The sequence below is a fragment of the Netta rufina genome (genome assembly GCF_964035555.1).
Source record: "Netta rufina genome assembly, chromosome: 15".
NCBI lineage: Eukaryota > Metazoa > Chordata > Aves > Anseriformes > Anatidae > Netta > Netta rufina.
The window spans coordinates 14,991,284-15,249,556 of NC_140138.1; the positions used below are offsets into that span (position 1 = coordinate 14,991,284).

Here is a 258,273-nt window from a genome sequence, read left to right on the forward strand (position 1 = left end):
GACTGGAATCTTTTATCTTAGATTAAACTAGCGCATTTAATTAGCAACAAACTTTGATTTAAACCTCCTTGTTCCCAAATTGCATGTTGGTTTTGCGGCCTAGAACACCAGAAGGCGTTGGGGTGATTTGTGTCAACATGTCTTTGTTCTCAGCAGCATTAGAGAGGAGTCTGGCCTGAATCTAGGACTTTTGTTTTGGAGGCCACGCAGCCTGGCTGGTAAATGTTGGTGTAGACTTTTAAAACCACGACTGTTGTTTTTATTAGCACTCAGTCTCTCCTCTTTTCTTTCTCTTTGTCTCAGCCCAGAACTGCAAAGGACTGGAATCCTTTTAGCGTTTAACACTTCCTTGGCAAACATCCTGCTGCTCTATTGTTGCCCTCCTGAAGTGCAGGAGTTCCTTTCTGAGGAGGAAAAGCTCTCCAAACTCAGGGAAGTATTTGCACTTGTGGCTGGTGACATCTGCTTTGCTGCAAGCATCACTGAGTGCACATCCACACAGCCTTTTAACCCTGTTCTCTAGGGCAACAATTTTGTGCTCTACTTCTTCCCAGCTCTTACTTGTCACCTATTTTCAAGGAATATAGGAAGTGGTTTCTCTTTTAAGAAAAGCTTAGGTTGCTTACCCTAAGAGCAAAGATCTGTGCAGAAATCCCCATAGGGTAACAAAACCTTCCCTGTGGAAAACATCCTTGAACTAGTTTGTACTGAAAGCTCCCAATTTCACCATGCCTTTGGCTGGAAAATATTAAAAGGGCTGTGGCACGCTTGAAGATTTTCTTGTCACAATCTCTGGTGCAAGAGTGCAGTCTCTTCTTCACTCCCTGCTTGCACAGATTGGGTTTATAGGAGTGACTGAAAACAGCCCAGGACGTCTGTCCCTTCCAGGCAATGGACCCGAGGGGGTAGCCTTGATTTTTTGCCCATTATTCTGATTTGGAACTGGGCCCTGACTTAAGGACACCAAACTCCTTTCAGAGAGGGTCAGTAGCCTCTCACCCCTTCTCCCTGGGAGAGTCTTGCTCTAGGTCCATTTCAACGCGCTCACAGGTTTTTGCACCACCTGAGTCTTTGATTTTCCTCAAGTTACTTTCTGCATGGTTTGGTTGCAGTTGTTCATAACTCCTGTCTTTTCCAGACCCTGCACTGCAGCATTTCCAGACTCAATGTGAAAAAAAAAAAAGAACAGACTTAGTGAGACTGCATTTTTGTTGTATGGTTGTGCTGCACACCCCTGACTTTTGCAGCTAAACCAAAAACGGGAAGAGGGAACGATGTCTCCTCCTGCAGCTAAAGTTCCTCAGCCATACCAGAACCATTTTAACAGAGCTGAATGCTTCCAGGGGAGCTAGTTGATGTTTTGTCGCTCACAGAAGTGGAGCCATGGCAAAGCCGAGGTACTGTTCTGTAAAAAGACTAATTGTGCTTGCTGTAATTGCTGAAGGGACAGCCTGGGCCTGCTCCATGGAAGCGTCACCTTCCTGAAGCCTTGCTGATGTGAGGATATCCAGCCCCGGCTTTCCCTGCTGCCTTACCTCTTTGTCTTGGTGTGATAAAAGCAGGTGAGGTTTGAGAGCTGGGTCCCAGACCTGCAAGGCAACAGAGAGAAGAATATAACCAACCTCTTCTGCTCTTTGGTGGGGTAGGAAAGAGTTAAAGGACAACAGAGGGCGAGCGGCTGCTCCATTGTTCAGGCACTGCTCGACCCAGGGTTGCTGCTCTCTATTCCCGGATCTGCCTCTGGCTTCCTGCATGACCTTGGGCTGGTCACCTACCTTTTCTTTTCTTTGGTTCCCAAACTGTAACATGGAAATAATTCTCTTCCTGTGGTGCCTCAGCCCCTGCTGCCTTTAGGGTGGCCGAGATTCGCTGCCGGGAGGAAGATAGCACGTTCCCACTGGAGAAATACTTACCCAGAGCACGGTGATTTGGGGACGTGCTGGTGTTCACTCGGGTACAGCAGTTTGCGTGGTGCTGCTTGTGTTTTTTAACAGGCAAAAACCTGGGGTGAAAGTCAAATTGCATTGGTGGTGGATGCAGAGCAACGCCAGCTGCAGCGTTGCCTTTCCTCACTAGGTGGTGCTTTTGGTCAAAGATTTGAGTAACCGCAGCTCTTTTTCTGCACTGAATTTCCTCATTTTTCTTCCCCGGTCTCCATTCCTTCTCCTCTTTCTGTGCCTTAACGCTGTGGGGGACCCTTGCTGATGCTGGGCGTTGAGCAAGGCCAACCTGGCAGCACAGCTCCGGCCACCCGCGCCCAGCAGCGAGCTCAGCTCCTGGGCTTTGCCCTTCCAAGCGTGCATCGGTGCCGCTGGGCTGTGGCAGAGGACTGAATTCTTTCCGTGTTTTCTATTCCCATAAGGAAAAGGCTTCAAAGAGCAGGTCCCCTCCCCCTCTCTGCTGGTGAAGGGCATTTAGGGAAGCTGGGAAAAAAAAAAATCTAGCTCTGACAGACGAGTTTATTTAGCAAACCGCTGCCCTTCCCTACCTTAGCGGAAGGTTTTATTATTTTTTTTTTAAGAAATTGCTGCCTTTTATCCATCTTTGTATTCAGGAGATGGTTACCTAGCCAAGGTCACTGCTGCTGCATGCCCGTATCACGCAGCGAGCCAGCCTCCTCTTCCTTCCACGGGCGCTGCTCTCAGCGAGGCTTCCCCAGGTGAAGAATGGGAGTAAGGAGGACAGAAACAGCCAGCGCAAGGTCCCACGCTGCTGCTGGGTAGGGAGAGCCCCAAGAACAGCCCTCCCTTTTGTACAGGCAGCAGAGAAGGTGAATGAAATCGTAATCAAACGCTTCCTGCGCGGACATGCACAGGGCTGCGTTATTGGCTCGTACAGCACGAGGCATGGCAGGGTGCGTGGTGGTGTGCTGCCACCATCCGTGACCATGCGGGGCAAATCAGCTCCTCGCCTGCCCTCAGCACCCCAAATTCCTCCTGTGCTGGCCCCTTCCGAGCCCACCTCGAGCCCCTCACCCACAGCAGCAACATTTGTAGAGGCTGAGATGCTCCCACCGCTGCCTGCAGGCTGCCTTCGGGCTGACTTGCACCCGGCTGTGCCCACGGGGAGGCTGCGAGGCTGCATCAGGGAGGCTGTGGGCTTGCATCACGTCCAACTCCCTCCCCGGGGAATTTTTCAAACGTTAATGAATGGGGCTGGAGCTCTGCCGTGACGCCAGCCAGCCGTGCACGGGTTTATAGAGCGAGGCCAGCAGAGATCATGCTCCTGCCCCTGGCGCTGCACCGCTGGGGGCAATTTCGGGTGGGTGCCAACGCGCCCGCGGCAGCCCCGTGCTCACGTGCTGGATGTTGTGCTCACGGTGGTGACGTCCCCACAGCAGGGACACGAGCCATGCAGATTTGCAGGGTGACACAGAACTCCTCTCGGGACCGGGAGCTGACAGTGATTTCTTTGTCATCCCCCCGCTGTCGTCTCCCTGCTGCACGTCCATTTGTTCACGGTTAGGAGGAGATTGCTGATGACTAAACCCCGGGTCTGCATCACAGTGTTTGAAGGAGCGACCCAGAACTGCAGGGTTCAAGCTCGTAAGAAGAGCAAGAAGTGGGGACAGTGCATTTCCTCACGTCTGTGAGATCCGGAGAGCAAGCCACTCTCCCACTCCATCCTGGCTGGGAGGGAATTGCATCACTGCCTTGTACAGATATTTATTTTTCTCCAAAATGCGCTTGTTTTATTGTTTTCTTCCGATGGAATTGGCCAGCGGGTCCCGAATTGTGTGGCTCTGAAATTTAGAAGCAACATACCTGTGTGGGGGAGAGAGAATGAGTGGTTTTCACTCTGCAATCTGGCTCTTCCCTCCCTCCTCCCCGTTCCCCACATCCCCATGTGTTACAGAGCCAGCTGCTCCCGGAATAGTTTGGGAATGAAATGTCACCGTTTGAAACTGGTGAGTCACACTTTTTGAAGCCGGGGAGGGGGGGGGGGAGGGAGGGAGGGAATATGAAATCTTGTGGTGTGGCAGAGCGTCTCCTGGTGAGTACAGAGAGATTCGGAAAACCACAGGCTCCCCGACGATGGAGTCGAGGGGCTTGGAATAAAGGCTGCTGGGTGTGTCCGTGCTGCTTTCTGCAGGAGGATCTCGAAACCCGCTGCAAACTTCAATTGTCTTACTTAACATGCCCGCTGCAGCTGGATCCCAGCGCCTTCTCCGACAGGACTAGGTCGGATCTGTCTGACAACGCACCTACAGTGACTCTCTTAATTAAGTCTCCCTGCACTGCTGTGAGGTGTGTAATTACAGTGAGACCTGACTCAAGCAACCACTCGAGGGACTAACAACAAAAAAATCTTTACCAGAGCAGGGAGGAACAGAATTTTAGTGTTCTTTTCATTATTATTATTATTTTATTTTTATATTTTAGGGGAAGTTTATTAAGCAAAGGGGATTAATTAGTCTGGTTTCCTCTCAGTTTATCCCACTGTTTGGGTGATGCCTTTAATCTACTGCATTGTAATATAAGTGGTCTGTTTCCTTCCAAAAAGATCCTTGAGATCTCTCGTCTTTGAAGAGAAATTACTGCAAAAAATGTCAATTAGGAGAAGTGGTAGCAACAGTCTTGTGAAATGAACTATTGTTTATCAGAAGCTGAGGAGTTGTTCCTCCCTTCCCAACCCCTGTCCAGTGGTAATAAATAAATAAATAAATAAATAAATAAATAAATAAATAAATATATTTTTTTAATCACAGGGCAGCATTCTGTGTTCCTGCTCCAGCCCACAAGAGCCAGCCATTTCCACACGGCAGCTCTGCCTCGTAGGCACCAAGAAATGGGCACCTTGAGCTGAAGTGCCACGGTCATCCTACTACTGGTGTACTACTCAGCGGTCCCAGGCGTGCTGACTCTAGCTGTGGCTGCCCCAGCTCGCTTCCAGAGGTTTGTGTCCACTACCAGAGGTGGCAGGCTGGGCTGTGTGGCACCACTCACAGCTTTAACCTCAGTCACACCTCAGAGAAGACACGCCGCCCATTCTGCAGCCTCTGCTTCGACGGTCGTGAGCTGAAGGGCAGGTAGAAGCTGGAAATGTTGATACCGTGACCAGTCCCAGGATGGGCTGGCAGCAATCCGCCCGAGTCCCATCTTCGTTGGGATTTTGGAAACGTGCAGTGAGTAAAACTTCCCAGTTTTAAGCCAAACTATGCAGCTAGCTTGGTGAGGGTTTTGCAAGAGTAAGCCCTAAGGGGCTCGATGCAATCTCTGACTATTTTATTTGGATGACTGAGCTGGTAACAAGATTTTATGAAGTGTGCATTTATATATCAAATTTTAGATAGCATTAACTAGAAACCCACATACTCTGTCGTCACTAGGTTTGACACAAAATAATCTCTGGATGCAGAAGTTTGCTGCAGACCCTAAGATTTTGTTTAAGACAAAATAAAACAAATCCTGTACATCATGGCCCCAGAGACAACCTTGGGAAGTCAAATCTGGGTGGCATTCCATGTGCAGTAAAGCCTGCTTATCTGCCCCACTCTTATCTCTTTTCTTCATCATTGTTGCCTTTTTCTCCTAACACAGACCTTTTCAGTGATTTGGCTTATGCTACAGGTCTGCAGAGAATTGAACCAGCAGCACAGCAGCAGGGACACAGGAGTGAGCCAAGGAGCCAGGTAAGAAAAAGGTGCCCTTACAGGTACCCGGGACACCATCACATCAGACATTTCAGTTACTGCAAACCAGTAACAAGATGGGAATGGCTGCAGGTCATCAGTTCTGAAACATAATGACAGTGTTTTAGGGCTTGGTGCTGTCTTTTTTACCTTCCTTTTTCTAGGATAGGTTTGCCTCCCCAGATCCCTCGTGGGGATTCTCTTTAGCTTACAGTTTCTGGCAGATAACGCCCAGGATAATGTTGGGCACGATCAGTACAAATGGAGCTTATTTCTTAGAATGAATTAGCATCACTTCAAATTGAGTAACAAAAGATGAATTTACTGAGTATACAACTCAAATACTGAGTTCAGTAAGCATTTGAAGTTTCAAAGTTACGTGATACTTTCATTAAAACTTAGTGGATTTTTGCCCAAATCAAAGGATTTTCTCTGATTACCTTACTGTGGGATTTTCCAGACTGTCTGAGACCACACATCCTCAGCCTTGTAGGCCTTGGCAAAACTCATACCTAACGGTGGAACTCTTCCTAACATGAACAAGCACTTCAGTTCATTCTGAAAGGCCAGCACTACTACTGATTTGTTTTGGGGAAAAAAAAAAAAAGGAAAGAAAAGACAACCAAAATGACGTTGGACATTCATTAGCAAAGCATTGTCAGAAAACAATAGAAGAACAGACAAAAGCCAGTCCAGATTCTGTGGTATTTCCTAAAGGGCTCCCTCTGGCACATGGCTATTCCCTGCCAATCCTTTTGTATTGTTTTTGATAATGAATAGAAGCTGAACAGATGATTGTTGTATTGTCCACTAAGTGATTCATTTACATTAAATACTGCTCCAAAAGTAGGCTTTGGGTGGACTTTTTTAGTCACTACAGTTATTTATTTGTACAGTTTAATTACCATCTTTTAATTCTCCACTGTACATAATTATTTCCTGATTGCTTCAGCTAAATTACATGGGTTGTAACTCCTCAGAAGTCAGTGGTCCAACAAGCCTTGACAGAAGAAGCAGCATCTCTGAGGCTGAAGTTTGAAAGGCCATCTATAGGAAACTGCTCTGGTTTTGGGCAGGTGCTGAGGTTCTTCAGCATCTGTCTGCAGGTCTCGTGTCCTTGGTGCCTATCTCTGAGTCAGGCAAAGTTCAGTCAAGCACTAACTTTGCTGCATAAATCATCACGGTTTCATTGATTTTCCTCGTGAAGCTCTCAGCTCCTACTTCATATCTGCACCAAAATTTCTTTATTAACCCAGGGCTTCCATTGCAATTTCAGGCTTTTCTTACAGAGGTCAAAAGTTTGGGTTTGTTTCATTTCGTTTGGAAAGGTGTGACAGAAGTTAGATGTTGGAGGGCTTATTCACACTACTGCAGTTAGAAGAACTTCACCATAAGAAGCCATTTCATCCCAAATCCATGTGTAGAACTGCAGGTCCTCTGTTCCACTAATCTGTATGTACTAATGGGTAGGAAAGAGTGACACAACCCGAAGGGATTTTTGGTGGTGCAGACTCTAAGGAAATCATCACTCCAGGCCTCTCCATCCATCTCCTGGTGTGTGAGGAGTTGCATGACTTTTCACTTGTTGAGTAGCTGGAGTTACACCTCAGAAGCCCTGATTTCCTGGTCATTCTCTGTTCCCCATTCCATGTACCACATAGAGAGGGTCAGCGTGGACTTTTGGTTCTGTGTGAAACAGGTTGTACAGTCTGAGGCCAGGCAGCAAAATTGTTATGCAGAGAGGGGAAAGGAACAGTCCTAATAGCACCGAGTTGTTTGTGTAATATGGCCTAAGGTTTAAATCTGCCAGAACAGAGCAAAGCAGCCCTTTCTGACATTTTCTCAGTCCCTTCTCCATCCAGTTACAGAAAAGTAAATCACCAATTCTGTGCCAAGGTATAAAAGGAACAGGATTTCGTTTGGAAGGGTTTCTGTGTCTGTACCTGCCAAGGTGAGACAAGAAAAATAATGACTCTTTGCAATCAGTTTCCCTAAACTCATCAGCCAAATGAGCAGGGGGGATAAGCGTGATCTAGTATCCCCGTAGCCTTCCAGCTGAAGCTGCACTGAAGTTTTTTGCCACTTTTTGCTGCTGTAGCTACTGAACTGGGGCAGAAGCTGCCAAATGGCTACCTAAGGTGTACATGTAGGCTTCTTCATGTGTTTTGTCACCCTGCTTCAGAAACCGCCTTTGACTGGTCTGTGGTTAAAACAAACCGTCCACCCCTTATGATGTCCTTGAGCTTTGGTCTTCTTTTGGGTGATACGGCATCTTCAGAAACCTAGATAAAGCTCGGTGGACACACAGACAAAGCCAGCCCTCCTCCTGCATAGAACCACAAAGGCCTGCACTGCCAGGGTTTCCCCTGCTGCCTTCCTCTTTAACCCTCCAGTGTTGCTCTCCTCGTGTTGTTGCTCTCCCAGGAGCCCACGTTGCTCTGTGCTTAGTGGCAGGCGATGAAATCAAACCGTGCATTAGCAGCTCCATAATAGCTTTGCTCAGTGGAACCCAGCTTCCTTCATTAATCCAGAAAATGAGAGTTGTTTTCGTACATTTGAGAAGCTAATTATTTAAGTGCTGGGAATTAAGGCTCATCAGATACTGGAGACTGACTTTGCTTTTGTTTCCCAGGGGATGGAACAAGATGGAAGGAAGCTGCTTTTACACAGGTGTGCGGCGGTAACTCACCAGTACCTGGGGCAGGGAGCAGCAGTGAGTGGATCCCTTTCCTCAAACATAAAAGTCTCTCTGTATGTCTTCTTTCCCCCAGACATCGTGTGATGATTCTTCCCATTCAAATAGACTTTTTAGGTTTCCTTTGATCAAATAACTCTATACATTTATTTATTTTTTCTACCATTAAATGATGGGCCCTGCTTGTGTTTGACCTAACCTGAATATTTTGCGATAAAATAACACCTTGTCATGGCTGAGATTTTAGAGAGGGAAATAGCTCACATCAGTTGGCCTCCTGTAGTCAGTTACCCTTCAGGCTTACCTACAATCACCTCGCTCAGAGAGGGGCTGAGGCTGAGTGACAGCTATCGAACCCAGCAAGGGACCTTCCAGCGGCTCGGAAACCGGGAGATGAGCTGGGTGAAAACCCCCCATGTCTGTGGGAAACCACAGACGAGGACCGATCTGTTGTTATAAACAAAGTTTTTACAGCATGATGAATTTTAACAGTAGATGGGTGCTTTTGACATTCTTCCCAGAAAATGCCAGAGAATCCATTGATGCAATCGCCAATGGCCGTGTGCTAAAGAGCAGGGACTTGTTTCCGATCGTGTCACTGGATGGATCCGCTGTTTTCTTACAAGCGGCTCGCCAAGAACAAATTTCTCGTTTTTAATGAGATAGCCAATGTCCCGTGTTGTCTTCAGAGACTAAGGAAGTAAACTTTTCTGTGGGTTCGGTTGAAGCCAGATGTTACAGTATTGTCTGGATATAATTGACTTGACAAATAGCAGGGGTGACATTTTAGCTCCATTTAAGTCAGTGGCAAAATGCCCACTGAGTTCAACTGGGGCCAAGATTTCATCTTACGACAGTGATCCTCCGAAAAATAAGTACAGGCCTTCTGTTTTTTTCTAGGACTCTTTTTAACCTGTGGGCTATGAATCCTTGGAATTCCGCGCACTGCTTTGAAGAGGTCTGCAAAAGATCACAAAGACAAGCAAGTGTATTGTCAGTAGGTTTAAATTAGCTATGCAGAGGGCCGTGATGCCAGTGGCAAACTGCAGGAGTCGATTACAAAATCTGAAGGCAGCTTAATCCACAGAAATCCACCTGTCCTTTGTGCTCCTTGGACTGACAAGCATCCTTCTGGCAGGACCCGTGCAGCTGAACTCCGTCACTGAATGCTGTGGATTCAAGCAGCTGCTCTGACCCCTCTGCAAGGACTGAGGCAGGTGGAAACCTCTAATCTGGCATCCGTCAGATGCTCTTACCAATGGACTGGACTGAAAACAAAATCTTTGTTTTAGAGAAGATGGTGTAGCTGGGGCTATAGGACGAGTTTTGCAGCAAGGTCAGTACTTTGTCCATGAAATAAGTGAGCAGGTACACACACAGCATGCTCCCTGCAGCCTGCAAGGTGCTTGAAGTATCTCAGGTGAACTTTATTAGGAACCAAAGGCAATCACCTTCTGGCAAAATCATGCAACAGAGGTTTCAGCCCTGTGGTCAGACACACAACCTGATGTGCTTTTAAGTAATGGAAGTTCATAATGCTTTGATGAAAAGAGGCTTGAGCTAGGAAAAAGATCACTAACAATTTTAAGAGTTTTTTAAAGTGTTAAAAGTGTTCAGTTTAGGGCTTCACATTTTTTTCTCTGTGGGTTTTGGTAAGCAAAACTGTTCTGCAAGTTCTTTCCTGGTAGATTGTGAGAGAATTTGTCTTTTTTTACAGTGCCTGGAAAAATGCAGGAGAGGCACTGAGGAACCTTCATGTATTTTGTGTTGGTTATTAGCATGGATGGTCCTTGTGCTTGTAGGAGCAAATGGACTCTTTGTGACGAGAACAAGATGCCATAACTGGATCTAGTATTTCAGCCATATGCACACATAGACTAACTTTTTTTTGTCTCTTACCAGAAGTCAAAATGGGGTTCTCATTTGGAGACCTGGGCCCAGGGGAAGCAAAAAGACCTCAGGATGAATGCCAAAGTCCTGCATCTTCCAGAGAATACCCAAGAAGTGTTCCTCTCCTTTTCCTGTTGAGGAGTACCTATGGAGGAGTCTCCTCTGATTGCTCTACCAGAAGCAGGATGACACTTAAGGAGTGCTACTTCATGGCAACCTATTCCTGAGTACCTTTCTCCATTCTGCCAAGCATATACAGAATTGAGAACTTTTCAAGCTATTCAGTCCCTGAGTTTCAAACCAGCAAGCAGTGCAGGCTCCTGCATGGCCCCCTTGAAATCTGTTTTTGGAGCCACGATCTTCAGTCTTACAGGCTAAATCCTGATAAAGCTTCACTTGCAATTCAAGTTTTTTGTGAGGAATCCTAGCGAGGAATCCTAGCTAAATCCTTTGGTATTGCTCATAAATCAGATTTAAGGAAAACATTCATGTTTACCTGAGAACTAAATTGGACATTTTTAGTACATGTTATGCGGAGAAGCATGTCCAAGTGATAAAGTAACAACTGATTGTTGACTATCCAGCAAAGTCAAGAAGTGCCACCTTGGGATGACGTGGATTGAGGATACACTTGCTGTGCTTTTCCATGTGGAGGAACTCTGCGTCTTCCCAGCTGAGCTATCATGTAATACAGATGACTCTCTGGAGGGAAGGTTTGCAGCACATTTGCAGTATGTTTTAGCTACAGTCAACATTTATATTCCATTGTCATTTGGGGGTAAGAACTAATTGGCATAATCATCAATGCTTTAAAATTAAAAATTCCTCCAAGAGACACAGGAGAGATTGAAACAGTTTCCAGCCCCCAGAGGCAAATCCTTTCCCAAGCTATCTGCTGCACCAAAAGGCTTTGTTCTAGAAACATTCCTAAGCTGTGCCCAAGAGTAAATAAAAATATAGCAAACTTACAAACGCTCGTGTGTGTGTGTGTAGCAAGCAGGCCTTGTTTTAACAATTACTACATGACAAAATGGTGTCACTATTTTCTGCTCCTGCTTTGTTTTGACTAATGTTCCGTGCTGCTATGCCACCTTTACTGTGTGGGCTGGCACAGTCAAGAAGTTTTTGTAGTGTCTGAAGGGCTTTTTCTTCATAGGAAAGATTCTGGTGTCTTCACGGGATGGAAAACAAAGGGCTTAATGACACTGAGCCTTCCACAGTTTGGTTCAAACTATACAAGTCAGGAGCTGGCCTCAAAAAAGCTCGAGAGCCATTCTTTTCTGCTGTATTTTAGAATGTCAGTGAATCATTTGGGGACCAAAGTAAAAATCCAAAGTGAACCTCGATCAGATTTCTGGTTCAAAAAGCCTTCGTCTCTTTGTGGAGAGTGAGATGCCAGAAAAACCTTGGTGAGCCTTTAAGTTTGAAAAGTAACAGCTGTACCCATGGAGGTGTCCCCTAAGGGCCAATCTTTAAATTTCCACATCTGTGCCTTTGGGATGTGACAGAGGCCTCAGCTCCCATTGACAGCAGCTTAAGGATAGGTGTCACACCTGTGAGTTTGTTATTTCTCAGAGAATGCTCCCCAAATCCTCAGCAGCTCTCCAAGTGATGTGCCAGGAAACTTTGGGAAGCAGGAATGGTTAAATGTTGTAATTGTTCCTGAGCTGGGCAGACAGAAAAATTAGTATTTTTCTAAAGGAAAAATTGAGAGGGGAACAAATACAGGTTCTCTCTGATAAAAAGGAAACAACCATGTTTTATAAATGCACAATTCTTGTTATTTCTGAATAAGACAAATGCCGCTGCACCTTACATTGGGTAAACACGATGACTCTGCAAGAAAGAAAGAGCGGCACAAAAATCTCCGTGAAAATTTTGGAATCTGCAGGGCACTGAACATATGCATTGTCTTTTTGGTATCCCATTTCTTCAGAGAGATGGACTTAAATTTCATAGACAGAAATTCTCCCTTTTATCTTTATCTCCAGTTTTGATGTGGTAGCCATGGAGAAAAGCTCAAGATTAGTAACAGTAGGTTGTTGCAGAATAAGAATAACTCTCTGCTTGGATTTTGTCTGTAGTAATACTGGGGTTTGTGTTTAATTGGAAGATACTAAGATTCATTAGAATAAATACTAGATGCTATTAGGACATTAATAACCTATCCCGTTCATTCCTATACAACTTGCTGGTTATCTTTAAATTCCCTCTGTTCTGAGGGATGTTTAAGTGGCTTTCACAGGATATGGGGTGGGTCTCTGTGCCTGTAGCTTTTGAAACAGTGGCTAGTTGTGATGGTCAATGTGTTCATATTCTTGCCCTGCTACAGACATGAGAGCACCCAGACCCTTGGAATTTGACTCAAGTTGGAGAATAATGAATGAAATGGGCCACACTGAAGGTGAGATGCCTCTAGCTCCACAAGAAGCCAATTTCAAAAATAACTCCTTTAACTCCTTAGGAGTCCTGTTATGGCTCAATAGTCTCTCTCACGTGTTAGGATGAGCAGGGGGTGTCAGAGGATGCTGCAGTCACAGGGAAATGTCTCTGAGGGTGCGAGGTTAGTACATGGGAGGTGTATGCAGCTCCCGTTCTTGTTACCTTTTCCAGAAGAGGTACAGGTTGCACACGTGCTGTGATGGCTTAATAGGTGTAATGATTATCTAGGGTCAAGAGAGGATGTAGCCTAACTCCAGATTTCACAGGTAATCTTCTGAAACATTGAGTGCAATTAGCAACCTCTATCAGCATGTGTACAAAGCGGGATAAGCAGATCCTTTCCTGTTGAACACAAAGGTCTCTTGGCATCCCGTTTTTCCCCTCTGGGGCAATCCTCAGTACAGTGTGGAGCTGTAATCCCCAAACTGCATGGAAGAGGGATTTCAGAGTGAGGCTGAGGAGCTGTACAAGCCAGGTACGTTACAGGAGGTGATTAAATAGCACAGAGCTGTGCTGCGGTGTGGCGTGGCCTGGTGCTGCCGCTTCACCATCAGAGGGAATAAACCCAGGTCTTGCCTTAGCCATACATCCCCTAGCTCCTTTGCCACTAAACCTTATAGTTACGCACAAATCACAAACATGTTTCATGCTAGCAGATACTTTGCTTTCTTTTAGAAACGGCAGCACCTCTAAGGCAAACAGATAGCTGTAGCTGTCTATTGATTTCTGGAAGTTCAGCAACAGGTCAGGAGACCGGACAGGCCTTTACTCCCATCTGCCTGGTGGCCTTCAAGGCGATAGCTCCTGAGGAGGGACATAAGTGAAAAAAGGATTGATAAAATAACATGGTAGAACTTAAACATCGCCGTCCTTACCACACAGCCCTCCCAGGGCTTGTGAGAGCCTAGTGTCCCCCAAAGCACAGCCTCCTGTGTCTCCTCACAAATCAGGGGAAAACTCCCCTTTTTTTGCCCGATTTCCCACCCTTATGCCTCATTCCCCATCCTTTTGCCTCAGTTCCCACCCTTTTGCCTCATTCTCCATCCTTTTGCCTCAATCCCAACCCTTTTGCCTCATTTCCCACCCGTTTGCCTCACTCTGCCACCACCTAACCGCAGCCCGTGGAGCCCCCACACTCGGAACTCTGCGCAGATTCCCTACAGACCCAAAACTCAATAAATTTTCACCATTTTCCCCTTTCCCCGTGCAGTCACTGACAGGAAGAAATGACATGACACCCTTTTTGGTTACACAGAGCTTTTATTTCTTCCACTAGAACAGGGAAGGGGGGGCACGGGCGGGCCTGAGGGCGATGCGGGGCCGTGCCCGGCACCTCACCGCCGGTTGGGGCCGGGTACCCCGGGGGGGAGCCGGGCGCTGCCCGCCCCGCGGCCCCGCTCCCCTCTGGCAGCCCCGAGGCCGAGCCCGGCGGATGTGACAGCGCCGCTGCCCCCACAGCGCAGGCTGCCGCTGCCGCTGCCGAGCGGCACCGCCCCCGCCGCGCCTCTCCGCCAATCGGCTCGCGGCTCGCTGTGCGATTGACGGGTGATATAACCAATCCGAAGGCAGCGTTCTAAACGGAGTTGCTGCCTCTTCTTTCCGTTGGCTGCGTGGCCTGTCAGTCAGACGAGCTCTCCCCGCCCCTATCCGGCAGGGGGAAACGCTAGGTAGGGAGGAGGGGGGAGACGGAAACGAACCAATGAGGCGAGCCTCAACGGCGGAGTGACAGGCGGGCGGACCAATAGCATCGCTCCTCCCCCTTCCACCTCCCACCCTCCCTCCCTCCCTCCCGTGCGGCGGGGCCGATCACCCCCCCCTTTCCCCGTTGGTCTATCCCACCGCGGGCCTGGCGGGCTGGGTTGACTTAGCGGCTCGGACCAGCGCACCCGGCGGGCGGAGGGGGGGGAGAGGAAAGAAGGAAGGAAGGAAGCAAAGCGGGGAGGGGGGGGGGCGGCGATTTAAAGAGACAGGCCCCGTGCGGGCGGGCGGGCGGCTGCAGGGGAGCGGCGGTGGCGGCGGGCGGGGCCTCGCCCCCCCCCCCCCCCCCCCTTTCCCCTTTTTTTTTTTTTTTTTATTTTTTTTTTTATAATTCTTATTCCCCTCCCGGCGGCCTCTATGAGGTAGAGGGCCGCCTGAGGGGAGCCCCCATCTTTGTGTGTGTGGTGTGAGGCAGCGCCGCCGCCGCCGCCTCGCTTTTGTTCGGGGGCCGGGGCTTCTATGTGGGGGCGGCGGGCGGCAGGAGGCGGCGGGAGGGGCCCGAGCCCCTGAGGAGGGCGGGGGAAGAAGGAGGGGGGAAAGGGGGGGGGTGGGGGGGGGGGGGCTACACGCGTGCCCGGCGCTGCGGAGGAGGAGGAGGAGGAGGAAGGAGGAGGAAGAGGAGGAGGAGGAGGAGGAAGGAGGAGGAGGGTGAAGGGGCCGGCTCGCTGCCCCCCGGCCCGGCCCGGCCCGGCCCGGCCCGTTCGTCGGGCGGATTGATGTGGGGGGGTCTGACATGAGTCCGCCGGCGGCCGGGTGCTGCCATGTGACCGGCTTCAAGGTGGAGAACTGGAAGCAGAACCTGCGGGCCATCTACCAGTGCTTCGTCTGGAGCGGCTCGGCCGAGACCAGGAAGCGAAAGGTACCCATGGGGGAGGGGGGGGGGGGCGGCTCACACCCCCCCCCCCCCACCTCCCCATTAACCCTACACCTTCCCCTCCCTCCTTCAGGGGGCTTGGGGGGGGGACCACGGAGCTCCCGAGCCCCCCTCTTGCCTCCCCATGAGGCCGGGGGAGGGGGCAGCGGGGTTGTATCGAGGGGCCACGACCCCCTCCCCTCACCCCTCGGGGGTCTCCCTCCCTCGTTGCCCCTTTCTCTTGTTGCCCCCTTCCCTTCCTCGCCCCCCCCCTCCAAGCCGTGCTGGGGCCGTTCCGCAGCGCCGCCGCCTCCCGGAGGTGCGGGAGGCACCGGAGGCTTCCCGGAACCCGGCGGCGGGGGAGGGGAAGGGAAGGGAAGGGAGGGGAAGGGCCAACAGGGGAGGGGAAGGGAAGGGAGGGGAGCCCCGGGGCCATGGGCACGGCCGGCCCGCGGCCCGGCTTTGTGGGGCCTCGGTGTGTGCTTCTAGGGGGGGGGTGGGGGGGAAGCCTCGAGGCACAATGGCCGTGGGGTGGGTGGTTTTTGGGGGGGGGGGTTGGTTTATTTCCTTTTAAAATGTTTTATCCTTTTTCAAAATCCAGCGCTGCTCCTTGGGGTGAATCCCTAGGGAAAGGGGATTCTTGCTGCAGCGGGGTTTGGGGGAAGGAGCCCGCTGTGTAGGGTATGAAAAGGGAGAGGGGAGTTTGTGCTTGGGGCGTGTGGGTGCTCAGGGCAGGCACCAGGAGGGAAAAATCCTCCTGAATTGAGGGGATTCCGGGGTTTTTCCCACGTATCGTTGAAAATTCAGCTCCTGGCCGAATGCACGTTGCTGGAGGATGCCCCTTAACTGTTCACCTCGCTGCTGTTTTCCCGAGAATCAACTAGTTTTTACTTGGAAGTGACTTTGCAGATTTCTATCGGTGATGGTGTTCGTGGCCCAGAAGGGGAGCGCAGCAGCCACGCGTAGGAAAAGTTGGGGTTTGGGACAGCCCAGGTCCTGCTGGTGGTGAAGCAAGCCATGAAAAACTTTCTGCTCCTGGTTGGTGCTCGTTATTCCTAACAGAAGCGGTGATGGTGTCAGTGATGGTCTTCAGGGGTGAGGCAGTTCACAGCTCTCCTGTGTTCAGTTTGTGTTCTCAGGACAATCCAGTTGTCCCTTTTTTACTTTAAGGGGAAAAAATTGGATCACAGGAGAAAGGTTTTAAGTATAGTCATTCAGTTGGTAACCCCGCAAAACATCACCAAAGTTGTTTTCAACCTATGTAATCCATTGCAAACTAAGGTCATGAAGTATAGTGGTATACGTCTGGCTCTATTTAACCTTCAGTATGTCAAAATAAAAATGGTGATATGCTGTGGGGTGCTAACAGCTTAAATAGAGGAAAAATACACGTGTTTTGGAATAAAAAAATCTAGGTGAGGAAAGAAGATGTCTCAGGTGCATTTAATCAGTGAAATTAACACTTCAACTTTCTTATTTTAGTATGGAGCATCCTTTGTAGCCTGCATATCATTGGTATGCTGCAACAGTTTTTCTTTTTTTTCTTATGAAATCTAACAGTAGTGATGCGCTCATTATTGGTTAAAAATCAGCTGGCAATAAATAATTTCCTACTGTAATCGGCCTGTTCTCAATTCGTCTTTACTTCTTTGTACGGTCAGGCTCATAAAGCAGAACAAGATTGTTTCAAAATTATCATCTCACGGAAAACATCAGTTTTCCAAGTATATGATAAAAATGCATGTGTATTTTTTTTTTAAAGCAGGTTACCACTCACCCTGAAAATAGTTGGATTCTTGCATTCAGCCAGCCTGAAACGTGTGGGAGTAAGTGATCACAGACAGAGAGAGACTTTGGCTAGATGAATTTGGGGTTCAGTTCCCAGTCTGCATTCATAAAGACTGAAGAAAGTGCTTAAGCAGTAACGGTACTTAACTCTCCTGTATGTGGACATGAGACCTCCTGTAGATTTTTTTCTTTACCAAAATCTTCCTCCATATGTGTGCCCTGCAGCTTTAAATGTAAAATTTCATAAATAGCATCTTCTGTTTTGAGGAATATTTGCAATCTAATAACTAGAAAATCCACTCCCCTTTATATGGGGTTATAAATGTACACAGACATACATTCTTTATATATAATATATAGGGCGTGTGTGTGTGTACATTTTAGGGGCACGTCCCTGACTTCTTGAGAGTACCAGTGTGTTGGCGAGAATCCCTGTTCCTAATGCTAATCAAAATGAAGAAGTCAAATAAAGGTTTGGTGGGAGGTGATTGTCGTTTCTGTTGCAAAGCCAGGGACAATCACATCGGTCAGGTACCGCAGGAAACATTCAAAACAGCTAGGTGATCATTAATAGGAAACGTTGATTAATTTAACTGTGATTCAAATGAACCTAGGTATAAAAAAATGTTTTGGCTGTTGGTGCTAGGTAGCCAGATGTTAAATTGTTAGGTTTCTGGAATGCTAATGTACCACCTATCCCTCCTAAGGCTGTCTTAAAAATCGAGATAGCAATAGAAACTGCAGGGGGCAGAAAGTGTCCATTCCTCCCGCTTTACTTAGGCTGCTTACTGCATTATGATTTGGAAGACCATTTTAACACTGCTTGCTGTTTGCTATTCATTTTTAATACGTACCTTTCCTGCGAATAGCCTTTTATTGGCTTTAGCTCTCAGTTCAGCACGCTTTACATCCAGGGTTTTAAATAAAATAGCTGTAGAGCATTGTTTGTAGCTGGAAAGCTATCTCCTGAATGTAGATTTGATTTCTCAATCGGAAGCGAGAGGTAAATACGAGTATACCTGTGAAGATGCTGGAATGCTGGTGAAGGGTTTCAGGACTGTATTTGCTTCTGAAGCATTGCTTACGTGGGATTTCAGCTCTCAGGCTGGTGCATCGTTGTGTCTGCATCAAGGAGCTAAGCTGTCGCTTGCCTCCCTGCATCTTGGCCAAAGTAGTAAGTGCAGCAGTCGTGCTACGTGCTGTTAGTAGGAAGAGGCTTTGCCGTGGTGTAGATGTGCTGCTGATGGTAAAGCAGAAGTGAAGACAAAACCCGAGCCTCAGATTGTTTGAGGAGTGGAACAGGAGAAGAGGTAGAGGAAGAAATCAGAAGACTCGGTCTTGAAATTGTAATAATGGTGACAAAAAGTTGGAAGTAGCTTTCAGCACTGAAGGTGTATGTCAAGTGGCACAAAATCAGTGTTGACTGTCTTGACTTTGGGACTTTGACCAGTAAGCCTTGATTTTTAATTTGTGGTAGTATCTGTTTAATGAATAAGAGCTTTGCCATCAACTTCTATAGGTCATGGGCTTTACCTTGGGTATTTTGATGTAGAAAATACCTCCCAGTAACACTGTATAGGAGGTCCCTAAATTTGACAGCATTGCTCCCTGCTCAGGAATTATGGAAGAGGCAGAGGATGCTAAAAAGACTTACTGCCAGCCCCTCACGTCAGCTTCTCTGTCTTGTCTGTAGAGTCACACTTGAAAAGCTTTGCTTATTCCTTTGCAGTTACAGATGAGAAAATCTGTTTTGCAGTGCTGAACGGTTTCTGGTCCCCATCAGAGAACATTTAGACATGTAGATGCATCTTTGTGTCTGGGAGCTGGTAAGTAATGGCTTCAGCACTTGAACGGCAGCAGTTGGGCCTCCTGCCTTGGAGGCAAGCTGCCCTTCTGGTTCTGAATGGGTCTTACATCGCTGCTCTGAAAAGGTGCTTGATGTTGTGATGAAGTGATCTGCTAGTCATGAGCATGACCGTGGTACAGACAAGGTCCTGCCTGAAATCTCAGACTGTTTTGTGTTTCTGACAACAGACCAAAGCACAATTGCCTGTCCCAGGCTGTGCGCTCTCTTCGGTAGTGGGTGTGTTCTAGCGTATTTCTTCCTGTTGTTTTTCCATTATTCTTCCATCACATGGACGCTGCAAGCCAATGATGCTCTCAGAAACATCCTGCTTTATTGGTGGTGATCTTTCTGCAGGTATTTCTTCTGACTTTGAATCCTTTCTTCTAATAATTCACAGAGAATTAATTCATAGATACTTGAAACCAAAATGGCTTTGGTTCATTTCCTAACTTTCAGAGTAGGAAAAGTTTCATAATCTAGCAAGTAAATGCTGTGTCATATTTCCAGTAGCAGGTATTGTGGTTCAGTCTGTGTTGATGGGTTAAGTTCTTGCTGAAGTGACCTTCTCCTCGAATGCCTGTTGAGGCACGCTTGCTCTCTTGCTTTCTCCCTTGCAGCCTTGCCTCACGTACCTGTCCAGGAACAGGGAAGTGTTGCTGAGGCAATTTGCTTTTTATCATAACAGATGGGCAAAGAACCTTACCAGGCTGTGCTGCCTTCTCAGACGTGGTATTTTTATTTCTTAAATTAATAAGGAAATCTTAGCTTGTTTTTCTTTAACATTTTTAGCATATGCACCAAACTTCTGGATTACAAATCCCGTGGAGAATTTGAAAGAGGATTCCAGGATTCGAGAAGCATGTCTCTCTTTCAGCTGCACGCTCCGCTTTGGCTGCCTGTGTGAGCTATCTGATTCACTCAGGAAGGATGTTCTTGCCATGTGTTGTGGGGACCACCTTCTCCCTGAAGGCCCGTAAGAAGTGTCAAAATCAACTGCAAGCTTCATTATTCAGAAAGCCTCCGGTTTTGTAAACAAACAACCTTCCTTAGCCCTTAACCTGTAAGGAGTAAAAAGGTCCTTAAACGTGCTGAAGGTAATGTTCTCTTTCCTCTGGGTGTGAAGGCACAGCCTGTGGTGCAAGAGTGCCCAGGTGTTAGATTTTAGCTCTGCACACAGTAGAGCCTTGCAAAAAGTCCTTCCTCTTCTTGTTGCTCTGTGTCCTGTACCATGGATTTTAAAGAAGTGGTTGGTTTATTGGCCGAAGGTTAGGAATTAGCCTTGTGCCATGAACTCAGAGTAACGAGTACCAGTTCTGAAGCTGTGGGATCCGAACCATCAGGACTTAGCGGAACGCATGTGCCCACCCTCCCAGGTCAGCACTTACAGTCAGATGTCTGATCCAAAGGTTACACAGTTCCTTATCATTGAGGCTGATTCATGAGTAGTAAGTAGTTCTGTTCCTTTTTAATAGGGATGGAGAGACAAAAGGGCAAAGGAAACGCAGACTTCCCCCGACTTTCCTCTGAAGAAAGCTGCTTCTTTTTCTATATAGTCCGATCAGGAGTAAAGGTTTCCTAACAGCCAGGCTGTTTTCTGGGAGGCCGCTGTAGCATCTCTTTAATTTTGTCTGAAGTCAATGATCTTACTTGCTTAAAAAAAAATAATAAAAAACACACCCAAAATGTTGAAACCTTTAAAACCAGAATGACGGCTCATAGCGCGAAGGTGAGCAGAGCAGAATGGGTTTGCTTGATTTGTTGGACTATCTGCTGAGCTTTATTTTAAGCCATCAAAGCTTTAAACCCCAAACAAAGGCTAGCTGATATCCTCATTTTTGTTTCAGGCCTTAATCTGTAGCGCTAACATGAAACCAGGGCTGCAGATCAGTTCTAAACCTTCTACCCTTTTTCTTTCATTTGAGGATTTTCTGTCTTAGTGCTGCAGTAACAAATCAGCGGGTAAATGCTACAGACTGGTGGTGCAAGTCACCTGCTTGCAACTTTGACTGCCTTTCTCCTGGCTTACTATTTCTTGAGTCTTTGAGGGGAAAAAAAAAAGCAAGTTTGTTTTCCTTTGGATGTGCTCTGCGGGTCCTGCTTTGTAACAATCGCTGTCGCAAATGTTTGTGCGAATCTTTGTGGTGGCTGGTCTGTTTTAAACCAGAAAAGGATTATTTCAGTTCAAATGTTTGTGCTTCTCACAAAACGTAGCACCCATGGTTTTTTCTTGGTTTTGCATGGTTGACTTCTTGCCGCCTGTTTATTTCCTGGTAGATGCGGAGATGTGGTGCTCTTAACAGCCAGATGAAATTGAAGGCATGGCTGATAACAACTTGTATTTTTTTTTTTTTTTTTTAATTCTTGTATTCTCATGGTTCTCCAAGTACTTCTGATGGATCTGTAGCATATGGCAGCATCGAAGGTGAGATGCATGCACCCTCCTGCTTATATCCGTCAGTGGCATCACAGCAAAGGCAATCTGAAGGTGACCTGTGTGCGTTCTGCTGGATTCACTAGAAATGTACTGTAAAAAAAAGTCATCTTTGGTAGAGCCTCTCTGGGCTTGGACAGCGCGGGCTGCCTAGAGCAGCTGTCTCCAGGCTCTTGTTAACCTGTGGGCAGTGAAGCTAAGTGAGTGAAATGCTACGATAGCATTACAGTGTATTTTGTTAGCCTGGCCCGTGTTGTCAGCAAGCAGTGCTGGAGTGCGTGGAGAGCCAGATGTTATCCGAGAGGGCTGAGTTGGGAACCTTCCCTGGGCAGAAGTGGTTCTGGAAGCTGATGGATGTATTTGGACCGGGTGAAAGCTCTGTCTTGGTAGTGGTGTTCTTTTGCATATCGATCTGGCAGTCCTTTATGTACACCCTGCTTAATTCAAGATAAGAACTTCGCTGCATTAGCTCGTAGTACAATCAAGGCTGTAACGAGTTAGTCATTGCAAAGTTAACCTCTGTTCTCTTCAAAACACGTTTCCAAATAGTGGTACCAGGTGAATGCAACTCGCAGAGCAACTTCGGAGTGACGCCTGGTTTACTTCAGTGCCAGGACAGTCTCTGCTGCGTCGCTATCTCCTATTTAAGAAAAAGACTTGTTTTATCTACTCAAGACCTATTTGATGATCGGTAGAGTGAACTGTTACCAGACACCAACTGACTCCGGGTAACCTGAGATTCACTTTATCAGTAGGTGACTGATTAGCAAACAGCCTGTCTCCTCACATTCTTTTGTGCACGAAATAAAGCAAATATTCAGACTTCTTTCAGTTCTTTACTTACGTAGAGTTTTAGTCAAGGTTTTTTGAAAGCCTGTCAGCTATGTGTAACACTACTTAAAAATTCTTGATTTTTTTTTTCTGAGTATCTGCTGATTTTTCCAAGTTGGTAAAGATTTTTTTTTTGTTGTTTCCTTCTTCCTCTCCTGTGCTTAATGAAGCTCGAAATTAACATGACTCTTCTTGTCTGCCTTGTGCATGGCTGGTGATGTCAGCCTATCCCTGGGAAATACTCCTCTGAAGGTCTACAGTGTACTAAATCTGTCACTGAATTAAAAAATTGTGTATTTGGCAAGGTGAAACACAAAAAAAAAAGAGTGGGCATGGTAACAAAAGTTGTTTTCAACACACTTAACAAATGCAGTATCTCTTTTAGCTTAAACACTGGGGCCAGGGCAAATTCTGGTGTACTGTAACAAATTCTGACAACACAAAACATGCCAAATATTTTAAACATCCTCGTATTCTTCATGGCAGTGAGAAGCAGCTGGCTAAATGTGACATTGCCTTAATAGTAAGTGCAGAAGAGAACCTGCGTTTCGCCGCGCTCCCAGCCCCGTTCTTCCTGCAGCGTGGCGCTTGGTTTCCGTGCCCAGTTGAGCTCTTCTGCTTGTACATGTAGGCTGTAGGAATCTGTGCTTATTCCATGAGTTGTATTTCAGTAGACTTAACTAGTAGAGGTGGTTAATCTACGTTTCAGTTTATTAGAATATTTTGTCTTTTTCATTATTGCTGTCGCCTGGAGTTCTGTGCTGCAGTGCATGCCCCGGTGCATTAAACTAGTTGTTTTCATCCATGTGTATGCAAATCCACAGGTTGGAAAGCAATATGTAGAACTGTAAAAAGTGAAAATTACAAAATTAGTAATAAGAAATATTTCTTTTGCTTAAACACACAAAAGACCTGGTAGTACTTGGTTGCAGCTAAGTGGATAACGGAGTATAAAGCGCTCGGTTCCATTTGTGGTGATTGCCTTGCCTTTCACTCAGGAGTTCATGCATCTAAGGAGGCTTTTTGTTGGGATTTGGCATCAGATTTTTTTTTTTTTTTAATATAATGTCAGGGCTTTTATATGTATGTTTTGTTTCTGTTTGTAAAGGGCTTTTGTTTTCCATAAAATACAAACTTGGGTTGTCTTAGTGCAGTGTGTTGGCACAGAGAGCGAAAACGGCATCTATATAACCTTTATTATTGCACTTCCTCGCCCTCTTCCCAATAATTTCTGCAATAAAAATAGAGATGATTCCTCCCATCCCCGTTGTGTCTTTGAACCACTTAATGTTACTTGACAGAGTTACAGTTTGGGCTCCTGTCCTGTGCATTCAGACTTGTTATTGCACGCAAGTGAGATTTTAAAGGATGTTCTTCAGAATATGCTTGGCAAATAAAAGTAAGATTTATCTCACACCAGATGTATGACAGCTTTATAAGCTAAGACAGCTGAGATAGCTGACTCATTCCGATACCTCCTTTCTGGTAGGTGAGGTTTTGTGACCCTGTGCCCTCTGGTGACAAATGCAGAATTTGTCTTAGGGTTATGTGTTTTTCTTTGCCTCGCTGGGCTTGGTTATCTCCATAATACTGCCCTGTTATGTTCTTAAACTGGCTTGCTCTCCTGCTGGGCAGAAAATTACTGGGGTGAAGTTCTCATGTAGATTGTTTTCTGTACATTGCTGACCTTAGTCGTGCTCACTTAACAGGCATTTTTCCCCCCCCCAGGTTAATTGTCGGGTATTTTTCATTGTTAACACTGTTAATTCTTGGGGCATTCCTGACTCCAGTGTTTGTGTTATGGTAGTGGGATGATCTTAACAGTGATTTGGAGAGCAGAATAGAAAAGGGAATGAAAATAGTTTCAGCAGTTATTGTGAGTTGCGTGTAAAGAGGAACAAGGTTTTGTTTTGTTATATGAGGTCATTCCATAAGGAAATTGGTCTTAGTCTTCGTCCAGCGTAATTTTATACTACCCTTAATGATTTGTTTCATTGCCAGGTAATTCTGCTTCTTGCGACTTTTCTTGATGTTTAATTTTAGTGTTGCCCCCAGTAAATTCACTTTCTTTTCTTTATCTCCTTAGAATTTTCTGCATTGATTCAGTTGCCAAGATCGATTCAGACTTGCACGTGCAGAGGAGTCGCTCTCAATCACTTGTTTGCTAATTGAAGGGGCCTGAGTCACAAAGTGGAGTGGTACCAAAATTCATAATTCTATGGAGTAGCAGTGTACGTTTGTGAAATAGTGCCAGGTTTAGAAATAAAAATACACCTGGAGCCTTAGCGAGCTTGCTTTACGATGCTAAGTAAATCTTTTGTCCATCCGTGTGGCTAAGTATTTGGCAAAAAGGAAACTTAAGGGAAGGGAACATGTGTCTGAGCTCACAGGGACGTGTCATGGTTGGTATGCGAGCTTTTCAGGCCCTTTATGAAAGGTTTCAGGCAGTAGGAGGTGGGGTCTTTGCCTCTCGTAAAGAGCTGCATACTGCAGAAGTCTGACTGCAGAGGAAGAAGCAATCAGCGAAGAACTCGTTTTGCACTAACCTGAAGAACAACCGTGTTAGAGCAATTTGTTGTAAAGCCAGGCAGTTCTGGAAGTGCCTTGTCCCTGCAGGTTGCAGCTGTTGTGCAAACAAATTGTTTTAAGCAGTGGTAAAAAGAACACAGGAAGATGACATCAAGCAGGAAAACACAAGGTAGGGAATCTGACAGACGTTAAAAGCTCGAGTTAAAATGTAAAAGCGAGCAATATCTGGGTCTTTGTGAGACACAAACATGTGAATTGGCACACGTTTTGGGGCAGAAAGATCCCTTCAGATACAGTAGGGATGTAGCAGGGCAGCATTTGACTTACTGGAGGAACAAGAGACGTGAAGAGACGTGCTCTGGGCAGCGTGTTCTTGCTGTCACGCCATTCACTACATCATATTGGTGTGGTTGTGCTGTGAACCAGAAAGAGGAACAGATAAGGATGAAAAAAACCTTTTTTTTTTTCTTTTTTTTTCTCTCAATACCATTTCATCTGGGTTGGCTGTATGCTGCGTGTCAGCGTGGGGCTGAACGAGCAGCTGTACAGCTGGTAGCTGGCGGGGAGCAACGCCTGGGTGATGGGAGAGGACCTGAGTGCTAATGCTTGGAGGATGCTCAAGGCACTTCGAGTCGCAATTGCTGCAGCGTGCGACTGCAGCCTTTCTCCCGACTTTGCCGCTGACAGATCCTGTTTGAACGTTCCCCACGTACTCCTTGTCTCTTCTGTAAAGCGTGGCTCGTCCCTAACTCCAGCTGAAAGGTGCCGTGATGGTACCTGCTATCGCTGGTGCGGCGTGCTTTCACGGGGGTGCTGCCGTGTGCTGAGCCCGGTGTCTGACACGTGTCTCGTGTTCTGCAGTCATGGGAACTTACCCCTCTATGCAAATAACGCGCTCCTACTCCGGTTTCCTTGTGAAAAATAAATGAACCGGAGAGTGTAGAATGCCTGTAATTTGTGATCAGCTATTACAGAAAATCCACTTTTCACATTGCATTTAATTTAATGAAATGAATAGTGTTTTTCTGAGTAATCAAGTTATGAGCACTTGTTTCCCTATTAACAGGCCTGTCTCTAAGTTAAGATTTCTGTCTCTTATTATCAAACTCTGTTAAGATGTTTCAACTTTTTTTTTTTTAATTTTTAATTTTATTGTTATTATTTTTGTTTAGAGCATCTGGTCACGGGGCGTGTGGCTAGCTCATACTGCATATAGTTGAGGATGATGGGATAATGGGATTGTAAATTAGCTATTTATGGTACTGGTTTTCCTCTGGCCTACTCCCTTGTGTAGTCTAGAGCAGCCCGAAGGCTGTTCTAAACTGTGCCAGCTGGCTGTAGCCCTGAGGGACTGGGATGCCAGATGGAGACAGCAGGAGAATAGCAGCACTCCAGTAAAACCCCAGCGCACCCATCCTGGGGTGGAGGAGAGGTGCTGGTGCCCTGCAGCCCCACCAAGACATCCTTGGGCAAAGGCTCATGCTGGTCTCATCCCTCTGGTACCGGAGCAGCCATCAAGGGACTGGATGAGCATCTGTGGACCTGCTGGTGAGGAGATGCACAGTGTGGCATGCAACTCCTGAGATGGTTTGAATGTGTTAGTGCCTCCTTGTTCTCAGTTCTGGGTTTCCTTCTTGTATCTGCAGAACGGTGTATTCCATAGGTTGTACAGATAATCAAATCAAAAATGTCACAATATTGAGCAACTACAATATTACCTGATGTGTTACCTTGTTTTTTTTTTTTGCCCCACTATTGAAAAATGCTGGTATCTATAAAATAGCCAGAAAAGCAGCTTGTAAATAAACACTGATGGGTTTTCTTTTTTCAAAAATACCCTTCATGTTACTGCATGAGAGTGCCTACTTTAAGCGTGCTCAAAATGGAAGGTTTCAGAAGTCTTAATCACATCATGAGCTGGCTTTTTAGCTTCTACTGAAATAAATTTCATAGAAAACCAGTGAAATGTGTGGTGGATGCTACGGCACTAGGTAGGCCTGCAGGTCCACCTCCCCCCTGCACCCCTCTTAATCCTTGAGCTCAGAGACAGTGGTCTTCCTGCAGCAGCTTAGCCTCCTACACAGATGTTCTTTGCAAAAAAACCACCCATTTGAAGATTTCCATCTTGTGGAGGTGAGCATAGGAAACAGGTGAAACACCTTGAAGAATCCTATCAACTGCTGACTGCTCAAACGGTAGATGTTTTCTAGCGGAGCTCAGAGCTTCAAACTACCTGATGTTTCATCATACTCTTGCCCCAGAAAGCATTACTCTTGTTGCCCCATTAATACAGATAACGCTTCTAATCCAGCTGCCTGAAATAGCTGTCAAGCCTGGATTTTACTTCGTGGCATTTGCCACACAGACAGTTGATGTAGCTCAAAGTACTGAACTATTGCTTGGAGAGAAAAAAAAAAAAAAAAAGAAAAATCTGACAAAAATAAGATTATACTCAAGTGTCTGATTGAAATAAAACTAATAAACACCACTTTACATATAGAAGGCCTTTCAGTTCCCTAGAAATGCATAATTCCTTGAGAATAACAAACAAAGAAAGCTGCTGGCCTCCAGACCCTTATGGGTGCCAGCAGGACTAGACGAGGAAGGATGGATGTGCCCTTCATCTTCCGTGCTCCCATGGTTATCCATGCAGGAGGAGAGCTACAAGCAGAACGGACCCCAGAAAGCAGTGACTCACATCGTCTCCCTGAATAGTCATTGTCTCCCTAAATAGCATCTCTTGCTCTATGGCCCAATCTTTTTGTAATCCTCTGGGACTTTTTTGAAATTTGGGATTTGGCATTTTGTCTTTGGTGGAAATAGCGAGTGACTTAAAGCCGTGTCTATCAGAAGTTAGCTTGAAATAATGAAGTACTGGGAAGGAAGGAAGGTAAGAAATAAGGTAAAAGCAGCCCTGGAGGAACTGAGGACAGAGCTTTCAACACTAGCACGCCACACAGAAGTGGAGGTGGTAAAGTAAGGTTTCTGTTAAAAAAGCCCGCCACCAATTCTAATTTTTTTTTTCTTTGAGCAATCCATTTTCATTGAGCAATTCCATGGGTGCAGGAAGCGAGATGTGGATTGATGCTGTGATGTACCTGGTGCTGCACTACAGGGCGGTAGAGTGGAAATGGTGGTGCTGTGCCCCAGAACGCTGAAATCTGGTCTGTGGACACTTCACGTGCAGCCATGCCCCTCTGGATGAAGTTTGGTCTTCCCAACCAATACAGCTTTAATTTCATCATTTGAAGCTGCTATCAAGAAGCTCTAGATGCCCTCTCCTCATTTCTTTCCAAAGTAGATCTTTCCAAACTGACTTCAGTTACAGAACCTGCTGCAGCTCACTTTACTTCTCTTTGCTAGGCATTTTCACCAACTTTTTGCGTGTAGAGATGAGATGCTTCAAATCTCCGGGCATTGGAACTCCCTAGCAAGACGTGGAATTAATTACGACCACTTGCTCACAAAATCCTCAGTACATACTGTAACTTAATTCTCTCTCATGTTGTCATGTTTGAGAGTTTAGAGGTATGCTGTACGTACGTATAGGTGTGTGTTTCAGCTAAGGTTTTTCAAGGAAACCATAAACATTTCCCTTCTGGCATGCAGAATCCTACTTTCCACGTAAAATCATACTGATTGTGATGCCCATTAGACTGTTCACGTAACTTGAAGCATACTTTTAAGCATACTTTTATATCTAGCTAGTCCTAATTGTGAGTTAGGTGTTTTGGTTTTGTTTTTCTAACAGATTAAATACTCTTGTCTTGGTTTTCTTCGTTGCTGAATGCCATACCCTCACTTACTCATACGCTTCAGGTCATCCTGCTTAGCCTTTGGGGCTTAAATATTTCTTTCAAGTTAAGATCTTGGCTGCAGAATGCTTAATCTGTGAAATCGATTCTATCAGCATTAATATTTTACATTTCTGGCTCATGAAGCAAAATAAAGCTGCACTCTCTGTGTGGCTGATGGTTGGTGGAATCTCATAACTGCCTCTAGAGAAAAAAATCTAGCAAACCAGATCAAAGACTAGAAGTCATGCTCTATAGTCCTGCCGATTTTGCAAAGCAAAAGGAGGTGTAAATATGATGAGCCTTCAAGCAGGAAGGAGTTCCCACCATGTTTTCTTCAGCGTTGTGGCTTTCCTCACTTCTCCCTGTGTTTTTATTTTTATTTTAATGTTAAACTTGTGTTGAGGTTTCTCCTCTCAGTGGTCAGTTAGCCGGAGGAGCGGGATGGCAGGAGTCCCGAGTGCAGCTGGTTTGGATGTAATATCTCCGACCTTCCCGTGAGGCCAGAGGTGGCTTGAAGCCGCACGTAACCTGCAGGTAATGGCATGCAGCACTTCAGAACACAACAAATTTGACAAATGCTGAAATACAGCGTGAGTAATGGCCTCGGTGAGTGTTTCTCTCTGCAGTTTGCAGCTCGCTTTTGGGGCAGCTTCCCTCGTGTCAGGTTGGTTTGACTGGATGCTCGGTGGTTTTGCTCTAACCAGAAACCTGTCGGGCTCTTCCGTGGTAGTTTCCCTTCTGTAACCGGTCCTCAGAGCGTGGCCTCCTTCACGGGCAGCCTTGTTTTCTAGCGCTGCATCCCCTCCCACCCCAAATACCTTGAGTTTCACTTGGTGTTCCTGCCCCTTGGGCTGCCTGCTGCCTTTTTCCATGGGAATGGTTTGCTTCCAGTTCAGGGACGTGCCTGCCTTCCTGCGCCATGCAGCCCTCACCGGGAGCCCACCCTTTCAGGTCTGGTGCTGGAGCGCTGCTCCTGGCGCTATCTGAGCAGACTGCTCCCCGTGCCAAGGTTGGAAGTGTTAATCTTGCTGCAGACCGGGGTGATAATTCATTGCTGTCACAGCAACACATGCTTGAAGTTGCCTCTTGCCAGATTCGTTGGCTATATGCTGCACCAGAGAAAATTATTTCAAGAGTCTTATTGCATAGCCAGATGCTGTAGGACTCGTGCAATCCACCTCCCTTCCCCCTTTTTATGACTTCAGGGAGGAAAACAGCTCTGCAGTGAGGCACGTTCCTGCCGAGCGCGGGTGAAGAGGTAGAGGAACTTGTGCTCACGGCTACGTTTTCTGGTTTTGCTTTGAGGGAAGTCCTGTTTTGTGCTCAGCCTAGAAAGGACAGAAGGAGTTTAAGGTAGTGGGAGTAGAGTTTAAAAAGAAATGAACTAAGCCAGCAAGGGTGCTCTGTTCATGCTCTCTGCAATAGCTAAGTGTTGTCAAAGTTTTGTGTTTTCGTTAAAAATGTGCTAATGACTAGATGGGCTTGACAAACTTTTCCTACCATCTGTGTCTTTACATTATTTCAAAAGAAAGAAAAATTGTGTGAAGTCTTGCACGGGAGTGACCAGCACACCTAGGTGCTCTGTTTGATTTCGTTAGAGCCATTTAGCTCGGTTGTTAGGTTGTTCTAATAGGACCTCACCTGGAATTTTTATTCTATGTAATTGGGCTCTGTAAGTGCCCAAGGATACATATCTTGCTTCTGGTATTTATGGCTATAATTTACTGACTCTTTGTTATTATTTGGGCTAATTGGAAGGTGATGCTGCAAGCCGGATCACAAAGCAGAGGCCACCAGTGTTGCTTGGTCTTATCTCTGTCCCTTACAAGTCTTCTACGAGCCTCTGTATCGGTGGCTGTTTTGTCTCTGGGATATTGCAGACCTCTGAAGAGGGAAATGGGGAGCTTTTTGTTACAGGATCTAAGGTCACCCAGGCAAGTTACTTAATGCACAGCTTCTGAAAGAACAGCATTCAGTGCACAGTGGTGTTTGATTACCAGGGAAGAGAGATGTGCAGGTTGTTTAGTAGGACAGAAACTTGCAGATGCTCTTCCCAGCATAAATGTCATAATGCCTCGTGGCTAAGTGTTGCATCACCGATAGCTATTGTCTTTTATTTCTCAGAGAAGTTGCTATGGAAGTTAAATTGTTCTGGATGCGCTCCCGTAGATCAATATCCAGGCGAAAATGTGGTGCAGGGAAGTTTGCCGTAGTGTCACGCATGTTATACGTGTTGTGCTACCTTCCCTCCTTTTCATTCTTTGTGTCTTAATTATTTGCACTGCCAGATTGTAAAGAATGCTGTCTTGAGAAGCACATCTGGGAAGGACTTCTTTGGGACCTGTGTAAACCACCTCTTTACTTGGCAAAGATAGCTTTTAAGCAACTTGAGATACTCTTGAGAAGGCCTGAGGCAGTACTCTCAAATTCTTTTTTTAATCCGGCTGTAAAGCATAAAGGCAATGTATTTGTCCACAAAACACTGCACATGTTTATAACCATAGAAACAGAGCAAGAGATCAGGACTCGAAATCTGTATGGATTCGCATTTAATACTTTTGCTCAAGTCTACGTGAGATTACTGGCGATTTGCAATTGTAATAGTTTGCGTGAGAATCCCCTGGTCATGCTTCAAGCTCTGAACTGTTTTTTTTTTTTTTCAAGCGAGGTATGCCAGAGCAATTCTATCTTTTGCAGAGGTAGAAGGTGTAGGAATTTGCTTTCACTCCCACGTTTTCCCATCCCAGTACAGTGGTTATTAGCCCTTCGTTTTTCTGTCTACAGGTGCTTTAAGAACCCAGACAACTTCATCCTGCTGCCCAGGTAGCCTGCCTAGTGCTCAGGAGCTGTGTCACTGCAGAGAACTCACCCCCGTCTCTGATATTCCTGGCCCCCACTGACATGTCTGAGTGAATGATAGATCGAGGTGGAACCTGTATGGCCACGTGTATTGTATATGATGAATTTATTGGTGGTACCATTTGCGTGAGTACGGGAACAGAGATTTGTTTAGAACAAACTGCAAGACGAGTTCTCTGTTCTTACCAAAATACAGATTGCTCTCTGGCTATTTTTGATGGCAAAGGCAGCTTCATTTTCTTTTTACCAATGCCAAGCGTGCATAAACTTTTGCTATTCTGTTAACTTTAGAGAGGGGTCTGGAGTTTTTAACGAGCTGTTAGTATGCCAGCTAATGCCCTAACCAGCAGGAAGCCTTGGTAAGTAATCTTCCTTTTGGAAACAAGGACAAGCTAGATCAACAGAAGGGCATAGTAAAACGTCTGCCTTATCTGCCAATGAACATTTGTTAGTATGGTGGGAGTAATAATTGTTTTTGAAAGCTGATAACGTTCTTCTAAGTGTGGGGAAGAACAAGGAAAGCTGATAATGATATATACCCTAGTTCCCCGACTCCCGGTGAGGCTGCAGTTTCAGATCCTCAGGTCCAAAGATTACCATCTCAGCAGCCGATCCTCCCCTCCCGAATTCAATTGCTCAGCTGGGAGACGAAGCATTAGGCTTATCTGTTTGCTGAACTGATTGATTTCAGACCTCAGTCATCTGCAGCTTTGGGGCAGGGCTTGCAGAGTCCTACCTTTTGATGACATTTCCCCGTTGGAATGCAATGTGGTAACTTTCTGAGATTGCATCAAATTAGTTCCATACTGAAGGGGAAGCTGTGGATACCGGCAGACCATCGTGTTGATTTGGGGAGAGAACTGAAACTCAGAAGAAAAGGCAGGACACACAGAACCCCTGCCATCAATCATTTGACTTGTTCAGTCATCTCCACAACCCAGTCTTCCGCTTATATTCCCTTTATATCAATTTCTTACACAGCAAAGGGTGTGTGCGTGTACGTGTGTACATTATATGTATGTACACATTCATTCCCAGTTTCAATATGCAAGGCAAATAAACTGAAAATAGCGAGAGATGGAAGCACCTACAGCCCCATATTCAATGTGGGAGGGTAGAAGTGTTGGAAGCAAAGCCTCTGTGTTGTGTGTGTGTGTCCTAACACGGACAATTTGGGAAGTCCCTGGTGTATGAAATAACTCAAGCTATTAGTTATTCAAACAAGCTGTTCAGGTGTAACGATGACTTTAGATCTTAAAGGTGAAATATGCTTTTGGCTCGATGCTGCCCAGAGTCTTTCTGTGTTAGAGCTGATCTGTCTGTCCCAGCAGCGCGGGTGGCAAAAGCTCTTCTCGCACAAGATTGCCAGCACGAGTCCTTGGAGCCGATGCTGTCAGCCAAGTTTCATTTCCCCAGAGTTTCATTTTCCCATGTAATTATGTCAGGCGAAATTACAGCGTAGACCGACCCTCCCTGTTTGTGTGCATGCACTTTTTCACACTGATGGTCCTTCCTGTTTTTTTCTTGGTTTAAATCCTTAGATTTTGTGTAATTACAGAGACTTTACACATTAAAAGTAACTGTTACCTTTACTGTTGGCATTTGTGTGTGCTGAAACTCAAATCCCCTTAACAAAAGCAAATTTTATCAGTCTGAAAAAGAAGAAGCTGTCACTTGAGTGCTGTGGTAGGACGTCAGATCTGTTGCCTCTACTGCTGCCTTCCTTGTTTTTAGAGGAAATCTTCGAGTAATGCATTTGCTGTTGGGAAGCCAGTTAGAAGTCACTTTCTCTATTGGAAAGCCAACTGAGTATTCTTTTACTTCCCTCAAAAGCACTGCTCATGGTATGTAATGTCTGTTTATCATTTCTTATGGGAAGTTATGGATGTGCTACTCCGTGTACTAATTTTCTACAGCTTTTTTAATTAGTCCGCTGATTTCGAAGTATCGATTTGTGCCAAGGTACACCAGGGTATATTTGAACAAAATGCAGAGCAATAAATTTGTAATTGTAATTCATGTCTGATGAATAAGCAAAGCATTAATTTTATTAGCTCTGCTGGCAGCCTCAGCGTTCGAGGAGCGTGGCTGGGCTGTTTTTAGGGCTGCGCTTCATGGAACTCCTTTGCACGGCTCTCATTTATCAGGCGGTGTCTGGCGTTGAACTGGTGTTTTCTAGGTAGATGTATATGTTGGTAATCAATTGCCTTTTTTTTTTTTTCATGTCCAGAAATGTATGGAGAGGCTTGCTTAGTAGTTACTTTAAGTAAAGCTTTCTCCTTTTTATGGTTAAGAGAATTTCATGGAGAAGAAAAACGTCACTTGGGTTGTTCCCGTTGGCCAACATGTGGTTGTAAGTTCTGGTGTGCTGAACAGTCGCTGCTCTGTGTTAGTGTTACTCATCCTGTGACTTCATCTGCATTGTTTTACTAAAAATGCAGATAATTATTGTAAATGGTTTTTAAAACCTGTTTCTCATTTCCGTAAGTCTCATAGAGGAATCCTAAAGAACTTTGTCTCATATCAAGAGAGACCAGAACTATGTGATGAGAAAAGATTTCAGTGATTAGAAGCTTGTAAGAACACATATTATTCCTTTTGGGGACGTTGCTGCTGGGTATAGATCAGGTGTTTCCTAATTTTTTTTTTTTTTTTTTGTCTAAATTCACATTTGTCGGGTTTAATGCGTCATTTCATTGCACAGAACATCATTGTCATGGATTTTTGCCTTCAGTTATTTCCTTTTTGTGCATCTGTATATTTTTGTTTGGCTATATATATTTATGGATGAACAACGGGGGGAAGGGTATATGTAAAAATAAACCAAAACTTAGTCCAACAACAGTAAGGTGGTAGGATAGTTGATGGTAATCTGCTTAACCTTGGGACGGAAAAGTGGAGCATGGTAATACGAGATACTTAACAATGTGTGGTATCCAGTATTGTACAGAATCCCTCTTTGTCTTTTAAGGATCAGGTTCACTAATTTAAAGATTAATTATAAAGGATTCAAGTCAGCTGTGTTTTGTCAGAGCAGCACAGCGAGGCCACATGCAGAACTTTTTTCCCCCTTTATCTGTCTTTGTTAATTTCTTTGGATGTACATGACTGTTCGTGTTCCTCTCTTCTTTGGTTTAAAGAGGAGCTCAGTAGTTTTTTTTAATTACGTATGATATTAATGGTTACGCTGAACTTTTTTCCCTTTTAAGAGAGTGCAAGCGAAAGAACTGCCCAAAACCTTCTGAATTGAAAAACAGCAATACACTGAAATAGTTGCTTTTCCTGACTTTTTTTTTTTTTGCAGTAGAAGCAGAATTTAGCTGCCCATGGAGAGAATCTTCTTTTGCTGTAGAGATGGCAAGATGAAACTGCCTCAAAGAAAGGTGAATAGAGATGGTAGTGCTTTGTAAACACGTACACCATTCTGCTGTTTGTTCCCCAAGAGTCCAGTTCAAGAACGATCACAGTAGTGGTTGCTTCTGAAAGATCATTGCTGCTTGGTAGGGTGCTGGTCTTCAGCCCCTTTTGGGAGAATGCCTCAGGAAGAGAAATACAGGAGGGCACACACTTGCCAGGCCTGTTCACATAATGTTTTAGTCAACTTTGCAAAATCTTCATTATTGTGTTGACTGTTAGAGGCAAAGTCTGACCTGTACACAAAATGTGAAAGGACCCACTTTTGCAGTGAATTTGTGACTAAGACAATGCAGGATTTGTTGTCATTCTCCAAAACCTTGTTTATACTGAAAGTGCAGTGTAATGGCTGGTGAGGATGGACTGTATTTTGAATATTTCTCAAACACAACAAATCTATATTTCAAGGTGTTGCAGCTGACCGTCTCGTAATGCTTGCAAATCCTTCATGGTAATAAGCCCTTCTCTGAAGAACTGCGGAGTGATTTCTTCTCTCCAAATGGACTTCTGATTATTTCAACCCATTATCTGCTCATCAAATGGTCTTAGATAACTGAAATTCACCTGTATAGGACTGTTTTTTATTCTTCCTCCTCTTTACCTATTTTCCATTGGAGTCCTTAGATACCAGATTTTTGCTTTCCAAATAAAATACTCAATCAAACAGTGATGTTCCTACAGCTTGCCTCATCTTTTCTGCTTTACATGAAAATGCATGCACACCCAAGTACCCTTAAACTCTTTTGATAAGATAAATGTAAATTGTACTTGAGAGTGTTTCTTTCTGAGAACAGCCTGGCTCTATTGTACAGATGTTCTTTTGGGAAATGGAATGCACTTCTCTTAATTATTAGCGCTGATGGACACGCTGCGAGCCCGGTATTTGCTGATGTCAGGTAGAATCGAAGATCTGGGTTCTTATGCTTGACAAATGTGACAGTAACTGTAGTCCTGGCTGTCTCAGCTGAATGAATCAATCTCACATGCACGAGTACTTATCGGCAATCAGCTATACTGCATAAGCAGACCATCTTCCTTCCCTTATTTTGAGCACAGTCTGCAGGCAGCGTTATTTCTAAAGCACTGCATGCCCCTGATTTGTTAGGCGCGGGAGCTCCGGCTCGCTCTTTGTAGCTGATGAACGTCTTGTAGCTTTTCTGCATTTCTCTCTTTCTAAAGGTCTCTCTGCTCTTGAGAAACTGATGCACTTCTGTCCAAACACATAACGATGACTACTGAATGTCTGTGGCATTAATATATGTAGACATAAATAGAGCAAGTCCTCTACAAAAAAAAAAAAAATGTATTTTCCCATCATATACCTATATTCCTGAATTTTGAATACCTGTATTCAGATACTATTTTTGGATAGAAAATTTGAAAGGACTTCCTGGAGCTCTGTATGTACTCAAGAGTACGTAAATGACCTTCTGAAACCGTCTCTACAGGAAACTGAGACTCACGTCTTTTTTCTTCTAAGTAGAACGATTACATTCATTGATACATATATCTATATAGAGATAAACACAGATATATATGCTGTATTTTCAATTTGACAAGGAAGATTAATATAAGGGACAGTTCTCAAAGGCCAAGGTTTGTCAAGAGCCAGCGGAGGAAAAGGGAGACATGAAAGGAATGGACTGAGACAGTTCTGATCTTATTTGTAGTGCTGCTATTTTGTAAGATATATAGAGAAAAAATATTTTTTCTTGAAACACGAAGACTAATGGGTTGCCTTACAGAACTTGAAAGGCTATATGCAAATAGCTGTTCTGGCTTACTTGTTATCAGGGCTATTATTGGGGGGTTACAGTCTTCGGTTTCATGATGTAGCTGAAGTTTAGAGGACAACAACTTGTGGGTTTTATATGAAACTGAAGGTAAATCTCTACATTTATGGAGAAATGAATTTTCAGCTGCAATAAATGCTTGCATAGTGAAGTGTTCTAGCAGTTGGACACTCGACAGAGCAGCATGGATATGTTCTTCACGCTTCTTGTACCCAGTGCTAAAGGAATTGCTTGCAGTAGTGCTCCTCAGAAGTTTTGTTCAATAGAGTTCTGTTTTTCCCCCTTTCTCCAATGTTCCCAACCACTCAGTGTGATTTTTTTCCCCTTGGTGTCTCTTGTTATCATCATCATTTGACTTTTCGTTAGCAAAACTATAATGTTGAGTTTGCTGTGCAAAAACATCTGTCCAGAGGGTCACGTGGAGTATGAAAACATTTGGTAAAACTTTGTTGTTTTTCTTCGGAGATAAGTTTCACCTGGGGCTGATGAACTGAGGAATCCTTGTGTAGATCTTGGACTAAATCGTGTAGGCATTTATTGTTATCCCACATCTCTCCTTCAGTCCCGACTGCCATCACTTGAGTAGCAGAAGCAGTGCTTTAATTCCAAGAATTATTTCATTACCGAGAAAAAAAAAATACCAAGGCACAGATTCGCAGTACTGATGAAAAACACTTGAACGTGCCTGCAAACTTTCTGAAAAATTTCCCCTCTCTTAGAGAACCGTTTCTCCACGTTCTTAATTTCTGCGTGATTAATCAAAGAATAATTGGGGTAATTCATTAGCGTTGACAGGCAAATTGTCTTCTACATCAAAGTACTGTTCTTTTAGCTCTCTAGCAGTGGACAAAATTATATTTCTAATAGAAATCTGAGTCTTCAACAAAAAGAAGAGGAAAATGTTATGTAGCATTGTACTTCTTGCTTGTAGGACACAGGCATTACAACTAACAGAACATCTGAAAGGTGAGAGCACTGTGTTTGAATACCTCGTTGATCTGACACCATAATGGCAGTATTTAAACTGCTGAAGGTGAATCCATTTGCATTTCTTTCTAAAATCAGGCCTTTGTCTTTTGCTGAGCATTTTTAAATTTGGTTATAGTTTTAAGATGTTCTTTCTCACCTTCTTTAAGCTTTTTTCTTTGTCTTGTAGCTTGAATTCTAATATTTTAATTTCAAGAGCATTCTGTTGTGTGAACGTGAAGCAACGTGCGTATTATGAGCTCTAAGCTATTGTCAGAAGGATGCATCATGGAATGAAACAATGGCATTATGTCCAAAGCTGTCTGTGTTGGTGGATATTGTTCTGAACGCTAAATGCTTTCAAAAACTGCAATAGTTTCAGGATTTTTATTTCTTAACCTCAGCTTTTCAACTATGTAAGTAAAAGCTCTGTTCCTTTCAAAAAGTTGCTAACAAAAGTTTGGAGCTGTTGACCTCAAGTGGTTCTCAGAACTCCCCCAGTGTTTTGTTTTGTTTTAATTTTTACTTTTTTTCTGATGATGCTTGATAGCACATGCCAAGTCTGCTTTTTTTGCTGGCATGAGGGTGGACTGTTTTTTTATCTCACCAGTATTGGGTAGCACTTCACCAGAATGTCTTCCTTTTCCATCCTTCATATTCTAACAGAGGCATCAAGTAGCATTAGGAGTTTATGAAACCTAATTAGTTCAGAAAGAAACTGGTGTTTATACAGCCACCCTATGATGCTTAGGGCTCTGAGTATGCTCTCATGCTTGATAACAAGGAAGGAAGGGATGGTTTTGCTCCTGAAAGTAATGTTATCTGCACTTAATTATATTTTCACCTTTTCTTCTGCAGCCCTTGCAACATCTTCCTTTGGAACAGTAGAGGGTAGGTGAAGCTTTTTTAAGAGACAGGCTTCCCTTTGAAAAACGGCTAGCAAAAGAGGAGCCACGTTGTTTTTGTTTTATTTTCTCCTCAATAGGGCAAGAAAAATAGGAAGAGAGATCTCTTGCTGATATGAAATAGGCCTTTGCTGTAATGAATGGCCCGGGAGTTTTTCTGCTTGCTTTTCTTATCCCCATGTTGCGAAAGCTTGCTGTCCTGCTGGATTTTTTTTGGAATGCAGAGGTGTGTTCTGGCTAAAAAAGCATGTGCTTTGCCTAACAAGCTTTCCTCGCCATCCGGCCCAGCTGGCTGCTGCAGTCTGTATTTGTTTTGTCTTCACTAATTTTTATACCCATGCTTTAAATTAAACTAACACTTTTTGCATTAAGTGGCAACCCAAGCACAATGTCCGTAAATGAGACCAAGCACTATAATCTACTAATTTTTGTTTTCAGCGTGCAGCGTTATGTAATCGAGCAGCCTACTAAAAAGGAAGATGTGGAAATAACACTGGTGGCGTGTAAATGGTGCTGAACTTAAAGCGATCAGCCTGTATTGAAAGAGATATTTACATTGAAAAGATATATTGGAAGAGATATTTACACTTCCCTTGGTACATAGAGAGGACAAGTGAAGAGGGCAGGGTCTGGTCGGTCAGCACAAAATCTGTTCTTGTTACATCTTTGTCTTTTTGCTATAGGAGATAACCCATGCCTTGAGTGTGTGGCATGTATTGGAGCCTAGTGGTGAGTTTATTTCCAGGGTTGCCACAATCTTGCAGCTGCCTCTGAGTTGAGTATCAAACTGTCTGAAATTCAGCTGTGAAATTCAGGTTTGGTCCAAATTACGAATGAACAGAATAAATATTAGAAGAAATGTTAGAAAGACAAAGAATGGAATAAAAGTAGTCGTAAATCTCTTTTAAATAAATACTCCCTTTAAATCTCTTTTAAATAAATACTCCTTTATAGGATGCAGAAGCTGCTTGGGAGTTAAACAAAGAAACAACAAAACATAACAGACAAACCAAGCCAAACCAAGCACCAAGCTGTCAGCAGAATCGCAGAACGGTTAGGGTTGGAAGGGACCTTAAAGATCAGCTAATTCCAGCCCCCCTACCATGGGCAGGGATACCTTCCATCCCGAAATACACATCTTTTTCTGTTTGGATATTTATTCTCACGGTGGTAAGGGCAGACTCTTTTTCTTCTAACGAGTTGATGTAGTATGCTGCTGTGAGCAGAAGCTGCTTTCTCCCTTTGCTGCTGGGGTAAGTGGCACCTGACCTGCACAAAAATGTTTTCCTGTTCTTGTATTCGTTGTAGGCAGCACTCTGAGCTAGGTCAAGATGAAGATTTGAATCTATTTGATGGTTTTCCATGTTACTCTCCAAAGAATTGCATTGCAGTGAGGCTCTAGACTTTTTTTTCCTTTACACAAATGTCAGTGGACAGATTTAGGGCCTGGATGTCAATTCAATTCACTTACAGGTTTGCCTCATGTTTATTAAACTGGGCCTGATCTGTATCAAAATAAGTTTCCTGAAGTCAAGATAACTGACAATGAAACCTCAGAAAGATACAAATAATTGCATTTGTAATTACACCATTAAGAAAAAAACAAGGCATACTTTTATGTGTGATTTAAAAAAAATATCTTCTAGCACTCCTTTCAGTACTGTGCAGAATAGACTGTTGAAATATAAGGGATGAATTTCTCTACACTTAATTTAATCTCAAAATAGAAATGTGTCTGTTTAGGTCTTCTAAACTAAGCATTGATACTAATACATGAAATGTAATCTGTTAATGGCTTAAGGCACATCTGAGAAGAGAACATACGGATTTTCACTTAATGCCATTGTTTGGCATATAAAAAAGAACAACAAAATATTGTTGAGTAGTTGGACATTGCTGGGAAGAAAATAGGAGTAAAACAAGAAAATCTCTTTAGCTGTAGTCAACAAACTAAGAAGAGGATCGAAATGAGTATTTTTGCTGTGAGGTTGTTGTCCAAACTTCTGAGCAGAAGGGTTCAGCATTACAACTTAAACCTCCTTCCAAAAAAAAAAAAAAAAAAAAAAAAAAGTCCTGATGTCCATGGTGGAGATTCAGAAAGTGCTTCAGAGGCACTCTTGAGTTTTACAGTGTCAAACTCATCTGAGGATTGCTATCCAAACTTCTCAGTAGCACTTGGAAGCCATCAAGAAAGTGTCCTTGTTTTTTTTTTTTTTTTTGCATTTGCTGCTGGTCTGTATTTGCAGTTCTGTAGCATGAGCAGAATTGAGACTTAACCACAAAATATAAAGGTGTTTTCTTATACTAGACATTCAGTTCAAACACAATTAGGTAAGGTTAAAGGTGCTTCAGGTGTGAGACTACAGCAATTTGCAAACTCTTTAATGAATGCAGGAATAAGCTTTACCATTAGAATGCAAGAAATGAAGCCTACTTCTGTCTTCAAAAAATGTCTTTTGTGTTCTTATAGTTCAGGAAAAATTACTAAAACAGACTTGCATGTCTGTAGGGCTCAGAATATCCATCTGTCTAAAGCTTAAATCCTTTAAAGAGTGAACTGCAGTTCTCTGGCCACCTCTCTGTAATCTGCATAACTTCTGATTTGTGAATGTGCATGAAAATTTCCCAGTGAATGAAAGACCTCGTGTTTTGTTCTTGTAAAATGAATTATTAATTTGTTTTGTACTGAGGTATGAGGAAATAGAGCTCCGGTTTACTAGATTATCAAAGCGTGTTCTGTACAAGCATATTGAATTAGCTTTCATTCTCTGGATGTTCCAGCCACTAGCACGCTCGTTGGCTTAAAGCATTCCTATACTCGTGTACGTATAGACATAAATACTCCCTCCTGCTGGTGTTACAATATCACAAGTGGAAGTAAATTAAACTAAATTAAATTTCCAGTTTGGCCATTACGCTTCTGTTCTATGCAGCATGCTAGTGAAAGCACTGTTGTTTCAGACCCCGTGAATGTTCTTATTTTCTCCAAAATATTTGCTGCGTAACTTTAGAGGATTCACTTATCCTGTGATAAGACTCTTTAGTGCATAGAGGTTCCTGTGTCTGCTTATGTTGCTTGCGTGGTTTTGACGGGGAATGTGCTCTTTGGAAAGGCTTTGTGGTGCTTTGGGCAAATCAGTCTTTGGAAGCAGAAGCAGCAAATGCTGTGCATAGCTTTCCGAAAACTGAAAGGGAAGATTATTGTTTTGTAACAGTTTTTCTTGTGGGCACTGTGAGGGGACTAGAACTTGTCTTCAGCTCCTATTAGACAAAAAAGTTTTATTCTTATGGCAAGAAGCGACTTTGGCTTGTATGCCTTATTTGTTTGTTATATGCATCATCACTGAAACCCACAATTGTCAGAGAAGTTCTAAGCAATGGGGTAAATTTCTGTGCTACCAGTAGGCTTGTTTAGCTACAGAAAATATAAAAATGTCATGCATAATAACTCTTAAAGTCTTGACAGAATGGTGCATAGCTCCTAGGAAGCTTTTAAAAGCAGAAGTGTTTCCTACCAGACTTTCTGGTTAGGCTCAACAATGGTTTTACCCTATTTAGTGTAGCTTGCTTTTTTTTTTTAATAAAACAAATAGTTGCTAATAGATGCACTCTGTCACTCCATTGCTGCTCATTTTCTGCTCGTCTTCCTTTTTTGCTGAGTGTATTTTGCCTCATAAATAAGTCATGCCACAGAGAGTCTGTGCTGTAGCATTTCCCATCCATCTTTCCTACTAGCAGAATTGCTTTGACTTTGATGTGGACTAATTAAGTTCACATTTTTTTATGGACATCTTAGAGTAGTTAAAGGAAATATAGCTGAAATCTCTCTGCTTTTCTAAATGAGGCTGTAGGACTTGTTAGGACTTTGATCTGTGTATCCTGAAGTTTTTTCTTTTCTGAAAGCATGCTATCGGAGTATTTCCATCAAAGTTGTATGGCAAACTTCCCAAGAGCATACATGTTCTTGTAGGGAGAATCGGATTTCTGTGCGTTTTGCCCTGCGTACAGCTATCTCCGCAGCATGGGCAGTTAAATAATGCTTCTCTCCACAACACCGGGCGGGTTTGTCCGTTTAGCCCGCTCCTTGAATTGCTTCCCAAGTCATGTGCTCGCAGATTAGATCAATACATTACCTAATAGGCCGGTTAAAAACATTTCCCCGATCTGCTGACGTGGGGGAACGGTGAGGTAAAGTAATAGATTTTGTACTAGACGTTAGAATACACTACTGCGGTATTGGCAAGCCCCTTCTTCTCATGTGAAATTTGCTACTGCAGTGGTGCATTGCAGGAAATAGATAAAAATCAACTCACTGCACATATCCACACATCATTCATATTCTGTGAGAAGAGGCATGCCTTCAGAACCCGGCGTAGCTTACGTGTTTTCACACAGCGCTTTCCACTTCTGAAAGAATGTTACCGTAGGAGAACATGCAATTTAATTTCAACCTGATCCATTATTTAAATTGTTTAAAAACACAGTAGGCTCTTAAATGCTTCTTTTGTCGAGCACTGGAGAAATCATTTAGACTTGTAAATGCTAGTGGGTTGGGAGGGCACCTTCCACAGGAGAAGCAAATAAGCTATTTCAGCATAGTTATTTGAATGTAGGAGAATTGCTCTATTTCTTGTCCAAGTATCACTTTCTATGACTGGGACTTCATATGGGAAAGCCAAAATTACCTTTTTGGAGTATCCTCCTATTTTTCCTCTGGCCTGTGCTTTTAAATTGTACAACTTTTTTTTTTTTCTTTTTCCTACCATCAATTTCATTTCAGCCTTATACCTACCCGCTATGGAATTGCGTGTGAAAAGGTTAATTAAAAAAAAACAAACAGGCACAAACATAAACCGGCACCACCACAACAAAATCTGATTCGGTGCCCAGCCCTTAGCATGGTGCATAATCCAGGGTAAGAAGAGCAGGCAAAAAATCTATACGGATAGGTCAAATGATGACTACTGAGATCTTTGATTCACCCTCAGACACGATTCTTAATTTCATCAGAGCACTCCGGCGTTAGGCTGACTCACTGCTCTCTTGAGAAGAGCCTTTTAATCAAAGTGTTGTTTTTAGAGCTTAGGTAGACTTTGGCTGCTACGCTGCTCTCATTTAAGGGCCTGCCTTAGTGCAGCGATGATTCAGATTAACATGTTGTCTCTTCCGAGTGCCATCCATCCATCCAATCCGTCATCCATACCTACAATCCCTTCATATCAGGGTGTTGGAGCCTTAACTGTAAACCCCTTCAGGGTGCAGACACTCCGAGCTTAACATAGCACAAATAGTCAATAGGAAAAACTCTCTGGCTGCATAGCATAATTGTTTCAGAGCGCGGAGGCGTGATTACAGCACAAATAAATACCTGCAGTGCTCTACAAGTGTTGCTGCCCTTTGCTGGGAGACGCAGCACCAAGAGCCAAGGCAGTGGAACAAAGGATGTGAGTGCTCCTCGTCGGCATCCGTGGGAGGTCACCTCTCTCAGGTTAGAAAAATCTGTACTGGGAGCAAATCATAGAGGTGAAACAGGGCAGTTCAAGACAATTCCTGCACGTAAGAAGGGGACAGACGCATAACGCAGCCCGTGTTGGGAAGCCTGCTGGCTGGGATGAAGGGTAGGGCTTCCTGATGTGCTCGTTTGTGGTCTTGCTGGTGCCCTGCGGTATCCCCTTTTTTATTTTTTGTGGGATCAGCATCATTCTTTGTGGGGCAACATGGTATAGAAGACAAAACGGTTTAAAAGAATGGTGCTGTGTAAATTTAGATGGATCAACAGAGCCATCTGAAGTGATACTGAAAGTCTGGGGGAAGACGCTGCGGTGTCAAGAAGCTGGCATCTCTGCATGAATCCGAGGCCTTATTTAAAAATAAATGAAGTCTTCATTTCTGAAAAGAAATTTTGCAGGAATTACTTGCTTGGACACTAATAGGAAACTGTTTCATGGGGACAAACAAGATGAATGTACTGATGTTTTCCATCCTGCCTTTCAGTGCAGAGCCACATTTGGGCTTTGATCTAATTGAATGAAGGACCACATAAAAGCAAGTCATTATTCTTGTTCTGAATCCTTGGGGAAAAAAAAATGACTTCCTTGAAGTAGCTCACTCTGGAATAGGGAAAGGTCACTTTAGGATAGGGTAATCCTAGCATCTGGCTGTATAATGGTTTATAATATTAGGAATTACTAGATCAAGTTTTGTAGGTGACAACTAGGCACAAGGCCTGGTTCTTTGTGGTTTAAAGCTAGCAGCACGCTTCCAGGAAGGCTTTCCTGATTCTTACAGGTCAATCTTTGTAAATATTAATCCAAAATCCATGTTTATGCAGAGGAAAAGAAGGTTCTTTTCTGAAATAACTTTTTTTTTCGTTCTCTTACTGATTTCAGAGCAGCTGTAGTGTGTTGGGGCACACTGAAAATGGTCTTTAACTTGTTTTTCTAAATTAATGCCCTGCCCACAAGAATTCAGAGAAGCATGTGGAGCTGTTCAATAGAACAAACAAACCCGGTATTACCTGATATTTAGTATGTGTAGAAGCTTTTTAAAAATTTCTATGTGGAACTTGTTTGCAGGTGGGTTTTTTGTTTGTTTCTGGCTTGGGTATGTTTTGTTTTTTTTATTTATTTTGATGGTCTCAAAGTTATTTAAGGATTGCACCTTACAGTGCAGACTGAATCCTAGACAGGACCAGTTTCCACCTGCTGGCTAGGGAAAAATTCCCCATATTTTCCTTAATTGTGCTAGGGGGTAACCCCCTGCCAATTTGGTGCTGAAATCGTACTGTTATGTGAATGAGCTATTCCAGCAACTGGTCATTGTGCTCTGGAACCGTTCCCTAATATCCATTCCTATTGTACGGAGAGTTTGGAGAAGAAAAGTGAATGGTCTGGCTCCTGACTCATAAGTCCGTGGGCACTGGGATAGTACTGGCTTTGTGAAAATTCCTGGGATAACTTGATCCAGACTTTAAATCCTTCAGCGGAACAGCCAAGTGTTACTTCAGATTTACTCGGAGCGTTTCTGCTTCCAGTGGATTTGTTTGGAAGATGTTTTTATAGCTGGCCTCTTCTCAGTCGTATTGTGGAGCAGCCCCTCCGTGTTGCTTGCAGTTCATGAACCTGAGGGGTTCACCTGTGTGCTTCCCATGCCCTTGGGTCAGTATGCTGGCTTTCTTACTGACAATTCACTCTTATATACAGCACTTTTCTGGTGTTCAGCTCTTGAAAGCGTTGTACCTCATATCATCATCCCTCCCTTCGAGCAGGAGGGTCCGAAGATCCACAACAACATACTGTCAAATGGGCTTCCAACGTCATTTTTGTGGTTAACCTTATATTTGAGAAGATGTAAACTTCAGGAACTGGAAGCAACTGAGCCATTCTGATTTCTCTGGATGGGGATCCTGGTCCAGTCAAAATATTTGGCCAGCTGTGCGCTGGTTCCTGGTGGGTTAGCCACACTGTTGTGACATGTCGTCACTCCCCGAGAAGGTAGCTCAGGCTGCCTTGTTCATTAGGATAAAATTCCGTTCCTCCAGCCTCCAGAAAATTTGTCAGCCTGGCAGCACAGCACCCTAGAACACTTAGCAGAGGCTCGGCATTGCCAGATGAGGAAATTGAGATAATTTGTCAAGACCAAAAAAATACAACTGAAATAGGAATAGGATTAGCATACTTCTAAATCCTTTGGACCAAAACATACTAATTAAGGACATCATTCAAAATACTCTGATACTGGCCTCCAATGCTTTGTCTCCCTTGTGTGGTTGCTAATGTGTCTTCCATGAAGATAGGAGGGGGAAAAAAAAAGAAAATAAAGGCAATTAAAAACACTGCCTTCAGAATTTGAATTAAAAAATCAGAAAGCAAAGACTGCAGAAAAAAAAAATATTTTCCTCTAGCAGTGGTACTTCGCAAATGTACTTTGCACAAGTTTAATCCATTTGGAAGAAAAAGGAAAAAAAAAAAGATGTCTCCACAGCTTCTCTTAAGCATCTTTTTTTCAGCAAGTTCAGCAATGCTTTTTCCTTCTTTCATTTTTTTTTCCCTCTTTCATTTTTTTCCCCCCTTTTAGGCAGAAGTATGTTCTGTCAGAACTTGCCTTGGGTTTAAGTTAATCTGCATAAGGACAACAAACTGCTGGTGTGGTCTGATGGTATATTTTTGCTCCTGCTTGAGAACAGTGATGTTTCTTAATTTTGGCTTTTTCATGTTGAATTCTCACTTTCCACACCGTTGTGCTCCAACTTGTGCTGAGACGATCAGAGCCAGGCGTCCTACGTGGAGCACCCGGTGGCAGGAGGGAGCCGGCCAACGCACCGGCACAGAGCAAACACCTTGCATTTAATGCTTGCTGTGGAACAGAGCTGAAATAGCTAACCGTCTTTTTCTGCTGCTGTAAGAGATCTAAATAAATTGTTTGGAATAGCCCAATTTAAGAAGTCACCTGTATTTGGCTTTTTTTTTCTTTTTTTTTGAAGGTGACTTTCTGAACACGTGTCAAACTCACAAAATTAGCAAATGGTTTTGCTGGCACTGGTAAGCCCCTTACTAGGACCCCCCTGACCCTAATGGGACTGGGAAAAAAAGTACAGAATTGATGAAATGTTCTTTAAAAACAGAAGTCTAATCAGACAATAACCTGATTAAGACTTGGTTGCAGGAAGTGAGTGAACAATACTCAAGCTGATTTTTTTTTTTGAATCTGACGTGTCAGAAACGTGCGCTTACTCAGAGCAGCTCTGAATCATCCTGTCAGCGCGGGGAGGAGAGATTTCTGTGCCGTGCCACAGACCTGAGGAAATCAGTCCCCTGGTTTTGCTGCTTGAAATCTAAGAGCTCTGCTTTCAAGTTTTAAGTATTTAAATTTGCAAAATACCCTAGCCACCATACTGATGGATGTTGGGTCGGTGGCATGCCTGCACTGGGAAAGCAAGACAGTAAATCTTGAGGTAAATTTGGACTAAGAAGTGATAGAAGAGTGTAAGGCAAATTTGACCTGAATTTGTTACTTTTGAGATACAAAGAGTACTCTGAAGATTAGTGAATCTTGTCAGCAGTGCTCTCCTGTTGGTTTTATCTTCCCACATGGCCAAAGCAACGCTGCTGTTTGAGTAGCCTCAGGGTCTCCGTCTTCAGCACAGGAAGAAGCAGTGGTCGGTCATATGATCTTTTGGGTTTATCTGTCCTTTTTTCTTCAGAAAGTAGGCTCGGGGAAGCATGCTGCTCTTCGCTTCATGTGCTGCTGTGTCTGCATTACATTTGGACAAGAATTGGTTGCAGGGGCTTGGCCGTGGTCTAGACTAAGGTACTGGGCAAGCTGATGCTCTTCCATCGCTTTTCTCCTACTCGCCTCTCCCCCAGCATATGGAAAATATCACTGGGAGAAGGGGATGGGACTTGAATTGATGTATTCATTTGATTACCTTATAATATCTAGTTTTAAACCTAATTTAAATACAGAAATAAAATTGGAGCAGGAGGGAAAACATTGAGAATTACAGGTAACTTGGCTTTGGGGAGTCTCACGGTGTTGCCACGTTTTGCCTCTGTACGTCGGGCATAGCACCTTATTCTGCCTAAATCGCTGCTGGAGTGTTGGAAGCAAAGCTGGCTCTGGAACAGGCTTCCCGATTTCTGACAGAAATCCACTTCAAGTTCAGCAACTGGAACTCCTCAGCATCTCCTTGTGACGGGAATTCACCTGTTTTTGTTGAAGTACCACCTTGTCAGGAGCGGTTTGTTGAGCCAAAGTGACGTGGTTGCAGAACAGATGTGCCTCTCTGGGGGCGAAGCAGATGATGGTGTGACAGACGTGTGCTAGGAGGGAGAATTTCCCACATACACCTATATGCTGTGAGTAGGCATATTTAGAGCTGCACAGGAAGTCCCTTAATTGGCGTGGACTGAGATTAAAGACTTTTCTGAAAAATTAGACTTGTTTTGGGGCTGGAAATTCCGATAATATATTAGAAAATGAAATAATCTTTCCTCTTGTTTCTGATGTGGCTCAATATTGTGTCTTGATTTACACAAAGCTGACTTCCAAGCTGGGGAAAGTAAAGTAGGTTTATCGTGGGAAAATTTTACTTTCCTAATATTTGTGCCCCTGCAGAAGAACTTGTACATGATAAAACACTTGCGGGGTTCCATAGCTAGTTTATCGGCAATGTGTTAACTGCTTTGAGGGTATCTTAAGAATCTGCTTTTCTGAGTTGTGAACACGTACAGTGTGGCAACACCTTTCTTATGATCTTTTAACCTCCCGAGCCTCCCACTGTCTTGTAAGTGTTACCTAGTTCATCTTTTCCTGGGGACCTTTGTGGTGAATATGGGTTGCAGATTGTGAAAGGTAGGAGGTCTTTGGCTCATAAATTTGTAACTGAAAGCAGCTTTATCCTGAAGGTGCTTTGATATATTTGGCGTGAGCGTAAGAGTGCAAGACTGCTGAAATACCCTAATGGAAAACTTCTTAATAAAGATGTTTTCTTCTCGTGTACAATTAAATAAAAATGGAGCCTCTAAAGCTAATTCTAGAATAGTTGGAAATGTGGAAGAATGATTTGCAGTGGCTAAGGACTATTGTACAGCTCCATTTTTTCTGCACAATCGGCTTTGCAGGAATAGCATATTGCCATTCAAAGCTGCTATTTGCTGGTTTGAGGGGCCGGTGAGATGTGAAGCTGAAGCAGGTTTGTAGGGTTTTGAGCACCTGACACCATATGCCCAGCATGACCTTCTTGCTGTAGGGGGAGCCTGTGCTGACCTGGAAAATGAGATTTGGGACTGAAACTGTCAGACAAGGAACTGCCAGGGCAAACCCGAGTGACGATGATGCGCTCGTTTTCTCCACCACTGTTTGGATGGTAGAAGGGTAAACTAATCATAAGCTGTTCTGACAACTTGGAGAGACTTGAAGTGTCAGCAGTCTCATTCGTTTAACCTACTAATGCCTGCTGCTTTTTTTTTTTTTTTTTAACTCACTTTGTGTCACAGCTGTTAACAATATCACGAGCAGGTAGCCTGCTAGGGGTGGATTCTGGATACTGCCCTGCCTTACTGGTGCTTTATGGTCGGTTCCCTTTTGTGCACTAGGTTTTACATCCTCATTCGCTAGGCTGGTTAAACCTTCTTCAGAGGAGGTACAGAGCCATGGCTGGGAGGTCTGGACTTGTCAGCTAACCTTGTTTTATGTAGCAATAAAAGGAGATTAGCAGAGGAAAAAACACTGCTGAGGAAATTGGGCTGCGTAGCGGTGCTAACTCCTGTAGTTCTGTCAGGAATCGTGCTAGTTACCGTGGGTGCCCGTACACAGCTTAACAGGTGTGGGACCATTATTTCCAATTTTCTGTCACTTTGAAACCTGCCTTTAGTGTTCCACCGGACAGAAAGTGGTCAGGGCCTCTTATGGTCTCCCCATATGGTTTATCAGAAAGTCGAGGCAGAGCTAAAGGGGAGCAGACGAACAGAGGCTTGGTGTGGCCTGAGGAAAGGCTGGCGAGGGATGGGAAGGGAGAATGGGGTTAAGGGTGGGGAGCGGGATATCTGAGGGTCGGGAGTGTAAAGGAGAGGCAGGTTGGAGCCCAGCAGTCATGGCAGAGGGTGTAGAGGAAGGGGAAGACCTCAGGTTTACACCTCTGGGTGAGGTGAGGGGCATTCTGGTGGCAGGGCCGTACCCGGGGCAGGAGCAGAGGCAGGCTTTGGGCTTTGCCTTCCCCGAAGCAGCAGGCCGCGAGCGGGACCGGGCTCGCTTTTTGGCAAAGTCGAGGCTTGTTTTAAAGCAGACTTGTGGCTTTGTGGGTCCGGCCGATTCTGATTACTCATTTGCAGTGTTCTGTTGCCTCTTAGTCAGAGCGTAGCCTCAAGAGATGGGAGCGGGGTGGGAGTATTATGAAACACGGTAATTGGATTATTTGGGGGGGGGGTGGCAGGGTGGCAGCTTTGTTGTAACTTAGCAAATTGTTTAAAAGCACATACAGATGAAAAGGAGACAGCTAATCTGGTTAAGAATAGCCGCTATGGTTTTTGATATTGATTTCTTTCCTCACTCTTGTCTTTTAACCTTGTTTTCTTACAATTTTAGAAAAAGAGTCTTGAGCGATACTGAACCGATAGAGGATTTAGATAAAAACAGCTTCTTTAAATAAATGATTGAACTTATTTTAACCCACTACCGAGTTCTTCCACATTCTGACATTTCTTTTAATTTTCATTCAAATGAAAATTAATATCCCAAGAGTTTTTGTCTTTTTGCCTAAAATGATCAGTTTTTACATACTTATGTCATCTGTTTACAATACATTTAATGCTAAAAGATTTATTTTTAGCTGGCTAAGTAAAATAGCTAGTTGCTCGAGTTGTTGTCATAGCAGCAATCTTAACAGATAGGCTGATCCTATTTAGCTTTTGCAGCCAAAGAGCAACCGTTAGGCAACAGTTTGACAGTTCTGCAGTATTTTTCTAAAGATGGAAATTGTGCTGCTGGTGGTGTTGTGTTTTTTTTTTTTTTTTTTTTGGGGGGGGGGCTACTTTAAAATATTTTTCTGTAGGTGTGTAGAGTTTGTATCAACTGGTTTATTTTCATCTAACAACTTCGGAGAACTTTGGATGCATGGCATGTGAAATTCAGGATTTAAGTCTTAATTTGTGGAAGCTTAAAATTCACAATGCAGAATATTGCAAGCTGCTTTGTTTTTTTTTCCTAATTTATTTTAAAATGTTTTATTTTTAAAGTCATGAATATTCTGAAAGAAAAATGCCAGACTAGAAAACAGCATTGTGCATCACTTATTCAGCACTAATTTTAAATTGTGACAGACTGGGCAAACACCGCTGAAGAACTTTGGGGCTTGTCTTGGATTAACTTCGCTGCCTTAATTAGTAGGTCATAGCCCTCAGTGTTTTAGTAAATCCTGATTTTTATTATTTTTTTAATGTGAAAGGAGAAAAACTGCTTCTACATTGATGAGCAAAGGTATTTTCAAATCAGTCTATGAAATAAGATGCAATCAATGCCTCTACAAGTGGTATTTGTAGCTCTGAGCTGCTACAGAAGTCCAGTTACTCTTAAACTTGTTTGAAAGTAGTTGTCTGTGAGTAAAGTGAATTTATTTGCAGTGAGGAATTCTTCATGTCTGGATCTTCCGATCAGATGGTATTGGACTTGAAGTCTTTTTGGTGTTACTGAGCAAAAGGCTTATCTCTCGAGCCCTCTGAAGTCTCTGACTAGACAGCCATTTTTCGGTGGATCTGTTGAAGCACCTGAGTTGAATGCCAATAAAAGGTTTCGGGTGTTGTTGGCTTAAAGAATGCTTTGAATACGATGAGAGTCAAAAAGTCCATTTAATCTTCTGGCTGTTTTGTGCAAGCCTACTTAAAAAGTATCGTTGTCTTAGGACTGTAAACTCTCATATCAGGTTTATATGCTTATTTCAACGAATGAATCATGGTAACTTATCTCATACTTTCCCATTTTGCATCTCTTGGGAATAGTCAGCTCTTCACTTGCCAAACTTGAATCAAATCCAGTCTGTGAGAGTGGTAACGGCGACTTCTGTGACTCCCCACCTGGAATGAATTTGCAGTTGCACCTCTCTTTCATGGACTGGTATAAGGAAACATAATGAATGAATCTGGCAGGATTTCCTGGCAGAGAAAGAAAGTCATAGAATAACCCCAGTTGGAAGGGACCCACAGGGATAGAATCAAAGAATCATTAAGGTGGGAAAAGACCTTCAAGATCATCTGGTCCTATCCCTCTACCACCAATATTACCCACTAAACCATGTTTCTGGATCATCAAGTCCAACTTCTGGCTCCACACAGGGCCACCTAAAAAACAAACCCCGTGTCTGAGATTAGCATCCAAACACCTCTTGAACTCTGGCATGTTCAGGGCCACGACCACTGCCCTGGGGAGCCTGTTTAGTGCCTGACCACCCTCTTGGGGAAGAACCTTTTCCCAAAGGACCGAGAGAGAATGCATCCAGATCTCTCCCAGGTCTCAATATAAGTAGCAGTGCCTGCTTACTTCTGCTTAAAGGGTTCATTAAACTACAGGCTGTAAATGGTTTGGCTGTCGTCAGCTCTTAGAGGAGACTTACTCTCTGTCAAGACTTGGAAATGTATTGGGTAAATGGAAGAGAGTTCTCTGATAATACATCTAAATGGTGGTTTTGTCACATGGAGGCAAACTTCTGTTTCCCCTGCTCGCCTGCAACATTGAAAAGGCATTGAGTAAAAGAGAAAGCAGTGGTTTGATCTACATCCACTTAGTTGGACTTGTACATATATATAATTTCTGTTGTTCTTATAGTGTGTATCTTTCTCTGTTTCAGGCAAAGTCGTGCATTTGTCATATGTGTGGTGCCCACCTGAATAGACTCCACTCTTGCCTCTACTGTGTCTTCTTTGGCTGTTTTACAAAGAAACATATTCACGAGCACGCGAAGACAAAGCGACACAATTTAGGTAAGCTGTCATCCTGAGGTACTCACCATTGCTTTGTAGCTCACTGTGTTAGCCTCTCCAATTCCAGGCCAGTAAGGTGGTGTGTTCTTGTAGCAAGCTCATTAGACAGGAAGATCAATTTTTTGTGTTCTGGGTTGATGAGTGGCATTATTTTAAACCTGGTGCTTAAATTTGCATTGTATTACTGATAAGCTTTTTGTCTACAACTTACTAAACAGCAGTAATTCATTTTTTATCTTAGTATTTTCAAATTAACATTATATATGGGAAAAATAACAAAAATGTGTGTAGATAAAGCTGACTTTTTTCTAAGTTTGAAAAATGGTTATTTTAGTGACTAAACTAGAGCGTTTATTTCCGTGAACTTTATTTAAAGGAGGTAATATTTTTATTTCAGTATATGGTGGTTGTTCTTACTAAGGGGGGAAAAATCATTCGTATTACAAGAATGAGAATTAATTAAACTTTTAAAACTTGTTTTCTATATTGGCTTCTCGGGGTTAATAACTGAAGTAATTAGAAAACTGAAATAAGAAGGTGTTCCTGATAGAGAGCACCTTTCCCTCAACTGCCTCAGAAACATCAGTTAAAATGCTAAGGAGTTCTTCCCTTCTGTCAGCCTTGGTACTATGTAATGTTCAAAGCCAAAATAATTCAACCTTGCTTTCGGATAAATATACTTATTTCTTATAGTTTAGAACTCTGTTTTGTTTTGTCTTGATGCTCTAATATTACAAAAATTACAAGAACAATATTCACTGTGGTTCTGCTCTCCCTAGCCACTTGCAGGGAGGGAAAGTATCCTTTTCTTCTATAAATTTTCTTCTATAAATTAGTTATACTTATTTCCAAAAAATTGAATTCTGTTTACCACGTTTAAGTCTATGGTAGCCAAACTTCATGGAACAGCTCTGCATCAAAACTTTTTTTTTGAATAACTGTAATCAGGCATTTCAAGTTTGTGTTGCAGTTGTGTATGAAACCCCTTCCCATGAACAGTAGCACTAAAGAATTACAGGGACGAGTGAACACGTGATATTTCATACAAGTCCATACATTATCCAAAACATTTTCCTAGACCTTTTGCAAGATCAGGTCAGCTTTGCAAATTTTCTGGGTTTTGAGGTTTTCCTTACTTCCATGTTGTGCTTGTTACTATGACACAGTGATATCCTGAACAACAATTAGCCCAAAATAATAATAATTTTAAAAGGTGTTTTTTTTTTTTTTTTTTTTTTTTTTTACTTTATTTGGAGGATGAAGTCATCAAGGTTGGTTCCAATGGGACTAAATTGGTTTTGAATGTCAAATGACCATGACCTATTTGTGACAAACGTTTATTAGCTTATGTAAGGAAAATGAGGATGCTAGACCTTGGGATTTCATGTTGCTTAGCTTGCTACTTAAAGCCACAACAAAACCAGAAGCAAGCACTGGTTTGAAGGAAGAAACCAGAAGAAAGCATTGGTCTTGAAAGAAGGAAGTAGTGTGCAGTACAGAGAACATCTTTAATTAAATATTTATTGAGGGGGGAAATAAGATCATGAAAAATCAGAACTACAGTTGAATCCAAATTTGCTTGCTATACAACACAGTTTTTCTTTGAATGAAGGAAGATACGTTCTTGATACAATGATACAGGAAAAAAGACATTCTTTCCTGGAATAAATTTTCTCTTTACGGTTGGGGCTACCTTCTCATTTCACTTACTGTAAGCGCTGATGGAACAGACTTTATTTTCCTTGAAGACAAAGGTGCACTATAAGGCCATAGTGCTGTGTAATGCTGCGCTTAAGAAACTGGTATGTAAGTTTACTGTTTATGGAAAAGATGACTTAAACCAGCAAACTGTTATACTTTCTTCCTTCATGTGTCAAGAAAGAAAAATGTAGACTTCGTAGTTGTGTAGCTTAAGTTTCTAAACTCTCTGAAAAATAGAATACTGTAAAAATAGTACTGAATATCCGTGATGCTTATGAAATTGCTGGCCTTTTAGAGAGTGACATGGTCATAATTCTTAGTGTCAAGGTGGGCATCAATATTCAGTATAAACTGAAGCCCAGATAGCTGTGCTGTAAATAAGAACCATAAGAAGAAAAATGAAATGTGCTGCTATGAGAAGATACCTGACATCAGTGAGCACTGATAAGGCCACATCTGGAGATGTGGATGTAGTCCTGGGCAACATGCTCTAGGTGGCCCTGATGGAGCAGGGTGATGAGACAAGGTAACCTCCGGAGGTCCCTTCCAACCTCAGCCCTTCTTTGAATTTTTTTTCTTTGCATGATGGCTTGGTGGCAACGTGTTGCTTACCATAATAGAAAGGTTGAGGTTTTGGAAGTGGGGTGTTGTTTGGTTTAGAAATGCTGGAAACAGAAGTAGGCCAATGAAGTCATATTCCAGGACGCACAGAAAAAAGGCAACCAAAAAAACTATATGATATTTTTAATCACTTTTTACAGGGTATAATCTCCGAAGAGCTTTTAAGGTCAGTTCTTTTGGTTAGGTTGCTTGGGAATCTTTACCAATGCAGAAGTAGAAATTAATAAAACTCTAAGGATTTTAGTCTAGTGAAAAAAAAAAATCTAAGTTTTTCTGGTAATATATATATATATGTATAAAAGACCACTTTGTGCCACTTTAAGCTTATGGACAGGCTTAGGGTTTAAAAAAATACAGTGCTAAATTAAGACCATTAGAAAGTATTTGGCTATTTATCTGTGGATACTGCGTAAACACTGTAATATTTTTACCTTCAAGCTTGCTGTATTTAAGGACAGCTCCTTTAAAAGAGCCTTTTAATTGTATGTGTTGTGAGCTGCTGTTTTAGCTATGTATTTGGGAAGCCTAAATTTTTCCATGCTCATTTTTGTGCAAGTTAGAATTTGCTGGTGTCTGTTATAGTGAAATGTCTTGGGTTTCCTTGGTATATAGGAAAAGCAGAAACTGGACAGAGGAGGTAGGTGCTTTGAGGATGCACTCTTACTTCAAGACTTAATTGTGTCACACCATGAAAATAACTGCAGAAGTGTGTAAGAGAAGGTACTTACCAAAATATACACAGCCTTTAGATAAAAAGGGGCAAAGTTGACGCAGAGTATCATCTAATATCATTCCAAAGAAGTGTTTGTTTGCAGTTAAATGGAAAGTACTCAGTGCTCACACGCATACAATGTGAAGATAGTACAACTGACTGCTTGATTTCTGCTTTTGGAGGTTCCTTTTTTTTTTTTAATGTATGTTTTGGTGTTTAACTTCCAGCTGCATGTGAAATGAGCTGTAAAAATGTGTAGTTTTGCTAGTATTTTTGGTTGCATTTACTGCTGCAATTTTCGTTGGGGAAATAACATCCGATAGGCAGAAATGGGTTAAGTGCTTAGAAATTTCAAAACGAACAGGAATTATTTTAAAACACTTGGTGACTTTTTGCTGAGCCAACATCAGTCTCCATGGAGACTAGCAGGAGTTGCACACTTAATCAGGGTTCTAAGAAATATCATAGATTTCAGCTGTAACAGCTGTCTGAGCACTGGAAGTGATGTTTTTGCAGCTAACTGCTATATGTTTCAGGAGCCTTCAGGATCGCAGTCTGGAGTGTTCTTAAAATACATCCCTTGTTATCTCTGCTTCCCTGAGCAATACAAATTAGACACTTGCATCATGACCTTACAGTGATACCTGTGCTCTTGCATCTGCTTGCCTGTTAATAATACTGTACTTACTTGAATACATTCCTTGAATTGTGGATATGGGTGGTGGGTAGGCGAGGTAAAATCTAGCTTTGCATTGCACAGGCTCACCGTGGTAGGTTGATACTTGTACTAGGATGGGAATTGTTTAAGCAACATGCAATTTCTACACAGATGTGACAACTTTTAGAAAGTGGTATATAAGGCCAGCCTTTCTGGGACCTCAAAGCCTTGAGGCTACTTGGATTTTTCCTGTTCTGTGTCAGAGCTATGTTGCTGTTACGTAGTTTTTCGGTTTAGGTTTTAATATTCTCTGTGGGTGAATAGTTTGTTTCCTTTACATAATATCTAAAACTTTTTAGGGAGGTTTATCGTATGAGAAAACAAAGTTACTCATTTTTCAGAATGGAATATTTGTGACTTTGCTTGGCAGTTTTGCCCCACATGCTTTTATTTTTATATATGAATGCAGACATGCATGTGTGCAAGAAAAATAACTGGTGAGGCTAAGGAAGATCCACGTTACAGATGCTCTGAGTTAGATCAGTTCACTTACAATGTCAAAGCTCTGTAGACCTACTCCTTGGTAGGAGCCAACTCTTGCATTTCCTTACTATGCTTGTATCTGTTTCAGATACTCTCTTGACACGTTCAGTAGTATCTTAGAATGGCACCTAATATATTTTTTGGTTGAAGTCTTGGTCTACTCTGAAGCCCTGTTAGAGATAAGTGAAGCAGAAGGACAGGGGTTCGTTGGTTAAAAGACTGAATAAGAAAAAGCTGGAAAACTGACATACCATTTGGTTTCTAAGAAGACTGGCAAACATAGTCCTTTTCAAAATGAGTCCTCTTAGAGTGCATTCATTATTTATTAGATCACAAACTGTTTGTTGAGGAACTGGTTTTTCTAAGTATATGCTCCTATAAGTCTGTTTGTGGTGAGAGGAACTGGATGGGTGAGCACAGTAGTAATGCTCGTAGAGTAAGGTGAGGGTGTTTGTTTGTAGAATTCAGAAAATTTCCACTTTCCTCAGAAAACAACTAAAAATGTTCATCTGATTCAAACGAAACAACAAAAAAATGGTTTCTATACTTCAAGTTGGCCAAAGGAAAAAAAAAATCCTGTCACTGCTGCTAATGTGTAGCTGCCTCTTAGAATTTAATATGTAGAAACAGAACAATTTTATGTTAAGACATGACAGTAAAAAATACTTAATTTCCATTTGAGTTGGAAAGCATTGACAGTAATGTTAATTCTGCACGATGGCAGCAAAGCAGAGTTCTTTTGTAAACAAGTGAGACTTTGATTGTACCTCTCTGTGCAGAAGGGCAATTAACACAGCTCCCAGTGCAGTGTATTGCAGTGCTGGAGTAGCAGTCTGGTTTTTCCTTTTGCATCCACCTCCAGAAAGGGGTAGAAAAAAGGTCATCTGGGCATTTTACCAGCCTCTTGATTTGACTTCGGTTCTAATGCTTTGCTTTACTGTAGGTGTTGGAGCAAAAAGCCTCTTAAGGAGATGAGGGCAAATGGAAAATAGGATTTAATATATTGCAGTTCTGTCAGAGATCGATCATGTCAGATTAATGTCTTTCTGATAATTGCTTACTTCCTTTCTCTTAAAACAAACAAACTGAACCTAATTTGTCTAGATCAAGTGAAGAATTTGACACTTTGTTCCCTTGGAAATCTCTACTTGGGTAGAAATGACAGGGATTAATATAAGAATTGTAGATGTGAGGCCGAATAAAGGGAGGCTGATGACAAGTACATTGAAAGTAGTGTGTGCAGGATGCAGCCTTCACTTGCAGAACCAGACCACATTTTCTGCTGTTTGGCTGAGGAGAAGGAGTTAGGTCTCTGGGTGGAATTTGTGGCGGTCACAAAGTTCAGAGGTATTGCTTACACCGAGGAGGGCTGGGTAGTCCCATGATAAGAACTAAATAGCCTCATTGCCTACAGGAATAAAAATGATATGAAACGTCATAATAGGAAGCATGAACTCTCTGTATCTCATCCTAATAATATCCTTGTGATGTAAAGCAGAGGGTCGGTGATGGGAAGCAGAGGAGGAGGAAAGCATTTTGGATACGTTGGTCAGCCGTAGGGGGTATGGATGTGAACCTCCGTTGTTTCTCATAGCCATTAAAAAATCTGTTCTAGGATGCATCATGCAAAGTATTGCATTAAAAAAAAAAAAAAAAAAGGCAAATTCTCATTTGCTTCTGCTGTGGCATAAATTTTATAAACCAGACTGAAGTAGTAAGAAGCTGGCAGGCAGTTGGTTATTGCAATTTGTCTTCTGCTAGGAGCTGCTCTGGTAGTTGTGAGCTCTTGTAAGCCTTCTCACAGCAGCTCTTCTTGGTATCAGAAATGACTCCTGAAGAGTTCTCTGTGCTCCTGGACTATTCTCAGCCCTCAGAAAGCCACCTCCTGAATAGTTGCCTGCATATTGTCAGCTCTGCATACATCTGCTTGCCTCAGCCCCAGCTACTAACTTCTGTGCAGTTCTGGATTTTACTGCTGCATTTTTTGAAGATGGTGCTTTGAGGGAAGTCTGCCTTGATCAGATGAGAATATGCAGATGAGTGTAAGCAGTTCGCATCGTGTCATATGGAGCAGCACAAAATCTGGTAACCACCATCAGGATTCTGTCCCCAAATTTCAAAGGAAGATTGCATCTGCAGCGTTTAACAATTTCTCCCTTTTAAAGCTGAGTAAAATTTTGTGGGATCGAGAAAAGGTGCTTCAGCCACAAGGCCTTTTCATCCTTTTAAATTTTCAAAGGTTTGCTGCAAACAAGGGAATGGTTGAAGTTTGTAAGGTCACAGAAGGGCAGGGAAAAGACTGGAAAAAGACAAAGCATCTTGTACAATGGGAACTGCAGGGCAGCTGTAGGTATAAGCTTGCAATGGGCTCCTCTTTTGTATACTGTGTGCATCCACACATGTGTAGGTAGTGTGCGTGTATATGATACGTATATTTCCTGAATGAGGTCAAGTTGGAGTTAATATTCTGTTCTTAATAAACGCACAGAAATATTCTGACAGACCATGATTCCTCTAAACTAACAGTTAAAAACATTTTTGGTATCTAGACTCCATAAGGGTTACCAGGGCATCTCTTTATACGCACACGTACTTGTACATATTCCTGTTGTGTAACTTGGAGGGTTAATAACGCTGCAGTTGCAGTGACAAACACAAAAGATGAGGGAAAAGAGTAAGTAACTAGCCTTTAATGTGTCTGCTCACCTTTTCCTTGTAAAAGATCAAGTATACAAGTCAATGAATGCTTCAGATGAGTCTGCTAGGGTGTTTCGGTGTGTGTATGTATGTATCTTTTAATGGAGATCAGTGAGATTTTGTCCTGCCTGTAAATTTTAATATCTTATCAGTTAAGAATCTTATCTGTGGTGAAGTTTCCAGGTACGAGGAAAACAGGAAGAAGGCAATCAGAAACTTACCGTGAACTTGAGACTAATATCTGAAAATGGTTTAACGATTAACAGTTAAGGTGTGAAACAAAAGGAGTATGAATTAGCCTAGAATATTGGCTTAGAATACTGTCTTAAAAACTAGCAATTTAATTTATATGTTGGAGTTGGATGGAATATAAGTAACTTGGAAAGAACATGCATGTGTGTTGATTTCAGGTTGGTAACATGCCAAGATTGAGTCGCAGAAATTCTTATCAGAATTAATTTTATTATAGGTATCATCCTAAAATAAAAGTGTGAATTTAGCATAGTAATTCACAGACCTTAATTCTGTGTTGCTGTCAATTTTGTTGTCCTTCAATGCTGTTAGCTTTCCAAGGAAGATACCAAAATGTGAATCACAAATAAGTCACCTAATGAAAGGCTATCATATATTACAGTGAAACATCCCATGTTTAGCTAAGCAGCATTAGTTCTATTCACCTGGGCCTTTCAAAAACTAAACATGCACGTTTCTTACTTGGGTAAGATTTGCACGCACGCGTGCTCTAGGTGTGGCATCGTTTCCTGCTTTTTTACGTACCGTTATCTTGTTCCCACTATCTGGTCTCAACATTTTCACAAGACGTCAGTGGATATATTTGGCAAAAGTAAAGCACTCAAGCTGAAACAAAACACTTCACATGGCTCCCAGACGGGGAGGGGTTGCAGACCTTTTGCTGCCTGAGTTTATACTTTCACCTCTGAATTGTTGTCTTTTGAAATTTATTGTCACTTGCACCGGTTGATAAAGTTGCTCTCATTCTTGCATGGTTTTCTGTGGTGCCTATGTTTCTTCTGGCCGATGGCTTTATTTTTAAACAAAAATCTTTCGGCTTTTTCTCTGCTTTTGTTGCATCTGTTTAGAGTTTTATATATGAAGGGATATGAGGAGAACTGACTTAGAATAATGGTAGCCTGTTGTCAGTATAGAAGGTATAAAAGGCAAAGAAAAATGTTACGTTGCAAGAGGCCTTTTCATTATTGAATTATTTTGCCTCTGAACCCCCAAGTACGTATTTTGTGTTCCTGGGTCAAGAATGCAGAATAATAAAATTTAATAAAATGACATGACAATTTTTTTTAAGCTTCCGGTTCTTTCCTATTAAAGAAAAAACCCTATACTTCTACTGAATGCATATTTTAGTTTTGCAGTGTAATCAATTTTGTATGTGTATTAAGATAAAAACTGAATTAAAATACACTGATAAGAGCTAATTAAATGTTTGCTTTGATTTTTGGAGGGAAAAAAAAAGTATCTTCAACCTCATGAGTTGTTACTTGATTGTTTTCGGAGGGGGGAGTAGTAGTGTGAAGAACAGCAGATACCTGGAAGGTAGGAGTAGCAGCCTTACAGAGGAGCCTAGTAAAAGGGACATTCATAGTGAGGAATGTGGGACATCGTGGCAAAGTTGGCAGTAGTTTAATCTGAAACGTCTAGGCATTGTTTCTAGGTCAGTAGTTCCCAAACTTCTTATGAAATTGAGGCCCGTTTTTGTTAGCTTTGTGATCCCAAATGCTAATGTGAATATGAAATTCGTAATGTGCATTTGCATACTTAACTGTTGTAGTGTTTTTTACTGAATTTTCCGGTTGGTGTTTCAATTTGGGCTAGAGCCTCAGAGCAATTCAGTTTAAAAATTTAAATCACACTAATTTGAAACTTACAGACCTTACCAGTGGGCTCTCTTTTTCTAGGATCCTGAAACTGAGCAGCTGTCTTTTGTCTTTCATTAGAAATTCCTGCCCTTCCTCTGGGTTACAATCAGGCCTGTGTAACCTCCTTTTTATTGGTGCTTGAGGTAATTTGTCCAAAACCTATTGCAGTCTTTTTAATGACATTAAAAGTGTTGGCATATATACAACTGTATTGTTCACATAAGTATGCTGAAGAGAGGACGTTTTCTCAAGAGTCCTTAATCAGGCAGTGGACAATTACGGCTTTTACTAAGCCAGTGTTTCTGTTAAACTTTCTGATTCTTTACACCAGAAATTCATTCTGCTCTGAATAAGTGGCTTATGTAAGGTGATCTCTTGTTGGTTTTGGTCTTGACATTCATCACTCACACGTGTAAAGCTAGAAAGCGTGGAGAAGTAAGGAAGCACAACATACGGCTACCCATTCTGATCATAGAGTGAACATATTAGTGCACACAAAGTGCCCCATTTATCTTATATTCTGCTAGAATCTAATACTCCAGCCTTTTTTATTTGACCTGGGTGTTTTGGGGTCTTTTAGAAGTACAAAATATAGTACAAAGTTAGATTTTGTTTTTTGAAACGGATACTTGAATTTTTCAATTTCTTTTTTTATAATTGTGCATAACTGGTAGTGCAGTAGATAATGGGGTAAATATTGTTTAACTCTGAAACTGGGTAGCTTAATTGTGATTTTTTCCTAGCATAGTGCTTTGTTACTGGTCTCCACTATAGTTAAGGTTCTCATCCCTTTCTGTGATAACCTGTTAAAGGACTTGACGTCTTCCAGATAGCGGGGTGAAAACCCTGGTGGCCCAGGCATTACGTAAGGTAATGCTAGCCGTCCATATCCTTTTCCACAAACCGATTGTGGTCCAAATACACAAAGCAAAAGAATAAAATAATGCGACAGATAATAGACGTTACACAAACTTCTTTAAAGTTACTGATCTATTTATTACTTAGCAGAAGTAACAAACAAATTGACCTAATGATTGAAAGAGAGATCTTGAAAGAAGGAGGAGAAAAGGACACAAAGGACTAAACGATAGGGGTAGAGGCCGTGAAGGATGAATGAGATACGGTTAGAAACCTTACCAATCTTAATTTTACTACTGAAGTTAAAGGTGGAGCGCTAATCAGAGCCCACGTCTGATACCGTTGCAACTTCTAATTCCACCTCTGCTGAAGCTGGTGGGTTTTTTGCTGCTCGCAGTTGCTGCAGATTGACTTGGGCACTGTGTGGCTGGAGCTGGTCGTGGCACCGTGAGCGTGGAAGATTTACCTTTGCTGCCTGGTAGCACGGACGGCGGAATTCCTGCCGTGTGGCGTGTGGTTACGCTTATTTACGACTTCAGAGTAATTCGGTGCTGTTTCTTGCAGGCCACTGAATGTGGTAATCGTTTCCTTTGTTTAAAACTAGTTTCCACTGTAGTGAGATTATTTTCATAGTATTTTTATCCAAAAATAAAAGGAATTTAGAAATAAAATTCCAGAGGGAAGATGGTGATGTGCTACTCAGCTGTCTGCTAGATGCAGATTATATTTTATTATTGCTATTTTATTTTCTGTTTTTCTTTTTGGCTTTTGTATGTTTCAATGTGCTGGAAAACAGCACTTTGCTACGATTAATTTGCAATTTATTCCTCCCTCGGCCTATCTACAAGCAAAAGGTCATATCCCAGTTAGCTGATTTATTTTGTTTATTGGCTTTATTTTCTTTAGGGTTGTGAAAGAAAAATGTTGTTAACATTCATATGTCCATTTAAAAAGAACATTTTAAACAAAGCGAATTGTGAGATACCTAACCTGTGGAATAAACTACCGCAGAAAACTGTGTCCCTGGACAAGTATATAATAAGTTTTCTATTCTGTTTGAGTTTTCAGTTGTTTTTTAAATAGGTGCTTTCTAATCATTCTAATGGCTTTGAATATATGTAATAGAAAAAACAATTCAATATCAAATCTTAAGATTACAGTACAGTGCTACTTTTGCATATAGAACAGTCAGTGACTGAAATTATGACTTTTGGTTACTTACGTCTTAGTCTGAAAGGTATATTGTGAGTTGCCAACAATTTTGAGGCAGCTAGCACTTTGTTGTCTTGCTGTGCCAGAAGCAATTGAATAAGTCATACAATCACTGGAAAATTTGTTTTTTCTTTCTGTTTTTTTTTCTTTTTCTTTTTAGACTCTAAGGTACAGATATTTTGTTGTGGACTGTATAGAAGAAGGAGTGCCTAACTCAGAAGCCTGCTTGTAAAATGTCTTCTAGTTTATGAACTCATGTCTTTTTCCTCTTCCCCAACTTCCCTTCTGTTTTGCAGCCATAGACCTTTTGTATGGGGGTATATACTGCTTTATGTGTCAAGATTACATATACGACAAAGACATGGAACAAATTGCCAAAGAAGAACAACGAAAAGCTTGGAAATTACAAGGTTTGGTTTTCCTGCCTGAATTTCTTGTTTGTTTTTAATCATACCTGTCCCTCCCATTTGTCAATGGCAAAAAACAGTAAGGGGAAGAAAAGAGCTCTTTAGAAATAGCTGTGCAGGCCATGGGAGAGAGATGTTTAGTGCTTTCCAGGAGTTAGACTGCTAGTTTTTAACATGTGCGCCACACCTAATTGTAGGTATTGTAAAAATATATTAGTTTTAATTGCAAAATATATATATAAAAGATCTAACATTAATCCTGCAAAACGTGCATATCAGTCAGATCTGTACTAGGTAGAAAATGTGACGATCTGCTCCTTTAGGCTAATGTGTAGGTGTTGTAGGCAAGAAGTCTGTTCCCCTCACATGAAATGCCACCTTTGTGTGTGATTTTTGTTTTTGTTTTTTTAATAGAACGTGCCAGCTTACTTTCACACCTGTGCTTTCACGTTACACGCACAGTATCTATGTAGAAATATTTACACACAAATATATGTACACACATTTGTTTTATTATTCAGTTTGCTTTCCCTAATTTTTTCTTTTTTAGCCTTCACCCCAACAGTGGTTTCTCACTACCAGTGTACAATGACAGGTAAGAGGCGTGGGCTGGCGACGCACTTCACTAACAAGCGTCCCTTTGCTGATTATCCTGCCATTTTAGACATGAATCACAGTTAAGAATGCCAGTTTTATCATGCAAATTGTTTTCCTCTTGTTTGGATAAGTTCCAATGAGTGAATAATTACAGCAGACTTAATTTCATATGCCCTTCCCGTGACAGAACTACTCCAAAACAAACCTTTTGTCTTTTTTTTATTGGAAGGGAAAGGAAGTAGCATTTATCTTAAACCAAGTATTTTTTAAGCATCAGTGATAGTAGCTCATCATCCATTTTCAGTGGCCTCTAGGGGTGTGTTTTCTTAAAGTGGGAAAGTCTCTATTTGAAGACAGACAACTTCTGTCTACTAATGTCTCGTAGTGAATCCATGGCATCCTGTTTCAATGTGACAGCCTTGGTCAGGGCTGATATGACTTCAAACCATTCTTAACCTCATTTCCAATTTTAAAAATAGCAGCTAACATCGTATTAACTAGAGCTTTTCTGATGGTCTATCAAAAGTACAGCTGCTTTTACTTAGTTCCTACTACAGATCGTGTTCTGCTTTCTTTTTATTTGCTGTTTTGAAGGAGTTCAGTCAGAGGAAGGGAGGACAGAGAGGTTGCCAGTGAGCTCTCCAGAAAGTAAAGAATAAAACGCATTAGCATAAAGCACTTTTCAAAGCATGATGAAACGGAGATGTGGTTTTGGACCTTGCATTTAGGCTATGCCCCTCTTCTGAAGGCTCCTTCAAACCTTTCTAAAATGTGTTGTTGTCCTGGGTCTCAAATTAGTCAACTACAGCAGCGTAACAAGTGCTCATGATGCTCTAGAAGAGCAAGGCCTCCCACTTCCTTACTTCTGAATGTGTAAATTCAAAGAGCATTTTCTTAATTATGTCAGCCTTAATGAATGATAGGCTCATGCCTTCTGGACCAAGAAGCAGCCAGTTTGTCCTCCAGCCTACTCCCAGCTGCTGTAGCATGTATGCTGAGGTAACTGGTGGTTCGTCTTGTCCCCTTGGGCCATGAAGGCATGTGGCGAAGGGAAGAGTCATTGAGGGAGGAACTACCAGGCAGAAAGCCTCCTCTGTACTGGTTAACTGGTCTCTGTATTGGTTAAATGGCTAGTTAGTGGCACGGCATTTGTTTGTATATACACACACATACATCTATGTATGAATGCACGTTGCATCTTCTGTCCCCAGAGAGCAAATCTGTAATGACCAGGGAAGATGCAAGATGGAGGAGTAGGCAAAAATACATTTTAGATTACTGGAGTACATCCTATAGACATTTTTCTTGAAAGTTGTGGCAAAAAAAAAGCTTTTGTTTTATGGCTTTGCATTGTGAAACCATGCATGTTTCTTAGCAAAATTTATCTGAGGAATGAAAAAGAAATACGTATGTGAGAAGTAGTAGAGAATTACGCCCTTCTTTCCCCATTGCTTAAATCCATCTCCCCCTATCTGAAAAATCAGAAACTATAAAGCGGGAGGGAACCCTCCCTCTTCCAAAATGAATGACAAGATTAGTACATGTACATATTGTTTCATTTTTATATTTCTATGAGAGAGTTAATTTATGTTAGACCCTGTTACCAAATAAAAGAACTGAAGTATGCAAAAACTGAGATTGCCTTAAAAGTGAAGTGTAAATGTTGTATATTTTCAAGCTTCTACCTACAGTACTTGAAGGGTATTAATATACACTTTTAATAATTGCTCACATAACAACATGATGCCTGGAGAAGAAACTTTAAGAAAAACCCCAAATATCATGAGAGTCATTTCATAGTCTTGTAATGTTAACTGTTACAGTACGATGAGTTTACAAGCCCAACTATAGTTCAGGGTTATGTGATATAACTCTGAACAAGTTGTAACTCAACCCAAACCTTTTTTTTTTTTTTTTTTTTTTAATTCAATATTCTTTAGTAACGAGGGAGATGAGAATATACTGGGCCCTTCATTTTATTTAATGTTTGGATTTTTTGGTGGGGATGAAATGGGATTTGCTAAAGGATTGCAAAGTAAGCAATCCGTGTTAATGTTTAGTTGCAAAATTATGATTTTTATAAACTAGAGCCTTAATTGTCTTCTACTTCATTCATCCCCGAAAACTTTTCATTCTCTGAAAAATGAAAATCAGCCTAATAAAATTAATTCTTAGGTGGAGATTTCATATCCTAACTTGAATCTCTGTTTTTTCATCTTTAAAATGATGAATATTCACTCTAATAACGCTACTTTCCCGTAATTATAATGAGTAATCTATGCATGTTTTGCAAATCTTTAAGGTAATTTATATTGGATTTTTTGGCATGTTTGTGGGTGTTATTAAACTTTTTTTTTTTTACTACTATATTATATATTTTTAACTTTAAAACATTGAATCATCCCTAATAAGTGGATCTGTTGTGTGTTTTTTTTTCTTTTTCCAAATTTTCAAGGGTAATGAAGTTTAAAGTCTCAATGTTCTTGTTAAAGTATACAGCAGGAACAGATTTTTTTTTTTAAATTATTTTTAGTTTCAGTCTCTGGCTTAACTTGTACTCTTTCTAATGAAAGGGTTCTGTAAGAAAGTTTTGTCTGTTTTACGCTGTTTGTTGTGACATGAACTGTACATGTTTTTCTGTTTTGATTTCATTTATTTTAACTAAACAATATTCAGTTCACCCAGAATCCTGCAAAGTAATCCAGTCTGTCATATTTAACTTTACTTGAAGAGTTGCTCTCGTTAAATGCTTTTGTTACCATCCTTTATAAGCATTTAAGCCGTATAATTGTATATAGATATATATATTTATATATCAGTAGTCTCACTGATGTGTGGGACTATTGCATGCCTAAAGTTGAGCGCACATGTGTTTCCAGGTGTTAATTGTTTTTAATTTTTTAAAACCAGGATTTTAACATATCTGAAGTTGTTTTTTTTTTTTTCTTCTTTTTAATTTTGAGATCTCGTTTTGCTCTCACTCTGTACTAACTTCGCCAATATGTTTAAAGTATGGTGAAACCAAACACAGGAATTTGAGTTTATAGTGGACCAGTGCAAGAGCTGGTGCTAACAAGGCGTTGAAAATGATTTTGAGTTCTTGTTTTTAAAGACCATTTTCTGTAAATTCCTAAGGGAATGTTACAAATACAAAAAGGTTGCTGAAGACATCCAATATAAAACTTATTGGAGGCCAACGTTCTGTCATATGTTAACTGTCCATATGTGCGTCTCTAAAGTTGCTTCATTCAGTGTTTGCCTATGCATACTATATAGCGTATTCAAAGCACTGTGGCTGTTTGATCTCATCAGTCTGTTACGCAGTAATTAGTTCCTTTTCTGTTTTCCTGGGTGTGGAGCTTGATGCTGAACCTTGGATAAAGGAAAGGGACTGTATGATTCTGGTATTCTTTCTTATGCTTCTTGCATAATATATTGTTGAATCAAATAAAGTAAAATAGAGAGGTGCATCCATGTAAATATGAATTTTCTTGTCCTCAGGAATCCAAAAATGAGACCTTTTATTGCTAGAACCTGGAGGGTCAGTAGTAACTATGAATTGAACAGTTTGGGGTGGGTAGGTTCTGACAAGCATAGCTATTTCTGAAAGTGAAGATCAAAGAGCTATTAAAATTTAATGTATATTATGCAGAATGTGTAAGCCTCTAGCTATATTTTCTACTCTCCTTCTTTTCATATGTATGATTTATAATTTATTTTCTGTAGCACAGCACTGCTTCTGCTCCATGCATTCTGTGAAAAATAACTCTTAATTGACTTTAATCCTCAGTTTTAGAATAGATTGCTTGTCATCTTATTATTCTTTATTTTTAATGCCCAGATGCTTTTGTGACTCACTATAATTGACCTTGCATAGTAATTTTTCTGTGCTACATAAAGCGCTGCAGCAATACTTAGCTGGTCAGCACATGAGTCTGCATTGTTTTTCTTGTATCAGATTTACACTGAACACAGCTCTGCTTACTTCAAATAAATTCGCTGCACTACTTAACTGACTCATTTCTACTGCACTTCCCTTTGAACTAAAGAAGTGTATTGGAAATAACAGTGTTAATGTTTAAACAGAATACTGACGGATTATAGCTGCAGCTCATGAGACAGGGCAGATAAGTGTTTGGAGAGTTTGGTTGGTTGTTGCTTTAAACCTACTAATTGTATTCTTAGGTAATATTAGATATGTCATTGAAAGTGAATCTTTAAGTACTAAAATTGCTAATATCCAGTGCTGCATAAGGAGAAGTTATACTTAGTAATAATATATTATGAAACAGGTAGTAAGAAAATATACCTGTTCAGTACTAATTTCTGCTGTTCATCTGTAAAGATTAAGACTGTATCTGTCCATTAAGTTGGCTCAGTTTGGATTTATTTAATAACAAGCCAGAATTCAGTGATGAGATTTCTTGGTTATCCTTTACCTTCTCATAAAATCATTTCCTTTTAACTGGAAGAAGGATTATAATCCAGTAATGGAAAATTAATTTGAACTAGGTATTCTTTTAGTTCTTGTTTGTTGGGAGGTTGGCTGCAGTCTTTTTGAAGATTTTTTTTTGGAAATCCGTTTCCTTACATAGATTCAGTCTCAATTACATTGATTCTAACTTAATGGACAGTATGTTGAAATTTTTAACTTGAACAGAGTTTTTAATACTTTTACTAAACAACTTCCTGAACATTTCTTTTCATCTGCTTAGGCATTGGAGAGAAGTATTCAACATGGGAGCCAACCAAACGAGAGTTAGAATTGCTACGACACAACCCCAAGCGGAGAAAAATAACCACAAATTGCACCATAGGTAAGTTCTAGAAATCCTTTCTGAAACTGATTCTCAGCCACTTGAATTTTCAAAATTGTGTTGTTCTTCTATAAATATTTTTTACCTGAGTTAAATTTCCTTAAATTTATTATGTTAGTCTATTGGTTATTTTATACCTTCTTCTCACTGTAGAAGGATGTCTGCTCTGTCACTTCAACGACTGATGATAGTTCATCTGTGTATCAGATTTTTTTTGACGATATATGCGTAAAGACTTTAACAGAAATGAATGACATTATCTCAAGCCAGTCTACATCAGATCACTTGTTAGATGTATAAAGGGAAATCCTCTAGCTTCTGTAGTATCCTCTAGGATCCTTAATTATAGAAGTGTTTTGGTAAATCTATATTCTGCAGACAGAATAAGCAGAGTGATATCTTTCTGCTTCATGTTTTAAACACTAAATAGGGTCTCTTCAATTTTGTATTGACTCTGAAATGATGCAATCTGTTCTCCAGTGTGTGTCAAATGGCAATTTTCAAATGCATATCAAATTATAGAGTTCAGTAGTCTGGAGCAAAGAACTCTGAAAGGCAGGCATACCTACTAACAGCTGAAGAGTATTTAGGTAACGGTGACGAAAATGAACAGCATTTTCCAATTTTTTCCTGTTGTGTTTTGGTTGTGGGAATAGGGGGTTAGAATCCGCTTCCTTACAAATTGTAGGTTATTGGACTTTTTTCTATACTGTGCAATGCATGGTAACATTTTAATGGCAAAGGTACAAGGCTGGAAATACAACTATACGTATTAGAAGTAGGAAACTGAAGTTTTTTTCCTAATTTTTATGCTGCTTATTTTGTAATCAGAACGTCATATTTTCTACACATTTGCTGTTGTCAAAATACACCAAACACAATCGATAAAACTACTGCCATGTTTTCAATACAGTAAGTTATAACTAATCCGATATATGCATGTATTTATTTGAAAAAAATGGACTGAGAAGCACAGAGTAAGTTTGTAAGTTGAAAATGTGGATAGAATGGTAACTTTAAAGAAAAGACATATGCATTTGCAGTAGTGGAACAGGAAGGACATTTGGAAAAACATCTGTACTTTGGCAACTTCAAGCAGCCTGGGAAAAAATAAGTAGGCAGAGATTGCTCATATCATGTTCACAGCAGGATTTTGTGTTCTATGAAACTTCAGTATATTTTGTAAAACTGTTAAAAATTACTTTAATACCACTGCACAGGACAAAAAGAAAAAATGTTGGCTTGATAGAATTTTGAAGGTGAGTGTGACCTTTCTAAGGAATTGAAGCATGTTTGCGTGGTGTTTCTTTCCAGTTTGAGGGAATGCTATGCTTACTCTTAAACGACTTTACATTTTTTCAGTCTGTTTAAAAAGGACATGTCTGGTTGCATGAAATCACATACAACACTGAATGGGTGGGGGAGCGTTCATGAAACACAGGGGATAAGGGAAATGACTGATCTCTTTACTTCTGCAGGCATGCTTTTAATAATTTCTCCTACTGAGCCCTGGAGCTGTCTATGCGCTGAGATTTAGAAAGAGGGAAAAAAAAATCAAAGCACCCAGGAGACATAATGCAGTTTTGGGCTACAGTTAAAAGCAAAAGACTAGCTTTCTTTCACAAAAATACTTTGGAGGCTTAGCTGAAGGAAGAAAAGACCTGCCATTGTCCTTGAGCCTTTTCTCTCCATCTAACCTGATGCTAAATATATATCTGCTTCAGAGTATTTTCCCTTCACTTTCCTCACATTGACTTGTCTGTTTGCAGTTTCAGATCAGTGAAGAACCCATATGCAGACTGAAATACTGCAATTATCTGGACATTCCCATTTTTCTCTTTCTAATTCTCAGTTCTTTTGACACCAAGTTTTTATCAATTCCATAGCAGATCTTAGTGAATCGAGTGTATCTTCTGAGGTAGGTAAGTGGTTGAGCAAACAGGCATAATGTCCAGTTTTATTGATTCTGAAAATGGAGATCATGTTAATAGCCGTCTATGAGCATTGCACATCTGTTGATCAGTCCCATTCACAAAAGAGTTGGTTAAAGCATAACCAGCTGCCTTTTGCATATAACATGTTCTCGGCAAAGCTTTTTTTAAGAGGAAAAATGGGTGTTTGCGTTCTTCTTATGTCTTAACCTCCAGAGATAACCAGTCCAGAGACTGAGGGCAGTCAGGAGGAAGCATGTTTTAATTGCTCATTGATAACCTTCTGAAATGTTCTTTTGCTGATAGCAGTTTAAGCATTAGTGTAAGGCAAGTATATTATGAGCCTATGAAGAGGCTGCCCTCACTAGGAGTGGGCACTGACCAAGCTCAAGTTCACAAGCAAGTAGTTTATTATGGTGTTGGATTGGAAGTGCACGCGAGATGGTTCATTCAGGCACCGTTTTCCGAAGCTAGTGTTGCTGTTATCATTAATACCCCCAGAAGATGAGTTCTCCAGAGTACATGTAGTACTAGCTTGGGATCAGCTGGTCTCTGATTAGCATATGAAGTGACTTTGTGGCTGAAGATTGGTACATCAACAATAGGAAGAATTAGACTCCCAAGGCACATGGATAATTAGCAGGAGCCACCTGGGATTCCCATTTGCAGTGTTGCAAAAAGGCAGAGGGGATAGCCTTTACAGAAGAGTGAGCAAATCCTCCTCATAAAGAAGGGGGTGTGTGGAGGAGGAGAAGGCAGAAACAATCACCGTGGTGCACTAGCAGGTGGTTTCCTGCAGCTGTGCAAGGCGAAGCAGCGTGATGGGGCGGCAGCACGAGGGGAATACATATTGCAGCAAAGCCCCTGTAAAGGTGGCATGGGAGGGCAAACGGTGGCCTGGAAAATATTTATGGTTCTCTTCTTCATCCTTCAGGGTCCTGTAAGCTGTTCGTGGACAGTTGGCCATGTGTTCATGGCCCTAAGTAGCAGTAACGTGGAGGTTTTAAAGGCTACATCGATACGTGGAATTCTTTTGTGAATGTACTGGCTTTCTGGTGTGTTTTTTTTTTTTCTTTTAGTTGGATACTAGTTAAGTTAGTTCAAATGGAAAAGTGGAATGAAAAACGTGTTTTGGTACAGCATCAAATTTTTAGCTCTAACTTCAGGTTGCTAATTGGTAAGCAGTAATAGATTTAGGTTTAAAATCAGGACCACGCAAAGCGCACCTTGAATGGAAGTCTCTTTTGATGCTTGAATTTCTTGAACTGCACTGTGATGAGGGAAAGGAAAACCTCCTTTAATTAAGACTACTCGAGTGAAAGTTTCCTTGGTGGCTGATAATTTTTTTTTTTTTTCTAACTTCATAATTAGAAGTGCCATCTGGTGGGAAAAATGTTTACTAAAAGATAGGTTTGATAAAATCAACAAATATTATTCTGCTATCAGAGGAGTCCTTTTATCCCTCCTTTACTGTGCAACTCTGACCATTGGCCTCAATTCTGTTATATTTCTATGAGATCTGAAATTCATGCACATGATAGTAAAATAAACTATTTCCCTCAAAGCTCCTGGGGAATTTTAAGAAAAAAATAGAAATAGAGGTGGTGGTGGTAAATTTTTCACCCTTTTATTTAAAGGGTATTTTTCTTTTATTCACAGCTTTATTTACAGGGTGCTGTAGAGATACGCTTTCAGAAAGTCTTGCTAGACTTTTGAAGTTCACCTGTTTAGCAAGATAAAATACCTTTCACAGGAGAAATAAAAAAAAAAAGTGGGGGGACCTAGATGTGCTCTCCTGTGTTCCTGCACTCAGTCAGCAGCTTGCGGAGGTTCCAGCACACAAAGCTGGTGCGGGACGGGATACCTCAATCTCCTTTGGGTGACAGCAGCCACGCTGCATCTGAGCTGTCCTTTCATTCACCTGCCAGCGAAGCCAGCAAAGATTAACTGCTCTTGGGCTCTCACCTTAATAGGCTTGAAATTAGAGTATGCCAGGAAGCACATCTCAAACATAAAACAAACTTTTCAGGCTTTTTAGTATCGCATGTGAGGAAAACAGGATAAATTCTTTGAGAAGCTAGCACCAGTGATACACTACTGTGGCCTGGACTACTGGAAATTTAATTGGATTTTTTTAAAAAAGTAAATATGTAATTATGTGAATTCTTTGTCTCTTACAAATCAATCAGGTGTAAGACTGAAATTTAAACGTCCATTTTGGCTTATGCCATTTAATGTTCCTGCTGTATATAGATGGGCTCAAAGTTTATGGCTCTGTATTTTTGTCTTTTCCTCAGAGGGAAAAACAATTCTTTAGAGGTAGCTAATATAAAATTTTACCTATTTTTTCCTTGATCACTGGAGAATAGTTAAAAATTGCAGTGCACATTTTTCAGCTTGTAAAGGTTAAAGAAAGCAGGATACTGATTCCTTTTACAAGAACGTTTTTGTCCAGGGTTTAATTCTGCTCTCAAGGTAAGGTTGCTGTAACAAGGTGAAATATAACAGTAGATGCAACATCTTTTCTCCAAGAGCAATCGTAATGGGATAGATTGGAAAAGGAATTATGTATTCAAGGAAAATGTAGCTGGTTTGGGCCAATGTTAGGCCTACTGATATTTTTTCAGTTCATCTCTTTTTGCAGTAGTGTACAGGTTGCTAAAGAAACCACCAGACTTGCTTTTGTAGATGGGGAGTATTCTTAGCAACTCCTGGAAGTAAGATACTTGGAATTTTGGAATAGCTGTGTATAGAAATAAAACCTATGCCTTTTCTTTCCAGTAAAGATTAACAAAATGTCAAAAACAGTTCTGAAGAGAAGTTACCTTGAAGTTTGAGCTTCGTGATAGGCTGGCATTGAAAGCAGCTTTAGCAGTGATGTGCTAAGTGTGTTATGGAGGCAAGTCTTACTTTCAGGGTTCTTAAAGGTTTTAATTTTTGTGGCTTTATGTGGGAGCAGTTTACTTCAAAACAGAATAGCAAGCTGAGTAGAACCTTTGTGTGGACTCGATGCTGGCTAAAGAATAATGTTTTTTTTCATACTCGTTATAAAGAATTCTTTAAATGTATATATAAATAACAATAAGTGGTAAATGGTTTGACTTTTTCCTTTCCTATAAAGCTTGTTTTGCATGTTTTGTTGGTAGGGAAATAAAATCAGCAAGAGACACCAGTGTATAAGCACCTGCAATAATGTAAGCATTGAAGTTTGTAAGAGCTGCAATACTGACCTCCTGGATATTTACCTTCAATTCAACCCAGGAAGACAGTCCCAAGTTAAAACTACTTTGTGCAACAGGCAGATTGAGCTGGAGGTTGAATTTTTCTGTTATTCCGTCTTGGAAAACTGCCATACATGTTACTTGCACAGAAAATATTTTAATTTTGTAACTCTGGGGGGCTGAAACAAAGGAAGCTGCACTCTGTGTTCACAGCATGAAAATCCTTGGAAGACAGGGCTCTTGATCCAGGACTTGGATCATGTTCCAAAATTCTAACTCGAGACTCATTTTCTTCCTCTGGATTTTTAAAAGTGGATCCATGGTTGTGGTTCCTCCATACACATAACTTATTTCTCAAGACAGTGTTGCAGTTTCACTCTCCTAAAATTTTCTGTACGTCTTCGGATGCAGCTTCCTTGTTTGGATACAGACAGGTAGCAGCACTAAAAAGTCCCTTATTCCCCTCCTGTATGCTGATTTAATTTGCAAGTGTAATATGTTTGCTGACTCAATTATTTGTCTTTTATCTCTGTCTCTAATGGTAAAGTAGTTAACTTTTTTCAGTGCAGGGCTTTCTTCACTAAATCATTATGTAACTTTAATTTGCAGTCAAAACACTAGGCTTTTAACATGAAAAATACAGTAAATATTAGTTGTCAACATCTTCTCGAACTTTTTTCCTTTAAAATAAAGGAATGGATGCTTCTGATCAAGAAAAGCCCAACAGTAATGTATAGCCAGAACTTTAGATTCTGGCCCTCTGAACAAGGTATCTTTGTTTAGATAGAAGCGATTCTCTTAAAAACAAAGCTTTTCTTGGTATGGGGGGTATATTTTTACTATTCAGTGGTGTAGTCAGTGCAAAGATAGTTTCATAATCTCTAAATCAAGAGCCAGATAAGGAAGTTGCGAATTAACCCACATAGCTACTCTGATTGCAGCCTTAACATGTGCCTGCCTTGTCATGGGCAGAGATGTATCCTTAGCATGAGAAGGTGCTTTTCTTACTAGTAAAAAATAAAAAAAAAAGATTTTTCATTGTATCTTAACCTGTTTGACTCCATGTCATTAGAGAGCATGACATTTTCAACAAGGCCAGCGGTCTCCATCTCAGTTTTGTTCTTTTGTGGATCACTTTTGGATTATATTTACTATGACCTTCCATTCTGCTCTTTCCTTTCTGCTTCTAGAGTTGGGCTTCGTGTGGACAGAAGGTAGATACAGTATATACTGAAACCAGGAATGTGCATAAACAGCATGTGGCATGGTTTGTGTGTTGTGGATCGTTGGAATAGCTCTGTGCCAGTTCATCAACAATAATTTGTGCATATTAATATATTTGGATGCATTAAACTTCATTGGCAGTTATCGTACTCCTTAAGCTATTAATTTATGAAATCTGTTTTGAGGAAGGGTAAAAACTTGTTGGCAGCATATGGTGTGATATTGGGGGGAAAGGATGGCTGCGGGTGTGAATTTTATTTTGTCAGTTTAGTGGGAGTACCTCTTGTTCTTTAAAGATGCCATCTGCACAGGATTCTCACTGCAAGTCTTATGCTTCTGTGCAGATCATGCAAGAGCTCACTGAGCTTTAAGTTTGACTGCTTTGGGGGAGGGCAAGGAGAATACTTCATTCTGTGCTACCTTTTGAAGTATTTTGTTTAAAGGCTTTTTCCTTTGCCATCCACTTGCCATATATAAATATACCTTGAAGGATCCACAACTTAAGTAGCCTTTAAAGGCTGGTTGTCATAAGGCTCTGCATCAATCGTAGAGTAGTTTTGACAAACACAGATCCTGTTCTTCACCTACTGCTGTTCTTTTTAGATGCCGGGTGTCTTCTGTCTGTTCTCCCTGACCTTCCTGCAATTATCAGATTAATCATTCTTTTCACGCTCCGATTTATGGACTTTAATGTCTTGACCTTTGAGTTGTCTGGCGTGTGACACAGGATGGCTCCTGCCTCAGGTTCATGGTTGCTTCAGGGTTTCTCCATACCTTTATTCAACTTGTTTAAATTCATTCAGCTCTGTAGGTCTGAGCGCACAAAGAACCCTGCAGTTGTAAGGGGCCTGGCTTCGTTATTAAATCAATGAATGTTAGGCACTGCATATACCTTTGTGACATTTCATGTGGTGGTGGCTACTGTGCAGAAATAGGCACTCCAGCTCTTGATGTGATGCACATGTGCTTGCAGTGCATCGTATTTCATCTTTGTCCTCAAACTGATTGATCTTCAGGTGTTACGGGGCTCAGATAATCAAAGATATTACTAAGTATTAGAGCTCTGCGTGGTTATTTCTAGTGCCATCTATGAAAGACAATTTCTTCTATTGCGTGTTCTGTCAGTTTGAGATCCAGATTGTGTGTGTGCACTCCCTAATGTGCTTCACTCCCTGCTAAGAGATCCTGACAAAGATTGGATCAGGTTGAAGCATAACAGACAAAATATCTTCAGTGGGTCTTGATATGCCAAGATAAGAATTCAGAGAAGTTTGGTGCAAGTTCTGTTTCAGAACTTAATGTCTTTTTCAGTCTTCGTTGTTTCAGACGAGAGATTCAACTAGATAGGAATGATTTCCATGGGTGATTACATGCTGTATAGCTGCTTTCCTTTTTTCTTTTTTTAGAACACGATGCATTAGTTTCTTGACACCTGAGATAAAAATAATTTTGTGATGCAGATGGTCAGTAAAAATGCTGAAGATAATATATTGCAGGTATAAAAAGTGTCGTTTTCCTTATTCTTGGGGGGTGGGGGAGAAGGCCTGCTTTTAGGGATGGATTTAACTATTTTACTTCAGTTTATGAAAAGGCCTTTGCCTGACTTTTTCTAGTTCAGGTTATTTTTCACATTTACAATACAAGGCAGCCATTGCTTTACTGGGAACAACACTGCAACTTCACATTCTAGTCAGCAGAAATTGTTCCTGGAATACTTTTCATCCTGCCTAGATGAAAGCTCAACCCTTGTAGACTTGTCACAGCCTTTGCTCATCAGGAAACTGTGTGGCTGTCTCAGAATTGTTGTTAAGCTCTGCAGCTCCAAGATAGCGAAAGATTTACTCTAAAAGGAAGTATTTTCTCTTGTATTCTGATCTGTTCCTTTTTTACTCTAATCGTGATTAACATGCGGACACATTGTTTGGATCTGGCCCACAAAAGGCTTCTGTCTAGCTGTTATCTGGAACTGTATGGAGAGATAAAATGGCTCAGGCCATACCCACTCAGGTGCACAAAAATTTCTAGTGGAGAAAATCTGTAAGACTCTAATAACTTGGACAAGTTGTCCCTTTCCACATTTTAGGAGCTTTTGTGAACTTGTTGCTGTTTGAAGTATGACTAAATCTATTACTGTTCCAGAGCTCTAATAGTATAGGAGCATATCTATAGATTTCACACTGTATGTGCATCTGCCATATTAATGCTGTAGCAGTTTTTAAACTGTGTTACTTTATTAAGATGACACTGGAACACTTCAGAAAACAAGTGCATCCGGGGTTACTGCAGGATCTCATCACTGGAGAGTTTGAAGAACAATTCTGAAAAGCATTTGTTGGGAGTAATACAGGCAGTGATAATTCTGCCTTGAAGTAGAGGGAACGACCAGGTGACTTCTCAAGATCTACAGCTGTGCTTTGTGTGATTGTAGTGGAAGATCTGATGTACTATTCAGCTGTTTGGTCAAAAGCATTCACTTTATTCTGTTTTGGAAGCATGCTTCTTAATTTAAATCCACAGAGGAACAAAAACATTTGCAGTCCTCTGTCTTGCTTTAAACAACTTCTCTATTTACACAGTTTATATGAAAAATTAACCTTAAGAGGTTTGTTTGTTTATATTGCCAGATATTTTAGGAATGCTGACTCATTTTACCAGGCAGAGGGTACGTACACATGGGCAAGTTACCATCAAATCAGAAGGATGAGAACTTAAAGGATGTTGGGTGCTCCCGAATTGTGCTCTTGTCTGTGTGCCTGATCTTAACCCAAGCACACAGTCCCTGCGAAGTGACTGGCTGTAACCTCACAGCTTGGTTTACCACACTGCCAAAAGGGATCCCTTGCTTTGTAGAAAGTTCCATAAACCAGGGACTTACAGAAATTCAGCATAACACAATTGATCGGTATTATTCCAGAGAATCAAGGTACAAAGTGCCTGCGTACCACTGAAATCACAAAATATCTACAGGGCAGTGAAATCATAGGCAGCATGCCTGGTGGTGAAGAATGGAAATTCGCCTGGATTGTGGAATATTCTGTGTTTTGGCATCATCACTTTAGGTGTTGGTTCTAAGATGTGCATGTCATTAGTACAGAGAGGACCTTCTGTTCTGTGTGCTGTGGAATCATTGGTTTGAAGTTTTTGCTTCAATTTCTGTGCAATAATAGTCTGAAATGCTGTGCTTTTTTGTTTGATTGTACTCGTGGTAAGTTGCTTGATGGGTTTGATCCAAGGATGTGATTTTTCCGTAGGTTCTTCCACCAACATGTGTCAGAGCTGCATGTGTGGAAAGGCCAATCTGATGTTCTGAAAAGGAGTCTGTAGTAAAGCCTTCCTTGGTTAGAGATGTGCATTTTTCTCCTAAATCTGATGAAACTGGGGGAAACCTTTCTCAAATCGCATCTCCATTTGAGCGTGTTTATTTCCATATCATTAATATTTATTTTATATTCAAATAACTACAAACTACATCTCCTATGCTGAGCCTTTACTCCAGTTTTGTTGAAGTGTTAAGCCATTGCTTTTATTTGAAGGTACAGCACGGTACAGGGACACAGCAGAGCTCCTCCAGATCTGATTTATAGTACTGTTGATAGCTGCAAACTTCATTTTTTCTTGACCAGTGCTAGCAGGTATGAAACAAAGGAAATGAACTGAAATACCAGATCCTGGTGCTGACTGATCCCTTTGTATTATCCTCTGACCTTTTTCTTGCATTACTAAAGTGAATGAATGATATACTGAGCCACAAAAGCTCATATGCAGAACATCTGTGTAGTCTAAAAATGACATTGAATATAGTTAGTGACCATGGATTAGAAGCGGTGGTTACCTGTTCTCCATCCCATCCTTTCTTGGCAGCAGGGCAGTTAATTTTGTTTCCAGAGCAGTGAGGTAGGAATAGGAACACAGGCATTAGGGCTACAGCTGTTTTGCTGCTCAGTTGTTGGCTTTAGGCAGTTGCCTGCATGGATTTTTGTTGCAGCTGAGGAGATGGAAGAGCTGGAGGGCTGGCTGTGAAACAGGCTGACAGATCCTGGGTCCCTTCCTCATTCTGGCCCTGGCCTTTTGCCCTGACCTCTGCTGAGCTGTTTGAACCTGATTAAAGGGGTCAAAGATTCATCACTGTTTGCACATGATGAGTTTCACTGCCTCAAGGTGAGACTGATGTTTTTTTTTTTTCCATGCTAGCAAGGTAGACCATTCACCACGGAGTCGAGCAGGTACAAGAGGAGGATCCCTTTTGGCACCGGTTAGCTGTTAGATTGGTTTCATTGTCATGTGAAAATGCCCTCAGCCTCCCCTCCTTGTCAAAGGTGGCTCCTGTATTTTGTATCATACTGTAATATTAACCTGGCTGTGTGAACAGTCGCTGAATGAAAACGTGGAGGGGGCACTGCACACCTTTTCCAAGTCCAGGTCAAGTGTACGAGGCCGTTCCTGATGGTTCACAGAGCTGCTTTTGGAGTAGCTCCAGCAGCAGGGAGTCCCTAACTCCCTTGTTGCAATGTTTTCTAACTGTGAGACAATTATTTTTAATATCTAATTAAACTTCTTGTGAGCTCAGTCTTTTCTTATTATTATAGCTTGGGTAGGCCACAAGAGTTAATTACAGTCCTCTTTGCAGTTGCCTTTAACGTATTTGAAAATTGTCAGCCTGTCTGTTCCTCTATCAGCACTATCTCTTTTTTTAATTAACTAAGTCAACCAGTGGGTTCTTCAGTTATTTCTCAAGTCTCATGTATTAATTTCATGCAAATTTTCACTCATGTTCTTGCCTTTTCCTCAGTTTGCATAGATGTCTTAAAACGCGTGCTCAGTTCCAGACGTCATCCAGCTGAGGCTCTGCTGTCACCGGGGCAGAATAATTACCTCTCAGACCTTGTCATAAGATTAAGTTTAAAAATACCTTTTTTTTCTTTTTTCTTCAGTGCAGTATTGCATCGTTTAGGTTGAGTTGCTACCGTAGGTAGCCCCCTTATTGCCCCCTCAAATGCCCCCTTATTTTCTTCTTTTGCATTTAATTTTTCTTGTTTCCTACTCCACATTTTTATTGAATTGCTTTCAGATGGTTTCTCCAATATACCAATTTCCTTTTGGATGATTGTTTTGTCTCCCTACTACATTTGCACTATTTTGATATGGTTTTGCCCTTATGTTATGTGATGCTATTGAAGCTGTTGAATAAAAATACTGAATGCAATCAATTCCCCATCAATTAGGAGGGGCAGGGACAAACTAAATGCTGGAAAAAAACATTATTGGTAGCTGGATCCACACTAACTCCAGCCAAATTCAGCTTAGGTCTAGAGTAGCATGAGCATTTATGGTGTCAGCTTGGGTCAGTGAACAGTGTGACCATGTTTGCTGTGCCCAAAGTGAAGAACCTTCCAAGAAGTACTGGGGAATGCACTGTAACCACCTTTACTTGGACTGCTTAATCGTGCCCATGCAGAACTATTGCTGTTGTTTTCATCTTGTGGCACGGATAAGCCTCATGAACTATATCAATTCACAAAGACGTGCTAGAAAATCTGTTCATTTCTACTGCTGAGCATAGGACAGATGCTGCAAACATTGCTGTGGATGTTTCAGACAATTTAATATAGGTATGTTGCTACCTATCAGTAACTTAATATTTTTTGGATATTTTAATGGGGAAAAATGTAAAAAGGATGAATTGGGAAAATCTGCACGAATGCTGATGTCGCTACTGCACTGCCCAGTTGCACACGAATGTGCCAGAAATTATCAACAAAAGGCTTCAGGTTGTCATGTGAACCTGAACAAAGTGCTTGAGCATGCATTTAAATGCTGCTTTTAAGTCTTAGCACTCAATGGTGAGATTTTTCTTAAAGACAGCAAAAGTGGAAAGTAGGAGCTGACACGTTGCTCACATGCGTTGTTTTTCTTCTTCTTTGTGAACCATTTGGTTATCTGAAAGGTGGCGAAGCGACTCTTTCTAAAAGCAAAACCGCTTTTGGCCAGGAATGACTACCTTAGAAAACAAAACCAGACAAAAGCAAAACAACAGAAAACAAGAGCAAAACAGAAAAAAAAACACCATTAAACTGCAGAGCATCTTGTTAAGGTCACCGCTTGCACTCAATACACAGGATATATTCCCTGGTGCTGTTTTTGTTTGTTTGTTTTGAGTTGTCAGCTGCTCAGCTCTGGAACAAGTTGTATTTGGTTAATTCCTCTAAATGAACTGACCAACCCTTTGCCTCTGGGTAAAGTTATGTTAATAGGGTAAAGAGATTAATAATGAGGATGGATTGCACTTACTGTACAGCAGTGCCATACCGGAACTGAGTGCTGTCGGGGTTGGGTGATTGATCCATCTATCTTAAATAGTCTTCATCTTCTGGTGCTGAAATATATGCAAGGAAGAATACTGTTTGCTATTTCTCTCTTTCTGCTGAGTAAAGAAGATTTCTTTTATTGTATGGCAGTTAAATTTTATTATGAGTGGTATCTTTGGGGAGGGGGAGACAAAATAAACATCCTCTCCACTGTCCTTCCCCAAACAACAAGGTTTCTGTTTGTATATGTTTTTGGAATGCGAAGGTGGCATAATACCTAAATACTTTAATCTATCATTAAAAGAGTAAGTTCATGCTCTTGTAAAAATAGTAGAAGTAGTATAAGATACGATTGGCAGAACTCAAGTGAATTTCAAAACAGATTTTGATGTCAAAAATTCCCTCTTAAATTATAAAGTTAATGTGGTCAAACTGTTTCCTTGTATCAGTTAAGAACGAAAATAGGAAAAGAAATCCTGCCCTTAAAAACTCTGAAGCAAATCTATAAAACTGTTTGAATTTAAAGAATGCGATTTATGCCTCTTTGGAAACTCAGCTTCTGCTCAACCCCCTTACTTTTCTCTGCAGTTTTGTTTACAGCATTTCGAACACTGTGTGTTTACTGGAGGTTATTAAAAATAAATTGACTTGTTAACTTTGTTTCTAAGATCATGTGGTTGAAATCTTTTTCCTTTAAATTGTGGCAATAGTTTTTTGTTGAACTGTTTGCGAAATAAATTAATGTCATCAGTGAGTTTATAAAATACTTGAACAAAACTCCTCTAACTTGACTGTTCCCACTCCTGCAGTTGATGTGGGTCTTGTGCAGCCACTGAGAAAGGATGCTTCACCTGAAGCAGGGCAGAATAAATTATCCAAAACGGCATGGGTTTTTTGATTACTCACGTGATGACTAGTGGCACAGAACATCGTGCTTTTTCCTGTGTAGGCTTGTAGTTTCGTGTATTTGCATACTGCTACTCCCTTAAATGTGTAAATTTTTTTTTTCTTTCAAAAGGGATTATCTTTTGAGAATCATTGTTATTACCAACCCTATCAGCAGAAGCTGTGCTGCGTCTGGCATGCAAATGGCCCAGTAGTGTGCTGGCCTGGTTAGGACCAATGTTTGTAACGGAGACGTTCTGGAAATGTATGGCCTGGCCTTCACCTGAAACCTGAGAGCTGGGAAATGTATTTATTTTTTATTTTTTTTGCTTTAGGTACTAAAAAGTAGGACAGTTCTCCCTCGAGATCCGTTTTCAGAAAGATGCACTATAAGGATGTGGCAGTTCTTGTTGTATGAACATAAGATGAAAAAAAAAATGCTCTAAAAATCGTCATTGCTGTGCTGCATCGTGTATTTCCAAGGGTTATGCTGAACTCACTTTCTTTAAATATTTTAGCGAGCACTTCCTCAACTTGCACTGACTTTTGATGCTGTCTGATGGAGCTTCGGGGAACCACCAGCACCAGATGGGGAACTGGGAGGGTTGGGGACCAGAAAATTGCTCTAAGGTGTTGCCGGCCCGTGCTGAATCTATAAAGGATCTCAAGCTGGTTGTGCTTTAGCAAATCTGAATGGTTTCCTGATTTTTGTCTCCCAAAGCTGTGTTACATACTGACCTACGGTTTTACTTCCAGAAGGTTCATTCAAATAAATCACAGGTCTCTGCATGGTAATATTTGTTCAGACTGGTTTGTCTGCTCTTTCTATTCCAGCAGCAAGCCTAGTTTTTGAGACAAAGTGAGCTCCTTCCAGGAGGGCAAGTTAAGCACCTGATTGTTTTTTTCTGTCTTTTATATTCATGTGTGGTCTTCTCCTTTCCATTTCCCCCAGTCCCCCCCGCCCCGTAATAGCTGTACGGTTGCATTTCACAGAGAAGTGGAATTTCCTTATCTTGTTTTGGTTTTTTCATCTCGCCTGCGTGGGTGGACTTGCAGAACCAGTGTTCTAGATCTTCCTGCATCACAACAAGCATGTTTGCCCAGCGTTGCAGATCTATTACATTGAGCATTCGAAAAAAAACAATACCCGTTACTGGAAGAAGACTGAAGAACCGAAGCTGACAAAGGTAAGCCTGATACTTAGAGCCCAGCTTTGAGACCAAATATAAGAGGAAATTCCCAGGTGGGATTATCTGTGCTCAAGGCATTGTGGAAGTAGATTTCCTCTTTGTTTACACCCTGCCTGTTCAGCATGTGACAGAATGAGAATAGTGGTCATATCCCATGCATGATGATTAAAGAGTATTTTCTTTATGTTTCTACCATACGTGATAATTTTGTCTTGGCAGCAATATTCATTTACTTACAATATTTATATTTTTATCAGTAAGGTCAAGAAGAAAAGTAGTGCTTTTATATGAAATACAATTAACTACAAGAGCATACGTCTATGTTTAGAATATATTAGAGATCTCACTGGTTGCTCTTGCTCATTTCACTAAGAACAGAAATAAAGATACCATTACAAAGAACAGCAGAAATACCACAGCCTTATAACGAGAAGTTGGGTCCTGTTGGCAATCCTTAGAAAACGAGCTCACCCTCTGTGCAAGTACGTCCAGTGGAGACCACTGCTTTGATAGTAGCAAGAGTGGTGGACTCTTGCATTTGAGGTTTTAGCGCTTTATTTTTCTGCTAATTTATGACCCTCATGTTGCAACGCTGACTATTCCAGTTAAATATTGCCAGGCTCTATTAATGGAGAGGGTGTGGCAGGCACAACTCTTCTACATTCTCAATATTGTGTTGACCAGACTGCTGCATAGGCTGTATTTTTTAGCTGCTTCTCTCCAACAACATTTATTTTTTCCATAAAAGTTGCATGCAAGAGAATTTGTGGATCCGAGTTTTGCCAGCTCTTCAGTTTATAGATTAAATTTTGATGTTTTCCAAGATGCTGCAATTAGTTACGCAGTAGCTTAGCATTAGTTCAGTGCCATGTACCTGCTTCATTTCAGATGTCAGTCTAAGAGGCAGTATAGCAGCTTCAGTCATTGTTCCCTCGAGGATAAGAGTCATATATGCTCCTTTACCTTTTTCCCTTTCCAGTCAAGTAAGTTCTTGTCTTCTGCTACATTCACCATTTTCTTATTTTTATAGGGGTTAGAGGTATTCACATTTCAGCCTTGTCTGTTTTTCAGGTTAATTTGTTGTCGGTTCATTCACGTGAAGTCACAGCTAAGAAGCACTCTATACCCACAGAAAACGTGACACCAAAGACCAAGCAAGTAAAGAGTTAACCAAGAGAGCCTGCTGCCGAGTTTGACGCCTCTGTAACTAGTCTGGTGGAAACTTTGAGGAAGATTGATTCTTCTTGTGGTCACAGGGAAACAAGGTCCAGCCACAGGCATGTAATAAATGATGTTTAATAAATGATTCCAAAAAGCTGCCTTTATGTGTTTGCTTTTACTTGTGATTGCTCAATTAGATACTGAGAAGTGCTAGGGTGAGTCTCCCGATGTACCTACTGATTTTCCACTAGTCGTCTGCGCTGTGCACGCTGACTTTGAGTTCTGCTGCTGAACAGAGGGACCAAGTTTTCCAGGGAGAAATAGGGAGGGATTTTTCTGCTCAAAATGCCCCCGTGCATCTTGGGGGCATGTCCAGGGAGCCTCCCAAGCTTCTGTTGGCACCGACTGATTTAAATAAAAAGCAGTAAGTTTTAAATAGAGAACACAGGGGAGAGGCAGGCAGGAGATACCAACCAAACATTTCTCCACTTGCACAGCGTGACCACCTTTCTGTTGTGATCATGTTTGCAGCGATGTGTAGGCTGGGGATTCAACTAGGACTGTGTACATAGTCGAAGCCTCGCACCGTATTTCAGGCTGCTACAACAAATTAACGATTTAACACTTTGCTAATGTTATGCACACATTTCGTTTGGACTCCCAGCATGAAAATGAAGGGAATTATTGCAATAAGCTTTCTGCCCAGTAGAAGTTGTTACCGTATAAATGAGAAACTTTGTCCTGTACTTTGAGTAAACAGAAGCGACAGGAAGCTGTTGGAAGGAGGACTGTGTTTCACTAGGTACGGAAAGAAAATTTCAGAGGGCTCTGTGTCCATCGCCTACAGCTCAGTATGCAGCTCAAGCTGATGTAGTGCCGTTTCTCTCTGGTAACATAGCAACTGGACCACACCTCCTCCTGCTGAAGGATGCTAAAGAGCCCTTTGAGCACTATCTGGTGTACTGCAAGGGAACTGCACCATTTTTAATTACCACGGCATTGCCAGCTGATGCTTTTTTTTTCGTGGAATCGCGAGGATATTCTTTGTTCTCTATCAAGTAATCCATTTTTTCATTCACAGTTTGCGTAGTAATCCCATTTATATTTCAGAAGAGGACTGAGTTAAATTGAAATGAATATCAGAATGGTGTACATGTATCAGTGCATTTTTTCTTGTTTCAAAGTAAGCTTTTGATTAAAAAATAAGCATTCTTGTCCACCTGATGATCTTCTCGTTTAGCACTCCTGTATGGTGGTAGTATGTTAACATTTTGGAAGAGTACTCAAGGATTTGAGCATGTTTTTCTTCTCACTTAGACTTTGCAAATGACTGAAAAGCTTTCCCCACTCCTAACCTCTCTTCTGTTGTGCAACAAAAGAGCTTTCCTTTAAGCATCTTGGTTTCCAAGCACAAGAAATCGTCTCTGGGCATTACTGAACGTTTGACTTAAGGTGTGATGAATCCTCTTATGCCAAGTTAAATTTCGTGATGTGTACTGTAGATTAATGTTTAACTTAGTTCCACTCGCTTGTTTTAGCTAGCATTGTTCAGAGTTTTCCTTTAAGGTCGTTTTGCTGAGATCTCAGGTTTTGTGCAAAAAGAAGGATGCGCTAAGTCTGTATTGGACATCACAGCCTGACTTTTTGTTTTGCTCATGTTGAGGCTGTTCCCTTTGCTGTCTGTCTTAGGAAGATGTTTGTTGCAATTTAACAGTATAAAACCCTTATTTCGGCTTTATGACCTGCATGAGGGAAAGCCTTTTAAGCAATCTGAAAACTTATTGATTGATTTTAATATATTGGTACCATACCATAGTGATTTATCAGTTGTTGTCATTGCCATTTGGTATCAGCTTGGGGAGGGGGCGTGTTTTGGTGAGCTGTGGCAAAACAGCCCCTTCAAAAATAACTCTGTTGGTGTTGCTGTACTTTGAGTTTTACATTCTGCTAAGAATTTTAAACAAAAACCAATAAACTGTAGTGTATTTGCGAGAGCTTGTGACTCGAGTACATCAAAACCAATAGCCTACCTAAAACAACGTAAATTTTGGAGCTACACATTCTTAGTAAATCTGTGGCGTTATTGTGCAGACTGTATAAAAATGCAAATAAGTTAAATGTACTTTTTTTTTTTTTTTAACTTGATAATACTTATGTGTCCCCTCCCCCTTCTGTCTTTATAGGTCTACGAGGGCTAATCAATCTTGGGAACACATGTTTTATGAACTGTATTGTCCAGGCACTTACCCACACTCCACTGCTGCGAGATTTCTTCCTCTCCGACAGGCACAAATGTGAAATGCAAAGCCCCAGCTCATGTCTGGTCTGTGAAATGTCTACGCTTTTTCAGGAGGTGAGTGCTGTTTGCCACGATAACATCACCTTTCCACAGATGTTGACTATTTTGTATTCCGAAAGGAATCGTGTTCTATTTGCAAATAGAAAGGGGATGCAAATTCTGTTTCTCCTCAAGGTGGTAAAACACAGACTAAGATCCCACTCCCAAAAATACCTGACTGCTGAAAATGAAATTATTGGCCTTTAAGTCCTACACATAAGTCATCCTTGTTTAGGAAAAGGTGTTATTGGGCATAATTACAGTCCTGCCTGCTCTTCTGAGACTGACCTGCAGTCCTTAGTCTTAAAGCTGAATGTGTGCATTAATTAAAGGTGCAAGTTTTAACTTGAAAATGTGTCACAGGCTCTTCAGGTTATAATGGGAATAAGAATAAAGCGATACGCAGCCTTGTGGTTTTAGGCACTGGATTAGCTAGGTTTGTATAAATATTTTACGGATCTTGATTCAGTGCTTTCCAAAGGGAAAACATCTTTGTTACCATCTCTTAGGTGGAAATACGTTAATAGCTAGGAGAATGTAAACAATTGAATGTGTTGGTACAGTTTGTACCTTGCACAGAGGAACTCCTGTTCTTTCACTTTCTCCCCCAGGTGAATAGCTTTGTGATGTGCCTTTCCCTAGGTCTAATCTGTGGTGGATATGACGGGCGCATTCTTTTCGTTAGTAAATAGTAGAAGAGCTTTACTATCTTAATTCCACATGAGTAATGTAAGGACTACATGGCTAGACATGAGCTTCTAGTTTTAAAAAGAGTCTTTCTTAAAACATGTGCATGCACACATAGTCCTTTCCTTTCCCTCAGTGACTGATATGCTTTCATGGTAAGCAAAAGAAAAAAAAAATAGGGCCATAATATATGCTCTTACAGAGCATTTAAGGTAGCTGGAGACATTTGTACACCTAGCAGGTCATTGCAGGTGAGTTAAATGTATGTGAAAGGTAAAGTTCCCCCTTAGCCTTTCCAGTACAAAGTTTTTTTCTAATAGTGCTCAGTACTTGTGTCACTTTGCAACTTTTCATGCTACGTATCAGTCATTACTTGCATATTACAGTACTTATTTTGGATATATTTTTCAATTATTCTCAAGTCTGTCAGAAGTAAAGGTAAAAACAAGAGACAGACATACCAATAGGTTGCAGCTGAGAATTATTCATACCAGATGTGCTGTTAATGGGAAAATATTACTCTGCCTAGATAAAAATTCAGTTATGGTGTAGAAATACTAGTTTCTGTAGATTGTTAAAAAAGCAAAACAAACAAAAAAAACACTACTATTTGCTTATTTGAAAAAGAAAAATAGCTGCTGTTAAAATCTTTCATCAGGTTGTAGTATAAAGTCTCATTTTGATAAATGTCACCACATTTTGCTTATACACTTGTATTTTAAAACGCAAAAACAAAACACACCTTTGGGAAATGAGGAAATGAATTTTGCATTACAGGTGGAGGGGCTGCAGGAAAGATCAAGACTTCTCAGGCAATTATTTATATTTCCTTTTCTATATGTGGAGCTCTGTTGATGGCCTAGGATTCCTATTGCTAGACTACACACAAGCATGTCGTGAAGAATGGGGCTGTTATCCATAATGGGGTTTATATGCAGTGTTCTCATTAAATTCAACTGTAATCAAGTTTAATTTCGCACACAACTTTGGGAATCTCAGCCTTCATTTCCCCAATCAAAATTCATGCCTACACTTGAATTAAGTTCTAATAATTAATGCCCGGCAAGTTGAGGGTATGTAAATGAGGGAAGAGCCACCTCTGATTTTAGACTGTGAAGATAGCAGTACAGTAGTCTGTGTCCTTATTTCATGTTGAAGTATTGCAGCTAAGAGCTGTGGGAGGACAACAAAAAGTGACTCAACCGCTTTAAAGTAAAACTAGAGCTTAGTCCTCCACAAGCAAAAGGGTAGCGTCGCATCGAACTTCATATATTTCAACACGCAAACGGTAATTACTACGTTATGTTTATAGCTCTCTGAGCACTCATTGTAAAATTCTGTTTCCCAGTCAGTTTAATTTTTTTTTATGTTCAGAAATATGACCAGGATCTTGCAATTCTGGGGTGGTTATCTTTCATGTCTCAGCTCTATGCAATAGTTTTGGCGAATGTTCCTATGCCATCTCTGCAGAGAAGAGATCTGAACGAAGGACAGCTAACCAGTGGAGACTGCGGTGCTCTGGTTCTCAAGAATTCCTTCCTAATTGAATTACTAGAGAAACTTTGGGTCAGGTTCTAGCTTGTTTTTATGGAGCTTTCCCACTGGAATTAACTGATGCAGTTATCCCAAGGCATCTTGCCCAGTGACAGATGATCAGGGCAAGGGTTAATTTCATCTCCCCTCCACCCTTTTTTCTGAAGGTGTGATCTTAGGCAAAAGGAATGCCGGGGGATCCAGTGAATGCACAGAGTAAGAATTCCTGGGGAGAAAAAGACTGTTTTGAACATTAAGCAAAACTTACTATATATCAATAAGTATATTTTTGCTCTTTTGCTTTTTAACACAGAATAAGAAGGTCTGATGTTGTTGTTGAAGGTCATTCAGTTATGTAGGTTGTGTCAGTGTCTTCTCTTTGATAAATAGGGAGGCGCAAAGTTCTTCTACCTTGAAGTAGGTTGGTGGTGAGTAATGAGTGTCAGATGGTTCTCCGAACGGAGTTCTTGCCTAATAGCTTTTCTTGCAAATATGCCAAGCATTGAATCTCCATTTGTTTTAGAAAATATCTAACTGCATCAATTAGCATTCTCATTTGTGCTACTTGAAACCTATTTCTCAATAGAATCATGACATGAATTACAGTGCATGAGAAAGGGAATGAAAAGGGTTTGGGAATAACAGATAGTGGTGAAACTGGATGGAGGAACGACAGAACACAAACCATTCATTGAGCCTTTTGGCTGAAAGGGTTTGTGCACTACTCTTTTACGTACTGGTATCGGTGCTTTAGTTTTGTTTTGCCAATAAAAATTAATTCCGAGATGGCCCACGTCCCAAGGTTTATGGAAGTCCTTTTACAGAATAACCATTCGGTATGTTAAGATTAGTGGATCTGCACTCTGTGACCAGAATAGCAAGAATACCTGAGAATATAGTAGAATGCAGTGCATCCACTCAGAAACGTAAAGAACAAAGCCTTTTTTATTCCCATCATTACTCATCCTCACAAGCCTATCAATGTGCTCAGTGCAACTATGTGGAGAGTTGAGAAGTGAGGACAAGAAGGAAAAAGAATGAGAAGATTTATGGCTTTGGTAACTCAAGATGGTACAGTATTGAAATAGCTTATGTATAAAATAAGTTACAACAAACGTACAAAGGCGAAAAAGTAACTGTGACCCTTAACATAGGCAGTGCACGTTGTAAGGGAAAATGCAGATTTTGTGCCTATGTAGTAAAATCTTGACTCTGAAGTAAGTACAGAAAATATTACATATGCCTGCAAGCACAGCTGTTTTTCAGATTCCTTGAAGCATTACTTTTTTGTTGGAAAACCTCTAGTAGGTGTTCTCGTATTCTGAGAGATACGTGTTACCCATCCCTGTATCCATTGTAAATTTTCTGTATGTTTAAGTCTTAATTGAGAACCAATTTCCAAGAGGAGCTTTTAGCTTCTCAAATTGGACTGGAGCCTGGGACAGGATTTATGCCTCTGAATTTGATTACGAAGCCAGGAGAATGTTAAGTTGATATGTATGCAGGATAGATCAGATGTATCTGTTCACGTAATTGGGAAACTACCTTGTATGTGGTTTTGGCAGGAGGAGGAGAAAAAAGTACAGATGCTTGGTTGTTTTTTTTTTACCCTTCCTCACTGGTATTGATATAATTTTTGGTAACAATAGTGAAAACTACAAAGCCTAAAATCCCCCAAGTAGTATTTAAGGGGGTGGGGTGGGATGGGGAAGTTACGGCTACTTGGGTTGTATGTAAGGATGGGGACTTCGGATCCTGTTTTGTCCCAGAACAGCAATTAAATAGCATCTTACCAATCATTTTCAAATTGCTTGAACTAGTTCTCTTCAAAATAAGCAACTAATACTGCTGGATTGGAAACAGTTTAAAACAAAGATTATTTTAAACTGGGAAGAGTTGTGCCATTGAAGTATTTTAAAGGTGACTTGCAAAGACATCCTTGTTTGTATTTGCACACTTAAATGAGAAGGTTTGTATAACAGTGAATTAATAAGGCTTTAAATGGAATTTTTTTACATTTTTTTTTTTTTTTTTTTTTTTTTTATGGATTGGATCAGCTCTGATAGTCTTTTTTTTTTTTTTTTCCCAGCAACAAGGAAACAGCATGGCTGGGATGGGTGTTTTGTACATTCCAGTTAAAATATTGCTGTTGAATATGCTTAGGTCCTTTTGTTTCATTTTTGATATATTAGAACAGGGAAGCTTTCCCTACCCCCTCTACATATATTCAATTGCATTTTTACTAGTTGTGTTTCTAGTTTGTGTGATAATAGCTAATAATGTGATAAAGCTTCTTGTTAGATTCTTCTAATCCTAATGAAGCACTAGAGAATGTAAAAATCTGCTGGCAGGTCTAGCGTCTGCAGTGGAGTAATTACGGAGAGTGCTGTTGGTTAAAATGACCAGAGAGCTCTGGGACTAATTGTAAGGAGTGACAGAACAGAGAAGTTTTATTGCTGCAGTTCCCTGAATTATGTTGAGCAGCAGCTGCGTCAGCAGATTTCAATTACCATCCCACTGCTCCAGTCCCCTGGTGTCATTCTTGTTGGCATCAGAGTTAACTATTGATCTTTTTATTTATAGAAGCATTTTGTGGTGTTTGGCTGCAGAGGTATATCTTCTTATTTGGAAAAACTGGAGCTTGCAGTAAAGAAATTTCTTTGTAAGGAAATACACTAAATCCCGACAGACATGAGGACTAGATGAGAAAATTGTGCTACCTTTTGCCTACCCATCCCTTAAAAGACAATCTGTTTTATCCAGGGAGGTTTGTAGCACCAGACCTGTGCTTGCACTGAGACGAAATGCTCAGCCTTTGCAGGAAAAACATGGGGTTGGGAAAGGAAGCCCCCCCCTTTTCCAGTAAGAGTGAGAAATTCCACACTAATGTTGTTTTTTTTTTTAGTCTTATATTTGTTATGTGTATTTGCTGCTTACTGTCTTCTGTGTTTGGGAAAAGGAACTAAAAATAAATGGCCGTCGATTTGATAGGATCTTGGCAAAATGCAGTCGTGGTGTTGCAGGCACCCTTTACTGGCAAGCATCTCTTTGAAAGGTTAGAGAAGGCAAAAGGCTTTATGAATTTCCACTTGTCAAAAATAAAATATTGCCCCTTTAAATACTTTTTTTTTTTTTTTAATTTTAAACTTTCTCAGTTAAATACCAGTGTGATCAATATGTGTTGGTACATTGCCATGGGGAAATTTGCCATTGCAGTTATTCTGTTCTTATCAGGCTGCAGACCAGTGATTCCAAATCCAGATGGAGCCTGAAGCCCAAGTGAATAAACTCTTCTGGGCCTTTCCCAGCTCCCTGTAGGGGCACCACGAGCATCTCTGCCTTCCTTTTGGAACCAGTATCACGGTGCAGGAGTTCTTGAACAAACACAGAAGTCAGCTTGCTCCAGAAGGGCTTGTTAGCTTTAGCCTCAGACTAAGGATGCCAGACTTAGTGGCAGAAGTAAGGAACAGGTGATGGGAGACTCGAGAAGATGAGAATTAAGGAGTTACAGTGGTAGCACTTGGATGGAAATGGAGAAGGGAGTGGAAGGAGCTGAACCTCAGTCCAGGGAAGCAGAGACCATTACCTTTTTTTTTTTTTTTTTTTTGTTTAAGTGGGACCTGGCTGTTTGGTTTTTATTTAAAATCCCAAACCAAAAAAGTCCACAAATTTCTGTAGGCTCTGTCATGCTGATAGAAGACTGTCTCCCCAGCTGCGTGCTACCATTCGCCAGTGGTGTTTCACATCATCACAGTTTTGCAGACTGAATAATTTGTCTGTGCACTCCCTAATATGCTTCTGGCAAAATCAGCTGGGGCAATTTCAGCTGCTACTGTGGCTGATGAGACAGATTTTGACTAAGGCAGATTATGAAGCAGATGCAGGAGCTGGTTCAGGAGCAGAACTTCGGGCAGCGAGACCCTGCAGGAGTGGTAACAGGCAGCTGACTTTGGGGAGTGGGGTAGATATTGAGTAAATTTGCTCCCAAAGCTTTGCAGGGCCACAGTATACAATGAAAGGCCAACACCTACATGAGGCTGCTATCCTGCTTGTATTTTTCCTGTAAGATAGGACTGGGTCTTGGTTCAGGGGCTGGATGGCGGTTGACATCTGATATTCTCATCCTCACTGTCTGTCCCCAGTTTTGAAGGCTGTAATTTGTGAAGAGAATTGCTGATCTCTTGCAAATACAGGTTTTTGTTTTTTTTTTTCAGACTATTTTAATAAAAGGCAGTGGTATCAGAAAGGAAGTTTTGAGTTGTTTGTCCCCCTTTTTTAATGCCAATCCACTGTAAAATAAAGGAAATTCCAGGGAGAAAAGTGAGGTGCTCAGTTCTGGGATCACTCCTTCGGTAGTCTGTGACAAAAGGCTGTCTATGTGTCTCATTATTAAGGCCATCAGAGTTAAATGGTTTAAATTTATTTGACTAATTGCACTCATTAATTTTTTAATAATTAAATGCATTGAGGCTGTGTAACTTGTTAACAGTCATGTCCTTTTCTTTGCTTTGAGCAGTTTTACTCTGGGCACCGATCTCCTCACATTCCATATAGGTTATTGCACCTGGTATGGACTCATGCACGGCATTTAGCAGGGTACGAGCAACAAGATGCACACGAGTTCCTCATTGCTGCATTAGATGTGCTACACAGACACTGCAAAGGTAAGGCTTGTGCTGAGTCTTCAATCAACAAGGAATATTGGATCAAAAGGAGGTAGAACGAAGTGTGTGTCTTCCAGTACAGCAGTCTTAGCAAATTCCTTTAAAAACATTTGGTAGACTTGAAGGAAAAGACTTAAATAAACTATTCCTACTGTCAAAAATTACCTAGAGTTAAAAACAGAGAAGCCTTTACATTGGTTTGAATCACCATCCTGTTCTGTTATTGGTTGTGAGTCACTGTCTTTTCTTTTAAATTGCCATTTAAATTCTATTTATACTTGAGGTAGTTGGAACTCTTTAGTGTGTCATCGCTGATGAAAATAACATATAGAGGAGGCTGTGGTTTTGCTTAAATAGTATTCCGCTGTTTTTATGCTGCTCAATTGCTTACAGAAATGTGAATAAGAAAAAGAGTATTTGTTTTTGATATATTTTATTATTCTGTATATAAAATGCATAATTGCACAATACAGTAAAAAACAGTTAATGACATCCTTCTAAGAAGGAAGTATCTAAGGCTTAAATAAGTGGATTTGGTAATACCATATGAAATTACATATTTTAATGTTTTTTAACTGAATTAAATCTAAACTGAAAATTCTCCAAATTGCCAATGGTTGATCCAGCTTGATTCACTTACAAGCATAGTAAAAATCGCTGGGAAAGTAAGGGAAATAGAGTAGGGTTGATACTAGGGGAAAAAAAAATCCTTCGTCACTAAAAATAAGCTTTAAAGCACTCAGATTTCCCCTAGTGCTTTTAGAATAAGCACTTAGAGGTTAGCTTTCTGTCTTATCAGAGGGCTTTCAAAGGGAAGGCTGCTGCTGTTCCTTAAAACATTTTGAAGTCTTGCTTTTATCTTCGAGATAATCTTACATGGTAGCAGATGTGCTTGTTCAGATTCATAATAGGTGTCCTCCAAAAGAGTCTTCTCCAAAAGGGCTATTTCCAAGGAAAAGAGTACGTAGGACAGTTCTTTAGTTGTTATTAATATCTGTCAGTTGATAATCACTACCAGAAATTCAATAACCTTAATGAAACGAGTGTTGAAGTGCTGAATTGCTATCAAAATACTGACCTCCTTCTTACTTTGTGTTAACACTGAAAAAACTCTGCTGCGAACAGAAATACTTTGTGGTTCCTGTAAAACTTCTGAACCATTGACCTAACAAATCTTGAAGCTTTTTCATCTTATCTGATATAAAATGATGCTCACATTTCTTGTATGCTTCATGATCACTTAGTGAAGGAGTATTTTCTCCTCAGAATTGAAGAAAAAAACGCCTTGCAACAATAAAGGTCCTTGCACTGTTTTGAAACTGATAGTCTGAAAAGACTTTTTTTTTCTTGTGTTCTGGCTCTAAGTGAAGACTATCTTATGCATCTTCTGCAATTACCAACAAAATTGAGCTTTCCCAACTGTTTCTTTACTCTTGGTTCTATTTGGCTTCTCTGGCCAAACTGAAAATGTGAAAGAAGATAATATCGAGCATACGTTGTTGGGAAGGGTATATGCATACATGGGGATTATTTTAACAGTTGTTTGGGTATCACAAACTAGTTGTAAACACTGACTTTTTGTTCACTATCAAACTGAATAGCGGTTTCAGCTGGATTGAATTAGGTTTTTGCATCTTTAGCACTGAGTTTTTTTGGCTTGTGGGCACCACTCGCATTCAACGCGGTGACTGAAGTTCAGTTGTTCAATGAGTCTACCTAAATTTGAGCTCTTTGCATGACTATGACTAAACTGTTACAACGCTACCAGTGGGAAGGTGCTACCGCTAAATCCTTGATATCTGTACACCCAGGTTTTTAAACTACAGTTTCTGAAGAAATGGAGAGGCTTTTAATCAGCTACGGTAAATTATCTGTGCCACATCAAGGTAGTTGAAAAGAAGTGGTTGAGCAGTTGTGTGGGAACCAAAGCAGTTCATATAAACCAGAATTTCAAGTACGGTCAAGATAAGCCACTTCTGGAATGAACTAGTTATTTAGCTCTATAATGAGAACGTTTTCCCACTTATATACTTATGTATACAGACAGATACGCACATGCAAAGTATACATATGAAAAATATTATTACTACTAATAAGAATGCCCTAAAGCTACAATAAGCAAATAATGCCTCCCCTGCCAGTATTATATACTTGTTTTACTGAATTAAAAAAGAAAGCCACAGTAATCGAGTTCTGCCATTGAAACGCATTCAAGAAAAAAATAATCACGGGGAAAAGTTTGTCCAAAAGCCCGAGCTTCTGGATTCAAGATTATCAAGTATTTAGGGATGCAAATAAATGCAAGTATGCCTTATGCTAAGACCTATATAAATACCCAGTGGTACTTGTTTGGCTAACTTTAGTCATTTATCCCTTTTCCATTCCATTTACTCTTTAAAGGAAATGTTCTAATGCAAGTCAGAATGCTGTGAATTCTCGTTATTGATATCTGTCGTTGCCTGAATTAGGAAAAAACAGAAGATTTTGTTGTCCATTAAAAGATCAGTTTTTGTAATACTGCATCTTACGAAATAAGCTTCCCCAAGACTCATGTATGGACTGGCCCAAACATTCAGAAGAAAACCTCTATTTATCTTCGGATTTGCTTGAGTGTTTGTCTGACTTTTGCTTTGCCACCCTTTCTTTTTCAAGGGGAAAGTGAGTGTGGTGATCTTTTTTAGGGAAGGGTTGTTCAGATGGCTTTAAGGCAGTGTGTGTGAACAGAACAGGAACTTCTTATTTCTGGATCCTTTTTTTTTTTCCTTTGGAAATGGTTCTGCATAAGATCATTTAAAGCTCCTGCTGAATGTCAGATCTGATTTCAGCAAGCCCCTAATTATCTTTAAGGTATATGCAGAGGTACACACACCCTTTAAAACTTTTATTCTTTTTTGTTAAACACTGGTTGGATGTGTACTAAATTTTAATGGCCTCTGAGAAATTTTGGAAGCTCGGGGTACCATGTAAATCGTGTCCCAGGGGTGATAGCTCTTCTTGTGATAGCACTGTTGTGTTCAGCTGTGGCATCAAGGCAAGGCATATTCTGAGCATTTACCAGGGCTTCTCTGTGCTGCTGGAGTGATACAAAATGTGTCTGAATAAAAAGGAATTGAGTCTGTTGTGCATATGCATTGCTATTTTTCATTCCAACAGCTGGAGAAGGATGGATTAACTGAAAAGTAGTATGGGGGGGAGCTAAGCTATTAATTCCTCCTTGCTCTCCCATTCACCAAACTGCACAAGATCTGTTCTTAAAAGCATACTCCAAATAAAAACAAGGTTATTTTTTTTGAATACTGAATTATTTTTTAAGCATTACTACTGAAAATGACTTTTACAACTGTACCTGCATTGCTTGCTGTTCCAGTCTCTTGCTGGTTTGATAGTGCTTAAAGTTCTACATTGTTGTTGTTTGCTGGCATTTGTGGTCCTCCTCCCCACAAAAGCTTTGAAATGAGATTCAGAGCTTACTCTACAGTCAGGTATTGGCCTCTTTGCCAGAGTAATGCTCAATATGACGAGCCAGTTCTAATTACCAGTGCTGTGGAAGAAATTCAGAGTTCTGATTTTGCAGACTCCCGTGACAGTGAGGTTCCAGTCATCCAAGTATGTTGTGTTTTACTGTGTCTTGGGCATCCTCAAACTGGGAGAAACTCAGACCACAATTGTTGCTTTCTTACAGGGAGCAAGACTGTGCTTCAAAAGTTAATATTCAGCCCGGTGAAATCTGGCTGTTTATTTTTTTTTTCCTTTTATTGCAAGAGCAATACCACTTAAGCAGCAAAGAGCAGTAGCTATGATGTGCATTTATACACAAAGATTTGAAAAGCAAGTTAGAAAAATTGAAGTAATGCTGTATTTTGATGCCAAACTCAGCCAGTATTATCCAATTGCAAAATACACGATGGAAGTTGGTGACAAAACCTACTTATTATTAGCTTTAAGTTGGAGTTTGGTTTTGAAATAATCTGTTTTTACTGTTGATACTTGTGATTTACCTTTAGAAGTATATAAAATGTGTATACATTTGAGCAAAAGTTAATGTGCTTCATTATTGCACAGGCACAGTAGCAATTTCTCTGTAAGTTTCATTTAATTTGAGTCCAAGCTCTTATACTCTTTTTTGTCATTTATAATTACGTTAATGTGTATATCGATGTATTTTCAAGTTTAGTTTTAGTCTTGTGCTCACAGATTTCTTACGATAAGCTGCTGGTTTTCCTAGTAGGAATTGTGAACAGCTTTAAAAATGTAACTATGAAAGTGAAACCTACTTGGTAAGATAGAAATGTTGAAGAGAACCTTAACTCGAGCACAACAACCTAGCAGCTTCCAGTTCTCAGCTGCATAATATACCTCCTCTCAGCATCTGTTACATACTGACAAGTGTGAGTAGGTGGTAATCTTACTTTTTTTTCCCCTCCTCTCCAACCAAATGTCATGGGAACTAATGTTGAGTGGGTAATGCCCTTCTGTTTTGCTGTGAACAAGCTTGCAGGATATTCTTTTGAGACCCTCTCGTCACTGATCCTGATTGACTTGTGTAATTGAAAAGGGAGCTTCGGTGCTCTCCTCTAGTCAGACATGGCTGTCCAGTAAAGGTGTCTAACAGGGATGTTACCTGTGGTCCAGTGAATGAATTGGGATGCTTTATCTCTGCTTCTGCCCTCTGAAAACAAAGTAGAGGGAGGGAATCGATCTCAAATGGCAAGGCTACAGGAGTGTAGTTGTGTGTTGTTCCTTTAAAAAGGAGAGCTTTAAAAACTAAGATTAAAAAAAAAAAAGGAATTACTTTTTTGAATTACTTTTTTAAATTACTTTTTTAAAGTTTGTATGTGATCTTCTTGTAAAGGTGAAGAATGTCTTCTACAGTCTCTATACATACGCTCTATTTATTAGCTTAACATATCATCATAAACCTTCTAAGGATCTCGAGTTCAGTAAGATTTAGCTGTAGTTCAGATCAAGAAGTGTCTGAGTCTGAAAGCACGTATATTTGAAATCTTATTTTAGAGCATTTTGTTCAAGAGACATTTTAAGGAAACAATATGCTTTCCTTGGCAATTCAAACACGTTTCTAAAGCAGGCAATTGAGAGCTTTTCTGAGGTATTTAGGATCTAATAGACTCAAGTGGCCAACTGCAGCTTAGTAGGTATCACCTTTATCTTTTTTTCCACGTCCAGTATCAGGTGAAATCTTTGTCATTTTATAAAGCATCTTCTACAAACTTCTGAGGCTTTGGAAAAAATCTCATCCCTTCTTGATATTGCTGCAAGAAGACTCCAGCAAGAGCACCTTATGAGAAAATTGTTGTTGTTTTTTTGTTTTGGTCCTGTGTTTTTGAGTTTGTTTTGGTGTTTTTTGACACACTTGACTAGAAAATAATTATTTTAGAGTAATAACTGTGATTTGAGAAGTCAGCACCATAGTATTTAATTTCTGAAAGTGAAATATTTACTACTAAGTTAAATATACCAGGAAAACTGTCCAAATTTAATTGTCTTAGCAGTTTTTATTTTACAGGATATTGGAAGAAACCTGAAAATGTGCTTTACAAAATAATTAGCCGCTGCTGTAAATACCTTGTGTGTGCATCTCTGTTTACAAAGCAAAACTAATTGCATCTATCCTACCTAAGGAAGTAAAGCATAAGTGGCAGAAATCAAAGGAAAAGCGTATCATTCCTATTTTACCTATGGGGAGTGGAAGGAGTGTGCTTCAACACTGAGAACTGTGCCCAGAAGGTTTTGGTTATTTATGTAATGCTCTGGTTAGTCTCAGAAAGCTGACTTGGCCTAATCTTGGCACTCAAATCCTAAAAATGAATCGCTGCACTCCTGAGACCCGCAGTGACAGTGTATAATGAGATAGGTACGTGTTCTTCGTGCCCCGTGGGAAGTCAGAGGGTTGCCGTGTCTCTGTGAAGAAGCTGGGGGAAGACACAGCACTCACCTTCCCACTCCTGATAAGGACATCTTCCATTTTTTCACTGGTGAAAACTTGAACTGGCAGTAAATGCTGGAAGAACAGGCTGCACGCAGCAGGCTGGAGCTTTATGGGTCTTAACAAAGCTCCTCCCCTTGCTGTAGTCTCAGAAGTTTGCCGTGTTAAAATTAAAAAGTAGTATTTGCTGACGTTTTTCCTCTGTGTTCATTTAGGAAAATAATGTGCTATTGAATGCTCTGCCTAAGCAGAAATTAGTGCTTCTGTGGTGAAGTGCTGGCCATTTGTGTAGATACAAATGTTGCACGGCGGCCCTCTTAGTGAAGTTTAAATAGTTATTTTCATTAACCACCTTGGCAGCTCCTTCATCTTAGGGGCTGATCTTCATACCACAAAGTACAAAGTAAATCTCTGCAGAGGGAGGCAGGGCTATGGCTTGGAAAGGGGGGTTGTTGACTGCCGTTACAGCCTAAAGCTTCACCTCTATAGATAGAGTTAATTGCCTTTGGTCACCTTCTGATTCTCTTCTGTATTTTGCTAGAAGCTCCTTGTTTTTCTTTGCACAGCATTTTCAGGATTGTCTGAATTGTCTTTGTGAACGTGGAGTATGCTTATGAGTGTGCATTATAATGAGTTACCAGAGAGGCAGTCCAAGACAAACCACCATTCCCCAGGAAGATTTTTGACTTCTCAGTCTGTGTTTGCATTCCTCCAGGTGATGATAATGGGAAGAAGGCCAACAACCCCAACCACTGTAACTGCATCATAGACCAAATCTTCACAGGCGGACTGCAGTCTGATGTTACCTGTCAAGTCTGCCAGTAAGTGCTTTGTTTCTAATTCTGTGCTCTGATTTGAAGCTGAACTCTGTACTGCAACAGTGCTGTGAGTCTTTTCTTTCTTGAATAAAATAAATTCCTGCAAGACAACAACTGTTTTAAGGACAAGATGAGCTAAATACAATCAATTACCAGTTAACCATCATATATTAAGACATGGGCCAAAGGAAAAAAAAAAAAAGCTATTTGGAAAGCATCACAGGCTTATGAATGTAAACTGCTTACTACTGTGAAGAAGGTTGTTATTTTCCAAGTTTGTGAGAAAAAGACTTCCCAGATCTCATTGGTTTTGGAAGTATGCAATTGCCACTGCATTTGAGGAAAGTTCTGATACGTAATCGTATTTTCCTTCAGTTACGACCCTTGTGTATCATCAGGAGAGGTTTGAAATAGACTGATGTTATGTAATCTCAGGTACCAGCAAGTGTATGTCTTACAAGAGTAAGAAAAATTGTATTTGTTGTTCTACTGTGTACTGGAGCAAGCTGACTTCTCTTTCAAGATGTTTGGTGTTGCCACAGTTCAGAAGTTAGAGCTCTTGTGGGGGGATTTTTGGTCTTGCATTCTTTATAATTAGCCACGGTGTCCTGTAGATGGACCATAGTGCTCTCTTTATTTGAATTTGGTTTTATTCTCAATTTTCTGGAGAGACTTGCGGAAGATTCATTGTAGGAAAAAATACGAAATTATGTTCTTTGCCTGGTAGAGCCACAGAATCATATCATAATAAAAAGTTTGTTGTGTAATGATACTGTATTAACATCGAAGCAATTTTAACAAAACAAGTTCGTTTTGAAAATTCACAAGATCTGCACAAATGGAAATGGAAACAAGGCAGAATATTGTATGCTTAGTGAAATCTTGGAGACAAAGACGCAAGTTTTAGAGGAAGAGGGAACTCAACAACAAAAAAGCATAATGACCACAAACAGAAAATGTTTCTAAAGTAGAACCCAAAACTAAGGTTTCCATTAATATGTAAATAGTAGAAGAAAAAGGATTTGAGTCAGTACAAGATAAAATTTTGAGAAGCTTTCTCCATAGTCTAGCTGATGACTTATATTCAGCTGTCTTGCACAGAAATCTGATCAAGAACACGTACTTCTTGATGCAGTTATTCTTTGGCCTCTCAAATTCCAAATGTTGCAAGGGATTCTCATAAGTACTGCAATGCTTAATTCATTGCAGTATTGTGTAGCAGAAATATTTGGCTCTCTTTTTAAGTACTTTTAAGCACTGTCTTCCATGTCTGAGCAGAGGACCAGCCTACTGAACTAGCTGGACTGCACGTTGCTCTCATTGTAGATGTTAGCTGGTAGTATGACCAGAACCTCTATCTCCAAGCAACGCCCAACTGGTTCACTTGGAGTCACGGGACTCCACTAGGTGGGAGAGTGTATTCAACAACCATATTTCTGCATTCACTGTAACAAATACATTACCTAAAACATATGGCTTTTAAATATGCAGAAAAACAATCAGTTGTGGGAAGGCACTCTTCAGCAAATTGTATTTCTTTTGTCATCTTTGAGTGCCCTCTAGGGGCGATGTAAATCCCATAGTTCTTTAAAGTACAGTATCTGGTGTGCACTCTGAAATGAGAGATCTGTTCATTTTACTTCCTTTAAATATGTATTAAACTGCTTTCTTTTTCATAGTGGCGTTTCCACAACGATAGACCCATTTTGGGACATCAGTTTGGATTTGCCAGGCTCTTCCACCCCGTTCTGGCCACTGAGTCCGGGGAGTGATGGCAGTGTCGTAAATGGGGAAAGCCATGTATCAGGCACCACCACTCTCACAGACTGCTTGCGAAGGTATGAATTGAGACAAATACAATTTTGGTGGGGTAAAAAGAATTTGGCTTCATTCTGTTTTCCACAGGTGGCATTGAGAAATGGGAGTAAGTGGTGCTTTGTCATGGCATTATCCACAAACAACATTTCATACATATTTTAGATTTTTGCATAAGACAAAATGAGAAAGATGTAGAAGTTTCAGAGCAACAGTAGGCTTAACAATAATCAGTCAAACCCAGCTGCCATGTGATGCAAAAAGAAAATAAATTTTACACTGCCTGCTGCCAGGCAGTGTGATTTTATATCATCGAAACCTCAAGTGTCTCTCTCCATGTCATCTGAGCTTTTGACCCTAGCCCTAGAAGGCTACAAGCAAGAAGAGTGTCCTGCAGACTAGTGTGCAACTGGGCACAGAAATCTGTTGTACAGCTTCATAATTCCCATATCAGTGTTTTGGGGTTTGAAAATCTACTGTCTTTGTCTGAAAATAAGATGTCCAGTTCCAGGAGGTGAGGAAACATTTAGCTTCTTTCTCAGTTACTTATGCACTTCAGTGCAGTGTGCCCAAGTAGAGCAATGATAAATGTTCAGTTTGGATGTCTGAACCAGAGCACTTTACACTATGATATTTTTTTCTGAATTATGACATAAAAGCCATGAGCAACTTCTCTTGTGGTGTCAGTGAGTCACAAGGAAAAGTGAAAGAAGCAGTTTCAGCATGTGTGGAAAATAGTCTGATCATGTTGTGCATCCTTTTGTTTTTTATTTTTTAATTCAGGTTTACAAGGCCAGAACATCTAGGAAGCAGTGCCAAAATCAAATGTAGTGGTTGCCATAGCTACCAGGAATCTACCAAACAACTCACTATGAAGAAATTACCCATTGTGGCCTGTTTTCATCTCAAAGTAAGTTCACAGGGGGCAGACAGAGCAGGGAACATACATTCCTCTTTGAGAGGATGAGCTAAATTCCTGGACATATCTTCTGGCTTTCACTGGCTGTTCTTTTATGATATAAATTAACATAAGGAACAGCTTGCATGCCTAGCTAGATTTTCTATTAAGATATTATTACATTACATATAATGTAGCTTTGCAGTATGTCTCTGGGAACCTAACAAGAATCTAGAAACAAAATGGAAGGTTAGTACAATACCTGAACGATTGTAAAGACCAATCTTCGATAACATTTACTCATACTGCACAGTAACATTTTTACCCTTCATTTCTACTGGAAGGATACCACAGAAAAGCTCTGTGTTGAAGGGAAGATATAAAAAAAGTTAGCAGTTGCAAAGGATTCTTTTATATTCCCAACTAATTAGCTCAAGATAGTTTTCAGCATTTCCAATCCAAATTGTGCCAGGTGCAGTGGTGGGAGTTACATCAGAGTTGGTGCCCTCAGATAGTTTAGTCCTGTATGACTTGTGTCTTAAATATAAAGAGTGTGACTGTGGTGCAGAGCAGGCATCTATCACAGAAGATGACTGTCATTCTGTGTCAAGAGGCAAAGGGTCCTTGAAAAGTGATGCCACAGGCCTTTATGGAGGCAGCCACCATTATAACTTAACTGCATCTTTGATCTGCTTGAACAGATGCAGCCCTCTAATATTTCGAGTGTCTCCTGGGTCAGAATGACAGTCCTCTCATTGCTAGGCAGCAACAGACGGTCACTGTCCTCAGCTCTAACTATGATCAGTGCTTCAAGAAACTCTGTATCTGGTGGTACTAGTGTCACATAAACTACCTAAAGAATAGCAGCACTTCACCTGTGGCCACAGTGACTGGAAACCTACACTGCTGTGCACCAGTGAAGGCTTGCATTGCTTCTCCTTTTCCAGTGGGGAAATCAGTGTATTGAAAGAACTCACACTCCTACCTTTTGCACCAGAAGCTACTTTTGGTTATTTAATTCCTACATGGTTTCTAGGTTTTGAACGTTGGCAAAAGACCCAAATAACTTTAATAGTTTTGGAAGTAGACCTTTGTCTTGTACTTGTCACAGTCTGGAGTTTTGCTGTAGCAAACAGGTTGTTTTTCTGGTTTATTTTGCAGTAGTCCTCTAAGCTAGTTCAGTACATTCATACTGGAAAATCTAATAATGTCCAACCACAGTGTCACAGTCTCAATGAGCAAGCCGTGTATTGTATTCAATATATGATTGTAGTTTGGAACTGTTGAATGACATAGCAGCTCCATTTCCAGCATGGCAGCAATTTCAAAGTTTATTTTCAAAATCTGGCTTGTACAGAAGCTTGCTAATGAAATGAAGTCTTGGCATGAAAGCATGGAGTGCCATAGGAAGGTCTGCATTCGTGAGAAAGGGCTGGTTCTGCTTTCTACTAGAGAAGGATTTTACAGGCAGAGAGAATTCCCAGTCCTGTAACTTAGAGGCCTTTTAAGACTGTTTGGCACGATCATGACTTCAGATGTTCACCCCCAAATATGCCAGCATTTCCTCAGTTATACCTTGGGTATTAACCAAGGTGATCTGCAGTGGGATGTTCCTGAATGTCTGACTTGGTTGCCTTTTTTTTTTTTTTTTTTAATTTAAGAGAGAGGGAGAAAGGTTTGAGGGCATTGGCTTTTTTTTTTTTTTTTTTTTAATGCAGAGCAGTTGGCAAGATGTGTAGGTGATTCTGCTCTTTGGACAAGGCAATGTGAATACGCTAAACCCCCCCCTGCTACACTCAGTTCAATATTTGTGTTATGCAGAATGATTGAAGAATTTTTGATTTTGATTTTTTTCCTAAATGGTTGTGTTGTCCCATCCATCCAAAATGCAAATACAATTTCATGAGTTAAAGTAAAAAAAAAAAAAAAAAAAAAAAGGAATACAAAAGGTAAGAATTAAAGAAGTCTCAGCTTTTCACGTCTGGATCTGTTGCTAGGGAATTGTTATGGCACCACAATTGGAAAATAATTAACTTGAAGTGTAAATAGAGCAGAATTTCTGAGAAATGGGGAGAGAAGCTGCCTTTAAATAGCAACTCATTCATCTCTTTCTGTTATTTGTTCCTGTTACCATTAAATGTTCGATTGACAAGATGAAGAAAGGGTGGTGGGTATTGTAGGCTGCTTGTGGCCAAGGGACAAGGCTTTTTTATTATCATATTCCATTTTTGCCTTAATTTGAATTGGTATTCCTGTGTAGTCTTGACTTCTGTCATTTGAGATGATTGGATGGGTGGATTAAGTGTGTGAATCCGATAGCTAGAGCTCTGTCACCAGTTCTGTGTGCTAGTGTAGGCAGCAGCCCTGCATTCAAATATTACACAGTACAAATGAATGTGGGGCTAGTTAAAGACTGTGTGTGCTGTCTAATGTATTATTTTAATATCATTTGGGAATACATTTGTGTGGATAGGTACTAAGGTAAACAATCTAATGAATATTATATTTTTCCTCTACAAATTGTGACTTATTTTCCTGGTAGAAATTGTGTTTTATCGTTTACTTGGGGATCCCCCCCAGAAAAAAAAGTCTGGGAGTGTCCCTAGCTGCTGACTGCTAGTATGCTTTCATGTCATTGTACCTAAGCTTAGAACACTTATAACAGGCTAAATTTTCTGTCTATCTCAAAAAAAAACAACAAAAATTCTTCCACTTTATCTCCAGCGGTTTGAACACTCAGCCAAACTGAGGCGAAAGATCACTACGTATGTCTCGTTTCCGCTGGAGCTGGACATGACACCATTCATGGCTTCCAGGTGTGTACCAAGTTCAAAATCCCCAAAGACCTGGACAGAACTGTTTACCAGTTCCATAAATGTGCAGCATGAAACATGGAACATCCTTGAATCAAGGTTATAGAACAGTATGTATAATGGTACTTCTCCTGTAAGCTTCTCCTTGAGATGTGCATCGTTTCTAAACTAATTTTAGATACACTATTGAGTTTTGTGTGTCAGAAAGGGCTTGATATTTAAACATTTTTTTATTTTATTAATGTGTGTTATGTTTCTGGTTGCATGTTAAACTTGTAGATTCAGATCCATCGTGCCTTCAGATTTTAAAGATCTGTGCTTTGAGCATCGCCTGAATACACACCCACAGGGTCATCTTGTGTTAGTAGGCAGATTAGATATTAAACTAGTGTCCAACCTAGTAATTCTGAGGTTGTAAAATTCCTTCCTCTCTATTCCTGTGCACATACAAAACTGTTTTTTTTTTGTTTGTTTTGTACATTCAACTTCTGTTTAAAAAACACTTCCAGAAAAGCAAATAGTCCAAGTTAAAATAGGTTAAAATCTCTATTCGGCATTTCTATTTGGCATTTAAACAAACAGTAAGACTTCTCCCACCTCCCAGGTTCGGGAAACACATAACACTTATATTAAAAGTACCTTTAAAAAAGGAACTTGATCAGCTCAGTTAAACAAGTATCTATCAGGTATTCCCTTCAACTATACAAGAAGGTATTCAGATTTAATTTGTATTTGAAGCAACACAGAAAGCTCCAAAACGTGGCATCTCTTAACACAGGGGCTCTATTTGAGGCTAAAATTGTAAAAGTAATTTCAAACATTTTTTTTTTCTCCCTGGAGAAAAGTAGGTGCTTCTGCCAGTAGAGAAAGGAGAGCCCTGCAGCTCTGTTAAATAGTGTTATATTAAGAATATATGGTTTATTCCAGTTTATTCTGGAGAATTTGAGACTTTTCTGTTTCTCTGTGGTGAATTCTCCCTGGATAGAACAGGCTCTGCTGATGAAAGGTATCAAGCATAATGGAATATAGATGGGATAATCAGGAGGCATAGCTCAGTAATCTGAATTTCATCGCCTATGAAATCAACAGCATAATCCTATTGCTACTGTCAAAACACAAAATGAATTTACAAGTCAGAGCCAGGATGATTGACCCATCAGAGGATAAGGGATTGATGTAATTAGATATTTTTGCAGGTTTAAAATACAAATCGTTTCTTAACCTTTTTTAAAGCTTTTTGGATAGGGCATCTGACGTAAACAGATCTGTATTTGCAGCTCCGAAGCCTTGACCGGCTGGAGAAATGCTGCTTCCTATGTAGCACTGCTGCAAGAACAAATAAAGCATCTTTTAGCATCCTAATCAGCAGCCCTTCTCTGCTGCTAAGCAGCATTGTGCCTTTGAATTAGGACCTGGATTCAGCTAACAGGCTGTGTCGTGTAAAACCTATTTCCTCGGTTTGGGAAGCCACTGCTTTAAGTGACTGGATTTTTGTGTGTGTGTGTGTTGCAGTAAAGAGAGCAGAATGAACGGGCAATACCAGCAGCCGACGGATAGTCTAAACAATGATAATAAGTAAGTGGTACATTCCGTGACTCCTATTGTGAAAGGTAGTTGGCTTCTAGAAGGAGATGTACAGGCTGCTGTATATCCTGCAGCGCGAAGTGCGTTACCGTGTTTGACAGCACAGTAAGTCTGAACTGTTGCAAAATAAAGCTTCGTTTGCTCTGATTGCATACCCTTTCATGGTTCTGTGGCAGCTCACTTGCTAACCTGAAGATGGTAACCCCAGCAATCGGTCTGTGGGCAACATTAAAGGCTATGGGTCCAGTATTAAAAGGGGTGGGTGTTTCCTTTAAATAATCAAATTTCTATTGCAATGGCAAAGGAGGTTCCAGAGGATTGAAAGTAAGTCCCAGTTAGATGACCCCAGTAATTGTGGGGTCTGTTGGTCAGGCACGAATTGCAGTCAGAATAACAGAGTGGCTGACACATGACTTGCTCAAGAATTTAAAGTAGAGTCATTGAAACTAACATTCAGAGCTTTATGGAAAAAGAGATGGTCACACAAACTTCTTTTTTAATTAAGGTTACAAGTTTGGTTGCTGCAGTCATATGCTAATGTCGTGCATTTAAATTCCTCAAGGCATTTCATTTGCACTAAAAGTTTCATTAAGAAACTGGAATTACAGAATAGATTGAAAAACTAACCACCTAGGTCTTGGTGCAGTTGTCATAGAAGCAGATAGCAATCAGGTGTGCCACCTGTGCTCCTATAGGGATTGGCTCGTGAGAGGTCTAGTGTTTAATAACTGTTAGCAAAGAGCTAAAAGAAAACAAAATCGATCACTGTTGAGGTTTGCACGCAACATAGGTTGAAGTAGCTGTTAATGCAGAAAAAGATGAGGTAATTAGGTAACAGCAGAGATGTCTGAGTTGCTTAGTGTGCTGGATGCCAGTAAACAGTTGGGGCAGTCCTAGAATCCTGCATCTAGGACTGAAGTCTTGTCCAGCCTAATAAGATTTCCACCCAGGAAGAGGGTGACTTTAACACGTGTGGCTCTGTAGACAGTCAGCTGAATTAAGAGCCTTGTTGTGGCACCACTGTGTCAAAAGAGCTCTGTGGTTTTTGAAGATAAGTAGGACAATATCAAGGGAGATTAGAGAGATTATTTTACCATGGGGTAGCTGTGTTTGCATCCAGGTTGGAGGATACCATTTTAAAAACAGGCAAAGATTGGAGAACATTACAAAATGAGCCGCAAATATAACTGGGAACAAAATCTTACCTTTGAACAAAAAAAGGACTTCAGTCTTTCCTGTTAAAGAAAAAAAAAAAGTTGAAGCTAACTTAGTATATCAGTACCTTTCTTTACAGCAGAGATGTCAGGTCGTTTTCAGGTTAGAAAATAAATTCACAGCGACATCCAAAAGCTGGAAGTTGAGGCTGAAAATATTCGGCATTTCAAAATAAGTACAGACTTTCCAGATTAAGGACAATTACTCAGTACAGCAGTTTATCGCTGGAAATAGTTAAGATTAGCTATACTTTAGATTACCTCCTTCCCCAGCCCCAAAATGCTTTTTTTCTGGTTCACCAGAGTAGCTAGTTGACTAGAGGGAAATAGGAGGTCAGACTAGATAATAGTGGTCCTCTGCAGGAATGCATCAAGATCGATCTATTTTAGAAGAAAAATCTTCGGTAGCTAGTATTGGTGAAGCTGATGGCTGTCATCAGACTGGAATGTTGCAGTAATGACAAGCCAGGGAAAGAAAAATGTGGTTCTTTTTCCCTGGGCAAGGGTGCCCCATTTCCAGTCAGTGTTAAGAGCTGGTGTTTTATTGATGGATCTGATCCCTTACCGTTTCTGTATGTGCTTATGAACACAAGCTTTTGCCTCTTTAAAATGTCATTTATTTTTCCCCTTTTGATCCACGTATTGATTAACTCTCTTCTGTACCAGGTATTCCTTGTTTGCAGTAGTTAATCACCAGGGAACCTTGGAGAGCGGGCACTATACCAGCTTCATCCGGCAGCACAAGGACCAGTGGTTCAAGTGTGATGATGCCATTATCACCAAGGCTAGCATTAAGGATGTACTAGACAGTGAAGGGTAAGTTACGAACTGAAAAGGGAGAAGGAAAAAAAAAAAGTCCTTTGGGTTTTTCTTACTTACAGGTGAAAGCCCCTATAACCTCTGAGAAGACTTAGTTACTCTCTTCGAATATGTAATGGTTCTCCATGTATGTGTCGGTGCTTCAGAGTGTTGATTTGTAGTAGTGAATTGGATTAAGGAAGAAAAGGGGAAGGACAAGGGATCATCAGCAGTGTTTGTAACTGGTGCTCCAAACTCTGGCTTGCTAACGGAGGGGAATCTGAAAACCAAAGTGTTACGGTCACCCAGTGTAGGAGCAGGGCTGTTTGAGTATTCATCTCCTTGACACACTCTGATCTTTGCGTAACCTTTGGGTTATTGTGAGTGTAACAGATTTGAGGAAAAGCCATTAAGAAAATAGTACGAGGCAGTTGCAAGGCTATATGGGAGGCAGGCATAGAACATGAGCTGTTTCTTAGTTCATGTCTTTAAATTGATTTCAGGTTGACATCATGATTTCAGATGTTTGCATTAGACAAGCAGTGGGAGCGCAGAGCAGTAGTTTGCAAGGGAAGCATCTTGGTGTTCCTCATTTGAGGGAAGCACTGGGGATTGGTATATATTTCAAGAATAAGGTAACTTAAAAACTGAAGTCTTCGTTTTGGCATTTTCAACTGTGGAAAGATAAGCCTGCTTTGTTTTTGTTTTAATTATTCATGACATTTCCATTGATTTCTGCAGGCACAGATGTTCAGCTTGCAATTTTTAAAACAGATTTTGCCATCTTTTCCTTTTTTGAACTTCAACTGGGAAGTGCAAAATTTCCTATGATACCTGAATTTTAGTGTTAAATGATTTGAGTAACTCGTGCTTTGAGGTCAGCAGAAGAAATAAGCTTTTCTTCAGTAACAACTGGCTAGCTTTGGACCTGGGATGGGGTATGTTGGAGAAGAAACTGCCATATGCAAGGAGGAGAGGATATGCAACACAACTGCTGCACATCCATCTCAGTAAAGGCTAGTTTGATCTCTGATCCATTTTCCTTGGTTCAGATTAAATCTGGCACTGAGTAGATCTGCGTTGTGTGAGGGAAGCTCTGTAGGACTGGAAAAGGAAAAAATAATAATTGGAAAGTCTAAAAATTATGCTGAAGCTTTTTAACAGAGTCATGCAATGACCCTGTCAGTGTGTGGTGTGTAAAGGGTACGTAGAGATCACTCTGCTTCCCTCTACACGTAACTGCTTGAGAGCTGGGCTCTGTTATGTAGCAGTACACACACAGTAATTAAGGACAGGAAGAATTTCATCTTGTTAAAACACCAGATTTGAGTACAGATTGAGACATTAGACACATGAGCTGTATTTGATTGGGACACACGAGTTTTCACCCATGTGCCTGGTTCTTCATTTTGTTTCTGTCAGTAAATGGCAGACAGTTTGCAGTAATCCTAAATGTCTGATGCTGTGGTCATACGAGTCTAAAGCAACAGTTGCATCCTAAAGCCACCACAGTTGTGTTTTGTGTCATGGTAGTGTTAAATGGATGCTGCCTGTCTGGACATCAACACAGCCCAATCTTGCAGAGCTTCCAGGTTCTAAGGAGGTTGTACAACAAGAGGGGTTTGACTGCTTGATGGACAAATGTTCTGTTCCCTGTGAGTTACTGGTAAAATTATTTCAGCTGGCTTCCCTCCTTCTCTTCCATGGTTACTGTAGGGAGCTGGCATGTCCCTGGAATTGCTTCAAATTGAAAAGAAAAACAAAATTAATAGTCCTCATTTTTCACAATTGCATCAATGGAAATACTAATCTGCTATGATGCACAGCAGAAAGCTGAAACTGTACCTCTGCTTTCTTGCAGATATTTGCTGTTCTATCACAAACAGTTCCTGGAGTATGAATAGCCTTATCCAGCAGCTTGTCAGATATAAACAAGGAAGAAAATAAGCAAGCCTTCTGAATCGACACACAAACCTACCTGAAATGAAAAGACCCATTAAAAAACAACTAGCACTGAGCTGTAACAGGACCTACTTGACACTGGCTCAAAGCCTGGCGGAGTAAGAAATGAACAATGTCCAACGTGTATGCAGTCCCGCAAGGACAGAAAGGGGGAAAAAGGAGGCTACAGTCAGTCACTTAACAGAGGAAATATAAAATGAAAGGAATGCTCTGGGTGGGGGAAATGGGAGCAGAGGAGTCCAGGCACTGGTACATCTCCTATGTTCCTCCAAAATGTGTGTGGGAAGGCAAGGGGGTGTACCCTCATCTCCATAAAGCATCTTCTCCATTGGTGCTTCAGCTCCAACGACCAATCATATAACAGTTAAAATTAAAAATCCAAGCCCATTTTTTATGCATATGGGTCTGAAAGCAGTAGAGTGGAGGAGGATGGGATGACACAACTAAAGGACTTTGCAAGTATCTTTTTATTTGTGAATTTTAGTTATTAAATAAATACAGTATGAAACTATTAGGCTCTTTTTTTTTCCAACAAATAAAAGAAATCCTGGATTGTGGAACTGAAGCTACAGTACAGACAGGTTTTCAAGCATGCCTGCTTGCACAGGTAATGTTCAATGCCATCGGACTGCTCATCAAAAGCATCAGCACAGATTCTTTTCTGTTTTGAGCCCTTTTTTTTGTTTTCTATAAATAGCTATTTTCTTAATTTTTTTTCCTTTATTCCCTTTTTTTCACGAGAATGAGATTCATTAATGCAACCATCAGTAAAAATGAATGAATTGGCGTGTTTATACTGTAAGAGTGGTCTTGGTTCTTTTTTTAAATCTTGTGAATAAGTTCGAATTTCTCAGAATTGCTTGTTTTGTTGTTGCTGGTTTGGGTTGTTGTTGTTTTGTTTTGTTTTGTTTTTTTCCCCCTGTTGCCTTCCAAAGGCATATAGAGCTGATACTTGAAAGAACCTCGGTATTGAAAAATATACCATCTGTTGGAAACGGTTGCTGCTGGGGGCAGCATTGAGCGATAGATCTGCTGCTATTGAGCACTTCTGCAGTGCACTAGGTTTTTAAGTAAACAACACATTTTCCTGGTATGTGCTAGGCTGGTATTGGTTCCTTGTACCCTCCCACATGTATTAACTCCTCACATACTCTCCTTCTCTTTGCAGCCTCCGTATCCGTGTCCTTAGCCTACAGCAGCTGGTGCACCAGCTTGCTTTTGCTTTGTCACAAATGCAGTTTTGTTCCCGTTTTTCTCCCTTCGTCACTGTCTTTTAAAGCAGCTCGTTGGCCTGCCTGGATACCAGCAGTGGCTGCTCGTGTGCTCTGTCTTGCTCCCAGGAGGCTGGGCTGTGGATTGAATTGCAGCCCATGAGAGAAACCATTCAGAACACAGAGCTTAAAAGAGCAAAAAATAACTTTGCTCTCCCTTAAGGAGCCTGGAGAGAGCCATGTGTTGAGTTAGGCACTATGTAAACTGGCCTAAGGGCCACACCAAAAAGGTCACTGAGCTCTGGACCCAAACAGCTGATCCTCGACTTCAACGGTGCTTAAAAACATGGATGGGGCCTGTCTTTTCAATCAGTATTGCAGAAATAGGTACGGGCCATCTCTAACCTGTCTGAGAGAGAGATAGAAAGCAGACTGTGTAATGACAGAAATGGGAGGAAAATAAGTGAAGCCTGGCTTTGTTTGTTTTTTAAATGAGCGTCTTACAAGAGATGCTACACAAAAGGGTGGTGGAATCGCATTTGATTTGTACGCAAGCTGGAGAGTACAAGGTGGTTTTGTGCATCAGGAGATCTCTGTGACAGTTTGCAACTAGGAGGGAAGAAGAACCGACTAATTGAAGCTCCTTGAATACCAAATCAGACACAGAAAACGTACCGCACAGTGTGCGAGTTACCTAGGCAGCGCGGTTTCTGCAGAAGCGAGAGCGTACTCTGGTTTCATAACCTGTCTTTCCCTATCGTCATGCTTGAAATAATTTTCAGTTGTAATTGGGTACTGCAAAATTTAACCTGAGTGTTCTTGTCGCAAATGAAACGCTGCTGGAGAAATGCGGATGAATGGCACACCCTGCAGGAAAAGGGGGATGGGGGGCCCTCCTCTCCCTCCCGGAATTGGGCACAGCATCGTGCAGATGCTTGACGACGCTTTTCTGCTACCTTTTAATAATGCAGCAAGCTTGCAGGGGAAGACGAGAATCAGCCTTTCATTATTCCCATGGCTGCTGCAGCCCGCGTCGTCGCCGCCTCGCCCCGATGCTGGAGGAGCAGTGCCACCGCGCGGCAGCTGGGCTGGTGCTGCGGGGCCGCCGCCGCTTTGTGATGCTGAGCTCGGAGCCTTTGGCTGCTGGTCTCCAGCTGGAGCCTGAACAAGTGAATTCTGTTTTCCGCCAGCACGCGCTTGGCCACCGGAGCTAACGCAGTCTGTTTTGTTAATCCTTCAGAAATGAACTGTTTAGGGACAAGGCCAGCCACATAAATCAGCCTTATTTATTTTCTTCCCCCCCCCTCCACACACACACACACCCCTCTTGAGCTGGTGAAGAGGGCTGTGCTCTGTGCAACCGCACCAGCACGGCTGGTTTTCACTGGGAGACGGAGAGCAAGGCAGATTTCAGTGCTTTAGTTTGGGCTTTTAAAGCAGAATTCCTGGTATATTAAAAGCTCTTCTTTCTCCCTGAATTGTACCAGGCAGGTTTCTATTTCCAGCAACAGCAAATCAGCACAGGTTGATAGAGAAGCAGAGAACACTTTCCTTATTCCTATAAAAATGGAAGAACGGCTGCTCTCACACGAACAGCGCTGCCCCTCATTATGTTTTTCCCCAAACGCAGCCCTTCTCTTTCCCTTCATCTGCCGAGGAGCTCAGGCACGAGGTTTATTCCCTGCAGAGCTGGGAGGCTGCTCTTTGCAGAACTCAGCGTCACCTTCAGGAAGATGCAGAAGTCCTCGCAGGGCAGTGAGACGCTGACGAAGGACTGATGGAGTTGTGCCTCCCTGGTGTGCTAGCAGACGGCAGCGAGAGGCAATTGCTGCAGTGCTTCAGCTGCTGACCCTGCTCGTGCCGGGGAGCAGTTTGGGGCTGACGGGTTTATTTTGAAGCATGATTTTTTATTGGCGTGGCTTGCTCTGTTACAGGGAAGCATCTGAAGAAATGACTGAAACCAAAGCCTGGTACCAGGATGTGGGTTGATACCGGAGCGTACCCTGGGGTTGTACACCAGCGCTGAACTGCGTGCAGCACAAAACCAGCCAGAAGGTGGCTGTCGGTGTCGTACCTTCTCATCGCAGCCCCTGGGCTGGGGAGAAAGCTTTGATTGAGGCTGGTGCCTAATGAAAACCTGAGTAAAAGCAGGCAAGTTGGAAGCAGCTTAAGCCCCCCTGTGGATGCTTGGGCTTGAAGTCAGTGCCCTTAATTACTGAAAGTATTTGTCCCAGGTAGTGACTGCTATTCAGAGGGATCTCTCTAAGCATGCTCTGTCAGAGCTGTTGGCCAGCGACTTCAAATGTGATAGCAAACCCGCTGATTTCTCTTAATTCCCCAGCACATATCTGGGAGCCTGCGTGTTACTGCTGATCTGACCTCTGTGACGCTCAGGGTTACCTTTTCTTCTCCATGCTGATAACAGTATTTACCTTCCCAGAAGGAGAGGAGACCACGCCTGACTGAACTGAACGCTCCCCTCTCGCTTATCAGGGCTCGAAGGAGGGACCTGGCGTCTGATGGATGTTTTCCCCCAGTTTGTAGGACCCAAACTGCAGGGTGCTGCTTCCCCCATGTATTGCAGCAAGTATTTTAGGAGACCGGGGAGCACTTGCCAGCAGTAAGCAGCAGCCGGGGCTGCATGGAGGCGAGGGGGACAGCCCCAGCCCCACACAGGCTCTGCCTCCCATGGGCAGCCAGAGCCAGGCAGGGTGAGCTCTTGTGGCAGCTCGCGTAAAAGCTTTCCTAAAGCCTTGGTTTGAATAATTGATGCTTCCTGAGCCTCGAGAGATGCTCTAATTGCAAAACTGGTGGCATGTTCAGGTTTATTGTTTGTTTGTTTTAAATCGGGTGCTGGCTCCTCACACAGGCTGTGTGGGAAGGTTCCCGTTACATGGCGGGTACCTGTCCCCTGAGGTGACACCTGAGCAGGGCTGAAGCTGCCTTTCCCCTCAGTGTTGGGGTCAGGCAGTGCGAGGTGACACTGCGCCTGCTCACAGGCGTCCTCCTGGAGTCCCCGGCCTCGCTGGGAAGTGTTTGGGGTGGTGGGGACGTGGGGCAGGTGGAAATGTGCAGGAGCTGCCCCATGGTGAGTGCAAAGCCCCTTCATCGACCGAGCCTGAGAGGGAGAGGCTCCGGGAGATGAAATTAAGGAAAGGAAAAGAAAGCCTTGAGAGAGGGAGGAGGATGAGAGGGTGGGGAGCCTCATGTGGCCTCAGATACCATAGCCTGTGCTTTACTATCACCAGTTCATGCATCTGTTGCCCCTTCCCTGTGTATTCTGTCAAGTTTAAAGGCCTAGTCTGAGAAACTTTTGGTAATGATCTCCTATCGGGAGGGATTTTTCACCAAGCAAAACATTCCTACGCTCTCCTTTAATGAGAATGAGAGAACTTGACGTTACATGTTGAAACTCACATTTTTATGTAGTAGCTTTCAAATACAGGTCAGACAAAAACCTTTCCTCAAATCAGCCACGTCACAGCCCGGCACTTTTACCAGCTATTTCAGGTAATCCAGACCAGGAGTACATCAGAGCATCAAGTCTTCCAGAAAGTTCTCAACTTTGGATGATTTTTCACATCTAAACCCAGTTCCGTCGGTGATTTTGGTGCCTCCGGAGCAACTCATGCAGTATCGTATCCGGTGAAAAGGCAAAGCCTCGCCGCCCCGTGTCCTTTCCTCCCCTCAAAGCAGCGTTGAAAGCTGCCTGTGGAGCTCATGTACTGTGAATACTCTTGCTGTAAAAGAACTTTGTTGAAGTCAGAAAACGTGCCCCACCTGGGAGCACGGCAGTGGCACTTGGTGGTCATCACATCTGCGCGGAACGTCCTGGGAGGCCGGAGTAGGCCAGGCCGCAGCTTTGTCTAAAAGGCCCGAGATGCTTTAAAACACTTTAAACTGATTCTCTGGAAAACTCCCCATAGTCCTGAGGAGAGGAGACCTCTTGGTGAAGGAGGCAGACACCCAGGGGCGATGGATCGAGGTCAGGCTGCTGTCACACCTGGCCAATTCTCGAGATGGCGCCAGGCACCACCGCTTCATCCACTTTCAGTCCATCGAGTGCATCCCACATGAGCACAGCTCTGCTCAGAAGCCACTTGTGGTGCAAGGCAGAGTTTTCAAACAGGGAAAGGCGGTGGTCTGATGCTTGCCACAGGCTGCTCCTGGCCAGGCATCGGTGCCCTTTGTAGAGGCAAAGTGATGCTGATGGAGGAACCAGGCTGAGAAGCCCCCACGGGCCCCTGGTCCCAAGGGCCAGGAAGCATGGAGGTGTCTGCGGAGGTCAGGTTGGAGCATGGAGGCACGGCTGAACGGGGAGCAACATCCATCACTGGAACAAGGAGAGTTTGGGTTTCCAAGAAGAGAAAGGCACTGTCTGTGACCCACAGCCCCTAAGCTGTGTCCACCTGCCCTGGCAGGAGCTGGGGCTGGGATCGGAGGGAGAAGCAGCTGTGTTTTGGGGGCAGGAGGGACAGCCCTCCTTTCTGAGCCCGTGCAGGAGCGTTCACCGCGGTCACGCCATTTGCGTCTTCTCTTGCGAAGGAGAGCAAATGATCTTAAAATGGCCGTCGTCAGGGCTGGGAATCGCCCCGGCACTTCCCGTGCTGCACACCCTGCTGTGAGCAGCAGCAACCCTCTCCCCCGGGGGGCAGGAGGGGCTGTGGTGCCCTTTGCTCTCCTGTACAGCCGAGCCATGTCCGGGGAAGCAGAAGCCGCAGGTTTCCACTGGCTCGGGGACCTTGCTGCCGGTGGATCCATCACCAACACTGCCCGCTTCCACCAGGCGATCTGCAAATGAACTTTGTGGGTTAGCCTGAGGTGTTTAGGAGCAGCTTTTACCCAGGAAAGGCTCTGCAGTGCTGCCCTGAGGCCTGAAGGGAGGCAGTGCTGGAGCCCCCCTCCCTCCATGTTGTGCCCCCATGTCGTGCCCGCAGTGCGGCCTGCAGCGCACAGCCTGTCCTGTGAATGGGGCAGTGCCTCGAGCAGGCAGGCCAGAGCTTTAGCACTGAAGTAATTTTAATATTTATAGCATTGCGTGTAAATTGTCTTGTCATGAAGTGCTCATTTTGTAGCATACACGAATGCAATGGTGCGGCGCCGTGCAAGGTGCAGGGGCTGCAGCAGGGCAGGCTGAAGGGCCACGGCTCTATGGGCTGTCAGAGGGCTCTGCTCCATCAGCTGAGGTCTGATAAACACAGCTAGGCTGGGGCTACAAAGAAGCATGCAGTAAATTGCTTTGAACCTGCCAGCCTCCCTCAGAAGCCAGCGCCCAGTGCCAGTGTCCTGGGACGGAGCCAACAGTGCCTCAAATTGCAGCGCTGCTGGGGACTGAGCCCGGCTGGAGCAGCGCCTCGTGTGATCTTCCTGATTTTCCTCATCCAGCTCTTCAGGTACGTAAACTAATGTCTGTATACATAAATAAATAAATATATATATATATATATATATATATATATATATATATATATGTAATATATATATTTTTAAGAGAAGGCAGGGGAGAACAGGAGGGGGAAAAGTCAACGCATCTTTTCTATGTTGCTTTACTCCCCGTTATCCTTTCCCTAGCTTTTCTTCCTACGCCAAAGACTTGTGAAGCCCCCCTGGCTCCAAGGCCAAAACTTTGGGCTTTGATGCTATGCTGCAAGGCAATTCAGCTGCTGGGCTGCGACATTTCAAGGCAGCAAACTCGTGTGACGTGGTCCTGGCCAGGTAGCCGTCGGCCCCAGAGCAGCCCCGAGTGAATAAACCCAGAGCTGTAATTGCTGTGAAAGCCCCAGATCTTCACAAAGGTGGTTTCTGGGGGAAACCAAAGGAAACAGCCACAAAAGTGGCTCCTTGGGGAAGAGGGTCAGCTTTTTGCTGTTCCTCCTCATGCTTTGGGGAATCGCTGGTGGGCAGCACAGCTCTCACCCTCTGCTCAATCCTGCGTGAGTGCCCGAGAAGGGCGATAGGGGAGGAATTGGGGCACAGGGCCCTGGTCCTGCACTCTTCAGGCTCAGCCTGGGCTGTGTAGCACCTCACTGGCAGAACCCAGGTGCCAGCAACCCCCAGCTCCCCGTCCCCTCCCGGTGCCCCCAGCACTCACCCTTGGAGGAATCCTCCCTGCGGTGGCAGGTCCCGGTGCCGGCCTGGCAGGATCCCACCTCTCCTTTCCTCCGCAGGTGCGTCCAGCCCAGGAAGAGGGAGCAGATGAGGGCGCAGAGGCAGAGCCCCAGCAGCAGGTACACCACCAGCCACGGCTCCTGCTCCGCGCACGCCTTCTGCTCCAACGCGGCCGCGGGAGGCAGCGCCGTGACCAGGGCGGCCGGCGGAGGGGGGGTGGTGGCCAGGGCACCTGCTGGGGGCCAGGCAGAGAGAAAGGAGAGCTTAGACCCCCCCCGGCACACAGCTCACCCTCGTTGACTTTTTGATAGGGGCAGGGTGCTGCTAAGGGCACTCATGCGCGCTTCGCTTGGGAGGGAGCTGAAAGCAGCACTGCAGCTCCTCCATTTGGTTGTTTTTTATGGCTATTGGAGGAGATCTGCCCTCCCTCCCCGTTTCTCCAGCACCCACATCTCAACCCCAAGCTGGGACTGGTTGATCTGAGGCGAAAGAGCCCATCCCTTCCTTCTCCCCCTCCCCAAGGCCATGCACCAAGCCCTGGGGTCAGAGAGCAGGGTTTGCTGCCTCTTCCCTAGCTTCCACCCCATAACCCGGCTCCTCTTTTAGCCCAGCCCCATGTGGGACCCTGCCTCACGGCCCCCCGCTCCCCCTGCCCTCGCACACAGCCTTACATCCGCAGGAGGGGTCGCACTGCTTGGGGTGCTGCCCGCAGACCGTGGCACAGTTGATGCATTTTTTCAGGAGCTTGTCGTAGTAGAAGCCGGCTTTCCTGTTGCAAACCATGGACTCTGTGGGAAGGCAGGGAAAGGAACGGGGCTCGTCCTGAGCACGTCCTCACCCTGAGCACGTCCTTCTGCCCGCACGGCTCCTCCTGCCTCCCCGTCACCTGAGCAGGAGGCTCCCAGCCCGGGGCCCTCCCTGCTGGGGTTCACGCGGGGACGAGCCCACGGCCGCTTGGGACAAGTGCACAGCTCCCATGGGTGCAGGCTGAGATCTGTCTGATGCTGTTGGAAGCGTTGAAAACATCTCTGGGGCTGGCAGGTGGAGGTATTCAGCCAGATGATGGATATTGGGGAAGGGGGTTTGCTGGCCACTGCGTGGGGACGGGGTGCAGCCGTGCCTGCCCGTGGCAGCGAGCTCCTGGTGCTGCTCTTACAGCTCCTGGCCTCTGGGGCTTGCGTGGCTTTTTGGGGCACACCAAAACCTGCCTGAGCATGGGCTTGGGGCCATGGGGACAGCATCTCCCACCCCCAGCCCCCTCGGAGATGTGACACCTCGCTGTGCGCAGGCTTCGGCTGCACCGCGCCTCTGCTCAGCAGCACCCAGCCTCGGTGCCTGCCACAGCGTGGGGCTCACATTCTGCTTGAGGTTGTCATTATCCACATTAGCAGGGCCTGATATGTCCCTCCCGAGGGCAGGGTGCCACAGATGAGGCCTAACTCTATTAATACAGCTCCGGGAAGGCTCCCTAGGATCCCAGGAAGGAGCAGTAGAGAGGTGTGGACAACTTGATCCCGGTCAACGCAGTCACATCCCTCGGTGCTTTGGGCTTGAAGGTAAGCTGAGCTGCCCCAGAGCCTGCCCCGTGGGTCCTCCCAGAGCTTTTCCCCACTCACCACACAGGGCAGCACACCTCCTCACCGCGGACCGGCCGCATATGAGGCTGCAGGGGATGCACTGGCAGACGAGGGCGTCCCAGTACTGCTGGTCGGTGCAGTTGTTCATGGCATCACAGCCCAGGGGCGTCCCATCCATGGCTGCAGAATGGGAGGAAAGTGGCTATGGGGCAGGTGGTGCTGCCGGGGACCCTGCCCTGGGGACCCCTGTGCAGGGGGATGCCCGCTGTGCCTCAGGCTTGGGTTAAAAGCATGCAGAAAAATCTGCTTCAGGCTTAGCAAGCACTTCAGCACAGGACGTCCTCATGGGGTTATAATCTGGACCCTGGGGACACGCAGGGTGAGCACCCTGGTCTCTGCCTGGCCCCTCGCTGTGCCCCAAGGGCGTGGGGATGTGTGAAACTGCCTGCAGCAATAAGGGCAGGGACCTGCTCCTGCCTTTACATCTTATACCAAAAGGAACAGAAACGCAACCAGAATGACTGCTAGCACCATCTTCTGAAACGATTTGTAAATCTGGAAACTTCTGAGCTCCCCTGTGGCCGAGGGGCAGTTTCTGCCATGCTGTGTGTAATTTCTGACGTCTCTGTTTGGCGTCCTGGCATCATCCCGAAAGCAGGTTTTGATGTGTCACACTCCCCTAGGCAGCAGAAGGAGAGAGGCCTCTTTGGGAGAGCTTTAAGCACCGCTTCCACCAGCACCAGCTGGGACACATGGCACTGGAAGGGATTTTGTCCCCACAAGGAGCCATTCATCCCATCCTACGTGGCCGCAGCGTGCCCCGTGCCCGTGGGCTGGGGAGAGGGAAGGGGTTTGATGAGGGGCAGGAGCGAGGCATTGCTGGGAGCCCTGAGCAGCAGCAAAGTCCTGAACAAATTGAAATTTTAAATATTAGCTTGCTAAAAAGCATTTAGTTGTTAGCAGCCCTTTGCTGACCGAGAGGCTCGTGGGCGACCGCATCCCTCTGCGGAGCGCAGCTGTTTCCTGTGCGGGCGGCCGGTGCCGGTGCCAAGGGGCCCAAAACAATTAAAAGCCATCACTGCCCGGCATGGCGCCAGCCTCCGCGTGCCTGGAAGCCGCCTCTGGCCTCGGCTGGGGCTGCTGCGATGCTGCCTTTTGAAGCCCAACTCTGATTTTGGTATAGAAATGCCACTGCGCTCTGACGGGGATCTGTCTCTGTGCCTCTCGTCCTTGGGAGCGCACGGCAATCGGGGGTTTTGTGTGTCCATCTGTCTGTCCTGCTGCTGCCTGAAGCAGCAATTTCCATTCTAGCTCTGGCTGTGAGCTGGAACCCAGCCGGGGCAGCGTGGGTGAAGCCCTCCCAGCCTCACAAAGTAAAGGATAAATCCGCTCTGCGCAGGGCTGCGGCCCTTCTAGCCCTGCTGTTCAATTAACGCCGCTATGAAATTAAACAATTCCTTTCTCTTGAGCTGGCTGAAGAGGATCCCTGGGGCACAGCGAGGCTCAGGCCCGTGCTCTCCTCCGATGCTTTTTGGAGACTTTTTGTCCCCAAAGAGAACACCCCCAGGCAGAGGGTCTCTTTTTTTTTTTTTTTTTTTTAAGCAAAATCCCTGCCCGGTGGCTGAGCTCCCTGCCCGGGATGCCCCACCACGGCACGAAAACTCCTGAAACCTCCCCCCAAAGCATGAAGCGACCATTTCATCCCCAAGGAGCCCCTCTGCTCCCTGCCAGCTCTCTGGAAACATCCCCGCAGCCCCGGCACAAGCAAGCCCCTCGCCCCCAGCCCCTTTGCAGCCCCTCCGTGGGCACAACTCACGCTTGGCTCTGGCTCGGTGGCTACTCCCCCTCGGCTCCTGCCATCGCACTGCGCTCTCCGAGCCCGCGCATTGCTGGGGAGGTTTATTATTAGAGGTAGATTTGATTAATGCCTGGGCCATGCGTTTCCTGGGGCTTCCCCTTATCCCTCCGATGCAAATCGGCCGCTCGCAGCGTGCTGCATTGGTTCCAGGGCTGCCGGGGGAGCGGGGGGCATGCGGGGAGGGGATGTGCCGGTCCTGGTGGCCACGTCGCAGCAGGGAGAGCTCCCAGCTGGGTGTCTGGCTCTGCAGCACCTGCCCTTTCATCACCCACCGCCAGCAGGAGGTTTTCTTCTGCAGAGAAAGCAGCTGCCCTGGGGCAGGAGAGGGTCACTTTTTTTTTCCCAGCTTTGCCGAGAAAAGGAGCAGCTCCTTGGTTGAGCAAAAGGCTGCGCGGTGCTGCTGGCCTGCCTGGCTCCTGCTCAACGTCTTGAGAGCATCTCGTGGCTCCCAACAGCACGCTGGAAATGCTATTTTCTGGTTCATTTATCCCTCAGGGGCAGGAGGGTTGCAGGAGGGCTGAGCTGCCCGGCGTGGGCACCGCAGGTTGCGGCCAGGCTCGGCGCTGCTGGCAGTGGGTGCAGGAAGCCTCAACAACACAGCCCGGGTGGCACGGGGCAAAGAGCCACCACTGTGCTGCTGGCAGCCTCCAGGGATACAGCTAAACAGTTATTTTTAGGGCTCACCTCACCCTGAAAACGGGGCTTTGGTCGGCAGAGCAGGGAAGGAGCGGAGCTGCGGGGCCCCTCGCCAAGCTGGCACGGGAGGGAGCGGGCTGCTGGCACCGAGCCCCAGCCCCGTGCCCCCACAGCGACCTATGGCACCTCAAAATACAACAAACCAGACTGGGCAGCTACTGGTTTTGCCCCCTTTTCCCCTGCTGCATTCACTCCTGGTGGTTTTTCCCCCTTATCCACGCGGCCGGGAAGGTGCGAGGGCACCACGAGTGCGGTGGGACGGTGACTCAGCTCAGCCCCGGGGACGTTTTCTGCAGAAGCAGCCGGAGGGGGAAGGAAGAAGCAATGCCTGAGACTTTCTATAAACATCAGCGGGGCAGTGTCAAGGTTTTTCCGCTCAGTTAAAAAAACTCCGGCTCTGTACTCGCCCCGGTGTCACTCTGTCACTCACCCCACTGCGACAGCCCCAGGGGGAAGCAGAGCCCAGGCCTTGTTCGCCTGCAGGATGAAGGAAATCGTGATTTTTGGGGTCTGCCTGCACTGCTTGAGCACGGTGCGACGAGGGCCTGGAGCTACGGCCCCAGCCCTGCCCGCCGGCTCTCGGGGTTTTGCAGGGGAAACCTGCCCCCGTAAATAGCAGCGGGGGACTTGCAGTTTCCACCCTCGCTTGCCCTCAAGAGGGAAGTGAGAAGCACTTTGGGGGCGGTTTGTCCCTCCTCGCTGAGCAGAGACCAAGCCCTGTGAGCTCAGCTCTAAAATCCTCCGGGGGTGCTGCGGCTGCGCCCCCGTCACCCGGCCGGGCACCGCGAGTGCCCCGAGTGGCATCGCACCTCCGAGGCTGCCGCGTGGCTCTGAAGGGCCTCCAAATTCAGCCCCCTGCCTGCTGCTTTCTTGCCACGGGTGCCTTACCCCTCTCCTGGGTTAAATCCTGCCCTTGCCGTGTGGTGCTGGAGGGAGAGCATCCTACGGCCGCTCCCCGTGCACCCTCCCAGCGTGGCTCCGGGTCCTTCAGCACCCACCTGCAGATGGCTCCAGCAGTGTCCGGGTCCATTTTGGGGACATGGAGCCCAGTTTTGTCTCACCAAAAAAATGATTTTATTCCTCCGGGCTCGTGCCCCGGTGCTGCTGCTGCAAGGAGCACGGGCACGCAGCGTGAGCAGCGTTCGGCTCCCAGCCTTTTTGGGGCAGCCTCGCCTTCCCGCTGGTGCTCGCAGCAGCTTTCCCGGGATATTTTCCTTCCAGCCTTCTCTCGGCCCCCCTTCTGATTTGTGAAACCTCAGCCAAGGCATTTGCTTGCACGTGTGCTCCCTTTGGGACCCCAAAAGAGGGGCCGTGAGGGGGGGGGGAAGGGGAAGAGGAGCCGTTTTGGGTTGAAACCGTGAGGCCGGGCTGAGCACAGCTGGCTGCTGGGGACTCATTTCTCTCACCCTAATTCCCCGTGGACGCCTGATCTCGAGCGTGCTGGGGTCGGGATGCACCCAATGACCCCCGCTGCCCGACCATCGCGCATCCCACCGCCTCCTGCCGTGCCTCGCAGCAGCTGCTCTGTGATTGAATCCCCCAATTTTGGGGTACGGGTAAGCGCAGCGGCAGAGCTGCACCCATCCCATCCCCATAAAATAAAATAAAAAAATAAAATAAAATAAAATAAAATAAAATAAAATAAAATAAAATAAAATAAAATAAAATAAAATAAAAATAAAATATAAAATAAAATAATAAAATAAATATAAAATAAATTTGCCACCAGGGCTTGTGCCCATGTCCCCGGGATGCCACCACCAGCGAGTGCCAGCCCCCTGCTGCCACCCCCGGCTGGGCGCAACTGGGAGCCGATGGGGGGCACAATTTAGGGCCGGGGGGGGGCACAACCGAGGGATGCGGCCCCCTCTGCCCCATTTCTGCAGCCGGGGGGGGTGGCAGAGAAGCAGGGCCCGGCTTTTCGTGGCTCTGCCCAGGAGGTGGCAGCCTCGGCTCGCCCAGCCCGGCTGGGTGCTGGGTGCTGGGTGCTGGGGGCTCTGTTTGCAGCCCACCCCCCCCTCCAGCTCCTGCCCTGCCCGGATAGGGGCTCGGCAGCACCTGAGCATCCTTTTTCACCAGCCCCACACACAATTTGGGGTTCGGACAGCCCCTGACCAGCCCGTGTTGCTCTGTTCCCTGTGTTGCACCCTGGCCTTCCCCTGCCACCCCGCCTTGGCGCATCACCCCAAAGGTGCTCAGCACCCATCGGGGGCCAGGCGCTGCTGCAGCCCCCGTGCTGTGGGGTCTGGGGGGGGTCTGGTGGCTGGGCAAAGGTGCCAAAAAGCCGCCTTGCCCAAAGCCAGTGTGGATCAGGGAAGGAAAATGTTGTGAAAACCAGGCTGTGCTGGAGGCCAGCGCCCCAAATCCGGCACCTGCTGGGGCGCAGGGCTGGCACCGAGAGTAAAACACCGCCGGTGCCTGCCACGGGGAGGGAGAGGACGGCGTCGGTGTGTGTGGGAAGCAGATAGGGGAGATGAGTCAAAGAACAACCTTCAGACGGAGCAGCTGATGTGAAAAACGCAGGATTTTCACCCCGTCACCACCTCCGACATCGCCCCTGCTCCAGATTACGCACGGCGCTCACGCCTGGCCCGGGCTCTCCCGCTGCCAACCTGCTCCACCAAGGCTGGATCTCCACGGGGACCCCAACCCGGGGCTGGGTTTTGTCAGGCCGAGGGTTTTTTTTCTCTTGGGACCCTTGCAGGACCAGGCTTGCAGGCTGCCGGAGGAGCCGCGCTGTTAATTTTTAGCGCTGCGAAACCCTGGGGAAATTCCAGCGGGCTGGAGGGCGGCCAGTGGGAGTCTAAACGTGTAAAAAGGGGATAAAAGGGCTGACCCTGGGAATTAGAGACCAGGTAGGCTGATGGCAGTCCCTGGGCAAATTATGGGCTGGGTAATTGGGGATCCTGTCAGCCAAAAATTAGAAGCTAAAAATATAATTAAGGTCGTTAGCTCGGTTTCATGGATGGCAGCTCCTGTCAAGTGAGTCGGCTCTGCTTTTTTGGCATCACTCTGGGCTGGCTGATAAAGCTAATTGCGTCGCTGCGTTATAATGGGTTTCTCCCGAGTATTTAATTTCCAGCCAGGCGACGTTGCCATTTGGAAAACCTGCATTATGTGGAGTCACCGGAGCAGACACCCGACGGCTGCGGTGGCGAGGGGCTGGCGATGGAGGCGCCCAGCCTTGTGCCGTGCTGGGGCTGGCGGGGGGCAGGAGGGTGGGGGGATATAGGGGGGGACCTCACGGGGTGATCCCGGACAGAGAAGGCTGGGGGAGGCACACGTGGGGACAAAAAGGTTGGATTTTTCTCCCCCGTAAAGCGCAGCGAGGTCTGATGGCAGGAAGCAGCCGTGATAGCTCGGCTGGGAGCGCAATTAACATTTGGCCCAATTTTAGCAGGGTACGAACTCGCAGGCATGGGAGGCTGTGGGTGAGAGGAAATCTCTGCTTGGTGGGACAGGATTTAGGGCAGCTCCTGGGGCTAGCTCAGGCCCGTGTGTGTGTGTGTGTGAGCACCCAGCGAAGCAAAGAGCTGCTCTGGACCCTCTGCGGGATCTTTCCCAGCTGCTCCCTCCTCTCTGGGCTGCAGTGGCGTTTCTTCCAGAGGGTGATTTGGGTCTTTTTGGGGCAAGAAGATGGCATTGGGGCAGCCCAGGGGGTCTCCTCCCTCCATCAGGCTGTTTGTTTCCCCCATATTTCTAACCTGTAGGTTCGCCCTCACCACCAGAAGCATGGGGGCATGGGTACACCCGAGCCCCTGGCCCCATCCAGCCCCCCATGGCTGGGCAGGAGAAGGGGAACCCCATGCCCTGCTTGGCACGGGGCAGGAGAAGGGAAACCCTCACAGGCGCCAGCCGGTCCCAGCCTGGATCCAGCAGGGATCCCAGGGCTTTAAACACCAAATCCTCCCCTCTCCCCTGGGCATCCGTCCGTCTGGCTCCAGCGTAATGACGGCGAGGTGGAGGCACAGGGAGACGAAACGACTCGCCCGAGGTCACGCGAGGAGCGATGGCCACGCAGGGGGAGCGCCCAAGCGTCCTCCTCCTGCCCCGGCAGCGCCTGGCCCTGCAGGAAGAAACATCCCATAAAAGTTTTCCTACAAAACAGGGTGGCTCCTGGGGTCCTGTGTGACACAGCCACACATCCCATGTCCCCATCCTGGTGATGTCCTCACGGGTGGAGGTGGCTGCTTGTGGGGAGCACGCGATGGGGAGCGGGTGCTGCTTTGTGGTGGGGTTTTTGGTGCCACCAAACCCTTTTTCTGGGGCAGGGGGGGTCGGTGGTGCCCTTCCCGTGCCGGGGCCGGTGCAGCCAGCCCCGGTGACTAACACCTCCTGGTTTTCAGCTTGTTTACCTGGCGCTGAGGCTTCGCTTGGGATTGCTGACTCACCACAGCACCTTCCCCTTCTGCCACCGCAGCTCCCTGACGAATACTTTCCATTTTCCCATTATTTTAATTGCCCTACTTGGAGAAAACTGCTCCGGACCGGCTCTGGGCTGCTATGCACAGCCGGGCATCCCCGCAACGGGGGCGTTGGGGACGGGATGGGGGGGCTGCCCATCACAGCAGCATGCACGGGAGCACTTGGTGCCTCCGGCCGTGCCGGGACCTGCCGGCACGGGGGGCACGTGCAAGGAGTCGAGTTTTTTGGCAGCCCCGCTCACTGCACCCATCCATGGCAGCAGGCGGGCGGCCGGCGGCAGCGCACGGACGCTGGCTCCTGCCTGGCTGAATGCAGCTCGACAGGTTTATGGAGAGGCTCGTCCCGTTCGGCTGGATTTTTGGGAAGGCTGGAGCCAGCCCCGGCACCAGCCGCTTCCCCGCGAGTGCTGCCGGCCCCGGCGCCAGGTCGCGGCCCCGAGCCGTGGCACCACTCGGGGAGGGGATGCTGGCACCGTGGCTCTGCCTGGTGTGTCGTGGCAGCACCCTTGGGCACCCAGGGAAGGGACACAGACCCCACAGAGTCCCCCGAGCATCAGTTGGGGGTGCAGAGGTCCCCCCGTGCTCCTCTCCCCCAGCCCCATAGCCAAAGGCCTCCGGGGAGCATTGCCATGGGTGTGCTGGGGGTCGCGCCGCTGCTCTGGGAGGTGCTGGGGAATAATTCAGCAACATCAAGGGATGGGGGGACAGGAAAACAGGGAATTGGGGCAGGAAAATGAAATCCAAAGGGGTGTCCTGTGGTCATGTGGATGGTGGGTGTTGGGTCCACGGTGATGGCATCAGGGACTGCAAATCCCCAAAGAGAAACCCCCTCCTTGCCTGGAGGAGGGCCGCCTCGCTTTTAGGGCTTTAGGGTCAAGAGAAAGGTGAGAAATCCACCCCAAAGCAGCAAGGCACAGGGCTGGGAGCTGGGAGCATCACACGAACGGGGCTAATAGGGTGGACGATATGGGGTTGGGGGGCACACGGCGGTGCTACCGCTCCCCGTGGGCAACCCCAAACCTTCCCCATCCCGTCCCCACAGCGGCACGTCGCGCCGTGCGTGCTCCGAGTGGCAGGAGGGCTGAGGGATGATTAAAGAGGCCTTTGATGAAGGCAAAAAATTAATAAACAAGCTCGCAACCCTGCCGGCCTCTATTTACCGGCGGGTGCCGGCGCGGCGAGGCCGCCGAGGCCTGGTGCCACATCAAACGCTGGGGCAGCGCCTGGCCGAGGGGACGGCGGCCTCGCCTCCCACGGGTTTTGTTCCTGGTCCCTATGGGGCCGTGAGGAGGTCGGCGGGGCCGATCCTAAAAGCAGGGCCCCGTCCGGAGCCGGCGGGGGCTGTGGGGGCCATCCTGAGGGACACATGGGTCGGGGTGTGGTGTGGAGGTGCCGCTTGGCACGCTCACCCCATCGCCTTGTGGGGTTGGCATTGCCACATCTCCATCCCTAATGGTGCCCCCCCCAGCACGCCCGGTGTCCCCAAATGTCCCTGCTGGCCCCCTGGGATCAAGGCTGGCACCCAACCATGGCACCCATGGGTCCCTCGGCCTCCCCCTTATCACCGTGCCGGTTCCTTATCACCCTGCTGGGCAAACAGGATCTCCCCACGGGCCCCAGGGTGGTGGCACGGGGCGGGGGAGGCACCCCTGTCCCTGTTTGTCCCTGTTTGTCCCCCCCCCATGGGGTCAGGGTTACCAGGGTGGTGTTTTTGCTGTGGGGGGTGGCACCTGGGGGCTGGGGTGTGCCCCCCCCCCAATTTGGGGGGGTATTTTGGGGGGGTCAGCCCCTTGCTGCTTGCATTTCATGGCTGGGGGGGGGGCTGGGCTGTGCATAGGGGTGTATGGGGGGGTCCCAATGCATGGAACGGTGCCGGGGGGGCTGTGCAATGCTGGGGGGGGGCTTGTGCATGGTGTGGGGGGGTCGTGCATGGTATGGGGGGGTTGTGTATGGTGGGGGGGGTCGTGTATGGTGTGGGGAGGTCGTGCATGGTATGGGGGGGTCGTGTATGGTATGAGGGGGTAGTTTATAGTGGGGGGGGTCTTCCATGGTGGGAGGGGGTTGTGTATGGTATGGGGGGGGGTCGTGCATGGTGTGGGGGAGTCGTGCATGGTACGGGGGGGGTTGTGCATGGTATAGGGAGGTCGTGCATGGTATTGGGGGGGGTCGTGGATGGTGTGGGGGGGTCGTGCATGGTATGGGGGGGTCATATATGGTATGGTAGGGGGCGTGCATGGTATGGGGGGGTCCGTGCATGGTGTGGGTGACCTCTGTGCACGCCGGGGGGCTGTGCACCGTGTGGGGGCTGTGCACGGTGTGGGTGCTTTGCAGGGTGCATGGGGGCCATGCACGGAGCTGGGGGGGGCCCAGCCCAGCGCCCCCCCCCCCCGGCCCCGCCCCCAGCTGTCAGCACCGCCCGCCGCGCGCCCTCCCTTCTCCTTGCACCCCATTGGCCGCAGCGCCCTATTGTTACCAACCTCCTCCCACCACCATTGGCCACAGCGCACGTCAATCTCCACCCACGCCCCTCCTCTCCCTCCCGAGCCCGCCAGCTGGGCGCTTCGCAGCCCGCGCCTCCAGGCCACGCCCACCTCCCTCTAAACCACGCCCGCCTCCCCTTTAGGCTACGCCCCCTCAATCCCCGCCCCGCGGGCGGGGGCTGGGCGGCCGTGCGCGCTCCCGCTGCGCGCTCCCGCCCCGCGGTGCTGCGCGCTGCCCGCCGAGGGGGCGGCCGCCGCGCCTGGCTCCCGTTTTTCCACCGATTTTTTTTTTTTTTTTTGTAATTTCGATTTTCGGGGGGACACTTTCTCATTTTTATTTTTTTCCTTTTTTTTTTATTTTTCCTTTTTTTTTTTTTCCTTTTTTTTCCTTTTTTTTTTTTTTTTTGCCTATTTTTTTTAAACTCCCCCCAAATTCTTTTTGGCGCCCCCCCCCCAAAAAAAAAAAAATATTTATATAAATCCGGCCATGGGCTCGGTGCTGGCAGCAGTGGCCAGGGGGCGGCCGGCGGGGGGGCGCTGATTTAAAGGGGGGGGGGGGGGGTGGTCGGGGGCGCGCAGAGCGGGGGGGGGCGCGCGCACCATGGCCGCCAAGGACAACCCGTGCAGGAAGTTCCAGGCCAACATCTTCAACAAGAGCAAGTGCCAGAACTGCTTCAAGCCCCGCGAGTCCCACCTGCTCAACGACGAGGACCTCAACCAGGTGGGGGCCGACCCCAAAAGCCACGCTTTTCGCCCCAAAAACCGCCCCGCGCTGCTCGGTGCCCAACCGCCCCGCTTGGTTCTGTGGGTTGGAACCCGCTGCGGGGTCTTTTAGGGTGGTGGTGGGGTCCTATAGGTGGTGGTGGGGTGCTATGGGTGCTTTCCGGGTGGTGGCGGCACCCATGGGTGCCCCCCAGGTGGCCCCAGGCTCCCAGGGGTTCTGTAGGGTCCCGTCGGTGCTTCCCGGCTCTATGGGTGCTGTGGGTTTCTGCTGGCCCCACTGTTGGCAGAGGGACCCGTGGGTTCTCCGGGGGTCTCAGGGGGTGCCCGCTGGCCCCGTGGATAGCGTGGGGTTCCATGGGTGCTGCCAGCTCCTGTTGGTTATGGGTCCCGTGGGATGCCTGCTGACCCCATGGGTAGCAACGGGACCCACGGATCCCTGGTCCTATAGGGTGTCCGGGGGTCCCATAGGGTGCCTGCAGGCCCTATGCATACCTGGGTGTCCCACAGGGCACCCAGCACCCCACAGGCACCCACTGGTCCCCCGTCCCACCCCAGTGCCCCCCTCCCTTTGGGGTCACGGGTACTTGGGGGTGACCCCAGCCCCTATTAGGGTGCGGGGTGGGTGGCAGCAGCTAGGGGGGATCCTATGGGTGCTATCGGGAGATGCCAAAAGTCCCAGGGAACAAAAACTCATCTAGAACCCAACCAGCCCCCCCGGGGTGCTGTGGGCACGGCCCCCCGGCCCTATAGCACCCCATATTTCCCGGGGAGGGGAGCGGAAGGCGATCGCCGCCTGTTCCTGGGCAGGCTGGGGCGGGAATGGGCCTTCCTCCTCCTTCCCCTCCTCTTCCTCCTGCCAGGCCTCACGCAGCCCCCCCCCCCGTGACCCCTTTCTGGCCCACCCGGCACCCAACACCACAAGGATTTGGGGTGCGGGGGTGTTAGGGGGGACACGACACCGCTCTCCCCCTTTTTCCCCCCCCCAGTGCGGAAAGGTGTCGGGGCTGGGGGGGCTGCCACCGCTGCCGATCCTATTATGGCAATGAGATCAGACATATTGCTTGGGGTGTGTGTGTGTGTGTGGGGTGTGTGTGTGTGGGGGGGGGGGTGAGCGGGACATAATGAAATCTGAGGGCTAATATGGAAAAAATGTAACTGGAAAAAATGCCGTGGTGTGTGCGGGAAGGGGCGGGCGGGGAGCGTCGCCGCCGTGCCCAGACAAAGGAGCCGGCCCGGAGGGTGCTGAGGCTGAGCCCCCCCCCCCAAAAAAAAAAGAAAAAAAGGGTCCGGTTGACCCCCTGGTGCTGCCCCGTGTAGGGTTTCGCCGCCTCTTGGATGCGATAATGTTAAATATATTTTTTTTAGGGGGTCAAAGTGCCGGCTGTGTAGGGCCCGATGGCACTGGGGGGCTTGAGGTGGTTTGAGGAGACCCCTTGGGGGCTTTGTTTCCCTGGGGGCCGTGGTGGGGACCGACCCCTGGCAGCCCCCACAGGGATGGACGGGGTCACCCCAAACCCCGCAGGCAGGATTGGGGCCTGGGGCTCTGCTTGTGGGGGGGGAGAACACCTCGATCCCATACGGCTGCTCCCTCGCGGCCCTGGGGAAGCCTGCAGAGAAGATGGAGGCTCCGGCAGCGGGTGGTGCACGCACACCCTCCCTCCCCGTCCTCCCTCCACCAGGACCCCCGGGGTGCACCCCCTGGGCTAACGGTTCGTTTCCCGGCCCCGGATCGTCTTTTATTATCGTTATGGGGTTTTATTTATTTATTAAAAGAAGCCCGGTTTGGGGAGGGGGCGTCCCGTGCGGAGGGGCCGCGGCGGGGCTCGCCTGGAGCCGGGCTGGAAAAGTCCTTTTGAGTCATCTGACCTTTCCGCTTGGCTGGCAGGAAAGGTGAAGGTACTTCGCACTTACGCACTCGTGTCCCTTTTGGCTTTTTATCCTATAAAAAATCCCTGCGGGGGCGTCGGGAGCCGCCCCTCCGGCTTCCTGGGTGCTCCGGGGCTCCGGGACCCGCTCCCCTGTGCCAAGCGTCCCAAACGTTTGGTGGTGGTGCTGGCTTTGGGAACAAAACCCGGAGCGGGGCCGGGGGCGATCCGGCCCCAAACATCGGGATTAACGAGCTGCAGCTCCCTAATGGTAATCGGACTTAGCGCGTCCAACTTCAAAGGGCTGCGTGGATGCTAAGTCCCAAATCCCGGGAGCTCTCCGTTCACGAGTTGTTTTCGTGTGCGGCCGTGCTGCCGGGGGGGTCAGCACGATTTGGGGTGGCTGCGTGCGGTCCTGTCACCTTTTGGGGTCCTGTTTGTCCCCTCTTGGGCTGCAGGTGACGCGTCCTTGGCCCCCAAACCTTGTTCAAGCCTCCGGGGCGCCCTGGTGGCACGGAAAAAACTGGGTCAGGCATTTCATCCGCTTCTTCCCCGGGGAATATCTGCTGCTGCGTGCGCCCCGCTGTGGGTGCTCGGTGCCCTGCCGATGTGTGGTGCTGCTGGCAGGATCCGGCCCCTGCCCGGCCGGGACGTGGAGCAGCAGCGGGGTTTGGGGTGCTGCTGAAGTGCCACCCATCGCCAGCTCCCCTTGTGCTGCCCCATTCCCAGCGACGGAGAAATTCCCTTTTGGTAGGAATTCCCTTTTTCCTGGCAATTTGCGCCCAGGCCCTTGTAACCTCCTGGCAACCCCTTGTGTGGATCGGCCTTCCTGGGGAGGATGGATGTTTTTTAGGGGTTCCTGGTGACCTTTTTCCATCGCCAGTTTAGAGCCTGGCCCCGTCGATGGGAGCCCCAAGGAAAGCAGCCGGGACTTGGCAGGGCTGTGGGGGGATGAATATAGGACCAGGCATATGTGAGCGTCCCTGCATTTGGGTCGCAGGGAAAACAAAGCCCCCCCAAAACAGGAACAGGCTGGGAATTAACCTCCAAATTACGCCTGGCCTGAATTGGAAGAAGAGCAGGGCGTAAAGCAGTTGCTTTTAATTTTCTCCATGCGTGCGCTCTCTCGGGGCATGGGGACTGGCACAGATAGAGGAATTTGAGGACGCCTTCCCAGCTACCAGTGTCTTCTTTCTTTCCTTTTTTTTTTTTTTTTTTGTGTTGTGAGATCATGGCACGGATGCCCGAAGGACCACCCAGTTAGAAAATGGTGCTGCAGACTTTCCCACCGCCTCCTCCTGCCCTGGCCCGTGGTGCCCCGGCAGCGAATTTGGTTATTTCCATTTTCCTTTTGGACCTTATCCCCTTCCTCCCGTCCTAAACAGCCCCGAGGCTGGCGACTGGTGGCCTTGGGTGCAGCGGGTGAATCCCCGCTGCCGGCCACCTCGCCCCGAGCATCGTCCCTGTAGCTGAGCCCTTTGCCCCAGCACCCTGAGCTTTGCTGTGGGGCGTTGCACTGCCCTTAGGGCCACGGAAGAAGAGGGCTCGTGTCCAGCCACGGCTGAAGCAGGAGGCTGGGGAGCTGCCTGTGGGATGTGCCGACCCTACAGCAGCTCTGCTTCGTGCCACGCAGCACCGCTGACCTTAAAGAGAGTGAGAAACCAAAGGGGTTTTGGGGTGGTTTGCCCTGATGGGGCTGGGTTGGGGTCATATCCTGGTGCTGTAAGGGCAGCAGAGGTGAGGGGTTGTGGCCAGGGCACGCTTTTGCCATCCCCCTCCTGCTCCTGGGGGGGCGGAGGAGAAGCCCCCTCTTTGCTGGAAAGCAGCCCCCGCACGTGCATTGCCGGCTGCTTGTATCATGCTGCAAAAATCCGCCGTTAATCGACGAATTATTAGGGCCAAACAGGGGGGAGATTCTCTGCAAATGTCAAACCCGCCTCCCCCGGCCGCTGCAGCAAGCAGGAATTCGGGACCGGGGGGACGTGCCCCGGTGTCCCTGGGTGGCTGTCCCTCGTGGGCCACATCCCGGCCTTGGGGAGCACTGTGCAAGCTGGGGAGGACTTGGGAGGGATATAGGGTTGGGTTTAGGGCCGGCTTTGGGTGCTCTTGACCCCCTTTGTGGCCCGGGGGATGGGCACGGCGGTGCCCAGTGCTGCTTGCGGCCCCTTCGCATGCTTCTGTGCTGCTGCGTGGCGCCGCACCTTATCTGCTCCGGCACCCGAGGAAGCGATAAATCCCCTCGCCGGCACTCTGGAGAGATGTTGTGGCTTCTCCAGGGCGCCGGGGGAGCTCCGTCGTGGGTGGGAGGTGGCTCCGAGCCTGCTCGCTGCGGGGACACTGCGCTCTGGGAGCGGGAGCGGGGCTCACAGGACCCTTGCCTTCTCTCCTCTGCTCCTGTTTCGCTGCCCCTTGATAAAATGCCTGTGCAAACTGCAATCAGCCTCCCCAAAATCTTGCTTTGACTGGGGTCAGGGCTCAGGGATTGGCACGAAGGCTGAATTCAGCCTTTCCCTTCCTGCTCCTCCAGTCGATCGGTCCTGCTGCCCACGCAGCTCTCTGCCCGGGCAGCGCCCGGCTTTGGGGTCAGCTCTGGGCAGCCCGGCCTGGTTTGGCCTCGTCCCGCATGGGTGGTTAAAGCCTGGCCCCGCTGATTTGCAGCTTTGGCCGCGGACGGGCTGTGCAAATGGGTTTTTTGTGGCAGAGGTGGCCGCAGGGTGCTGGCCCTGCTCGCCCGGGGCACGGCGAGCATCGGGGTTTGGCCCCCACGTCCCCTGCACGTCGCCAAGTGGCAAGTGGCAAAGGGGAAATACTGCGTGAACGAGGGAACCCAGATGTGAGCAGCTTCACTGCCGGGGCCGGGCTGCACCTTCCTGGCCCTCGGGGTGGTTGTTGGAGTGTGGATTGGGGTAGGAGTGTGGATTGGGGGCGCTGCTGGGGTCGCTGGCTGGGTGCTGCAGGGCTCCGCGGGCCGTGCTGGGAGCACGCCGAGCATGAAACGATCGCTGCCTGTTCCTAGAAGCTGTGCTCGGGAAGCCTGCTTGGTTTTCTGACCCCGTTCCCACCCCGAACACCTTCCCCATTCCTGCAGGGTGACGGCTGCCCCAGTGACGCTCTCCGGTGCTCAGAGGTGCGCAGAACCCGAGAGCGGGGCTGAAACCGCCCGGATTTCCTCTTTCGAGGTTGCAGGCACGCTGCTGGCGGTGATATTTTCCTAGGGCTTTGCCAAAAAAAACGCGTCCCTGGTTCGGGAGGTGGCACGCAGGGGGTGCTGACCCTGGGAGCTGCGACCCAGAGGTGCACGGGGAGCTGCAGGGGGGGTTCCCCTTTGGTGAATATCGGGGCTAAGCCCCAAAAGGTGGCAGGATGTGAGTTACCGTGAGCTCAAACACAGCCAGGGCCAGGCTGGGGCTGTCATTTTCTCGCAGAGCTGCTCAAAACCACGGGGCTGACCCCCAAGTGCAGGGCTCCGGGCGCTGAGCATCGTCGCGGGCAGAGGTTACAGCTCTCCAGCAATGGTCCTTTTTTTTTTTTTTTTAATTTACTTTTATTTTTTAATTTTCCCCTTCCCACTCGGTTGCCGAGCCTGAACAAAACCAGCCCTGCCTCCACCCGAGACAGGCTGATTACGTCTGCCGGCAGCCTAAACAGATTATCCCTCCCGCCACGCGCTCGGAGCCAGGAGGCTTCTTCCGGCGACGGCTTCGGGTTTCCCTCGATGCACCCCGGGGTGGGTCGGGACCGGCTGCCGGGACCCCATCCCCACCCTGCCCGCTGTCCCCGCACCCCGATGGGCACCCGGGTGCTTTGCCATGAGGCTGGCCACAAAGGGAGACTTGGTTTTCGGTCCCCAGCTCATGGGGTTGCTTCTTCCTCCTGGAAGGTGGCTCCTGGCGTTTGGAGGAGATGATTTTTTTGGGGGAAATGTGTGTGGTTTTATGGGCTGAGGCTCACGGCACGCATGCACGCGGCAGGGACACCACTGGAGGCACAAATCCAGCCAAACGGGCGTGCTGGTTGGTGTCACAGCCCCCGTTTGGCCCCGTAACCCCCTGCTCCACGTGCTGGCCCGCTCCAACAACCCCTCCTGCCCGTTGGAAGCGGGTCACCTCGCCTCCTCCACCCCGTTGCCCGGGGGTCCCTGCGTCACCCCGCTCTTTGAGAGGCTCCGAGCAGCTCCCCGCGCCCATCAAACCCAACCCCAGGCTGCTGGGAGCTGTGCCGGCGGGGTGAGAGGGGCGCCTGGGCAGCGTCAGCTTGACAGCCTGCTGTAAACCGAGCTGGGGCCGCTTCCTTCTCCGCTTCCTCCTGCTCCTCCTGCTGCCAGCTCCGGCCCGGCACACCTCTGGGTGCGACCCATGGACGGATGGATGGACATACGGACACGGTGGCAGGATGGTGACACCTGAGAGGAGGTGAGGGGGGCACTCAAAGCACCGTCCCTACCTGGGCAGCTTGCCCTGGATCGGAGGAACCTGGGTGTTCCCCGGAGGTGCCACCAGAAGCTGCGCAAGGACAGCACCACGGGGGTGCTGCGGGGCTCCGACCTGGCCATACACCCACCCTGGTGGTGCCCTTGCCACGCACACACACACACACACAAATCGCTTCTTTTCCAGGCTGCACGTTCCTCTCCGGGGCAGCTTCGGCACCTCCCGTGCCGGGTGGCGGCGGGCGTTCGGCTTCGTCACCGCGAGCCGTGCCGGAGGAACCGGCTCTCCTCTTCCTGCCCCACCCCGGGAGTGGATGCGCCGTGGTGCCGTCAGCGCCTTCCCTCTGCTTGGCTCCGTGCTGCGGCTCGCCGACCCGCTGGGTGCTGCTTTTGGGGGAAAACAGAGCCCCCCCGGCACCCTACGAGGCCGCTGCCTGCGGTAAAGCAGCCGGGAGCTCCCCATCCGACAGCCCGCGAGATCCCGGGGGGCATCCCTGGAATCCCAGCCTCCTTCTTCCATCTCTCGGCGCGAGGTCGGACGGATCAGCTTGGCCGGGAGAAGTTTTTGCTGCGAGTCGTGCTCGGTGCTGGGCGTTGTTTCCTCCTTTTCCTGAGCTCCGGAGGAAGCCGGAGGCTCCTGGCACGGCACCGCTCCCACGGCGGCATCGAGCAGGTTTATTCCAAGCAGGGCAGGCTCCATGCAGGTGCGATGGGTTTATTTCAGGCTTTCTCTCCTCGTTTCGGTCGTCTCCTTTTCATTTAGGCTCATCCCTCTCTGGGCATTGCCTTTTAGCAGTGGCTTGTGTTGGTTTGGCTTTAAAAAAGCGCTGCTGAGCGCTCATCTGCGGGGAGACGGAACCGGGCTGCCCACGCCGGCTGCCTCTAATTCCTACCTTTCAGCTATTTTGGTTTCAATATCCGCAATTGGATGCTTCTGCTGGAATAAGTATAGTCCTGGGGTGCTTTTTTATCACGCCGGTGAAGAAACGACCGCGCACTGTGTTAAGGTCGTGTATTTCAGGTGCTGGGCGCTTTGTACGCAGCCGGCTGAGCCAAAATTGGAGAGTTTTAAGGCAAAAAGGATGCCTGCTGAGGGGCAAGTAGGGCAGGGCGGCAGGCCTGGGTGGAGGCTGCTCGCTGCTGGCCTTGGTGGAGGTGGTTCAGGATTGCTTCATCCCCGGTGTCAGGCGTGGGCGTGCTGGGGGTGCCGTGCCGTGTACGGGGTCTGGTACGGGGGTTTGTGCACGGGGCTGAGCTTTTTGGGGTTTGGCCATGCCCAGGGGCATGGAGAGAAAGGTCGGGGCGAGGAGGAGGGCTGTGCCCTGGTGGTTTGGCTCCCGGTGGCATCGCCACCTCGGGTTCCTCGGCGTGGTGGCGCTGGGCGTCGGGGACGCCGCGTCCTGCCTCCGCTGTCATCCTCTTCCTCGTTCCCGACAGCGAAGGGCGCACGTGATACCTCCCAAACCACCTTGGGGGCTTGGCTCAGGGGCTCACCTCGGGCGCTTCCCGTGGTAATTTGGAGACCCCTCGCCCGTGCGCCCCGTTTCCATAAGAGTGGGGTCGCCTGGATTAACGTGGGATTTCACAATTCTGCTTCTCCCCGGGAGCGCAAGAGGCGTTGAGGAAAAGCCACCGCAAGCCCGGGCCGCGTGGGCGGACGCAGCCACAGCCCGGCACGTCGGGGAGCGGCTGTGACAGTCCCAGAGCCCCCGCTCCAAAGTCCTGGCGTGGGCACGGGCTCGGCGGCGTCACCGGCACCCCGGGGTGGGGACGCGCCGGGGGAGCTCCACATGGGGCTGGGGACCATGGGGACCACGGGCGAGCAGGGCTCCGGCACCCAGGTGAGCAGGACGGGGGGCACTGGGGGTCCCCAGACCCCGTTAGGGCTGGGGCTGGCGGTGCCATCGGGTGCTGCCCTGCACCAGCAAAGCCCCCCCTGGATTTTGGGGCCAGGTGGGTGCCGCGGGACGGAGCGGGGGAGCCTCTGCCAAAATTTGGACCCCCTCAAAAAGAGAGGGGGGAGGTGGCTGTGCTCAACCCGTGTTTTCCCAGCTGTCGGGAGAGCAGCACCTAAAGCCCATACGTCCCGCGGCGGAGGGGGGTGAGAGATTTTTGTTATTCCTTCCCGCTTTATAAACAGTAAAACGACTCCTCCGGTTCGCTTCCAGTTTGCTTACTCAGTGCTTCATGCGTTTGACAGTTTTTGGTGCATAGGCAGTTTTCTTCTATTGTTTGCAGGGATTTTTCCAGAGGGGAAACTTTTCTTTCTTTTCTTTTTCTTTTTCTTTTTTTTTTTTTTTAACATTACAAAACCACAGAAACTGGCAGGAGGAATCTAGGGGAGGTACTGAATTGGAAACAGTCTTAAGATTTCAGGAGTAAGAAAAAAAAAAAAGAAAAGATTAACCAAGTCGTTTCGAAGGGTGCTGGGAACACAAATTCCCTCTGCTGTGTGGATGGCCGTGGACAGCTCGTGGTGGGAAGCAGCATCCTCTGAGCCAGGGGGGAGCTCCTGAAGCTGGATCTGCCCCGGGTTTCCTCCCTCCTGGCCTCTCCCCGGAGCCGGTGTGGCAATGCCGGGCTGCTCTTGCGCTAGGAATTGGCCCCAGCCCTTGCCAGGAATGGGGCTGGCTCAGGTCCCGTAGGAGGAGCGGTGCCCGCGGGACGCTGCGGGGGCTGCCGTGCCCCCTCCCCGTGCCCGGTGCCCGTCCCCATCTCACCATCCCGTTGATCCGGGGGGGGGCACCACGGGCGCAGCATCCACACCAGCTCACGGATGGCTCCTCACCAAAACCGCTGGTGGAAAGAGCCTTTTTTTTTTTCCCTCCCCCAGCTGATAAATGGCAGTGCTGTGCTGCATTTCTTTCCGGGTATTTTTTCCCTTTCTGCCTGTGGCTGAGCGAGCCGTGTTCCCCCCCCTGGCTCTGACCTTCCTGCCCGCTCGGCTGTCGGCCGGGGAGGGGGGGTGCCGGGTCTGGCCGCACACTGGATCACTGCCAGCGCTGCCTGGTTTTTCCTCTGTTAATTAATAAAAGGAAAAGGGCGAGCTCTCCCTCAGAGCACGTGTGTTTTTTTTTATTTTTCTGCCGGGCAGGGGCACGCTGTGGACGGCCAGGGGGGCTGCGGGTGAGGATGGGCTCTGCAGCCCAGCGCTCGGTGCTCTGCGGCCAGGTTGCTGGTTGTGGCGTGGATTTTTGTCTTTGCAAACCCACATCTCGGTCTCGCACACACCACGAGTTGCCATCGAGCCTCCAAAAAGTCATCCTGGACTGAATTTGCCCGTGGTCAGGAGCCGGAGCTCGTGAAGCCACCTCCTCCCCGGCCACATCTTTACGCAGGCTCCTGCGCTCCCCTCCCACGTGCCCCCCGGTGCCGATGCCCCCCGTGCGGCTCCAGCTGACGCTTCTCTGCTGTTTCTTTGCAGGCCAAACCCATTTATGGTGGCTGGCTGCTGCTGGCCCCCGAAGGAACGGACTTTGACAACCCCGTCCATCGCTCCCGGGTAAGCACAACCCCACGGGGTGGGTGCAGGCAGCCCCGGGGGTGACGCAGGCTCCTGGGCCCCTCTGTCACGTGCCCAAAAGGCTCTCGGTGCTGCTAGCCATAATAAAACCTCTTCCCTGTGTTAGGTTTTGACCTCAGCCCGGGGTATGTGCCATTATTTGGAGTCACAGCTGGTGGCAGGCCTGTTTGTTGCACACCGTGGGGACGTGGGACTCTGTTTCCCCCCCTCCAGGAGCAGAGATCCTTGGCAGTTTTGCTTGTCCCCGAGCACCTTGGACTTTGCCCGACGGGCTGAGAAAAGCGAGATAAGAATTGCTGCACTGGGGCTATGAATCTGGGACTTTTTTTTTTTATATATTATTATTATTTATTATTTCAGCCTGCTCAACCAGTTTCTGCTCTGGGCTGAAAACAGCCTGGCACCCGCACAAAAAGGCAGATTTCCAGCCAGATCAGCTCTCCAATCTGGTGTGCCGTGCGGCTGCACAAACAGCGAGGCCGGTGATGGGGCTGCTGGGGGCGTTTGGCACAGCACCCTGCCCGCCGCTGGTCATTTTTCTGCACAATTAACCCAGGTGGCTCGGGGTCAGCCCCAGTGAAGGGTGGAGTGGGGTTACCAGGTGGGGAAGCCGCCCCAAAACATCCTCTTCTTGGGTGCCCCCAGAGCCAGGCAGCGAATGCGCAGCGAGCGATGCGCTCTGCACCCCAAATGTGTTGTGTAGGACACCATGGGGGTGAGCACAAACCCTGCTGCAATTCATCACCAATTCAGGATTCAGGGCCAATCCCTGCATCTCTGGGGGCTCCTCTTTGCTTTTTTGGCAACTGCTTCTCTTTGCAGCCCTGTGCTCGGAGGCACCGGGGTGCGTGCCCCGCTGTCACGCGTTCCCTTGGCTCCAGGGGGGATTTCGGTGCCTTTTTTCCATCTCCGTGGGTGGGAATAACCCTCCTCTCTGCCTTCTCTTGCAGAAATGGCAGCGCCGCTTCTTCATCCTCTACGAGCACGGGCTGCTGCGCTACGCCCTCGACGAGATGGTGAGTGCTGCCTGGCAAACCCGGGGCATCGCTGGTGGCGGTGGCGCTCCCGGTGCGTGGCACGGGGACATCCCTGTCATCTCCTGGAGCTTTGTGGCCAAGCCCAGGCATTGCAGGGTGCTGGAGAAAACTCGTTTTTGGTGTAAACCAGCAGTGGGAGCGTGCTGCTGGCAGATCTGGTGCAAGTGAGGGGTCATCTGGCTCGGTGTGCTGTCCCCAGGGTGCCCCACGCCTCCTTCCCGTCCCATTCTTCGGTGCTTGCTGGGGTTTGGTGGCAGAGAATCATCTTGGCTGTGTTTGGAAGGAGACAGCGATGCCCGTGGAAAGTAGGTCAGCTGGGACACCTTCCCTGGGAGCAGCATCCCTGCAAAAAGAGAGGTTGGGGAAGGAAGGAAAGAAAGAAATTCTCCCGTCTGTTGCAAGCCCCCAGCGGGATCAGCCTTGCCGTGCCCACCCTGGGCACCGTGGGGCACGGAGGGTGCGTGGAGCAGAGCGAGAGCCCTGCTCTTGTCTGTTTGTTTGTTTGTAGTGTTTGCTGGGGTCGCTCCAAGTCCCGTGAATAATTTAAATGCCTCGGATGGGAGGCGTGGAGGCTCTCGGGACGGTTTTAGCGTTGCAGCAACCTGGCCGCGCGCTGGGCCGGTGTTTCGGGTCGTGCTACCAAAGAAAGGCAGCGTGCAGCTGGCTGCTGTGGGGCAATGCCCTGATAACGAGGAGGAGGCGTGGAAGGGTGTTGGGAAATGTCATGTTTATGTTTTTTTTTTGCTGCTTTGCATCCCAGGGAGGGTGACCTGCCCCAGGCACCGCTGCGTTGGGGCAGGAGCAGACAGGCAGCGCCCCAGCCCCGTGCCCTGTCCTTTGGGTCTTGAGTCCCCACGCCCAGGGGGCACGCAGAGGGCTGGGGGAGCATCCTGCAGGTCTCTGACACCCCTTGGGCTGGCAGGGAAGGGAAAAAGTGGAAAAAACAACAAAAAGAGAGCACGAGAGGAACGTTACCTCTCCGTACAGAGATGCTCTCCTGCACCAGCCCGTGGCACGGTGCCGCTGCAGCCCACCGGGGCTCCCCACCTCCTCCACCACCAAGGAGGAGCAACGGGGCCGGGGCTTTGCACAGGATAATTTTGGCTTTTTGCACAGGGAGGGATCTGCCTTGCAGCCCTGTCACAGGGGCGATTTACTGGTGTGCTCCCCGGGGGTGCCCCTGGAAGCGGGGTGGGGGTCCCACGGAGGGGGCGGCCGCCGCAGCGCACCGGGAGCCGGGCAGCAGCTGGCCGGAGACCTCCCAGGCAGCCGGGCGAGCGGATGGAATTGCTCTGCCCTGAACCTGTTAGACATTAATTTTTGCGGCTTTGGCAATTTCTGCTCTTATTAAAAGGCGGGGAGGAGGGGAGGAAGGCGTGGGATCGGGAGGGGAGCCCACGGGCTGGCGGCAGCGGCGGAGACGCCGGGCTGAGGTACCCACGGGCAGCCCCCGGCCTCTTCTTCTTCCTCCCCCAGCCCCGAGCGGCGTGTTCGTCACCAAAGGGCACATCTGTTTGCAAGCTGGGGTCAGCAGCTAATGAGCTGCTGCCCTGAAAGCAGGCTGGGAGGGGACCAAGAGCTGTAGTTGGCAGCGGGGCCGGAGCCAGGCCTCCGGGCACGGCGCTGCGGCGGTTCTCACGGCTCGCTGCCGGGCCGGTGGAAAACTCTGGGCACGGTCCAAGCGGCCGCAGCCTCCTCCTTGCCCCAGGAGCCCGAAATTCTGCCCGAATCCCATCGGTGGGACGGGGCGTGCGGGCGGGGAAGGCACCGAGTTTGGAAGCGGAGAGGTCTCCGGAGGAGCCTGGTTTGGCACCGCATTCCTCGGCTGAGCCGCTGGCCGGGCTGTTGGCTTTTTTTTTTAATTTATTTATTTATTTATTTATTTTTTTTTTTTTCCCCCTTTCCTTTTACAGTTGGAAGCCACGCGCTGCTCTGTGCTGGTTTTATGACCGAGTGGTTGTAAGGCACCTGCAAAAAGCAGCCGGCCCCGAGCACCCCGCTCCCTGCAGGGCTCCTCGGGACCCCTGAGGGGGGCAAAGCAGCTCGTGGTGTCCCCTTCCCCTCCACCCCAGCTCCCAGCGAGCAGGGAGCGTGCCAGCGGGGCTGTTCCCAGCTCTGCCGAGCCCTGGGTAAGCCGAGCCTGCTCAGACGTGCACAAATTCCTCGCTCCCAAACAAACGGCAGCGGATACGGAGGCCGCCCACCCCTTCTGCTGCCCTCCCTGCAGCTGCTGGGGGGCTCGGCCACCCGATTCCTTGGGGGTCCCGTGCCCATGACAAGCCACTGGTGTCACCCCTCGGCTTCCTTGTCCCTTTCTGTAGAGCTCCATGTGGGGTGGATGGTGTAGAGGGGCTGATATTTCCCCCCCCAGCAGCTGGTGGGTGATGAACCTGCTCCCGTGTTGAGTTTTGGGAAGGGAGAGGAGCACAGCAGTGCCACGAGCCGTCCCATCCTTGTTGCTCCCAGGAGATGCATTCCCCAATTTCCCCATTGTTAGATATTTCCCCATGGTTGGTTTGAGGCTAAAACGTGGTTTAAAAATAATAATAATAAAAAAATAAGCTAAGCCAGATGCATCCAGAGACTTGTTTCGGAGGTGGAACAGTCGCCCAGGAGGAGCTTAGACCTTTGGTGCTTTATCCTCTCCGGTTTCAGATATCCCAATGCCCTCAGCCTGTGGGGAAACAGCCAGCTGGGAGGCATTGCCCTGCTGCTCGGGGACGAAGGGGGGACCCGTGCCAGGATGGGGAGAGAATCCTCTCCCTGCAGCCCCATCCCGGCACGATTCTTCCAGCGGGGAGATGCCGGAGATGCCACTTTGTGCTGTCCAAGGGCTCAACCCGCCTGGTAAAACACCCCATGGGCTCTGCGCTGCTGCTTGCAGCAGGAGAGCAGCTCAGCACCGTGATGCTGGGGTGATTTGGGGAAATTTTGGCTGAAGCAAGGGAGCTGCCACAAAAACAGCGCCGGGGAAGGGGGATGGAGACGGGGAGCGGACGGCATCCGGGCTGCGGGGTGGTGGCGAGCGCAGGCAAATCGTGGAGCGGTCGCCTCCTTTTGTTGTGCTTGCTGCTGCCTATAATTAGCTGCCGAGGTTATAAATAGAGCCCTGCTGCATGGGAACGCCGCGGATGCTGTGGATGAGGCTCACAGGGACCGGGAGCGCTCTCCTTTCCCCCCACCTGCCTGGGGATGGATCCTGCCCCATGGCGTTGGGTCAGAGGAAAAGGCCTGCGCGGCCACGGGGATGCATCCTGGGCTCCTAACGCAGGAAATCGGCCTGTTTGTGGTGGTGTGAGCCTAAATAGGATGGAGCTGATGTCTCTGCTCCAGCCTGGGGTGGGCTGGGTGGTGGGGGAGGAGATGGGAGTGGGGAGGGGACGGTCAGGAGAGCGCCGGCACCGCCGGGTGGGTGCGTAAATGGAAGGAGAGCGGCCAGCTCGGAAGCAGGAGGTCTGGCACCACGCAGAGGGCTGCTGGGGTCACACCTGGAGCCCCACACAGCCCCCTGGCCCTTGAAGCCAGGATGGAGGGGCTGGGAAATGGTTAAAGGAGGAAAAACAGCGGCTGGCGGGGGATCCGAGCGAGGGAGGGATGCGCGCGCGTGGATGCCGTGGTGCGGAGCCGCGTGTGGGTATTATTTCCCAATCGACCCCGCTCCAAATTCCTCGTCCTTCAGCAGAAAGGGGCAGATTTGAAGATTGTCACCCTCAGCAGATCTGCGCCGTGCTAATTCTCATCGTGGCTCCCTCCTTTGTCATCTGCATTGTTGCAAGAAGCCAAGAATCTGCGTGTGTGTGTGTGTGTTTTTCTTCTCCCCTCCTCTTTAGATCAAAGCAGTTTACTTCAGTCTTGGCACGGGATGCAAATTCATTGGCAGGGATTAAAAACGAACCTTAAACATCCTGGCTTCTCCATCCTTCCTTTTTTTTTTTTTTTTTTTTTTTTTCCACCCGTTTCGCCATTTAAGCGTTTCCAAACCCTCCCTGCCCCCTCCGCAGGGGCAGCGCGAGGCTTGGCGAGCCCGCGCTTCCCTCGCGCACGCAGCTTTTTCTCCCCCCACCCCCTGCCCCTGCAGCCACGGTTTTGCTGCCGTCTTCTGCTCGCCAGATCTTGGGAGACTTTCAGTTTCTGTTTAGCATAAAAAGCTCTTGGCTCCAAGCGGGAGCGCGGTTCAGATTTCAAGCAAGCTGGAACAAAAAAAGGGCTGGAGCGGAGCAGCTGCGAGCTGGGCAGCGGCGGTGGGAAGAGCAGGGAAAAGGAAGGCGTTTGCCGGGGAAGGAAGATGCTCGGCGGGGAGGCTTTGCACGGGATGCTGAGTGCTTGTGTAAGAGCTGAGGCAGTAGGAATAGGGAAGCGTTGGGAAATAAGCAGGGGAGCAGCGATCTGTGCTCCTCCAGGGCTGCAGGGAAGGAGCTCCCTGGCGCTGGGGTGTAAAGGAGAAAGGGAGAAAGCGCAGCCGTGCGTTGGCTCTGGGGGATGCGGAGAGATAATAAATGTTGGTGGTCCCCGACTGAGCTCAGGGGTCTTTGGAGAGCATTGTGCTTCATTTTCAGGGCTGCTTTTGGGGAAAAAAAAACAACTTGAACCACCAGGAGCTCTGGGAACTCATTGCTTGGGGCATTGCTGAAGCTGAGCGATGGGACCGCTGCCAGGACCCCCAAAACTGGGGGGATTTCTGCAAGCTTTGGCAGTTGGAGCTGGCTGCTCCTGCTCACGTCTTCCCTGGTGTGAGTGGAGGAAGCTTCTCTCTGTGCCTGTGTCCTGGCCCTGCTCTTGGTGCCTGCAAAAACCTCCTGGGAGGGGTCCCGGAGCGAAAGGCCCTGGTGGGAGGTTTGGGGAGTGAACAGAAAGGACGAAACATGGAGCTGGGAGAGCGAGATACAGCCAGTGGCCTCCTAATTAGCGAGCAGCTTTGATGGCCTGGCCCAGGTGCTTCCTTCCTGAAAACAATGCCGTGCTTATTGTCCTCTGCAGGGCTAGCTGCGAAGCTGGGAGTGCTCCCACACTGAGAAACGGGCCCGGGTGCAAGTGGCTCTGTCCTTTCTGCTTTTTGTTCTCCTCCAGTTAGCAAAGCATTTTTATTTCGCCGACACGCGCAGGAGTGATGAGGGAAACGAGCTGGATTTTAAATCCCTTGTCCCTAATTTACGGGAGATGGAGTGATACGGGCGCTTGTCGTAGCTGAGGTCGTTTCTTCGTGACTCCTGGCAATTTGGGCTTCACCCCCGTGGCCTCCAGCCCGGCTGCGGGGATGTCAGGGCGATGGGGAGGTGACACAACCCATTGCCGAGCACGCAGCCACCCAAACGTCACCCTCTGCGTGCCCTGGTGGCCTCGGACCTGGTTTTCCTCCGGGTCCCACCGCGCTGAGCACATGGAGCAGAGCGTCTGACAAAGCGCAGCCCTCCAGCAGCAGGCGACAGATGGGAGCCCTGCTATTTACCGTGGGCAGTTGCTCCAGCTGCTGGTATTTAAAAAAAAAAAAAAAAAGGAAAAAAAAAAAGAAAAAAAACAGAGATTGCAATGGGAAACAAAGCAGGGAGCTCCTGGCTGTAGCAGGGAAGGCAGAAGGCTCGTTTGGGTGCGTTACGGGGCTAGATGTAATTCTGTAATTCGTAATTCAGCCTTGGTGGGGCCACTGCCTGAGGTCCTCGAGGACCACCGGGAGGCTGTGGGCTACGGGTTGGGTAACGCGGGGCACCCATGGTGCTCTTGTGTAAAAGGAATCCTACGGGGGAACGGCGTCCTGGTGGCCGGCACGGCCCTGCTCCTGGCTCTGCTGGTGGCACCCGCTGGGATTCGGCGCTGCAAAACGCAGCGAGCCCTCGGGGACAGCTCGGGGGGGGCACACATGCATCGAGCGAGGCAAAGCCTCTCCGAAAATCAAAGCGAGCTTCCCCCCCCCTTTTTTTTCTTTTTCCTCCCCTCCTTTTCCAGAGCCATCCTGCAATCCCCGCTTGTTGACATGACATATGTGGGTTGGAGGGAGGCGGCGGCAGCTTCTGGCAGGGGAGGAAGGGGCCGGGGGGGGTTTGGGGGGGGGCTCTGCAAGCCGAGATGCTGATTACCAGGGGCAGCAAATAGCTTGCAGCTGCCTCCGCTCAACACGCTCTTTGTGGCGCTTGCAGCCACCCTTTGGACACAGCTATTTTTAATTTCCCCCAGCGCACACAAAGCAAAAGGGGGGGTGGGCGATGCCGCCGGCGGCCCCCTTTCCTGCTCCTCTTCTTCCCAGCTTCCTCCCGATCTCTGGAGAATTTGGGGGGGGGGGCTGGAAGGGAAGGGGGCGCCCCCAGCTCTGTTTGATTCGGGTTTGCCTCGGGAGCCGGCCTCGGTGTCCCCCCCCGGCCCTGTGCCAGCGTGTGCGGGGAGCTGGGAAAATGCAGAAATAAATAAATACACAATTAGGCCGGCGTCCAGGGGTGGGGGGGTGGATGGGGGGAGCACTGCAAAAAGAGGCTCCGGCCAAATTTTGGAATGCCTGAGAAAGCGGCCGGAGCCGCGGGCGAGCTCGGGGGCTTCCCACCGCCGCTGCTCCTTGCGGTGGCCTCCGAGGAGGAAGAGGAGGACGAGGAAGAGGAGGAGGGAGGCAGAAGGCTGCCCCCATCCTCGCTCCTGGGGGTGTGTGTGATGAGAGCAGGGGGCTCGGCAGGGCAGTGCCCAGGTTAAAACTTGCGTGGAGGCGAGCCCAGGGCTTCGGTGGGGCTTTGTAAATGGCCTTGCTCGGTGTCACCACAGGCAGGGAGATCGCTGGCGTCTTGTGCTGCTGGGTTTGAGGCATTTCTGGTGAAAAATGAGAATTCCCAGGCAGGTTTTCTTCTTCTTGCTTAAGGAGTTGGCCTGCACGCAGCTCTGCCTCGCCGTGGGGCAGCACGGCTCCTCGGCCACCTCTTTGCTTCCAGGAGGCTTGTCACCGCTCCCCAAGCACCAGTGCTTCGAGCTTTTCCCTCTCCTTGTTGGGGTCTCTGGGGAGAAAAGACTCAGCAGGACAGGATCAGTTTTGGGCAGGTCCTCCTAGCACCCTCTGTGGGGTTTGTGCCCGTTGCGATGCTGCAGCTGGGGAGAAAGGGGGGGATTTGGGGGCACCTTGACCATTTCCTCCTCGTTTCCTCCATGGATGAAGTCCTAGCAGATGACCAGGGCGCTGGGGGGGCTCTGGGATATAATCATGATGGTTTTGGTTCGCTTTTTTGGCTGCTTTCCCACTAGGGGAGGGACGTGGGGATTATGGACGGAGCAGATGTGCGCAGGAAGGGGACGTTTGGCTTGCATGGCTGCTGCTGCCCTGCACAGGCTGACGCATGGGGGATGGAGAAACCTCTCTGGGCTCGAGCCCCTGACCTGCACCACCTCTTTTCTCCCCACCAGGGCCTGCTCCCTGCTCCTTAGGACCTCTCAGGAGCAGCTCCCAGCCACGATTTTACTCCTTTCTCAGCAGAGAAGTGGGCTGGGGAATACAACCCCCAAAGCTTGGTGTGTGCACGTGCCTTCGGGCTCTGCTCTTCCCCCTCCAGCTCCAGCTGGAGACCCCCACTCGCCCTGGGAGCCCGGCCGCGAGGTCTTCCCAGCCCCGCAGGAAGCTCTGCAAAGCTCGTAAGCAGAGCGCTGGGGAGTAATGAGGTTTCCAGGCTAATTGGGCAGGATTCGACAACTTCCACCCAAGCATCTGCGCCTGTGGGAGCTGCCCCAGCCTCTGTAGGTCTGGCTTTTGGGGGCTCGTCCTCTTCGCCTTGCTTGCGGTGGGCACCCGTGTGAGGGGCTGCTGGTGGCAGCGCTCGGTGGAGGTGGGATTTAGGGGGGCTGCATTTGGGAACGCTGTGACCTGGGGAAGTGTGAGGGTCTGGTGGTGCTGGGGGGGCTGTTATGGGGCTCCTTGTGGCTCTCTGGTGGGGAAACCCCAAAGAAGCCAAATGGGAGGGAAACCCTGTGGTCTGTGCTGGTAACACACAGCAGGACCCCGGGCATGGAGCTCTTTGGGTTCAGCAGAGCTGGGCCATGATCGGATGGCATCAGCTCGAGCGGGTCTAACCCTGTGTTGTGTGAGGTGGGAGGCCTCTGCCGACCTGGTCTGCTGAAAAGCAGCGCTTCCCTTCCCTTCTTTTTTAGTGAAAAACAGAAAAATTCTACTTCATGTGGAAGTTAAAGATTTTTTTTATTTTTTTTATTTTTTTTCCTGAGACACTGGGAAATGTCTTGCCATTTTATGTACTCTTTTCTTTTGGGAAGCACTTTTGGCTTTTCCCTTCACCCTGGCGTGCAGTTCGCTGTGCTTGCTGGGCCTACCTAGGCCCTAAAATGAAGCAGAGCTCAAATTGATGGCTGTGGGTGGCTTCACGTGGGTGTCATGGTCCTGACGGTCCGTGTGGCAGCACGAGGACCTCCCCTCGGTCTTGCTGCCACCATTTGCTCCAATTCCTCCTCTCGGTGTGTTTGTAGTAAAGGTTGTGGGACGGCTGGAGACCAGGAGGCTGAGCCCTCTGCACCTCTAGGCCGGAGGGGAGATGGGTTCCCCTTGGGGAGGTTTGGGGGCTCGGTTTTATTCTCCCAGCCTGGCTCAGCACGAGGGTGGTGGCATCTTGGGTGCCCTGGGTCAGAGCAGTGCTGAGCAGAAGACCTTGGGAGTTGTTCCAGCAGCACTTGTTGCTGTAAATAACACCGGGGCCTGCATCAGCTGCGGTAATTTTCCTGCCCCGCGAGAAGGCTGGCTCCGAAAACAAGCTCCCTGGCTTCCTTTCCTAAGCTTTTTCCCAAGGAGTGGAGCCTTTTAAATTATAATTTTTGCACCGTTTGGAGGCTTTCTGAAGGATCCTGAGCTAAAGAATCTCCCCCTTGCCAGTTTTATTCCGTATCTGCGGCCATCTCTGTGTGCAGGTCCCCCCCAAGTGGGTCCTGCTGTGGGGACCTCGTTGGTGACATTTTGGGGAGCCCCTTCCGTCCTGGGAGATGGGGAAGGACATCGTGGGCATGGCAGGGACCGCCTGGGACTCATCCCCTTATGCTGAGGGGGCGGAGAACAAAGTCGAGGAGGCCAGTTCGGAGTGCGATTTAAAATTTAAACAGCCAAATGCAAATGGGTCCTGCATGTCCTTCCCACCCCCTGGTGGCTGCCGTCCCCTCGTCCCCGCGCCCTCACTGCAAGCAGGGTCCGGCTGCATGGCCTCGTTGGGTTTTTGTTGTTGGGGTTCTTGCCATGACAGCCCCACAGAGATTTCTTTTCCCTCTGAGAGGGTGCCTGGGGAGCGGGGAAGATTTCATGCTGGCAGCTGCGAGCAGATGGGGTCGGGTGGCTATCATCGCCCCCCTCCTGCTCCGAAGGGAGGAGGACATTTTGCACACAAAACGCCGTTAGCCCTTGCCATGTGTCCGTGCCGTAAGGAGAGCAGGAGGGAAAAAGAGCTTGGAGTTTGCAGGGCTGTGAGATGGTGGCTTTGGCCGGGGGTGTGCCTGCACCGGGCGATGCTGGTTCCTTTGGTTTGGCCCATGAAAACCTGGGACCTTGCTTTTGTCCCCAGCACGGTGCTGATGTTCTCTGCATCTTCTGTCCTTCTTCTGCATCTTCTGTCCTTCTTCTCCTCCAGCAGGGTTGGAGATGGAGAGCATGCGCCTGAGCACCCACCCGGTGACCGCAGCCATCCCAGCTGGGCATGGGGCACTCCCCGACCGTCCCTACCCGTGCAGGCGGTTGTGCCCTCACACGCGGGGCCGGGACGTGGCCATCCCAGCCCCTCACGACCCTCTGGAGGCCCTTCAGCAGGAAAGAGGTTAACAGGAAGGAGGCAGGCGAGGCGCTGGCTGCCAGCTCCAGACCCCGCTTTGGGGTGGGGAGCAGCTGGGAGCTGCATGCTCAGCGCGAGAATCGCCTTATAAGGCCAGGACGAGCCAGTTCCAGCCTCCTGCTTCGCTCCGGCACTCTCTCCCCGGGCGGGCGCCCATGGGGACGGGGACACGGAGGGGACCCGTGACCCCAAAGCGATGCCCAGGGCGCTCCGCGGTGCCGGCGCTGCCCTCGGCACCGGGTGGGAGAGGAGCCCGAGGGTGCTGGCGGCCAGCTCGCGGCCTCGCTCCGTGTTTAGACTCGCTGTCGGTGGACGTAAACACCGGTTCGGCTGAAAAGCGGCCCCTGGCTGAACTCTTCCTGCCCAGCCCCTGCGCTGCGCCCCCTCCCCAAACTGCTCCGGGGGGAAGAAAATTCCTTCCCCCTGGCGAAAGCGGCGATGGAATTGTTTTATCTCCTGGTGGAGGCTTCGGGGGGGCTCTGGAGGGGCCCGGTGTGCAGGGACAGGCGTGCAAGGGGCTTGCACACCCATCCTCGGAGCCTTCAGCTGGTTCTTTGGGGGGTGACCTGGGGCCCTGGGGAGCTCCTCTGGCAAAATTCATTTCAGGAGCTGGCTGTTGGCATCCGTGATGAACAAACGGGGGCTGCCAGTGAGTGATGGGGCTGGTGGGAAGCAGCTCAGTGCTTTTCCGAATGGGATGGCACAGTAACAACGTCCTTCCCTATTGCCTGGTGCATGCCCTGGAAAACCAGAGATTTCTCAGCAGCTTCTCTGAGCACTATCTGCTGATCCAGGCAGGCTGCAGGTGAGGAAGGTGCTCAGGTGGCTGCAAAAAGATCCCCCCCTGCCTGCAGGCATGGTGCAGGGAGAGGAGAGAGCTGCTGGGGGTTAGCAGAGGATGAGGAGCACTCCCACTTGTGGGGAGGTAGAGAGGGAGAGCCCAACCTTCACTCCCCTTTGATGGGCGACTGCTCCATCCATCCTTTCTTCCTCAGAGCTTGCCGAGGTCGTTTTCAAGCTCCTTTGTCTAAATCCCGCTTGCTTGACCTGCCAGATGATCTATAAGTGTAATAAAATCCGCCCGCGGCACAGCTCCGGTCGCGCTGAGGCCGTATCGATAGCTCTGTGCCTAGTGGCAGGATGCCTACAGCGCTCATTAAAACCCTGCTCATTAACGTCCCAGCCCTGCTCAGGCAGCACCAGGACACCGGTGACCGAACGTCCCAGGGGCAGGCAGTGCATCCAGCCCCAGATCAGCAATCCCACTCTCTCCCCACCCCGAGCACGAAGCCGAGCACCAGGCACGGGCGATGCTTTTAGCAGCTCCCCGTGGGGAGCGCGCTGCTCGGCAGCCACCCTCATGAATATTTCAGCTCGGAGAAGGAACATTTGTCAAGAAGCATTTACGGAGGCGGCCTGGATGGTTCTTCCCTAGGCGTGCCCGGCTCGCTGCTCATCTGGGGCAGCTCTGGGAGCCCGGGCAGAGCAAACCCACACCCGAGCCCTTCCCCGTGCAGCACCCGGGTGCCAAGGCAACCAGCTCGCCATGTGAGATAGACAAATGGTGTTTTTTTTTTCTTTAATTTTCCTTTTTTTCTTTTTTTTTCTTTTTCCCTCCTGGTTCTTGGCAGAAAGTAAAATGTCCCTTTTGTTTGGTTTCCTCCTCCCCCTGCCCCATCGCCTTTCTTTAAAGGTTGTGCTCCAGATTTCATCCAGGCGCATTGTGTAACGGCTACGGGCTCTGTGCCCCCGAGGCACAGCCGGTCCCCAGGAACTTGACCAGGGGGTTACCTGCTCCAAAAATGTCTTGTGTGCAGGTGCTGAGTGAACCTCTGGTAACAGATTTGACATTTTGGGGTGCCAGGGGCTCACTCAGGACCATCACCGACCTCAATGAATCCCTGAGCAGCGAGCAAAGCTGCTTGGATCGCCCCCCGAAGCGCAGAACTGGGGGCGCTTTATCCCTTTCCCCTCGGCTCTGACGCTTCTGGTTTTCAGAGAAGATGGAGCTGTGTCAGGAAATGATTCACAGCTCAGGGGAGGCGGGGAGCAGATGCCTCCAAAAGTCCCCGAGCCTCGTCCCATCCCTGGGGGCTGCTGGTGTTACGGAGGGCACGGCGCAGCGGGGCCGGCATCCCGGGTACCCGAGAAGGCAGAAGCGAGCCCTGTAGGTTTTGTGCTGGTATCGAGGGGGACGCAGCCAACACGTGCGTGTGTAAATAGGGATCTGTCATACCCCAGGGAATTGGCGCTGCGATCGTTTCTTGGCGCCGGGTCCCCTGCTGATACTGGCAGCGCGGAGCCGCGGCTGCTCATCCGGCGCTGTGAGCTGCTCCGCTCACGCCCGGGCTGCTGCTTTCCCTGCTCGGGAGGGGGATTCCACCCCAGCCTCGAGTTTTCCCCATTAAAAGGCACCCACTGGGCACTGGAAGGGGGTAGCCGTGCCCTCCGTCCCGTTGATGGCACAAAATCAAGGCCAGCACCTGGGGACGGGGCTGTCCCCGAGGTGGGGACCGGCAGAAGCCGGGTGTCTGCTCCTGCCTCACCCCGGTGCAAAGCTTCCCGTGGCCCCGGGGTCAGGCCCAGCACGCAGGCGGGCGCTCAGCCTTATATCAAAGCCTCTCTGCTCTTCAAAGGGCTGCTTGAACTCCCTGCCTTGTTATTGTTTTGGTGCCTGCGCCGAGCAACACCTCCCTCCTCCTGCATTTCGTTATTGCCTTCCACTTGCCGGGGCCACGCAGCCCTGCCCTGGCCCCGGCAGCAGCCCAGGGCCCCTCTGGGGAGCCCCGCTGGGTTTTTGGGTGCTCCCCAGGGAGCCGCGTCCTCGCCTTGGGGAGCTGCGTCCCAGTCTTTGGCTTGTGCTCGTGCGTGCTTCCACCTCGCAGCATTTGCATCTCGCCCTGGCTTCAAAGCGCCTTGCCTTGGCTGCAAGGAAGGAAATAAAGAGATGTAAAGGGATTTAAATCCCTCCCGAGCGAGGCTGCTGGTCCGTCAGGTTTCAGCTCCTGCCCAGGGGTGTTGGGGGTTGCCGGTTTGGCCACGGTGCCTTTCTTCTCCCCGGCTGTGGGTGACGGGGTGCCCTTCTTGGTGACCCTGTTCTGGAGCTCTAAGTGAGATTTTGGATGAGCACCGGTGCAAATCTGGCTGTCACAAGGAGGGGTGCGTGGCAAAACCACTTCACAACTGGACTGGTGGAGGGGGGAGCCCGAAACTGGCTCCTCTGCTGCGGGCGAGCTCAGGTTGGGGCTGGATGAGAGCCATGGGGAAGCTGCCCAGGGGTTTGGGAAGGAGGAGGGCAGGCGAGGCTTGCAGGGAGCCTGTGCTCAATTTGGATGTGCCAAATCCATGCCAGGTACCTGCGGGGCCTCCCGGGGATTTGAGGGGTGCACGAGGCAGCAGGGAGCGAGCTAGCATCCTACAGTGCCCACGGGGCTCCCTCGTGGAGCCACCCTCAGCCCCTTTTCCCCTTTCCTGGCCCTGTTTCCCGGTGCACACAGGCCGTGGGTGGGGAAGGGGTCAGACCCACACGGCCGGCCAGAGTTCATGGTCCTGGAGGCCTTGGCACAGCCAATGGCTGGGGAGACAAAAACGTTTCCAAGGCTCCGCTTGGAGCCGGAGAAAGTTTTTCCGTAGGGTTTTTATAGCTACCGGAAAGCGGGGTTTTATTTTTGTTGTCTAAGACAAAAAAATCCTCTTAGGAGTTGACTTCCCGCGGCAGCGAGCGGGGAGGGCTGCGCTCGAGGCGTGTGGGGCTGCGCTGGGCTTTTCTTCCCCTTCCCCCCGCGGGGTCTGCGGACGCTGGTGCTGGTTTTTATGAAGAAAAAGAGGTTTTGGGGTCCCTGGTGTAAGGCTGGGACTGTCAGCGTGCCTGCACCGACGCCGCAGTGTCCCTGACAGCTCCCTGCGTGGGATGCTCACGCTCTCTCTTTGGTTTGTTGGGGGGCACAGCTGCAGGGAAAGCTTTCTCCTGGGGGAAGGGGGATATTTCCAACATCTGCACATGGCAGAACCGGGGGGCTCGGGGGGCTGAACTGAATTTCCTGGGGTCACAGGCTGGGGCCGGCACAGCTCTCCCCGCTCGCCTCTCCTTTGCACACCGCAGGCTGTTTTGGAGGTGGTTTGCTGGCAGAGGAGCCCGTTTCCATGGGAGAAATCTTCACAACACCTGCCAAAAAGCCGTCTCCCCGTTGGCCTGGCCATCTGGAGGGCGAGAGGAGGCTTTGCTGGGGCGAGGAGCTGGTGCCGGGTGCTCCTTTGGTGCCGTTTGCAACTCGGAGAGGTCCCTGCCCGGCTCCTTGATGCCCCAGTGTGGTTTTGTGCAGGTCTCCGGTGAGCTGGCATGCCACGGGGGGACCCCAGTGTCACTGTGCCCTGCTGGCAGGACACGCAGCGGGATGGGGATGGGGATGACGGGGACGTGGCATCGCCGCTGTAATCGGATGAGCCGCTGCTGCTCCAGATGGAGCCGTCAGCTCTCATCAGCGCTGACACCTCGCCGGGTCCCTCGGCGTCCCCAGGGGACCAGGAGGTGACACCGTGCTTGCAGAACCTATCGGGGGGTCCCTGCTGTGCCTCTGCCCGATGAAAAAGCAGATTTGTGCCCTCTTCCCCTCCCTGCTCCCCTCGGCTCGGCCTCTTCCAGAGAAGATCAGGCCCCGAGCAGTGCGGGTACGCAGCGGGGAGCATCGTGGTGCCCGTGCCACCCCTTTTATCCCCTTTGGACACCCCCTGGAAGTGATCACCTCGTGCTGGTGTTGGGCTTGCAGCCCTGGGGCCGAGAGAGGAGCATCCCCTGGGGAAGGGGGAGGACGTCAGGGTGGAAATAACGCTCCCTGGTATCGCACAGCTCCCGGGATGAGCAGTTTGTGCAGCACCAGTCGCTGCAAACCCTTCGCCGTGTGCCAGCGTGGGGCAGGATGGGTCTGAGCATCGTGGGCAGAGCATCGGGGTGCGCAGGGAGTTGGGGTCTGCCACGAGAGGTTTAGGGCGAGCGCCGTGCCCACCCACCCCTCTCTCCTTACGCGTTCTCCTTTCTCCTTCCCCCTACAGCCCACGACCCTGCCGCAGGGCACCATCAACATGAACCAGTGCACGGACGTGGTGGACGGGGAGAGCCGGACAGGGCAGAAATTCTCCTTGTGCATCCTGACGCCGGAGAAGGAGCACTTCATCCGGGCTGAGAACAAGGAGATCATCAGCGGGTGAGTGCGGCTCCGGGGCCCAACCACCCCCGGGAGCCTTCAGCTGGGAGGAAGAGGAGGGCAGGGAGCACAGCCTCATGCTTTGGATGCACCAGCAGGGACCACCCCAGGGCTGTAATTACTGCCTCGGGGATTGCCTCGGTGTTGGATGGTGACCTGGAAACATCCTTTTCCCTCTCCTTCCCGTCCTTCCCGAGGCATGGCACCTCCTCCGTGCCAGGCTGGTGCTTCCTGCTGAGATATTTCTATTTCCAAGCGCCTCTGCGGGTTGCGCCTCCCCCGTTTTCAAAGCTTAAAGAGGCATTTTCCTGCCAGGAGCTTGGGATTTGGCTCAGAGGGGTGTTTTCATGGGTCAAAACTGCCCTGCTCTACCAAGACCAGTGGGTATGGGTGACTCTGGCTCTGCGCACGGCGTGCAGCAGTGGGGACAGAGACACCAGGGGAACACGGCACAGGGATCTGGCACGGCTCCTCTCCTCCAACCAAGGAGGGTGCTGTGCTTGTGCCCCAAAACCTGGCTCTCCCCCGGCTCCCTTCTCCCTCTCCCCACGCTCCCCTTCGCAGCTCAGCCTTTGTTCCCGGCCCTGCCAGCGGCGCGAGGGGAGAGGCATTGCAGAGCAAGGTGGGGCTGATTTATTGTTCGCTGGCCCAGCGCTGGATTTCGAAGCAGCGCGTTTTGCTCCTGACTGCAAGCATTAATCATCCCGGAGCAGTCCCGCTCTGGGCCCGAGCCAGGCGGGTTTCATTTGCAGTTGCAGCACGACAGGAAGATTTCCCCGGCTCGGGGAGAATTTGTTTTACGTTTGTTGCATGCTTCTGGCATTTATTGCTTAACCAAAACCCACTTGATGTGGTCATCTCAAAGCGCTTTACAGCAGCAGCGTGCGAAGTGGGAGGAACAGGAGGGCAAGGCACGGAAATCTCAAGCACGAGCCTTTTCCAGCGGTCGGCGGAGCCTCTCCGAGTGCACGGGGATGGAGGGGCAGCCCGTGGGAAGGCATGGGAGGGTGCCCCGAACGAGAGGCTCGTGCACGGGCTGGGCTTCTCCCTGCCAAGTTCACGCTGCTCTTTCTCAGACAAAAGCTCATTGTTAGCGCCTCTGAAGGGAGAGGGTCCTGCCAGAGGCTCTGTCCCTCCCCTCGCTCGGCAGCTCTCAGCTGGCTTTTAGGATCCTTGAATCCCTGCCCGCTGCCACCCTTGCCCACGACCTCTCTCCCTCGCATTGAGCCGAAGCACCCTGGAGATGTTCCCTGTCCCTCCTTCCCTCCTGGCTTGCCTCGGGAGTTTTTTTCCCCCAGGCACTGGCTGGGAGGATTTGGGGGCACCGTGGTACCCCCCAACCAGCTTGGAGAGGCTGAGCTCCTCCGCGTGCAAGAGGAGGGAACATTTATGGCCAGTTTGGGGGAAAATTATGGCCAGATTACCAACCCCTGGACACGGCGGTTTGGGGTGAGCGCTGTCTCTGGAGGGAGCGAGCCCTTGGCTTGCAGGCAGCCTGCCCTCGAGGCAGATGGGGCCGTGTCTGCATGACCTGCTCAGAGCCCCCCAACAGTGGGATCAGCTTTGGGGTCTGTCTGCAGCTGCCCTACACCCCGAGCGCTGCCATCCCTTGTGGCACAGACCTCACCCGCTGCTTGTTCTTCACCCGCAGGTGGCTGGAGATGCTGATCGTGTACCCCAGGACCAACAAGCAGAACCAGAAGAAGAAGAGGAAGGTAGAGCCCCCAACTCCTCAGGTAACCCCGGGGGGACACACCGTGGCTTGGGACCACAACTCTGAGCACCCACACCCCCCAAAACCATCGGGGTGGCCGCGGTCTCCTCGCCCCAGCCCTGCACGTGCTGTCCCAAATCCACGAGGTCCCGGGGGGGGAACAGGAGAGGTGCTGGCTGCTCACGGGCCTCTTCGGCAGAAGCAGGACGAAATTCCAGCGGGCTCCGGTTACCCCCTTTGGAGATGACCCCGGAGATAATGGGAACGAAAGGAAAATAGTTAAAGGCCAGGGCCGGGCTGGGAGCTCCGGGGGCCGGAGCTGAGCTCTCCAGGGACCCGGCGATGGCTTCGCCTTCATTTTGACTATAAATGGTAAAAACCGGGGCCGGCCGTGACTCACTCGTTCCTGCCGGGCTCCCACGTGGCCGGACTGGGGGAGAATCCCACAGATTGGGAACGTGACCCCGAGGCCGAGCTCGTCCCTCGCCGGGGCTGAGAACAGACCTCCGGGTGCGCGTCCCTCCGCCGCGGGGACCGGCTGGGACAGCTCCTCCAGCGAGCCAGGGTGAGGGTCCCGAGGAGTGAAAGTCACTTTTGGGGTCCCCCCAGCCCCATTTTTCCTGTCTCTTCCTCTTTAGTGATGTCCCCAGGATGGTGCCAAGCACGCTGTGGGTGTCTGCATCAAGTTTCCACCCCTCCACTGACTCTGATCAACGGGGACCAAAAAAAAAAAAGATAATAACGGGGCGAGGTGATGCTTTTTTTGCACGCCCTGCTGGAAATCCGAGCTGCCCCCTGCAAAGGGATGGGGTCAGCACAGCCTCTCGAGCACCAGGGATGCTGCAGGGGAGATGCCACCTCCGTGGCCACGAGCGGGCACGTTACAAGTGCCTGGCCTCCATCCCGGGGGGGCTGCTGCATTTGGGGCACCCCAACAAGCTGGCACAGCAGGGCAGGGCACGCAGCCTGCCGTGGAGCTTGGTGCAGCCCTAAACCCAGGCAGGGTTTGGGAAAGGGGGACGGGGAAGGGGGAGGAGGAGGAGAAAGGGGCGAGGAGCCAGCAAAACATCATTCTGGGTTACATTTTATCGCCATGGCAACTTCTTGGAAACCTTACAGGATCGGAGCTGCCGAGCACCAAATAAGGGAAGCGGCTGCGGGGAGGACGCTGGCTCCCCACGCACGCAGCCGTGCACCCCAGGTGCTTGGGGACAGGGTGAGCGAGGAGCTTGGTGGCCCTTTTTCCCCCTTGGTTCGGGGCACAGCATCTCGGGGGAGTTTCTGCTCCTCCAGGAGGGTGCAGGATGCTGTGCCCTGCGCCCTATCCCTTTTTCCGCCCTCCTTCCACCCTCTCCATCAGGGTGGAAGCCCCGCGACAGCACCAGTAATGCTGGAAAAAAGCTGAAATTCACTTTGCAAATCCAACCTCTGCATGGGACTCTCCGCTGGCTGGGTGCTGCGCTGCTTCAGGCACTCAAGGACAACCCACAAAGCCAGAAGGAAAACGCAGCAGTGCCTTTGGGCGTTTTGGGGAGAGAACCAGCAGCACCCTCTGTGGAGTGGCCTCTCCTGGAGCTGGCTGCCGTTCAGGTCCCTCTCCGTGTGCCGGTGCAGAAGGGCTGGTTTATTCCTAAAGAACATTGCTCCAAGAGCTGCTCTTCGGGCAGGGGTTGCCAGATGCAACCCCAGAGGTGTTTTCACCTTTGCTTTGCAAACAGCTTGAGGGCTTAGGAGAAATGAAGTTCCTCTTGCAGTTTGCCCTGTTCCTGGGGAATGGAGGCATTATCTGGGGCTGAAATCTGGGATTTGAGGTGCCCTCCTTCAGGCCTGGTTTGCAGTAGGGTGCACGAGGCTCGCATGCCAGAGTTAATGCAGCTGGAGGTCGGTTTTGATGACTTTGGTGCCTGCTCCTTTGGTGAGCCGTTGGTTCCGAGTGGCAAAGGGTTAATTGCTCTGCTTGTTTATAGAGCGCTTTCTGGCCCTCGTTTCTGTGTTTAATTAAATACATATCTCCAGATAATGATACGGGGGTGGATGGAAGGAATATATAGAAGTATAGATCCGACGCTGGCACTTGGCTTTAGGCTTTGGATCAATGAATCCGAGAGTTTCATAGGCTGGAGGGGACCTCGGAGCGCGTCCGGTTGCCCTCTGGATCGTTTACCTCCAACGTCACATTCCTTCAGGATGAAATTTCCGAGGGGATTTTTTTAAAAACGGAGGTCATTTGTGGCTCATGGAGCGGGTGCCTGTGCTCAGAGGCAGGAGCTGGTCCCTGGGAGGTGCCCGCAGCATCTCTGCCTGGAGGCACAGAGCTAAAACCCACCGGGGGCTCTGCTGACAGCAGGGAGGTGATGATTTTATGCTGTTTGTAGCCCCTACAAGCACTCCTGTCCCCAGCCTCTGGCTCCTTGTTCCTTGCTCCCACACTCCTGGGTTTCCCCCCGGTGTGCTGAAAGGGAAGAAAGAGCCGGGAAACTTTCTGCAACCCGGGGACCGTGGAGGGGGGGTTAATTGTCATTGATTTATTGACGGCTTTAAGGAAAATAATCTGGTAACGCAGAAGCTTAATAGGACAGCAGCAAAACATCTGCTAACGAACAAAGCCAAACCCGAAACGAGTTGTGAAAGCTGCTGCCTCTCCTGGGGCATGGATCGAACCTGGGCTGCCGTGGCCGTGGTCGCAGGGAGCCTCCAGCACGGGCTGCTGCGGGCACCCACACCAAATGGCATCGCCATCCAAACCCCTCCTGGCCCGTGATGCTTCTAAAATGATAGCTATTGTTTTAAAATAACGTAAATCTTGATGCAGTGCCATATTTCCCTTTTGAAAAGAAGCGTCCTTTTACATAGCCAAAGCACCCGGGAGGAATACAGCGCTGGATGGTTTCTATGCTTTTTATCAATGGCCCATAACAAACCAGTTGTGACAAATTAACGATGCAGCTGCTAGTGGCAGGGAATTAATTTTCTTCCCCGTCCAATATCCTTTAGCTTGATTTCTGCTTTTTTTTTTTTTTTTTTGACATTACTTATAACACTGAGCAAATTCGGTCCTGGCAAACGGGACCCGGGAGAGAAGCCCGGCGCTGCTGTGTGCTGGGGAAGGCAGCGGCTGCCTGCAGAAGGACCGGGGGCATATGGGGGGAAATAGGGGATGCTGTGCCTTATGTCCTTCAATTACCAAGGGTATACTGTCCCCCAGAACTGCAAACGTGGAGGAAAAGGGCAGGGATCAAAAGCACTGAGGGCTTTTGGAAATAGCTGCTGTGTTGGAGCTTAAGTGAAGCTGCTCAGAGCATCCCCGACCCGTAGCGAGATGACTTCTCCCAGGAGCTGTGTGTCGGTGGCTGAAGCATCTCTCTTGCTGCCTGGATAGGGGCAGTTCCTACCCACTTCCTATCCGAGAACAAAGCCAGTGAGCCCCTCTGCTGCTCCAGCACGCAGCCAAAGGTTTCCTTCGCTTGTCAGCTCTCCCGTGCTTTGGAGCCTTTTCCAGCCGCACACGTGGGAAGGTGCGGCCGCTTTCGGGAGCCCTCCCCGGGGAGGGATGGAGAAGGACGTTTCCTCTCTCTCTGCAAGAGCCTCAGTTGTCGTTTTGGCAGAGGAAGCCCTGGCCTGGTCCCCGTGGGGCTGGGCTTCCCCCTCGGGAGGGTGGTGGTGGCAGTGGGCTGAGTGTCCCCGTCCTGTCCCCGTCGTCGTGTCACATCGTGTGTCGTGGGCAGCGCCGCGGGTGTGGAGCTGGGGTGAAGCCTTCTAACCCCGCTGTGCCCCCTTTTTTCTTTAGGAGCCCGGTCCCGCTAAGATGGCCGTGACCAGCAGCAGCATCCCCAGCGCGGAGAAGGTCCCTGCCACCAAATCCACGCTTTGGCAGGAAGAAATGAGGGGCAAAGACCAAGCAGACGGGGCTGGTGGCATCAGCCCGGCGCAGAGCCCCGTGCAAGGGCAGGCGGGGGCTGCCGGCTCCCTGAAGGATCCCGTGTTGGACAGCAAAGAAGGTGAGGGCCAGGCTGGGTGACCTGAGTGTCCTTGCACCCCTGTGTCACAGCACCGGGCAGGGGGAGGACGGGGAGCTGGTGCTGAAGGAGCTGATGTCTGTGGTTTTGGCAAAAGCAGCGGTTTTTGGAAGCGCTTTGGTGCTGGGAAGGTGCCGGAGCTGTGGCACAGGCTGCCCGGAGGTTGTGGAGATCCTTGGGGTTCTCCAAAAGCAGCCTGGACGTGGTGCTGGGCACCGTGCTGGGAGGAAAACGAGGGGGAAAAATGCCTTTTATAGCACCTCTGCCACCTCCCCAGGGAAACCCACGGGGCGTGGGGGCCACGCTGGCTCAGCCCCACCGCTGGGGCTGCCAAACCCTGAGCGCTGCTTCCTCATCCGGCCCCTGCACCAGGGCTGCTGTTTATATTTGGGCTCCCTGATTAGGCCAGGGAAGGCGCCCAGGGCCACAGCATTGTTCTGCCTGAAACAATAGGGGCTGGGGATTTTTCCTGCCCCGGGCCGAGGAGAAGTTTCCTTTATCTGCACCACGGGGCTGCCTTCCTCCCTCCTGCGCCCCGGTGCGAGGAGCCGTGCGTCCGTGTTTGCCTTGGAGCTGGGGGTGCTGCTTGGAGAGGGGCAGAGGTGGAAATGGCTGTAGGCACTCACAAAACTTCCCTGGAAAAGTTTTCTCTGCTTATATGCAGGTTGCTTGGTTTCTTCGAAGCAAAAAGCACGCAGAAGTGTGAGAATTCACCCCTCTCCTGTGGTTTTTAATGGGGCAGAGCGTGAATGTGCACGCTGTCCCCTCCTGGTGACACTGCACCCACAGCACTGGGACCCCACAAACCTTTGGGGTGTCTCCGGGGATCCCCTGCTTCCTGCAGAGCATCTCCCCTTCCACGTGGGCCATGAAGGGTGGTCAGGGTGGGAGAGCCCAGGGCGCCAAGGGGCTCAGCGTGGGGCTGGGGCTCAGAGCATCCCTGCTCTCGTTTCCTGCGCTGTTCCTGCCTGGAATCGGGGCAGTTTCTGTTCAAAGCAGAGCTCAGGCTTGAAACCAAATGGACTTTTCTGCCCCTTCAGATGAGAGCTCCATGAACGGAGACCGGATAGACTGTGGGCGGAAGACGCGTGTCGAGAGCGGTTACTTCTCCTTGGAGAAGACCAAGCAAGACTCCAAGCTGGAAGAGCAGCAGCTGCCGCCCCCACCGAGCCCTCCCAGCCCCAGCACCCCGAACAACAGGTACAGTTATCCCAAATCGCCCTCGCAGGAGCATGCCCGGCCCTTTCCTTCCCCAGGTACCCGATCAGGCGACCGAATGATTCACAGCTTCTCTCTGAACTCCTTGGACTCGAAGAGCAGTTGCCCCATGCACAAGGACTCCGGCGGCAGAGATGTAGGAAGGGGAGCTGAAAAATCGGGGCGTCCCCTTTCTTTTAAAGCCAGCCGGCAGTACACCACCCTGGCCGACGTTCCCAAGGCCATTAGGATCAGTAATCGAGAGGCCTTCCAGGTGGAGAGGAAGCGGCTAGAGCGGAGAACCCGGGCGCGTAGCCCTGGGAGAGAAGAAGTGGCCCGGCTCTTTGGCAATGAGCGAAGGTAAGGGACGGGGGGCTCGCCTCCTCCTTGCATGCTTGCAGCGCTGATAAATTTTGGTTTCGCCCACCCTGCTGCAGCCCCGGACACGACGTGAAGCCCCTTTGCCTCGCAGCACTCGGGGCACCTTCTCCGTCCCCTCCCCGGCGTGGTGCGGCGCGGCATGGGGCGGGCAGCTGGCACCATTAATTAGGTTAGCTCTCCAAACGGGCGTTAGAGCCCGGGTGCATTACGCAACTGCCTAATGAGCTGAGAGAGGTTTCAAAATGTCAGGGCAGTAATCTGGGAGAGGGGAGCCGGGCGCAGCGGGCTGCAAAACAGCTTAGTGCAAACGAGGGCGGGGAGGGCGTCCGCGGGCGCGCGGGCACGGCGCAGGCGCGCTCGGCTCTCCCCGGGCGAGGCGAGGGACGGGCTTGGCTCGCCCTGGGAGAGACGTTTTTTGTGCAACGAGGGCAGCAGAGCAAACCGGGAGACGGGCCCCGGGCGAGAGGGCTATCTGCCAGTCTGATTTTCTTGCCCTGATTTTCCTCTGGGCACGTTCTCTCTCGGCGCGGTTTCGGCAGCGCTGCTAGCTCGTTTCTTCACAGCCCCGAAGGATTGTTTTCCAGCCTGGCACCCGGCAGCTGGGGGCGGCTGTGGGAGCGTGGATCTGCGCCCGTGCCGGGGTCAGCAGCAGGATCTTGCCCCTACTGAACCCATCCTGGCAGCGCACGCAGCTGGGGATGGAGGAGCAGGGCATGGGTCTGGCTTTCTCCCTGCCTCGGGAGTCCAGTCCCTTGGGAACTGAGGAAAAGGATGCCATGGGGGTCCCCTGGCCACCCCAGCTGGGGATAGGGTTGGAAAGAAGCTGGTAGCTGCTGCTTGGCAAAGCTGCACTGCGTTGGTCCAGGCATGGGTGGCTTTGGAGCCCTGCTGGGTTGCTTACACGGGGCACCCCGGGGAGCTGGAATGTGCCAGCCGAGGGCAGAGAGGAGCAGAGATGTGCATGCAGACAGCAGGGACCAGGAGAGGACACAGCTGCCACGGACTGCTCGTTTTTAAGGCCAGCCCCACTCGTTTCCTGCTGGCAGGTGCCTTTTCCTAGGGAAGTTCTGTTTATCCCAGCCCAGCTGGGCTCCTGGGGCTGTGAGCAGGATTTGCTGTATCAGAACGGGCAGAATTTCTCCTCTTTAGCAGAGCTGTGCCAGTGCAGGGAGAGGAGCAGGCACCGGGGTCTTGTGCCCACAGGGCTGAGTGGGGTACAGCATGGGGCGCAGCATTTTTGGGGTGATGGCAGCACCGGAGGGCTTGGGTGGGTTCAGCACCTGTGTTCCAGGTGGAGATGGCAGGGCACGGAGAGGCAGTTTGTTGTTGCACCAGAGAGCTCCCATTTGCCCAGCTCAGCTTGGCTTGGCTGCTTTTGAAATTTGAGTTTTCCTCGGTCCACATACTCCTATCCCCTTTATTTTTTGTTTTTTTATTTTTTTTTCCCCTCCAAATCCAGGCCAGGCTTTTTGAAGGTTGAGCAAACACGATAACTCACTTCCGTGCTTTTGGGGTCAGCTTCTCCCCCCGGCTTTAACACCATTTCGAATCCTCCCCCTCAGTAACCCACTAACCCATCCGGGAGCGTTTGCCTGGACTCAGTTTCCCCACACACAAACCCCACATGCACCAGCCGGGCATCCTTCAGATTTGCCTCTCGTCTCAGGGCAGCCCAACTGGCTCGCTCCAATTCTGCTGGCATTTTTGGCTTTTCCTCCCTTTTTCTGTTAACCCACAATAAACCAGCGCATGATTCCAGCTCTGGCTGGAGGAGAACTCAATTAGGTGCCTGGCACTCCATCCCGAGCGGCACACCTGCGGTCGTAGCCCCACTAAAGCTGCTTTTCAAGCTTCTTGCCCCGGTTCCCTGCACCAAAAGCCATTACGTGACTTACGCCCATGACCGTGCTGGAAATTTTCCGTGCCGACCATTTATACCCGGCGCTTGCTCCACGCCCCGTGCAGACGTCTGAGCTCGCAGCCGCTTGTGAAACATGACTCAGAAGCCAGCCCCGAGAAGGAGATAATCTCTCCCCATCGTTTTGGCGCGTGGTGGAGCGGCAGAGTGCGAGTTCCCTCTGCTGGCACACACACAGCCCGGGGCTGCTGGCCCCACGGCTCCGCAGCCCAGCAGGGTCGAGCCATGTCCCCACTGTCCCATCCCAGCCAGGACCCCCTGGGCAGGATGAATCCGTTTCCAGGCAGCTCTCTGGAAACCCCAAAGGTGAAGCTCCAAGCCCGTTTTGCAGACAAAAGGGGGCTGCAGCAGCTGCAAACCGAATCCCACAGCCTCAGACGCAGGTCCCCGTGTCCCAGCAGAGCTCTGCTGCTGCGGGGATAAATCCTGGTGCATCCCAGGAGGGTGCCAGCAGCTTTGGGAGGGACATCGCCCTCAGATGGGATGTTCTTGGGGTGCAGAGACCCAGAGCCCCGTCCTTCGCCAGGCTCTTTCCTGGGCTTTTCGTGCACGCTTCCCGGGCTGCAGCTTTTCCTTTTGACCCCACGTTCTGCTTGTGCTGGCAGGAGTCTGCTGTGGCCTTTGTCGGAGCATAGTCAGGGGGCCGAGGAATATTCCTACCCTCGGGAAGCTGCAGAGCCACTTTTCTTCCTCCAATTCCTTCTCTGGAGCTTCTGGAGATGCGAGGCTGCGCTCTGAATGCTGCTGCCACGGCACGGAGAGGACTGCCTGCTCTCCCAGGAGCGGTCTCTTTTCCTTTTAAACCTATCCTCTTCCTTTTCGTGTACCTTTTGGGGAAATTCCTCTCCCTTTTCCTCACGCTGGCTGTCCCTCTTGCTGCTAAACAATGAATGAATCCAACAAAAGTTAAGCCCTTTCTTCCAATCAAAGCCAATCTCTGCAACGATAACTCGTGTCGGTGCTCGGAGCTCTCCTCCCCGGCGCGCACACCCCCCTCACCTAACAGCCGACACCTGCAGCTCGGGTTTTAGCAGCCTGGAAAAAGATTAACAGCCTGCATGGAAGCTCCTCGGGACCAGCTTTGTAGCGTAGAAGGCACTAAATGGCACCGCAGCTTTTCCAACGCTTCGTACCGGCGCTGAGCTGCGCTCGCAGGGACCAGCTCTCCGCAGCCAGCAGGGGATGGAAGGCGAGCCCAGCCCCTCCCGGCCCCCCCAGGACCTCTCGCAGTAACCTCTGAAACTGTTGAGCTAATGGGAGAAACGATTCTTTCCTGTGATCCGAATGATATTAACCCTTGGGGCTGTGATTTGGTTGCCGTGATTTTATTTTTTTTTTTTTTTTTTTTTTTCTCCTCCCTTTTCGATGACGAATTACTGGAATGATTTTGATTTTGTTTTGTATGTAGATGCAGATAATATAATTTCCTCTTCTGTTCATTCATTTTCCAGCCTTGTTTTCTTCCAGGTCTTGTTGCTCTCCACCTTCTCCTGCTGTGTTGCTGTGTGACGTGTCCGCCTTTACTTCGCCTGCTTCGCTACCATCTCATCTCAATCTCAAGCCGTAGAACAACCTGGTGGTGCAGCCCCTTTCATGAGAAATCAACCTGCTTTTGATTTTGTTTTCGTTTTTTATTTTTTCTTTTATTTTTTCTTTTTTTTTATTATTTTTTTCCTTGATTTTGGTTTTCTTCAGGCCTTCAACCTGATAGGGCACAGACAATGTTAAGTCATGGACCTTTTACTCCCTCCTAAACTGAGGCTCAGAGAAGGCTGGGCCAGTGTGAAAAGGGGATGGCTGGGTTCAAAAACTCTGACTCCCAAACCGTTCCCCACCTGTTGGTGAAGGGAGGACGTGGATTTAAGCTCCGTGAGCTGGTGGATGTGAACGGACATCTCACCTGAGCAGAACGTCCCAGGGGGATCGGGAGCTCTGCACGAGCCCCGGGATCTCTGCGCTCCCAGTCTGCAAACTGGGAGGCACTGGGGGCTGAACGGATGTCCTGTAAAAACATCAAAAATTTAAATTTAAAAAGAAAAGACGTCCCCACTGATTCTGTCCCTTCCTCTTGGTTGTGGGCTTCAGCGCCTGGTCCTGGCAGCCTCACTCTGAGCAGCAGTGCGGGGGTCCCCAGCCCCCAGGGGCTGTGATGTGCTCGGACTGTTTGTCTCATTTTATGGAATTTGGTGTAAATGTTAGTTTAAAACTGAACATCTCATGTATTTTTTTAGTTCTAACCTGCTGTTCCTTTTTTTTTTTTTTTTTTTTTTTTCGTGGAAAGTGTTAAAAAGAAAATGTTTTTGGATAACCTGTTTCCCCTCATGTGGTTCCCCTTGTGGTTTTCATGCACGTTAGAGGTTCGCGCAGAGCAGCCAGCTCTGATTTTAGATGAGGCACGCGTGGGTCCAGATTTTGGGTCAGGAACCCAGCTGGATTGAGATTTCTGGGGAGGTTCAAAATTGGGATTTCAACCTCCCAGCTCGGAGCTCAGCTGGTGCGAGTGTTGGTGGTGGGTTATTGCTTCACTTTCCCAGGCTGTGATTCAACACCAGAGGTTGATACTTGCCCAAACCCCTGGGCATGCAAATTTGAGACCAGCAGGTCCTTTGAAAATTCCTGTTTTTCCTCTCCTGTGGGTCAGCGAACAGCTTTTCATGCTGAAACAGCGCATTTAATTCCACCTGCAGAGGCCTGTTGTGTGCTCACCCTTGAGAGCATCCCTCTGGGCTCTGGATCCATCCACGATCCATCGTGGTTCTCCTCTGTCCTGGGTCACCGGGGTGCCACAGCGTGATGGGTGGCTGGATGCACCTACGTATGCTCCTAATTGGGTGCAATCCTGCTGAAGTTACCCACGTAGGGCTCAGGTTTTGTAGGATTTCTCTCGCAGAGAAGGTGCGGGGTGGCACGTAGCCGCCCGGTGCCTCTGCGCCCCAGCTGGGTCTGACTTTCTGCTCCGTGGCGTGGGGGCTGTTTGGAGCTGCAGCGTTAGGGAGTAAAGGCAGAGCTTAAATCCAAGCTGTTCGATAATCCCTGCTTCTTAAATGTCTGTAAAATCAAAACGTAAAAGGTTATTGCTGGTGTTGCGAAGGTTTTCTAGATATTTAAGAAGGTGCCGCTTATGGAGCGGAGTAGTGCGAGGCTTCTCCCCGCCCTGGCCGCAGGTAAATCGATGCATGCCAGGTCGGGGTGCTCGCCCTGCGTTTGTGCACCCCTAACTAGGAGAGAAACTGGGCTTAAAAGCCCGGTGTGCACGAGCAAGCAATTCTGCAGCCACCTCGCTGCCCCGGGCAGCCGTGCCGTAGCGGGATTGTGCAGCTCCACGCAGTCGCTGCTCTTTGTGCTCAAACCGCCTCTGGTTTCCCTTTCCTCTCTGTCTTCCAGGCGATCCCAGGTCATTGAAAAATTCGAGGCGCTGGATATCGAGAACGCAGAGCACATGGAGACGAACGTGTCGGCGGGGGCTGCCCTTTCCAGCGAGACGCGGCAGGGCAGGAGCGAGAAGAGGGTTTTCCCACGGAAACGGGTGAGCTCGTGGTGGCACCCCACAGCCCATGGTGTGGGGTCTGGCTGTAGGGCTTTTGCCCCCAGCTGGAGCACGGTGGGCTCGTGCACGAGGCAGATTGCTGCAGTCCTTGCGGGTTTGCTGCTCGCTGCTCTGTGCCCCTGGCCCGGCTGCAGATCAGAGCAGAAAATCAGGTTGTCTTTTCTCCTTCCTCCAAAATAGAAGGAGGGAAACGTCAGATCTGGCACGGCAGGACGCCACCGTATGGCGTGAAACAACAAAAGAAACAGACAATCGAGAGAGTCCCAGTTGTGCTTAGATATTTTGGGGAAAGCTTAACGCCTGAGAGGCCTGAAAAAATGTAGTGCCAGGGAAATGACACTGGTTCAGAGCTGGAGATGCCCCTTAATTATGTGGATTTTTATGTCGCTGCCCTAGTTCTGAGCTGATCTGGGCTCCCGTTTTCTTCTCACAGGACTTCACGTGCGAGGGGGCGGCTGTGGGCTCCATCCTGGACGTCTCTGCGTCCCCGCTGTCCCCGCACCGCCGGGCGAAGTCGCTGGACAGGAGGTCCACGGAGTCCTCCATGACGGTGAGCCACCGGGGCTGAGCTCCTCCGCCGTGTAAAACCTGGTCCTCGTCCTCTGTTCCTTTCTCTCTAACCAGCTTGTAGGACGTGCGGGGTGGTTGTTGGAGCAGCCAGCTGAGTTTCAGTGACCTGAATCAGGTGTGGCTGCTCCTGGGGCTCAGCCAGAGAAGAGCTCCACTTTTAGCCTCTTTTCTCCTACTGTGGCAGAAATCAAAACCTTTTCAGGTAATGGATAGGAAGCCACGTTCACGTTTGGCTTGGTAAGGAGGGCTGATGGTGGCCCAGTTTCCAGAAACACTTCTGAGATGTTTGTGCAAGTCGGTGTCAGCGGAGCGAGGTCTCTGAGGAAGGGCTGAAGCTGCCGGCCGCAGTTTTCTTCCATTTGCATGTTTCAAATGCTCACCAGACCTGGAGGCAAACAGTGCAAAACAAGCATGAAATGCCCTCTTCTCGCTCTCCACCCTGCCGTAGGAACAAAATAAATACACTTGCTAATCTCTCACAGAGATTACGCAGCCATTGTAAATATGAGCTGCATTTTTCATAGACGGGCAGCTTCTATTCAAGGACTTCTCAGAAAAATGCAGAGGCTTAGCATTTCTGTGCTAGCTTTTCATGTAGACTTGTACAGCCAGAAGAATGATTCTTGAATTCTTTGTAATAAAAAGGTGCGAGAAGTGAGTATCAAGTGACAGTGCCCATCATCTAAGGAAGGCAAGAAAACCGTGCTGTCAGTGGGAAGCATTCAGCACGCCCTTATCCTGCTGTAAAATTAGCAACATGGGAAAAAACCTGCGTGCCTGCTGGCTTGCGGCCACGACTGCAAGACTCCCCTGCCCCTCAGGTTCGCAGTATCAGCCCAGATCAGTTCTCCAGCAGGATAAAAACCGAGGGAGGGTTCATCCTTTGTTAGGCGCTGTGGGCTGCGGTTCGCGCCCGTGGGTGCCTCTCCGATCAGTGCTCAATCTCTTTCTGTTTTCTGGTGTCTGCTCCCCTCGGTGGCAGCTGGCCCCAAGCTTTTAGCAGCTCTGCGTTGGGCTGAGCTCGTGCTCGGGGGAAGGCAGGGAGAGGATTGTGCTGGGAGAAACCTGCCCGCCCCGGGGCTGCGGTGCTGCCGGCTTAGCAGCGTCTTTGCGGCTCTCTCTGGCTGCGTTTACTCCTTGGCTTCGATTTTAAGGAAACAGAGAGGTGTAGTAAAGCAGTAGGAGTGGTGCTAAAGAGGTATTTGTCTCTTTTGCAGATGATTCTTGCTTCTTCCCAGTTGATAAATAACAAGCCCGTGAGCAGCCGTAGCACTTGTTCTCCTGTTTTCCTTCCCTGCAAAATGCGCGGTTGGGAGCCAGTGGTTTTTGCTCTGAAATGTAGATGATTTTTGCTCTGAAATGTAGATGCTTTGCTTGAAGACTCTCCTTTGAAAGCTCTTGAGCCCAGTGTGGGTAGAGTTGTCTGTAAAGCTTCCCTGTTGTACCAGGGAGGGCTTGTGCCTGACCCAGGCCCCGGGAGCACGATCCCACCTGCACTTTGGCACAGGAGAAGCAGGCAGATGGCGTACCGCTCTCTGAGGGTAAATCAGGGCTGAAATGAGGATGCTCAGCGCTCCTGGCCTGCTTCAGAGATGGATGCAGTCACTGCAAATGCAGTTTTCTCTCTGGTTTCTCTGCCTCTTCAGCAGGCACTGGTGGGGCTCAGTGAGCTTGTTGCTTGCAGCCACATCGTGGCCAGGCTGCTCAGGCTGGCAGCTCTCTGCTCGCTCCTCCAATTCTCTAGGGATTTAGCAAGGGAGAGGCAGCATTTACTCTCCCCTGTGGCTTTGTGCTGGATTCCCACCACCGTGGGAGCACACAAATGCAGGATGAGCTCCCCCACAGCACAGATTTGGCTGAACTGGCTCCCAGTCCCTGCTTTTCCCTGCTCCTGTTGCTGCAGCCTGTGTTGGATGCTGCAGCTGCATTTCACCCACTGCTCTCCTTTCCTCCCCCGCTTGCCCGCAGCACGTGGAGCAGCCGGAGGAGCTCAGCCTCGAGGGAGCAAAAGCATTTCCCCCACATCCTCCCCGGTGCGCTGGCAGGGCTGGGGAGGAAGCAAAGGCTGGCAGGAGTCAGCCCACGCTGCTGCCTTGCTTTGCTCATCACTCCAGCATCGCGGTGCACCCGCTTTGCAGGAAATAGCAGGTGTCGTTTGGGTGGTGCAGAGCTGGGATTCCCTCCATTTCCAGGCCCTGCATCTGGGCACTCAGCCTGGCGTTGAATCCATGCGTGGAATAACGTGTGGTTTTCTCCTCCTAGTAGGTAAGAGGGGGACAAAAATGCTTGCAGTCCTGCTAATCCCTTGCCTCTTCCTTTGAATCCTGGTTTAGCAGTACGAAATCACAAGTGCTAGGAAGGGCCCAGCCCGACTAAACCAGGCAGCAGATCCCTGCGCCTCCTCGGAGCAGACGTTGAGCCTCCACACAGCGCAGTGATCCAATTTCCCTGGGGCTGGTCTCTCTGGGTGCAGGCTGCGTTTTATCAAGCTGCTGCCATTCCTTGGTCCCTGGCTGGATGCAGCCGCTGGCGGCCCAGCCCGCGGCTCTGACCGCCTCTCTCCTTCCTTGCAGCCCGACCTGCTGAACTTCAAGAAGGGCTGGCTGACAAAACAGTACGAGGACGGGCAGGTGAGTCCGGGGAAGCTCTCCCCACTGCTGTTACCCCCCTTTTTGGCAGCTCACACCTTCAGCAGAGCCTTGTGGCTGGGCGAGCTCTCCGCACGCGGCTGCGGTCGGTGCCGGGGGACGGGTGGCAATAAAATAGGGACGGTGGGGACAGAGTGGGAGAAGCCAGAAGGTTGGGCAGACAAATCTGGAGGTAGAAGCAGTGTGCCAGGAATAGCTGGTGCTCTGTCCTGGGAGTTTCCAAGCCCCACATCTGGATGTTAAAACCGTGGGTTCCTACGGAGCCGGGGCAGGCGCCGCTGAGCCGGGGGTGGGCTGAGCTGCGGGTACCCTCTGGTGCATTGGGCCCAGGGGGTGAGGGCATGTCTGTGGGCACCCAGGGCTGAATGAAAAGCACTGGAGCGAGTGCTTTGCTAGCTGAGCTCCCTTGGATAAGGCTGTGCTGTGCAGGGAGCATGCAGAAGGTGCATTCTTGTAGTGCACATGCCAGGAACAGGCTGCAATTCCATTTCTAGGTACTGCAGATAAAACACAAACATTTTATTGCCTTTCTTTTTTTTGTTTTTAATCCCTCCAAAGCTTTCAGTGCAGCCACTAAAAGCACCCTTCTGCCAGTAGAGCTAACAGAGGGCTCCAGCAGTTCCTGGGGCTCTCGTGGCGTTTCACCATCAGGTGTAGGGTTGGTGCTGTTGGGGTCTGGCACTTGGCTGGTGTGACAGCCGGGAATCCTGGTGGCTTGAACCAGCTCAAATGCTGCTGCCTGCTCCTCTGGAGGGCTTCTTGGGGGAGCTGGGAGGGGAGAAGCTGCTGGTAACCACCCTGTGCTGGTTGTTTCCTAGTGGAAGAAGCACTGGTTTGTGCTGACCGACCAGAGCCTGAGATACTACCGGGATTCGGTGGCGGAGGAGGTAGGTGGCACCCCAAAGGGCATGAAACCCGTTGCTCCTGGGGCTTTGTGCTCCCCACGGACCTGCTGTGCACCTCCCTGCAGGGCTGAGGGCGTTGGGCATCTCCCCAAACCCTGCACCCCCTGCAGGTATCCACAGCGCTTTCGGTTTGAAAAGCGTTCCAGCTTTGTGTTTTACCTCTCCCCTCCCTCTGCAGGCAGCTGACCTGGATGGAGAAATCGATTTATCCACGTGCTACGATGTCACCGAGTACCCGGTCCAGCGAAACTACGGCTTCCAGATCCACGTAAGGCCAACGTGGGGAGGAGGAGGAAGAGTCCGGTGGCTGAGCAGAGCCCTGGGACTGGGTGCTGGGTGGCTGCGGGGAGCACGGGCAGGTGCTGGTGCACGTTCAGCAGCTCTGAGCCGTGTTCTGCTCTCCCCAGACGAAGGAAGGGGAGTTCACCCTCTCTGCCATGACGTCTGGCATCCGCCGCAACTGGATTCAGACCATCATGAAGCACGTTCGCCCCACCACTGCCCCCGACGTAACAAGGTAAGGGGGGAAGGTTCCCGGCCCCTGCGGTGGTCTGGTTCTGTGTGCAGGAGTAACTCCTCTTTCCTTGTCCTCGTCCTTTCTTCGTGCTGAGCCTGTCTGTCCCTGGAAGCTCCATCTCTTTCCCTCGTTCCTCTCTCTGGGCTTGGTTTGGATGCTCTTTGTGGGGACGCTGATAGCGCTGAGTTACTCTTTCCCGCGTGCACATTTCAAAGAGGGTTGAAAATGTGGCTTTAATTTGTGCGTAGGAATATGAAATACTGTGCCTATCTCAAGGCTCCTCTGGATTCCCACCAGGTATTGTGAAAGCACTTGGAAGCAGTCGCGCTGGGTTCCCCCTTTCCTCTGGCTACTGTTCAGCACCAGCTGCCCGTCCCCGCCGCGGGTCACGGCAGCGCGAGCCCGGGGCTCGCCGAGAAGCTGTTTGGCTCCGATGTGTTTTAAACTCCAGCCAGGGAATCGCCTCCCCCCTTTTTTGATCTCCCAGATAGCGGCCGCGGCTCCTTCCCCTTGCGCCTTAGCGATATTCGCGTCTCCTCCTGCCGCCAGTGCCAGAGGAAGGGGCCCCTGGGTTCGCAGAGAACCGCCCGTGAGCGCTTGTGGCTTCAGGCAAAAAGGGTGTTTGACCTCCTCACAGCTTAACCGTGCCAGCCACGCTCCCACGGGCCACCTCTTACAGGCTTTCCGGACACGGCCGCACCATTAACTCCGTCTCCCGTCCTTCCCGTAGCTGCGGCGAGCAGGTTTTGGCCAGGTTTGCCCCCGGTGGAGTGGCTCCTCTCACCCAGCACTCTTGGCCGGGGATGCTCCGGCGTCTCCCGTCCCGTCCCGCTTGGCACCCGGCTGCCGCTGGGCCTCACGGGGTCGCCGCCTCTCTCCTCACTCCTCTGTGTGTTTGATTTCCATGCAATCCCAGGAAAAACTTCTCTTTGAAACTATCCGTGCTGAAGCCCAGGTTGGAAAACTGTGTTCTCTCCTGTATTAACGTTTTGTGGTTTGTATATCTTGTGATTCACTGCATGCTCCTCCTTTTCTGCACCTCGGATGGGAAGTTCCGCAGTTTTCATTTATTTTTCTTTCTTTTCTTTTTTTTTTTTTCCCCCCCTTTATTTTTTTTTTCTTCTTTCTTTTCTTTCAAACAAAAGCCAGAAAGAAGGGAAGAAGCAGCCTGGTCTTGACACTTGGTTCCCCCACACTGGTATCTTCCGATGTGACTAGATGTGAAGATGAAGACCCGGGAAATTTGAGGGGACCTCCCAGCCTTTAAAGAGCCATAAATCTTGATAGCCTAGCAGGTTACTGCATGACAGTAGTCCTGTGCTCACTGTCACTGCTTCTCCCCCGAGCCCACGCGGCGTGGTTTGACTTGGCTTACCCCAGTGAGGCGCTCCAGGGGCCGGTTGTGCAGTAACTTGTTACGCCGCCCAAACAGCCGGCGATGCCGAAGCCCGAGCTGGGGAACGAGGGAATCAGTGGTGCACCCTGCTCCTTTCTCACCGGGCTGATTTCGGGTGGGGTGCACGTGGGGGGGGGTCCGGTCACCTCGCTGAGAAGTTGGGAGCTGGAGGTCTGCGTTCACCGAGGGTTTTTGGCAAGCCCTTCGCTACGGTAACCCAGCCCGGCGGGGCGGTTTTTGGGCACGTCGTGAGCCCCCTCACCTCGCCAGCAGCCTGGGGACGGTGCTGCTGGCTCCCCACAGCCCTCCTCCGCCTCTCCTCACCCCCCTGCCACGTCTCCACCGAGCCCAGCTCACGCTTTCTCTCGTTACTCCAGTCCTAATTACTGTTTATATTGCAGCGTGTGTCAGCACCCCGGGGGGCAGGTGCTGCCCTGCTCCCTGCCCTCCGCCGTACCCTGCAATCTGCGGAGGCGCTAATTACACGGGGCAAATGATAACCATGCAGGTTGTAAGGCACGCACGAGGAGGACGGTGGCTGCTCCAGCGCTGGCTCTTTGCTGAGCCTCCAGCCCCCGTTCCCTGCAGCCCCCGTGCGCTCCCCGTCCACCCCTATAAAAACCATTTTTCTGACCCATAAATACCGTCGCGAGGCAGAGTCCCCTCCTCGCCACGCGCTGATGGGAATTGATTTCTCTGCAGTGGAGGAGGTGGGAAATGGGTGAGCGGAATGAAAAGCCATGGGGCACTCATGGGAGATGGACTGCAAAATTTGGGGGCAGCCCAGTTGGTCTCATAGCACAGCTCCCTGCGGCCATCCAGCTGTGCCCTGGCACAAATCCTTGTGCCCTTTGGGAGCTGAGGAGGAGGAGTGGGCTCACGAGAGATGGCACCTCCAGAAACACTGAGCTTCTTCTCCATGGTGTTTAGAGCAACGTTATTTCTGCCCCCCACCGATGCCCGAGGAGCCCCAGGGCTCTCTTTCTTCCTGGCACTCTTTGTTTTAAGACGCCATCTCCTCGCTGGTTTATTTATTTAAAGTGCAGCTGTGAGCACTGACTCCAGACAGTGCCTGGCTGTACGTCTGCTCTGGAGCCAGGCAGTGTCTTCTAAATGCTTGAGGAGCAAGGAGGTTTCGCTGTGGTGCCTTTTGGCTTTATTTTATTAGCTACGAGTGACAGAGCTGAAGAAGGAATCGTCTCCAAGCTGTTTTTTAGCCGGTAACTGCCAGCATTTCTTGAAACCCAGCTCTACCGAGCCCGTGGTTTGGTGGTGGATGAAAGTGCATCGGAAGATACCTGGCCCCATGCAGAGTCATCCCTTCTGCCCCAGTCTTTGTCTGGGCATTGGAAGGGGGAGCGGGGCTTGTTCCAGCGCTGGGGGAGCCCTGCTGCTGCTGCTGCTGCTGCTGCTGCTGCTGCTGCTGCTCCTCCTGCTGCTGCTGCTCCTCCTGCTGCCACTGCTCCTGCTGCCAGCAGTCCAGGCGCATGTGGTCTCGTGGGCTGGAGCAGTGGTAGCATTGATTTGCCTGCAGCGAAGGGCCCAGACAGCTGCTTTCTGGCTCTTTCTCACCGTGCCCTTCGAGAAAGCTTTTCCAGGCTGTGCTGGAGCCCGGGGGATGCTGTGGTTGTGCTGGACGTGGAGAGCCAAGGGGGCAGCCTGAGCAGCAGGGCTGTGCCCCAGGGAGGCATCTCAGGGGGCTTCTGGTGGCAAAGAGGGGTCAGCGAGCGCCTGCCATTCCTGCAGGACAGGATTCCTCTGCAAACTTAAACACGGCTATTTCCTTTTTGTGTTTTTTTTTTGGTTTCGATCTGCATGTTCCAAGGCTGGCATGTCTACGTTTAATGAGCTGGTATTGCATTATGGATTACCCGTAGGTTGGAAACGGCACTGCCTCCCCCTGATAACTCTCCCTGCTTGACGAGTATGTCTCCCCTCTCAACCCACCACCCCCTAACTCGGCACTAAAAATCATCCCTTGCTTGAGAATCTGGCGTTTGCAGCGATTTCCGCGGCGTGTCCAATAACTCTCGCTCTCCTTGCTGCACCAACAACAGCATCCGTGCCATGCAGCCCCGAGCCACCCAACAGGCTGCTTTTCGTGGGGAGAGCCGTGCCTTCAGCACAGATAGTGGCACGGAGAAGTTTTCTCCCCGTTAATGCCCGTCCCCCTGTTACCAGATGCTCCGTGCTTCTCCGCCCCGCGGTGCTGAAGCCGGGCTGGCTTTTGGTGGGACCGGTGGCACCCTCCCTGTGTGCACATCATGTGGCCGCGTCGACTGGTGTGTGCGTGTGCATGGGCAGGCACTGGAGGAATCCTCGAAGCCTTTTTACTGCCCACGAGGATGGTTTGGGGCTGCTGCCGGCCCCGGGGCAGCTGCTGAGGAGGAGCACGGTCAGGATCGAGCTCTCCCGGGGCCGCTTGCACCAAGGCTTTGCGCACCAGCGTGACCCGGGGAAGGGCAGCGGTGGCTCCCGCGCCCGAGCGGCGGTGGGAGATGGAGGGGCAGGGGGGCACCCACGTGGCATTGGCTTGGGCTTCAGCAGCCCCTTTCCACCCGGCTCTTCAAGGCATGCGTGGGAGCACCTCGCCACCCGGAGCGCACGCTGACGCTTTTCTTTCCTCCTCTCTCTGTCCTCACAGCTCCCTGCCAGAAGAGAAAAGCAAAACGAGCTCTTCCTTTGAGACCAGCCCAAAACCCAGCGAGAAGCCGGACGCCGAGCAAGCAGAGCTGGACCCGGAGCAGAAACGGAGCCGCGCCCGGGAGCGCCGGCGAGAAGGACGATCCAAGACCTTCGACTGGGCTGAGTTTCGCCCCATCCAGCAAGCCCTTGCCCAGGAGCGTGCCAACGCCGCAGACCCCTCCAAGAGCTCCACCGCCGCCTTCCCCAGGGACGCCGGCACCGCCGACGCCGACCCCGGAGAGCTGGAGCGGGAGCGGGCCCGGCGGCGCGAGGAGAGGCGCAAGCGCTTCGAGATGATCGACGCCGTGGACGGGGCAGGGCCGGAGGAAGCTCTGAGGATGGAGGTGGACAGGATCCTGCCCGTCCCGGCGGACATCAAACCGCAGAACGTCCACGTGGAGATCGAGCAGCGGTGGCACCAGGTGGAGACCACCCCGCTGCGGGAGGAGAAGCAGATCCCCATCGCGCCCCTGCACCTCACCCACGCCGAGGACCGGGATGAGGGGCTGGCAAAGCAGCACTTGACCACGCTGCTGGAGAAGGAGGTAAAGAGGTAGCTGTAGGAGGCCTGAGCAAGGCTTAAAAAGCTGCATTTACTCCTGCTTCGTGGTAGCAGTGAGTGGGGGTGCTTGGGGCGCAGGTCCACATCTGTTCTTGGTCCCAGGATGACATTTGTCAGCCTGCCTTCCCCTGAGGAGATGAGCACAGTAGATGCGTGTTAACCAGACTATGAACTGAAGCTCATAATCCTGCCAGCCTCTGCACCTGTAGGGATCTGTGTCTGCAATTATGTCTACAAAATTATAAGCAGGGTTGCATTGCAGCACACGTCACAGAGGTTGGCTTCTTGTGGAGCCTGTATCAAACGATCTCAGGAGTTTAGGAAAAGAAAAGGAGACTCAGCTCACTTGGAAGAGGGCCACGCCTGGGATAACAGAGGTTGTTGTTAGTCAGGATTGAGGTGCTTTAGCAGGAATGAAAGGGGTGCAGGCGTGGAGTAGCCATGAGTATTGCCAACCTGAACCCAAGTGGGATTTGCCTGGGTCACTCCTGGCACGGGCTGGTGCCCTTTGTCCTTTTCTCCAGTGAGCTTTACGGATTAAACTAAAGTCCAACAGAATTCTTTAGGGGGTGGAACTTCGCCTGGTAAAATGAAATCCAGATCCCAGAGCAGAGCGAGGCAGCGGTGCCATCGGACACCCTGCTTGTGCCGCTCGGCATCCCCTCTGAGCTGCTTTCTCCTGATGGCCGACCCCCTGCCCACTCGCTGGACGCTGTCTCTGTTTGTGTCCCTGCAGCTGGAGCAGAAGCAGAAGGAGGCCCTGGAGCTCCTGGAGCAGAACCGGCACCTGCAGGACCAGCTGAAAGTGGCGCTGGGCCGGGAGCAGAGTGCCCGGGAGGGCTACGTGTTGCAGGTAGGCTGGGGGGAGAGGGAAAGCCGTCTTCTCTGCGCCCAAAGGGGACCCTGTCGGGCTTCAGGACGGGCTGTTGTGGGTGCACCCTGGTTAACGCAGAGATGGAGGGGCTCCGAGAGGTCTGACCCTCTTGGAAAAGTTGCTAGTTGTCAGCTGGAAAGGATCTCCTGCTTACCAAAAGCTCTGATCTGGGATGGAGTAGGCAGAAGGTAACGCTGCCTACTGGTTTCCCCAGGAGAAAACGAAACGCAGCCGTGGTAGATAGGACCTCAGCAAAGCCCATCTCTGATCCATCCTATATATGATTGCCTGTGCAATCCCCTTCTGAGTGCCAGGCATTCCCCTCGGGCAGGGGATGGACGTGAGGCTCTCCACATTTCTTGTAGTCCATCAGATCCTTCTGGAGTCAGGGCTTATTCACTCTGGGACAGCCCAGCTGCTGTCTTGGAGAGCTTCGGTGCTTTCTTCTGTTGCAAGGTGCCTTTCCACAGCAAGGCCTGGAAATGGTTTGGAAATTTTGGCCAACGAGATGGGAGAATCTCTCGGGAAGCCTTTCCTCCCCACCTCCAAACAGCGGGCTGTTCGCCAGCCCCTCCTGTGAGAGCATCCGTGCTCCGGAGGAGGCATGAAGGCAGCTTCTGGCTCGGCAGGGCTGGCGTTTTGATCTGCTCACGTCTGTTTGGCCCAAGTGGCTCTGGATCCACGTGGATCCTTGTGTGGCTGCGTGCTGTGCTCCCACGGCAGCAAGCCTTACGTCCTTGTTTCTCAGGGGAGGAATTTCCCCTGGAGAAATTGTAAAGGCAGAGGAGCCAGCCCAGGCAAGAGCGCGTCTTGCCTTCCTTACTGGTGATCTCCTTGGAGGAGTTCCTTATTACCGTAGTATTTTTAAGCCCCCCCCAAGCTACAGTGCTTGCTGGGAGGAGTGCCATTTTCACTTGGCAATGCTGGAAAAACCTCCTTGGGGACCAGAAGGAGAAGAAAATGGCATCGAGCTAGCAAATAAGTCAGTGCTAGAGAGGCAGCGCCATCCTCTTTCGAATGGCAGATTCAGCATCCGTAAGGCTGCTAAATGAGACCACCAAGAGGCCAGGTTTGTGCGAGGTGCAGGGATGAGCTCCTGCAGGGGCACCTCTTGCAGAAGGAGGAGAAACGCGAGCAGTTTCCCCATCTATCACGATCCCAGTGTCTGCTGGATTTGCCACTCTGTAGCCTGCAGCTGCCGCCCCTGTTTTGGGGCTGGATTTAATCTGCCGTATGGCAGCAGCTCGCGCTGGCCCTGAGCCCTGGCACCAGCCCGAGTTTCCACGACAGCGTGGAGTAACTCCCGCATCCCTGGAGCACAGGCATCCGACCCCGCTTCGCCTGGGGCTTGGAAACCAGGGGACGGGGATCAAAACCAGGTGCTGCATCCTTCTGGCCGGCCTGGCTGAAGGTGGCCGTGGCGCCTCGATGTGAGGTGGGGCGAGAGGGGAAGTCTGCAGAAGGGCTGAGCAAATCGTTGCTGCGCTAAGGAGCGACCCAGCCTCTCACCTAGAAGCTGGGCAGGGTTTTTTTTGGAAGGGTCAGAGGGTTTTGCTGCTCCGGTCTAATTGTCCCAGCGATTTGCCTGACGTTACCCCAGGAGCAGAGGGATTAAAGCCCTGTAGGAAGGAGTAACCCCACCAAACCCCACCAGCGTGAAGGGAAGGAAACCAATTATTATTTAGGGGTTTCTGCAGCCCCAAACCGCGGGCAAACATCACAGCATTTTTATTGGACTCACCCTCTGAACGTGTCACGCCCCCCACCTCCATCACACCTAATTTTGGAGAGCTTCCTGTGTTCCCGGGGGGGCACCGAGCCCTCGGCCAGCCCCGTGGCGGACACCCGAGCGCTGCCGCGGCACGAGAGACGCTGTTCCCGTAAGGCAGCCGCCGAGATAACGGCCCCCATGCATGTGCCGTGCACTGCAGCCCTCTCCCCCCTCCTGTAACCCTTCTCTCGCTCTCAGCTTCCTCGGGACACACACGGGGTGCCCAACGGGGGGCACGGCGGGGGCTCCTGCCCTACGCACACCGACCCGAGACGTCCCCAGCTCCGGTCACGGCGGGCGGGAGGGGTCACGTACTAACCTGTCCCGGGCGGGTGTTCTTGCATGTTTTTTTGTTTTTTTTTTTGGTGTAAAGCATGAAATTTAACTTTTAACGTTAACTGAGTGTCACATCTGTGGGCTTTCCTTACCAGCAACCAGAGTACAGCAAGGCAGGCCAAATTCCTAGGCTTAACGCTGTGCTTCTCTTGCCTCTTCCTGTCTGTGTATTTATTTTTTTTTAAAGATACATAATTTCTGTCGCCTTTTGCATGACTCTCTTTGTGAGTTTTCTCTTTGCATGCTACACTGCTTTGGTTTGAATCTCACAAAGGTTGGTTTCTTTCGTTTTACATTCTCATCACACCTGTTCCCCCCCCCGCCCCCTTCACTTGTCGGGCTTTTTATTTTGTCCTTTTTTGTTTGTTTGTTTGTTTTTTTTGCAGGTAGCGAAATTAGAATCCTTCCTAGCCTTAAACTTTAGCATAACACCATCTCTCTAATGCGATGAGCAGCCAATAAGTCCTGTCTAGCAGTCACAGAAATGACATCGCCACGCCGGCTGTCCTGTCTCCCTGCGTTTCGGTGGGATGTGATGTCATTTGCTGCCACCTCACTTTCTGTTGTTGCTTTTGTTCGGTAGGACTGTGGTACCTGAACTGTGCACTTTTTGTTTCATGACAAAATGAACAAACACACTAAAAAAAAAGCAATTCCTTTCTCCCCGGCCTGTTCCCGTCCCCTCCTCCTTCTCACCCTTCCAGTTTTTCTCTTGTCTGTCCGTCTCTGTTTTACTGCTGGTGTTTCTTTTTTTTTTTTCATTGTTTTTTTTTTTTTTTGGTTCTGTTTGATTTTGGTTGTTTTCTTTTTAGCCTGTTACTGTACAGCTGTTTTGATGTTACGGTCCATGTTTTCTGTTACTGGAAAGCAGTTGTCGCTCATTTAAAAAAAAAAAAAAGAAAAAAAAAAAAAGAAAAGTTGGTTAAAACAAAATAAAATTGTGCCAAGAACAAATCATCCCAATTGGAGCATGTGGGTAGCAGCCAAATCGCTGTGAGGAGCTTTTCCATGGCCTGCCTGGCCAGAGGTGTGACACTCAGAAGGGAGAGCCAAGAGTGTTACTAATCTCATATTTAATCAATTTTTTTAAGACCGAGGTGGCCGCCTCGCCATCAGGTGCCTGGCAGAGGCTCCACAAAGTCAACCAAGACCTCCAAAGTGAGCTGGAAGCCCAGTGCCGGCGTCAAGAGCTGATCAATCAGCAGATTCAGTCGCTGAAACGCAGCTACGCCGAGGCTAAGGACGTGATCCGGCACCACGAAGCCGAGATTCAGAGCCTGCAGGCGAGGCTCAGCAACGCGGCCGCCGAGCTCTCCATCAAGGAGCAGACCCTGGCCAAGCTCAAGAGCGACCTGAGGAGCGAGAAGGAGAAAGCCAAGGAGCAGCTGGAGGAGTGGCAGCACGGCGAGGCCGCGCTCAGCTCCCAGCTGAAGGCCAGCGAGCAGAAGCTGAAGAACGCGGAGGCTCTGCTCCTGGAGAAGACCCAGGAGCTGCGGGACCTGGAGATGCAGCAGGCTTTGCAGCGGGACCATCAGAAGGAGGTGCAGCGCCTCCAGGACAGGATCGCCGACCTGAGCCGGCAGCTGAACGCGAGCGAGCAGACGCGGATCCTCATGGAGGAGAAGCTGCAGAAGAACTACGAGGCCTTGCTGGAGAGCTGTGAGAGGGAGAAGCAGGTTTTATTACACAGCCTGAAGGAGGTGGAGGATAAGGCCAACGAGTACGAGAATCAGCTGCAAAACAACGAGCAGCAAATGGAGATTCTGCAGAAGGAGAAGCTGAGCGCCAAGTTCGAAGGCAGCGAGCTTGTCCACCAGCTGGAGGAGCAGCTGGTGATGAAGGAGGCCAGCATCCAGAAGCTCGCCGAGCACATCGAGGAGCTTGAAAGGGAGAGAGATCAGATCAAATGTCGGTTCCACGAGCTCATGAACCAGGTCGCCGAGTCAGATAACGAAGTTGCCAAGCTGCAAGCAAAGTTGAAGATGGAAGAGACCAACTACCACAATCTGGAGCAGTCGTTTGAGGAGGTGTCGGATCAGTTCCAGGGTGTGCAGAAGGTGCTGAAAGAAAAAGAGGAGGAGCTGAGACACGTTAAGGAAATGCACTTGAGGATTGTGGAGAAGAAAGATCAAGATCTCAGCGAGGCTTTGGTTAAAATGATTGCTCTGGATAGCAATTTAGAGGAGACGAAAGTAAAGCTGAAGGCCAAGGAGGAGGCTTTAAGGAAATTAGCTAGCATAGGCACAGGTCCATGTGCTGAGGAGACAGAAGATGTTGGCCCCAGCCTCGAGGCTGATGAAAGTCATCCGTCTCAGCTGGGGCAGCCTCTGCAAACTCAGGATGTCCTCCCAGCTCTGAGTTACGCACTGAAGGAGGAGGAGGAGGAGGTCCTTGAGACCAGCCAGAGGCAAGCAGAGGAGTTTGGCTCCCCGTCCAAAGCTGCAGAGCTCCAGGACCAAGAGCTGGTCCAGAAAGCCTTAGCAAAGCCTGATGTAGGAATCATGGGGGCCAAGAGGCAACGAATCCGTTTCTCCAGCATCCAGTGCCAAAAATACATCCACCCGGATGGGTCAGAGAAGAACTGGACCAGCAGCACCTCTTCAGACACCAGCCAAGACAGGTCGCTGTCTGAGGAAAGCATGTCCTCGGAGCCCGCTCTCGGTTACCCCTCCTCAGGGGCCAGCGACTCCGAGACCTATCTCTCGATCATCCACTCTCTGGAAACCAAGCTGTATATCACAGAGGAAAAGCTCAAAGACGTGACCATGAAGCTTGAAAGCCAGCACGGCCATAATCAGGAGACGCTCATCGCCCTTCACCACCAGTGGGCCAGCACGGAGTCCCAGCTGCGGGAGCAGCTTCAGAGCAGCTTGTCCCAAGTCAGCGCTCTGATCTCGCAGCTGGAGAGCGAGAGGCAGGAGAAGTTCAAGCTCATAGAAAATCATGTGAGCGAGCTGGGAGGCTTCCAGATGAAAAACGATCAAGCGCTGACTTGCTTAGAGCAGTGCAGGGAGCAGCTAAGAGCTTTGCCTAAGTCAGATGAGGAAAAAGAGGGCGATTTGTTCCTTGTTACTCTGTCCGGCCTGGAGACGACCTTATCGAGCGCAATCCAAGCCTTGAGAGGGGCGCCAGGCCCGTCTGAGTATCAGCAGGGCGAGGGCCTTATCACGGAAACCCCTGCTTCAGAGGGAGGGCTTCGGAGCGAGGAGGAGCACGTCCCCAAGGAGCAGCGAGCCGAAACGTTCGACGCGGGCCAGCTGAGATGGCTTTCGGAGAGAGTGGCCTTTGAGGCCTCTCTGATCAACCAAATAGCGGAGTCTTTGCAAAGTGCAGGCTCTGAGATATCTCAGCTGCTCAGGGAGATCCAAGGGACAGCTGAGGAGGCTTTGATAGAGCCGGCAAATGTTTCTCCTACAGCAGTTGACTTGGCCGGTGTCCTGTCTAACAAGCTGCTGCTGGAAGGGGAGTTCTGGAGCCAGGTGGAGGAGCTGAGAGTGCACTTGAGCACCAGGGAAGGAGAAGGAGAGGGCAAAACAGAAACGGCAGGTTCGGGGTTTTCTCCGTGTTTTCTCAGTGCTGTAGCAGATGCTACACTGATCAAGGCAGAACTTGGGTTTGTGGCACAGAAAATGAGGGATTCTTTCCATCGGAGATTGAAAACAATCGAAGAGGACCTCCATAATACCAAAACAGCCCTCCAGCAGCACAAGTGCATGCTGGAGGAGATCATCAAAGCATACAGGACTCCTGATTTTGACAGAGTCATGCACCAGATTTCTGAAGCACTTGAGATTCAGAAAGATGCTTCAGAAAGAACGCAGATCTCCTGGGACGGGAGCCGTCTCCAGATGGTGCCGTACCAGGACTCGGCCAAGGTGGGGGAGGTCTGCAGCCTGCCAGGCCGCAGTAGCGAAGCTCTCGTTTCCATCCAGGAAGATCTTGCCCAACAGCTAAAGGACAAATCAAACGTGCTTAAGGAAATATCCGTTGCCTTACTGTCTCTGCCTCCTGAGGAGGCCATGAGAGACTGCCAGAAGCTCCTGAAGATATCTCAGAGTCTTTCCTACCACTCGTGCATGGGAGGCCTGGAGCGGTATTCGTCTTTGCTAGTCCAAGATGCAATTGTTCAGGCTCAGGTTTGTTATGCCGCTTGCAAAGTCCGGCTGGAGTACGAGAGAGAGCTCAAGTCCTACAAGGAGTCCTTGCAGAGCATGGACGCACTCTGCCAGGAGCGCGTGAAGACGGTCTCTCTGCTCCGGGACGAGTACGAAGACTTGCTGCGAAAGCAGCAGGGGGAGTACGGCGAGGTGATAGCCATGCTGGAGCGGGAGAACGCCGATCTCAAAGCGAAGGTCTCCCAGCTGGACGGTCAGCGAAGGCTTCTGGAGGAAGAGGAGCGCAAGCACAGCAAAAGCTTGAGCGAGTTGCAGGGCCGCTACGAGGAGGAGATCCGGAACGTCATCGAGCAGCTGAACAGGACGGAGGATGCCCTGAAGGCCGAGAGGACGGAGGGCCTCAGCCAGCTGGACGCCATCGTCCGCGACAAGCAGAACATGGAGCGGTACCACCTGGAGCAGATGCAGCTGCTGGAGGACAAGTTCCAGGCCAAGATCAAGGAGCTGCAGGTCATCCACGGCCAGGAGCTGCAGGCGCTGCAGGAGCACTACAGCCAGAACCTGCAGCGCCTGCAGGAGACCCTCGATGAGTACCAGCGGCAGCACCCGGAGGTGTCCCCCGCGGCAGGACCGGGCGGTGGGGACCCCTGGGTGGCCGGGGAGCCGGGTGGCACCGGGCAGGGCCCCGGAGGTGAGCTGGACTCCATGCACGGCCTGAGGGAGCGCATCCAGGAGCTGGAGGCCCAGATGAACGTGATGAGGGACGAGCTGGAGAACAAGCACCTGGAGGGCAGCGCTTCCACGCTGAGGGAGAAATACCAGAAAGACTTTGAAAACCTAAAGGTTTTGCCACGTTTAACGCTTTATGCTTTATTCTGCTCGAGTGTACCGGGGGGGTGCCTTCTTTCCCCAGGTTTGCCAAACTTAGGGGCATCCCCCATGAGAGGCAGCACACCTGAGCAATCCCCTAAATGCTTAAAAGACCTCTGTAAAGCATGGTATTTATTCCATGCTTGCTTTTCTCTGTGCTGGGGTATTCTAAATGCATTGCTGTGGGGGAGAGAGCTAATTACCAGAGGCAGTCTCAGCAGCAGGGCTGCTGGTCATGTAGACAGAAGGAGAGTTTCAAAATAGCTTGATACTGTCAAGCTCTCCTTCAGTGTTTCTCCTCGTACCCGAGGTGTACATTTTGTTTGTGACTTCCCTTTAGAAGCATTCCTCAACTCTGTCTTTCCCAGTCTGACCAAATCTCCAGTCTGTCTCTGCTGCCCTCAAAAATGGGAGATGAAACGGGGACCTGCGCTCTCCAAATGTACGTTCCCGGGGCAGGTAGCTGCAAACGGATGCCGAATTCTGTAGCACAGCAATCTCCTCTGCACGTGGCTGAGAGGGAGATCACTGGTGGTATACGCCAGCATTTTTCACGTAACAAACAGTGCACAGTTGCTGGGACCCCAGCCTTAGGTGCAGAAAACCCAGTGGCGATGAAATGCCTTCATTAAGATTGCTCCAGCAGTCAGGGGGGGCTGTAAAACCAGCCTTAGATGGATGGTACAGCTCTGAAAAAAACAACAAACTTCCTGGGTTCGGTGTTCTGCTTTTGGTTCAAGACCATTTCCAGCTGGGACCTGGCTTTAGGGTGGCGGAGGAGTCCCAGCAGCAGCCAGGTTGAGCAGCAGGGGCAAGGAGAGGTGCCCAAAAGGTCAGCAGTGGTCGTGCAAAGGCCACGCTGGTGATGCTTTCCAGGAGCAGTCGTTAGTGGAAGTCAGCAAAACCAGCCAAAATTGAGGCTCCAAACTAACAGCAAGCACAGACCCTGCCCTCCCTCCCTGGCTGTGCCTAAACCAAAGCAAGAAGCATCAGCTGGGCAGAGCAGTTTGGGAAGAGAGCGGCTCCGACTGGCCTGTGTATGCACCTCTGGAGGGAGCAGAGGGACAGAGAGGAAAATAGAGATGTCCCTAGGTTTGAAAGCCGTCTAGGAAATTGCAAATCAGTTTTACAGGTTAAGATTCTTCTCTTCTGAACCACACTAGGCACTGGTTTGTACCTTTCAGGTGTCCTGGATTTATAGCAATGCATTTACAATACATTCAATACTGAATCCACGGTCCTGTCGAGGAGTATCCGTGGTTTTCCTCCAGTGTTGGAGGCATAAGGAAGGATCCTGCAAGCCAAGCCCAGGCAGGTTCTGAGCTGCAAGTTTCAGAAAACAAGGCTGAGGAAAAAAAAATGCAAAATGCCTCCGGATTAAAACTTGAAGGGGAAGGAAAAAGCACCAGGGCTGAAAATAGGGGGAATGACAGAGGTTATGCAGAATTATACAACGAAGTGGTGATGCTGAAGAGTGTGTGTTAGTGTAGGTCAGTGGGTGTTGGACTTGTGTCACTGGGGGAGTGACTTTGTCCCCCTTAAATCGCCCTTAGAGTCCCCGTGGCTCCCTAGGGGACAGTCCTCGCCCCCCTTTGAAAACACAAATGTGAATCAAGAATTTAATTGAGATAGGAAAGTCACATAAAGGGGGAGAAAAGCCCGATGTGTGACTGCCTGCAGAGGGGCTGGCTCAGTGCAGCCTGTCCTGGGGCTTGCTGCTGTCTCCAAGGGGGATCGTGGGTCTGACACCTGCCCCGGGGAGCTCAGGTGGCCCCTGACCAGCAGCGTGGGTTTGTGTCCCCACCCTGCCATCACAGTTGAATTTTAGCCCCTGCAAAGGCACGAGCAGGATCTGTGCCAGGGGCAGAAAAACCCAGCTGGGACTTGAGATTTCACCGTTGTTGATTCCTGAATCCCTAGAGCCCTGTTCCCTATTTCCTGGCCTAAATTCAATCCTAGGAATTGAATTAGGAAATCATTTCCCGTGCAGCATTTGAAGCCATGCTCAACTGTGAATTAAGGTCCTGCTGTTGCACTCCCTGCTCAATCTGACCCCACACCTACCCTTATCCTTCCCTCTCCCTGGAGCTGCCAGGGGTCGAGCGGCTGCAGGACGAGCCCTGACCTCGTGGGGTCCATCCTCAGCCGGCTCCTGCCTGGCTGGGGAGGGAGAAAACCCTGGTGATGGAAGCTGGGTGCCCACCACCCGCTGGCGTGCAGCTCCCGAGGGGCTTCCCCCACCGCTGTGATTCCAGCCCCTGAGCTCCCGGGCCAACCCCTTCCCCTCGTCCCTCTTGCAGGCAACATGTGAAAGGGGCTTTGCAGCCATGGAGGAGACGCACCAGAAGAAGATCGAGGACCTGCAGCGGCAGCACCAGCGGGAGCTGGAGAAGCTGCGGGAGGAGAAGGACCGCCTGCTGGCAGAGGAGACGGCTGCCACCATCTCAGGTACACGGACACGCCGTGGGGCGGCTCCGTTTGGCACAGGGATGGTGTTTGCCCCAGGAGGAAGGAGCAGTGCCATGGGGATGAGGGCTGGATGGGGATCAGGAGACAGGGAAGAGCTGCGGGTGGATGTTTTGGATGGAGACACTTCTCCAAGCTTAGTATGGTTCTCCCTGCCTGGACTCTGAGCAGTTTTCCATTCAGTCTCAGAAAGGTGTCAGCCATCCCTGTGGTTGATTTATTGCTGATTCCACAAGGAACTCGTTCCTCAGTGCTGTGGGGAGTTTTAAAGCACTGGAGCCCAGGATCTCTGCATTAGGAGCCCTGCAGTTCAGGAAACAGCGTGGAAATTGGCCGGCTGTTTGGTCCTTATTAAACAGCAGGATTTGCAGAAGCCCCTTTGCTGCACTGTGCCCAGGGCCACAGGCTGGGAAGCAGTGGGGTGGCTCACTGGGCTGACCTGGGGTCTTGTTCCTTTAAAAACCAAACCGAAAACAAAAAGAAAACCCTCTCCCAAAGCCTCCTTTGGGCAGAGCGGTGCCGGGCACTAATCCTGTGCCGTCCCCTGCAGCCATCGAAGCCATGAAGAACGCACACCGGGAGGAGCTGGAGCGAGAGCTGGAGAAGTCGCAGCGCTCCCAGATCAGCAGCGTCAACGCCGACATCGAGGCCCTCCGGAGGCAATACCTGTAAGACCATCATCATCCGTCTGCCCTGTGTCTCACAGGGGGATTAGGCGTGTGGGAGACCCCTTCTGCCCTCTGTCCCAACCCAGCTGCAGCCATAGGCTCCTGGTTTGGGGATTCCAGCTCAATTTCCCCAATTTCAGCTGCTTTATGGTCACCAGAAGTGCAGACGATGCTGCTTTTCTCGCAGCTGTAACGTGAGGAGAGCTGAACCACCTCTGAGCAGGCAAGGTGAAAGAAAGCACTTGGCTTTTGGTGGCGAGGCTGTCCTCGCGCAGGAGCTGAACAAAATAGCCAAGCAGCTTGAAACGTCCCCATTAGGTGTGCACGTCCTTCGGTCCTGAGTGCAAGCCTGGCAGATCTCAGCTGTGTTTTGGGAAACCCAAGGAAAGAAACCTGCTATTTATCCTGCCAGAGAAAGGCCTGTTGCCTCTTTCGGTGGCCAAGCACCAAAATGCTGGGAGAAGGAAGGGTTGGCTCGCTCTGGGCTCAAAATTTTTCCAGAAGGGAGCACACGGCTCCTTGTCCCCCCTGGTCCTTAGATCCCTGCTGGCTTATCCTGGGCGGGTGGGAGGCACGGGAGGACGAGCTGGGGAGGTCACTGGCTGGTGTCTGTGTGCCAGGGAGGAGCTGCAGTCGGTGCAGCGGGAGCTGGAGGTGCTTTCGGAGCAGTATTCGCAGAAGTGCTTGGAGAACGCCCACCTGGCGCAGGCGCTGGAGGCTGAGAGGCAGGCCCTCCGCCAGTGCCAGCGGGAGAACCAGGAGCTCAACGCCCACAACCAGGTGAGGTCGTGTCTAAAGCCTGAAGTTTTTTTTGCTGAAATTGTTTTGTGGCATGGGAATAGGAGGTCTTCAGGAAATGTGGAGACTTAGAACTTAGTAGCGTGGTTTAGTGGTGGACTTTTGTACTAGGTTAAGGGTTGGACTGAGCAATCTTAGAGGTCTTTTCCAGCGTGAGTGATTCTATGTCCCTGCTGGGCATTGTCACAACTTTGGTGCCCCAAGCTGGTGTCCTCATCTCTCTTTTGAGTGAAGATGCAGGGTTTTTGGTAAAAATGCCCTCTTGCAGCTCCAGCAGGCCACAGAGGAGGCACCAAGCAGGGCTGGGAGGTGCTGCTGGCTCTGCGCTGAGCCCTGGCTGTGCTCCCCCATCCCATAACATCTCCCCCCATCTTCCAGGAGCTGAATAACCGCCTGGCTGCGGAGATCACGCGGTTGCGGACCTTGCTGACCGGGGAGGGTGGAGGAGAGGCTGCTGGCTCGCCTCTCACCCAGGGCAAGGACGCCTACGAGCTGGAGGTGAGCCCGGCCACGGGGATGAGAGCCCGTGGGCCACCGGGAGCCCCTGTCCTTCCACACGGCTGGTACCGTGCACTGGGGGCACAGTGGGATTGGGAGATCCTGGAATCCCAGTCCTCCTTTTTCCCTATTTTGGGCTTTGTGCCCTGGCTCGGTTGCCCCCAGGTGCAGTGGTGAGGGTCTGGGGGGCTGTGTGGTGTCTGCAGGGGTGTGCTCACGCTGCTTCTGTCCCTCCAGGTCCTGCTGCGGGTCAAAGAGTCGGAAATCCAGTACCTGAAGCAGGAGATCAGCTCTCTCAAAGACGAGCTGCAGACAGCACTGAGGGTAATGCCGGCTGCAGGCTCGGTTCTGCGAACCTTCCTGAGGGCTGTGCTCATCTCTTGCGTGTCTGTGCTTTAATTTCAGCTTGCTTATCCCCAGATTTGAAATGACATTTCATTTTTGCCCTTAACTGAACTGAATACCCCTTTTGGTGTTACCAGTAAAGCACCCCAGTATTCTGTCAGCCCAGAATTTACCCCTTCTCCCTTTTTGTGGGAAAACATCCCCGCGAGTGTTTTTTCCCCAATTCCTGTCACATCAGATATTTGAAATGGCAAAAATAGTCAGCGTTAGAGACCTGCCCAGCCTCCCAGCATTAGATCTGGCTCGTTCCAGACAGCCTCTTTGCCAAGGCCATTTCTGGGAATTCTGCTTTAATTCGGTGCCTTTGCTAAAGCCCACAAACAAGTCATCCTGTAACAAAGGGACCCACATGCGTGGGCAGCACCGTGTGCTCACTGCTGCGCTCGGAGCTTTCTGCATATCTCCAGTTCTGCGTTTGTTGCTTGACACGGCTTCAGGAGCGTGTAAAATGAGCCCCTTGCCCCGGCTGGCATTGCTGCCTGCTGCCCACGACTCCAAAGTGCAGAGCAGGGAGGAGAAAAAATACAGCTAGGTGTGCAGGGCGCTGCTCCAACACGCTGCTCATCTTCCAGCAGCTTGTGCCAAGCTGCTCGTCGGTGCGTTCCCCTCGGCTCCAGCTGTCTGTCTTACGCTCTTGGGTTCTTCTTGTTCCTTTGCCAGGATAAGAAATACGCCAGCGACAAGTACAAAGACATCTACACGGAGCTGAGCATTGTGAAGGCCAAGGCAGACTGTGATATCAGCAGGTTGAAAGAGCAGCTGAAAGCAGCCACAGAAGCTCAGGGAGAGAAATCCCCTGTGAACACCACTGTATCGGGATATGGTCAGTCCTCCTCCAGCTGCTCTAAGCAATTTTGGGATTCCTGGTCTGGCACGTGCATCCTGGTGTAGGAGCACTTGGGAAGTAACGGGTCCAAGCGTAGGACTTTGCGTGGTGCTTTTTTGCCATTTCATGTTGCATCCCACCTCCGCCCCTTGCTGACAGTGTTGCCAGAGGTGGCAAGGAGCGGGCAGCCTGAGCTTACCTCCCGTGGCAGTTCCTCCTTCCAGCCCGAGGATGGGAAGCTCGTGGTTTTGAAAGGCTTCTGCCATTTGGCATCGTGAAAGCCTCGTGCTGCGCGTGGCGCGAGGGAGCCCCGGGGAGTCCCCTGTGCCCTGGCTCATCGGGAGGCAGAAAAAGCCCCTGGCCCTGCCCCTTGCAGGAATCCACGGGCACGACGTTAATACTGGTCATTTTGCTTCTCTCCAGATATTATGAAATCAAAAAGCAACCCTGATTTCTTGAAGAAAGACAGATCCAGTGTTAGCCGGCAACTAAGGAATATCAGGTCAAAGGTGAGTTCCCATCTCCTTCAGACACCCAGTGTCACTCTCCAGAGGGGGTTGCAGATGGGAAGAAATCGGTAGGGGAAAAAAACTGAGAATTTCCTGGTCGTTAATGCTAGCCTGGAAGGCAACTGGGAGAAAACCAAGCTTTCAGATGGGAAATGGTTTGCTGTGTGGCCAGGCAGAGCCCGCTGCCAGGTGGTGCCTTGTGGGGCACTCGTGTTCCTGAACCTGCTGAGATGTAGGTGTGGAGCTGCTCCTCGCGTGAGCCAAGGAGGAATTTCACCCTGTTCGTTGGTCTTTCACAGAAGGATTCTCCCAGAATTTGCTCCCTGTTTTTAGTAGGAATGTGGGTGATATCAAAGGGTGGAAATGCACACAGCATTACAGGTTTTCCAGTGTTCATCACTGCGAGATTTTTGGTTTTTATATGGAACAGCGACGCCTTGGCTCTGGACGTATTTAACACACACTTTCTTGTGTGTTAACACAGTGCAGATGGCCCTGCGTTTCTCTGGCCGTTCTGTACTTGCTCTTGGTCCCAGATCCCAATAATTCCGTGCCAAGTGCGTCTGCTCGGCCTGCTGACTGCCAGAATTGCATCATGCTACACGCTGGCTGTTGCTGTGGGACCACAGAGATAAAAAGGGCAAATAAAGCCGCTCACAGCCACCATTAAGCACAGGGCAGTTACGAAGGAGATCAGCATGGGCAAAACTTGCTTTGCCTCGCCCTGCTGGGCAGTGGGTATCTCATGCTGCTGTTTGAAGTGGCTGGGACTTGGAGCAAAGCGAGAAGCCGGGCAGAAAAAGGCTTCTAGCTGGGGAAACAGTCACCAACCAAGCTCTGCAAGCAGCAGGTCATCAGCTCGGGGTGCCTGCACTGCACCGAGTCAATGCAGGGAGCAGCTCTGTGCATTTTGGGGTGCAGTCCAGGCTTGCAGCCTCGCTGTCCCAGCTCCAAGGGTTGGTTGCCCTTCGCCACTTCAACTCGGAGCCCTTATCTCGTAGTCCCCCACGTGTGCTGTCCGGAGGTCTCATGGGGGAAGGAGGAGAGCAGGGGGCACGCTGCCTGCTTGCGCCGCTGCCGCGGGGAGGGGGCGGGCAGGGCTGCGCGAATGCCAATGCCTTTAGGATTTATGAGCTTCTTGTTTTTGTTTTGTTTTCTTTTTTTTCTTTATTTTGCTTTCTCCTTCAACAGTCCGTTATTGAGCAGGTCTCATGGGATAACTGAAATGAACCCGAGTCCAGGTTCCCTGCCACGTAGGTAAACAAACCGGCACCCACCAAACAGCGCAGCTGCCCGCTGGAGCGGCCCACTTGTGCATGCACTGCTCACACCTCCATGGCAAACGAGAGCCTTTCTTCTCTTAATGACTGACCGGTTTACACATGGTTAATGATTTTACTGGGGGAGGGGGAGCGGGAGGGGAGAAGAGAGCTGACCTGAGAGCTATACGAGATGCAGCCTCTCTCTGCCCTTCCCCGGGGAACACGGCTTTCTCATCTTCCTACTCCTCCCACCCTCCCCGACACAGCTAACCATCGCGGAGAGGATTTGGACACGGTGGGGGCACATTTTCCTGTTTGCTGTGTTGGGAGCGCGGGACACGGAGTGTGCATGCTTGAGTGACTGTGCATGCCTCAGACTAAACTGCAGCAACTGCCAGGTCTTGGAGGAAAAAACACCTTGTTGTTGTTAGCCAGATGGAGGAGTGGATCAGTGATGCCTCTACGTGCATTTCCCACCTAGGCCATGTAAAATAGTGCCCCCGGACTCAGCTGCAGAAAGAACGTCCTAGGCTGCTCCGAATTTCCCTTTGCCCGTAGTTGCTGCTTTGTTAGGTTGATCCGTGCCTTAGCAAAATGTTTTCCTTGCCCATTGACGACCTCCTCCTGCTCTCCAGGCTCCCTGGTGCCCACCCCGCTGCTCTGCGTCCCTTGGCACTACACCTCCATCCCACAGGCTGGCCTCAGGCTTCTGAGCTCATCCAGCAAAAGGGGGGAGCTGATGAGAAATGAGCATGATCCTAGTGACACAGATGTTGAGTAGCCGGAGCAATAGTTAATTTTACTGGCCCGTGGTAAAGGCTGAGGTTAGAGAATGGTGACGGGGGAGAGCTGAGAGCCTCAGGGGCTCTGGTGGAGGATCCCCATATCACAGACTTCACCCTACATTAGTCTCCCTTCATCAAACTCCCCTCATCAGCAACTCAAATGGGTCGTGAAAGTCCCTCAGGGGTGAATTTGCTGGAATTTGTACCATTAGGCAGCACAGCCTAATGGCTTCTGGTATCTGGTTCCATATAATTAGAAATCGAATGTACAAACTGGAACGCATGGGCTGCTGCTCATTTAAAGAGGCCCAAAGCTAACTTCCTTCAGGAAGGGCGTGCTCAGAGGCTGGGATCCCAAGAGGCTCCGCTGTCGGCTGAAAAGAAAGAATACATCATGTGTGAGCTTCAGTCCATCGCGGCGCTTTCATTTCCACGCCGCTCCCCCAGCGCCCTTCTGTGTTTTGTGAGGAGTGTTTAACATCAACAGCAACTGCGGCGAGCAGCACAGCCTCGTGGCGAGCTTGTACGCACCCAGCCCTTGATAAACATGAATTAAGCAGAACCTGGCCCAAAAGCCCAACCTGCTGCTGTGACCAGACAGCCCTCTGACACCGCGGTCAGGGAAATAAAGGCAAAAGGCAGCGGGGTTGCCCGTTAATATAAGGCTTTGGTATGCGGGTCTGTGCCTTTTGAAGCTGCCAGGTGTTGGTCTGTAACAGATCCCGTTCAGGCTGTGGGGTTGCAAGTGGCAAAATGAGCTGTGAGGCCTGGGGATTTGTGTCTCCTTTGGCCCCAGGCTGGTGCTGTGGTCCCCGAAACTCATGCTGAGAGTGTAGGGCTGTAGGAGGGACGGGAGGCTGGCTTTAGCCCTGGGCTAATTTCAGATTTTGTGGGTTCGTAGGCCTCACACTCTTTTTTCCTGGGTCCCTGAGCACAGGCGACAGCAGATTTCACAGCTACGACTGCACAGGGTTTGCTGGTTGATGGCTGCATTGTGCCTTGTGTCTGGGTGCTGAATCTGAACCGGGGCAGCCCTCAGGTCCTGCTAGCCCCGAAGCAAGCATTTAGCGTCTCACCCCGTGCAGTAGGCAGCTCCAGCTCGGGAGGGGAAGGCTGGGCTTGTCGCTGGCAGCAAAACACGAGTTTTCAGGGCTGTTTGAGCAAAAAGTGAGCACGTTAACCGGCGCCCGACCCGTGTGGCAGCCCTGAAGGCAGGATTATGGCTGCAGGTCCCAGCCGGGGCCCTGCCGACACCACCCGACCGCCTCAGGCCCTCGGGGATCATTGTCCGCGTGGAGCTAACCCCGCTTCCAGCACCGTGTGCCTCCCTCATCTGCTTCTGGTCCAGCACCCGGCTAACCTGCGCTCTCACCCTCTCTCCAGGCGCCGTGCACCAGTAACCGCACCCCACGGCTGCGTCTTTCCTCCAGCATGCCCCACTAATCTCTCCGGGACGGCCACCCCCTGCCCTTTTTGCTGCTCACATCCCCCCTCTCCCAGCACCCAGCTCCCCGCTGCCGCCCGCCCCGTCCCACCCTGTCTTGTCTTTTGTCTCTCCCAGAGCCTGAAGGAAGGCCTGACCGTGCAAGAACGCCTGAAGCTTTTTGAATCCAGGGACTTGAAGAAAGACTAGCTCTCCCCGCTCCGCTTCACCACGCGCGCACCTCCCGGCTTGAGGCAGCACAGCACCAGCACCGTTTGTCTCTCGTTGCTCACGACCGTCCTCGCTGTCGTTCGGCCCGATGCTTCCCGACGGCTCCGGGCACCGTGGCGGGTCCCCCCCGCCGCCCCCTCGCCTCCGCAGCTCCCTTCCCCGCTTGTGAGACGCTTCTGAGACTCTTGAGAGGGAGAGGAAGGGATTGGGGTGTGGTTGTTTTTCTTTTTTTTTTTTTTTTTTTTTTTTGTGTGTGTGTTTTTTTTTTGTGTTTTTTTTTTTTTTTCCCCTCTTCGGCGCTTTGTAGGAGAATCCTTCCTTTACTGTAAACCATTACACTAAGTGTCAGTATTAAGGCTCAGTAGCCTGTGAATAAGCTAGCTCCGTCGTACCAACGTCTTGGTATGCGCGCAGGGCAGGGTGGCACGGGCCAGCCCGCGCTCTTACTGCTGTCAAGAGACCCAGTGCTCAGAGCACACCGGGAGCCTAATCAGCCCTTGATCTCGACTGCATCACTTGCACCTACAAGGGGAGGGGGGAGAAAAGCCTGTGGGACTCCGCCGGGGGTGCGCGAGCGGCCTGCAGGAGCCACGCTGACGCCAGGCCGGGAGAGGATGGAGAAGCGACTCCTGCCCCCGGCCGTGCCGTGATGGTGGCGATGCCCAAGCCCGGCGAGCTGCGGTGCCTCGGCGGGTGGTTTTGGGTAGGGAGCTGCTCATGGGCACCGTGACAGTGGCCCCTTGGCCTCTGGCCCCCCCTCGCCGGCGGTGGGAGGGAGGCTTTGCTGGGGCTGCGCCGCGAGATCACTTTCTTGCCTCCCCTCGATCCAGCCCAGCACTCTCTGTTTTTTTTGCTGTTACTCCCTCTCGTTGAGTCCCGTGTATCCTAGGGTCTGTGCGCATGTGAAACTCCCTTTTCCAAGTCAAAGGAAAGTAGAGTAGAAAGTAGAGCCAATATTGACTGAAAAATGCACAGTGCTCGATGCATATAATGCTCCTTTTTTATCGGCTTCTTGAATTCAACTCTTCTTGTCAGCAGGGCAGCTCCTATTTTAATTCCTTAATCTTTTCCTGAAATAAAAATCTCAAAACCAGTATGTGCTTCAGACCTTCTCAGTCACAACAGCTTTTGTGTTTAGAGCAGACACTTTAGCACCACGAGGCCAATAAGTGGGTGCTCGCTGAGCGGAGAGAGCCAGTAGCGCTAGAGGCCGCACGCAGCCAGCCCGCATCACGGTGGCTTCGTGCTGGGTGAGGAGAGATCTCGGCGTGCTTACAGCTGTAGACTCATTTAGGATGGAAAAGACTTCTGAGATACCCATGGAGATCCCTGGTCCTGCCACCCAGCCAGGAGCAGGGCTGAAGCATCGCTCCGTTGCTTCCCAGTGACGGGGCCACCAAGCGACCCGCATCACGTCGGCTTTCAGAGATTTTGGAGGTGGAACCGAGCTTTCTGTTGACAGCTGTGTGCTTCACCCGGGGTGAAGCAGGCAGATCTGTGCTTTTATGGCTAGTTCAGGTCCCTATGGGCATGGTGCTCCGGCCAGCTGGGAGGTCTGAGTGTGAGGAGAAAGCTCTCGCTGCTGGCCCTGGGTGCACTGCAGGTCCCAGCGGTGCCACTGGTGTGGGGCAGAGGCAGGGCTGGACAAGGATGCTCTGCTGCTGTGATGCTCTTTAACTCCATGCCTGGGTGTGTGTGGAAGTCCTGGAGACAGGAGCAGGGCAGGAGGGACCCTCAACCGTTCAATATGAAGGCTCTTCCATCTTCAGGCCCTCTCTGATGTTCTGGTGTGCAGCCACTCGCCCTAACCTGAGCTCCTTGTAGTGTTCTCCATCATCTGAGCGTCGGAGGAGCCTTGGCAGCCTCGTGTCAGGGCAATTCCTTGTCCTTCCAGGCCAGGAGCCGACCCATGCTGGACCTACCTGAACCTCCTCTCTGGTCACCATCCATCAGCTGCTCCCAGGCATCTCAACGCTTCTCTTTTGCTCTCACCCATCAGCCTGATGGAGTCCTCCTGGCCCACCGTCGAGGAGCATGGCCAAGGCACCCAAAACCACTCATCATCAGCGTCTCAGCACGGTGGGAACCCAAGTGATGGAGCCCTGGCGTGGAAGCGGTCACCGTAGTGCTGTCCTGGGCGCACCACGCTGAGCTAGCCCATGGCCACTTAGAGCATGGACTGTTGTTGGTAAAACCACGTGGTGGTAACACGTAACAGTGGCTTTTATAGACATGGCACGGGGTTATCCTGCTTCCCTCCCAGCTGAGGTGGCTGCTGCAGCTCTCCACAGTTGCACCCTTCCCAAATTCATCTTTCTCCTGTTGAAGGGTGCGTCCGCTGGGCTTCAAAGTCCACATCTGGAAGAGCGGCTTTGTCATCAGTCGTGCCTGTGAGGTTTTTTTTTCCTCTCTCTGCCCGCATCTTGCACTTGACTGCAGGGAGAGGTCTGATTCCCCAGCACAACCCCACGGTGCCCACAGCAGCTGGGAGCCTGGCACCTCAAGGGGCAGCCACCACCAGTTCTGAGCACTCTTCGAGCTAAACCAGGGGCGGTGCCACCTGCCTTGCAGGACCAGCAGAGATGCCAGTGCTGTGGCCCAGGTTCATCTGAAATCAGGCTGTGTCTTGGTGGGAAGGTGACTACCCACTGCCTACAGCTCATACGCCTTCCTGCCCATGCCAGGAGATGGCTGCCTGGCCGAGGTGCCTCTCCTGCTCCTTTCCAATGTCACTTGTCCAGCTCTCAGCAGAGACAACCTTTGGATTTCATCTCTGGCTGCCCCAGGTTTGGTCGGGTTGTGCTTTGCTCTCAGGTTGCTTTCGTGCCCTGCGATCTCCTGGGATGAGGAGCTAGGATGGTGCACGGCCTCGTCTCTGTCACTGCTCTTCCTTTCCAAGTCTCTGCTGGATGCAGGAGGATGCACGCCTCCTCCTCCTCCTCCTCTTCTCTCAAGAAGTGTGGTGGGACTTTGTCCTTCTCAGCCAACCGAGCAGAACATGCTGGTCTCCATCTCACCACGTGGACTCTGACCGTTCTTGTGTGCCCTAGGAAAATCTTTGCTGGCTTCAGTATTTTAACCGTGAGGACTAGAAGCTATGGACCTTGCTATCCAGCTGCATTTGCCTGTCAGTGGTGTGGAGGACACAGGATGGACCCTTTCCAACACCAGCTCATGCCACTGAGCACCTTGACAATCCCCAAAGAGGGTCACTTTCTTCTGTGCACCTTATCACAGCCAAAAACCCTCTCCTGCAGCTTAGCCTTGGGGCTAGGTATTGAGCTGAGGAAGAGCATTTCCTTGCTTCGCTGCTTCGATCCCTATTTCTGAACGTAGAGAATGGTTTGGAAATGTGGCGATGTGACCCAGAGCGTGGCCAGGCAGGAGGGATGTTGGTCAGTGTGGGGAAACTGATGGCAAGTGGGGACCATTCCTGGCTTTTGGCTCAGCATGTGGAAATGCATTAAAAAACAGGCAAAGTAGGGCAAAAAGGTGCTGCAAGGTGGAAGCACTTGGGCAGAGGGCTGCGGGAAGGCAGAATGTGATGTGGTGGCCGTGCAAGCTGAATTGCTCTGTGTAGAGACGCTAAGAGGCGTTCTTCCTTTTTATACACACATAAAAACATTTGGAGTAACCCAACAGTGTTAGGTGGCAGGAGGACAGCAGTGGGAGCGCCGTGTGACGGAGGGAAGGGAGGCACCAGCCTCTGACAACTCTTTTTGTGCTTATAGCAATGCCTAACAAGCCAAATCAATTAGTTTTATCGCTTAACTTTGTGGCTTTAAAATATCTATCACTAAGCAAAGGGCTCTTTTATGAACATACTGGTGGTGGGCTTCGGTGCTGTACCTTTCGGGAGCAGCCGTCTCCCACTGGGGAGTTAAAAAAATAAACAAATACAAAATAAAGGAGAATGCTGCAAGGGCTGGCGGGTCAGAGGCTGAGAAGTGGCCTCGTGGTGTCCTCGGGATCCACTTCACCCTCCGGGACAGCACTTCAGGGTGTGGGAACGCTGTGTACAAGTGCTTGTGGTGGGAGCTGAGCTCTGGAGGTCACGGAGAAGAGGAAGAGGAAGGGGAGGAGGAGGAAGAATGCATGCAGACAGGGGTTCTGACCGGCTGCTGCAGGCTGTGCTCCAGGTTTCGGTCTTTATTTGCTGTGTGGCAACTACCAAAGCATCTCTCCGAAGCAGGGGGCAGTTCGTTACCTGCCTTCCCATTAACAAGAGAGGACCAGAGGCACCAACAACAGCCAAAAACGGGGTTATTTCTGCAGAGCGCAGTGCTTTACTGAAAAGAAACAAAAAAAATAATCAAGAAAGATTGTTTTGCTGGTATGGATGTTCCTTAGTTAGCCTATTTCTTCCTGCTCCGGGCTTCATCCATCCTCCAAAGTAAATCAGTGGCCACGTAAATGAGAACAGGGAGTGGTGGGCGCGCTCCCCGCTTGTGCCCGCAGTGCCACGCGTGCCGTGCAAGCTGCTGCTGCCTTCTGCACAACGCTACGCTGCTCAGAGCACCAAGCGTGAGGGCTAGGAAAAGTCAAGCTCAGCAAAGCTGCAGGGCTAGGCAGCTTGTAACTGGCTACCCGGCCTTTTCCTTTTCCTTTTTTTTGCGAAAAAAAATCCCACCCTTTGCACCGTCTTCCCCCAAAACAGTCTTTTTCTATGTGACCTTCCCTTTGCCCACCTATAAAACAAGCAAACGGTGTTCCTTCGAAACTAGACTAGCGCGTGGCTTTGCAAACCAGAAAAAAAAAAGTCTGTTTGCTTTCGGTAACAGAGGGTGACAGGAATGCGTTCGTGGTGTCCCCTCCCGCCTGTAACACCGCGTCACGTTTGCACCAGCTCTGTGCTCGCCTGGACTGCCACCAGACTGCTGCATTTTTTCGTGGTTCAGATGCAGGACGTAGGTTGTTGTGAACACTTAAGCACATGCACGCTCGGCGTAGCTTGCCTTTCCTCTGCAACCTTTTCGATTTTTTTTTTTTTTTTTTAAAAAAAAGCTTTGTTATTCTCTTTTAAACAGAAGTAATTTAAAACCTGTATAGTATTCCAGGCACGCCATGTAAATATTTATTACTCAGAAATTAGTGGAGGGTTCTCTTTTTGTGACTACGTCGTGGTTTTGGTTTTTAACTCTTGTTCTAACACCGCCGTCCTGCCGGGGGGGCTGGAAGAGGCGCGTTGGGTGCGATGTGCCCACCCCACCCTGCCTGCCCGGAGAGACTGTTTGCTTTTGATGACTGTTATAAATATCTTTTCCAACGTTTTCTGCTGACCTGTACCTTTAGTTTTGACGATACGTGTCCAAAGATTGTGTACAGCCTGTTTGAGACCTGTAACCTTCCTGCGCTATAAACTTTTTTTTTTTCCCATTCAGACAACTCGGTGAGCTTGTATTTGATGGTGGCACCAACACCGTGCGTGTGCCAGCGGCCAGCTGGAGGAGCAGTGAGTGCCGTGCGGTGCAGCCCGAGGACTGTGCATTAAGGCACTAGTGCTGTTTTTGGGTGCTCGGTGAGGTGCCGTGGGGTGGACAGACCCCCACCTACCCCTGTGCAGACACACAGCCTGCAACGGGCTGGAAGCGCACGCTATCTTGCAGCAATTTTAAGCCAAACGCTTAAACTCTGAATGCGATTTTAAGTCAAATTGAGTTCCCACGAAGCACAAACCCTTTCTGACCTAGGGATGCAGAAGTGCAGTGGCAGAATGGGGACCGGGCAGGGTGGGGTGGCTGGCCCCACTGCAGCCTGCACTTTGAGACTACTGAAAGGAACCCAGGGTGTGGGAGCAGCTCGCAGGAACCAGATAAGCCAGTCAAGTTGGTAGCGACCTGAGCTAAGCCAGCTGGCCATGAACTGGTGAATAATTAGTGCAATTACCAACAATTATTTTCTCATTCTTCCTGCTTTCTTCGCACGCTGATTGTGTGCAGGATGTGAGGAGAACACTAAGGCTTTGTTCTAAACCAGAGAGAGCAAAGTATGTCGTAAATACTAAAGGTGATGGGAGGTAGGCGATAGATAAGAGCGCTTGGTCTTTGACCCACGTGCACCTCCTGGGACCTGGCGTTCTGGATGTCTCCAGATTTTAAGGAATCGTTTATTCGGAGGGATAAAGTTTTTAGGGAGAGAGAAGGGGACGCTGCAAGTCTTTGGGTGGTAACAGAAGTGGCAGTGGCCGTTCACGGTCAGTACTAGCGGTCGGTCCTTCCACTGACCTGATCAGAAGTGAAGGCTGCCCTCAGCTGTGCTCCAGCACACCTTCAGCCCCCGAACCGCAGCCCGAGGGGACGCCTGGGTTAACACACGCACACACCATGCTCCACCGCTTGCACTCGGGGTCCTCTGCCCTCCTCCTGGAAATGACAAAAAGGGCTCGTGGCCCCAAAAGCAGGAGCTGAGCACACAGTACATTTTCCAGGCGCAGCAGCCAGCTCGCTGCCTCCAACCCGCGTTTGGCTGAGCACAGCGACCCTGGCGCTTGCAAGAAGCCCCCGTGCAGTTGGGGATGCTGCAGCCACAGCGCTGCTGGAAAACCCTGCGGCTCAAGGCCAGCAATGGTCACAGCAGGAGGCAGGGAAGCACGGCTGTGCTGAAGCCCCGTCCGTCTGCAGGTCCGAAGGGCCTCTCTCCAGGGGCGTTTCTTGCATGAGATCCATCCAGGAAACGAGACGTCGCACGCGATTAATTCCCCTCTGCTACAGGGGGGTGGATGTGTGCTTGAGGCTCCTGCTTCTCGGTGTGCGTGAGTCCCCCTCTGCTTCTCTCCTCTCTTCCACTCCAGTTTATTTCATTGCTTTTTTTTTTTTAAGAGCCACTGCTCCTGATAACTGTTCACTGTAATAGAAACGTCACTTTTTTTTTGGTCACTGTATTTATTCCTTACAAAATCTCGTGTGTCGTGTTAGGTTCCCATGGATGTAGCTGATCATTTTAATTTTGTAAATATAACTACCTAACTTTACATAAACTATATCGTAATAAACTATTTTTGCACCACCCTTCGCATGCTGTGTCGTGAGGTGTTTGTTTCAGCAGGGACACTGCTACAGAAAGAAAGAAGCAGAGGACACAGCTTGAGCACACTTCGCTTTTATAGTCATACTTCACAAGCAAAATGCAACAGGTATCATTTGAATAACAATAAAATGTTTAAACTAGCATAAATATAACGCTGTTGAACTGGATTTACTACAGAATTAACTTTTTCAGCTTCTTCCTAGCCGCTACACCAGAGATAATAGGTACACGTGGATTTTTCCCCAGAACCATGCCTACTTTCTCAAACAGAACAGGGCAAATCTGCAATCTGTAGCTGTTATTCCACATACCCTAAGTAACACATAAGGATCTTCTGGCATTTTCAATTATTTGAATTTTTAAATTAACCCACAAGAACTGGAGTACAAAAAAAAAAAAAAAAAAAAAGATGTTGACCTTGTGAGAGAATGGTGTATTTAGCACTGACAGTCCCAGCACCACTGTATCCAGCACTACTGATTACAGAAGGTTAAGACCCTTTTTCATTTTGAGAGATTCGAATCACTTTATATTTGGTATAAAGTAGTTCTTACACAGACAGTTGAATACTCACAGTTTGGAAATTTATCCCAAGTTTCCATCCACCTTTGTTTCCCCTTAAATTCTAGGGAGGGAGATTGTTCAACCTCAAGCTGGGACAGTACGTTTAGACTGGCAGGATTTGCAGGGAGCAGTTTAACCTCTTACTAGACCAGCTAATACACTCAGCTTAAAACAGAGATGTTTCAGATTTGGATGATCAAACACAGACATTTTATTCCCACCGCTTTCAATGGTCTAGCAAAAGACAAACCCTCTCTCTATAAATTATCTCTACAATTTGGCCGCCTCATCCCCAGCAGACAGCTGATGTTCTGCTCCCTCTGCTGGCAAGGGCGCAGAGCATCCTCCCCAGCCTGCCCTTAGCTCATCTCAGGGGCAGTGACAGCAAAGCCCTAAATGCAACGGGAACCGAAGACTACATAAAGGTGCAAGTTATGCTGGCAGCAAATAATCTCTTTGTTTTATGCGGTAGAGATAAAATAGAAAAGTTAACGAGAAGCTGGCCAGTCCCAGAAGAAAATCACCATCATCCTGCTGTGGATGCCTGCTGGGCAGGCCCATGGAGGTCTCAGCAGCACTCTGACCTGGCCCTGCTGTCCCCAGGGCTCACCTTGCCTTCCTCTTGCTGCTCCCTCCTCATCCTCTGCCCTGCTGCTGCCAACACCGGTGGCCACAGTCACCGAGCCAGACCAGGACACCGTGTCCTGCCACCTGCACGGACAGGGCTTCCCTCCACCTCTCCTCTCTGAAGTCGGTGACCCACCTGCAGCTGTGTTTGCTTTTAGGACAGGACCGACTGCTCCCACAGAGCAGTTTCTCTCCGTTTGTGCCGGAGGCTCCTTGCTTGCTGGAAGATGAGCTGGCCTTGGGATCTGCTCTCACACATTTACACTCTACTAATCTTAAACCAGAGCAAACACATACACAGTCAAAACTATTTCCCAGATTCCCTTTCACAAACTTTCAACAATTAATGCCAACGAAAGAAATGCAACTGAGGTGCTTACTCTCTCTGTACAAGCCCCAGCTTTGCTACAGCCCTCTGGACCCTTCCTCCAGTTACTGACACAAGGGAGCTGTTGGGGTAACGCTGGTAAAACTCCATCCTGCAGCGTGACAAGTTGAAAAACACCCATCTCACCTCTTAGGTCCCCAGTATGGTACAAACGCCATCTCACCTGCCCCAGGGCACAGCATAGAGTCTGTTAGAAACTTTAAGCTCCGTGGACTGAGCCCGGTTGCAGCTCTCCTCACAGAACAATTCACCATCAGCCGGGTCTCTCCTGCTAACGTAGCACACAAGGGACCTGTGGCACTTTAGGGTAGAGAGCACTTCACTTCTGGAGGAGCCTAACTAAATTACAACCAGATGGGGAATACAATGATGCCTATCCACAATAACCCCCTGGATGCCATCTGCTCAATACTCCTCCAGCTCAGGGAAGCGGCTCAATCATTTATTTTCTTTGGAAAAAAACATGTACTTGAGGGGATCGTAGAATTCCCAAATCCTTTCGAACTCCTCCAGGAAAGGCTGCACGTACTCGGCGTCCTCCATGATCAGGATGTTCTCCCGGTTGTTCTGGATCGCCTCCGTGGTCCAGTTGAGGGAGCCCGTGATGAGCATCTTCCTGTCCACGATGGCGAACTTGTGGTGCATGTAGCCGCTCTCCTGGTCGTGCCGCACCTGGATCCCTACAAAAACACAACGGGGAACGGCTGACGGCCACCGACGCTCCCTCAGCGGGGCCGCCAGGGCGGCTCCGAGCACACGGCGGGGCCGTGCGAGGCCTCGATGCCCCGCGCCTCACCAGCGTGCCGGAGGAGGCCGATCTGCGAGCCCTTCAGCGCCATGTACTGCGCGTCCGTCACCACGCGCACCCGCACGCCGCGGCGGTGCAGGAGGCGGACGGCACGGCCGAGCTGAGGGCTGGAGAAGGCGAAAAGGCAGAGCTCGAGGGAGCGGCGGGCGGACAGGAGGTGCCGCAGCAGGCGGCTGAAGGCGCAGTCGCCGCGAGGCAGCGGGCAGGGGCAGGGGACCGGCGCGTCGTCGGGGCTCGCCGCCTCGGCCAGCAGCGCCTCGGTGCAGCTGGGTTTGGAGGGGAAGAAGAGCACCTCGCGCACCGGCCGCCGCCTCCGGGCCACCAGCACCTCCAGGGCCAGGCCCAGCGCTGCCAGGGCCGCCAGCACCAGGGCTGGTTGCCGTGTCCCCGCCGCCCACATCGCTCCCTCGGTGTTTGCTCAGCTCTGGGGGTGGTGTGGGCCCTGCTGGATGCCCCCAGAAGCAGCCCCAAGCAGCCTGGTGTCCTTGTCTGGTGCCCTTGAAACTAAGCTCCCCCTCAGGCCACACAGCTGAGGCCCAACCCAAGCTCCAGCTGCCTGCACCGATTTTTTTTTTCCCCCCCTTTTCCCTTAGGCTGCTGTGAGGTGGTTGAGGGGAATCAAAGCACAAACAGCACAAAAAAGCTTCAGGTGTCAGTGTGGCCTTTGTCACTTCATTGTTCCTGGGCAAGGGAAGTGTGCTAGGACCAGGAGAGGTCCTGATTCTGAGGGTTTGCCTTCAGGGGGTGGTGCTCGGAGGGGAGGAGGGTGCTGAGAGGTGGCCTTCTCGCTCATTAAGTTCACAAAGAGCGCTGTGCACGTTCCAGTTCCCACTGACAGCGAGATGAGTGCCCGTGGCCTAAGCCGTGAGCTGCAGGAACTTGCCCAGGCACTCAGCTGGGTAATCCCTGCACAGATCTGTCGTGGCAGGCACGCACCTCTGCTCCTATGCAAAGCAGGAGCCTGGGGTTCACAGGCTCCACCGACTGCCCCCTTCCTTCCTGGGGATGTTTTATGAGTGTGAGGTCAGTGGGTTCCAGACCCTGGCTCACACACAGTACATTATTCAGAGAGGCTATGGTCGTGTCTGTGATACTGCCCCGTTTCACAGCAGCAGAACAATGGATGTCACCTACCACTCGCATTGTACTGCCCTGGATGTAAAACATAAAACCTCAAGCTCGACCTTATTATCACCCTTTTGCCGTTTCAGAAACAGCCACGCTTCTGTTTAGGAACTTCGATCAGGTGTTAATGCACGATCGCTAGAATAAGCTATTTTTTAAGGAACAGAAGCAGTTCGGCAGCCAGGAAGGCCTAAATGCCAAATAATGTCTCACCTGTTACATTATGTAACTCTGATTTGTAGCTGCATAGTTTTAACTTGGAAAAATAAAAAATACTGGATCACATACAAGGTAGCCTCAAGAGCAAGCACCAACCTAGCACTTGAAATTCCAACCTTTTGTAATTACTTCTGTCAGTTTTATTTCCTTATTTGTGATTTTTTTTAATCTTTATTTTTCCCTCAAGGACTAGATCCAGCACATAAGCAGCAAGATGTATAATTCAGAGCTTCCTTGCCTGTGGATAGAACCGGAGCACCTCTTTTCCCTTGTTTCCTTATTGCGGGTTGAGAAATGCAAGCTTTGTTGTGAACCTTGAAATTAAACAACACCTTTCTTCCAAGTAGGTTTGCTGTTTGAACATCCCGTGGTTATGTCCAGTCAAGCATTTTCAATCAGTCAGTATCTTGCTCAAAATATATTTAAAAAAAAACAAACAAAAAAACCCACTAATACCTACAAAGTTAAGAGGAAAAGACCTGTTAAAGTGCTGTACATTAGACTCGGTCTAAGAGATGCAGGAACAATCTTGTGGATGAATTGTTCACCTTGTGGATGCTGCTTCTCCCACCCCAATACACACACACAAATCAACACAAAATTAGGCTTTGTCCATTTTACAAAAATAGCTCTTACTGAGATTTAATGCTTGTCTCCATTTTACAGATGTTACAGACAAAAGCAACCTGCATATTTTATACATAAGAACAGAACTCGTGACAAGTTCAAACACCCCCCTCTGAGCTTGATTCTTGTTTGAATGAGTGTAGTAGGTCACCTGGGTAAAAGCTGCTTCTAGCTTGTTAAAAACATTAATAGTAATGTCAAGTTTTCCCAACAATGATTGAGGAAAAAAAACATGACTTCACAACAGAAACAGTAATTCCTTACAATACAGTTAAAGAATGTCCATTTAGTTAATTAAAAAATGCACCAATGTTGTCTTGAACTATTAAGCATTCAAAATAGCTACTATAGAATTATATAAGAATGGAGCACCTACAGGTTGGATCGTTTCGGCTTAATTAGGAAGCTAGAAAACTATATCTGAGGACAGAACACCAGAGACCTTACCCTGGAGAGGTTATCTTCATTACTTGGAAGTTTTGCAACACAGGCAAAACAAGGCAAGTATTTCACCCTCTAGAGAGGCAAGCAGACTGCATTTTGAGACTTCTTGTATTACAGTTCTCCCTCCCAGACACGATTCCCAAAGCAAATGCTGAAAACGTCTCAAGTTAAGATATAAATAAATTAAAGCGGAGTGACGTGACTCCAACAGGATACTCCTGACTTAACGCTACAGCAGAAAATAGTCTCTTTGTAAATCTGAACGTGAAGTGGTTTTAAATAATTTACACGTGATCCATACCCTGTGACATGTCACTTATTTTTGGTTCTTTTCTCTCAGACATTTAGGAGACTTATGTGAGATTCGGAGAGATTAGCTACATCCGTTCCCAGGAGTTCTGGATGCTGCCACAGGTATCTGAGTCTTGCCAATGAAATCTAAAATTGATTAAGCACCATAATACTTTAGGATGACAGCACAGGATTTCAAATAATTCCCGCTGATTCTTTGAAAGTTGCTGTATTTTAGTCTTGAGTGTGCAGGTCTAGATTTAGAGTTGAGTTTCAGGACAGACAGCAGCAATATTTATTAGCACTTATTAGTCCAGTCTCACAGCAATTAGAAAAGACTCAAGTCACTCTTCAAGTTAGTTTTAGGACCACAAGAATAGTGATGAAATTTCACTATCCACCTAACACACATGCTGCAGGCTCAGCAGAGGTAACTTGGGGTTCCCTGCAGTTATCTGAAGGCAGCAAGTGAGGTTGGGCACCCTTTAGTTCCGGGACTCCGAGGACGTTGGGCTGCGAACTGTTGACATCAGGTGAGACTTGTAAGTCTTGCTCAGGCCTGTCATCCAGAACTTGAGAAGCTTGACATTGTCCTCCTCTGCAGCTCCCAGAATGCTCAACAGTTTTTGTGTGTCTTCCTTGGGTCTGCTGTCCACTTTAGTGAATTTAAAGAGGACCTTCACTTTACTGCAGGAAACAAAAACAAACTCCTGTCACTATTACAATAGACTTGCATGCATCAAGCAGGAAACAACCAACTGTAGCTTCTCTCAGTACCTACTACAACTACGTGCTAATAAAAACCTCAAACAATATTCCAAAGAAATTATTCTCAAGCTTTAAATGAAGAAACGGGGGAGAAGACGAGTACAGGAAAAGGGGAGATTAGTTAAGGAGATTACTCGTTTCAGAAGTAACACGCCTAACTCTGGTTTGATTTTTCATTCATGTGAAAAGTGAAATGATTAACTGTGACAACTGGGAATCTCCCTGCGAGGCACATGTAGTGCCCATCTGGCCTTCAGATAAATTTACAAAACCTGAATGTTTTGTGAATTATTTCACATGACTGTTTGGTCTTCCTTTATAACTGCTTGCATCTCTGAAACGTGGTGCCTGAGGGTGCAACCACGATATCTGTTTGACATGTTATCTGCACTGGAATACAGTGTGCATTGACAGGCTTATATATATTTGCATACTTAATCCTCATAACGTATATAAGGCAGACAAGTATTGTCACGTAGGTAATCTCCAGATGCACGAACTGAAGCATAAAGGTGAAGACCTGCTGAAAGCCAGAGAGGATCAGAGTAGAATAAATTCCAATCTTGTCAGCTCCCAGCAGTAAAGTTGACTGCTCTCAAGACTAAGGTCAAGGTTACCTGACTACAGGTTTGTCTGTACTCTGGTGTAACCATTCTAGGATTGACACCAAAGCTGTTTCTCTGAAAGCAGAGTTGTACTTACTTCATCCACTCCTCCTTCAGGCAAACAAGGCACTGATCCACAACATCTACAGAAAGGTTCTGGTTGGTCAGAGCAGCTTCAATCTTGTTCAAGATTGTAGGGCCAACTACAAAATCAGAAAGGAGGGAAACAGGGTAAGAAACAGGACTCACATCTACAGGTTACCCACTGAGACATTCACTGGTAATAGCAAGGACAAGTCCATTGATCCTATGACCTAGGCCTGAATACTTGTTAGGATACACAGCTGCTGGAGCACAGAAAGTCTAGAGGGAGTGAACCTTTGTTTTGCTTTGCACCTGTATCTTCAGCAGACAACGCAGAAAGGGTTAGCTATCTGTCCTATCTGTCAAAGATAGAGGCCAACATATCTAAATTAAGACTTCTCATTAAATCGAGATTGATGGACCCGACTGGAATCACATCTAGATGCAAGTGTTTAAGTTCTTGAACAAAGAAGGCAAGAAAAGGTCTGCCATTTCTGTACCAGTCCTACTGATCTATCAAGCAGAATATGGGAGATGATGAGTAATGCCATGGGCTTTATGTGTTTAGCAGATTAAGCTGAACTGACTCAAAAAAAAACAAAACAAAAAAAAAAACAATACCAAAAAAACAAACCACAGACAGGTACTTCAGGATAGAAAGTGTTCATCATGGGTTACAGAAGAGTTTCCCTACAATTGCTACTGTGCCCGTGTCACAGAAGTAGTTTTTCACTTCTGAAAATTAACAAGCAAAACACTGACTGGGTAAAGCAAACCCTTTTTAATTGAGCAGACTGTGGTAGTAGTGGCAGTAAATTCTCACCCCCAGTTGTACAGTGACCCAGCTTTCTACTCAGACAGTACATGAATGGCAAAACAAATGCAGTTAAACATCAGGATGCTCATTTTAATCTCAGGGATATGAGTTTCTTCTGCTTTCAAAGCACTCACCTCGATCTGCTGCGACAGGGCTACCGCTGGTGACAACAAACTCGTACTTGTTGAGGGACTGCTCATCATCAAACAGAGTTGGGTAGAGACTGGACCGCGTAGCAGAGCGAACTTCCACAAGGACTGCAAACTCTGGAGCAAGAAAAGCCCAAAAGAACATTAACTGTAATAGCTCTGTTTCTAAAACACAGCTACAAACTCTGCTCCTGGAAAATGCAGCTCTGGTAGCTTACAACACTTGGTGCAGCATAACACTTTGCTGTAATCAGTAGGAAGCAGGACTTTCAGCTTTGGTACAATTAATGCTCATAAGTGTCACACCTTTCAGCTACTGATCATGCAAGCATATAGGGAAAACAAAGGAAGTGCTACAGGTTTTAGTTCATGCAGCAAACTACCAATGACTTGGTAGTTTGTTTTTTTAGGTTAAAGAGAGGGTTCTGCTACAGGTTCTTACCAGATGATAATATGTGGGATGGGATTTGGACATGTGGACTAAGCCCTAAGAAGTTACATCGATATGCCTCTTCATACTGGTCACTGTAGGGGATGATCCGCACACAACCAACGGGCAGCATAGTCTAGAGAAGGAAGGAAACACGTTGAGAGAACCATTGGAACTAAACCAGTAAAGCACACTTTTCTCCACGATTTCCATGATCAGCCAGGACTTGGAGAACTGCTGATGCAGATTTTGCTTATCTGGGGGAGCAGAAGCATCTTACTCAGCTTAAAAAACTATGCAGTTGCTATCTGTGGACAACCAAGACATCCAAAGGTTGGATTCCCCGCCAGCCACATAATTTAGAACACATTCTCCACAAGATTACATGTTAGAGATAGGTCATTAGGAAGGCTGGACTACTAGAACATATATGGAAAAACAAGCAGCCAGGAAACAAAGGAAAAAAAGTTTCTAACCCTTAGCACATCAAAAGCAGACTGGACAAGATCCATGTCTCGAGCTTTCCAGATGACCTGGTTCCCCATCAGAACGTGCCAAGCCAGCATGCGGAATGCTGATGCCCCAAGAACCTGAAATGAAACCATATAGCATTCATTAGGAAAATCAGTGACATGTCCAGCCTGCCCTGTTAAAAACATGACTGCCACATAAGAAAACGTCTAGAACTGAAGAGCAGAAATTAACATAATAATTTAGCAAGTTGTGTGCATAGACAGTCATTCAAAAGCACAGCACCAAGTATTTCTTTGACAGGTGCTAAAGGTGCCACGCTATCACGCAAAGTAATTTTCACCTCCACCTGTGGTTTCAAAAACAAACAGCAGCAAAGCATCACCTCACCACCGTGCCTAACCAGCGATCCAATTCAGCATTAAGCACAGTAAGAGAAGAGTTGTATTCCTAGGTTCTTCCAAATCCTTCAGTTCTCTGGCAAGATTACATGAATCAGCCTGCAAGTTGGCTGAGTTAGTGGCTTTGGCAAGATGGACACAGGCCTGCTTGGAATGGGACCGAATGACTTCTATTAGGTGATGATAACTTCCAGGCATTTCTCTGATCTGGGTTATGTTCACAGCAGTGATTCAGTCATGAAATATTAAACTTTATTCTTAGACAAGCCTCCAAAGGCACACACTGGCAATACAGCACTGTAGTTTCACAGCTTCAAGCATTCCAAATTAAGAGAAAAGGAGAACAAAAGGAAGCTAAAAAGATAAAGGAGCATAAGTTCAGAAACACGGGAGCTATTTGTCAGGAGCGTCCAGGAAAGCAAGCTACCATGAAAGAGACTGTGGGTCTAATGCACTTCACCCTCAGCCAGGTAACTGGAAGCACTGGAGACAAGCTACATCTGCACAGAATCATTTGTTTTGTTTGTATTTATTATTTTTTTTTCCCCTGAAGCACTTTTGTTGTAAGCAAATAATACCTGGCTTTGAAGAACTGTGTTCCTCTCTTACCTGTCTCATGTGCCTGAGAGAGCGGAAGACAGACAACCTTCTGTGAGCTACATTCCAGCTGCTGCAATCTGGCATCAGAGAGGTTTCAGGAGAGCATTTAGATAGCTCCTGTCCTTCTACAGCATCTGGCTGGGAAGAAGGCTTCTCTTCTTCCTCAGAACCATCCCAACCTTCTGACTCTTCTTTGAGGTCTAGCAAAAAACGGCAGATTTGTTATAAATATTGCTGCTATCTAGGAAAATAAACTGCCTCAAAAGTGCCTACACAAACTACAGTCCAAGAGAGATGGTTGCACTTACAATGATGACCAAAGAACTTGGTGTTTTACCAGCCTAAGCATTCTCAGAGGGTCTTCCATCTCTGAAAACTTAGATCTCACCTGCAAGTTTTTCCATCTGAACGAGGGTGTCTTCTGTTGGTGCTCCCTCCAGAAGCTTCTCTGTAAGTCGGCTGCCACAAGCTTTCAAAAGCCTGGGGACATTGAAAAAAACAAGTGGAAGCAGCATTCGTTAAGCTTGCTAGGTGCAAAAATCTAGAAAGAAACCTGCTGCAGTGAAGTCAGCAAAACATCCAACCGCTAACCAATGTGCACTTCCAATCAACACATCTATGCTTTCCTCTGTGCCTCAGCTATCAGCGCATCTCACAGTTACTGCCATTCAGTCACCGAAGGGCCTGCCATGTTGCAATTACCTCGTGCAATGTGCTTGGATGGGGATCCATCCAAGTCACATGCCAGTGTTGCAACCCTCTCTGTGGCAGCTTTCCAGGGAAGCCTGATGAGCAAATCAGGCACTGGACAAACATGCCGTGGACTTCCACAGCCAAGTTACTGTGCCACGTGGCTGCATCTCTCCCGCTGCCTATCACAACACACAGACACCTCCAGGTGAACAGCTGCTCCGCTTCAAGTGCGAATCCCATGTCTACCACCCTAGGGCCAGAAGCATCTTTTCTTGCATTTTTCCTTACTTGTTTTTATACATTATTGTTTCCACCAGCAGACTTTTTTTTGGTCCTAAATACATCATCAGACTGCTGCCTTTCTGTGCTCTGCTAAGTAGTTTCTGATTTAGAAGGAGCTAAGTCCAACTTACTGCACCAAGAAAAACCACCCCAACACTCAAAACACATTTCCACCCTTTCAGAATATTGCAACAGCCTTTTCACGAAGAAGTTCTAGAAGGTAGAATCACAAGTGGCATTACCAAGCAAAGGAAGTATGCAAACATGCCCAGAGGTTTTCATCGTTGGTCAGTGACGTTAAGGAGCGGGCTGCGTTGCCGTTCCGCTGGTGCAGGAAGGGAGTGAAGGCTGTGTTCATCCTCTGGGCACGCTGAGGGCACCCATACTGCTCCGCTTCAAACACCTAGAACACAGAAGAAGGGCAGTGTAAGACCCTGAAAAAGATAAAATACTTACACAGATTAAGAAAAACAAAGCACATCAAGAAACACCAACAAATGAAAATGATGTATTGCACGCAGTCATCCAATATACACTGTAAATTATAGGAAAAGAAACAGAAGGGACATCTTATTCCTGATTAAGAAAAATTAGTAAGCAATGTATCTGCTCCCAAAACACTGGCCTTCACAGCTTTGGTTACACTGCTAACAGAGCTATTGTCTAGCAGTTAGGTCTGTGAAAAACATCAAGTTTGTCTTAAAAGGCCAGAGGCAGCGTGTTCCCTCCCTCCTGCCCACGCAGATACACGCTATCCTCTTGTCCCTTGTGCCAACCTTAAAGACTCCAGCTGCAGTGAGCTAGATCAGCTTTTGGATTGAAATACAAAACAACTATCATAATTTTTGATTAATGTTGAGCCAGATGGACCCTCTGCGCCGACCCACCTTAAGTGCTTTGCCCTGAAGCTCATCGATGATGCCTCTGATTTTTCCCAACAAGAAAGGCCATGAGTTGATGAGGTAAATCCGGTCCATCATGATGGTGATGATGCTGTACCAGCGCTGGAAGCCTCGAGCCAGGCTGTCTTTGATAAAGAAGGTGTGGCTGAACACAAAACCATGCTGTTCGTCTCCAAAAAATATAGGGCCTTCACGTCCTGGGCAGACCTGAATTTGAAGGACATACACCAAAGTAGCTCAGCTCATCATGCAGCTGAAACAGTAATGAATTGTTTGAATAAAATCTTCCTGCTCTTTAGAACAAATCTGACGAATAAAACAAGCCTTTTCTAGGCTGCTATCCAAAATCTGTGGTCAAACAGACTTCCAGAGACATCCTACAAATACTACATAAACTTCAATTTAACTTTATTTTACAAACTCTGATCTATTCAAGTACAATACTGCTGAGAATCCACAAGAAATTGCTGATCCTGGCATACAAGCATTGTTAATCTATAAGGCTCTTCACTTCTATGAGATGCTGAATATTAATGGTCTACAAAGATCAGCAATTTCTTGATAAAAAAGCAACAGATTAAAACATTCTCACACGAGCAGTTTATCAGTAAGAAAGACTTCTGGGTCTTTCTTTCCACCCCCATTCTATCCTTCTCACAGGCTACACAGGTCAGCTAGGATCAGAAAAGTAGTATTTTGGATTTGAAACAATACATAAGGCCCTAAACAGGCTTTCTTCCCGTACTCCGAGGCAGTTACCTCACAGCTCAGACTGCGGACGCAGGCCTGGCGCACAATGCTGAAGAGCTGGGGGTGATTTGGGTGCTGGTGACTGACGTACTTGATCGAAGTTTCCTTGTCGTGGCTGACGAACCCAGGATGTCCTCCCGCAAGAGAGCGGCAACCCTAAAGATAGAAAAGCAAATTCAACATAAATGAACGTGCAGTTGTCTAAGGTGTTCGATTGCCTCTTCATTTTCCCATCCCTGGCTGGCCTAACAATACTACTGGCCATAACTTACAGGGGAGCCAGGCACATGAACAACTGAGAACACACATTTTCTCCACCCCTTTAATTGCTTTGACAATTTTGTTTCTCATTCAAGAGTTACAGACTAACATTAATCAATAGTAAGACCTGAGCTAATGAAGCAGTGACTCTTAGAGGATGAGGGAAGCATTTCTCAGCCTCACAAGACTAAAATGCATAGAAGGCTTAAAAGAAACCTCAAAAGACAATCTTGTTAAGATCAATAGCCTCAAACACAGTCCTTTAACATCCTGTCATGGGGAGCTGTACTGTGTAAGGACTTAGACATTTTTTGGTACTGTCAGTCATATTCAAATACAAGTGCAGTTCACTTTTTTCCTGCTAAAAAAAAAAAAACACACAAACAAATAGCAACACAATTTGCATTAGAGAATCCAAGAGCTTTTAGAAAAGTAATAGATTTAGTAAATTAAAAAAGCCACTGATGTCCACGCGCAGCTATTTGCACTTGCCTCACACATGTCTGACTTCTTCGGCCCTGGGCTGCTGGAGTCAGCACTGGCACCTTCAGCCGGGCTGTGTGAGCGGATCCTGCTGCTCATCTGGATGCCGCCCTCCTCCTCTTCCGCCTGCTCATTCTGCCCAGCGATGTCCCCGCTGCTGGCACCTTGGGGAAGGGGCGAGTGCAGGACCTCGGTGCAGAAGAGGGTGCGGGGCCCGTGGAGCTCGCAGAAGTGGCAGAGGGCAACGATAGCATTCATAGTGAGAGCGCGGCGCGTCCGTCAAGGCGTCCTGCGGATAAAAGAGAAAGCAGACAACATCAGCACAGGGAACAAGCCTCAAACCCTCCTCAGCTGGGCGAAACCCTGCTGTGCATCCCCCTGAGGGGCGGCTGAGCCAAAAGGAGAGGCCCAACCCTACATGGGGGGGGGTTTATACCTCAGGCCTTGATGGGGGGAGAGCGAAGCGGCCTCGCTGCGCCCAGGTACCTCAGGGGAAGGCCCCAGGCGCCTCAGGGGGGGCCCCGGGTACCTCAGGGAAGGCCCCGGGCGCCTCAGGGGGAGGCCGGTGCCAGGCCCACCCGCCCTCCCCACACCGCGACGGGGCCGAAGCCCCTCAGGCTGCAGCCCCCCGCTCCCTCACGCCTCAGGGCTCGGCCCCGGTCCCCCCTCAGCGGGCCCGGCCCCGTTCCGACCCCCTCCCGGTCCCCCCCAGGCCCCGCTCACCGCGGCCGCGGCCCCCCCGGCGCGTCCCGTGGCTGCGGGCAGCTGACAGCCGCGGCCCCGCCGGGCTGTACCATCCCCACCCACCGCCGAGGGGGGGGGAGGTTATAGGGGGAGGTCACTTCTCGGCTGCTCGCTCGCCGCCCAGCAGAAGGAGGAAGAACGGGGAGAAGAAAGGAGGAAGGTGGCGGTGAGGTGGCGCCCAGGCGGTGTCCTCACGCCGCAGCCCCGCTGGTGACAGGCGATGCCACCGCGTCCCCCCCCCCGTGCCCCGCCGTCATGGTTCAGGCGACGCCTTCGGCCCGCAGCCGCCCTCTGCACAGGGCTGGGCGGAACCATTACCTCAGAGGGTGCGGGGGGGGATAGAAACGACAAAAGACGTCTCCTTCTTTTTACTCGCTGATCCTCGCGCTGTTATCACACGGTGAAGAGCACACATCAGTGCTAGACCTCCAGAAGCCCGGCTTCGGTGCGAGCCTGCGAGCCCCACAGCCGGAGGGGTCCCGCTCCCCCTCTCCTACCCTCGCAAAATGGTGCGGCCCACAGGGTGTGTCACGTGATCGCCGACCCGCAGGGGAGGGGGTAGAGGCGGGCCGCGCGCAGGCGCACTGCGTCCCCGCCGCGCTCTGAGGGGACGGCCCGGCCCCGCCCCTCGCCTCGGTCCCTGAGGGATCGGCTCGGCCCCGGCCCCTGTCACGGGGAGGCTGCGGGGGTTACACTGCCCAGAGACAGTGAATTAAACACCTCAGCCGAGTTAAAAACACCTCGATTTAGGCTCTTACACATCTGCCCTTATTTCAGCCCGTCCTGTGTTGCTGCAGGGTGTCACATCTTACCACAGGGTTATTGCTGTGTGGAAACTACGCCACATACATGTCACGTACACCCCACAGCCCCTTTATTAGTTATCCTTTCAAGCTTCAAAATAATCAACTGCTGGGTTTTTCCAAAATAATCAACTGCTGTGTTTTTCCCCCACCCCTTCCCTTTACATTGGAGCTGACCTCTAAAGAGGTCTCAAGTATCTGAGTCTTTAAAAAAAAAAATAAAAAAGTAGTAAGTCTTCCCCAGGATAATGGCACACATCATTCAGCTGAGCACAACTCATACTAGTGCAGACTGACTGAAACACAAAAAAAGGCAGCTACCAGCTATACCAGCACCATATATTATGCCTCTGCTCCGAGCAGCCACATGTGGACTGAAGACTTGGGCTTCTGCAGAAGAAAACAATATTCAGATGGACAGTGAGATAGATGATGCTTGCAACACAATGATCAGATCTAAGTACAAAGAAGTCCTAATTTGCAGCACATTAGAGCCAAAGCCCATCTAATTCCAGTCTGTCTTGGACAAAGGCCAGTAGCAGCACTTCCCAAGACACAAACTGTTTGCACAAAAAAAAACACTACTTCTGTTTGAGACCATCCAGGAGAGCTCTGAGAAGCTACCAGTAGATATCAAAGAACAAAAGATTCCCCCCCCCCAACAAAAACAAAACACCTCTACAAAAAATCCAAATCCAAAAGCCCTACTATCTCATTCTTTCAGGCCAACCATTTAAGACAAACTAAGAATGACTCGTTTGTTATCTTTATTTTCCAATAGTACATTTAAACAACTTCTCAGGACTAACCTCCTCAGCCAGTTTGGCCATGCAGAAAACATTTCCTAGGTTACACAGATCACCTACGACAACACACACACGGGTCGCAGTTGTACTGTTGGATAGAGAAGGGAAGTGGTATAGAAGGAGGCAACTTGAGTTATGCAAAAGCATGTGGCACAGTGGGTACTACTGCAGGTGTGTCAGCAAAGGTCACTAACTAGGGTTCCTCGGTGGCACAAAAGTAAGAAGGGTGATTGTATACATACAGCTTCCAGCCTTTATTATTTTTTATTTGGAAAATATTTTATTACCTGCTAAGCATAACTGAACTAGACCCCCCTCCTGTGGCTAAGAGGTGCAGTTGCAGGACTAATGCTACCTTCAGAGCTGCGTTTTTCTCTCTTTGCTAATTAAGGTGCTTGAAAATATGAGTTAGACACCAAAGCATGCACTCAGTATTTTGTGAACACATCTTGTGGCCATGCATGATGAGAACTAGCCACAGGCCCTCTGAGAGTCTAAGTTCAAGAGCACACAGTGTTCCTATATTTGATCAGAAGTCCTTCCCTGCAACAAATACAAATTAAAACCAGAAAGCTCAAGTGTTCTCAAAGCATCTCAGCTGACCACAGCCCATGCAATTAGTTCCAAGACGTGAAGAAGCTACTTCATTAAACATCTGACTTAATTTCAACAGTATCTCAAGACACGCAGATGCCAGACCGTATGCATTTATCAAGCCATTACTTAAAAGTCCTTCCCCAAAACACTTTTGGTGAAGGCTTTCTCTCTACTCATTCTACAGGTGGGACCTGACTTTGAATTTTCAACAGCAATGAAGAGTTTAACAGCACAACTATCCACGTCAGAAAATGAATCCCATCATCTCTCTTTCAAAGCATTTGCCTTCTTAAAAATCAGATCAAGTAGTGTAATACGTCATTTGAAAATATTACATAAATATATCTGCCATCCTTTTGATGTGTAGTATGGATTTATTTTATCTACTTTAGGAAATAAAAGAAAATATAGCAGCTATTTGCCAAGTGTGTATATTAGTTTGCCATTCTCTCAGCAGAACATCCACGCTCACTAACAGGAACCAGCGCTACCAAAGCCCAGGCACTGCAAAGGGAGCATTTCTGGTTCTTCTCAAGCTCCATGAAAGCATTCTGCATACCTTCTCCCCCTGGCGAGCAAGCCCTTGGCGATGAAAGGCAAGCCATCCACATTTTTGTGTACGTGGCAGTTCGGGGTTAGTCATTTGCAATACTCGGAGTACTGCACATAATTGTAAACACTTCCACAACCCAGCTTTGTGCTCCAGCCCACAGCACAAGTAATCACGTGTTTAACACTTCCACAGTACCAGAGCAGAAAATTGCATAAGCCAGTTCAGCATTGAAATCACTGCAGGATTAACTAGGAGAAATCAAAGTTAAAAACCATAAATATCTTTAATTATAAGGCTAGTAAGGCAAGTTAGGGAAAAAAAAAAAAAAACAACAGATTTTGCTTTAGGTGTAAGAGTTGCCTTCAAATACGGAAGTCACTAGGCTATGGAAGCACAAGGTCTCAATGGTGAGCCACTAACACTATGGACCTATGCTGTGTTCACTACTAAATTGCTATTTTATACTTTAAAAACTTCATTCACCACCTAGAGAACAAGCTGGGGATAGTTCTCTTCTACTAGAAAGCATACTGCTGTCACAGAGGCTCTGCTAGAATTGAGAGGTTTTAAATAAAAACCCCGGCAGTTCTGCATCTGCACTGGAAGCACAAATGGATTATTTTCAACCATGGGTGACCTCAATACATACAAGTTGCACAGAGCAAGAGCCAGAAATGCTCAGCTCCCACTTCAGCACCTGAAAAAAGCTGGCAGGTTAGCAGTAGCAAGCAGCTCCTATTCAAGTGTTTAAGCAGGAAGCACTGGATGCTGAGCTTCTCACATTCTGCCTTGATGACAGGTGTATTTATGCCCAATAGTAGAAGATTTGCACTGACATTGTTTCAAAGGTGACTGAATAGTTAGAATCTTCAGATACATGAGAGCTACAGAATAAAGAGACCACTGATTTAAGGAGCGAGCACTTGAAGGATCCAGAAGGTTTTGTTTGAAATAGTGAATTAAATAAGAACTAGATGCCATTCCAGCATCCAAATAAAATCCTGCTTTGTTAAGGTAGCTGTATAGAACTCCATCATTAAGATTTTTGTTTGGAAACAGAGAAATGATCTATAGCATGGCCTTCAGTTAGAACTGATTTCCACCACAGAAGTATAGTACAGTAGCGTGTTGAATACCTTCATGTGTAAGAGCAAAACTTTAAATTTCTTTCAGTGGGAACAACTTCACATCCAGCATCCTCCAGAACACGCAGGTCTTCCAAATATCCTTGTTTAGGCCTAATAAATTTGATCCAAGAGCAAACATTATTAGGAAGTGTTTTGTACCAGAAACTTAAACTCATAAACAGCTATCATGTATAGATTCCCTATAGAGATTTCTGCTTTTCAGCAAAGCCTCCTAACAAGGACTCATTAATATGCTTACCCTTTTGGGAAGAACATGGTTCTTATTTCATCATTTAAGAGACAGCAGCCAACTACGCCGGGTATATGCAAATTATGAAGTAGAGATTATTATTATTATTATTTTTTACTTAAACTCCACCCCTTCTCCCCCCACCATACAATGATAAATCTGCACTTTGAGCCAACTTTAAATACAGAACGAACCAGTAATTATCTTGTAAGCGAACCAATGCTAGTTTGTATTCTTCCCTGAATAACACTTTTTTTTTTCTGCAGAGGAGGAAAAAGAACTGCTACAGAAACACTGCAACATTCAAACCCTTTAAAACAAAAGGTAGATTATTTAATGCATTAACGATGTTAATCTGAAGATAAATAAATCCACAACAGACTTTTAAGTTTCTTTTGAGATTTCCTTTTTCTTTGCAGAGAATATTTCTGAAATTATACAGTACTGAGAGGGTGTTCTTTTATTTTCTCAATGTCCAGGTGAAAAGCAAAGCTCAGTTCTCTCTGCTCTCTTCATGGAACTCCTCAATGCCCTATTCCAGGCGTGATTCTCTTAAGCTTTTACTTGAAAGCGGAGTGGTGAGCAACATTAATTTCAGGAATAACTGGATGGTTTGGTCCCTGAGTCATCTTCTTGAGAGCCCATACTCTGGAAGAGAAAGAGTTATTTCTTTAGAACCAGGTCTGAAGATTTACCTTTGAGACAGACATTTCTTTGAAGTTAACAGGTATGGAAATCAAGTGGATATAAAATAACAAGCACTTCTTTTATTTTAAACACGATGTTTATGCACATTACATTGATGTGTAACTGTTAACTCTATAAATACCAACATTCAGTGCAACATACTCACTGCACTTCATTTGTTACAAACTCTTACAAAACACTAGATCAGTTACCTTCTGCACAAACTGAGGGTTCACAGTGATCTCTTGATCCATGGCTTTCAGTCGTTCATCAAGCTCTATACATTTCAGCATCTTAAAAAAAAAAAAAAAAAAAAAGCAACATACTAAGCTGATTACTCTGTCCAGCTTGTACAAGATCTCAAAGATAGTTCATGGCTGTGCTACATAGAACCAGCAATGTTTGCCATCACAAAAGTTCAGCGTGAAAATCTTCTCTGCCCTCATCTCCCCAACAAAAGTATTATACCACTTTTTATTCCCTTGTTTTGATCCATGTCTTCCCAACAATCCTTTTTAAGGCCACTGGCTGACAGCCCCATGAGAGTCAACCATCTCAACCTGGAGGCATGTTATTAACAGCCAGCAGAAGAGATCCTTGGAATCTCAACCTAAATACCATCTTTCTAATCCAGTCAGTCTGAGGAACTTCACACCACCAACATTAAGCAGTCATTCTACTAACGTGTCTTAAGCCACACAGAAAATAACAGGAAAGTCACTGACAGTAATTGCCTACCAACCTAAAACCTTTAAATACTGGTACTGTAAAATAGGAATGATTCATAGCTCTCAATCTCTACATGTAAGTTACCTACACTGACATCTGACACCCAGCAGCTTTATGATTACAGACTATGGTTCTTCAGTAGAAATTCCAAAAGTATGAATATCGTAAAGATTTACCTCCTGATCAATGTTATGAAGCATAGCTGGATTGTTATATTTTTCAGGATTATCATGGAAACAGACCATACCATCTTTCTGATTAATACTTGCAAAGATTTCACCATCTTCTATCTGAAATAAGAAAGGGTTTAGTAATCAGGTATCAGTAAGAACAGAATTTCAGATAACTACACCTTGACTCTTCGTGGAATCATCTTTAACTTATTTACTTTTTATTTCTTAACAACCTCCTGAATACAAAATGATGCACGCTTATTTTAGGCAGAGAACATCTGAATTTTTGAACAGCCTAAACACCACAGCAGACTGACAGTATTTCCTTCAACCCGATAAAGAACCATTCATTCATTCTTCAGCCATTTGGAACATGCACCGCCAAACCAGACACTTTAAAAGGCTTTCATTGGATCATTTTTTAAATTAGTAGCTTTGTCAAGTCGCAAGTCTTACCATGTGGAGGACGTATTTTTCTGCTTCTTGGGGCCCCGACAACTGCACTCGACTTGCCATGTCTTGCAATGACAATGTTAAAAATGTCTGAAATTTAGAAAGCACCAAACCATTGAAACCAGATGTTAAGAAACTCGGTTCTTACTGCAAAGATAATCTGTTACACTGCACATCGTATGCAGACCAAACTGATGGAGTCATTATTCCATTTCTGCACTCCCTCCCGCCTTTGAGTTGTGATCATATCCAACCTCTTCCTCCACCTCTAAACATAACTAAGGTGACTGTCTATGCTTTGGATTTCCTTCAAGAGATGCATGTACTGCATTAATTCTTAAGTTAGCTCTACTGCAACTAACATTGTTTCACCTTCACAAAAAATAACTTTCCCCTGACCATCTTTAAGGATTAATGCGATCTCTTCAGCAGAAGGAGCACATCACTACACTGTTTCTGGATTTGCTGTTACTTCAGACACTTCCAAAAGCTGTCCCATTCACACATTCTTATCTAATGAAGTAGGATGTGAAGTTCAGGTTTCCTATTCTTGAAAAAGATGGAGGTCATGGGTAGCAGTGCTTACAACTTTTTTTTAATTACATATTAAATTCTTAAAGACTAAGCTCCCTCATTTGCAGTAGAAAAAACACCGACTTAGATTAGGATATTGCCAAAAGTTTCTATATGGTTTGGAAGCTCCAGTACTAGAAGGAAGCAGATAAGCAGATATATACCTGTAATTTAGATTAAAGAGCCATCCAGAGCAGTATCCAAACCCCTCTGATAGAGGAATGTATTGAACCATCTTCTAAATAATGCATAAACAGCCAACAGAACTGGTTTTCTGTATAAAGCATCTTAAAGCCTCAATGCTATTTCACAGACATGAATCTGCTTTAGTTATTTCATTGTGACATTATTATATTATCATTTTGCTCTTATTTGAGTAAGTTTCAGAAATACTGTCTTTAAGGAAAACTAAATCACTCCATGTCTCAGCAAAATAAACCAAAAAAAATGCATCTTACCTTGGTTAGCCTCTGAATATTCTTTTTGTAGAGAGATGACAAGCATTGCTTAACCAGCCCCATATTGTTATCCCTTGTGAATGTTTCGCTGTGTTTGTTCACCAGATTTCGAAGCTCCGAGGGTTTATTGGTTGAATAAACTTGCGCTAATTCATGATAAGCATTGCTAAGGGGCTGCAATTAGAAAAATAATAACTCTTCTTAAAGAACGTGGTGTTCAACCAGCCTTACAAGTTCTATTCACTGCTTCAACGTAAGTCATACAGATATAAAAGGAAATTTAAGTAAGCTCAAGTGCCTCTCAAAATACAGGTGATGTCCATAAGGCTTCAGAGCAACCACAGATCCTTGTACACTCAACCTGTATTAGTGCTATGAGAGGCATCATTCAAGGACCTGTGTATTTTAGTTATGGCAAAGCATGAAAAAGAACATCAGTTGATCACCAGTTGAAGAAAGCTGAATTTAAGATCAGTAGCTTATCAACTAGTCATTTCTGACCTATTATATTTGTTCTAACCTCTAAGACACTGTCATCCTTGATCCCAATGAATCCCAGTACAGACAATACAGAACCAGAGGGTATTTTTGTCTTCTACACCTAATCAGAATGCTTAGTGACTCCAAAATTGAGCCTTTTTGGAAGGTTCAATTCATTACTATAAAGCTGATGTTTTGGAATAAAGAGTTTTACATTTTTTATTTCAACTGTATGAAGCTGCAGGTTGAATGTTTTTACAACAGTGGCATTGCACATTGAAAGCCAAATGAAACCTGAGTCATCTTTGAGTTCTAAAGTAAAAGGTCAGTAGGGGGATGTGTAGTATCAGCAAAGAGTATTGATAATTAGAGTCCTGTTCAACCCTACAGCGTGTAAGAGATGTAAAAGTTGCCAGACAATGTTTAGCCATCGTAGACTAGAAAGAAAACAAGAAATTGTACTGACACATTGTGCATTATTCTGCATGATCTGCAACACTAAACAGCACCATCAAATGAGGATAGAAAAATTCTTGCCCACATGGTTTACAAATTCACATGCTGTTCTATTATTTGACTGTTTTTGCAAGACTTACCTTAATGAATCTACCAACTATTTGGGAAGTATATTTTGGTAGCTGTTGAACTTTGCCAAGTAGTATCAAAGAAACTAGAATATACTTTTTATATGATTCCAACATAATATGACTGACTGCCATGGCTGGAGTAGTTATTGCCTAAGCAAGAGAAAAAGAAATAAAGCAAGTTTAATATACTTACTGGTAGATAGCAGTAGTTATTGTATTAACCAAATCTCAATTTAAAGCTGCATGCAGAAAGGTTAGAGTAACATATTAAATTCACCTTTGAGTTTTAAAGCCTAGCTAACTTCTGTCAAAAGTAATTATCAAAAAACGTCCTAAGTAAGTAAATTCTACACAAACTACTTAAAACATATCAAGTTACAGTGATGCCTGCCTTGCTGTGATACATAAAATCAAATGGAAACTTCTTTCCTTGAGATGCATCTAAATTTGTACTATAGATCACCTGTGGCTACGTGTTATGAACGATTACACAGTTCCCATGGAAGATGGATTTATACTGTAAATTAGTATTTTATGAAATCCTTTTTCAAATTATAAAGATATTACATCATCCCATATCAAATTTAAGTACACTGAAAGAGGCTTGTAGAATAGGGAGAAGGGATTTTGGTTTACTCCAAGACTGTTACTCAACAACTCACCCTTGTCTACAGAATAAACTGATGCAAAATAATAAAATGCTGCACGTTTGACTCCCCCCCCCCTCCCCCCGAGTTTTCCCAGTTTTGTTATTTTCTTTCACGGAGAAAGTAAAGCAGCAATTACTGTAATGAAAGTTGCACATCAAGCCTAACATAAAATTAACAAAGGTCTTAGGAAGCAAAACCACTGAGCTTATTTTTCTTAAAAAAATACATAATTCCAAGTATCTGCTTTTAAACTGTTTCTACGCCAGCAGTAATAAGCAGGCATTTGAAAAATATTTATAGTGAGATAAATTTAACATCAACCTTTGAGTTGCATAGTTTTATGGTGTAAGAGTTACTCAGCTGTAAGCGACCTTCTTAAAAGAAAACATTTCTAAAGTCACTTTGTTTGCTACTTTACTTTGTACGCTAAAGGATACCACTTATGCCAAACCCTTCACAAAACAGCTAATAAAATAAAAACTAACCCAGATCATTTTTTTTTTTTTTATGTACAACTGTGATGCACACACATGCAAAAGCAAAGCCAATATGCATGATGAACAGCAGGATAGATCTATTAATAGAACTGTATCCTAAAGGTTAAGAACAAAAATAATCAGGGCATGCTTGTGCTTTATGCTAGTACACAGCTCTCTTTTCTACCCTTCAAGGCAATTCAAAGATAACGTGTTAACCTGGTGCTATTACACTTGCTGCATTTGCCTTCTAGTTCCTCACAATTCAGACTTACCCTTCCAATTGAAAGTTACCTGTTCATAAAAGTAGAGTGCTCTTTCAAAGTTCTTTAGCCCAGTGTATATCATCCCACCATAGTAGTAGTAACATAAAAAGTGCTTTGCATCATATGCCCCATTCTCTTTACAAATATCCATCATGTCCACGTCTAGATACGGGAGGGCAGGTTTAAAGCATTTTGCTAACAAACAGAGCTATAAGAAAACAGAGCAAGTTTTCATAAATTAGCCATTGCAAATTCTCATCAGGAAGAAGTTAGAAACTACTAACTGAACTTAGTTTCAATAAGTCTCACTCCTCCAAGAGTGAAGAAGCAGTGCATGTCAGCAACGGTGTAATACAGATTATTCATTGTAAAGTGGCACTTGAAAAAATATTAACACTGATCACAAATTGTTGTAAGTTATCTGAATCCTAAAAAAAACTAGACCGACAAAGCTGCTTGCAAGTCCTGGCCTTCCAGACTACTGTGCTGGCAGCACTAAATATTGCACTGAACATTCCCATCCAACCCCAAATCCCAGGAGCCAAGAACGAGACAGAAGTGCATATCCAGGCCAAAGACACCGAGACAAACATGCCTTTTGTCAAACTTGAGCAAACAGTATCTGGCCATTACACTCACACTGCCTAAAAGAAGCTCTGCATGACTTTCAGCCCAGAGAGAAAGACTTGTAGAAGTCATGAGCAAAACCAAAGAGCTGGGGGCACACACCGAACATTTAAAACAAGGAGAAAGGTGTTTTATTTCAGTATATCACATCACTGACTACTGGAAAAGATGAAAAAAACACAAACCACAAACACCCAAACCCACAATCAAAAGATATTTTTACATTGCAACATGTGAATATGCATTTCCTCAAAGGGTTATAGATATTCTACAAGCTTTTACTCTCAGAATAAGCCCTTGTGTCCCCCTTACCTGGCAGAGATCTGCATGTATTGAGGTCAGCTGGTTTGTGTTCATCTGCATCTTGTCTATGGCTTGTCTGAGAATGCTAATTCCTCGCAGGGGCTGTCAGAAATTACATCTCTTTCAGACAATTTCTCATAGATGGCAGCACATTGGATCTTATGTTGACACTTACAAATGAAAAATAACACTAATTGACAGGTTCCATTAAGTAGTAGTTAACTTGAGGTTCCCTTTTTGTAGGATACTGCAGTCTCTCAGAAAATAAAATCAGTCTTGGCCATACAACTTCTGATAAACTAAATAATGCCATCAATTCTGCTCCACAACGACAATCTCGTTGGGAATACATTTGTTTGTAGTGATAACAAAGCCTTTTATTGACCCCGCAGCACTATCTAAATTCCCACTGAATAAGGAAATGCAGGGCTCTCACTTTATTTCACTTAGACCACACTGGATCTCTGCTTTTATTTGAAGCTAGATTTCACTCAAAATGCCCTCAGAAAGTCAGTATCTTGGCCTTAAAACAAGTGTCCCTTACATTTTAAGGCATTTTGGTAAGGATGTTATATAACACTGGTGAGAATAACACTGATGCTAGTATCACTGACTCACCAGTGCTAATAGTTTTTGCAGCTCTCTCCTACTCATACATTGTCTGAAGAACATCCTTGGTACTAGTGATTTCCTGGCTTGTATGTGACAGCATGATTCTAGGCAACTCTCCCCAAAATTTTAACCTAAGTTTTCCTTAAAGGAATTTTAAAATCTCACTTCGGGTTCATTACCTCTCAGTAGACTTAACCCATCAGGAGCTGCACAAAAATATTTAGCATTGAGTAATGCCCCTTTTAAGAACTTGGATATGTAGGTAGCTTAGTTGTACCAAGCTTGCTTACCTGTTTTCTCTCCACAAGGGCATTTGTTAACTGGTGGCACAGGCCAGCAACTAAACACAGCAAAAAACAAACAAACAGAAAAGAAAATTAGTGGAAAAAAATAATCAGTAAAGCCAAACTATACCAAAATATGTAAATTTTCATTTTACAGAAAACTCTTTAACTTACAAGTGTCTGTTGCATATCTAATGTGTTCCCCATTGCAAGTGCTGATAAAAAGCTGCACCTGTGAGAATAACGTTTCGAAGTCAGGGATGCTGGGCATAGAAAACTTCACAAACCTAAAACAAGACAAAAGAAAAGTTTAACATTTAAAGCTTTTTGTTTATTAGTCTCCAAATGTTCACTGCTGTCTCTGCAGATGCACGTAGCTGCTTGCTAGCAAACCCAAAGTGTTTATGACAGATGGCATACGATTTCCCCAGGAGCTGCACAATTCTCAAACGTACATTTTCAGTGCATACTCCTATTGGGAATCTGGTGTGAATTACAATTTTGAACAAACCATGGCAAACAAAGATTATTTCACGTGGTACAATGACTACGATCATAACAGAAACAGTAGCTAACAATCATAGTTTTAATACAAAACCACACAACTTCTCTGGACACTTTACCTATCCTGCAGCCACCTCCTGCTTGAATGTGCTACAGCTTTCTTAACCACTGCATTGTTAGACTTGTATCTCCTGATAAGAGCTCCTTCTTTTCCCTTCCAGTTCCTCTCATCTCTGCTGGTTCCTTAGACCCTACGGGCTGCAGACTCGCACACTGCTTCTCCTGTAAGATGAGTTATGATTACACTCATCTGCATGCAGTGAGAACTCTAGCTCTGCACCCTAGAAATGTCACCAAAAAACAAACACACCTATTTAACGCTGTTGGAAGGCATCCAACCCTGCCCCTACTTGAGTTGCTCTGCACTATAATAGGCAGTTGAAGCCTACCTAGATCGTAAACAGCCATTCCCCACCAGGGTTAGGGCTGTCCTTTCCTGTCTCTTCACAAAGTCTTACTTTGCGAGTTTCCCACGCCAGTTTCAACCAGGAACACTTTCCTCTATGCTTCACTGATACCATCTCTTCAAATAATACATTTTGCATATTCTTTCTTACAGCTACTTTCCTTTCTCCACCTCGGATACCCCAATTTTTGTGAATTCAAGAGCACATTTTCGTGAAATTCTAATGAAGTTAATATTAAGTTTAGTATCAATATGCAAAACAGTCAGTTTGCTGCAAAGGGTTAACAACAAGTATGTGATTTCTGATCTGCCCTTTAAAAGAGCATTTTAAAATACACCCACAGACCCTTCACTTGTAGTTAGGTACAACTGGAAACGCTAGTTTGAACTTCATGGCCAAACCTCAGAAAAAAAAAAAACAAAAAAAAACAAAACACCACCAAAACAAAATCCAAACCCCTTCGTATCACCAAGGCAATCCAAGGATTATCTTTAATTAAAGACAGCAGCAAGACCCTCGGTGCTGCCTGCAGACAAACACCACGAGCTATGATAAGAACCCCTGTGTCACTAGGGAAGAAACCCAAAGAACACATTGCTTAATGCTCACAGCTTGGCTTACAAATGTCCTGCCAACCAAATTTTAGAAGTCAGGTTTGTATCTTTTTGCTGAACAGGTAGGGAAAAATACTTACACAGCCATAAACAAATTGCTGTGACATTTCTCCTAGTAAAGAAATTGCTCTGAAAGGCAGACTGAAAGTATTTTATGTCTAAAGGAAAAACGTTTGGTTGGTAATTCATCGTGTTGTCAGAGCTTTTGGTACAAGAATAGTTAGTAAAAAGGAAGCAACACTTACAAGACAGCAAGAACTCCCAGCGAGTGTTCCTGCACATCCAGGGCACCAAGCACTGTATCCAGGTGGGAGAGGTTTTTTGCTAGCAGTTCTCCACTTTTATTGATCAGCTCACAAAGCTGGGTCATTTGCCCTGAAACACAAAACATTCTTGTCAGACTCCAGTTAGGAAACGCTTGTGCATTCCTGTAGTTCATCACACCTTGCTTCCCTACACAACCTGAGGAAAAGGCAGCATCCCCCAGAGCATTTACTTTTCTGCAGTAGGACAAGCACAAATTTTCAACAAGCAAGGTACCTACATACAGTAAGCTTTTCCTAATGTGACAGCAAAGTTTCTGGCTCTAGGCACTGCAAAGCAGGAACCTCCCTCTGCATTATTATAGACTGCTTTCAAAATCTTTTTTTTCCTTTTTCCTTCAGAACTACCAGAATTAGAACTAGGTCCTTCTGAAGCAGAGTTCTGTTTTAATGTTCAGTCCTTGCAGATTAGAAAAAAGTTCTTTTGCCATTATAAAAGTCTTCCTAAATTAAGAACTAGTGCCCCCATTCATGAAGATTAGCACTATTCTCGAATGTCTAGCCTTTTCCTTTGAAAAAAATGAGACCTGGGAAGCCTTAGCAATAAAATGTTAATTTTGAAGTAACAGAGGGATCAAAAGGCCTGAATGTAGGCCCACAGCCCAGGAACCCTATAAGTCCACCCCAAATACAGCCCTCTACATACAAAAAACTCCAGGTGTCAGCATGGAAAGAAACAGGCCTTCTAAAACCATGATTTGGTAACGCTACTGAAGCGTTGCAAAACCTGATTTCTGATGTCCTCCTTAACAGAGGAATCCTACTGCTATCATCTAGCACTCCCTCTCCCCCTTCCCCCCAAAAATCTCAACTGACCAGCCCCACAGGAGGCCTGCCTAGATGCCCCTTGATGCCACCTCCTGTGCAGCTGCACGCTGACAGCCAAGGAGCAGCACCACCACGAGCACACGTGCTTCTCCTGGAGGCTCACGTGAGCTCCAACAGCCTCTGGTTTACTTTTTGACAGCGAGCATCTATCTGGTTAGTAATTCCATAACAAACATCTTCCCCTTTAACCTTCTACACCTACAAAACCTTACGAAAATAAGCCCCCAGCTACACTGAATGCATACGAGGAGTTGGCACCTTCTACCTGTTCCACCTTGCAGGTACAAACCGTCTCTTGCACCTGCTGTCCCCAGTAAAAGCACTACACATTTAATAAGTTAAACCAAACTATGAGAGAATTTGAGCTCCACCCAAAAGTAACTGCAGAGAGAAAGCCTGAGGCCACAGAGGGAAATAGCAGTTTTCGATCATTCCCAGGGCAGAGAACACAATTTAGGGAGCATCAGCACAAGAAGTAGGAAACGCCGTGCCCAAACGCAGGCAAAGCTTGGCAATGAATCTGAGACGGTCTAAGCAGAAATATTAAAATATTTGGTGATATTTGGGGATATTTGGTTCTGGGAACTCTGAGGCTTCCCTTCTCTCACCCTCTCCCACCCTAACCCAAAACTCCTCAGCACCCCAAACCTTCAGCACCCCAGATCTGCGAGGCGGGGCTGCCCTCCCTGTGCCCCCTTTCCCTCCACCACCCCCAAACCCCTCAGAAGCTCCCCCCGGACCCCAAACTCCCCGGTAGGACCTCGGGGAGCCCCCCACTCCCCACACCCACCGAAAAACCCCGGGGATGAGCACAGCTCCCCCCTCCCTAACCCCCTCCACCCCTCATCCCCCCCCCCATCCCCACAACCGTGACAGGACCAGGCCCGGGCCCGCCCCCAACCGGCGGCGCAAGGCCTGAGGAGAGCGGATAAACCCCCGCCGGCCTCCCCACCCCCTCGTTAACCCCTCCCCGAAGCCGGGGGCTGCCGGTGGGGCCGGTGGGGCCCCGGTGGCGGCGGTCACCTTGGGCCGAGAGCTGCCGCACGCTGTTGACGAACTGCTCCAGCGCCGACGCCATCTTGGCGGCGCGGCCGCGCGCGCGCTGCGGGCGGGGCGGGGCCGCCGGTGACGGGAGGGGGAAAGGAAACGGAGCTTAAGTGACACCTCCTCCAGCCAATCGGATGCCGTCTCGGGGCCTCCGCCCCGCCCGCCGGTGCCTCGCGTCATTTCCGCCGCCTAGGGAGATGGGGGAGCCGCGGGGGGGGAGCCCGCCGCGGTTGCCATGGTAACCGGCGGCAGGCCGGAAGTGCCGCTCCTTCCCCCCCGGAGCGGGAGGCCATCTTAGCGCGAGAAGCCGTGACTCAGCAGGGCCGCGGGGTGACGTCATGATGGCGTCACCATGGCGTCACGCGTGGGGTTTGGGGCTGTTTCAGGGCCCTCCCCGGTGCCTGGATTGAAAGGAGGGGGTGTGTGTGTGCTGCCAGTGCGCGGCCAGAAATAAAGCATGAGATCCAGGTTCTTGCTCTGAATCACAGAAATATCAATGAAATATCACACAATCATCACAGAATTATCACAATTACCACAATTATCACAGAATCAAGGTCGTTAAGCACCTCCAAGATCATCTGGTCCAACCCCCCCTACCACCACTGTCACCACTGAGCCATGTCCCCACGTCCAACCCCTCCCTGAACACCCCCGGGGACGGTGACTGCTTGAGTGAAATAAGAATACAGCCTCAAAACTTCACATTTCCCCCTGAAACTCACATTTATGTTACTGTTACATACACCCAGCTGTCAGGAATTCTGTTCCTGCATTCACTCCCTTTCTGTATTCTGTATATTCACTCCCTGACCTTCACCAAGCCGTTTGCTCTCCACAGCCCGTCTGCCCTTTACGTGAAACAAGAACAACATACTCCAAGAAAAACAAGCTGGAACCGAAAGATTAAATATTCTGGATCCGCTAAGTCGTGTCGTTGCTGTCAGCTAAAATCTCTTCCTCCCCAGCCCAGCGGTTGCCTAATGCTGTTAGTCACACTCTCAATGCCTCCCGGCTCTTTACCAGCTTAAATCCCCAAAGTGGTTTTTGGGCCATGGTGATGTTTGGTCCTGTGTCAGAACATTCAGCCCTTTACGCATGCTGTTTTTGTGTCAGCACTTGTTTGTGTCACTTTGAGTCCCCGTCTCCACGGCCACTTTTGCAAATGTTTCCCATCACTGATGAGTTCTGGGTGCGCTGAAGAGCTCCGGGTCCATGTTGCAAACCTCCACACCGCTTGTGTGGACGGAGCTGTCAGATCCTGCGAGGTTTCTGGCCAAACTTTCACTTCTCCCCACGACTTGCTGTAAGGGTGCTGCTATATTTCACACTGAATCTTCGCAGCAAAAATCCCCCTATGGCTTCCACCTGCACCCCTATCACCTCCACGCACCTCAATACACCCACCGCAGCCCCTGCAGCTATGAACAGACCCAGGGACATAGGGGAGGCAGCGGGGGGCTCCTAAAAGATGCCAGCCCTGCCTTCACCCCCGGGGTCCCAAGCCGGGGCAATGGGTCCCAAGGGAGACCCCAGCACCCCGGCATCGGGTGCAAGCCCCGGGGCAGTACCGGGGGCTACGGGGAGAGGGGAGGGAGAAGCCGGGGGGAGGCTTCAAGAGGCTCGGAGGCGCTGCCGAGCCCCAGCTCCGCAGGGCGCTTGTGCAGCTTTAAGGCGGTGCCGTCGCTCTCCGGGCTCGGCCAGGCACCGGGAAGAGGAACTGGGCTTTTGCACTGCCGGGTCGGGGACGTCCCAGCGCCGGGCCCCGACCCCCGGCTCCTGAGACCACCACCACCTCCACCATCACCCCCCTCCCCAGCCCCGCAGCCGCCTGCTCGCTGCTCGCTGCAAGGGAGGGGATGGGGCGGGGAGGTCCCGGGGCGAGGACGAGCCCCTGCACCCCCTCCGCATCCCCTCCGCACCCCCCTGGCACCCCCTCGCATCCCCCTTGCACCCCCTCGCACCCCTTTTGCTCCCCTTTGCACCCCCTTTGCTCCCCCTTGCATCCCCTCCGCTCTCCCCTATTGCATCTCCCAGGGGAGCCGCTTGCAAGGGCTGCTTGCTTGCAGGTTGCGTGCTTGAAATAAAAGTCTCCCCTTTTTCCCCCCCCCCCAAAGACCCTCCCCAGCTGCCCTGAGCCCCCCCCTCTCTTCCCACCATGATTTTGCTGAGCAGCATCTTGCACCTCCGCCCCCCCCGGCGCTGCGGCCCCTTGGCAGGGCTGGGCAGGGGGCCCGGCCCCATAGCGGGGTCCCGCAGGGCTCTGCGGGTGCTGGTGGACATGGACGGGGTGCTGGCCGACTTCGAGGGAGGCTTCCTCAAGAAATTCAGGGCCAGGTACCCCGACAAGCCCTACATTGCCCTGGAGGACCGGAGGGGCTTTTGGGTGTCGGAGCAATACGGGCGCCTGGGACCCGAGCTGAGCGTGAGTCTCTGCATCCCCCCGGCTCCGCGCGTGGCTCTTGTTTGCTCTGTGCCCTGCTTTGGCCTCCAGAGCCCCAGCACGAGGCTCACACAGGCCCCTGGGGAGGGTGGTGGGTGCTGGCCGGAGCTCCCACCCCAATACAGGCACAGGTCTGCACGCAGCAGGGCTTCCAGCGATGCCTCTTGTCCCAGAAATCCAGCATTTGTAATGCGTCCGTCTCCTTTCCCTGCATGCACGGATGGAGGTGCAAGGAAAGGAGATCTTTCAGAACATCTGTTTACTTAAAAAAAGAGGCAAAGTCGCTTTGCTGGATTGTTCTAGCTCCAATTTGGCCATGCTTCATGGGTTGGTACTATCCCTAGGTGGATTTATGGAGTTCCTCAACAGCAAATGTACGCGGTGGGACGTGGCAGAGGAGTTGAGAGCTAACCATGCAAGTGATGCTTCATGTGAGGGCTTACTGGAAATTAAAAAGACCCTAAGCCCTCCCATGTCTGAAAAATGTTGTGATCCGTTTTACTAATTAAAGCCTAGAAGCAGGAGCTCTCTTTATTTTGTACTTTATCTTTCAGCAAAGGGCTCAGTGCTGCAGAAAGTCGGTTTCTGCTTCTGTGAGTTTACCAGCTCACTTGGAGGGCTGTGGTCTTATCTGAGGCTTATAATTGCACCAGTTGAAAGGAGTTGCAGTGGATAAAATACTCCTCTTTAACAGCACAGAGGCTCTAAGGAGGAGAGCATGTGTAACGGCCAGGGCTTCCCACTGGCAAAGTCCTCGGTGGCTCAAAGAGCTGAAGGAATGACGCGTCCCCTCTAGCTGGGATTGATGGAAGGGGGATGGAGATTGATGAAATGGGGAATGGAGAACATCCTCCACGCAATAAGGCAGATGCTAAAAGTTTGAGGGGGTAATGCATGATAACTTTTTTTTTTTTCTTTCTCCTGGATGTTAACTACTTTGCATGTGAGCTCATCTTGCATCTGCCATGGTAAAAACCCCCAAACCTTGGGCTGAACAAGTAACAAAACTTCTACAGACCAGCTTCAGGGCAGTCCTGCTTTCAGACCAAGGATTAGGAGCGTAGGAGCTGCTCGGTGGCTGAGAAGAACATTGAGGTTCACACGCGGGGTCCATCCTGTTTGGCACAGGGTGGCATTTCCAGCCTGTGGGGATTTTTTTCTGCCAAAGGGAGTTATTCTGGCTCTCGGAGCCGAGTGGGTCTTTTCCTCAAGATGAGCTTAGTTCTTCCCCCATCGAGCTTGATTGCAAAACGCTTTTTGACATAAGTGGAAGCAGAATAGCTACGGAAGTCGTTGCTGTAAGAAAACACTTGAGCACAGTTTGAAGTGCTTTGCTGCATCAGGCCACGTTTCTTAGCTGTCTCTTGGGCAACTACATTCAGTACCTTAGAAATAAAACATCTTTGCCCACCTATCTAAGGCTGAACAACTGGAGTCTGACTGGCCCTTTGGCAAACTAGCAGGGTGGCTGCTCTTTTCATGCTACCAGGAGGCATTTCTGCTGGTTTTCTTGCGCTGAATTGGTGCGTTTCTTTTTGAGCAGGCACTAAGATATGTCTTTTTCTTTCTTTTTTTCCTCTGAGCCACTGATGTTTTTTGCTCCTCCAGCAAAGGAGTGCAATAGTTGGTCTGATTGGGACAACCTTTTAAGTTAGGTGTGCCTGATCTTTTCATATTACCTGGGATTTTTTGGAGAAGTACATGGGTTTGATGCCAGCATGTCGCGTTTAATGCTCTGTGCACAAATACGTAGTGGGTTGCCTGCTCTCTTCCCCCACTGCAGATGTAGTAAGGGCAAAAGATGGTGGGACAGAGTAGATTCCCACTCATCAGGCAGGATGAGTCTAGCTGGCCTGTCCGACCAGTCTGTTTTTGGCTACGAGCTTATTTAAGCACCATATAAATGCTGCTGAGGCTGCTCTCTCCTACCCTGATGCTCAGCTGGCTTCTCCTTAACTCTGCAATGCAAGGAGGCCAAGGAGGGATTGGAATTTCCTTCGTCCCTATCCCTCCACCCCAAGTAAAGCAGCAGAGATGCTCCAAATCAACCCTTCAGGGCAGGGCTCCCACCAAAACCTCCCAGCTGTGGCTGCAGCTGCTCAGCTGCGTTGCGACACCGGGCCACGGCTGCTTCCTCTGCCCACATCCATGTGGCAACACTCCCAAGCTCTCCTCCCCAAGGACCCCATGTCTGTGCGAAATAATTGCTTTTCTTGGCAACTGAGAAGCCGTTACCTGTCTGAGGGAGCACAGGAGCTCTGGATGCTGTTCCTTAGAGCTGTGCTGGTGCTGTTGCAGGCAGCCCCTGGACTCTGTCCTCGTCCCAAGGCTTTGCCCCCTGTGGTTTCTCTTTGCTCAGCTCTCCCTTAGCACCAGAGCAGTGTGCTGGGGCTGCAGACCTGGATTTTATGTGTTTCCAACCCTTGCCTGGAGTTTCTTGCTCCATTCGCCCGGGCATCCCCGAGGAAGGTTGTCGGCGTTCATCCTGACATATATTTCATCCTATATTACATTGTCTCCTACGAGAGCAGCCCAGCTGCTATTTTAAGTGATCTGATGGAGATAAATAGGGCAGAGAGCGTCGTGAGCCTAACTACATCACATTGCAGTGGGGGTACCAGGCCACTTCAGCTGGATCCACATAGAAGTTCCCCTCTGGACATGGACCCGAGGTTTCGTTGGGTTTTGGACAGCCTCTAGAAGAAAGCCCTGTGCAGTAACCTCTCTCTTTCCCCTCACAGGAGAAAGCTATCAGCATCTGGGAATCGAAGAACTTCTTCATCGAGCTGGACCCGCTCCCCGGTGCTGTGGAAGCTGTGAAGCAAATGGCAAATATGGCAGAGTGAGTAGAAACCTTCCTGTGGTATTTGGGGACGGACGGGGGGAGCAGCAGTGGCGTGCAGGCTGATTTGCCTCCTGGCAGAGGTACTCAGCACAGCATCAGCACTGAAAATGCCGACCAGACACCCGTGCACGGGAGGAAAGAGGGGGTTTTGACCCGCAGGGTGGTCACCAAGAGAATCAGCCCCGCGCATCCCCTTCCCTTCAACCCTCTGCTCCCAGCAAAAAGGAGAATGTGGCTGTGGGTGGGATGCTGTGCGGGTGGGGGGCTAACAGATTGTTATCTTTTCTGTCTTGGCAGTACTGACGTGTTCATCTGCACGAGCCCTATCAAGAAGTATCGCTACTGCCCTTATGAGAAGGTGAGTGGGTCCGAAACCCCCTCCAGTGAGCCCCCACGTGCCTCGCTCTGCCCAGCCATAAGCCAGCAGCAACATTTCCCTGCCCCAGCAGCAGCGTTGCTCCCAGGCATCTTCTCCGTGTGGCCTCTCTGCCCTTGGCTGAGCTCTGCCACTTGCATTCACGTGGTCTTAATGTTTCATCCTGATGCCTGGGTTTTTTAAAGCTGCTGCTTGCTCTCCAGCAGCATCTGAACCCTTCCTGCTAACAAACCAATTCGGCAGGGTGTCAGAGCTCGTGTCGGCCTGCCTCCTCTCACTGCTCCCCCTCGCCTTGCAGTACGCCTGGGTGGAGAAGCACTTCGGCCCCGAGTTCCTCGAGCAGATCGTTCTGACGCGAGATAAGACGGTGGTTTCTGCTGACCTGCTTATCGACGACAGGCCTGACATAACAGGTAAGGGCGCTGTGGGGTGGCAGAAGTGACAGTCTACGGCCCCAAGGGGCAGGTGGCATCGGGGGTGATGGGTGCTGGTCCCTGCTTGGCTGAGGAAGCTCTTATCAGGGGGTTGTGTCCACGTTTGTGAGCAAGATCAAGCTCTGCGCCTTGCAGGGGAGGAACTGGGTGAGCTGACCTCTCTCCTTGTTTCACAGGGGCCGAGCTGAACCCCAGCTGGGAGCACGTGCTCTTCACAGCCTGCCACAACAGGCACCTGCAGCTGAAGCCCCCCAGCCGCCGCCTGCAGTCCTGGACTGACGACTGGAGGGCCATTCTGGACAGCAAACGGCTGCCGCCCGGCCGGGCCACCTAAAAACCAGCCTCCCGTGGCCGCCTGGGGCTGTGGCCACCCGCTTGGTGCCCCATGGAGTCCTGCTGAAGGCTGACACCACGGACAGACAGACAGACGCCGTCCTTAGAGTGGAGAGGAAGGGGAGATGAAGCAGCAAGGACCCCAGGAGCGGATCTCAGCCCAGCCAGGGGCATTTACTGCCACGTCTGCACCCCCAGCATCACCGTCCTCCTTCAGCATGGCACAGAGTGGCTCTCTGTCCTGCTGGGGCACAGTCACACCCGCGGTGGAGTTGTCCTCTGGCTGGCTTGAAGGATCCCCATCCACCCTCATCCCTGAGGAGCTGCTGCAGCTATGCACAGAGAGGCTTTAGGGCTGCTTTGGGAAGAAGGGAGATGTTTCTTTACACAAGAGCTGCAAGAAACCATGCGGGCGCTTGCTGACGGGCTGGCAGAGGTGAGGGGGGTTCTTTACCCTGCCTGAAGGCTCTTCCTCCTTCCCCAGCTCTTGGCACTCACCTCACGAGCTTCTGGGGCTCTTTTCCCACTGCTCTCCACTCGGGCCGCTCACCCTGGGCATTGCTGATGCAGCAAGCAGGCCGAGCAGTGCTGGCAGAAGCCCTTTTTGGAAGCCCAGCAGCTTCTGCAGCTCACATCTCACCTCACAAACCGGTGATCTGATGGATTTCAAAGCCAGGGAGGTCGGCACGGTGCTGGCTGCGTGGTCCATGCCCCATCTCTCTCCTCATCCTGCCCAAAATCAGCCCGCCAGGAGAGCTCTGGGTGTGTGTCCACCCAGAGGTGGATCCTTCTGGGGATGGATCCTTCCACGCAGAAAGCCCTGGGTGGTGCAAACCACCAGGCTGAGGCAGTGGGACCGTCAATACTGCCCAGCTGATTGCCAAATTATCTGATTTCACCTCGGGGAAGCTGGCTGGGGCTGCGAGTGGCCAGCTGGAACAACGGGCACTGAAAAGGGAGCGCTCGGAGCAAGCGGCAGCTCCCCGAGGGACATGTTTCATGTAGCTGTGCCTCTTTTTTCTCTGCCTGGCTGATTCCCACCTCCCTGAGCCTGCAATAGCACCTGAACTGCACCACAAAGCGGCCACTGCTGCTTCTCCAGCCGGCCCCGGAGAGGGGATGTCCCTGTCCTGGGGGGGCACCGCACTGAGTATCCCCAGGCAGAGCCCTGGGGACATGCAGGGACGCTGCAGCTCTCACAGGGGTCATTTTGGGTATCCAGCAGCACTCCCCACCCCATTTGGGATCCCACCACTATCCCTTGCTGACCCGGACCAAGGACTTGCTGACCACGGGGGTAAAACTCCCCTCTGGGACATGTGGCATGGGTCAGCCACCCCGTGTGCTGCTCACCAAGCCTTTGGCTTCCCTCTCCTCTCTCCTTTTGGCCCTGTCAGCAAAAAAAACAATGTGAGCTGAAAGCCACACAGCCAACAAACAGCACATTTCAGCAGCAGCAGTTGCTCCACCACGCCTGGGACTCAGAGGGGCTCTCGAAGTCGGTGCTTCCAAATCCGTGCCTTCCCCAGCTGCTGCGGGCCAGGGGTGAAGCCCGAATTGCCTCAGCTCTCTCTGAAAGCTGCCCTGTCTCTTGGGATGGGGAGGTTGTGTAAAGATCCTGTGGTCTAGGAGTGACGAACTGCAAAGATTTAACTTTTTTTTTAATCCTGTTTAAACCACTTTGGGCTGCTCCTGAGGAGCTGCTGCGGCTGCCGAGCATCACACGTGGCATTGCATGGGCTCCGAGTTCAGCTTGTCCCTCGTGGCACCATTTAAATAAGAGCTCCCCAAGCTCTCCAGAGCCATTTCCCAACCCGTCCTCGAGCTGAAATGGAGCTGCCACGTTGCTACGGCTGCCCCAAACCCCACATCTTTCCCCCAAAGCCAGGGCGGACCCGAGGGATGCAGCTTTCCAGGTCCAGATCTTTCCCCCTTGGTGGGACGTGTGATGCCAGAGAGACCACATGGAATCACACCAAATATACTTGAAAGCAGGGCAGGAGTTTCTCCCTGTGTGAGGCTCACAGAAATCCCATGTGGTTGCCATCCTGTTGGGGCCACAACCCGACTTTCCATCCCCCAGCCGCGTGGTCCTTTTAGTGCTCGAGCCGTTCTGCAGCCAGCTGGGACGCACAGAGCTTTTATTTTTAAACGCACATCCATAAAACAGAGGCTGCTGAGGAGCACTGCAATAAACACCGGGGTTTATTGGCATCCGGCTTCCCAGAAACGCAGTTTGGGTTTTGCAGTTTCCTACCCGAGGAGGCTCTGCCTTCTGCGTGGGGGAGCTGGGGAGGGCTGCACCTGGGGCTGGGGAATCCTCGGGGCCAGAAAGCCCGAAAGCAGCCCTCCCAGCACAATAATAATGCCATTACAGAGTTCCCGTGGGCAGAACGAGAGCCCAGGGGCAGTTTTAGTGCTGGGGGGGATGCTGCAGGCAGGGAACGGCCTCCTGTGCCCTCCTCCGGGATCAGCGTGGCACAGAGGAAACGAGCACTGACGCTGGGACGCGAAGCATGGGAGTTGTTTTTCCCCCTCTTGTTGTTGTTCTTGTTGTTCTCGTTTGTTTGTTTGTTTTCTCCTGGCAGTAGCTCACTGCCACGTCCAGCTTTAAGGACAGTTTGAATTTCCTCCTCCAGCTCGGACCCCTGCGTTCGCCGGCTGCAAGAACTCCTTAATTTCGCCCCTTCACCGGCGAGCCCAATCCTGCCACAGCTCGGACCCCGCCGAGATGCCACAGCAAGGAAAAATGTGGTACGGCTCGTGCCCGAAATGTGCATTTCTGAGCCCAAACCCCGATGCTGGGGGTCTGCAGGGAGGATGGGGCATTCACAGCAGGGCTGGGCTGTGTCTTTCTGTGCTCTGCTGTGACACCCATGAGCTGGAAAGGAAATCCTGCTGGAGCTCAGGCACGGCGCGTGCCCCTGGCACTCTCAGGGTTAACCAAAAAGCGGAGATTTGGGGCTTTTCCACTCTGTTTGGGCTACAAAAAGATGCATGTTCCCATTGCCACGCTGCAAAGGAGACGCACAATAAATTTTTCTGTGCCACTGGCTCAGCCTCTCTCTGCGGGGCGGTGGGCTCTGGGGGCGCAGCTGCCTTTGGGTAATGCACCCCCCAAATGCCACCATGGTCCCAAAAATGTGCCCAGGGGGATGGTTAGGGGAACAGGCACCTCTCTGCCCTTGTGGCTGCGTTTTGGGGCTGCCCTTGTGGTGGTGGCACTGGGGACATGTTCCCCAGCAAGGGATGGAGCGAGGTGCGGGGACCTGCAAGCGGCACCTCCCCGGAGCAGGGGGGAGCTGCAGCCCCCTGCCCAGGAGCCTCGGTGCCCTCCCCATGGGCAGGGGCTGCACCAGAGACCCCCAAACACCCCCAGGAAGTGAATGTGGCCCTGGGGCAGAGCAGCACGGAGAGGAAAGGACGTCAAGAGCAATGACAGCACCTCGAACATGATGGGGGCTGAATTGGGGCATCACTCAAAATCTATGGGGATTTCAGCTGGTCCCGAAGCCTGGGCGCAGGGTGTGGGTGCAGGCACCCCTCTGTAAGGACGTCACCCCCATTCCAGCCCATTTTGGCACACTCTGGTCCTGCTTGTAGGACCTGTCTGGGGCAGAGCAGGCGATGCTCTCGCCTGCATTATTCCTAAACTCTTTGTTGGCCGATGCCCAGAGAACTCCAAGAGGGGGCTGCAGGGCCGGGGTCAGCCCAGCCGTGCCGCGCAGGGGCCAGCCCTGACGCAAGGGCTGCGGGTGGTGTGGGACAAAGCCAGGGCAGGGGATGGAGGGAGGCTGAGTCACCCGAAAAACTCAGGCTGGGAGCGAGCAGAGCCAGCAATGGCTCAGCCCCTGGAGGCAGCCGGATGGGGTTTGGCACCTGTGGGGCTGCCACGCTCCATTTCGGAGCAGGACAGTGCCCGGCCTCTCCGCTCGAAGCCAGGGCCTGGAGGCACATCATGGGCAAGGCAGCAGCGGGCGTGCAGGAGAGATCCACGGGATGCAGGAGGAATATCCACTAGAGGGGACTGTGCGATCGCGTGTGGGAGCGCGCAGCTGCCAGGCTGCCTCGGAGCAGGATCGGGCTCCTCCATGCAGTCTCCTGCTCGTGCCACCTCTGCAGCCCAGCCCTGCGGCCCCCTGCTCATCCCAACCCTGCAGCCCTCCAGCTATAGGGAAGGACCTCAGCAGCCCTTTTTGTGCCCTTTTAGCAGCTCGTCCCGGGGCGCACGGGGCTCACGGGGTGCCCAGAAAGGCGTCTGCAGCTACAGCTGTGGGGGAAATGTGCTGACCCCAACGGGCAGCCAAGGCTCCCCATGGCTTCTTGCTCGCTCCCTGTGAGGATGGGGGAGAGATCGGAAGGGTAAAAGCTTAAAAAAATGGTGGGTCAGAAGAATTGGGGATCTATAGGGTCTGTATTGAAAATATCGCTGGGAAAAATGCAGCCCCCAGCATCCCTCATCGTTGCCATTCTCCTCCTGCTCTGTGCCTCCCTGCTTGGCTCTGCCCCGCTTCCCTGCAGGCCCCTGGCTCTCCCAGGGCTGAGATTTCACCCAAAATCCCACAAAGGGCCTTTACTTTGCTTTTCCTCCCACTCCTCCCAAAACCAGAGCCTGTTTTGGGAGCAGAGCTGTGGGTGGTGAGGGCTGGGGGAAGCAGGGAGCTTTCTGACGGATTCCTCTCACCCCTCAGCACCGGGATGCAGTTTCCCTTCTGGTAGGATTTATGGGTTTTGTCCCTTTATTTGTAAATAAAGACTCGAGTGATGCATATTCTGGGGAGGAATAAAGCTCCCCAGTGCAGGAGGGCAGACGGGAGCCCGCAGCGCTGCCGGCAGCATCCCGCTTTCCCCACCAAGACAGGGCATGGAGCTGGGCTCCAGCACCCCATACTCATCCCACCCATTCTCCCGGTGGCTTAAAGACCTTCAAAAGTGCCTGATCATTTAGGGTTGCACGTTCCCAAGGACCCACGAGCACTTTTGCATCTCCCCCCAGCTTTGCAGCCCTGCTGGTGACCCCACACCCGGCAAGCCCCGGGCGCTCAGCTGCTTTCTGCACCTCCCAGCTCTGCAGCACCTCCATCGAACCTCCTGCACGTGCCAGGCAGAGCGTTCCCCATACAACACCTGCCCTCGACACGCAGCATTGTTTCCCCAAAACCCAGGAGAGCAGCAGCAGCAGCTCACCACAGCCTGCCTCCCCCGGCAGACCGAGCCGGATCTGTCCTGCTCAGCGGTGGCTGCTTCGTTACCAGCTAGCTCATTCTTGCTCCTTCTTCTATCCCAGCCCTTTGCAGGAGGGAGGGGAGAACAAAACAGCCCTGGGGGTGAAGTTACCTTATTAATTAACGAGGCTGAGAGCTTTGCAGATATTGCGCGGAAGAGGGGAAAAAGCGGGGAAACTGGGCAAAACCAGAACGGCTCGGGTTCAATTGTCAGCCCAATTAACCTAGATCCGTGCCCTCCCTCTGGATGAATAGCTCATTATTATGTAATTGCTTCGGCCCAGCTCCTGGTGGAGGGGAATTAAATTCAGGCACGTAACGAGGCAAGCCACTGTGGAGACGGGACGTGGGGGCTGCCCCCCAAAAAAGTGAATAAAGGGTAATCCGGGACTGTAGAAGTCCGTGGTATCCGCACCATTTGCACCATTGTGGGTCCAAAATGTGGCTGGGCTGGGGATGATTTGGAAAGGCCTGGTGATGGTGCCGAAGGATAATTCTTTGTGGGCTTTTTGGTGATGGAAGAGAGCAGGAGGAGGAGGAAAAACAAGCAGGAGGCTCCTGCAGGCTCCAGCACAAGCACGGAGGACATTTGTGCACTTGGGGCTTTGCACCGTTGCTGTGGGTGTTTGAAGTGCCCCCATCTGGGTGCCTACATGGCCCAGGAGCCCAGTGACCCCCATGAATGGCCCTGAGTTTTTGAAAATTTTTTTTATTTATTTATTTTGGGCCAGGATAGATTGTGGGGAGCGGGCAGGAGGCCGTGGTTTAGCCAAGCACTCCAGCATCCACGTAATTGCACCAGCCCTGCTCAGCTCAGCAAGGGGTTTAGGCAAGATAATTGGTGTGCTCGGTCAGGGACAAGGTGCTTTGGGAGCTCTTTTGTCTGAAGAAGGGGGAAAAAAAAATCATTGTGAGCCTTATCTGACCCTTTCCTCCTTGCCCTGCTAGGACTGCTCTGCCTAGTGAGGAGGAAAAATTCCCCCATTAGTGGCTTTCAAACCTAGGGCTAATAAAAAAGCCACAAACCCCCAAAAGTCACTGAGAAAACCTGCTGGTGCCATAGCAGAGCAGGCTTTTCCGTCTGCAGGGCTGGTGAGTTTGTATGCAGTGGGAAACTTAAATGCACCATGTGTGAGAAGCCTGCAGGCTTCAATATTAGCTCGAGAGCAGATAAATGTGGTTTTCTTCCGCTCTCGCTAGCTTTAAACTCCCTCATTTCCAGCCCCTCGGCTCAACCCCAAGCCTAGCCCCCATCCTTGGACAAAAGCACCTTGCAGTGTGCATTGCAGGGGTACTTTGTGCGTAACACAAAGCAGGTATCTTTAAAGAAAAAGGTACCGGACACCTTAAATTAATCAATTTTAGCTTTTTCCAGTGCCAGGCATCCTGGCTGCCACTGGTTTCCCTGTGAGCAGCTCCACCACACCAGCTAGGAAAACAGAGCAGAGCCCTGGGAGTGCTGGAGCCCTTGGGAGCAGAGCTCCATCCCTTCCCCAGCTCCATCCCTCACCCAGCTCCATCCCTTCCCCAGCTCCATCCCTCACCCAGCTCCTTGGCTTCCTTTTCCCTTAAGCCCGTTCCTGGCAGCTGCTGTGGCTCTTGCTGAGAGGATTGTGCATCCCGAGACATCCAAGCTGCCACAGGGCAGAGGCTGGCAAAGGGCGAGCGGAGCCCAAACCGCCCCAGGCTGGCAAACTGCAGAGGCTCCAGCCACACAATGAGCTTTTTGGGAAGCCACAAGCGTTCTGGCTGCTCTGAGGGCCTTTCTTGGCATCCCCAGCACTGCCATCTCGTGTTTCCAAGCCTGTGCCCAGGGCACGATGCCCTTTGGTGCATTGCTCTCCCAAGCAGCTCCCGGTCCCGAGGGGCTCTGATGGACCCGTGTCCTGAAACAGGCTCAGGATTTTCCCGCAAGCACCCCAGGGTTAAATTAAAGAGGATTTAAGCAGATGATCACTTCTCTGCTCTTCCTAGTTGTGAAAATGGGAATTATCACACCACGTTGTCCACTGGCATCATCACACCCAGCCAAGGGTGAGCTGGTCCTCGGGTCTGTGAAGCCTCTGAGCTCCAGAAACCTTTGTTTCTGGAAAAAAAAAATCTTTTTTCTCCCTCATAGCAAATGTTCAAGATGAAATGATACTGAGAAACCTTTTTTGGGGGATGCAGGGAGAGGCTGAGCTGCCGCAGGTAGCCCCGACCCCGGACCAGAGCGCGTTTGTTTTGCTGAGGTTGTTTGGGCCAAACAACGAGCAGCAGAAACAAACAGCTACAGCGAGCGGGCGATAAACATTTTTTTCTGCGTGGTTGGAATTATCCCTGACTTTTGACCCCAGATTAAATGTAGTGTGTAACTGGTGGTTATGCATTGAGTCATGCGAGCGGGCTAATCGCAGGAACCCCCTGTTCTCCAAACAGCCTGCACCCCGCGGCTGCCGACTGCCGGCCGCTCACGTTTCCCACCCGAGGCACCCCGCGGGTTTTGCATCATCCTTTTAATTCAGCACTTAGCAAGCGTTTTTTTTTTTTTTCTCCGGCCGGTATCTCAAGCCCGGAACAAAACAAACCCAGCAGCGCCGTAAGCAGGCAGCCCAAGGCTCCGTGATTGCTCCAGTGTCTCGTAAAGGGCTGGGCTCACGCTCAGCAGGAAAGGTCTCTCCTCTCCATCAGCAGTTCTCATGAAGGGCGAAGAAATAGCCTTGTGACTGCTAGCTCTGTGTGTAATTTGGGTGAACGTGAGCATTGGGCTCGGAAAATGTTGGCGGGAGGTGGTGGGCAGGGAGACGGGCTCGCCGTGGGGGTGCTGCACATTCCTGATACCCCCTGGCCACGCAGAAGGGCTCGGCACAGCTTCTCCAAAAACAGGGCAGAGCAGGGCAAGGGGCAGAGAATTATAGAATCAGAGAATCACAGAATATCTTGAGTTGGAAGGGCTGGAGTTGGACTCAAGTTGGACATGGAGTTGGACTCGATGACCCACAGGGATCATTGAGTTCATCTCCTGGCTCCTCGCAGGTCTACCCAAAAATTCAGACCACACGACTGAGTGCCACCTGGCACCACCAAAACCTTGGTCTCTGGGGACAGATGCCGGCTCATTGCAGCAGGAATAAATCATAAATAAACCAACCTCTTTCATCCTGCAGCAGCTCACCGGGCAGTAAAAGCCCAGTGGGAAGAGCGTGACCCCAGTGCAGGCTGGCCGTGCACCCCACCATGCTCACACAGAGCTGCCCCAGAGGCATTTCAGCACCAAAAGCTCTTTGTATCGGGGGCCAGCCCCTGTCCCCGACTGTCCCAGGAGGGATGCTGGTGACGTGGGAGGCAGGGGACATCTCTACCCCAGGTTTGGGAGGGGACAGCCCTGTCCCAAATGCCCAGGGGATGGTGGTCCCCAGGGGTCCCCCAGCCAGAGCCAGGTTTGGGGTGATCCCGGTGTCCCAGCACCCTAGCTGTCCCCAGTTCCTTGCTGGTTGGAACTGGTGTGGGTATTGGTGCTGAGCTTTCACTTGCTCGGCCAAGGTGGTTCTGCTAGAATACAGAAACGGCTGGAGGGGAAAATCCACGGCTTAGTAAACAGAGCTGAGCAAGGCAGACCTCTCACCCAGGAGGGCAGGGAGGAGGGAAGGGAGCCTGGAGCCGCCCGGGGGCACCCGGGGCTGGATTTCAACACCCAGCAGAAGACAAGGAGCTTCTGTTGGGTTGTCTGGGTCCCCAACCTCCCCGCTGCTCCCCGGTGCGGGGGCGGCTGTTTGGGCTGGCCCCGGAGCCCCGCGCTGATAAGCAGGAGCCGAGGAGGAAGAGAGAGGTGGCCGAGTGCTGGGGGGAACGTGTTGGGGTGCGGGGGGCATCTGGGGATGCTTCCCTGTCCCCCCAGGCAGGGGAGGGTGATGGTGCAGGGAGGAGAGGTGCCTGGGGATGTACAGAAATGTATTTGGGGTTTATAAGACATCCAGGGCTGTGCCACGTGGCTGGGAAACAGGGTAGGGGGTGTCAGGAGGGGTGATGGCCCCACAGCCCTATCGCCCCCACAGAGCTGCCTCTTATGGGGTATGAGCCCGTGTCCCAACTGGCTCTACTCTGATGGGTTTCTCCCATTGCCTGCACTCACACATTTCCCTCCCATGCAGCTTCCAGGCATTTTCGGGGTGTCCCCAGGGGATGTCTGTCTGCCCCCAGGGTTTTCTCCCCGTGCCGGGTAGGGTCAGGCCAGGACAGCCGTGCTGTTGGGTCCCTGCTGGCCACGACGGCTCCGTCCCGCTCCACCTCCAGCATAAATCACATCTGGCCGTAAATCCCCGCCAGCCTTCAGGGACCCGTCCCCGAGGAGGGCCAGGGGTCAGCCGTCAGGCAGCGAAAACAAAGACCTTGTTTTTTGGCTGGCGGGGCTGTGATCCGGAGACACAAACAAGAGTTGGCCCTGCGGCACCGAGCCCACCGGGCCAGGCATGGCTTTCGGATGGATCAAGTCCCTGACCTGCCTTGTCACAAGGCACAGGGGACATGGGACAAGGTGTGAGGGACGAGGGGCTCAGCACATTGCTAGCCAAACACCATAGGACACACGAACGGCCTCACATCGGCCTCAGTGCCGTGGCACAGAAAATGCACTCGATTTTCCGAGCGAGCTCCTGAAGTCCCTGGTGCTGAGGTTACCCGGGAGCCTTGCTTTCCTTTTAAACCCTGTGTTTCCCTAGTGAGACAGCTGCAGAAAGCCCAAACCTGTGCTGGCTGCTAGAAATTTGTCTTTCACCAAGATTAATCAGGGCAGCTCGAGCAGCTCCGGGTGTTATCAGTGGGAAGTGCTGGACAGACCTCGGCGCAGACGGTGGCTCCCAGGCACGGGGACGTGGCAGGGTTCAGGTGATTTCTCAGCAGTGGTCAGCTCCACAGCCTCCTCCGGGAAGGCAGCGGGTTGTTTTCCTACCTGTGGGTGTGGGAGGTTGATAAGGAGCTGGCCGGGAAGCAGCGAGCTGCCTGGGGCTCCTTGGGGACAGGCGGTTAGTGACGGTCACATAACCACTGGCTATTGGGCATGAAGGGATTTGCCTTTTCTTCTTGGAAATACCCCTTTCCATATCAGAGATAAAAATACCCTTGTCATCTGCCTGCTGCCCGCCTTGTGGCCACGGTACCCAGCAGCAAACTGGTGCCAGCCCTGTGCTCCCCAGGCACATCATCCAAATTTTGGTGCTTCAGGGCTGCACTGTCCCTAATTCCTGTGACTTGAAGCGCCTCAGGTCCCTGGGTAACCCCATTTTTCAGCCCTATTTTTCCCCGTGTAACGACCATAAGCTGCCAACCCACCGCCCTCCTCACCCTGGCTGCATCCCCAAGGTTCAGGGGCTGCCCAGGGATGGGCACGAGCGAGGTTTGAGGGGTGAGACCAGGCAGGGACCGCATTCCTCGCACGCTGGTGTTTCAGCTGAGTGCCCCCTGATGCCGGGGGCAGCGGGCACGTGTCCCACCAGCCAGCGGCACGGCCGAACTCGCTGAACTCCCCGGGCACGTGAGCCATGCCTGGAGCTGCTGGTGCTTCCCCCGAAGGCTGTCCCACGGTGGGATCCACTCGGCCCTGCTGCTGGGTGAGATAGGGGAGAGTTTGTCCGCAGCCCTGAGCCGGAGCTCTGCCGCCGAAGGACAAAATGGGGCCGGGACAAGGGTGCAGCGAGGCCGCCCGCTGCGCACGGGATGCGGCATCACGGCCCCCCCCGGGCTGCTGCAGTGTCCCGGGAACAACCCGAAGGTCCCGTTCCAGCTCCATCAACTGAAAACAAAAGTGCGGCTTGTTCCCGGCCTGTTTTCAAAGCCAGAAAGGTCGGGGCCACCAGAGCCCTGCCCGGCGTGGTGGTGTTGTTGGCTCCAATGCTGCTTGGCACGCACGGGGAGCAGCGCAGGGAGCGGCACGTGCCACTGCCCAGGTGTGCTGGGGACACACGTGGGAACATTTCACCTGCCCCAAAATGCAGCCAGCTCGGGGTGGCACGTGGCAGTGAGGCACCAATACCTAGAGGGGCCAGTGCTGCTGACATCCAGGGCTTTCTGCTGGGGTGGGCAGGGGGACAAATGTTTGAGATCCATAGGGCAGGAACACTGCATGGCCCTGCCGTCGGCACATCGGGCTCCGAAACATCCCCTCGGCCCTGTGCTGGGTGCCTGCGTGTGTTTTCACCTGCTCAGCGGAGATTATTAGCAGAAAAAATCATTGGGCACGGAGACAGGAGCTCGAGGGACAAGGCAGCGCCTCTGTCACCTGGAAATCAATCCCAGACATCCGCCCTGGCTCAGCCTCCTCGAGTGCCGCTCGATGTGCCCGTGCCCTCTGTCCACTCTGCTGGATTTACCTCAAACAGCCAGAAGTTGAGCGTGCAAAGCTGTTCACACATCCCGATATCGTCAGGGACAGTTGTGCCGTGGACCCCGTGCCTCTCCCTGCCTGATATGCAGGGACCACCCTACCCAACGGCCCCAAACCGTCCCTGTGAGCTCCCCGCGTCCCCAAGGCAGCTTTGCATTCCTGCTGAGTCAAGCTGACAGCGCGCTGACATTCGCTTTGACCTTTCGAATCACAAGGATGTTCTGTCCTTCCCGGCCAAGTACAGCCTGGCCACCCCGTGGGTGGATTATAGTGGATATACGGCGGCTGCAAGTACGGATCTGGCACCGGGGAAGCGCGCGCGTGGGCTCGGCTGCCTTCGTGTGCATGGCTGCGGCGGTGGGATGAGCGTGAGGAGCATCCTCAGTGCCCTGCTTCCCTCCTGGGGTGCCGGGGTGGATGTGGCACAAGGTGGGAAGGAGGGGACGGTGGTAGAAAAGATGCCAAGTGGCTGTTTTGGCAGGGGAGAAGGGCTCCTGCAAAACCAGGAGCCACCGATGAGCCCTCCAGCAGTCACCCCCTTGCTGCCAGCTCCACAGGATGCTCCCAGCTCCCTGAATTTCCTGTCTTCCAGCTAAATTATTCCTTTTGTTTTGAGAGAACGTCAAGAACCGCAATTAGGAGGCAATGTGCAATTAGCCTGGTGGCTACCAGGTGCGGTGTCCTCCCTCCCGGGCTCCCCAAAATCCAGCTCCGGGCAGGAGGCTGCTTCAGTACAAGGTGCACCCTGGCCCCAAAAGCTGGGAGCAGGAGTGAGTTAAGGGAAGGCAGCACACTGCAGCTCCCAGAGGTGTTAAATCTGGTCACCAACAGAACAGATCGATAGGGCTAAATGAGCATCTTCCTCTCTCAAGCATGGCCCCAGCACACACAAAATCCTATTATGTAGGACAGCAGCCAGGCCATGAGCAGGGCTGGGAGCAGAATGCAGGTTGTATGGCTCATATGGGGCTGGGGGAGCCATCCCCATCACCCTGTCCCTATAAAACCCGTCCACTCACCCCAAGTCCTGCTGGAGGCCAGGCTCTGCCACGTGGCTGGCACCAGCCCAGGCTCTCCCGGCCCGGATCCGGCCACCTTGCAGCCCCATGGCGCCGGGAAGGCTGGCGGCTTTGTGCTTGCAGCCCGGATGCCCTGCTTATCTCTCCCTTCTCTCGGCCTGACACATTTTTTCCTCCCTCTCCTTGCCTAACCAGTCCATAGGACTCTTATCTCAAGCCCTGAACCACCCTTTCCCAAGGCGTTTTCAGCAGCATCCTTTGCAAACCCATTTCCAGGGGGCTGTGCACGGCATTAGGGGCTCAAGTGACAACTGGCAGGAAAGCCCTTTTGCTTTTATGCCACGCTGATGTCCCCAAACCCCTTCTTGAAGCCAAGGCAGGGTGTAAAACAACCTCTTTCTCCTGGCAAATGCTTCTCAGGCTTTCAGGCTTCCTGCAGCTGGCCCTGCCTGGGAGGTGACGGGTGCCCAGGTCCTGCAGAGCGCTTTGTGGTGGAGAAACCAAAGCCCATTTGGGGTTTCTGTCCTACAGCAGGTCCATCTACTGCCCAGGGGGAAGGGGGCTGCTAACCCCATCCCAGGTGCGTGCACATCCATGCGTGTGCACGTGTCCCCAGCCCTCTGAATCCCGCAGGGTCACAGAGAGAAGGTTGGGTGAGAGAAGGGTGCTTTGGAGACGCAAATCCACAGGGTTTTGGCTGTGTTTCATGAAAATGCTGGAAATCCCACATTCGCATGCCCTCGTGTCCAGCCTGCCCTTTGGAAACCATCCCTGGCCCGTGCCTTGCTCCGAACCACGCCTGCAACGCAGCGCTCCGTGGGGGCTGCTTGGTGCGGCAGCTTGGTTTCGGGCGGCCAGAGCCAGCCTGATTCAGCCTCTGCTGGCCCAAAGGAGCTGCTTTCCGCCCCAGAAATAGCAGCTCGGATGATGCTCTCTGCAGCTGGGGATGACGATGCAAAAACGCTCGTTATCCAGCAGGAACAATTAGAGCAATTATCTGTGCAGGTGCTGCGCGATGCCGGAATGGGCCGGCCGGTGGCCAGCTCCCGGGCGCAATCCCCATGGGGCAGGGGTGGCAGGAGGAAGAGCAAACCAAGCAGGAGCACCACGAGAGCCTCCAGGAGGGGCTGTTCCATGCAGGAAGGACAGCCAGGACAAGGGAAGGGGTTGTCTGGAAGCCGAATGTCACTCCCTGTTGATATTTGTTTGCATTTGGATTAAGGACGGAGCAGAGGATGGTGTTAGGGACTGAGCTGCCTCATGCGGTGCTCCTGCCTCCCTCCTTGCCAGGCTCCATCATGGGAGAAGTGGGGCTGGGCTCAGCTTTTTCCATTTATCTATTTAGAAATGGGCAGCACCGGGGCCGGATTGAGCCCTGGGTACCTGGTGGGCACCAACCCTGGTGGCAGCTGCCAAGCAGAGCTGCAGGACACGTCCCTCTGGGGGCAGAAATCAGACTTCTGGCTGAGAAATTCCTGTTGGGAAAAAGCGTAAAGGGCAATTTCTGAAATTTCTCAATTCAGAACAAGGAAGGCTCTTTGTTTTTCCCCTTGACATTGTTTAAACATCTCGTTTCAGTGCTGCTAGAAGTAATCCCTGCTCCCCGACGGCTGCTTGGAGCCAAAATCCCAAACCAATCCCAGGCAGATAAACAACCACTCCCTGAATAAATCAGAGTGCAGCTAGGCTGGAGGGAAAGCTTTAGGGCAGGTTCAGATGTGGCTGGGTACCCAATCACCATCCGATGCCCAAGGAATGTCTGGGGAGAGGGGGTGGGAGCTGGAGGAATGTGGGGTGCACTCTCTGGGGGAATGCAGGGCATTTTCCATTGAAAACTTTATCTCTGGCAAGCGTGCCACCACATCCTGGGCTTGTTTGTCCTGCAAGAGCAGCGAACTTCCCAGGAAAATATAGCTACCTGGTCAGCAAAGCCTGATAGGCTTTGTTTATTAGCGGCTAAATATTAAACCCTCGGCAAACAGGGCTGGGAGATACCCTCGGGGCCGGCAGCGGGGCTGGGGCTGTGGGGCCACAACGCGGTGCCCCACAGGCTGCCGGCCCCGGGCAGCAGCAGGAGGAAGCCTCCCCAAAACGCTGCTCTCAGCACAGCCTCAGAAATGTACCTTCCTCCAGGTGAGGGAAAGGAGTTAGTGAGGCTGAAAAGGGATTAAAAGGTTTCTTGCTATGGATGGGGATTTCTCCACCACTGAACTTCGCGGTGCCTTGATTTGCACAGGCAGCGTGTCTCCAACCACGCCAGTGCTGCCCCAGAAACCCACTGCTCTGGCACATCAAACTGCGTCCTTCAAGGCTGCCTGATTCATCTCGCAGGGCCCCTGTAAAATTTGCCTTCAGTAATCAGGCCAGTGATACCAGAACGGCATTTGCAACTGAAGCAAAGGACGGGCTTAAATCTTGCGTGGTGTCTCTGCAGCGGTGCCAAAACAAAGCGCACGCAAAGCCTATTTCCTCTCCCCATGCTTTAGGTAACCAAAGGGCAGCATTTTGATCTGCTCAGGCTCTTCGTGGAACGGCTTTTCCTGCCGTGCTTGAAGGGAACCTGACAAACACATCAACAAAGCCTGACCCACTTTAGCAAGAACGACACCAAGAGAGGGAGCAGGGATTTCAATCAAATCCTTAATGCTGTCCTATTAACACGTCCCTGCTACGTGGATCTGGATAAATAGATCCTGATAAATGGATCTGGATTAATCGATCCTGGCAAGTCTGTTCTCTGAACAGGGCAAGAATTAAAACCTGCACCATGGCCATGCAGGGCAGTGCTGCTCTGGGACCCACATATCCACATTCATAGGGACTCAAACATTTATATTGTCCCTCTCCAGCACCTTTCCAAAGCACGGTGTACAGCTGGGCTGTCAGGAAGCACTGCTTGCCCAGGCTGGGTGCTGGGCACTGCCAGAGGCTCTTACAACATTTCTTCGAGGCTCTGCTTTCATGTCGAGAGCTCCAAACGCTGCCGCCTCACGTGTTTGGCGGCACGTGTTTTGTGACTAACTCATTGTTTGCAAATCACAGCAAGGACACTGCTGAGTCAAGCACACTGCGGGCGATACCAGCAGGGGCCCAGAGTTGATTTTGCCCAGTGGTAACGGGCACTTTCCTCCTTTGGGGGTGGGTTTGACACCCTCAGTTCACACTCCAGGCTCTGCGGGGTGAGTTTTGCCCCTTTGCACTGTGTCAAAATTGAGGCTGGGAGGCAGGAAAGCTCAGAGCTGCCTGCACCAGGAGATGGGCCAGGCTGGGGGCTGCGGCCGGTCCTGCCGTGTGTTTTCCTGGATCCACGTTTCTGTGTAGCTGACCTTGTGCAAGAAGCTCTCCGCGCTCTCCTTGCCCATGCGCTGGCTTGGATACCTCCCCCGGGGGGGGACTGCAGCCCCCCGCGTTTGCTCAGCGGTGGCGTGGCATCAGCAAACATCATGAGATCACTGGACACTCCCCTTGACTCGTCCCCCTTCTCCCCCCCAAATTTTGGCACACTCAAGATCCGGCCTTCAGGGCTGGGTCAATGCCCTGTGGCTCTGACATCCAACCTGGAGCCAGAACGACCTGGATGAAGCCTCCTGTGCCTCAAATTTTCCCCACATGCTGGGCTTCCTTGGATGAGGAGGCTTCTCTCCTTCATGGTGGCACCTCCTGGGCCATGCGACGATGGACTTCTCCCCAGGGCAGCCCCAAGATGGGACATCGCCAAGTTCCCCTGGCAGTGGCTGGCTCTGGTGCTTCAGATGTGCTTGGATGATGCTCAGCTTATGGCCCCCTCATTCCTGGCAGCATCCCTCAAAGAACCAGGGACACCAGGGCCTGAAATGGGCCCAAATTTCCACCTGATCAAAATTAGGGGGATGCTGGGCAGGAATCTCAGCAGGCTTGCAGCCACAACCCAACAAAAAGCACCAATGTTTTCGTGCTGCTGACCACAGCCACAGGCTGCTTGCCCAGAGGCTGGCAGGAGCTATAACTTTTTATTCCTATCACCCCATGCCAGGTGGCCACAACCCTGACAGCACCTCCCTGACTTTGTGTGACAGACTTATCCCACTGCAGCAGCTTGGCAGGCCTTTAAACAGAAAATTTGGGTCGACATTGTGGTACCGGGGCAGGATGGAGAGATAAAGTTCGACACAATGATAGCCGGGCATTAAAAAATGATAACAGAGCTGGTGGCAATCGCACGGCAAGCTCCAGATGGACAGCAGAGAGAAAGGGGCCTGGTGAAATGCCAGATCATCCTCATAAAAATGTCAGGTCATTGTAAGGAGACATTGGTGAGAGGCATGGAGCTGCATGGCACTCTGTTAAATAACTGGTGGTAAAAGTCCCCCAAATTACCTTTGGAAGCAGGCATGAGATGCGATTTGTATAGAAATGACAGGAAAAAAAGAATAATATTAGCTTTGCAAAGAAACAGGCAATAAGAGGCTCCAGACATGCTTTATTTGATCAGCTGTTTTTTTAGGATAACAGGTTAACCAAATGTTTGGGCAAGCAACAAGCTTATGCGATAGCTTCAAGATGTGGGAGATCAGGTGGTCTGGAGACATCTGCACATTTCAGAAACTGGATGTCCAGCAAGTGAATTATACAAAGAGCACAATCTAAATACTGATAAAAAAACAGGACAATCATTTGCACTCTGGGTTTATCACCGAATCTAGGGGGGAAGTTTTTCTTTTCATTCAATGCTAAGCATCTCTGTTCATGCTTTAGCTGCCTCACTAGGAATTTTCAGAGGTTGCTCACTCAAACCTTTCAGTTGAGGGCCTGAAAGTGGGTGAAAACCAGACTGAAAATTAGGAAGATCTGCAGAGCAATGACAGCTCCGTGAGAGAACAGCCGGAGGGTCAGACACGGCCCTTCCAGCTGAGATGGAGACCCTGGCAGGATTTTAAAGTGATGTGGAGGCTGGAGATCATGTTGAGGGTGATGGCTACCTATTAGAAACCACATTACAAGTATGTAACCCAGGCCATTGAAGAGTCACCCTGTGGGGATAAGGGTCTCACAGCCTGGAGCTCTGCAAAGGCAGGTGAGGATTAGGGCTGAGGTCCCCACAGTCCTCTCCAGGGCTATGCACACACCAGTCATGGTATAGGCAAGAGGTTGACACTCAAATTGTGACCATGCAGTCTCATCTGATCAATTCACCAGCATCTTTGGTGATGGAGGAGCCATTGGCACCACTCCCTCACTGCAAAACATCTTCTCTCTCCCCTGAACTTGCCAGGAGACATGACAAGCCCCAAAGGATGGGAGTGGGCCACCTGAAGGAGCTGTTCCCATGAGAAAGGGAAGGTGCAAGGCAGGGACAGGGCTGAATGCCACCAAGATAAAGCTGCCTGTTCCAGCTGCTGTGGGAACACGTGAACCAAAATGGGAACTGAACGGCACAAAGAAATGCTGATTGACAGCGCTGTAGTTGTGTTTGAATGGTATCTGCATGTTGTCACCTACCCTAATGACTGCCTGACTCACCCATCAGAGGCAGGCATCCAGCAGCCTAGCAATTAACCACACTCCTCAATGAAGTCAAGGGGAGAGTTAAACCCAGCACGGTACAGAAGAAAATGACCCCCGTGAGGCCGAATTGAATCTCGCTTTAGAAAAGCCCATAAAACAACGTGCAGAAACAAACCTCTCTGCTCAGCCCCATGCAAAGGACACAGCATCCTGTACCTCCTGCTTGGCTCAGCCAAGGACCATAAATCCCACCAGCCTTCCCACAGGGATCTGCTCAGCAGGTCCTGGGCTCCCCAGGGCTCCTCTCACATTCCAGCACCAGTGCCCAAGCTGGGATCTATTCCTGACAGTAGGAACAAAGTGAACAATTGCATCTGCTATATTTAGAGCAAGCAGTCAATACTCCACATGTACAAATGGTTACCAGCATTCTCATTTGATATATAAATAGCCCCTGTTTGCTTTTCGAAATAAATTGCTTTAAAGAAATAGAAAATTGCCTTCCCAGTCATCCTC

The 258,273-nt window shown here is 48.7% G+C and overlaps 7 protein-coding genes across 12 annotated transcripts; 3 read left to right on the forward strand and 4 right to left on the reverse strand.

The window, feature by feature from the left end:
• The first annotated feature begins 15,076 nt into the window (after positions 1–15,076).
• USP22 (ubiquitin specific peptidase 22) lies at positions 15,077–113,531 on the forward strand. 4 transcript variants are annotated; one of them, XM_084295651.1, is made up of 14 exons: positions 15,077–15,276; positions 52,768–52,900; positions 64,091–64,204; positions 64,752–64,796; positions 69,514–69,615; positions 87,716–87,885; positions 94,607–94,754; positions 101,414–101,519; positions 103,196–103,354; positions 104,115–104,241; positions 106,954–107,045; positions 108,555–108,617; positions 110,507–110,656; positions 112,500–113,531. In XM_084295651.1, the coding sequence occupies exons 1-14, from the start codon at positions 15,151–15,153 to the stop codon at positions 112,540–112,542; spliced, it is 1,578 nt and encodes a 525-aa protein (XP_084151777.1). In that variant the 5' UTR covers positions 15,077–15,150; the 3' UTR covers positions 112,543–113,531. The 4 variants fall into 4 exon arrangements, 3 of the variants coding, with proteins under 3 accessions (XP_084151777.1, XP_084151779.1, XP_084151778.1); XR_014618871.1 differs by lacking the exon at positions 112,500–113,531 and having other exon boundaries at positions 108,555–108,731; positions 110,507–110,606; XM_084295653.1 differs by lacking the exon at positions 108,555–108,617.
• A 4,796-nt stretch (positions 113,532–118,327) lies between these two features.
• Positions 118,328–121,674, reverse strand: TNFRSF13B (TNF receptor superfamily member 13B; the record flags this gene model as incomplete). Its single annotated transcript, XM_084296120.1, has 4 exons — positions 118,328–118,602; positions 119,903–120,154; positions 120,591–120,707; positions 121,536–121,674. 4 exons carry the CDS (start codon positions 121,672–121,674, stop codon positions 118,328–118,330), a joined length of 783 nt encoding a protein of 260 aa, XP_084152246.1.
• Positions 121,675–131,541: 9,867 nt separating this feature from the next.
• Positions 131,542–204,467, forward strand: MPRIP (myosin phosphatase Rho interacting protein). 2 transcript variants are annotated; one of them, XM_084296002.1, is made up of 24 exons: positions 131,542–131,675; positions 141,396–141,473; positions 142,445–142,510; positions 157,360–157,511; positions 159,163–159,247; positions 163,013–163,223; positions 164,282–164,798; positions 170,122–170,263; positions 170,718–170,834; positions 173,428–173,484; positions 174,321–174,389; positions 174,586–174,675; positions 174,815–174,924; positions 178,965–179,550; positions 180,304–180,420; positions 183,640–187,506; positions 189,834–189,981; positions 190,550–190,667; positions 191,288–191,447; positions 191,844–191,963; positions 192,201–192,287; positions 193,029–193,191; positions 193,618–193,703; positions 197,312–204,467. In XM_084296002.1, the coding sequence occupies exons 1-24, from the start codon at positions 131,556–131,558 to the stop codon at positions 197,381–197,383; spliced, it is 7,338 nt and encodes a 2,445-aa protein (XP_084152128.1). In that variant the 5' UTR covers positions 131,542–131,555; the 3' UTR covers positions 197,384–204,467. The 2 variants fall into 2 exon arrangements, with proteins under 2 accessions (XP_084152128.1, XP_084152129.1); XM_084296003.1 differs by lacking the exon at positions 183,640–187,506 and adding an exon at positions 194,895–194,960 and having other exon boundaries at positions 164,282–164,441.
• A 1,980-nt stretch (positions 204,468–206,447) lies between these two features.
• On the reverse strand, positions 206,448–207,217 carry PLD6 (phospholipase D family member 6; the record flags this gene model as incomplete). Its single annotated transcript, XM_084296172.1, has 2 exons — positions 206,448–206,689; positions 206,806–207,217. 2 exons carry the CDS (start codon positions 207,215–207,217, stop codon positions 206,448–206,450), a joined length of 654 nt encoding a protein of 217 aa, XP_084152298.1.
• A 1,559-nt stretch (positions 207,218–208,776) lies between these two features.
• FLCN (folliculin) lies at positions 208,777–218,128 on the reverse strand. 2 transcript variants are annotated; one of them, XM_084296306.1, is made up of 12 exons: positions 217,943–218,128; positions 217,229–217,508; positions 216,485–216,631; positions 215,711–215,932; positions 215,066–215,226; positions 214,237–214,328; positions 213,858–214,048; positions 212,853–212,966; positions 212,389–212,512; positions 211,932–212,063; positions 210,994–211,099; positions 208,777–210,210 (listed from the first exon to the last, which is right to left on the reverse strand). In XM_084296306.1, the coding sequence occupies exons 2-12, from the start codon at positions 217,475–217,477 to the stop codon at positions 210,009–210,011; spliced, it is 1,740 nt and encodes a 579-aa protein (XP_084152432.1). In that variant the 5' UTR covers positions 217,478–217,508; positions 217,943–218,128; the 3' UTR covers positions 208,777–210,008. The 2 variants fall into 2 exon arrangements, with proteins under 2 accessions (XP_084152432.1, XP_084152433.1); XM_084296307.1 differs by lacking the exon at positions 217,943–218,128 and adding an exon at positions 217,656–217,765.
• A 1,388-nt stretch (positions 218,129–219,516) lies between these two features.
• On the reverse strand, positions 219,517–233,322 carry COPS3 (COP9 signalosome subunit 3). The gene is made up of 12 exons (XM_084296222.1): positions 233,217–233,322; positions 231,288–231,417; positions 229,632–229,744; positions 229,464–229,513; positions 228,571–228,663; positions 227,660–227,839; positions 226,249–226,389; positions 225,173–225,346; positions 224,145–224,231; positions 223,692–223,805; positions 222,999–223,079; positions 219,517–222,747 (listed from the first exon to the last, which is right to left on the reverse strand). The coding sequence occupies exons 1-12, from the start codon at positions 233,269–233,271 to the stop codon at positions 222,694–222,696; spliced, it is 1,272 nt and encodes a 423-aa protein (XP_084152348.1). The 5' UTR covers positions 233,272–233,322; the 3' UTR covers positions 219,517–222,693.
• Positions 233,323–234,934: 1,612 nt separating this feature from the next.
• Positions 234,935–242,724, forward strand: NT5M (5',3'-nucleotidase, mitochondrial). The gene is made up of 5 exons (XM_084295804.1): positions 234,935–235,665; positions 238,425–238,525; positions 238,826–238,886; positions 239,203–239,317; positions 239,515–242,724. Exons 1-5 carry the CDS (start codon positions 235,399–235,401, stop codon positions 239,670–239,672), a joined length of 702 nt encoding a protein of 233 aa, XP_084151930.1. The 5' UTR covers positions 234,935–235,398; the 3' UTR covers positions 239,673–242,724.
• The last annotated feature ends 15,549 nt before the right edge of the window (positions 242,725–258,273 follow it).

Excerpts from the sequence above, each read along its gene's own strand:
- USP22 (XM_084295651.1), top strand. The coding sequence starts at position 15,151 with ATGAGTCCGCCGGCGGCCGGGTGCTGCCATGTGACCGGCTTCAAGGTG. Across the intron at positions 87,886-94,606 it reads TGTCTACGCTTTTTCAGGAG|TTTTACTCTGGGCACCGATC; the intron begins GTGAGTGCTGTT and ends TGCTTTGAGCAG. Across the intron at positions 94,755-101,413 it reads GCTACACAGACACTGCAAAG|GTGATGATAATGGGAAGAAG; the intron begins GTAAGGCTTGTG and ends GCATTCCTCCAG.
- MPRIP (XM_084296002.1), top strand. The coding sequence starts at position 131,556 with ATGGCCGCCAAGGACAACCCGTGCAGGAAGTTCCAGGCCAACATCTTC. Across the intron at positions 170,835-173,427 it reads CCACGGAGTCCTCCATGACG|CCCGACCTGCTGAACTTCAA; the intron begins GTGAGCCACCGG and ends CCTTCCTTGCAG. Across the intron at positions 174,676-174,814 it reads ACTACGGCTTCCAGATCCAC|ACGAAGGAAGGGGAGTTCAC; the intron begins GTAAGGCCAACG and ends TGCTCTCCCCAG.
- FLCN (XM_084296306.1), bottom strand. The coding sequence starts at position 217,477 with ATGAATGCTATCGTTGCCCTCTGCCACTTCTGCGAGCTCCACGGGCCC. Across the intron at positions 214,049-214,236 it reads TCAGATGGAAAAACTTGCAG|ACCTCAAAGAAGAGTCAGAA; the intron begins GTGAGATCTAAG and ends GTTTTTTGCTAG. Across the intron at positions 212,064-212,388 it reads ATCCCACATATTATCATCTG|AGTTTGCAGTCCTTGTGGAA; the intron begins GTAAGAACCTGT and ends TTCTTGCTCCAG.
- COPS3 (XM_084296222.1), bottom strand. The coding sequence starts at position 233,271 with ATGGCGTCGGCGCTGGAGCAGTTCGTCAACAGCGTGCGGCAGCTCTCG. Across the intron at positions 228,664-229,463 it reads CCCTTGTGGAGAGAAAACAG|CCCCTGCGAGGAATTAGCAT; the intron begins GTAAGCAAGCTT and ends AATTTCTGACAG. Across the intron at positions 226,390-227,659 it reads CACTCTACTTTTATGAACAG|GCAATAACTACTCCAGCCAT; the intron begins GTAACTTTCAAT and ends TCTCTTGCTTAG.
- NT5M (XM_084295804.1), top strand. The coding sequence starts at position 235,399 with ATGATTTTGCTGAGCAGCATCTTGCACCTCCGCCCCCCCCGGCGCTGC. Across the intron at positions 235,666-238,424 it reads GCCTGGGACCCGAGCTGAGC|GAGAAAGCTATCAGCATCTG; the intron begins GTGAGTCTCTGC and ends TTCCCCTCACAG. Across the intron at positions 239,318-239,514 it reads CGACAGGCCTGACATAACAG|GGGCCGAGCTGAACCCCAGC; the intron begins GTAAGGGCGCTG and ends CTTGTTTCACAG.